This window comes from Aquila chrysaetos, chromosome 11, assembly GCF_900496995.4.
Source record: "Aquila chrysaetos chrysaetos chromosome 11, bAquChr1.4, whole genome shotgun sequence".
In the NCBI taxonomy this organism is placed as follows: domain Eukaryota; kingdom Metazoa; phylum Chordata; class Aves; order Accipitriformes; family Accipitridae; genus Aquila; species Aquila chrysaetos.
The window spans coordinates 40,154,289-40,402,845 of record NC_044014.1 but is presented as its reverse complement, the minus strand read 5'-3'; the positions used below and the strand labels follow the sequence as shown (position 1 = coordinate 40,402,845).

Sequence of the window (248,557 nt, the reverse complement as noted above, 5' to 3'; positions counted from 1 at the left end):
TATTTAGATAGGTTGTGATATAGACATACACAAAAGCATGTAACATACAATTGTCTGAAAACTGCCCTTTTTAATACACCATACTAAAGTATATAAGTGTGGTTTATGTGAATTAAAAAAAAAAGTGTCTTTTTAGTAATATCCCTAAATAAGTAAAGAGAATAAAAGAGGATGTGAAAAAAAGAAATCTGCTTGCTGGCAGTAAGGGATCACTTCTGCTACCTATTGTAATGACAGAGAAGTCACGATGCATACACCCACACCCCATAATCGAAACATGTTTCTTTTACTGTACTTGTATTATTAAAGCCATTATCTTACAAGGGAAACATCATACGATCGAGTTATGATACACAAAAGGTAAAAAAACCCTTGCCACACAATGATTTATTATCTGTATTGATTTCAAACTTAATTAAATTGTTACCAGCATTCATAAATCAGTAACTTTTTTCATTAGAGACTGAATACTGTATATTTATTTAGAACTATAGCTCAATTGTTTTCATTATGACTCCAAAAGTTGGTGTAGTTGTAAACAGCTGATTAATCCCTAGCAGAAGCAATGACAATGAAATGAGGTTGAATAATCCAAAAACAATAGGATGCAATTGAACACTAATGGACTCCAGCATGACAGATGTTGAACGTAGGCTGTTACGCCCAGTTGCTCTGCTCTTAATATTCTGAATCCTAATGGTCTTGAACAGAGATGATAGTAGGGGTAGGGAGTCTCCATTATTCCATTATCAAAATGTATGCCACATCTTCAATTTTTAAAGAAGTACAACTGCATCACGTTTCATTATAAGTGTTCAACATGCCTATCTGTGTGCATTGACCTCTTCTCCCAAATATAAAGAACTACTACCACACATTAAAATGCTACTTTCTGAATGACAATTTCTGATTATTTGTGTGTGCGAGAGAGTTGAGAACAGCACCTTTCAGAAAAAACACATAACCATATGTCTTTCACAGAAGGATCAGCAATTAGAACTTGTGAGACATTTCTTTTTCTGAAGATGCTTCATGGGAAGTATTGCATGTGCAGTAGAAAAAAAAAAAAACACCTCTGATCTTCATGCTATTGCTAGAGCATGTTTTAGTGCTACAGCCTTCTATGCCCAAATAAGTTTGTCAGTTAAATCCTTTGTCTCTTAAAATGAATCTCAAGGGATTTTTAATCTAAAAGAACACAATAAAATCAAGGTGTTTTATGAGTTAGTAAATATTGTGCATTCTCATGAGATAGCTATTACTCAATTCAGATAATTAATCACTCTTAGTGTTAAGAGTACTGTAAACATCATACCAGAACTATGAAAAGCACCCCTTTAAAATATCATATGGTATAATGCTGGTTTTTTTTCATTTGTCAGCAGTTTTCCTATTTTTAACTTCATATGTCCTGCCAGTATGAATTACAATGAAGACTTCAAATATATGGAAAATCACAGCTCTTAAAAACTTTGTATTTTACTCCACTAATGCATAGTAACATAGTACACAACAGTGCCGTTAATTTTCCCCTTCCTAATTGATTCACTACCATTATCATGCTTTGACTAACACATTGATATAATCTCAAGAGAGAAGCTGTGATTTATCTTTCTTACTGAACAAATTGTAACTTTACCTTAAATGATTTACTACCAAATCACAGAACAAGGGCCCAAATCCATCTGGATTAATAATGAACCCCTAACAGGATTTTATAGCTTATAGGCATGGCTAAAAATTGTTCCATGGCAGATCAAAATGCCTGCTTTTCATCACTAACAATTTTTTTAAGTGTCTGCTTTATGAAAGAGAAATAAGAAAAGTAAGTATTAAGGTCTTATCGACATCAATTAATTTAGTTCATTTGCATAGCCCACCAGCCATATGAAAATACATTATTTCAAGGTAGAAAATAAACTGCTTTATTGTTCAGTCAATAATGGAAAGCGTATCATTGAAATTTTCCCAGGTTTCCTTCACCTGGTTTGATATCCTCTATATTTCAGTTATTGCTTATGTAATTCTATTCCCTCCTTCATTTATTTTTAATCATTTCTCAGAGATCTTATTTTTTGAAACAATTTTTCAAATTATTCTCAAGATTTTTATGATATAACTTTTCAAAAAGCTATTAATACATTCTGATGTGATATACTGCTGTGGTCCTATATACTTTTCTAGATCCCAACTTATATAAGTCTTATCTTTATTTATGTACATCAATCATTTCTCAAGAATTTCCCTTTTCCTCTTCTTTTATTGTCATAACATAACCTCAAGCCAGAAGAACATCAGAATCACCAGAAAGAAGTTCTGTGTCTACTCAATTACTCCGATTTCAATCTTTGAATCTCTAACTATGCAGGTACAAATTTAGTGCTACTCCATGACCCTAGCAGCATTATTCTTGATTCACATTTTAATTCTAAAACAGTATCTTTCATTTAAGTATTTTGTTTTTCTCAGAAAAAAAGCAAGAGAGACAGGTAAGAATGCTATTTCAGTCATAAACCAAATTATTTTAGCATCTTTAAGTGACCGCTCATACTAGGAAAATAAAGGATAGTTTCAGTCCATTAAAGAAATTAACTAGTTTCAGGATTTATGACTGCATAGAGAAATACATTAAAAATTGTCTGCTAGATATCCAAGTTAGTAAGTCAGATGCGATTGTCACAGCACCCACTAAGAGCTGGATATCTTCCACCTGTACTACTATGGAAAACACAATCTAATTACTTTTGTTGTGGAATGACTGTGGCCAAATACTAATTTTAAAAGGAAGTGAAAGTAACATTTCTGGTTAAAGTCTAATTCCTCAATACCTTCTCTTCTCTAGTTATACTAAAAACAACGTATACGAGCAATATATCAAAGCAAGAATCTTACCTCCTCCTTCTAGCCAGAACTCACTATTTCATCTCAGGTAGATCCTTTCTCAAAGCCTTATCAAGACTTCTTACCACTGTAGTTTATACTGAGCAAAGCTGAAAGACTGGCATGCCGTATGCTGCTTAATTAAGAGCAGGTGAGTAACTACCAAAATATGACCATCCTTAAGGGCTCAATTTCTGGTAATATTTGACTCAGCTCACAAGACAGGCTAGAAATCCATCGTATGCAGAATAATGTCTTTTCCTTCCTTGGTTATTTACATTGTTTTCCCTATCACGGCTATAGGGCAATCAGAAAACAGAATAATTCACAAGTGAATGTTGTATCCTGAACGGAAGGGAAATTTAAACACTAACTCATACTGGGAAGTTGAATAGCAATCTACAGCAGTAAGACGAGTTTACAATCATTTCACCTAGGGCTTCCCAACCTCACGCTGGATACCCTTTTCCACAGAGTGCATAGAACATTTCATTTTCCTCTTAAATCTCTCTGGGGTGAGCTTTTCTTTCTAATAGATCAACAAGAAAGTCTCCCAACCTCACTTAAGGCTCTACTTGCCATACTACTCTCCACCTACTGCTTCTTCTCAATTTAGCCCTTTCTCCTTGCCAGTTATCCTTTTCTGTTCCACATTATCTTTCTTCAGCAGCTTTCCCTCAGGCAAGGCTCAAAAAGCATAGCTTTCCCCAGTGATCCTGCACAGAACACCCTTTCAACATAACTGTTTTAAAGCATGTTTCTACAACAGGAGGTCTAAAACCTCCTAAAAAAACAAAAATAAGAAAGGGTTCATTTTATCATGGTACTAGAGGAACATGTTTTGAACCTTTAACTGTCTAAAATGTTTCTCACCTATATTATATATTGAATATAATTACTATTACATACATATATATACACACATACATATACACAAGACAGCTCATGAAAAGAAAGAAGTTTCCACTTAGAATGATATTGCAACCCATTGCACCACTAAAGCAGCAAAAAAAGCTTTGACATATTATTACAGACCTAGCAAATTTTCTGAGTACTTGACATCACATAGGTTCTTGTGTGCTTAAAAATATAGTTATCTATCAAGGTCAATTCCACCTGTGCACGCTCGGTGATCTGCAAAAGCTGGCATGAAGTTTTTCACAATGGGACCTATAGGCAACACGCAATAGAGGACACACAGTTACCCGACACAATGTTCACTGTTCACCGTTCTCACTAGCATCGTGCAAAGAAACTTGGATACTGAAGTAGTACAGCTGTGTAAGTTTTGCTCTACGGCTGAACTAACTAGCCTGGACAAAACACTGATCCTCTGTTCATCTTTCAAACATGAATTAACTTGTTCGGCACTAGCTTCAGTAGCACTGGGCAGTACAAATATGCCCACAGCAACCACTTCAAAAAAATTAATATTACTTGTTAGGCATTACATAGGCATTCTGGCACAGGCAAGAGCAGAATCCATCTATTGAAGATGTAATTCAGTTTCTTTAACCATCTTTTTTTTTCCTATATACCCAATTTCAATGAGGCAAGAGTCTTTCAGAGAAGACCCTCCTTTATTATATAGCTTGAGACTTATTAAAAGCACTACCTATGCTATGCACCAAGAAACAGATGAGGGAAGGGATCTAGTTTACCCTCCTGACTCCAGACAGGAATTACTGTTTTTATGATCTCTGATAGATGTTTTTCTAAGCTGTTCTGAAAATCTTCTAACAGGGTAACTAGCCACACAAGTGATAAATTAATATCTTTGAATATATCAGGTACCTCAGGATTAGAAAGATGAAGTAGGTGGTTGGGAAATATTTCATCAGTATTTCCTCACAACAGAAGGAACTATAAACTCAGGATTCTTGGGTTCAACTCCAGATTCTGGAGGGAGCAGTACTCCAGGGGCTATTTATCTCTTGGTCCTGACTTCCCTCTGTTGTGGCCTCTACACCCTTTCAGACCTCTCTTCCAATTGTCAGCCTGCCCATTCCTCACTCCTGTGCATCACAATCACCTCTGTAAATGTAAGGGGATCTTTGAGATTACGGGGAGATAAACTCCCATGTTCCACCTCCTGTGCCCACTGCCCTCCAAATACAATGAGATGGTCCTTTTAACCTCAAACTAGAGATGTTTGTTCCAAATGGATTCTGGAGAGATGGTAACACCCAAAGCCCAACAATTTATGAACCGGCATACGTGAACTAGGATTCACGTGCTTATTTTTAAAAGTTTATAAATGTAACCAAATTTAATGAGATCTCTGACACTGTGCTACCAACAAAACAAAACCAAAAAATCCTAAGCTGGTTACAAAGAATGCATGAACTAAAACTTCTTAATCGAAAAATCAGCTCAGTGTTCCTTCTTAATCAAAAGATATGGTCAAACAACCTCAAGCAACAAAGGTAATACAGTTTAGAATGTCATGTCATCTCAGCAAAGGGTGTGATTTGTTATCACATCTTACCTGCTGAACCTTGGGCTCTTGCTGAAACAGGTGGTCTTACTCCTTTCCCGTCCCTAGGAGCTTGCTTCCTCCCAAACACTAGCAAGGTAGGCAATAACGCAGCCATAGGGTGAGTCAGTTGCCCGAGCTGACTTTGTGAAAAAACATTCTTTCTTACATTGTAGTAAGTAACAATTAGATTGTCTATTTCCTATGCTATATGAAGCATAAGAAATACTTTGATGTTATTGCAATCAATTTAAAGAAAACCCATAATTTTAGATTTCCTACATTCAAAGAAACTGCTTTTTAATTAGACAAAAAATACCAAGATCATTCACAAATTAGCCTTTAAAATTGATTTTTTCTTTGGAATTCAGAACAAAATCCACAAAAATTCCTAAACGTAGAGACTGAACAGGTAACTATGCTGAGAGGCAGTTCAGAATTTCATCCTGGAATGAAATTACTTCCGTAGAAGTATCTGTACTTTTTTTCAGCACAAGTATTACATTTACCAAAATTCCTCCTAAGAATATGTCTAATCCTATACCTAAAATGGCAAATACTATAATTTCCAATTCATTTATGCCTGTATCCAACCTACTTGCTAATCAGTAACTATGTATTTTACTTAGGCTTTGTTGAGAGCATTGTTTTCCAGCTTTCTCAAGACCATGGGCAACAATGCTAACTATATGTTGCAGATGTTGTAGCAGGTTCTTACAGTTGTGGGGTGTTAGGGCTCTCCCCAGCTAGCTGTTGAAGATCATTAATTATCGATGTGTGAAAAGACAACTCCTTTTTATTTTCTCATAAACCTTTTTCTCTTAATATGTGGGGACTGTCTTCCTGATACACAGGAGAAAACTAAAGCTGTTCATACAGTAGTAGACTCTTTGTATTGGCAATGAACTTATTTTATCACAGCCTAGGGAAGAGACAGCTGTTACACTAGTGGAGCTTTCTGTTTACTATTGAGGGGAGAAAGAGAAGTAGAGAAAGGGAGATACAAAAGGTGCTTCATGGTATCAAAGAAGAGGAATGTAAGAATGTGCTCCCACTGAGTTTCCCAGATACATCATCAGAAAAAATCTTATTTAAAATCGAACAAACAAATTGCTTGCACATGCAGATTTTGGTCAAGCAAGTAGCTTGACACACTTCAAAAGTAGAACTGCAAAAAAAAATTTGCAGCATTTTACCTAATGTTTAAAACTTTTCTGTATAATTTATAACTGTCAAAAAAATTGCACTCTCTGAGTAAAAGCACCGTTTCTCTCCCTGGACACCAACAGCTAGTTCACTTCACTTCTAGAGTTCTTTTTCCTCATATGGCAACCTTCCATGGGACAGGGCCAATAACACACTCTACGAACATTCAGCTTTTTATTCCTTCCACCAAAGTGCTGGAACATTCATTTTTTTCCTACACTGAAAAGTCACGGTCAATAGTCTATCCTTTTCTCTATCAAGAGGCATGAAGACCCTCAGACTGAAGCTGACATCTTCCCAGCACCTATAACCACAGAAAACTAAGGAGACATGCGAGTGCTGCAAGATATTCAAACAGTTTATGAAACACTATTACTTGTGTATAATTTCTATAACATAAAGACTTTGCAATCTGCAACCTGCTTCACTCAAAGTACAAAAAGAATCAATGTGCAGGAAAATACAAGGTAGTTTAAGTATGAAAATGAGTGTTGAAATTGTTGAAAATAAAAATACTTATTGACAAGTAGACAAAAAACCATAGAGAATGGTCCCTGTTTTGAGAAGCAGAAAAGTGCACAAGAAAGAAGCTCCTTATGTAAGGGATAAAATACGGTGTCTAATGCCATGAACCTGTAAAGACTTGAGTATGTTTAATATTAAGCCCTGAGTAATCCCTCTGAATTCAATGGCAGCTTGCTTACAATATTTAAGATAAACACCAGCACTTGGAATTTCAGGGAGAAGAGAAAAACCAAAGACAGACAATGGGGAAAAACAAGAGCCACTAGATGAGATCTAAGCAGAGATACAGGCAGGAACAGAAAGTAAGAAGAAAAGGAAGATGAAAAACAAGGGAAGGTTTCAAGTGGGCTGAGCTGCAACAGTTTAGAGTGGCTGGAATCTGTAGTCTGTAATATTAGGAACTTTTTTTTTTCTTCTCAAACCCCTAGACTCATTGTTGTAACATGAAGAAGAGAATGTAATGCACTTTGGAAATGAATTACAGTTATACATCTGGTTCCTAACCAACTAGGAAGAAGACCCTTAAAACTCCTCATCTCCCGAAACATAATTAATGCTACAATTAATGTTGCTTGCCCAAAACAAAATTGCGTATAGATTGTGCCACATAGTTTATTGACTGAAATAAAAATATATGAAGCAACAATGGAGAGAGCGATGCCAAAGGGTGCTGTCAGCTTTTTATAAAATAATTTTTCAGTTCAGAAGGACTTATTTTCTTGTGCAAACAGGCATAAAATTACTACCCACTGCCCTGCTTCTCATTGATTTCTATTTGGCACAGTTTGCCAGATGCTGTTTGGTCTAAGTGTTGCCTTGACCTCCACTGGTGACGCTGGCCCCTTTTTGCTTTGTTGCGCAGTATTTTCCCAGCAGGGAGGTCCCACCCCCCTAATAGTTCAGTTGCAACTTTTGCTAAAGGCTTATAGGTTACCCATATGTTGTACTGGAGGGGCCAGCCTGACTGGAATTAACTCAGAAGTGGCGTCCAGCATTGTGGCTGGAGCTGGCCCAGAGGAGATTATAAATGCCCCAAAACTAATTAAATATTTTGTCTCCTGCTGGTAAACAAAAGCGAACGAGGGCAAAAATATGAAATGCCTGATTTAACTAGGATCTGTAAGTAGCTTGACAACGGCAACCCTGAAGTCAGTGATGCATGATTTAAAAGCCCCTAATGGGTCAAAGCTGTTACACAAATGAGACTTTTGTCAATTATCCTTCACTTTATATACTTGCAAAACTGTTACACAAATGTATTTACTATCAGTTTTCAGAGTATTTCACAACAGCATTTCTGGGGCAAGAGCCCTGCAGTCCAGATATTTATTTGGAAGCATCCTTAACTTTCACTTTTGCGCTAAAAAAATGCAGGAAATAAATATGACCACCCAAAGAAATATGAACAAATAAGAAGTAACAGTATTTTCAGTAACATTTTCAAGGAACTGAACTGTCAATGGTGCTTCGTAAAAATGAGATAGAAGAATTCTCTTATTTAATAACATATTAATTTTTTTTTGTTAGCTAAGTGCCTTTTTTAAGGCACCTCTATTTAAAGAAATATACATAGAATACATATAGAAGACTATATATAAAGAAATCAGTTAAATTATTTAAACACAGAATAATATATATTTAAAGAAATAAGCTAAATTATTTAAATAATGGATCAAATGCTTTCGATATATATCATTCAGATTTAATGTATTCAGTTTTGTAAATTAAAAACCCTCTCTCATGGCATTTTAAATATTTTATGTCCATAAGGGCATACTATATTTTAAAATACACTACTGCAGACTTAACGTCTTTTCTTTTAGTAATGTATAGTAGTTATCACGTAAATATTCCACGAATATGTTTTAGAATGTTAAGTGAAGAACTGTCTTACAAAAATCCCATTGGTAAAGAAAATGAGAATTCTAATTAGATGTTCTATTTCACATACATGCTTAACTTCACGTTTATGTAATCCTACTACAGTTAATAGGACTAATCAAGTGTCCAAAGTTAAAAATAGCTGTAAGTTTTGGTCATCCAGGACCTCAGTTCATAATGCTGTTAGTGTGAACTATAAAGTGACTTGTTTAGTGGAAGTATAGCATTCACCTTTTCTGGGAGGGCATGTGTTAAATCTTTATGTTTTCCATAAACACATTTTAACTTACTTTTTAAAAAAACCTTTACAATAAGGTTATCTTTACCTGCTGAAATTTGAAACTTACTGAAAAATGGCAAGGATCAAATATATGGGTAAAAGAAAAGGAAGCCTTAAAACAAATTGATAAATACATATATATACATACATATACAAAAAAATATATATACAACTGACTTCTAATTTTTATAGTACTTTACCATTAGATTTTTACTTTATAATTAAACTGTCATGCAAATTAAGTAATCCACACTCAATTTAAGTTAAAGTTTACACTATTAACTGTAAGGGCTGATGTTGTAATTAATGCTTTCCAAATTAACTAGGAACTTCTGTAGCTTTACTGGTTTGCATCCTGCCATAGACAGATGAGAGCACATGCACACATGCATATAACACATCTGCTCTTTTGTCCAAATGGACAGCAGGACGCCACAGAGGTTTTTCCATCAAAAGAAATGCAATTCTAAAAGATTAAGATGTTCTAGTTATGCACATGGTAACATTTGATGTTTCAGATTTTCAAATCTCCCAAGTGTCACACTTCCAAACTATAATGAATTAGATGTGACGGATATATTCTAAAAGCTACTAGTAAAGCTGGTTGTGAATAAAGAAGCACTTAATGTAGTGATTGCTAATATATATAACACTGGATTTAGAATGCACAAAGGACAATGTTTCCCATTAGGTACACAAGAATAAAAAGCGATAAACCATGACTAGAAGAGCAAAAAAACTCACTTCATCCAACATATGTAGAAAAAGGACTGAATATTTGGTATCAAAAAGCTTGTTGTTTGTTTTTTCTCCCATGAAGCTAATCTGTTTCTTTTCATTCCTTATCATTTCAGAGATTTCAAGAATCTCGAATGACAGCATTCTATCAGCTTTTACTGGAGTTTCCTCTTGAATTATCCAAACTTGAGGATGGGGAAGTTTTCTCAGATTTAATTAATATCACAGTGGAAATTTCAAATGAAAAGCTTTTTACAGCAATATATTCAGCCACTTCTGTTAAACAGGTTTCCTTTTAGATATAGAAGATAAATGACACAATCTTGCTTATTTAATTGCATACATTGTGGTTTATGTCATCAACTACTCACAGACCTTAATTCCTAATGCAAAAAATGCAGTAAGGCAGCTATATTTCTGTTGCAGCTGGTCTTCTTCATATATGATTGAGAAGCAGAAAGGTATGTATTACTTTGTTTTTCCTTACAGCTTAAAAAAAAGTGTCTGAGCATAGTAATAACTATATTTTTGTAACTCAGACTCACTGAAGAATGTGCATTGAATGAAAGTGCTACCAGTTTAAAGAATTAGGGATGCTTTTAGAGTCAAACACCAGCAAAACTTCCCGCCCAAGTTCTACAGCATCAAAAAGTCAAGAATGCAAGCTTTTTCTTCTAACAGACAAACCCATAAAAAGATCCAATAGCTGGAGGACAAAGTTTGAAAACCACAAACTGGAAACATGTAATATATTTCCAACAGAAAATTCCTAGATATTATACCAAGGAATATGACAGATTCTTCATAAGCTGACATTTTTATATTAAATTTGGATGTCTTTCTGCTATACCTAAATCACAAAGTATTGGCTTCAGTGCACAGATTGCTTTGAGGAATATTACTGTCTGCAATATGCATTCAGGTCACCAGATTATATGATGGCCTTATATATACATGCATCTATGAAATGCAGAAAAGACTACCAAAGTTACCTAATAATCCAAAACAGCGATCCAATAAGACTCTGAAACGACAAAGAATTCTGGCAAACTGCAAGCAGGTTAATTTCCCTTACTCTCTAAATCCTTTTCTTTAGGGAAACACGTATCTTCTTTAAGGTGAGTGGAAGCCATTTAATGTATCTCAGGCATTCAGAGAATAAAGAAGCTGTAAGATTCAAAGTGCTCAATGAAGAGGAAACAAACCCAACTATTGTACTGGTGTCACTGAAGCCCAAAACATATCACCATATTACTCTGTCTTCCTCTGAATTTTGAGGAGTATGGGTGACAAACAGGAGCACGTATGACTGGACAGGGAACACAAGCTTGTATCTATTTTTTTCAGAAGGTTGTTTTCTAGAAAGGGTGTTAATGTATTGTTCCACAAAGAAAAGGGATCTATTGGTTCGACTGATCTCAAGACATTGCACAAGGCCCATGCATAGGTACATATTGGAAGAAGCACATGAGAAAAATTGTCCTCGTTAAGAAAAGACCAGCATAATCAGTCTCAGGTCTCAAGAAGAGAAGTGAGATGCCCGAGAATAGGTGAGGAAGGAAAATGAACATACAGAACTTACGACCCCTCTTGTACTTTGCCTTAGCTGGTGGGGAAGGCTAACTGAAGTGATGAATTCATATTGTACCATTTTAAGGATCAAGATTCCACCTTGGTTTTGTCCACCTCAAAATCCTAGGGCATAGCACAACTTAATCCACACTCCTAGTCAGCGGGGAAATCTAGCAAAGATTACACCTCCTGAAGTACAGTTCCCTTTGGAGCTCTTCCTGGAACTGTCTGACTATACCACCTTTTAGTTAGTGCTAGTGCTTGATGAGACAATTGAATCCTTTTGTTAAGAACTTCCAAAATGAAACAGAAGTACCAATTAATTGGTATTCTGACTGGGACTAATTCAAAGGTGTCTTCTAATACCTTGGGACATGGTGTGTTCCACTTCGGAGAGAATCAATCAGTCAGAGATTGATGAAGGGGTGGTGAGGTCAGGTTTGCAAATACAGAACCATCTGCAGAGTCTCCTGGGTTAGTACCTGCAGCACAGTAATTTACAGGAGCAGGTGTTTCCTTTTAATCCACTGTTTTTTTCTGCTGAAACTGTAACTTTATTGAGAAAGTGCCTGCAGTTTGTTCTTAAGAGGGTACTTTGTTTATTGTTGCTATTAACTATTAACTGGTGAAAGGCTTCTGAAAGTTGTAGTAACCATACTCCTTAAAACACAGGTAAGAATAGAGGCTGTGATGTTAAATATGTAAGTCGGACACATCTTCAGAAAGCTGCTACACATAAACATATTAAAGTCCAAAAGGTTGTTTTTAAAACAATTACTTTGTTCAGAAAGGAGCCATATCTTTCTGAATATGGGTAACTGAAATTATCATAGTCGTTAAGATTACAATTTATTTTTGTTTACAGCCATAAATATTTGTGGAGAAAGGAGGCTTTCTGAAACAAATGAAAAATTCAAGAATTTCAGCTGGAATTTCCCACCTGAACTGAGCTTGGTGGGATGACCTCTCTGTTAAGTCCCCTTTGATTTGGATCCAAAGCACAGCAAAAGGTCAGTAGAGAATACATTTGAATTCAAATTCAAGTTCCTGGCTTTGCTGCACCTCATACCCTGCTCCAGCTCTACTATAATCTACATAATCTCTTCTGTAGCCTAACATCTCTCAGCCTGACTCCCAGATCATACAAACTGCCTTTGCATCATTAACTTCAACTAGTGGCAAAAACTGAAGGCATGCCCTTAAGTGTTTTAACCATGCTCACATATTACAGAGTCTCTACACAGGCATTACACCTCCTTCTCCTCTTCCTCACAAACCTACTTCATCTCCTTCCTCTTCACAATTCTAGAAACGTTCTTGAGAATTTTTCTTGGGTTTGCCTAATGTGTTTTACCTACCCTATCTAATTATCTGATTTATCTAATTCTTAACAGGAAAAAAATTACATATGGGAAAGTGTTTCTTGGTTTGGGTGTATCACCAAAAAAAAGTCACAGAACACTGGAAAGCGGATAAAACTTAGGCTTATATGATTAATGACATTAAAAACCAGGGAATCTCCTCCTTTGCCAATCAGTGAGGCAAAAACACAAGTCAAAGTGAACCACTCACTAAAGAAACCAACAGTTAGAAATGTTTATTTTTTCATATTCTGCTATAGACATTAAATCTAAACTAAAGGTCTTGGTCTAAAACTGACCTCTGGTAAAAAAATTTTCACATTTTTCAACTATCTGGTAATATATTGGGTTTTGTTATTCCACCTTCCCATTCTTCTGAAAATTTTTAATTACGGTTTGTAGGAAATTTTAGGAAATAAGAGAAGGACAGTGACTCAGCAATTGAGAAAAATTCTGTCTTTTTACTTAAGTCTTTAAAGACAGATCTACTCCTCGGGGGGGGGGGGGGGGGGGGAGCAGATTAGAAGTCAGAATCGAACTGCTTAATTGGCAGATTTTTCAGTTTTTAATTGAACTAATTTAATTTTTACCTGATCTGGCATCATCCTTAATTTTCATTTAGTTTCCTTTTTTCACTGCTGGGAAGGTCCCCTCTGTTCCTGTCACTCTGATGAATATCGAGACAAAGAAATCTTCCCTTTCCCAGAAATAACTGCCTCATCTGTTGCTAATTTCCCTTCCTATCCCTTATGGAACACACGGCTCCTTTCTATGACCTCTTGCTGTGTACACATTCATGAAATCTTTTATTTCCACCTTTTGCAAAATTTTCCAGTTTTGGTAACAACTTTTCAATATTTGTGTTCTGTCTATTCTCATCTAGATAACACAAAAGAAATGCAAAGTATTTTCATGAATCCTTTAAGCAAATCTGTTAAGTGGCTTATTGAATAAAAAAATGGCTTCCCATTTTCTTTTCATCCCTTTTAGCTGTACATTCATTTCCATAGCAACAAACTTACACGGTTTCTGTTGCTCAATTTTTCTTTCTTCTTATTTTGCTTCCTTCCTCATGGTTATGTGCTTTCTTCCTGACCCCTACATGAGCTATGCCTCTGCAGAGGCACACACTAAAGAAGTAAAATGAGCAAACATGCATTTAAACTTTCATGTCTCAGCTGTTGGATCTAGCCACAGATTTACTCAAAACTTACAATGGCCTGTAACTTAATGACCTTCTGTTGGACACTCTCACGATAAATAACTCTTAAGCGCACAGGAATTTTTGGAATTATATTTTCCTTTCACATAATTTGCTCTTGGTTCAACACAGCCCTATGCTACAGTCTTAATTAAGAGAGCAGCACAAAGAAGTTCTGCAACTCATAGAATTGCTTAGGTTGGAAAATACCTTTAAGACCGAGTCCAACCATTAACCTAACACTGCCAAGTCCACCACTAAACCACGTCCCTAAGCACCACATCTACAAGTCTTTTAAACACCTCCAGAGACTCTGCACCAGAAACACTAAACAAAGAGACACTGCATTTTTCCAACCTTCCACTTAATATCTTCACTTAATTTAACTTTTGATTCAACATTTTAATTTAATCAAAACAATGCAAGTTAACTATTTTCTCAGAGAAACATTAAATTCCAAACTTCTATGTTAATAATTGTAATACTATAGAGGCCCTTTCAGAAAATTTTCCCTTAAATAATGTTTTATTTCATTAATGAGGAAGGCCTAACAACTTGCATTAAAAAAGAGTCCATGGAAAGTCTGTGATGATGAAGTCTACATGAAATTCTACAGCACTCAAAGATTGTATTTAGCATTATAAGGACCTAAAAATTGTGCTGCATAGCTTGAAGATCACGTGGCACTAACGTTTATTTGAATTATAGTAGTCTCTTCACAGAAATCTACCTTTAAGTACTGTTTCCTTTCTGCATTTTCCATGCTGACTTTGGCTTTTGGAAATTAACTTAGTTAAACATCACTGTGTTCCTCTTTTTCTTGATGTGAAACTCATGCAATTTTGAGTCTGAATTCTCATTTCAATTGTAATCAGACATTTCATTTGGTGCTAAGGTAACTTAGCACTCAGGATCTTGCTCAAAGTTAAGATAGTTAAATTAATAAGCTAAGTTAAGCTAATAAAACCAACAGCTAAATCCTTCACATGAAAACGTGAAACAAGGCCACATTATTTCTAAATAATTTTTTATTTGAAGTTCGCACAACCTATTTTTTGCACTAGGAAAGATAGACAGAATTTGTCAAAACAATTAATTTCCTTTACTGTTGACTGAAAATGCGCAATGTATTAAAAATAAGTCTTAGTGAGTAACTAGGATCACCAGGTCAACTACACAATATTTCATGAGAATAAAGTTGCTATTCAAAAAATGAGTGCTCTTTTTCTTGCCACTCTCAGCAGCCTTGCTTGTTTTGCATATGGCTGCATGTTTAATTAGCAATCCTTCTGTAAGTGTCTGCAATTAGCACAATGATGATTAATAAAATAACTCCTTTAAAGCTTCATTTAAGCAGCAGAACTGCACAATCAGGTATAATTAATTCATCATCAATAAATCATGGCTGATTAACTAATCTGTTGATTACAAACACATTACTGCATAGTCTCCCACCTGAGCTCTGGTGATTTTTCTATCCTGAACAGAAATAGAGACAAAGTAATAGTAAACTATAAAAAGAAATGCATTAAGCAGCAAAGATATTGGTTTGGTCAGGAAATTTAGATAGCAAATATATTTAAAATTTACTGGGCTTTGTTCATTATTACTCCCTTTGAGTAAAAAAAATAATTGTACTGTCTATTTGTTAATGTGGATGGGTGAACAATAATTGCTTCTTTAGTTCACTTATATTCTTAAGGAAGGTTTTTTTTTCCAAAGCATCTCAGATTATGGGCCAGATTCACTCTTTGCATAAGCCAGCAGGAAGTAGCAAATGCAGCAAAACAAGCTTGCAGTATTGCTCCTCAAGAACGTCCAGGTCACTAGCCAGAAAGTGATTGGTTTGCTTTGTGAGAAGGCAAGGTCAAGGTGGCTGCTAAATATGCCATCGCAACTTTACTGTTAAGCTGCCTCCATAGCCGTGATGATGAGTCCATGTTTATAAACCACATTTCAAGTCCATGAACTTCAGCAAGACTGAATACAGAAGAAGAACGTGCATTTCCATTTTGAGATTCCTTTTGCTTGCCACCTAGCTCTTGAGCTTTGTAGTGCATTTAAATAATCTTTTCAATACATTCTGTGTAACGGCAGGAGCTAGAAACTTCTATTTCAAATGAATCCAAGGATTCTCACACTGTTACTTGCCTCCAGCTTCTCAGACTTAGGTACGATGTAAGTTAAGAGTTATGATAAAATTCAAACTAACTGGAAATAGGGGAACTTGGGACAACTAAGCTCCTCATCATTTATAAAGGGCTGACATCCAGCTGTTCCCACAGTATGAAAATGCTTTAAGTTCAAAATACTTCATCCTGAAATATTGCAAAGAAAAAGAACTAAAGCAGAGCTTAGGACAAAAGTGATTTGAAAGTGAAAACAGAGTTTTAGCTAGAGTAACTGAAACAGTTCAATATTCCTAATAAATCCAGAGAAAGACGAGAACACTAAAGGAAAAAGTGACAAAGTCTGAAGCAGTATACTTCATGAAGAAAATTACAGAAGAAACTTAATTTAGGAGCACATCTTCAGTCTTTGAAAAGTAAATGACATTGCTGTAACCAACAAAGTTTTCTTTCAGATTTTAACCACTTTTATGTGCATCACTATGTCAATCTCTTAAATCTTTCTGCTAAAACTTTAATTAAAAATATTGAGTAAGCAGCTGTACTACAAGCCACTGCAATACCATTCATCTTTCAAAAATAATGCTCGTAAGAGAACCATAAAGCACATTTCTAAACCATTTATATTTTGTTAATGTTTTAATTCAAGTAAATTAATGAATGTATAAGCATCATTTCAATATATGGCAGAGAAAAGTTTTGTGGTTTTTTTTTTTTAAAAGGACTGTAGCCAGGTTTCATGGAAAATGACTGAATATGGAAGTTTGATTATTTTATCAATGAGAAAAGTTTACAATTCAATCGAGGAAGGAGGAATGGCTTTTAACATGGAATTTGGAAATAAAGAAAAGAATAATTTAAAAGCAGAAAAACGAGACAGCTGTCCTCAGACATTTTCTGAAGTCAGTGTACATATGAAGTGGCAAGATGAAAGTGAAGAAAACAATACCAGGGATCTTGAAGATTAGAAGTGAGCATTTTCAAGCAATTTTTAAAAATGGACAATGAGTAATCAAAGACTTCTGAGGACAGTGGTGATTCACTGCCTAGAGCTAAGAAATAATCAGCATAATATGAATAATTTGAAGGTGTGGGAGATTAGTGTCAATTTCTTCAGAAAATCAGGTTTCCTTTTAATACAATAGCAATTTGCCCCGCAATGTCAACTCTTCCGTCATTACGCAGGGAAATCTTCAACTCTCCTCCACGGCGGGAACATTGAAAAGCTAAATGGAAACAAGAATCCACAGTTAAACTAGTATCTATCACAAATTACTTAAAAATCCATGAAAACTCAGGGAAATGAGGCCTCTGTTTCCAGAAAGCAAGCAGCACCAGGGCAAGCACTGTACCAGGGACACCCTGGATGAACGGTCTTTATGGATGAAGATTAGCTGAGGGTGTATCTCAGACTACAACTTGTCTATTGAGTCTGACAAAAATGCTAGTTAATACAAGTAGTTAATGATAGTTTGCCGTGATAAACAAAGGAAACTTGGTTGGCTACATCTAAAGAAGTCTTGAATTCTCCCATTCAGGGGACAGGCAATTTCTGTAGGTAATAAGGAAGTATTATCTGCATAAGAAAGAACCACCACTTTACAAGTATTGAACATCTGAAGTGGATACTAGGTTCAAAGAATGTGTTTGGCTAATGGCTAAAGAAAGCTCAAGCAGGCAGTGGAAAAGGTCTACAAAGAAACATAGATGCTACTTCAGCTGTCACAAACTGAGATCAAATTCTTACATAGACAGGAACAGATATTGATTTATATAATCTGAATATATAATTTAATACAGCTGGATAAAGTTTAAGTAGAAATAGCCTTCCATTTGTAAATAATTACAGAACTAAACTTTTGCCTAAAGTCTTTAGTTATATGTAGGTTGGACGATAATGTTCACTTAGCATGTTGAGTCTGTAGGCTTGTTTCAGTAGTCCAATTTTAGTTGCACAACTACTTAATCAGAAAATGGTCTGGTTCAGAAGGCATTTAGCAAAGGTTTAAGTTTCATATAGTAGTATTGTTTTTGTAAAAGGCTGTAAATGGATGAAGAGGCATTAACGTTCATGGTCTCCTTACTAAATGAACTTCCAACTACTACAGAAATTGTTCAAAGCCAAAGGGCACGTTTTTCCTCACAAACCCACAATTTTGTAAATTGGGTAGAGATTGTATTCAGATCCCAACAGAGCATAGGATCTCTAACAGATGGCATATATACTGTATGCCTTAAAAAAATTTCTCAGCCACAGCTGACAAGAAAGTTCTTTCTTATAACAGGATATTAGATTCTGAGACAAAGCAAACACTCCGAAACAGTGGAAACAGGAGCTATAAAGAGAATGATATTGATACTTTCTGTTCTTTTCCATTTATAGAACCACTGGTTATTGTTTTTAACCTGTCAGAACAACATCCATGTATGGAGTAATGCCTTCAATTGAATATGTTGGACTCTTAGAGATCCAGACCATGCCAAATTTGATCAATTATTATTGCCAAGTGTGGATACGCAGCTAAACTCTCCCACTCCCTTGTGACAGCAGATTTAAATAAAAGAGATAAATTTTTTCAAATCTTCAGAGGTTGGGGGTTTTTTTTTGTTGTTTTTTTTTTATTTTCTTTAAATGTGGAACCAGTGCTGTCTGTTTCATGGCAGGATTACTGAGACTGTTTTGATACTGGTCCATTTTATTTTATTTTATTTTTAAAGAAACCTTCAAAGTAGAAGGAAAAAAAAAAAACACAAAAGAAAATTTTACGCAAGCTTATATGAAAATAATACTTGATCTTTTCTTTCTCTCACACAGAAGCACTGGTATCTCACACTACGTCTGAAAGTAAACAGACCTGCATGGAACATTTCAGTAAGTAGAGGATTTAATTTAATAGCAATATCTCCAGAGACATTCAAGCATCTCCGATGTGCACTCACGTTTTGGATCACAACGTTGTTGCACATCCATTCCAGGTCTGTATTTACCAGGAATATCTCATACTACATATACATTTTACATGTATTTTGTATAAAAACAAGTATGTACATTCTGATCTGTAGAAATAATATATAACAGCTGAATTCACAGTGCCCTCAATTCCTCTGTGATTAACCTGCGACAGAGGGAAGTTTAAGAGTAGGTACAAGGACTGTGAGATTGAGCATGCTGATATCATAGAATCATACAATCATGCACCCCTGAATTCACAAGGCAGCCAGTGGCCTCGTACTAATATTATCCTGTTGTTTTAAGGAGCTTCTTACCACCCTAGATGTACCTAAATGACCATTGCTTACAGAATTTGAGGAGTAATGGATTTTCTTCATGACATCATCATAATGACATCAACTCAGGAACAAGTGCCACTCTTGTAAAAATACCTATTTTTAGAAATAACTATTATTTTTGCCAAATTCCTAGACCCTACGAACGGACTGATGAAAGAAGCACTTGTTCCTTAAGTGAAGTTAAGATCTCGAAGACTTTTTTTATTCTAAGAAAGAAGGTAGATAAATCTGATGATTGATGGAGGGAAACACCTCTCCTTTGGCAGAAATGTTACACTTGTGCATAAAACTGATGTGGTCACTCTGTATGTTGAGATTACCCGGGAAAGATGAAAGCTGCGATTACAACTCTGCAAAACTCTTCACTTCATGAGAACTCAAATTAGCAAAAACTTAAATACAGGTAGATTTATTCCACCTGGATAAAGCAAGGAGACTGAAAAGTTATAAGATGGGACAGACTTTGTATTGAAAGAAATCTTGGCAAAATTTGTAAAAGTATAATCTTACAGTTATCAAAGTAATGTCTGGGTTTTGGTTGGGTTTAGTGGGGTTTTTTTATACCAAAACCCTCAAACACTATAAACCTGTTCTGTACTGGGAAGGAATCAGAGAAGTTAAAGGCAGTAACAAGAACCAGAATTTCCCCACAAATTAATACAGTTGTCCAAAGTAAAGAGGTACAGAAAGATTCCTCTAGCTTCACCTGACATTAAAAATTGTCCTGGACAAAGCCCTTTTCTTCACAATAATTTGGAAAGTCCTCTATAATCTGTTTGAATATATCAAATTCCTTAAGCATGTTTCTAAATGTTGTCTTAGCAATGTGAAAACTATGTGAAGGGCCAGATACAGAGACAGTTGCTAAATATTGCAGTTATCTGCAATTATGCAAGTCTGTACAGCTGATATGAGAGATTGTAATTTTTTAAATATTGCAGAGACTCCTGAAATGAAAAAAAGGGCAAGGACAGATATCGAACTCTGATTTAACACTCAGCTTAAATTCAAGGCTATGTTCATAGTTTCAAGAAAGATCATAAAGTATTTCACCAGACTGGAAAATTCTCTTTGTAGTTGATGGGAGTGGTCATTGTTTGACAATTTGGTTTAATAAAAGTAGGAAGAGAATCCAAACACAGGAAATTATGTCTGATACTTCAGCAGAGATGCAGCTGACCTCCACCTAGAGGCCACAATACCCAGAGAGATCTGACAGTAGATTTAATGTTCCTCATTTTTATATTATTTCATATCTGATATATTTTGGAACTAACAGATCTTTCATTTTATGCAACAAAATCTTCATTTATATTTGCAATAAAAGGTGTCAGACATTACAGAAGCTACTGCAAAGGTTTCTATAAAGTCAAAAGATGCTCTTATTTATTAATCTTTGGTGAAATGTAATCTTCTTGATTGCCAGCCATCTTTTCCAAATAATCTCACCAGTAATAGAATTCACCCCAGTACTACCTGATTCCCCTCGGTCATGTGCATGTAAGGAAAACTTACTTCTCATAAACACATGTAAAGACCACGTTGATCAGATGTCAAATTAACTTGTTCTATTTAGATATGTTTTATATGATTTCTACCACAAAAAAAAGTTTGAGGACATACATGCATGAAATAGCAAGAAAAACCCCAAAAACCTATCTTCTGAGAAGATAGGACTTTTTTTTGTGCTAAACACATTAGAGAAGCTGGTTACAGTATCAATTGCCTTTGCTGCCCGAGATAGTTTCTCTAAAAGAGGAAATGGCACAGTACATACACAATACATGAAAATGCAAAACAGGTAGAAAGTATCATCTAAAAATACAGACAGAATTTCTGTTTGTTTGTTTACTTAAAGAAGCAGCATTTATAGATGGCACTGAAGCATTTCAAATTCCACATTAACAACCGAAAATGTCAAAATCTTCTGAGAAACAGCCAGTCCATAAGGATGCATTACCAAAGACAGTTTCTCCTCTTCAGAAAGCATGTTGGGATTTTTCCCCCCAACATTATAGAAACTATCACAGATTTGTGTGATGTTAACACGAATGTGAGATCTTCAGAACAGACAGTTAAACCTTCCCTTCAGTCCATGATGGAGAAGGTCTCAGTCATTGTGGATTACCATACTGAGCTATGGAGCACAAACAGATCCTTTAAAGACCTTATCATTCTCAAGAAAATCCATTTTGGGATTCACTTGACCAAATATAGGACAGCTTATATTCAAGGTAGCTGTTTGTTTGGAAAAGTGTTTTATGGACAAGGAAACTTATTAGATCAAGGGTCCAATCTCTGCTCTAAGCTAAATGTTACCAAAGACTTAATTGTTGTCAGGTGCACAAAAGAATTGTAATCCCCTGCCCTCCACTTAGAGAAGCGGCTAGGGACTAGGGTATTTTGTATTGCTTCTGTTGTTCTTCCATTCTCTGGCAAAGCACCAGAAACACGAGAAGCAAACAGACACCCAATGCCTCTTTATCTAGCGTTGCCATGTATTAACAGTTTCTCTCAGTTTTTTCCACTAAGCTCTTCAGTTTCTTGCTTAACAAATATGTGATCTAATAAGGATATCTCATTAATTGAAAGAATACAAATCAATCTGTTCTTTAACTTCAGAGGTCCAGCCATCTCAAAGTCCTTTAAGGCTTAACATTTAAAAGTAAGACTGCAACTGCAAATAAAATCACAAACAAATAAAATTTGCCAATGTCCATGCATCTTGTCCTTATTCTTATGTATTTAAGATCAGCCAAATTCTTTCTGTTCTTCTAACGTAAGTGACTATTCTTTTTTATATCCTTCCTTGCTACCATGTAAAAGATCATCATCCCGAGGAAAACTGATCTTCATACCTAAACACAGACATGTATCAGAAACCAGAAAAAACTACCATAAAGCACATTCTGTACGTAGCATCTGAATGTTAAAAATACATCACCTCTTCTTATCTAGATATAACAACACTAGCTATTCTAAACCCTCCATTTACTAAAGAAGTCACTGCAGGGATTAATCTGGAGTAATTCTCAAGAAAATTTCAAAATCAGGCAGAAAACCTATAATTTTTTTCAGTCTCATCTTAACATACATGAAGGGAAAGGAAAACACTGTCCAAATTGTACTGAAAACTACACATAGTGAATGAAAATACCGATACCTTTTCCCAATACCCAAAATGCAAGCCATAAAGACCAAGAAGTAAAGTAAATTCAATCAAAACACAAAACCAACATCATCTGAAGTTCACCAAGCTTCAGTTGTGATGAAAGGTCATGAGAAATAAAATCCAAAAGTTGAAATAAAAAACTAACTGCAGAGAGTTACGATCCAGAAACCGACACTTCAAACTCCCTGCAGCCATGATGTGTCATGTTGGTGGGTAGGAAAGAAAGCAATTTCTTAAAGATTACCTCACACATGAAATATTACATAATATTCTATTCATATTGAGAAAACGGATGGGGAGTTGTTGCTACAGTTTGGATTGTAGTAATAACTTTTTCTTTTTTAGTGAGTAGGTTTTACATAAATGGGCAGCTTTGCAAAAAAACCAGTTTCTCTTACCAAGCATTTCTTTCTTCCCCAGCTGCTCTGACCAGTAGCTGCTTAAAACAGCATGGGCAGATCCTTAAGAGAAATTGGAAAACAAAGAACAGAATTAAATTAGAACCACTACTTTATAGGGCAAGCAAGCACATTCAAAATGTAAACGCCATAAACAAACCAAGTGCCACATGTGTTTAGGGCAAAAACACCTAAGAGTTTTCACAGCAAACAGAACTTGAGGCTTTATCATTTCATTTATTTACGATAAAGCAGTATTACTTCCTCATCCTCTGGCTTCAATGGAAATTTTGCCTAGGCAAGGGCTTCATGATCAGCCACAATTGGTAGGAATAATAAATAGTACCGATTAAAATACTTGAGCCAAAGTACTAATATTTTTACCAAAAGTGAAGTTTCCTAATAATAGAATCTCAAAGTATTAAATTCAAAATATTATTCATCTAAACACGATGTTATTCAATGAAACATGAACAGCTACCCATCAATAATCTGAATAGGCTTTTGGATGTTTTTTAGGAATAGGAACAGGTGGATAGAAGTCACTGTGTAAAACAAAAGTATTTCCTCTGCTAACAGTTTTCACAACAAAACCTCAGGTTTTTTTCAGCCTTGAGTGCTAGTAAGTATCAGGATGTAACTCAAGGAGATCTTTAAGGTCTCACCACAGCTTCTGAAAACTAAAAGACCAATTTCTTGTTTCCTGATCGGCAGATGGCTTAAAAACTTAGGATGACTTCTCAGATCCATAGCTAGACATGCTGCTTCAGTCTACATTAGCAGCTAGGGGCAAAGATACTCTGCCAGAAACCCTACTGTGAAGTAACTATAATTATCAGGGCTCAAGTACACCAAGACATGTAGCATTATTAAGAAATCATTACGGAAGAAATATAATCAAAGCCATAACACTGTTAAAAGTATACTTCAGCTACACAATAAAAAGATTTGTTTCTATAAAGGAAAGGACACTTAAAGATGGAAGACAAGCAACAGTGAGTATCAATACTAGTCTTCCCAGAAATCCTAAGGAATGAGCTCTGGAATTAGATATGTCTACCAGACTCTGTCCCTGGCTTTATCAGGAAAGCAGGACTGAAAGCTTAAGAAGTAACTGAAATACATGGCTTGTATTTCCTTGTAAACCTTTCTTTCTGCTAGGAGTGCTGAATAACTAGCACTATTCCAACAAAGAAAGTTTTCTCTTTATTTAGCAAAACATTTAATTTTTGACCAATTTCTCAGCTGACTAATAATAAACCGGTGATTAAGCAAAGAACATCATTCTGCAGTAATCATCATCACACCTAGTGAGTTGAACATCAAAGGAATAGGCCGAGAACTACCCTTCCTGCCCCTAAATATACAACTAGCTGAGTTCCTATTATTCATAGGCCTGAGAATATCCACAATAAGCGTCATGAAACTAGAGGAGATCTCAGCTGAAGCGTAAAAAAAAAAAATACAGAACACCAACAGAAGGGGACATGAACTTCTACTGCAATACTCATTCAATACCAAACTAGTCTCTCACTTTTCTCTAATTGGAATACATCAGGGAAAAGATCTGGAAAAGACACAGGAATATCTGGCCTGATAACAAGAAGCTGATCTTTTTCTGAATGAGCTGGCATCAGTCACAAAAGTTTTCAGTTTAATGAGAACACTCCTGCTGTCCATATAAACCAGTAATTTGTAAGAAAGACTCTAAAGTACAAAACCAGATTCATGAAGTTTAATAAGAACCTTTTAAATGAACCAAAACAAGAGTCATTTATCACACACATACCTGTAACAGGGTCTTCCAGAATTCCATACCAAGGTGCAAAATATCTGGAGTAAAAATCATGGCCTTTATGTTTTCCACTGGAATTTCCCTTAAGAGTGAGTATGAGTCCTTTCACCTTTCCCGTCTTTTCAGCTGACAAAAAGCGTTGTGCGCTCACTTGCAGTTCTTCCAACACAGACCTTGAATATAATTATAGAATTTTAATAGCCCATATTCTTCATTTTACAAGAATTTAAGTACTGAAAAGAAACATAAAACTACAAAATCATCTTCTCTACAATCCCAAAGCAGCCATGGTAAAATGTTAGAGGAGACAAAATTCCTAGCATTGTCTTTCCAATGTCATTTGACAGAAGGCTACCCCGAATATAATACACTCTGAGTAAGCAGAGAAAAAAGTTAAAGCCATGCATTTCCTATTTATTTCTGAAAACTGAGCATCCTGGAATATTAGCTACAAAAGAGCACACTTTTGTTTCAACATTTTAATCACTGAAAGAAATATTTCATCACTACAGAAGGCAAAGAGTAAGCACTCCACCTCTTTTCAGAGCAAGCAAATAACTAACACTATTCAGATCTTCACGGGACTCTAAAGCACCCTACAACAGTCTCAAGTCTGTGAAGTTGCAGCTACCGCCCCACAAAATAAAGGCTGAAACAGTAAAAACAGTAAGTACCCAGCTGAGGATATTCCTATCTCCCCACTAGCCCCATCTTTAAACATTACTCAGGCCAAACTTCTGAGTAAAAATAACAGTAATTTGGCCTGATTAAGGAAGTTGTGTTTCAGCAACGTATATCCAAATCATACTTGACTTAGCAATGAAATTCAGCTCTCTGAGATTAACAAATGCTTTGGAATAATTTGAATTGGAATTTCCTCTATAAAGCTACTTATGATGCTGTTAAGTATGTGTAAGCAGATTAGTCAAATGGGAATCAGAATCCATGGCATTCTGTCAATGTGCCCTGTCTCACCAAGCGGACCTCTATAGCTATGCAACTATTACTCCATCATTTGAGAAGGAAGACTCCTAATTTCCTGCTAGGTTACTGGACCATTTTTTTTTTACTCAGATGGATGGGGAAAATACACCATCATTAAAACTGTTTCCTACACCTCCTTCTCTTGGAGACAGATTTCAGATTGATCTTATTCAGCTTTGCAGGTTCAATAAGCTCACATTAGAAGATAAAATAACTATTTAAAACAGGAGTTTAAATTAGAGGTTTTTAATCTTCACCTGTTTTAGAACGAGATAAAAGAGCCTAGTATGTAAGGAATAGAGGTTAAACAAGCAGACTCAATTTCTACACACTTGATTTAAAAAAAAAAGTATAAGACACCTTTCATAAGCATCACTGAGGCGGACTAGGAGTTTCTTTGTGTCAGGAGAATAACGGAGATCTTGAACAATCATGTCACCAATGGCTGCCTGGTGGAAAAGTTAAAGGAGACATAGAAAAACATAGTCATCCGAATATGAAATATTCTTTCCTTAACATTTTTGTAGAACAAGTTCCGTGCTAGAACAGGGCTTATGCAAGGTCTTTCATGCAGCCCTCAAGTACATGCAAGCAAGAAAAAGTAAATGCACTAAGTGCACAAATGTATATGGGTAGGTGCTAAGAGCTCTGTATATGTCAACTTGGAAAGATATTCAGGGACCTAGAAGAGTGCAAGGACACTGGATTGCCCTCGCATGCATACAATAGGCTGAAAATGCCACTGAAACAAATACTGACACTCCAGCCAATGGTAACGAGAGACAAAAGTTCAACTGCAGCATTCTGGAGAATTCCATTTCCTGAGCTGCACGATTCAGACCTTTAAAGTTTAGTGTTTCAAGTTCAGGAGTACATCAAGCAATGCCGTGTTGCCACTTTTTAGCCATTTTAATATATAAAACTAAGTGTAGCTATTATAAATGCGCTTCTAAGACCACACATAAGGTTCTTTTTTTACCTTTATTAACTCTTCTACTTCCTGAAGTACCTGAAGAAAAAAAAAAACCACCACCACTGTTAAAAAAGGAACATACATATGTATATATCAATTCAACTATATATGGACAGATAAACTTACATACACTTTCCTTGAAAGCCTTTAATGAACAAAATTTTGACTGACCTGTGGGTAGGTTAAGTACAGTGGTAGGTCCAGGACAATATGATCTTCCACTTGTCTGGCTTTTAATTCCCCACTCAGCGTCACAAATGTGAGAACTGAATTTGTGTTTTCTAGAGAGAGAACATTGCAACATTATCAAACATAAGAATTTGATTCTAAATTATTATAGCTCTTACAGTAACTCAGTATATTCAGAAAAAGTTAGTTATGTAGCTAAAATAAAATAACTACAGTAAACCTGTATTCTGAGACAAAATTCCCAACTAACTCAATAAATGATCTGCTGAGGCTAATAAACACAGCAATTGCCAGTGAATCTTTCCTGCACGTTCCAAGAATGAATGGGAGCTTCCTTTTAACAGAAAGGCCAATATTCCCTATTCATCAAATTCTGCTGTATCTCTCCCAGATTACATTTGCATATTTAGCACTTTTCTTAAACAAAAGTAGTAGTAGGGCATCAGAATCCAAGTGTAGGAATCAGACTACAACTTTATAATTACAGAGCAGTTGTAAAAGACATTACCTGAGGTATCTCTATATGTGTTCTCGAAATGTTCTGAATATTTAAATTGCCTTTGTTGTAGAAAACGAGTTCTTCTTAATTAAAGTAAATTTTCTAAAAAGTTATAGTAATAAATAGCTTGTAAGCCTACTTTTTATGTGAAACAACACAGCAGCTGCTGCAAGTGTAGCATGACCACAGAGAGGAACTTCATTGGCTGGGGTGAACCATCGGAGTCCAAAGCAGGAACCTTGAAAATAAAGTTTATTTAGCATTACTAAGTGGAAGAAGTCTACTTCTTCACTTTATCTCAAAACTTTATACAGAGTGATGACATTTCAGTTAATCAAAATGCATGTTATAATCAGTCTTGGTCTTAAACGCACTTTCAGGAACCTGTTTTGTACTGATTTTTAGAATAGCTACTGCTTGAGTCAGGTCAACAACAGGAGTCTACTACTAACAGAGGATAGCTACTTTGTTCCAAGGGCAAAGGAGCTGCAGAGTAGAAATGCCTGCACGCCTGGGAACTATGCCTTTGAACCAGAAGCATCCTTGATAAGCTCAGCTGGCATCTGAAGTGCTGCTGGGTAGCTAGAAACCAGAGACATGCCAAGATACTATCGGTAAGCACAAAAGCAACAAACTGTAACAGCAACTCATCACCTGAAAAGGTGAAAAATAGTCTGGAAAAAGGGGAAAACATCCCAAGAAAGTAAGAAGTGGTAACTGCCACTGGCTGTTCTAACTGAAGAAACAGGAAAGCAGTCTGCAAAAATAAAAATTGGTCTGAGAGAGTAAACATCATCATCTATTGGCCATTCCAGCTGAAAAATATATATTAACAGCATCTGCTGGCTTCTTAAAGTGGCAGTGTCCTGCATTCTCTAATGTCTCTATGATATAAAAATTATTTAATTTTTACCCAAAATGGAGCTTCTCTCTCTGAGAACTTTCTGTGGTGCATATGTTTTTCTCTTGCCTAAACAGGTCTCTGCAAACTTTCTACGAGATCACGGACCCTTGCTGAGGACACATGGCTGACTCCAAACTCCATGACACAGACCGTCTTTGAAGTGAGACTGTTATTTTACCAGTCCCCCTCTGGGCCCACTTCTGAGCTCAGTTTGGTTTGTGCTCCACTTCTGGGATGGCTGGGTCCCCTTCTGGGATCTGTTTGTCCTCCTCTCTGGAATCTATTTAATGCGCTTGGTACCATATATCTACATTCATAAGTATCTCTACTGTTATATTATAGATAAGTTTGATTATTGACTAGTGACAAGTTTGTAGTAACCTGTAATATTACATATATTTATTGCTGCTATTATTGATTCCTCCTATACTATTGATCACTGATAATAATTTGTAATAGCTTGAGAGAGATATACATATATTCACTTTATTAACCATAGGTATACTTGCTAGTAGTGATTTTTGTGGTATTTGTGGTAATCTGTAATAAAGTGGAGAATTTAGAAGATAAAGCCTCCATGTATTATGGAATCCGACAAAGTCACGAAGCACAGATCTCTAGACACCTGCAGGCTGGGTTACCCTTTAGGGGTTAAAGATAGTTTTGTTTGTTTAATGGAATCTGTATCAGAGCTAGGCCAGTTACAAATTATTTTGCTTAAACCATCAGTCAAGTCTGGTAAAGACCTCTCACGTATACTAAGCCTTCATTTCACTAGAAATTGTATTTCTATTTGTTGTTTAAAAAAATTGGAACCCAAGTGCACTATACGTGGTTTCCTGCAGCTTTTGCAGAGCTCTTGCACCATGGCATTTAAGATAATGCTTATGAAAATATATTTCAAGTGAATAATTACCATACAAACACAACTAAAAGGTGCAAAAGAAACAAACAGTATTTAAAAAGAAAACCAAACAAGTCTTGTCATTGCCCCTGTGAAAAATTAGTGTGTTAAAGTCAGTCCCCTAACTAATGAAAACAAATAGAATCCCAACAAAACCTAGTGGAATAAACTAATGGACATGGCAGAGAAGTGCTCTGAGACAGGGCAGATGCAGAACCCAGCTGTGAGCCTGCCCTGTGGTGTTAATGCACTCCCCCAAGTGGAAATTGTGGCTGAAAGCAGGAGGAAATGGAGTCAGCCATGACTGACTGGAGACAGACAAGCTCTGCAACCCAGAACACCTGCCTGGATGCTTCAGACATACAGCTGTACTCAAACTGAGAAGGCATTTTGTTCTCTCATAAAGTAATGTATCCCTAAAGTAATGTAGATTTTTTTTAAATTAAAATTAAATTAAATGCACTGATCACAAACTCATACTCCTGCAAAAACATACTCCTTGTCCAGGAGCCCTTACTACACCAATTAATGCTCCAGAGGCAGATGATAGTCTCATAAATGACCTTCCAATGCTCTTGGTCTCCTCCCCCTCCCACCACCCATCAATACACACATGCTCAGGTGTAGCTCAGTGACTACATTCGCTTGAAACAAATGCACACCTCTTCAGCAGCTGTGTGGGTCTGATGTTACAAACTCTACTCCCATTAATATCAAAAGCACTTTAATGAGAAAGAAGCTGGCATTTTATATGCTGTTGGATATGGATGACTTGAAAATAAATAAGTGTATTAAGCATATTGGCAAGGTGTTAACATGAAAAATGAAAAGTATTATCACTTCTTGATTCAAGTAATTAGACTATCCCTAAAACAAATTCCAATTTATTAACAATAGGAGTAAGCGATGATAGCGACTACTTTAAGAAAATCCTCTTTAATTACAGAGACTGTACAAAATCCCACTCCTTGAACAATCAAATGACGAAAGAACAGTTTCTTTACATACTGTTCTAGGGTCTCTTTCAGACAGCCGATAACCCCAAAGCTGTTTATCTCTCTTTTCCACTATGTCGTATCAGAGAGAGGGCATGCCAACATGGTACCTTAACCTGGAATCTAACTACAGGCTAGTGGGGTTCCAGCCCCTTGGCTTACGCCACCACACAACTGCAAAGCGAGCAGATTCAGCAAACTGATTCAGCTGAAAACTAATCCACAAAGCGATTTTGACCAGACTCTGTATTTGTCTGATATTTTCTATCTTGCCTAGTGTCTCTCCATTTCCTCCCCCATCATATATACATGCCCTACCAAAGAACACCAGTGAAGTCCCTCCACTCAAACCAATCAAACAAGCAGCCTAATGTGTTTGGTTTGGGCAACTTCACATTTCCCAGTTTTCCTGGAAAACTGTATTTTCCAGTATTGGCTCCACAAACAGCTTGAGATTTTGTGACAATCTCAAATAATAGCTTACAGTTACTCCAGTGATGATTTCCTGAACAGCCAAGCCAGCTTCTACTCACTTTGCAGCCTTGCGCGTATGAATAGAGACAGAACGTGCTTATGCCTTCTGCTCGTATAATAAGAAATTATCTCAGGAGGTTATTAGTAGTAACAGAAGTATTAAGTGAAGGATCTTTGCAGAGCATTTTTAGACTTTCTATATACAACTTGCTTATTTAGTAAAAGGCACTCAACCAAATGGTCTAATTTATGAATAATAAAGTTTTATATATTGTAAAATGAATTTGATATGCAGCACAAATACTTTAAAGAATCCATGTGCAAAAGGCTTATTATTATTATCATTATCATAAGGAAGATACATCACAAGTCCAAGATTTTGCTTTGGCTGTCCTACAAATTAGCACCATTCCTTATAAATGCACCCACAGTGTCTTCCTGTTCCCTTGTAAGAGGTTTTGGTGGGTAAAGAGAACCACTCACTTTTGGTAAAGTCATCTCCAGGGTTCAGTTTTCTGATGAAAGCAGTTTCTGAAAGGTTCATTTCTGTTGCAATTTTTTGGTGCAAAGCTTCATCCAGGTCCTAATGACGAAACAACAAATCCAATTAAAAGCAGGCCAAAAAATGCAGAATCAAACTTTCTGTTAAAGAAATACAGTCATTTCATTTTCTATTACAATAAAACATAGATTCATTTTTAGTTCAAAATACTTTCTGAGAGTAAAAAAACTTTAAGCATAAAATGGGGTAACTAGTTCAACCACTGTGATACATAGCCATTTCTAATTTCTGCCCTGTTAGTTCACAAATTCTTGGAAAACATGGAAAATAAAGTCACCCAAAAACCTAAACTCAGTCTTTCCATGAACACAAATCTTTCTTTAAAGTCATGATTAAACTCACACTGAGAAGTCATTATTAACATCATCTAAAAATAACTACAACTCTCTTTTTATAACTCCGAAAAATCCATGCCAGCAAGAGATATGTAGTAATGGCTAGGGCAATGGCGAAGATGGCTGATCAGTGCTTACGGCTGTACCCTCGATACTACTCTTTGAACAAGAACAATATGCTAAGTCAGTAGAAGCTGAGAGGAGATAAACCGAAAAATAAAAATGCTGGAGCTCACAACATTCTGCTTTAACTGCCTGCAGATTTAAACCAGTGAACATCGATCCCAGGATACATGAGCTGGAGCGATTGTGTAAAATTTTACTTCACCTGTCTTTCATTGCTCTTTCCCCACAATTATGCTGACTGGCCAGTTCTGAGAATCTGGTCTTTAAAATATTGAAACACAAATGAAACAAAGTACTGAGTGGACCTGGTCGGGTTCAACGTCCGACAGACAAAAATTTGCCCTGCTAACTTTACTTACTTCCCTTAATGACTTTAATCCTTTTCAGCCAATGATCCCATTCTCCAGATATGGGACAATTACTGATGGGTAGACCTGTATTTGCACAGTGAATTCTATACAATGAAACAACATTCTAACTTTTTACAGTAACAAGCATCTCTCTTCAGAAAAACAGTTCTGACTGTCGATTAGATACTAAAAAGATACTAAACCAGAACAAAGACCAACCAAAATGTTATTGAAAATAATAGAACTTTATTGAAATACTGCCATCCTGTGGCACTTCTGAAACACAGAAGGGGCTCATTTTGCCATTCTTGCATTAGTCCCAATTGTTTTTGTACAGCATCTGTTGAAACTCTGAAGGGAACAGAGAACAGAAATATTGCTCTAGCTGCACCATACTTTCCTGGAGATTAGAATAAAATTATGAATTAGAATCTCTGCTTTAACTGAATCTCAGCTTTAACTTTGACACTAAAGCCTCTAGCCCCAGGTACTGTAGAAAAAACTTTAAAACCTCAGCACTCCAAAGGCGACGTGCAAATAAGGTGCCCTCACAATATATTAAAGTAACAGAGTAAAATTAATATAAAAATGCAATTAGAAGCTCATAGCTTTAAAGTAAGTTCATTCTGAGAGGGAGTATTTAGATCTTAGGGGGCCAAAACCACCTCCGAAGTGAGATGTTCTCAGTCATAACTTTAGCTGATCTCGTAAGCAGGCTATATCGTATGAGATCTAGATAGGCTCAGGAACATCTAGAAAAGATTCATATTCTCAGCACAAGGTACTGCCATTGACTGCTCTACCTATATTTTCATACTTAAAATTTTCATCGTGTTACTATCCAAATAATTTAAGGCCTATAAATTTCTAATCCAGTTTAATAGTTTTTTTTTCAACAGCGTCCCAATCAGTACCAACTGTTCAGAACACCTTGATGAGGAAGATGACTACTGTCAATTGCACTAAAACTACTGTGCAACTTTGAAGTAATAAAAACTGGCTGTTTAAACTTGGCTAAAGCTGAACCTGACACACTGACAGGGAAAGACTCAGATCCAGGTCTATACTCCCCCTCTTTCCTTCCATAGAAGGAGGAAAAAAACAAAAAAAAAAAGGAAAAAAACCCACATTAAACCCAAAATCTACATTTTAACATTTATTCAAAAACTATCAAATACTGATTTTATGTTACTGCATTTCCTTTCAGAGATTTCATTCTGAATCCATTGGCTTAAGTAAGCCATTTCTTTTTGAGCTAACTCAGGTAGAAAAACACCAGTATATTCCTTAAAAAAAACAAACAACTTTAAAAACCCACAACAAATACAAAGCATGTCTTGTATGAAATCGTTTTGATGCAAAAAAGGAGTACCCCTGTACTAATTCCTCTGTATTCTGGAGCAACAGCAAACAACGCTTGCACGCAGAATTCCTGAGTAAAGGAAGCAAAGTCTAATGTAGAGTTGAGTGCTCCGGTCAAGTACAGAACGGTAAATGCCATTGCAGTCCTTCATAAAAGTTATTTTTTTTTAAACTTACATTTTCAAGCAGACAAACTGCCGCAGGATTTCCAGAAAATGGCTGGTTTGTAAATGCATCAACCGTAAAAACAGCAATTTGCATTGTCGTTTGCGCCTATTTAGTCTTAAGCTCTTTTCTGCAAGGTACTCTCTAACGTGTTTTATCCCCAAACGATAGCAGGACTCTTAAGTTAATGTTTCCTTAGCGGCAGGAGGAGCCAGCGGCCCCCCATCGCCTCACTTCCGAGCACGTACATGGACTCAAGCCTCCTTCCACACCCCCGGCGCTCAGCAGCCGATCGTTTTCAATCCTTTAAAAAAAAGATTTTAACCTCCCCTCCTGCATTGCTTGCTACCAGCTCCAGAACGCCCTTCCACCACAGCCCCCGGCCCAGCCTGTCCCTCGCTGAGGCATTTACGGAGACAGGAACTGTGCGAGGTTCCCCCTGGGTCCGTCCTGCCGCGGGTTTACCACAGCCGCAAGGCCGAGGAGACGCGGGAAGCCATTGCGTGCGCCCATACCGGACAACCTTCCCCATCCTCCCACCCAAACCTACGCCCAGGGAGCCGGACACCCTGAGCGACACACACTCGAGGGCACGACCGGCCGCCGCCTCTGTGAAGAGACGCCGCTATGAGGGAGGGATCCCCGCGCATGCGCCGAAGCGCTTGGCGCAGCCCGCCCAGCTCCGAGCCCGCTTGGCGCCAAGCGAACGCGGGCACCGCGTGACCGCAGACCCCAGGCGCATGCGCCCCGACACCCCTCCCCGTCACAGCCAGAGTTGTGAAAAGAATAGGCGGGAACTCCCGTCCGTCCGTCGCGCCGCACATGCGCCGTCCCTTCTTCTCCCCGGAGGCGCGCATGTGCCGGTACCGCCCAGCCGGGGCTGAGGAGCGCGGCGTGGCTATCGCGATACTTGCGCAGCCGGGACGCCATCCTGCCCATCTTCGTTGCGTAGGTTTCGAGCCCGCCGGCCGGTTAGAAGTGAGGAGGAGCTTCCTTCCCGGCAGAAGCTCCTGCCGGGGCACGTCGAGGGGTGTCCGAGGGTCTCCCGGTGAGTGGAGTGGAGGGGGGACGGGGGAGAGAGCGGGCTGAGCGAGCCCCAGCTGGGCCCGCCCGGGGCGCCTGCGGGCAGGCTGGCGGTAGCAGCGGAGGCTCGGAGAGGCCCTGAGGCGGGCGGGCCTTTCCGCCCGTCGGCGCGGTGTCGGGGCCGGTGCGCGCCTGCGGGGAGCCGCGGGCAGCGGCGCTCCTTGAGGAGGGCGTGGGGGAGGGGGCGGCGCGGCGCTTCTCGGCGGAGCCTCGTTCCCGAGCGCGGCCGCCATTTTGAGTGGTGGAGCCGAGGGCGGCGACGGCCCCAGGAGAGCGGCGAGGGGACTCCCGGCGGAGGGGGGGGGGGGGGGGGTGGCCGAGGTTGCGCGGGTGGAGGCCGGGAGGCAGCTCCTCCGAGGCGGAGAGGTGGTGGCGGGGCGAGGCGGGGAGAGCTGGGCGGGAGCGGGGGAGGCGGGAGGGGGGCGGCCCGGGGGAGGCGCGGTAAATGGCGCCGGGGAGCGGGCGGTGGGTGAGGGCCGCGATTTCGGCGGTAGTCGGCGCCGCGGGTCAGGCGGGGGAGGGGGGAGGCGGGTTCGCTCGGCGCCTGAGGGGGGCGGCGATGGCGCTTCCATCGCTGTTGCGGCCGCGGGGCCCATTGTGGGGCGCTCACGGTAAAGCACCCCACACACACACACACACACGCTCGCAGCCCCGGGGCTGAGGGCGGCGCGCACCTGCCGAGGCCCCGGCGCCGAGCGGGTCCGACCTCCCCTTCCCCGCCGGGGTCTCGGTGTCCGGGCGACACCGACCCCCGCTGCCCCTCAGGCTGGTCCTGTGGTTCCCTTCTCTTGTCCCCGGCCCTTGGAATTAGAGGTAACGCATCGCCCGTGTTTCCGGAAGGGTGGAAAAAAACCAAACCAAAACAAAACAAAAAAACCCCCCACACAAACCAAAACAAAAAACAACTGGGAGCGTGGCCCGTGGCGCTTTGTTTGCAGACAAAGGACGGCCTTGTGTTTCCACGCAGGAACTGTTGCGTGGTTCCTACCCCTTTTTCAACTGTCATGAAAAAACTAAACAAAAACCACCACCAGCACTCAAAACCTTAAAGGGCAGATGTACACTGAATAAATAATGAGCTTTATGTGCTGTGTTTACCCACGTGCTGCCCTCCCTACACGCTGTGTTCCCTGTCAGTTTGGGGTGGTTTTAGATGTGTGCATGCTGTAGCTGTGATAAAGTACAATTTTAAATACGTAACAGAAATAAAGCTCATCATCCATAATACTAGTTATCTGAAGAAAAACTGTTGGATTTCTGTTGAGGGAAGGGACTTTAGCATGTATGGAATCTCAAAATTTAATTTTTTTTTTTTACTTATTTATTTGTAGCGTTTGATTTAAACAAAAGATGGACTGGAGTGGAAAACATAATGGGCCAAATGATACAACTAATGATGGAACAGTGGTACGACTTCGAGGCCTGCCATTTGGTTGCAGCAAAGAAGAGATTGTTCAGTTTTTCCAAGGTACCTCTAGTATAGTCAAAGTATAGTGACTGAGTTTTCTTGTATCTTTCACACAATGTTTTGTACATTTTAATTTGCAATAGCTGTAAATGGGGTGGATGGGAGGGATTGTGTTAAATTAGTTTATCATAAGTAAGAATTATGCCCTGTAAATGAAGTACAAATAACCGTAGATGTAGTAAAACGCAGTATGTATCTAATTTTGTCGAGGTGGTAAACGTACTATGCATATTGGGATAACCTGAATGTTAGCATTTGGATCAGTTAAATTGCTTGATTGGTAGCTATATTTTCTTTATGTAACTTAGGTGGTTGTATTTTTGCATAGTTTAAACAGAAAAGAAGTATGGCTAAATCCATAAATGTTTAATGAAAGATCATTGGCTTGTATTGTTGGGTGATGGGGGAAACAAGGTGGTTTTCTTTTTCGTTGTTGTTGTTTAGATATGCTTTAAGTATTTGCTGCAGATGGGAATGTTTCAGCCTTTAACACTGTTCCCCTTGATGGGGTTATTTGTCCTTGGGTTAAAGGGTTGGAAATCGTGCCAAATGGGATAACATTGACGCTGGACTACCAGGGGAGAAGCACAGGGGAGGCCTTCGTGCAGTTTGCTTCAAAGGAGATAGCAGAAAATGCTCTGGGGAAACACAAGGAAAGAATAGGGCACAGGTGGGGATGGAGAGTTTGGGATGGCGTTAAATCTTTATTTTTGGGGGTTGTGGGTCAGTAATGCTTTTGGGGGGGTTGGGGACCATTATATGGAAGTGGCTGTTTTTAAGAATTTTTATAACTGATCCTAAGTTAACTTGGGAAATACAGTAGATTTGGGGGGTGGGGGAGACAGTATCGCTCTGGGTAGTTTGCTAAACTCAGAAAATTGTTTCAATCATTCTTGTATAGGGTAATTTGTGATAAATGCTACTATAGCTAGACTTTTTTTTTCAACAGTATGTTTCTCATACTGGAAAGACATGTTTTAAGCTTAATATGTACAGCTAGAATTTTCACGTAGTAATTTTTGCCACTGTAAAGTGTGTTCCTTTTTTTTTATACACTTAAGATTCTTACGGTTTTGAGGAGAAACTTAAGTTGTATGGTATCTCTAGTCACTTCTGTTGGATTGTACGTTTAGTTATAGAAAACGTAGTATGGCCTTTTATAATATTCAGGCAGCTTATGCGTGTATTCTTATTGGTACCTTGAAAATCCTCTTTTATTAGATATATTGAAATCTTCAAAAGTAGTAAGAGCGAAATCAGAGGATTCTGTGACATGCCAAGAAGAATGATGGGACAACAGCGACCTGGACCATATGATAGACCATTAGGAGGAAGAGGGGGTTATTATGGAGCTGGGCGTGGAAGTATGTATGACAGAATGCGTCGAGGAGGTGGTGGATATGACGGTGGTATGTTTATCTAATGAATGGAGGTTCTGTTGTCAGTTTCATGTTTCTGACATCTTTGTCAAGAAATAAAGAAATGGCGGTAGCTGCAGTACCCGTTAGGTTTGACACACTTCTCTCAAAAAATTTTTTACTTGTAATTTATCAAAAAATGTGGCTTAGTATTTAAGATTAGTGGAAATAATAAGGAAACTGTATTTTCACCAGAATTTGATCTCTCACTTGCATGTCTTTTTACTATATAGAAAGAAATTTACATTTTACTATATAGAAGGAAATTTATATTTGCACTCTGTTCAGAAATCCAGAATTAACAGTCTGTAGAGGCTGTTTGCAAACTTCTGGGTCCCCAAAGACTGAAAAATTGACTCTTGTGCATTGCTGTGTGAATTTTGAGTAATAACATAATCATTCCTTTCTTTCTCTCCATCGCACAGGATATGGTGGCTTTGATGATTATGGTGGCTATAATAACTATGGCTATGGAAATGATGGCTATGATGACAGAATGAGGGATGGGAGAGGTAAAAAAAAAAAATTTTCTAAATAGTTTGTTTAAAAAGATTTTTACGTTATTTGAGTTGTAGGATATATAAGTATTTCCAAGACAGAATTAATGGCTTTCTTCATTAGATTATTTTGTAAAGAAAGAATGTTGTTTAAAAAAGGGGGGGCATTGGGGAATCTTGGGAAAAGGTAAATACGTTGCTTAGGGTGTCATCTGGTTAAGTGTTTGGGTTGGTAATGTGGGAAGCGCAAACACCTTGCATTCAGTGGTATAAAGTCAGTGCTTTCAGAAAAACAGTAGTAATGACTTTTCTGTTTTTTCATGATGATCTTACAGGTGTGTGGTTTTGTCTGGTTTGGGTTTTTTAATAGGCATGGGAGGACATGGCTATGGTGGAGCTGGAGATGCAGGGTCAGGTTTCCATGGTGGTGGTCATTTTGTTCACATGAGAGGACTGCCTTTTCGAGCAACAGAAAACGATATTGCTAATGTAAGTACAATGGGAAAAAGGGCTGTCTGATGCTAAGAGGTTGCGTGTTCTTGTCTTGCCTATTCCAAACCTGGTTAAAGTTCTCAAACAAGTGATTGATAGCTCTAACACGTCTGCTAACTGAAGTCATGGCCCTTTATGCGAGTTTTACAAAGCTAGTAGTGAATGAGCTTTTATAAAGGTGTCTGAGCTAAGCTTACCGAAGAAGTCGGCCAAACCATATTTAACATTAATCTCTGCACTCTTTGCTCTTCCATTCCCATACAAGGTGTATTGGGGAGAGAACAGTTGTCCCCATCAGTATCCTCATTTTAAGGCTTTCAGAAGTTTAAGCTTAACTGAAGATTTGTAGTTTTGTAAAAGAACGATAGCAGATGTGCAACTTTGTAGTTTGTATATTTGTTTGTTGACCTGAGACTTATTTTAGGAGGGACAGGGTGGGAAGACTAGGGAGCTGTATTGCGTTGGAGGGGATGGTATCCTGTTACTTGTAAGAGATGAGGGTGACAGACAAAAGCACATCTGCAGGATTCTGGGGATACGTTCTTGTGTCAGTATAGATCTGGTGTTTGTTGGGCAAAAAGTTTTCTGGGGATATAAGGCCTGGTTTAAACATAGCCTCTCTACAGGGGGGCACCATCTTTATTAGCTGCACCTATGTGTTATATATGCAGAACTCCATTCTTAAGCTTGTGCTTGTTTTCTTTTTTTGGTTGGGTTTTTTTTTTAAAATTGAGCTATATTTTCTTCTGTCGGTTTGATTTCCTTCAGTCTAAAGACCCTCCGAGAACAAGGGCCAAACTTCAGGCTTTGATTCAGAGCATGTTATTGCAAGTTGATGAGTAGTACTTCCGTAGTATACCAAAGGTTCGTTTGCACCCCATACTGTTTGGTAAAAGGGCTGTTAGTCAGAAATGGCACTGTATCTTTGAGTTCTGTAGCAAGGAAGAGCAGTCTGATTGACAGTCAGCTTTTTCTGAATACCATAAATATGTCCTTGCTTTGAGAAATTTATTTGGCTCTGCTTCTTTGAAAACGAAGTAATTATTTTCATTTTCCAGGATGGCATCATATTAGAACTTGTTGCTTAAAGCAATGTGCGCGGGCATGAATTTTTGTTTGTATCTTTGCTTTTAAAGAAGGCTCCTCAAGCTCTGTAGCTGGAGCTCTTTGAGTTGTGTAATAGTAACAGATTGTAAGTGTAGATTGACCTAATGGTGAAGGTCCACTATCGCTAAGTAATACTTTGGAAATTAGTAATTAAATTTATGTGGTATGATGCGATGAAATTGATGCAGTGCTACACTAACAGCTGGGATGAAAAAGAAGTATCTGGGTTGAGTTCTGCATTAATATAATTTGGGGGGGGGGGTTGTTTGTTTTTATTCTTAGTTTTTCTCACCATTGAATCCTATAAGAGTTCACATTGATATTGGGGCCGATGGAAGAGCCACAGGAGAGGCAGATGTGGAATTTGTAACACATGAGGATGCAGTAGCTGCCATGTCCAAGGATAAAAATCACATGCGTGAGTGTCGTGTTCACCTGAAGCTTTCATTGACTAGCCTTAGCAGGGTATATAAGGGTAAACTGAACATAAGGGTTTAAACTGCATTTAACTTAAGTTGCTGTGCAGTAAATACACAAATCAGAAGACTTTTTGCCATTTCTCACATTGCAAACTCCCTTTTGTGGGCTTCTGTTACTTGGAAGGTGGGGTTTTTGCTTTGTAGCTCTGTGCTTCTGGTTTCTGAAACAAACTACAGAGTAAGGCTTTTTTGTTTCCTACAGAGCATCGATATATTGAGCTATTCCTGAATTCAACTGCTGGAGGAGGTTCTGGAATGGGAGGCTATGGCAGAGATGGAATGGGTACGCATCAATTCTAGAGTTAGCGAGCTTTGCTAGCGAGTTCAACGAGTTCCAAGTTTGTAACGATGTGCTTTCTGCTTTTCAGATCAAGGTTACGGCTCTGTTGGTAGAATGGGAATGGGTAGCAATTACAGTGGCGGATATGGAACTCCTGATGGCTTGGGCGGATATAGTAAGTAAAAGTTCTGTTTTAACTGTATTTCAGGAAAATGTTGCTAACGTCCGTCTTCCGATGGACGGTAGGGAAGGGTGGTAGTGGGCTTTGTGGACTGTCTGCTGGGAGAAAGGGAAGGGGAGGGTACTGGTTTAATTTAAAGTGTAAATCATGTGGGGTTTTAAGCATTTTGCTACTGCAGCAAATGCTTGTTTAGAAAAATAGTGCTGAAGTATTATTGTTTTAGTATAAGTTAAGTCATCTTCAACCAACTGTTGTGTATTACCCATCACATTTTTTCTTTTTTTAAGGTATGTATGCGTGACCTTGTGTCAATTGTTTGCAGGTCGTGGCAGTGGAAATAGTGGAGGATACTATGGGCAAGGCAGTATGGGTGGAGGAGGATGGCGTGGAATGTATTGAAGGATAATAGCCTTGCTTCTACAAAACATCCTGGAAGAAACAGTCTCTGGTCTACTAGACTTTCTTACAAAATTTAATTTCTTTTGTATTTTAAGAACTTTATAATGACTGAAGGAATGTGTTTTCACAATATTATTTGGTAAGCAACAGATTGTGATGGGAAAATCTGTTTTCTGTAGGTTTTATTTGTTGCATACTCTGACTTTAAATAAATTTTTATATTCAAACCACTGATGTTGATACTTTTTATACTAGTTACTCCTAAGGATGTATTACATATTCAAGACTACAGTCGGTTCAAGATGTTGTACTATGGTTCAATAAAGGTGGATGTACTGTAACTCCTATGAACACTGATTCAGTTCTATGTAATCTTGGTGTAGTGGATGAGTTTGAAAAATTCACTTGTTTAAGGGGAAAAAGGTAGATGAATAGCTTAGTTTATTTGGTAACAATCTTTCCTAAACCCTTTTGATAAGTTGTATGTAACAATTTTTCAACACAGCGTCAAGCTGTGGAGGCTAAAAGTCATCCTTCCAGCTTTCTTCTTGTACTACCACAATCTACCATCATCTTCAAAGGCACAGCTGCATAAACAAGTAGCGCCCAGGGTTTGTGCCTCCACAAAACTGAGCAACAATGTTTATTTCCATGCTTTGCTGTAGCACTAGATGGTGCATTTCACAGGTGTGACTTGCAAATCAAACTAAAACACTAGCACAGCTTTTAGCTAACATGAAATAGATCAAATACTGGTTCGTTTGGAGCTATCCATTTCTTTCTTACTTTTTTTTCAAAAACGCTGCTTTTGGGAAGAGTGGGTGAGTTAGAACCAAGTTACGACTTTTTTTCTTTCATTAAATTATTGTATTATTTAAACATGGTTCAGGTTTTTTTTTTTGCTACACAGAGCTGATTTGTCTGTATTTGTTGAAAACTTGACAACCCGTTATATGGATGAGCTCCTTAGAAGCAAAGTATCTCTAAAATAACTCTAAGCCCAATACTTGTTAAATAACACACAACCCAAACACGCCGATACAACTTTTTGTGCATTTGTGACATGTAAGATATGTAAGAAACTATTGTTTGAAGACACTTAAACATACCTGATGTGTAATGAAAAAAGGTATTTATTCTTCTGAGCCAGTGTGATCTCCCAAATTAACTGCTTTGTCCTCAATGCCTCCCTTAAAATGTCAAATGTGATCTTGGGTATTGAAAGTCTGTCACCTGTTTTGCTAGTACTGTGTTATATATGTAATAAATGTCTTATTGTGGGAGAGAGGAGAATGGAGTTTATTTCACTAGAGAGTGTGTTCTTGTGTCAACATGACTGGAAATAAATAATAGCCGAAAGGGTCATTGGCATAGGAAACTTTCCAAGTACTGGAATGTTTGTGGCTAGGAAGGGGAGGGCAGACGAGATCCTAACACCATTGATCTCGCAGGGCTTTGTTCTAACTCTGTGGTCTTAAAAACTAGGGGGTTCTTGGTCTGTTGAAAAAGCTTACGTGTTTCATAAAACTCAGATGGCAGAGGTCAGGACAAGAGTTAATCCAGTTGCTGGAAAAAACACCTTAGAGTAAATACTGCAGAGGACATCTACACATAATGAAAGCATGTGTTTTCTATCAGCGTAGCAGGTATCTATGAAACACTGAGCTCTGTACCATTTCCTCACACTTTTCCATTTTATGAGAGGGAACACTAACACCTGTTTAAGACTTACTTGCGTCCTGAGAGCAGGCTGGGAGTTATGCTTTGGGCTATTCTGTACAACCGAGCAATCTGCAAAAAGCGCACTGAACTCGAGTCTTGACGAATGAAATTCCACTGTGCTGGACAGTGAATCCCTTCAGGCTGTCCTGTCCCTTCCGTGGTGATCCTTCACCCTGTAACAAGAGCAGCATTCAGCATCGAACCTTTCACGTCACTTCAGCAGCATTTAAATTGCAGAAGAATTGTTTCTGAGCAGAAAACCTATGAAAAAAGATGGCTCTCTCAGCCAGGAAGTGTTAACCACTGTACACAAAGTTGCATTCGCCTACAGAGAACCGCCGATGGGAGCAGTTGTGTGATGAACGCTGGGTTTTTTCCCTTTGCTTTCGGAGGAGCAGGCGCACACACGGTAAGTGAGCTGCCTTTGCAAGAAGGTGGGCGCAGCTCGTATGATCCCTGTCTGCGCGGGAGGAGGAGCATATTTTTCTCTTGCTTACTCGCTAATGGCCCCAGTTCATTAAGTCAGAAGTCATTTCCAAGAAGAATACAAACTAGGCTGCTCTGATCCTGCGGGAACAGTCACCGTTTGATGAACAGAGTAGGTACCCCACAGACCTTCCTCTGCTCAGTGTGAATCACGATCTGTCAAAGAACAGGGTTTTATAGAAAGACAAAAGGTACAGGATTAATAATAGTGCGGTCCAAAAAACTGCTAAAAGCAGGCCAGGTACGTAGTTTGATGCTAAGGGAAATAAAACCATGCAGAACATAACAGTATTCACCATTTTGTTCAAGGCAGAAGTTTTACTTCGTGTAAGTAAAAGCAATCTGAATAATTACACATTACTTCAGTGACGTTTTCCCATGCAAACAGAGCAGCACAGAGGAGAGGAAAAGATCACAGTTCAGTAATAGAAATCTAATTTATTGCAGGTTACGGAAATGCATTATATTCTTACTTTAAAAGATGGCCCATTTTAAAATTAATTTTGTTGCATACTTTTTGAAAAGTTACTTGTTAAAGCAGTACAGATCAGCATCATCTATATCCTAGATCAAACCCTGCTGCATCCATACCTGCCCCATGTAAAGCCCACCGGAAAATACTCTTGGAATACTTCCAGGAGGCACGTGAGCAGCACTTGGTCTGTTACGTCATTAGCACGGTAGCTCCCCACTCCCCAGCGTATGCAAAGACTTTCTAAGCAACTTGAACAAGTCATAAGAAAATACTCAAAATACTCTGAATTACAAATTTAAATAAAGTGACATTATTCCCATATTTAAGTTGCAGATCAATTAAATTTATTTTTTTTCCAAAAGCTATTTACAGATTTACAAGTATTTGTTTTGTATTTTACAAAAAGTTACATCAGGTAATTTTAAAAACATTTTTCTTTACAAAAGCTACATAAGCAACTACATTGAGGTGTTAAAAACAACAGCTGTATTAGCTTTTAGAATATTAACTAAATACCTATCCTCAAAAGACAAAGCTAAGCTACACAAAGTGCAAGAACAATTAAAAGACCTGTTGCAAAGCCTCCCTTTTCCTGTTAGCGAGAATATTCCAAGCCCATGGCTGAAGGAACTACCGGGCCAATAATTCTGCTGACGGCTCGTCAGCGCTGACCAGAGCGTGGAGATGCCACGGCTGAACCCCATCGCACGAGCAGCTAAAGGGAAGAGGGTAGACTGGTTCTAGTGCAGTGACATAGAAGTGAGGACAATTTATCAAAGGATTTATTAGTATTTGCCTATGGGAAGAATAAGGATTTACATTGCAGCGGAAGTTAGCATCGGCGTGAAGAGTGGTCAGACCTAGACGTACTCAAAAGTGCTCCGGAAAAAAATATGAAGTTTACGAACAAACTCTGAAAGTTTGAGAAAGATGATGACGAAATAAGGAAGAATGTTCCTGTCCAACACAGAAAGGATGCGGTCCCCAATATTTAATCCTAGTCTTTCTTGGTGGCAGATTCACTCTGCTTCTAGAGCTGTACAGTGACTACATGTACAAGCTTGAAAGCATGACTTACGTGAAAATAATGCAAAGATACTTGTTCAAGGTTACAGACAACATCAGGCAACAATTTTGTGATGGACATTTCTCTTTTCATGGAAACACGGATATGTCAAATTAATAGTTAATAATTCAGCAAAACGCACCTTCCTTCATGAAGTGCCTAGAAGCACTGTTCGTTACCCGTCCGACAAAACTCCCCTTACACCTCTGACTACAAAGAACAGACGTGTCAGTGCAATATTCTTGGATGTATCAAATCTTGATAATTGAGGGGAAGTAAACAAATACGGTGTTTGGCAATAACTTATCGGACCACTGCATTAATTGCATTACTTTTTTTAAATACAATTTAAAACTAGCTACTGCACAGGTTTGCTTCACAACAGAATATCACAGGCACATTCTGCAGCAGAATTAGGTTGGACTTGTTGCAGACTAACCTGTAAAAACAGGTAAGTTTATCACCTTTTCCAAGATCATCATAACGACTAAGATACTCATCAAATACACGTTAACACTGAGTCTCCTCTATAAACTGCCCTGCTTCCTCCAAAAGAGCTTCTGAGCCATCTGTTAGACTAACATTGTCATCTGTATTTTTAAGACGCACATTTTGTACGTTTGGGTCCCATTCGCTCTACTTGTTTCAATAGGAAGCAGACAAGTAACTCCTCCATGGTACCTTGAAAATGCAACTCTAAACCGCTTACCTGAAATTCTGGAAATACTGCTGTACATTCTTTAGTTGTTGGGTTTGTTTGTTTGTTTGTTTTTTTTTAACAGGATTAGCTAAATACCAAAAGGTAATAAATATCTTGTAAAATAATCTTATGGCACATTAGAAGAACACCGCTGTATAAGTATTGCATGGCAGGAATCACAGACCCGAACAGGCTTTGGTGAAGAAGGCAGAGGCAGTTCATTGTCAGAACAGGCGTTACAGAAGATCTCACCACAGTTTCGACAATGATGCTAAATAATGGGGAGAAGATTAAAAATTAAAATTTACAATGGAAATATACTTGGTAATTGGATACCAATAAACAATATACACAGAGCAATCTGAAATGTGATTCCCTCCGCTTCTTTGGTCTGAGCATGGAATCAGTTTTCAAAATATAATTCATCTAAATCCCAATCTATGATGCAATCCTAGACAGACCATGGTGTAGGATTTCACACAGCAGATAGCTAGCTAGATGGTCTGTCCAAGACCATATATATTTTTAGGAGTTTTTTTAATATATAGATATATATATATACACACATGCGTGCGCATACACACACACACGCTTTGCAGATTTCATTCAATCCCTGGATTAAGAACATACTCTGCTATATAAAAATATAATATAAGCAATGAAATTCAAGACACTGGATGATTCTGTCAGGTAGCTAATTGAGATTTAACATAAAAAGGTAAAAAAAGATTCCTCCACACATTAATAAAGCATGGAAATGAACATCACATTTTACTTTACAATGACAATAAACTCATAATTTCTTAGTCTATTGTATGAAAAATGCCATAAAAAGACTTCTACACGTGTCAAATTGCAACAGTGCCAGAGCTGACAAGCGTTTGAGATGATGATTCCACAAAGTAGGTTGAATAATTTTTAAGTATATTCCTTTGTGGCACTTCACCAAAAGGCAGTGTTTCTTTTGAAATTAGGGCCCAGCTGCATTGTACATATCGAAGAACTAGAAAGACATCTCAAAAATAACCATGCATTCATCTGAGCATTGACATTTCATGCTGCGCCTCCAACGTAATTAATGTTTTCCTCATAATACATGTAAACAAGTTGGGAGAAATTTCATTAAAGTTTTACCTTCCTTTTGGAGAGAGAAAACTCCTTTTCACATAACTTGCAATGCGTAGCCTCTTTGTCCTTCAACCAAACCTGGCCCTGAAGAGAAAATCATCATAACTATATGTATCTGATGAAGTTAAACTTTGGGTTCCAGGGTACAAGACAAATCAGTAGCAGTACATTTACTGCCTGAATTGCTTAATGCTCTGAGACCAGTATAATGTGTCTCAAAGACACTCTAAAGCAGTGCAAGACTGCTCCAAAACACTGCAAAACCTTATGAGACAAGAAAGAGCAGGAATAGGTGCAAAGAGAACATGCTCGAGGTAGTAAAGCTGGTCAATGGCTGAGCTGGGAAAAGCAGAAAGGTATCAAAGTCTCAGAGCTGAAGCCCATTTCCCTGCCCATCACATAGGAACAGTCCCCAAGATGTAGGGAAGCAAAAAAAACCAGGACAGTGTCAAGAACAGTTAATTTCCTTCTGTCTAAACCAATTAATTAAAACAGGAATTTGCTCAATAAAACCATTTCAGACACCTTTATCTGGACTGAAATGATACACAAGGAGACATACCACGTGTTCAAACACGTGCAGACAAGATCTCTGCTCTCAAGTGCTCCCTACATATCTTTAAGAAAGTTCCAAACCTCTCAACATTACCAATCACATTTTATCAGCTGTGGTGCTACAGGTTTACTTAATTCCTAGGATGATCAAATATTTACTGATCACTGAGAAGTAGTATCTAATTTAAGCTCAGTTGGTTACATATTCTGTCCCAGATACACTCTGTAAAATATAGAAGGATGTACCATTGCAAGAAAAGTGTCAAAATGCATAGCTGTACATCAAGCAAGAAAAATCAAAATCAACTGAGTTATCTTTTTCCCGTGAGGTTACAGGGAGTCTGTGGTTCTCTCCCACTGGAGGAACTCATACAATGAGTCTCTCCTGAGTAGCTGCTGTTGGAGAGAAGTCTTCTCATGCTTACAAAATATTTTAAAGGGAACAGCCAAAAAAAAAAGGTTCTCTTCCATCCAAATACTACTAACCTGCAATGCTTTGTTTGCTTCTTTTATGTCTTCTATTTTCAGCTTTGATCTAAAGAATAAGATAATGCTAATTCAAACTTCTATATTGTCAGATACGGCCTAACAACTTTAAAAGTTGCAGGTACTTAAAAAAATATATGCAAAGTACTCTGAATTTTTAGTTAGTATTTTATATTACAGCAGCATCCAGGAGATGCAATCAGTATCATGCCCTGCTGTACTAAGCACTATACAAAGACAAGTTCTCTCCAAAGAGCTCAGAATCCTCTGAATGGCTGTAAACTTGCTTGGGGTTATGTGGATAAGAGAAATTTGTACCAGCATAGCTCTGTGCCAATACCTAAAGCTAGCACGCAGCATTGGTACAAAACCAGAATTTAAACTTCCGGACTTGTACAAGACCACATTATGTCATTATGGAGAAACCAGCCTCCCACAGCCAGCCAGTGCCAACCCACTCAGAGCTGACTGAGTCACAGTATATATGTGAAGTTATTCTATAGGGCATGAAACTCCACACTACTTAGAAGTAGTAAACTACTTACAAGACAGAGATCATTAAATGAAACTTTAACAACACGTAACAATAATGAGAGCTGTGCTCAGAGCTTATTGCTCACTAGAGTCTGAAGGGGCTTTGGTAAATTAATCCCTTACATCCTCTACAGACTTAGCAACAATGGCCTACGATTGTCATACAGAGAATCTTCATCTCTTCAAAGAATGGAATCCACGAACATGCATGCTCACAAAAAGATAAGCACTTGTCCTGCTGGAGCCAGAGCTGTTTTCTACTTGGTTTCTTCTTTGGGAATGCCACAACATGCAAACTAGCCAACCGTTTTCAATGCAAAACAACTCCTAATGCCCCCCTGGCCCTTTTAAACTAGGATTTTCTGTTCAGAGTACTATAATTACCCGTGAGTTCACAGCCAGCCCACCAGCCAAAACCAAAAATAAACAGACCTGACCTAACTAGACATATTTCTTTTTTGATAACTGGTTAGGTAATATTGTCATATACAGTCTAATTCACATGACCACCATCCTATTATTTTTCTTAATTCAAGTTTATCTGACAAAAATAAACGTCATCATGAATAAGGAAATTACTCGCTCAGCTTGGATGCCAGTTCTTCGAGAGCAGCTTCTTGATCTTGACATATCATTTTCAGTTGCTTGTTCTTTTCCTGAAGTTTAAGGAACTCCTTAAAACAAAAAACAAAACAAACAAACAAACCCCAAAAAACCCAATTATTCTCAAAATTGTATTTGCCTACTGCCTATAAAACTACTACCCAAAGCTAATCTTGCTGAGAAAGCCAAGTGAATGAATGATCCATCACACTCTCTATTAAGATTCCCAAATCCAACTCAAACAGCAACAAGTGAGGATTAAACTCTTAGACCCCAAGAGATGAAGCGTTTTTGCTTCTGCAGTCCTCTCCAGGAAGAAAATAAAAATGATTGATTGCAGAGATAACAATACTATATAGCCATGTATACCAAGTCAGAGAGAAGCTGAAGCACTTTCTGGCCTATGATGAGAAGACAGTCTTCAATATAACTGAGAAAGGAAAACAAAGATTTCATTTTTCTTCATTCAAAGCAGAGTTCTGATCTGAGGACTAAAAAAAGATAATTTTTTTCTTAATCTATTTGTGAGAATACATTAAGCTAATCTTTCTTATCTACTTGCAGAAATTCTTAAAAATACCACGTCTAAGTCCATAACTAACTTTGCAGTCAATTTCTAAATTACTAGTCAAGTTTTACTGCAGAATTTACTTTTTTAAGGTTAATTATTTCTTGGGTCTCTATTCTCAGATGAGATACAGTTTCCTTTTCCTTTTGAAGATCATCTTCTAAGGTTTGCCGCCACTCTTTTTCTATCTTCAAATCTGTTTCCAGCTGAAGCCTATAATATGCAAAACAAACAAAAAAAACAAACAAAATCACTGTGCACAAGAGTATAATTTTTTAAAAAACAAAAATGAGTTTATTTCTGGGTGCAATATACTATTATCATAATAAACAAATTATCAACTTATTTTCTAAAACAGAAATAATGTATCAATATCATAGTATTTTAGACATCGGTATAATAAATAAAACAAAACACTGTCACTTAGAAAATGCTTTTAAAAATAAGTGTATTTAAAGGACCAAGAATATGGCATAATTTTGAAGAGCTGACCTTTGCAATGAACGAGCAAGAGAAGATTAACCACAAAAGTCTAAAGTATTTTTAAAACATGCATAAGGCAAAGCCCCCTTAACCTTACATAGCTTGTTTCTAAAATAAACCAACTAACCAACCAACCATACTGCCATTGGTGGTGCAGACAATGACTGTATATATATCTCTGGTGCTCATAAAAGTTATTTAATATTATACCCTTAGATGTGACTCTTCTAGACTTCAGACTAAGGCTTATGGCATTTTGAACAGAATTGAAAATAAAGGAGGAAGGACTTTAAATTACTCTTTTTATTGAGCTTTCTACATAGCTGAGGGTCAACATAAAGAGGGATCTAAATTCTACTAGTTTAACCGGAGGAATTAGGGCTACTCTGATGGAAGATCCACTCTAGCTGGAATTTCACTATCAGTTTCATGGAGGAGTTGGTGTTTAGAATGTTACGGAGAAACCAAAGGACGGAAGTACACTGCTCAACCTTCTAGATCTAAATTGTGCCAATACAATAAGAGAGGAAAAAATCTGAGAGTAGTCATGCAAGGTTTTTTGATGGAAAACCTGTATCCACATTAATTTTCCTGTTTTAAAACCAAAATCATTTTTAAAGGAAAGACTTACATTTTGGGACACTACCTCAGCATCTGGCTGGAAAAGATCAGAAGTGAACATGACCTTGAGGTTTCAGAATTGCAGAATTCTAAGGCTGGGGTCTGAACTGTTCTTTTGCCAAAATCTGCAAAGATGACTGTGGTAGTAAAGCGAACATTTGTCATGACAGTTAAACAAGTTTATTAACATTCAGAGTTGTAAGAAAGGCAGGGTGGGCTAATAATTGGATTGGAAATCACTAATTTTTAAGCACCAATCCTTGTCGTGCCACAGATTTGCACTGTCTTAAATAATTTGCTTGTTATCTTTCCAAACAGGGAGAACACCTGCCCTTACAGGGAGCTTTTTACATTACATATTTATTTAAATCAGTACTGAAGGATTTAACAGGAGAAAGACTAGAGGGTTGGCTATTACTTTTTAATATTTATGACTCCAGTGGATTTTTATTTTTTACTTCCTGCACGGTGGTAAGTTAAACCATTTCTACCTTATTCATAAGCCTGATCAATTAAACTATTCTTATGCCATTTCTGTTTAAGTTTATACTGCTACATACTTGTGGGTTTTGTTAAAAGTGTGTCTTATTACTACACTATGTATTTTTCCCCACTTATGATAAATTCCTCATGAATTAAGCTGGCACTTTCAGACAAAAAGTAATGCTGTTCTTTCCCCTCCTTTCAAGCTGCACACCATTTTAGAGGCACCCAAAAGTAGTTTGACTTTATTGGAATGGTGTCTTTTCTTCCATCTTGCTAGTACCTAACATGAAGATCTTTAGTATTTACATTCTGTTCAAAACCATTTATCAACACCCAGCCTGTATTAAGACACAGGACATATTGCAGCGTTGAATGTTTACTACTGTATATTTTTCCAAAAAGGAAAGATATACTTACAGCTGTTTCTCCTTCTGTGAGAATTCTTTCTGCAGACTTTCAGATTTATTCACATATTCCTGTTTAAGTTTCTCATCCTCGGCCTCAGCTTCCATTTGAGCCTTCTCTGCTTGCTGCAATCTGGTGTAATTCAAATCAACTTTGGGTAAAACTGAAGCTAGAACTAGGGTGTAGAGGGTGAAGAAGACAAATAAAAGAAAAATGGGGAAATAGAAACATTTCTAAATAAAAACAAAGTTTGGGGGAAACTCACAAACTCAAACGAGAAATCCGTACAATGCCTAGAGAACTAGCTCCTGTTTTTTCATACAGTAAGAGAGTAATCACTGTAAGTAATCACTGTTTTATTTTATGCTCATGAATAACAGATGCCAAAGCATGAGGATACATATTTTAGAATTGAAGCATATACCTTAATGCTTTTTTTTTCCTTTAGCATATGTTCATGTGTTATTTTTGGAAGCTTTTTTTTTTTCCCCCTCCCAAATAAATCCTGTAAAAGTACTTGGCTTGTACTAATCACCCATTAAGACAGGGCAGAGCATGTGTTGTGCAAAAGCAGCTCAAAACAATTCAGGCATAAGGCTGAATACAGAGCACTGCAATCAGACAGCAAAAAAACTTAACTAGCCTAATACAACAAGACACACCCTGACAGGTCCCGCTACATTTATAGAACTACCTCAACTACATCATATTATTAAATTAATTTAAATAATCTGTATTAAAAATAATGCATTCTTACATTGGTTAAAATAGCTCCATACTATAGACAAAATAAATAAAACCAATTAATCAGGAAATGAGGGATTGGGTTTTTTATTTAATCTTTCTTTTCGGAATTCTAGGGGTTTGTTAATGCTTCAGCTAGCACTCCCCCTGGAATCCATTAGTTCACTGTTGTTCCTCTCTGCTTGGTCACCTCTTCAGTCCAAAAAAGAAGGATGTAATGTAACAAAAGTCAAGTTACTAAAATGGAACTTGTGCTATATCATGGCTACACCTGTCTTGATGAAAAGGCAGGAGAGTAAAAAAGCCTGTAAAATACCACTGAATGTCCCCACCTGCTGTGTCGTGTTTAACAAAATTGTTTCAAGGGCCTCTCAGGTAAGTGGTGGGAGACATCTGTGATATTGTCTCTCTGTGCTTGATTTCTCACTGCCCAGCAGCTAGCTGAATGCAGCGTTACTCACAACTCCCAATGTCAACTAAAAAGAAATTAAGTCAGCAATATGTCTACATTTGTGCTTCTACTGATGAAGTTGCACCAGCAGGAGTTTCCAAAAGCTGCCAGTAAACAAGTGAAAAAAGACTGGAATGAAACTACCTTATAAAGTGTGTGTATTATCTCATTCAACTACACCAGTTGTTTTAAGAATGTTCCCAGCCACATTTGCAATGGTAGTGGCACAGAGGGCCAAAACATCTATGGAAAGTAAAATACTGGGAAAAAGCAGGGTCAATTCACTGGGCAGAGGCAGCTGAATGAAGCTACACAAGACAATAACACCAAAAGCAAGTTAAAACTGTCCCTAAATCACAAATTGAACTGGAGTGTATTTTCCACAACCAAGGTAGAAAGGGAGCTTGCTACCCAAGAAACATGCTAGCCAACCCAAGCTACAGCACGATCCTCTAGACTAGCACCGAGGCTAACTGCACCGCTGTAATTCAGACAAATGCTGAGCTGGACCAAGTTCGCAGCAGGATTTGCAATTCAGATGATACTGAAGCAGATACTTGTTTGCATAGATGACCGTGAGATGGTTAACGCTCCCACTTCTGCTATGGTCTACCTGTTGTTCTATTCAGTGTTTCTGGTTTAGGTTTTCTTTGAGGATGGGAGATACGTATTTATTTTTATTTTTTAGTAGCCAGCCCATGTTATAGGCTCTTTCTGATTCCAAACCAAGGAATAAGGTAATATATTATCAGGGAGTGGAAACCCTTTCTGTATTATTGCATCCTGCCCCCACTTTTGCAAACACATCCCCTTCTGCTTAAAAAGACCCTAAGATTCTTTTCCCAGTCAACGTCCCCTCTACACTTGAGAGCAAACATTGGGAAGCGCATCAAAGGCAGTCAGCAGCTAAAACTCTTATTTCTGCAGTGCAGGCGAGCAGCAACTCAAAGCAGAAATATGAGTTGTAAAGACTGCCTGATGATGGGTGGAGGGAGGAAAAAGGGGTTGGGCAAAACCACGGGTTATGATTACAGTGTTGATGTAGCCACAGAGAGGCAAGATCCTTAGCTGACAAACAAGTTAGACAGGTTCAGGATCTGGGGCCTAAACATAAATCCTATTTATTACTACAACTTCCACTGTAGCTATCGCAGTGCAGCTGTTCTAGGCAGGAGTCACAGCTACAAAATTTGCGAGAGCGTGCTGTCCTTCCTGTCTGGAGCCCCATCGAAGTCCAGGCTCCAAACACATTTTAACTCCATGAAAATATTTTACCCCACGTCACATCAGCAAAATGGAATTGTGCTTTAGCTGTTTTATCCTCCAAACCTGTAATTCTTCCACTGTACAAACTGAACATATATGTTGACACCACCCTCTTTTTTTAAATATATTGTTCTGATATAGCACTCAACCCCCCTTCCCCCAAACTCCTGTCACTCTGTTTAAGAAAACAGTGCTAGTTACAACCAAAACACCCAACAGAGAGCATGCTTTTGGGATAAATACAGCCTAAAGGTGAAAGAAATAAGCAGGGGAGAATGGAAATACTAGTCAGAAGGGCTACTTTTTAAACCTATTAGTACCATAAAGAATAGGAAAATTCACTAATTAGAAACAAATATCATAAAAATGTAGTCAAAGTAAAGATAGCTAACCTTTTAAAATAAACTTTGTTTGACAATTAAGAAGTGATTAAATAGCATTAGAAAACTAGCTTACATTTGCTTACTAATAGTGCAGTTTACTTTTTTCTTTTTTTTTTTTTTTTTTTTTTTTTTTTTTTTTTTAAGAGGGGTAAAGTGAGATCGGAGATGATGTTCTTTCAGAAAATAAAATAGAACCCAGCTACGATCAGTTACAGTGCAGGATTTCTAATACCACTTTATATTTAAAGTTGTAATTTTAAAATTCTTAAGTTGTATTTTATCAGTAATTATTTAAACACAACAGAACTGGAGGAGCTTTCAGAATGATATATCTTTGACAAGTTTATACTGGTGCTGAGCTTCATTGCTGGCGCATTTGATGAATGACATTGCAATAGTCCTAGTTTGAGTTAACAGATCTTTGTCACTTCATGAATGCAGTGGACAAAAATCAAAGACAGATGAAGGCAGCAAAATAGTAAAAACAAAAATTGGGATAAAGGATAAAAAGAAAAAGAAAAAAGAGGAAAAAAGGATGTCAATAAAAGAATATTCATGTCACTAATTTTTTTAATACATAACCATGTTTTTCATAATCAGATTTAAATGAAAAAAAAGACGTGTCAAACACCAACATGACAGGGCTTATGGATATGTTATATTTTACAATTAAAAAGATCAATGTTGCATACAGGCCACTAAATTAAAACATGAGAATCACATTTTTAATATTATGTAATACATGCAGTCTAACCATAATGTAAATTTATATACTGGAACTTTAGTCTTTCACTTTTCAACCCTTCAGTGTAAAAACTCATTGCGTCATTGAAAATAATGGTACTTCCAAAACAATGGACAACAATTTTAATAGCTTCAGCAAATACAGCAGTGATCCATGAAGGCATTAAATGTTTATATTAAGCACATGCTTAAGTATAAGCAAGATTAATGCTTTGGTTTCTATTGCATTTCATTCAGGTGGAAAAAAAAAAAAAAAAGAGGTAATAATGAATCAGAATTTTGAAACAGCTGAAAGAACAACTTTTGATATCAGCACAAAAACCTAGTAGCAGAAGAAAGATGGTGGAGGAAGAAAACCAAGAGATTAAGTTTGTATTTAAAATAAGTATATTTGTTAAAAAGAGAAAAAAAAGTCAAACAGTAAAGCACTAGTTAAAGTTTCAGAAAGGTTCTTTTTAAATTTTCTAGTTGAAAGTTACATTTCAGTGGCAACTGTGTAGGAATGCAGTAAAATGTAAGGGCATGGAGACATGAATGGAGAAAAACAAAGATGGGCCTGTACCTTTGTTCTAGTTGTTTCATAGTTGCATTAATTTGATTGGTCTTATCCTCTAATCGGCCAATTATTTCATTCTTTTCTTTCATAGCATCTTCAGAAACCTGTGTTACAAAAAAGATTAAAACTGAAGTAGGTATATATTACACTGTTACCTCATGGGGTTTTTTCTTCAGTACCTGAAGGGAAAAATGTTAAAATGGCTTCAGGTTTTGATTCTTTTTAAACATTTAAACATTTAAAAAATTTAGTTGACAGTACTTAAAATTTTATACCTAGCAAATTTGTAGTTTTGTACTTTGCAACTGTAGATGCTATTTAATAGGTATTTATATTTATATATTTAATAAGTAAAAAAACATTTTTCATTTTGGTTTCCTTTCTTAGTTAATCATTTTGCAAGTCAACTTAAATTCACTGATCATCTTTTTAAGTAGCCCATTAGAACCTTACCAATACAGAGCTAAGATGCTTAGTCCTGGAAATCACTAAGGTTCTCCAACTCTTATCAAACTACCACATGCACCTAAAAATCTTTTAAGAATTTTACTAACACATCGCAATTTTGATTGCTTGCAGAGCTGTTTCAACTGCAACTTGAAGATCTAAATAAAATGTAGAGCATTATTCTTGCTATACAGATCAACACTATCAACTGGTCCCTAAACAGCAGAGACTGGGCATGATTAAACTGTTTTACTCTGCCCAGGAAGTGGATCTGAATGTCATTAAGTGAAATCAGTGTTACCCACAGTCCCCAGAAGGACAGCTTTAAAAGAAAAAACAAACCCTATAGATCCTAACATACTGAACAACATTCTCTTATTTCTCTTCCTCTTGTCCAGTGTACTCACAGTTGCAGGTGGAAAAGTAGCATCCTTTGTCCATCACCTCAATTATCTCTCTGCAGCACCCTTATTTTTTCCCCTCATCCTGCCACAGATTTGGTGGGGTTTTTGTGCTTTTTTTTGAGAATTTATTCCATAAATCAAATTTATGTTCTGCATAAATAATTCACTCCTAAACTTCCCTGGTGTTTGGTCATTTGTTAACTGCATGCTGGGTCTCCGAGATCCACAATCTCCCAAAGCAGCATTGCATTGTTACAGATTTTCTTAATTTGTTAATAGATTAAAAAAAAAAACAAACCACAACTGTAATTAGCTTTTTCCATTTAACACAACCTTGTTTTCCAAATGCCTTTCCTTACTTTGAAAGTTCAGATCTTCTCTTTAACACCTCACTATATGCCTACATTCTCTTGGTTTTTTATACCAAGATGGTGTAACAAGTGCCATTATCACTAGATATACTATTACTCTCTGTATTCCACACAGCATGTTCTTAGGCTATGATCTTATTCTCATGCTCTTTTCTTGTATAAACCCCCTAACATTAAGTGACTGCCTTAAGAACTTTTGTTTGAAATCATGCTTATATCAGTAATGTTCCAAAACGACAAGCTGACCTAAGAAGCGGAAAGAAACCAAAAATTAAGGAAACAGCAGCATGTAACTAAACAAAATGGCAATGCATCTCTCACACCAATCAAAGTAATTTCATCAGTTTTGTTAAAGATTGTTCCTTTACCTGCAGCTTTTGGTACATTTCCATGTTAATTGCTTTAACTTCATCAAGCTGCTGTCGAAGACCTATGAGGGTATCCTGCTTCTCATGGATGTCCTTCTCCAGCAGCTTCATGGCAAGTTCTATCTCATGTTTCATACTAACTTGAACCACTAGCTCATTCTCCATATCCTATAAAACACAAACACAATGCAACACAGAATATTTAAATAATTATGCAACATCTTACCTCTGTTCTGAAAAAGACAAAAGCTAACACTAACACAGACTATTTGAATAATTATGCAACATCTTATCTCTGTTTTGAAAAAGACAAAAGCTAACACTAACAGAGCTGCAGCACCACCTATTTCACCACTTCAGAAATTCTTCCCCTCTTTAACTTTGCAAATTATCCACTACATAAACATTACACTCTCATGTACTTAGTGACCAATTTTTTTTTTTTTAACTTTGGGAGAAGACAACTCACATTAAGAAATTACCCTGCCAGTGTTGCACAGAGTTACCTAAGTATTAATTACCAAAATAGAACTAAAGGATTTCTATTTTCACGAAAAAGATTTAGCATACATACAGAGCATACAGTAACTGTCCTAGTTTCAGCTGGAATAGAGTTAACTGTCTTCCTAGTAGCTGGTACGGTGCTATGTTTTGAGTTCAGTATGAGAAGAATGTTGATAACACCGATGTTTTCAGTTGCTGCTAGTAGTGTTTAGACTAATGTCCAGGATTTTTCAGCTTCTCATGCCCAGCCAGCGAGAAAGCTGGAGGGGCACAAGAAGTTGGCACAGGACACAGCCAGGGCACCTGACCCAAACTGGCCAACAGGGTATTCCATACCATGGGACGTCCCATCTAGTATAGGAACTGGGAAGTGGGGGGGGGAATCGCCGCTCGGGGACTAGCTGGGTGCCGGTCGGCGGGTGGTGAGCAATTGCACTGCGCATCATTTGTACATTCCAATCCTTTCATTATTGCTGTTGTCATTTTATTAGTGTCATCATTATCATTATTTGTTTCTTCTTTTCTGTTCTATTAAACTGTTCTTATCTCAACCCGTGGGTTTTGCTTCTTTTTCCCGATTTTCTCCCCCATCCCACTGGGTGGGGGGGGAGTGAGTGAGCGGCTGCGTGGTGCTTAGCTGCTGGCTGGGGTTAAACCACGACAGTAACGCTAACAACTTACCTAAAAATTTCTCAAAGAAAATGTATTTTCTTTATTATGCCTTAGCAACATTGTTACAGAAATATGATGTATTGATTGCTCCATTAAAAAACCCTTTTTATTACAGGCAGTTAGAAAAAAGGCGATTAAAGGCAGCATCTAAGCTCAGCAAAAGCAAAACTAGAAATATTTATATACTGACTTTTCTCAAGCATAATCTTTTCTAGAAGTGCTGTGTAATCCTAGAAAAGAACACTTACTTGTCGAAGTTGTGATTCTTCTCGAAGCTGTCTACGTGCTTCATTGTACATTTCATCTAAACCCTGCCTGGAGTGTTTGTATGTCTGAAGTTCTGCTTCAACATCCACTTTAGTTGCCTACAAAGATATAGAGAATCTTTCTTCATCACAAGTTTAGCAATTAATAGCATAAATTTAACACTTGTGGGGAAAAAAAAAGGCAGCTTAAAAATACATTCTCCAAGCACAGTACAAACATGGAGAGAGCTGTTTCTGCTATGTGGTCATCAGTTTTATAATGAAAATTGAGTAAATCTAGCAAAATAAACATCTGCATTGCAGTACAGTCCTCCTTCAGTAAATCACTCTAATACACAACTATTGCAGTACTGAGCAATCCAAACATCTGCTTAACCTGTGCTTTTACCAATTATCCTGTAAAACATATACAAGAAGTTACATAAGGAGCTACAAATCACAGCTTAAAAAAAAAAAAAAGTTCAGCAATTGTATACACGATTACTCCAATTGTCATTCCATATAATGACACAGGTCTGAATAGACAGTTTGCCAACTAAAACACATGCTATTTTGACAAGATTTTCAGATAATAATGCCTTAAATGCTCTTAGATATATCTTACAGTTTAAAGAAAAAAGGAAGAAGGGAAGAAAAATAGAAAGAATGTAAGGAAAAATGCTACAAAATTTACATATGGTTATAAAACAATCTAGTGTCCTATAATTTCGATATATTTATGCCATTGTAAAGTTTCCCAGATTTAATAGGTCCTTTCCCTAATAAAAGATGCTTTAGATTTGGCCCAGCTACTGCTGACTTCAAGTTGAGATATAAGAACATTTGAATGACAATGAACCACACGATGTTACTACGTTAAATGTGAGAAAACTAACATACCTCTAGGTGATGCTGTGTTTTCATTAAAATAAGAGTATTTTCACTCCTTAATTGATGGTTTTCTTCTTGAAGTTTAATTATATTGTTTTTGGCTATCGCTAACTGAAAAGAAAAAAAAAAGAAAAAAGGAAAAGCAGTGTGACCACTTTTGTGAGCAGAATAAAAATGTGTTCTGATGAATGCAAGACCAACACATTCTCTGGTCCATTCTCGCATTCTAGCAAACAGAGGTTTAACTGTTTTTAAAGAAAACGTAAAGCTCCTGGGTTTAGTAATGAGTCACTTTCATTACACAACAGAGTGCGTGTTCAAGATACTTCATTATTTCATGTCTGGTAAAAAATATGCTTTCTTTTCATTGCTTCATTATGACTTAGAGACCCTCAATCCCCTTTCCTCACCCTAAACTTTTTCTTTCTATGTGGATTCAAATATATCCAGTTTTGTTCTTTCTCAGACATCTTAACATGTCACATGGAGCAATTTTCATAAGAAAACCTCTCCCAGATGAAAAGAAAACATATTTACAAAAGAGGAAGCATTATAACTGGGCCATACATTATACACCTTAATGTCAGGATTATAAACCACCTGATCAAAATAGGTAGACAGTTGGGCTGAAGGCTTGTAAAGGAACAAGAATACTCTGAGAATCAACACTGAGAAAAAATGTTTTCCTTCTATCTGGATACATTAATACCCAGAGTGAGCTAGCTATCCCTTCAATAGCTGAATTTAGACATCTCAATTTTCCACTTCATTAACTATTTCTCAAGCAGCTCAGATTAAAAAAAAAAAAAATGTGCTCTCTCTAAAATGAGCTAAAAATATTGGAATCTAGTCAAGCATCAAAGATAACCGGAAATATAGGATATAAATACAAAACTAGAGCTAGACAAGTCTAAAAATTATATATAAGCATATGGTAAATAAGCAAGAAACAATCCTTTGGCTAAAGCTGAGAATGGTAACAGAAATTGCTTGGTGAACTACTTTCTGTTTCTTTGTAACAAGTGGTGTCACCCATTATGGACTAGTCATCTGCACAAAATCAGACTGACAGTTGGCATTAAGAAAGGCTTCTCTTCTGGTTTTGTCCAAAGTGGGAAATAGTGATGTTCTACAGAATTAATTTACTGATGCTGCAGGCTACCTAGGCAAGCTGCCTTCAAATCCCTGCAGCTACTACACCTTCTCTTCAAGCCAAAATAAAGGTATCTGAACATATTATACAGAAGTTATGTACATTAAAATAATGTAAGTTTACTTAGAAATATAGTGTTTGAGAGTAAATAATATCTATTATACATTACTAAAAGAAAATAATACCTCTTCAATCAGTTTAGTGTTTGATTTCTCTAGTGAATCAACTCTTGCATGTAGACTGCTAACTGTGCTACTGAAAGGGGAAAAAGAAAAAATATTATTCAAAATTACATCAAAACTCATTCAACCAAGCTCAAAAGCTTTAATGCAAGGTACAAGGATTAATGGTTCAGTGCTAAAAGGTCTGCTCCCGTTATTTGAGGTTTTCCTAAATATAAGAAAATTAGTCTCCTTTGTCGAACATTTATATGCTTCTTTCCAACTCCCAATGTCATCCCTGTCACTTAAACTCCTGGTTGGGTGTGCCTTTACATGTATTCTCCCTTTCCTTTATCCTCACAACTATATTGTATCCAAACGTTTAATGAGTTCCCTTAAAAGACAGTTTACAATCTTCTTGCATTTTTTTCTCCATATAATGAAACTATTCTCCCAAGTTCTCTTCCTCCAAAACCCATTTCTCTTATAAAATTATTTGCTTCCCCACATTTTTTGAGATTTATTCTCAGGCTACCTCTTTCTTGATGCTTCTTGACTTCATTTGTAAGTATCATCAGAATTTTATTCCCTTTTACTACTCTGTCGGTCTTTATCATATCAAACTACATTCAGGCCTTCTCCATTAACTGATTGCCTATTTCTGCTGTAAGCACATTTTTTTAAGCGGCACTTCACACACAGAAGAAAAACCCTATTCTGTAACACTGTTTACTTTTCCACTTATTTCTACTCTGGTGTCCTCAGAAGTTACCAGTTCATTAAGAATGGCAAGGTAGAGGATTTTAGGATGCATTTTAGGATGTGTGGAAAGGAACAGCTGACCTGAAATAAAATAGGAGAGTTGTTGAACCACTGGTTTGCAAGTAATTCCATGCATAAAGCAGTCTACAAGAACATACTCAATACACAGGGGCCCACCTGAATTATGACAGCTATCATCACACAAACACCACTGTTCTTAATTGCAATAGTTCCTTTCTCCTCAACTTACTTTCATTTTGCTTATATTTGATGCACTCAATTATTCTGTCCTCTTGAAGGTTTCTGCTTGGTGACTGACACAATTTCAAATCAATATCTTTATCCCAACAGTAGCTATATAGTAACTAATTATCAAGATTACCAGCATTAAAAATGAAAAAATACGATTTTATTTCAAAAAGGGATCAAGAAGATCAGCTATACTACAGATTCTACAGAAGTTCTTTGTGGGTCTGTTGTTCGTTTCGGTTTTTTTCTTTTTTAGCTCCTCACACTGTTTAATTTTGTACAATACTCCTCAGAGAATTACAATCACTGTTCCTCTATTTGCACAGTAACACACACAGTGGTGGACTAGGTTTGCACCATCCAGCAAAGTAAGGGGGAAAGGCTGCTTCCCTGAAAACTGTTTCTACAGAAACTACAACGTATAAGTAGCTTCCAGCAAGCAATGAACTTACTCAGTTTTGGTCCTAGGCAATAAAGCTACAAACTAAAATGTTATGAAAGGCAAAGAAACAAAAACATGTGGATTCACCCAGAACACTCAATAACACTTTTTGAAAACTGTTAAATAGAATGCCGTTAAAATCCAGATCAAGCTTTTAATTCCTGTGAAGTTATGAATCATGACGACCTTGATCAGTTTTGGCCTGCTGTTTTTCATTTCTTTGAAGAATAAAGGTTCTGACTGTCAAAAGCATGAAAACTGAGACTTCCTGAGTCTCTCCAGAAGAGTGTATCCTTTCCAACTTCACTACATCCTCAGTCTAAACATGAAGAACTTGCACGCCTTTCTCTGAAGTTCTCTCACAAAGCTGTGGTACAAAAGGAATTAGACGTGTATTACCTGTAAGCCTGGCCTGCCATGCATACTTCAAAGTAATACTTACTTCAGTTGCCTGTTTAGTTCTTCAACATAATTCTTTTGGTCCAAAATTGCAGCAATCTGTACATTTCTAAAGCAAACACATAATAAAATCAGCTTTAACAAAATGCTGTAGTGAACTATGTACTGAAAATATATATATATCTATCATATGCAAATGTCCATCTTAATTGTGCTTTTTAAAAAGAAAGGAAGTAACTTCATCTCACAATCATTAAGTCAATAACTTACATGTTGTGACATCAGAGACAAAAAACCCCACTGTTTCAACTGCAAACAATTTCTCTACATGAAACATAAGAACATATACAGTCTCAAAAGAAAAAGTATGTTTATTTACTCCACTATAGCTCTGGTTCTTTGAAACACTGAATAAATCCCAAGCTGAGGGCTTAAAGATTAGCAGGTTCCTTTTCATTGCCACCTTCCAATCCCCCAGTACTATCCATCAGGTAAAGGAAGTAGGTGATGTTGCTGAGGCTTGCTTCAGAGTGCAAATATTCTTCCAGCTAACTAGTAATACAGAACAATGTAGTGTGCCATTTTTCTCAAGATGGTGAGATCAGAAGACTGTTTGTCTTTAGGGAACCTGACTTATTTCTACAAAGAATAGGCCACCAGTCAAGAAATCATTTGTTAACATGCAAACTCTGAGGTATTTGGTGAGGACATACCTTTCCTTACCCCCAAGGTCATCATCACTCTTTAAATACATAGAGAAATCAATCACCCCAACCTAGGGGAAAGCAAACGTACACAGTTTCATATCATACAAGTAACTGCTGTCAATATTCATGGTCTTGCATCTACGTAATTACTAAAACCTCAGTTACATCAGCTTTTTTAAGATTGGTCCGGTTTCAGCCAGAAGCTCAAAAAACCTGAACTGTAACATTTTAAACACAGTGTAGTCTCATGTATTTGTTACCTTTAGAATTTAGCATTATGTTACCTTTGAACAAAATTAACAATGTGCCAGGTACCAAATCCCAAAGAAAAGATGACTACTTACCTCTGACCGAGCTTAGCCAAGAACTTACAGGAAGACTTTCATTTGGGGAATTATCAGATACTGCTCAACCTTGTCACTGATTGAGTAGACTTGTGTAGTGTTTCACATGATTTCCTATCACAGCACATCTCCCAAACTGATGTTTCCCCCATGTTTAGTTTTTCAGTATTCCTTGCCAAATAATACCACCTCTCCATACTTGCTGATTCCCAGGTGTGCCAAGTCAACTGCATTCATTTTTTTATACCTTGCTAAATCTGAATCTAATTAATTTATTTTCTATTCAATTGTAATTTAATCATATATACTATAAATAAAATTACCATGAGTTATGCTTCCAACTCTATTCACAAACCTTTAACAAATGTATTTAACCACCTTTGCTTTACCAAAACCCTTCCTTTTTGGTCTCTGGCAGCCTCTTCACAAAAGTATTTCAATTTCTCTATCTACTGCTTCCTGCTTGAGCTGCCTTTAGCTCTTGAATACAAGTAACTTGCTAAGTCTATCATTTCCTTTGTTTATGCAATGCTGTCCTATCAGTTTCCTATGATGGTCTTCTACTTGTTCTTTCCATATCTTTTCTAAAAAGTCTCTTTTCCAAAAGCTTTTTAAAAAACATATTTTGCTTATTAAAGCAAAATAATATCTCTATAAAAAAGTAAAATGTTATCTCTATAAAAGTTACTTTGTTTTAATTCTCCATGTGTGCATACAGACATTTCACCATTGAATAGCATTCTTCTAACATACCAAAACTGTGCTCCCAGATGCAACTTCCATCATCCTTCAGAAGTTTCTTTCTGCTCAATACAACGTGCTTCTGGCTTCCCTGAGAAGGTGCCTTATTTATACTAATCTTCACAAACAGAATTACTCTAAAATCTCATCTGGACAGCCACTACTACCTTCTCAAATCAAGTGTTACCTCCCCTCATACAGCAAAGCCAGGTGACCTAGATAAGAAAGGTGTAGCTAGCAATAGATTTTGTGATTTATAATACAACACATAATTCTCAATACTAAGAAGAGCACATTGATAAGTCTTCTACAGTTACAGGACTTTCAATGTTATGTCTTCTGGTACACAAGACCAGTGCCTAAAACATTAGTTAGTAACTAGAATGAACAATCAAAGACAAGTTAACCCTATGAATCAACAGCACACGTACCCAATTAGCTATACCTCGTCTTTGCCATAGAAATTGCTTTTTCATCAAATATATGCTGAAATACAGCAATAATCACTTAAACTATTATGATTTTTTCCACAAAGAAGCTGGAAAAAAAAAAAAACCAATCAGGACTGAACACAGCCTACATTTATTTATAAATACTTGTGCATCTGCCTTTAAAAAGAATCCATAAAGATTTTCTCGGAAGGGATCAGAGTTCAAAGTCAAAACACTTTGCAAAACAGGAAGAATTCCAACTCTTGGTTTGCAGACTGAAAGCAGTCACCCTCTTATAAGGTCTTTTATTAAACTACATGAAGAAAGTTTTCGTTTCAGGTCCTTGAAACATTCCTGTTATGTTCCAGAACAACAATAAATGAACCTAATGGGATAAACTGATCATGGAACTATACTTCTGCAAAGGAAAAGGATTAATTACTCAATTAACATGGAAGGCACTCTGCATTGCTACTATTGCATCTATTTGATGACGAAGCATAAAACTTTACCCTTGCACTCTGACAATTATCACCATCTAAAGGTCTGACCCAGCTGATACTGAGGTTAATGCAACAGCCCCCACTGATACAGGAGCTGGATCACGCCCTAAACAGTCGCTAGTGAGATTTCCAACAAGTCACAACTCCATAGTAACAAAATTCACTATGCATAAAAATCTTATGGATTGCACGTACATTACTTTACCTGTATTGACTTACTTGTGAATCTAGGTCCTCTCCCTTCACACACAGGTTAGCATCTATCACATTTAACCCAACTAATAGCCCAACAATAACTGCTCCTTCTTCCTCCATCATTAGTGCATGATACTCATAAAATTCACTGTTAAAGAAGAAAATTGCATCTTATTGGTATGTTCAGTATATTTACACCCAATAAATCAACAATAAGTGACATCTAAATCTGAACTGTTTCTCTTACTTTAGCCTTACTCCAACATCCTTAAAGATGAACTGGGTCTGCTTATACTTTCAATTTTTAAATGTTTATGAGGTGAAAGTGCATGGTTTGTCTCAGAGGCTATTAAAAACAAAGATACTACCTTTGGCTCCAGAAATCTGAGCCAGAAGATGCTAGAGGGCTGGGAAATTTGGGGGTCAAGAATTATTTTGTCTTTAAAAAAAAAAAAAAAAAAGAGCTCTTCCTTATACACTTGCTATTAGCCACTTTTGAATAGGATACTGCAACAGATGGATGGATGTTTGGCCATACGGGAGTCAGACAATTCTTATGTTGTTAAGAAACACTAGAGAATGCAAAAGAGAATGGTTAAAAATTTACCTTGTGTGAAAAAAAGGTCTGGACTTTAACAAACACATGCTTGAAATTAAAGAAGCCAAGTAAGAGATTAAATGGGTAAGAGAAGAGAAACGGAAAGGGCTGAAATGCTAAAAAGGTTTTTAAATTAAAAACACTCCACTAAACAACAGAATAACAACATTTACTTCCTCCTCCTTGCATTTTTTAAATAAAGTTTTAGATTCTATGAAACAAACTGTGGTTTCAATGGAAAAGTCCATAGCAGTTGAACACCAATGTCATCCTGTCATACCAGCATTATCTAGGCATACAAGAAAAGTCTTAGAAATATGTATATGTTCTAGAACTGAAATTAAGATGATAAGGTTTTTTGTTCCCTTTGTGCTTCAACTATCCCATCAGAAAGGAGAAGTTATACTAGAAGAGAGCAATGCCAGTTTTCCAACTGTGAAAGGAAAATTCAAGGCAATAGTCCTCCGTGCAATGGTAGCTCAGTAGAAAATCATGCATATGGTAGGGGTGAATTCATCTCCTCTCCAGACAGACGTTTCTAGTCCATATTCTGCATGGCAGAGGAATGCAACGGGAGCCCTTCCCCATCACCCTCATCTATGAAAGAACAGTCAGGCACATTGCAGAAGGTCAACCTACATGATGGGGAGGAAACAGCCCTTCTCCCGTCAGCTGGCCCTCAATCTTGATGAAGCAGCAGTGTTTGGTCCCTCTACCCTGAGGACTGGAAGAAATAAGCCTACAGGCCAAAAGCTACACCTTGCTACACTAAGGATACATTAAAAAGTAGCAAACAGAAATAATAATATTGGGGGGGGGGGGGAAAACGGGGGAGACTAAACCTCTAAAAATAAATTATAAACAAAATCTACTTAATTGTTTACCTGAGAAGATCTCTCTGAATGATTAAACAGCGAAGATAGTCAGCCATTTTCTTCTGCATTAGTGCCAACCGTAACCAGGCCCGGGCACGGCCCAGTGGTGTTCTGAAAAAAAGGGCATGAAGACAAACAGTCCCAAATCTACAATATATCAATTAATTCACCATCTTAAACATCTTATCTGTCTATTGGTAGAGTAATTGGTATTTCTGAAAGGGTATTTTAAACTGTTAGTTGAGCAATGCAGTCTGGGAAGCCACAATGTCTAGGCTTTCACTCTAAGCTTTGGGATAATATCAGAAAAACTTTCATCAACTCAGCTGGGCGTGGGAGCAGACCCTGGAAAGAACAGGAACAGAGAAAGCACAAGACCCTGCCAGTAAAATTAAATGTTTTACTCAGAGAGTGAAAACATGCAACTTTCTACACGCTGTTGTATTTCAATGTGCTTTGGTCTCACACAGTATGTGGCTAGCAGCATGGAAAGAATTTTTAAGAGTGGTGCAACCTTCTTCTTAACCTGACAGTGCCTGTAAAGATAATCTTGAAATCCTGTTTCTAGCTGAAGTAAAATGTCTGCAACAGTTCAGACTCATTTCTGCAACTTGCTTATAAAGTCTTCAGAGGAATTGTGAGAAAAGTAACGGAATGTCCATTACAACTCATCACACAAGCTTGCCTTCCCAATCCTGTTCTCTGGGTCTACAAAACACGTACTGAATTCTAGCTTTAACTCATACTTGTCTACAAATTCAGTGGTATCTTAGAAAGACAATTCAAAAAACATGAAAAAGTATGTAACCAGCAACCATTAATATCCAACAAATTAAACATGGACCTTTAGATCCTCCTTTTCTAGTGCTTGCACACTTAGAAGTAGTAAGCACATAAATGCAAAAAAAAACCCAAACCAAAACAAAACCAAAAAAAAACCCCGAAAACCCACATGCTATATCATGAGAGGAAGAGTGTAACACACTTGGCAAAGGGTATTATTTCATCTGGTCTGACACAACAGTAAATAATAATTTATATACCTATGTGCTTTAGATAAGGTCTAAAGCTAAAAATTATAACCCTTATGCTGTCATATAACAATCACAACGTAACTAAACCCTTTTGGAATTTAATGTACAGCCAATTATAAAGCTAAATACAAAAGCAGAATGCAGAGAAATGGGAGATTGTAGTTCACAGCATAAATTTACATTTGAGAAGGACCCTACACACAAGAATCTAAAAAGCTGCCTAATACTTTCCTCTTCAGTATGTTACCTGTTGTTTTTATACAGCGTTTGCTGACTAGACTCACGTGTTTGCTCCAGTTCTCGACTGCAGACTGTTTGATACATAACCTGTTCCTTTTTGCACCTTTTTTGTCCACCATTCAGAAGGAACATCAGAAAAAACCATAAAGATACTACTTTTTTAGCTGTTCTGTGCAGAACATGAAAAGCTAGCAAGATTCACCTGTGCTCTCCCCAATATCATGTGCTAGCTGTTCAAAGGCTTGATTAACACCAAATGAAATCATGAGACATCTGTAGATTCTCCATCAGGTCCTTTATTTTCTTGCTGTATTTGACCAATACTACTTACTTAAGGCCAGGCAAATCTCTGACACTTGCTGCTATTTCCTCAGCTTCTGGATATAATTTCTCCACAAGTTCCAGAGGACCCCAGATGGTTTTATTGTAACTTAGAAAGGATTTTCTTACTAGGAAAATAAAAATTAAGTAACTGAATTAATTTAAATTACTGGAGTAGCTTTCTTCAAAATAGCTGGTGTGATGAAATGGTTAACTGCTGAGCCTAGACTTCCAAATAACAGATAATTTCAACACTGATCAGTTCACCAGCATCCAAAGCCATCTACCGAATTACTTTGCTGTGAACATAACATTGCTGCGCTAGAACAGAATAATGTAAAAAGGACGACTAGCTAAAAATATTAAGCTACATACATACATACATGCAGTTGTGGTAATCCCTAGACCACTTACAACAAATGGTATACAAAAGAAAAAGTTGTGGAAATACATGTTATGAAGTATTAATAATGACACTATTAACTATAAAAGGTGACAATTTACATACTTTCTTCACTTCTTAAAGCAACATAATACACTTTGATTTTTATCTCATTCAAGAAAGAAAAGAGGAAAAATGGCATGTTTGGGATGAGAAATATGCAGCTAGAGCAATTACTACACCTTTAAGGCCATGCTTCAGGCAGTGCTCCATGACAACAAAGAACTGCTGCAAAGGTGGGTAGTCAGAATCCAGAGTGCGACCAAAGCTCAAAGCTGATTCAATGAGTCCTTTGATACTCAATTTAGCCATGTTCAGTAAATTTGCTCTTTCTACAGCTGTAGGGTCCTTTACAGCTAAGACAATAGAGAAAAAAAGTTATGGTTCAAGTTTTAGAAGAGACACAAAATAATAAAATGCTTCATGGCCGCCTTGTTCAAAGAGAAACTTATCTTAATCTAGATAAACTCAAAGGAATTAATTTATTAAGTGCTATAAACCACCACACTACAACAAACACCCTTACAGATCTCATATTGTTTTAATAAGTGAATGAAAAAACGAGGCCGGAAATGTCAGTTCTCAGGTACTGTGTTGTCTCAGCACATCTCGAAAGCAGTTGGTAACTGCAAATTAACACAGGCATCACTGCTGCACTCAAAAGCTCTGCTGCATAACAGCAATCAGTGCTCTTACCATGATATCAAAGCAGCATTCCTATTAATGTAAGTATCTGTTTGGTGTATTATAGTCTACCTACAGAAACAGACATCGTACTTCTTACAATGACTTTCCGCTGTAGTCTTAATTTCAGTGACATAAATACATGCTTTCATTCCTAGGCTGTACGTAGTCTCAGCCAGTAAACCAGAGGCAGTTTCAGGAAAATATTACATATTACATATTTAAATTTCAGTTTCTCATATAGCTACAAAATATCTTCTACACAGGAAAGCTTAAGAACTAAAGGTTTTGCTTTAACTTAAAAATGTTTTTGGTAAACTTTACAAAATGTACACTACAAAAATACATTTGGGGATTAAATCTAGTCAGTAAAAAAACCCATAGCTTTTTAAAATCTTAATCTGACAGAATGGACGTGCTTCCTCTTCTCAGAGCTCTTGCTACTGAAACCAGAGTATTCAGGAGATTCTTGGTTTATTTTCATTTGTAATGAAGCAGTTCAAACATTCAGGCCACCCTCTGTTTTGCCAAACTGAAACAGAGACAAAACAACTCTCTGTTTATGTAACTCGGAAAGAAGCAAAAAAAGTTGATGATGTACTGTTTTCTGCTATTGGCAATTAGATCTAACAAATGAAGTAAAAAACAAATGGAGAACACATATCATCTTTTTTAAGGCATTGAGACGCAGATGTCACAATATCTATACAGATTTGTGTCTGAAAAAATGTGAGCTTCTTCCCCTGCAAATTTGAGTATGCAAAATTGAGTATCCCTTTACACATCAGAAAGCATAAAGAACTCTACACATTAAAACCCAAAACAAAAAAAACCCAAATCATTTTAACAGATGGATACTTTCTCTCTTCCTCAAACAGCAATGAAATGACTTGTCTCACAAATCACTTGTACCACAGCTTTAGGTATTCATGTATTAGAGATCAGAAACTTAGAAAATTACTTTCTAATTCTGTATTCCTAACTGCCTGTCAAATATCAAACTACCCCATTACCATACAACATGACCTATCTCAGTTTTCTAGAAAACAAACCAATGACTGAGATGATGTACCTGAGATAACCTTAAAAACTACTTTTATAGTCTCTCAATTTACCACTACTTCAACAGAAAACATTAGAAGATGTTAGAAGACATAGCAGACAATGAGCGACAGTGCTCTGGCAAAAATTTACCCAGTTAGCAGTCACAGCTCACTAGTTTGTCTCTTGACTTCCTGACTGCTCAGCCGCCAGGGACCGAACCAACCCTACCAAGAGCAGCATCCGTACCCTCGTCTGGAACAGATGGAGGCTTGCAACAAGAAGAGCATTTCTGTTGCTAAAGCTCATGTCAGACTTCCTGCCTTTTTATTAGGTTTGCTATTGACAGCACTAAACACGAGCGTTATTGTAGGAAAAACCTCATTCGCTTCAGACTTCAGGTGGATAGGTCTCCCTCCCCACGTATTCAGTCTATTTCCCCAAAGGCATCTTGCAAATTCCTTTTTCAGGCGACCTCATTTTGACTTTTGGAGCTGATCCTCCCCACAGCCAGCCTTCCATGTCTGCTGCCCTTTTAATTGTCAGAGCCCTCTTGCCTGGTCTTTCTGAGGCATTTTAGGTGTGTTTTAAAGTGTTAGTCTACCTGTAGTCTAGCTATTTTTCTTCACCTGCTTCTTAAAAAAAAAAAATCAAAATTTAGAATTTCACATGGCATGTTTTCTAGTAACTGCTGCTCAGGGATTGCATGGGGTAGACTGTCCATACGTGGAGCAAAATGAGCTGCAAAGGGCTCTGAAGGGCTCTTCCCACCCCAAAGCAGCAGCGCCCAAAGGGACTATTTGCAGGTGGCACTGATGTCGCCAGCCTCACCAGGGTCTGACTAGCAAGGCTTGGCCCAAAAAGACAACATTCCTCTCCCCGTCTGGATGAGCAGCAAAACCCTTACTGCAAACAGTATTTGTGAAGGAAAAAAAAAACCAAACCACAACCAAAAAAGAAAACCCCAAGCGTGTAGTCGCTACGGCTACAGGCTGAACAAGGACTCCCTGAGTCACCCGATAGCTAGCAGAAAACAAGCATTTTCCTCCACTAAAGCCTCCTCAGCCCTCCCAAAGCACGGTCCCCCGCCACACCACCTGGTTTCCATGAGCGCCGGCCGCACCTCCCAGCCACAGGGAGGGAGGGAGGGACGGACTGAGGGGGACCCGCCAGCGCCCGGGCCCCCGCAACGGCTGACAGACCGCGGGGCCGGAGGCCGCCCCCGAACGCCAGGCCGCCACTGCCACCCCCCCCCTCCCCCCTCCCCGAGGCCGCGGGCCGTCCCCAGCCCCTCTCCCGCCGCAGCGGACATTTTCTGCCCGTGCGGGCGCCGCCGCAACGCGGCTCGCAGCCGTTCCCCCCGGCGGCTGAGGGGCGGCGGCTGCCGCAGGCCCCCTTCTCCCCCTCCGCTGGGCCCGGCTCCCCACACACACACACACCCCGGCCCCGGTCCCCGCAGCCGCCGCTCACCCATGGCTGGAGAGGAGGAGCCGCCGCCGCCTCAGCCGCTCCCTGCGGGCCCCAGCGGCTCCTCCCGTCCCGCCGCGGCGTGGGCCCGGCCCCGCAGCCCGCGGCCAACGGCGCCCCCGGCGGCGGGAGGACCCGCCCCCGGAGCGGACCCGCCCGGTGGCTGCGGCTCTCCCTCCTGTCGCGATAACCCCTGTCGTGAGCACGGAGGGCTTCAAGCTGCCCGCCTAGGAGCGGGGGGGAGCGAAGAGGGGAAGCTGTATTTTCGAGAAGAGGTGGCCGAGCGCGCCAGGGCAGTGATAACCGTTCTGCTGCTTCAGGCAGGGGAAGGAAGCCTTTGATAGAAGATAAGCTTGGGCCCTTTCTACCTCTCTCCTGTGATGAAAAAGCTTCAACCCCTAACATTTTTTCCAAATAATAATTCTCTAACACGGGATAACATGTGTCCGAACAAACGCTATTATTCTAGAAAAAGCTTTTGAGTTCAGTACCTTAAAAAAGCAGTGTGCTCAGAATAAAAGTTGGTCATTTAAAAAACACAATTTTTAAATTTTTTTTTTTGTAAAATTTTGAAAAACCCTGGAATTTGAATCTCACTAGAAAACCAAAAACTGCTGCTCCGAGGTGTTGAACACCAAGCATTTCTGTCATACAGAAACGGGACTTCAGTTTACCCTTACTGGACCCTAAGCACTACAGTTTGCTTTATAATTACTCTCAGAGACGCTCTTTCCTCTCCACTTCTTCAGAAAGGCTAACCAGCAAGCTGTAGAACAAAGAGGTGTGCTTCACCTCACCCAAATTCAGACTACACACATAACAGCACAGAGAAAAAGGATATCATTACCTGGGGCGTGCAAGGAAGGAGGAGCAAAGGGCAAGGGCAGCACCGGGTAGAACACAGCCCACGGTGACAGGGCTGCTTCTTACATCCGTGATTCCCACCTCTTAAAAGGAAAAAAGGAACCCGTACATTTAAACTTTAAACAGTCCTAATAGTCAGGCCCTGATGCTACTAGTCTGGCATAAAGCAACTTTTTTTTTTTTTTAAGAATCCCAGCAACACATAACACACTAAGGCAGTGCTCAACCTTCGTCTCTATGTTTTCCAGCAGTATCAATGACTGTTTCTGCATTAGAAAGCTGTTTTAAAGGTAGCAAGCAGAAAAAGTGGTTCTTTTTACTTTTACAAGATATTCCTTTGATATATATATTCATTAGAACGCAAGAGCATTTTAGAGAACCACATCTCAATTTTGTTTGGGACTACCAGATCAAAACATCGTTTAAGGTGTAGATCTCTGCTCAATCTAATTTTTACCATGCAACAAGAGAGGATGCATTTTAGAAGTAGATGAGGAAATACAGGATTATTCTGGTGCCTGTTTCTCGTGCAACTTTGTGGAGGGATGGCAATACCTCTTATTTATTTATTAACTTTTTAACAGCATGCAGATCATTTCCTGGATAAGCATAATTTGGTGTAAGAAAATAGATAAGCTAAATCTTAAGACTTTTGTACACATAGATCCTAAACATAGAAACAAAACCACTTTTCTATACAAGGATATGTTATTCCAAACTCTGAAATTCTGACAACAATACTGTAATAAGAGTATATTTTACCCTATGTTTTGATCTTTTGAAAGAGCCAGAGCATATACACAGTTGATGAACTGTGTATTTTCACCTGAAAAAGAAGATATCCTGTCAACTATTCAAATTATTTTTGTACTGTTCAAAATGTTTGTATTATATAAAGCAAAGTATTAACAAAGTATAAACAACTATAACAAAACCAACATCAAATTTTTATTAATTTCAAACATTACAAAAGTTAGGGAGCAGTTTAAAAAAAGAGTGAAAATGCCCATGTTAGCTATCTAGAAGTTTGCCTGCAACTATATGCACACAACTACTTGACATTGATCCAAGAGAAAACAAATACTAATGATTTTGAAGAATGAAAAAAATTGATGTTTCCACCAGCAATCTTGGAAAGAAGCTTCTCAGTAATAGTTTAGAGTATGAGGTAGTATAAAGAAACAACAACAGATCTGTCAAGTAAGGGATATTTTGTATCGTACATATACTACCATCTTTACTAAAAATAGAACCTGAGCATGTAAACTTCTTAATCATCAAGCTGCATCTCTAGTTTTGTTTCTTGGGAATTTTTTTTTTTTTTTTTTTTAAGAAAAGACTACAGATCAGATAAACTGAAACTAGAGTTTTACCATGATCTTCAACTGGGCAGCATTTCACTTCAGATTTATCTGCTAAATACATTAGTTCATAAAAGGGAATTAAGTGAATCAACATCACATTTCTCCCAGGTGTACGCAAAATCAAGAGATTAGAAAAGTCATCAAGGGATCTTCATACGAGAGATTAGCCACATTATGTATATAAATATAAAAGACCTTAGTATTTAAAAAAAAACAGAAGCTAAAGAAAAACATGAGGCTTTAAAGAAGAGAAAGAAGTTTTTCCTCATTTTTTTTTTTCCAAACAGTACAACACAGCTTCTTAATTAGGAATTCTAATAAATGGAATTACCGTATGTAAACTACATTTTAAAGTCTTTAAAACCAAACTGAGCGCAGAGAACTATGACTCGGTGCAGCATTGGTTTACTCCCCGCTCCTCCTCAAGTGCTTCCCCATTCACTTATGCAGATAATGTTTATCAAGATAAAAACGAATATAGAAGTAGCTATCCAGTATCTGAAGGAACAGAATACTTCATATTACTGGTTTGTTACAAGTACGCTGGTACCAAAATGACCAGCTTATTAAAGAAATGCGTGCTGTTATTTTACTGAAAGGAAACCTTTAAAATAATTGAATGTGATTTCTGTTTTGGTTTCATTCAGATTAAACAGTGCACATCAGCGCTCATACCCCACTAACCAGTTATTTACATTAAGCAGCACCAGAATAAAATACACGAATGCCTGTAAAACTCTTCCATCTTCACAATCATAAAATGTTACACTTGTGGATACTTTCATGAGCCCCTGCTGGAAGACTGAAGATGTAGCAAGTTAAGGAAGCTTTTTGGTAACATACCACTTTCACAAAAACATAAAACCTGTTTGAATATGTATTGGTGTTTGCAAAGAGAGCAGCTAACAAGGTCTTTCCTATTTAAATAGGAGATAGAAACAGCCATAGCTAGAGCAAACTCAGTACAATGCCAGAGAGAAAGAAAAAATTAATAAGTCATCTGAAAGTTACACCGTTTTCCATTCTAGCAACATTATTCACGAACCATTCTCTCACCAGATGTGTTTAAATGCATGGTACTTCTGAGGAAAACAATCACAGTGACATTAAGATGCCAAATAACTAGGATGATAAAAAATGCAAAAGCATTAAACATTAAAAATTCAGGCCTCGAAATTAAAATAAATTATGTCAAAGTTGACTTGCAAATCACCATGGACTTTTATTTCTACTTTTGAAGACACTGAACGTTCTACATCCATTCATTATCTTGATCTCAAGTATTTTTTTGGCATATTTAATTGGCACATTTTGTACTGTGTTGCCAGTGTCACAAGAGTAACAAATAATTTAAGATCTTCCCAACCTTATCTCAAATCTCAAGTCGTCAATCTTGCCTTTCCCCTCTCACAAAACAGTGTGGAGAAAAAGGATATCATCGCCTCAGACTGCAAATAGCAGAGTAGCTTCTCTAAAGGAGGATAGCGGCACAGGGATGGAACACAGCCCACCATGATTAGTTTGTGTTTGGCTCTTGTGATAGCAACATTAAGACGTCGCCAGTCCTTCAGGAGGGTGCCAAGCTGTTGAAGAGACGTAATTTGCTTTTACTTTTCCTACTTAAATTTCAGAATTCAATGTAGGTAGATGCATTTTGAAAATGAGGTTTTTAACTATTAAAATTGACTGAAACAAAGTTAATATGACCAACTTACATTTTCATCATTACTGTTCCTAACAAAAGATACAATTATGATACTTTTGTCTCTTCCTTGGTATTTGTCTACTGTGTTGACTTCCACCCTGTTCTCCTTCAATTTTGCCATCAAATCAGTGATTGTTTTTAATTGATGTCTGTATGGTGATATAATGCCGATGTCTGAAGGCTTACAGCCAGCCTGAATGAAGAAGAAAGTGGAAAAGAATTGTCAGTGCAGTTAGCTTGGGATACTTGTTACCATCAGAAGACCATCAAGGATTATTTTTTTTTTTTTAAACAGTGATGCAAGATATCGTGTCTACACTAAGTTGCCAATGGAACTCTAGGTATAGCTGGTATTAACTAAAGGAAATAGAAGGTATTAGTTACTGCAAGCTCCCAAGGTTCGTCTTAATCTAGCACAAAGACAGATATCCTTGAAATCCTCATTTTTCTTTCTTTCTCAAACTGTGAGGTGAACATTCAGAACTCATAGTTCATACTACTCCTGAAGTTGACTGGATGAAATAAGGAAGAAAGGCAAATCCTCTCCCCTCCCTCACAAGAAAGTCCTCATCTCTTAAAAGAATTTGGCATCCAGCTTTTTTTGCATCCCAAATCCAACCAGGCAAGGGACAGGGAACTGAATGCAGACCTCAAGCTCCTCACTATACTGACATGTAGCTAACCTTCAATTTATCCTTAAGGTTATCCCTCAAAGAATAGCCCAATACATATAAGTAGCCATTACCATAGCAATGTAAAAATGATTAATTATAAAGCTGTCCCTCCGAACAATGTAATAAAGTAAAAGATACCTTAATAAATAAGGATGTGAGGAAGAGTACTAGTTTAGCTTCTGTCACATTACTTACACCACCTTTTTCTGCATGTTCTGGTGCTGGGACCTTTAAAAAATATAAGTGGAAAATAATTACTCTTGCTGTCTACAATAGCATACTATATTCTGATCCCTAACTCACCATACATGTTTTTATAGTAACAATTTTAATAAAAAAATAAGGCTAAATGCTAAGTTGTACAGCCTATATTGTAACCTCAAAACACTGCATTTGCAAAACAAGTTGAAACAGTCTGCTAAAATGAGTTTCTAGTACTAGCAAGTCATCTTAAGAAACTGCCAAAGCTTGATCATCTGACTTTACAGTTCACACAGTATACATCATATGAAAAAATGGTCATTTCCCAGCCTGACAAGGTAAAAGAACAAACTATATTCTACATGGGACTTTTGTTTTAAGGCTTTCCATACAACAAAGTTTACAGTGAATTTTCCCCATCCCCATAGCAGAAAGGAATTTTTTTTTATAATGTTTGAAAACCTATATTTAAAACTACAGGAAGAACTATCCAAAATGGTAGTATTAAATTTAACTTCCAAGTTAAAAAAACCAACAAAATAAGTATTTACTGAATTTACCATTTCTTAACTATTAACTCCCTTTCCCTGCATCATGTATGAATGATACTAGTAAGCCAGGAACAAGCTTGGAATGTAAACTCTTACCATTTTGATATCACAATTTTATAATTTATTCTTTGCTTAGCTCTTGCCTTCTCTAAGGTTTAAGTAGTATCATTAGCAATGAACCTGTCCCTGATGTTATCCTTCTAGTAAACTGGCACGCAGCTAAACAACTGGGGTCAAGTAGCAAACTTCTTTATTTAAAAACAGGCTAAAACTCAGCATACACTAAATCTGCCTCTGCTTTCCAGCTCTGAATTCCATTTACTACCTTATTCATTTACTGCCATTTACTACTTTACCCATTCCACTATTTGCCTCTGTTACTAGTGTCATACATCAACTTCGTTTTCTTAGATGCCACTTTGTTCAGTTTTCCTTCTAAATTTTTATGACAGCATTACCACTTAAAATGGGAGGTGGTATAGTCTGACTTAAAGCCACACTCTCAGAATCATATTACAACTAGTTTTGCTTCTCCAAACAACCACCCCAACATCATCTGAATGGCTGAATTTGGAGATCGCTACATTTAACGTGGGTAAAGTAATACGTAGTTAATATTTGTAAGAGTATTTCAGGTAAGCGGTATCTGCTTGCTAGAGCAGTACCACTGCACATGTATAGAATCTGACAGTGTACAATATGCATCAAAAGCTTCACAAGTCCAAGAACTCAACTGACTGGGTAGCTCATTAAGTGTAATCTATGTTCAATGCCTAGCACACTAAATGAACAAAAAAGTTAAGAGATTGACAAACCCATATGTGACACTGCAACTCTACACAGAGGTCTTCTCAAGGCAGCACATGTGTGTACACACACACACAGGTATATACGTATATAAAAATACTAGGCTACTGCATCCACAAGTTCATTTTAGGATTCCAGCCACATGCAAAAAAAGTAGTCTGTATTGCGTTGCTTAAATAGGGTACTACTTCAGCAAGAATCCAATTTTTCTGCAACATGTCCTCCAAGGTTCTTTTACCTGACATAGTGTTTTCAGTATGTTGCATAGATTATAGAAGCAGAAGATATTTTCCTTCATATTAGAAGATTCCATTGCCTTTTCCAAAATGGCAGTTTCTCTGTAGCTTGTGTCTCAACAGCTACACAGCTTAGTACTTACTGTAAGCTAACTTGTTTTTACATTGCCATCATGTACTCAGTCTAACTGTTGTTATGACCTGTCATATCACAACTGAATTAAGAGCTATACTGTTACAGCTGTGCTGGTTTTGTGGTTTTTTGTTTTTTTAAATCCACTATTCTGAAAACATCACACCTAAGAAGCCTCCAAACTTGCATGTGCTCAAGTCTCTTCAAGCAGAAGAGCACTGTTTTAATGGCAGTTGGTTTCAATCCACACTAGCACTAGTATAGCCAAAAACTATACAAAAACTATTTTAGGGGAAAAAAGTTCTAAAAGCTAGGTCATGCTTATGATAACACATGCTTACCTTTATACTTGTTATGTTTGCATAGTACACCAAAAAAAACCAACCCCAACAAAAACAACTTTGGCCTAGAATTACTCAGAAGACTGGCATTAAATCAAGGATATAATTTTTCAATGTTCAGACCCAAGCTGTCAGAGGAAGTGCAGACTGACACAGGGTTTGGCAGAAAAGGAACAAATAGATTTTCGATTACTATCACAAATATGTCACATTATTAAACAGAAAACAACAGAAATTTTTTTTGAGTTTTTTAAAAAGTTAGCATAATAAATGCAAGCTTCCTCATGGTATCATGTGATATTTTTTCCTCTCCTTTCTCCCCTTTTGTATCCCCCCAAGTATGTTTCTTCAGAAGCTTTTCCTGGTTACGCTACAAACAGTATACAGGGAAAAAAACCACCATAAAGTCAAAGAAAACAAAATGCTGTTTTTGTTTGGTTTTGTGTTTGGTGGGGGGTTTTGGGTTGAGTTTTGGGTTTTTCCTTTATGACTACCACAATACATGTAGTTTTGACAGGAAGTCCATAAAGAGATATGACATTATAGCCTAAAGTCTCAACAAAACCAGGAGTATATTGGAAAGTGAAACTTTCCTGCAGGTTCTACAAACCAAACAGCTGTCATACTCAAGAAGGGCTTTCTAGGGAAGAAAAACATTAAAGTGAAACAGAAACTCTAGCTTTCACATTACCAATTTGGTATGACTAATAGATAAAAAAAAGTATCAGCCAGTTTCCTATTGGAACAAACCTCTACCCTGGGACCAACTCTCTACTTTTCTGTGAAAGGGACAGCAGCTATTGAAGCATTCCTGGAAAAGGTCCCCCCGTTTAGTTTAGGCATTTTTAGAAATTTCTCTAAGTCACTAAAAAGAAACACAGTGTTTCTTTTTAGATCATTGAAGAGATTCTATCAGAATTGTTATAAAAAAAAAAAAAAAAAAAAAAAAAAACCTGTAGTATGCCCTGGAAAGCACAGAAAGAGATTAGAGAGTTCTTTCCAGGGTCATCATAAAAGATCATCAGTTGATACAATTATTGGCAAAACACAGTATTAATAGGAATCAACATAAAACCTGGAAGGAAGATAGACTCAAATCTTCATAATCCAGTCACTAACTACAGTGACAGCAAGTACTAGAGACCACAAATATGTACTAATTTATTAATATTTTTCCACATGCACTTAAACTCTTCCTTATTTTACCTAGTAGTCAGTTTCTTTGCACACTTCTTACCCACTCTAGAGTTTTCTTTTTCTGGCAAAAATTTGAGTCTCCATGAAAGGACACACCTAAACCAACTTACTCCTCCCTCACACTGGAGTGTATAGAACGTCTGCAACATTCAATGGAGAATTACAATTATTCCTGCCACTGGCACACAGCTTAGACACCAATGACCCTCAGCTACTGAAAATGAGGTCATTCTACGGTTGCAAGGGCATACAGTATGGCTACACACTTTAAGCTACACTGTGTACATGAGAACAAAGTTTATAGTACATTCAAAATTTTCTGAAATATTATCCAAATTAAACTTTTCAGCTGCTCTTAGATGCAATGTTTCAGCAGCAGTTGTACCAGCCCAATTAATCAGCTATACTAACAACATTTTTGCATGTTGCACATTCTACATGTAACTAGAAAACCATTTTTTAAAGTTACATATTTTACCCTACCTCAGCTGTATGAAGTTTTACATATTGACTGTGTTGAGAACTTGCATCAGAAATACAATTTTGAAAGGAGAACATAATAAGCTTTACCTTCTCTGTATTCAGAAAACACACAGGTGTGTCTGGATCAAGTACTTCTTTCAACCATGTTTTTGAAGCATCTGCAAGTTCCAGTTTCAATTTTTTTAGGTTGGGCAAGTTAACAGTGGCATTCGACACCTTCTCTGAGCCACATTCCAGTTTGCCTTCATACACTAACATGTTACTCAGTGACATTATTTTACTAAAGATTTAAAAAAAAAAAACAACAAGAAAAGGCATCAAGTCTTGCAGTTGCAATCCCACATTAAAACCCCAATGTAATAAATAAAAGTTTAAAATACCTATTCATTCTGTATTGCACAGTTAATTGGACAACAGCATTTTGGTTTTGTTCCAACCTTTTAAATAAGCTTTCACTCATGCCAAGATCTCTGTTCCAAAACAAAAAAACAAAAACGTGTCAGTCAAAACATTGCAAGAACCTTCCCAGAAATCATGTTGCTAATACCTGTTCAGCAGCATTTTATCTTACCTTGCTTCTGTATTGAGTACAAGCGGAGGCAGCTGCTGATGATCCCCTACCAGCACAAACCTTTTGGAGCAGAACAGGGGGCCCAGGCAGATGAGCTGGCTTATTTGGGAAGCTTCATCAACTATACAGAAATCAAACTGCTTCTGAACAAAGATGGGGTGATTTACTCCCATGCAAGACGTTGCTACCACTGGCTGAAAATTGAGACACACTTTAAAAATAAGATACATCTTATATCCTTTAGCATTACATTTTCCAGGTTAAAAAAAAAAATAGTATTTTGCATTAAACTAAACTAAAATGTAAAATAAAAGAAGTCAAATTATTAATCCTCAAAATCAAACCAGCACACCTTACATACTTATTAGCCTCACATAGTACTGCATCGATTGCAAGTGACAAACAAAAACCAGTTTTTAGAGCAGACTGTAGCAAACAACTTGCTCCTGCCATGTGTTCAGAGTGATATCAGGTTCTATGCATATACAATTCATGCTGAAATGACTAATGTACAAAAGTACGTGTTTTGTTTTGTTTTTTTTTAATTCCAAAGGGAAGATAAAACAGCAGCAGCACAGTTCTTCCCACCGCTGTGCTTCCACTGCAATCCAGAATGACTAAGATATGAAACATTAAGTCACTTCCCTTATAACTTCAGTCATTCCCCTGCAATGCTTATCAAGAAAAAAGTAAATGGCAGCTTTTGCAAAGTTGGCATTTATTCCAACTACCATAAAGCTTCATTTTTTTTCAACGAGTTTAATTTAAAGCTGCCACTGACTCAGTTTACCGAGCTCCCATTATGGTTTGCATTAATAGTCACACAGGCAGCAGCAATCTTTCAACCAAAAATGAGTGTTTGGCCAGGTCAGGTCCACAGCACACCACTTCCTCTTCCCCATCCGCTGATTGTAACAATGGCACAAGGAGCACAAGTGGGAGGGAAAAAGGGACAAACAGCAGCAATAAGTGAATAAAGATAGAGGAGGTTGCAGCAGGTAATCACCACCACCCACACACACAAGATCACAGATAAAAGCACTGGAGTCTTTGGGACTTATTAATTACAATGATAATTTACTTTGTGTGGATATAAACAATGCTTTTGAACTTTCAGACTGCTAATGTTGGTCATTATTGGCTATAAAGAAACTGAAGCGATGCAGAGATTGAGTATCTTTTCCAGTTCAGGTTTCTTATAGCAGTAACACACCCTTGGGATAGGTTCCTTCTCCACACATCCAACCAACCAGAATACTACTGTAATTATTCTTCATAATTTGCAGGGCTAATAAAAAACACTTTTCTCACCTGACTGTTATAGACTTCTTCCAATTCTGTTACAGATTTAATTGATTTGGACCTGCAAATTTCTTCTTCTGTAAATTTCTGTATATCTGGATGAACCTTCTGAGCTCGCCCCAAGCGCAAGAAACCAACTTTGAATTTGGCTAGCTTTAGCAGGATATTGTCCACAGCAGTGTGTGTAAAACTAGTCAGAAGAACACTGAAGCCACAAGCAGAAAGAATTCTCACCTAATGAGTGGCAATGGGAAGGAAAAGAAAAAGTTATTAGCTCATATACAGGAATCAGCAATATTATGTTTGACTAGGTGAAAAACACAAGAAGTTTTGGAGGGAATCACTAACAAGTATGACTTCATTTATATCAGTCTTTTTGGTAAGGTCTGCCAGTTAGCTATTGTCAAAACAATATGGGCAATAGACCTGATGGTTCTCATAAACAGCAGGCTTACTCTGCATGCTGCAAACAGCGAGAGCTAAGAACATCCATGCACACTTGCAAACTGCACTGAAGAGAAGGAGCTGCACTCTAGAGATCCGCACTTTAAGAACAAGTCATGCAGCCCATTCCCACAAACACTGTTCTCCATAACAATTTAGCCACAACAGATTCAGTGGAATGAGCTGATCTGATAACAGCAGCAGCTGCTTGCTCTCTAGGCTCCTCTTTCCCCATGAGTTGATGACAACTGGAAGTGAGATGACACTGCTATTTCAAGAAAAACTCACTCAGCCCAGAGCCTGAATCCAGTATGCTACTACAGTCCATTCCTGCCAAAAGAGAATCACCAACCAGAGGAGACGGCTAGCAGGCTGCTCATAGCTTCAGCACCATGGCTTGATACAGCTTACAATGGACAAGTTACTGACTTCCCCAAGGAGTGTGGTTTTTGAGCTGTAACTTAGGATTTCAGGACTTGCTGACATTTGCAGCCAATGAATTTTAACATTAAAGTATCACAGAAGTGATTAAATATCACACTTCAATCTCCTCCCTCCCACATATATTCCTATACAAGCAAAAGGGAATCCTACTCCACAAAATACATTTTTAGTTCTACAAAATATAAGTCCTTAGGTAAAAAGAAATGTATTTTCTTCTTTGAAGTTATGCAGATACCAGCAGACTAAGTCATGACAATTAATTTTGGACAGTATGCTTTATACACACTTTGTTTAATGCCATCTAAATATCACAAAAAAATTTAAACATCAAGGTACATGATCTTACTAGCGCGCATATCGTAGTAGTTTTTCCTGTTCCAGGCATACCCACAATAAGCGTGTAGTCTTTTGAAAGTAGCACTTGTTTCATTGCCTGTTTCTGAGGCTTATTTAGACCTTTAAGAAGAAAAATAAAAATGAAATGTCTACACTTCATAATCATTGTAATAATTTCTAAAGTTAATAAAACAAAACTATAGTCTCCTTCTCCACGAAAGCCCTTAAAGAAAAGAATTGAGCAGAGTAATTCTGTACATTCTAATGAAGTAATGATACTAAACATAATACACAAGACCCGTAATACAGGGTCTGTACTACAGTCTGAGAAATATATCACTGAAGACATTTTTATTCCTAGACCTTTTGTGACTTTTTTCTAATATCCTAAATGATGACCTCCATATGATATTGTGTATGGCTATTTCTATTTTATCATACCCAATTTCACGTTCAAACATACAGCTCACAGCAAAGGGAAATGAGTTGCACATGTAGCATCATCTTGTTTAGAAGAAACATTACATCAGAGCTCTTTTTCCCCAGTCTGATGCAAATAAGCAGCACGTTCCAGCTATTTGGACTGGACAAAGCTCAAGCAAAAAAATAAGTCTTCAGACTGAGGTTTTATAAAAAGGTCTATTTGCTCTAAGAGAATTCAGTTGAATTTCTGTTTTTACAGACAGCTCTGTCAGAGAACAAATATTTCACTAAATGAGACACTGCCACACACCTAAACAAATTTTGTTTTTAAGAAAAAAAAGGGGGAAAAAAGGTGCCACAAGGCATCACACACTACAGAGCAGCCAGAACGTCAGCAAAAGTGATTATATAAGTGAATGCTTACACCAAAGCCCTCTTTCCACTCCCTCAAAGTCTGCTTCCTCTATCCCAAGAGCCTTCCCTGTTCCTTCCTTTTGTAAAGATTAGAGAGGTAATGATAGGCACTCTGAAACTGCAAGCTGCAGCAACTAACAAAAATAAAATAAAGTTGTAAACAAATATCTGGTCAGGTCTTCCAACTAGTTTAAGACTAATTTAATCACAGGAAGATATGCAAGGTTAGAACTTGTTTTTAATTTTTAAGAAGAAAACCATCACTGGACCCCAAAGTCAGAAAAAAAACTCTTATATTTTGTGTGATAAATGCTTTGGCTATAGACATGTACTACTAAAGAGAGGGTTTTGGGGAAAGCCTCTTTGTACCCTTTAAAATATTTGCAACAGTTTCCTTTGCTTCTGGAGGAAGGACAGAGCTCAAATGCTGAATAAAACGTGGTTTGTGGAAGTCAATTATCAAGTTGCGGAGTCTTTCACTGTGGATTAAAAAAAAACAAAACACCACGAAGAGTTACCAGCTGAGAAACTTTATCTGAAAAATATTGAAAGTGTGAAATTAATTTAATTTTTCATACCTGACTGGGGAATCTTTCATCAATTTCGAAAGGTTTTCAAAAGGGACTCCTATACCAAAATCTCCTTCTTCGTGATCCAACCTAAATATGGTGTTCTTGGGGAGCTTTGACAAATTCCTAAAGCATGACAGTAACGTGGACAAAATAATCCTGTTTACAAGCAGTATGTTGATGATTAAAGACTTATTACTAAGTGTTAAGTGATACCTTCCAGAGGTCCCAGAGTAAAGCAATAGCTAGAAGAAACATACTATTAACTGATCTAAATAAAACATAATCAAAGCCCAATTTAAAGACAATATAGTCTGAATAACAAAAGTTACTATTAACACCGAAATCACTGTATCCATATAGTCTCATGTTGGAGACATAAGTAAATGGAGTTTGCAAGCATGCTTTCATTCAAACAATCTAGTTAAATAGACAGGCATACATGCTGACCAAGTATTGATATTTTTAATCAAGGCAAGAGAATTTCTGAAGGGTACTTCCCCACGCCCAACAGGAAGAGTCAGAACACATCAGAGCTTTTTGGACACCTAAAAATACCCTTCCTGAAGCCAGTATCATAGTGTCTTCAAACAGATATTTTTCCATTTGTTCTATTACCTGCTCAACAAACAGGAGACTTTTGTCACACTGACTTCTCTAACATAGCCAGTAGCCAAACCAAGTAAACCATTTTCCTGTCCACTCACAACCACTCGATCACCAACCAACAGGTTTGTTCTAGGTATGGCACCATTTCTACGTTGGAAAAAATGTAGATACTGTCCGTCAGAAATTTCCTGCACTTCATTAACTCTGACCAGGTTTCCAACACAATCTCCAGCCTTCTCTCTGAAGATATTAGAAGAAGAAATATATTTTAATATAGTATTTCTCTTACAGAGAGGATCTTAAAAAAAAAACCAACCAAACAAACAAAAAAAACCAACCCACAAGTAAAAAAACTATACCACCCACAACCAACCACCAAAACCAATATACAAAAAAAAAAAAAAACCAAACCCCAAAGCAACAAAAATACCAACAACCCAAACACACACAACAAGAACGAGGAAGATTAAACAGTCACTTTACAATAGCCACTTTGATCAGAAAAGGATTGTAAAAATATGTAGAACCCTTGTACTTCTTCCAAGAACAGACTCTAATATTTAGCCTACAGTTATCTATAACTTCCTGTTAAAAAACAAATACTGATCAGATGTCTGGATCCACCTCAGTAAGCTGTTCCATATTTGCTTATGGAGTTGCTTGTTTCACTTAAAACAACTCAGCTACATTTCATTTCTACAGATGCCTTGAAATGGGCCTACAAACTACGCCTTATTTTTTCCACAGCTGCTGGACTAGGTGATGTATAATAACATGCTACTTCAGCCAACAAGAGCACTTAGTCTGCTTTTATCCATGTTCATAGCCACGCCTAGGAGTATGGTCCAAAATGCATCATTGTTTGTCAAGTAAACTCTCAGGAAACCAGCGCAATGAGCTGGGCTCACAGTCAGGACCCAGCCTCAGCCCCCAGAGACAAGCAAAACAGAATTACACCACTTCTGCTACTGAAGACTGAGGCTGCAGTTTGCTGCTTCCTATGTGTGACTTAACAACAACAAAAAACCAAATATCACATTGCAAATACAAAAACAGTAAGTTAGGCTAATGTCTCCATTAGCTCACATCTCACAAAAATCTACCTATGCAAATAGCATATTTGACTATTTCTACAAGCACTAGAAAACATCTAGTTTTCCTTGTAGTGAAAACACAAGTTGACAATGCCTCATTTCCAGTTACTGAAGGGAACATCGTTTGTACCAGGTTAGAAATTACATCTTACCTTTCCAAAGAAGGTATCATCCATATATCTTTATATCCCTTTTTACCCTCTCCACTTTGCAGCTCCAAGGTTAACATTAGGTACCACAGGCTGAAATACTCTAAGTGGGAAGGTTTCAGGTGCTGGGTCCCTCTTTCAATAATAGGTACCATAGCAGGAGGAAGAGACACACTGGCCATCTTTTGTTCTACAGCTCTAGTAGAACCAAACACAGGAAACAGTGTATCAACTTGTATCTTTTTATCTTGCAAGTCTATATGTACATTATGCCAATCTAAATATATACTGTAAGATACCAGGTAGATTAATCTATCATCACTGAAGTTGAATCTGTATCCTTTGTTCATATGAACAATCTCATATTACTAACTTTACATCATCTCTGATTCTGAATTATTAAGGACAATAAGTTAGTCAAAGACCAATAAAAGACATTTCAAAGATGGTACTGTATACATTTAGATAGTTGATCTTTTGTTCCTCTTTTTGTAACATATGAATACTACACTGAGATTTAGCTAAGCAAAGGGGATTTAATAGTTAATGCACAAGCAGACTTCAAGTCATCTCAAAACTAAATATCAATAGAAAGTATACCTAATCACATATACAAAATGCAACCAAAGAGAAAAAAGTTAATTCAGAAGCAAATAGATGCCCAGTTAGTAATAATCCTGTTGCTGTAACAACTGAATATTAGAAGTAGTATTTCAGAAAAACTAGTTTACAAAAACATATCATGTACGCCCACAAAGCTAGCTCCCTCAACACACACTTTTACCCCTACAATTTTAAAAGCAATCAGGCATTATATTTACACAAGATCACCCCAAAAGCTCTCCTGTTTTAAGATACCTCATTTGATCTCTTCAATATACAATTTTGGTTCTGGGTTTTGTGCAGCATAAAGACAAGATTAAAACTTATAACAGTTTTTAAAACAATTCAATAACTTTATGTGGAAATTTATCAAATACTTGCTCCTGACTTCTCTTTAACAGGAGATACAATAACACTTTGGCAGAGTAGTATCAATCTATCATCACTTGTGTGACTCCCTACAGGGAAACAATGTTCTACAGAGTCAAAGTGAAAGAGTTGTTGTCCAGCCATAATTCAGCCTCAAGACTGCCCATTTCAAAGAGTTGCAAGCATATAGCTTTTTAAAAATAATAATTAACTTAGATATAACAGAACTATGTTATTGTCATCAAATATTTTGTTGAGACTTATCTCAGATTTTGTCTTGCAGAAAGTGTACCTGAGCAAACACATTAAGTCTCTGCGAGATCAGGGACTAGCACTACAAAAATTGCAGTGGGGTCTACGGAACATTCTTTTGGGGTGCAAGAATCCTCAATAAAGAAATAAGAAACCGTCAGCCACAAAAATGAAATCACAGTATCAAAAGCTACAATTATTCAAGCTTATTTAAAAAACACAAGTCGAACTTCTTTTTACCTGCTGTATAGAAAGCAATTGTGTATTTGGGAGCAATATTTACAGGCTTGACTGTCATCAATTACAGGTGGCAAAGCAGCAAGCTGTGAATGCTGTCTTCCCACAGCAGATTTATATGTACTATGCGTTAAGTAGAAGGCCACGTGGTTTCTTAACATCATTAATTCTGTCAAGAAAAGAACAAACTAAGCTGATATTTTTGGGTTTGTTTGTAACAATATCTAACTCAAAAGTAACTAGCCATCAACTTTTTAGTTCGCTAAGAAGTGAGTATTCATATAGCAAAGTCCTATTGGAGTATTAATAAAACAATTAAGTTTTTAACATAAGCTTATTGGAATTAGTAACATTAAAACAAGCGATACATCCCTAAGTACAGATATGTTCATGACAGTAAACCTTACAATTATTACTGAAATGTTTCATTTTAATTAAGATAATTACAGTTTCTGGGGAAGGGGAACAACTTTACCTCTTCGGTCCATGCGAGCTCCAGAAACAGGGTACATAGTACCAGTTTTAAGATAAAGAAGAAATCCAGCTTCAGGATCTACTCTCCGTTCTAAATTCAACAATGTATACAGAATAACCTGTAAACATTATATATAAGCATATTACAACATATTAAAAACAAAATACATTATAAGCTGTATTTAGTTTTTCCATAATTTATATGGTTAAGCAGCCACTACTATCACAAGTAATCTAGAAGCCATAAGTAGTAAGCACCTGACCAAGGATTTCAACTAAAAGGCACCTTCCTTAACAAAAGCTTGTAAAAAGGCTACTACCTCTAGATCAGGCCAGCTATCTGGAAAGATTTACAACACTAATTCCTGAAGCAGTTTGCCTCAACCTAATACTTGAATGTAGTAAGGAGAGACTAAAGAACAGATATGTCTGGATAAAAACTGTAAGTGTGTTTGAAAGTGGTAAATGTATATAATTCTCACTCCTCGGTTCACTTTCATTTTATATCAGCAGCTTTGGGCATGCCAGGATCAGCCATCCATAAATCTAGATTATACCACATACAAAGTGTTTCACATTCATAAGACAAAATAGGTCATCTAATAAAATTTAAGAAGTATACATAGCCACTGATAGTGAAATTAGACATTTGGGTTTTGTACCTGACTTCTGTGCTCTATGGAATTAGATTCCTTGCCAGATTTGAGCTCTAACGGCATTATCCTAGACTGTACTCCAGACCGGCGATGGATTTTCACCCTGGCTGTAACATCAATCTTTCCCTTCAACCCAAACCTGGGAGACCAGATATTCTCTTCAATGTCTAAGATATCCACAATCTCTACCTTCGAAGAGAAATCTTCTGGTTTTTCACTACTTGACCTAGGAAGAAAATTAAGTTAGAAGTTAACAATTTCCCTTAATTCTTAATATTTAAATATTAAAATGTGTTGTAATTAAATATTTAATATTTTTGCATTATAGGCACTCTTTAAGCACTAACTTTAGAAATAAAGTGCATCAAGTCTTACTCAAACTATCTTCCCATTAACAGAGAAGGCCACATAAGAAAGTTACTTTAAATTGCACATTGGCATGTGGTTTTGCTATTCACCTAAATTTCAATGTTAAAAAAGAATCTTAAACTGTTTTTAATAGTTTTTGGTCTTTTCTGAATAACCACACTCTAAAACACTTTGTTTCTTCAAAAAGTTTAATGATACACACTGGAAAGTAGCATATAGATTTTACTCAGACTTGCCATTTCACTGCAACTTTAACACCCTATGGCTATTACAATTAATAGCAAGAAGCCATAGACAAGAAGAATGCAGCAGAAGTTGAGTAAAATCACCATTTCACTGATAAACTGTTATCTTAGTGAAGAATTACATTTGATTAATAAATAGTTTCACATTCTGATTTGTAGTCTTGCACATATTTACAGTAACTTCTGGCTTAGTAGATCAAAGATGCTTGCTTTTCTAATTACTAAAATTTCTGCTTTGTACTACACTGTTTACAAGGATTTTAAGACCAATAACATTTTTATGTCCGTTCACCCTCAAGTCTTAATATCTTCCCCAGTACTCACAATGGAGGCTAAACATGCAGCTCTCAAGATTAGCTATTTTGGCAGTGAGGCCATGAATTAGCTCCATATCACTGAACAGATTTGCATAAAAACTGTTGTTCTAAAAATTAGAAGTGAACCAAACAAGATACGCAATGTAGAAAGGTTTTAGCTTTCAATTCTGGCTTCTTACAGTTTTAGTTGCATTTTATTTTGGTTAGCTGGATTATGCATGAAGTCTTCCACCCATTTGAAAAACGACGGCAAATATTCTTCCACTTCCTGCATTACTTCTGTTTGTTTCACATTTAAGTGATACCTAAAAAATAAAGCCATGCACTTTCAGGAGACAGAAATATTAGATTTGCTGCTGGTACTAACACGATTTTGCCTCAAGTAGCAACAACATTAATGGAAATAACTGTCAAGTTTTAATAAACTTCTATAAATTGTAGATACTGACAGATTCATTAAGGTTCAACTCAATTCATAAAACTATAACTGAACATCTGTTATAAGAGATGGAATACACTATATTCATTTCTGATGTAGTTTTTGAAACAACGGGTGTAGCACAATGGAAGCATCAGCACTGTAGATGTGACGAAACAAAACTAATGGTTAGACTGCAAGAAAGGAGCACCAGAGTCATGAATTTTAAAATGGCTGTTCCTATGCTTTACACAAAATTGAAAATGTTAAAAAAAATTTAAAAAGACTATTTGCTTTTTGTCTGAATACATTGATCTGCTACTTGTTCTTCACATACATTTTGGCAGGCTTCAGACCATTTTGATTAGAAAGGAATCATGACCCTCTGCAGTTGCTACAGTTACAAATACACAAGAAAGCAGAAGTCTTATTAAACAGAACCTAATCATGTGGCATTAGATAATTCAGTGCTGGCATTCATTGCCAATAATGCCATTATTCTACAGCAACAGAGAAATACAAGTGCGTTTTGCACAAAAAGGTTCATACAAGTGCAGATGATCACAGCCAGCAGACTTATGTAACTTATTTTTCAATCCCAACAAATAGTAGCCTACATATGCAAAGAGAAATTGCAAATCAACAGTTTCAAACAGAGAGGCCCAGAGCGACACAAAAGCCTTTAAGTCATCTTAGCAGTCACAATTCAAAATATCTACCTTCATAACAGAACTAGAGTAATAAATCTTGTTACAATTTTAACTTTCAACTCATCTGGGGCTAATGGATACTGACGTTGTCCAACATACAATTTATAATATTCTAGATTAAAAAAAATTCTTTTACGTGACTTGAATTAGATTTTAATCAAGTCTGCAGTAAAATCTTAAAACTGACAGCCATTCATCTTGCCATTTTCTGATGGAAATATGAAGACCATTTATTCGGCTAGTACTTCTATCAGATTTCCCCTCTAACAACTGAGCCATTAAGTAAACCGATAAACAATATGAAAATATCAGACACCTCAATGCTTGGTCAGTCACAAGTTTCTAGTTCATCTCCAGAGGATCAAAATTAATTATGCTCATCACATTTAACTCAGCTTTGGAGATGCCTGGGAATCTAATGTTATAGGCACAAACACTCCAACCTGCTTGTCCTGAAAGAAAAAAAAGCCCCACACATATAGTTACTCTAGAAGCATAGTTCAGATCTATAGAGGTAGCTCAGCAGGGAAGGCAAATTAAATTACATTATGAAACAAGGAGTTATCTTACTAAAAGATACCCGAGTTTCATTAAGTAAGGTCATTTTGCAGAATATTCTCCCGATACTAGCACTACATTTTTTGAATTAGAACTTTATCTGCTAGTTCAAGTGTTCCTACCTTGTCTTTCAAACATAAAAGACACCTGCAATGCTACTTACATTTCTTTGAGATACTTTTGTCCATACACAATTTTATTTGCTAGTTCTTCTACTTTTTCTCGTGCCAAGTTATTCGTTACAGATTGCTGGAAAATTTCATGAAGAATTGTACCAACGAGTGTTTGGCGCGAACCAGAATCTGAGCCCTGCAACGGAAGTTACATAACACATTATATATATACATGAAGATTTACGCCCACTTCATGCCAACTTTTCTATAAAATTTCTGGGGTTTATTTGCTGCACATGATGGACTGCGCTTATTTAATTGCAAGATCATTAGAGCTTTCACCTCACTAATTAATATCTATCCAAACCTGACTGTGAAAACAGCCAAATTGAAACGTGTCTCTCCTATTGCTTTATCTCTCATTTTTATCCCAACCCTGATAATGTTAGGATACAATCCCTAAGTGATTGACAGGTGAGAAACAAAGGCACAGATTAAAATTAATTTTGAGCAAGTCTTGCCTGTGGGCAGTATTAATAGCAGTATTTCCTAATGCAAATACTTACCTTTACAATCTTACAGAGATTATTTTTTGCATGAAGCAGTTTCCTGTGTGTTACAAACTCACACAAAATTATTCCAAGTATCACCAAAATGGCTCAGAAAACCATCTAACCATCACCAGGACTGGGCTCTGTAGACTCATAAGAATTGAAAGTGGTAGTAAGTTATGACCTCTGCATCAGCCACCACCAAACAACTGGAAATTTAATCACCATGGTTTAAGAACTTACTGGTGTCTTTCACAGACATGGCACTTGTGGGTTGCACTCACAACTGGTGGATGGTGTTATCCCAGTGCCAGGACCCTCTGCATTGTCCATTCCAAACAATTAGTTTATTCCCATTACTCCTCTAATGAAGGGCCGATACCATTTCACAGTCTTAATCTCCTGTACTTAATCTTCCTATTTCTGTCACGGGCTCCCAGCTACCCTCTGTACTGCTCCATTATGATTGCCTTGCCCATTTGGATTTATACTCTTACCACATCTGGAAGTTTTCCTCAGCTGAAACTGGCAGCTGCCGCTTCTCTGCCATCCACATATAGGCAAAGACACTACCACAAGAAACTTTTCCTCTTTCCAAGTTCCAGCAGCTGGATTCAGATTCCAGAGTTAGCCCACACCAATTCTTAACTGAATTGGCTGATTTTTTCAGAGGCTTTTAACTTGGCCAAGTGCGGATATATTTTCATATGGTCGACAAGAGACACATCTCTCACAAAGGATTCAAATCCACACAAAATGTGGCAAGAGATTATCAAAAAAGTTGCCAGAATTTTTCTTTGTCCCATTAGCTATATTAAGAATACAGGATTATTTCAGCCACACTTCTAAGAAGAACACAAGAAGTTCAACCAGAGGCAGACAGTTTCCACTCTAAATTATTCTGTATTGTAAACATTATGAACAGCTAATAATGACACTTTGCAATACAGCATCTCAGCCAGTTTTAATATTGAGCTAAACCACCAGTCTCAAAACAACAATAACCCATTAATACACTTGATGCTCTACACTTACCCTAAACCTTTCACTCAGTACTGCTCTTCTCATACATCGAATACTATTTGATATCGTAGTGCCAGAAAGCAGCAGATCTGGGTAAAGTACCAGGTATCCAGACTGTTCATTTATGACCCAGGTACCAGAGCTACACTCCCCTTCTAAGTGAATGATGTCTCCTGGAACAACCGGAACAGACTCCCTATAATATAATACATTTGAACAACCATTTGCAAGCTATGGACACAACATATCAGAAATTATACATTAATGTATCAGATTCAACATACTTTGAAACAGGAGGTTATTGTGATTCTTTAAGAAGTTGACCTAAATAAATTCTGAAAGTGAATAAAGGAATTTTTACCAACAACACTTCAATAGTTTTTAGTACTGGATCATGTATCTGGACAGCCTGAATGTAGGGAAATCCCGTTGACTTCAAGTCATTCCAGATCCATGTATTGAGCCATTTCAGTATCATTATGTTTTATGTTGGCATACTACTTTTTCATTACATGAGATCTACTTTTTTACTTCACAGTTCTACTTGTTTCAGAAGCTCTGCAAAATCTAAAAATATTTTTATTGATTTAGAAATTTCAGGGTTCAAGATCCTTTATATTTTTTCCTTCAAGAAATGGGAGTCTTATACTTTTCTCCCATCTCTCAGGCTTGCATGTAAAATGAAAAGCAAAGCCAAATAGCATATGCATGCCCATGTGTTTCAAAAGACTAAGCTAGTCTTTTCTTCTGTAACACTCCATTCAATGCACAAACACCTAGATTAGAATACTACCCATACTTGAAAAAACTTTTGCAGTAGAGCTCAAGCTAAGGTGATTTTAACAGACTGTATAAAACCTCATGTTTTACAGACATAGATTTGTACACTTATATGTACATATATGAGGGTACATCACTTAGAAGAACACTTCTAATTGTTGCAAGACAACACTTAAACAAAATAGCCTTCTTCGAGTTTACTGTCTTGCTGTTTGTTAGCACAAAGACAAATTAAAACTTTAAGGTAGCAATATCCCCTCAACACAAGTTACATGACATCAGTTCTCTCAAGATGATTATCCATTACACTAATATACTGATAATATTACATTAGATAAAGGTTATTTCAGGATTTCGTATCACTTTTAAGACAGTAAAACTCATCTCAAAGGCAACACAAAGAAAATTGACTTAATAAACCAGTATTTCATCCTCTTTTCAGACATCTACATTTCTGTATGGATTACCAGCCATTCCTAAGAATGCACAGCTCTTTATCTTCCAGTGACTGAGATGCTGTAATCGTCAAGTGTTTCTCAGGGTCACTTCCATTTCTTTGTATTACACTGACTTCCAACACACGGTATCTGTTGTTCAACCCATTACTAAGCATTGTGTCAGGGGAGTCAGTCACTTTCTTCTGAAAACTGAAGTAACAATTCATTAATGCAAAGACATGACACTATTTGAAAAGCAAACAGCCAACCCATATACAAGAAGAGGGAAAGCTTCAAGTATAAACCCAGCTTTAACCCTCTTCAATTTTTATATACATTTAGTGTGGTTTTTTAGTTCTAGACAGGTGGAGTGTAGGAAGTCTCTCTGGTAATGTTTCCACATTGTCTCTTTGGATGACAGGAATGAAAAACAAGCATTTGGACAAACAAGACATAAGCAAAGGCACATAAATATTAAGTAAGTTGCTATTTATTGCAGCTAGTACTTTCTTTTGGTGCTCATACAGTTGTACTCATATAGAAGTTATTATAACTGTTCTGCAACCCTGTACTTGTGAGAAAGCTTGTATCTCTCTGAGCTCTGTAACGCACCTAAGAATTCCCACAATCGCCCAAGTGCATCAAACCAAGAACTAACTTCCCTCCCCGCCCCCCCGCCTTAACCTCAACATCAAGGTAACTAGAAAACTAATATTCAAGGTTCAGTTTTCACCTCGGCAATGGCCAAAATTTCAGATAGAGCAGGCAGGCCAGCCACTCTGCTGACACCGAACGATGCCTGCTAGAGCTCCAGGGCGCAGGCACCGACAGAGCTCACACCAGGCGCCGTAGCCCGCCCTGCCCAAATACCAGTTCCTCGCTAAGCAGCGGCCGGTTCCTCTCACCGATCGTTCCAGGCAGCCCCGAGCGCTTCCCTACCTCTCCCCCATCCCCGCTCCGGCGGCCCTCAGGACTCCTTCCCGCCTTCCCGCGCCCGCAGCCGGGGGAGGAATGAGAGAAGGACGCGAGGCGCGGGAGTGGACGCTCCACACAGCCCACGCGCCCCGCTTTAAATTTCAAACCTCCGCGCTCGCGGCCGTCACCGCCCACTTGCTCTTCCTCACTCGGCCGCTACCTCTCCGCCATGAGCCGGTCCTCTGCCGCGCACAGCTCGTCCCCCGCCCTCAAGCTCCACGACCCGGCCCGCGACCCTGCTCGGACGCGAACCGCCGGGTGAACGCGGCTCCCCTCAGCCCCGCGCCCCACAAGCCCCCTCCATCCCGCCAGGGCGCAGGCGCAGTACAGCCGCATTCCCTCGCCCGCCTCCGGGAAAGCCCCGCCCCTCGTCCCTCCACAGCTCGGCCACTGGCGGGGAGAGAGCTAACGCAGCCAATGGGAGGTGCCGGGAGGGCGGTTCTCCGGTGCGGCGCGCGCTTTCCGTGGGCGGGCAGGGGCGTTGAAGGCGCGAAGTGGCGCGCGCGCCGTGAGAGAGCCTAACGGTCTCCTCCTGTGGCGGTCACCGCTGGGCTGGAGAGGGTCGTCCTCAGCCCTACCTGTCGTTTATTTCCACACAGTCAATTGCTGTTACAACCGCGGCCCCTCTTCTGATACCTGTGCAGCAGCATGAGGTAAAATTAGATGTGCCTTTCGCTCCCAACTGCTTATGGGTGAATCCCTGCGTGAGAGTCGAACTTTTTCTCTGACGAGAACTTGTTACATTCAGTGCTGTTCACTGACCAAGAGAGGCTTTCTGAGGTGATACATAAGTTTCAGATACACAGATTTCCTTTCTTTGCCTTTTTTTTTTTTTTTTTTTGGCCACAAACCCACTACTTCAGCAAAGCATTCTGGATCTGAGACCATCACTTCTAGCAGAGATTGAAGGACACAGGTATTACATCTATTCTTAATACATCAGTATGACTGTTCTGTAGTTTAAATGTCAGGGAAATGATGTATTAAGAGTTTGGTCTTGTATCTCTTTAATGTAGCCAAACATTGGGAAACGGTATGAGGCTCTAGTCCTGCAAAGACGACAGTTTTGGCCAATGGTTAGTCATCCCAACAGAAGGATCAAAGCTTGAATTTTGAAAGGTGAGAACATACTTAAATTAGCCCCTTTAGTCTTCTTTGGGATAGTCCTGAAATACATGCAGTAAACTTCATCAATGTCGCTTTCCATTGCGGAACCCCTAATATAAGCTTACTTGTAATTTAATAGTTATTTGTCGATACTATTAAATGCAATCCCCTAATTTGGTATGGTATTAAAGAGATTACGTAAATACTTTTTACTTTGTACGCTTAATAATCTCATGTTCTGTAGTCTCTTTCATGCTGCCTATACACCTCTCATACACTAAAAAAGAAGTATCCTAACAGAATATGGTTATAAAAGTACAAAATATGCTTTAAATATTTTTTTGAAGTTAGCTAAAATCCAGGCTCTCTGGGGAACCTCTACAAACAGTCTGTGAAATCCAGAAAAATACCAAACCTTACTTTGGTCCCAAAAGCTGCACTAAAGTGTTCAAACTATGGCTCTTTTAATTCTTTCTGGCATCAGTGGCTGAGAAAAATGTTCCTACAATTTTAAGATACATCAGCGTTCTCCATCAAGTTTTAACTGTGTAAAATCAGGAATTTATTGTCAAAAATTTATCACAAGAAAATAAAATTTGTTCCTTCCAAACCTGTGACACACAGAGAGTTAGCTATCTATACTTAAGAGTTAACATGCTTTATATGCCCTCATTTTTTAGGCCACAGATATAATCAGAGAAATCTATGAGGGGAACCTACAGCTGCTTCTTCCCCAGCAACTGACTCAGTAATATATACTTGGCCTGCTGCCACCCCAGGTAGCAAGTTTATTCCTAAAGCTAAATCTGAGATGAAATTTACCTTGCATCAGATCTAGCGAGTGTGTGGCCACAGTGTGAGCTGGTTCAGTAAGGGGATGCCAATAAAATCCATTCATTTCTTTTGGTGGGTTAAATCTTTCACCAGATCAGTGGAAGCAACATGGTATCTAGCCTCTCTACCCTGGATGAGGCAAAATGTCAAACAGCACCCAAAGGTCTAGTTAAACAGCAGAATAAACCAGTAAAAATTAGCTGCAAGAAAAGCCATCAGCTTCCTGAACTGATTTACTATGCAACTGTGCTAGCACCATGGTAAGAGAACAGGTCAGATCCTACCAATGGGAGTGTAAAGGAGAGTGAGAGGACAGGAAACCTAACTCAGACCAGCATGAAGCATCCTGGGATCCACTCAGGATGCTCAGGGGGCAGCATGTCACTTATGTCACCGAAGCAGAGATCTCTAAGTTGAACAGACTCACTCACGCTAACTGCACAGAATAAAGACACAGTTAAGGGCCAAACACAGAGATCCTTCCTTGTATACCTGTTTAAATTGAACAAATATAGTTGTTTTGAGTTGCAAACATAAAAGACAACTTATTACAAGTGCCTTGCATGCTCCTTTTTCAGGGAAGGAGGGGAAGAATTTGAGGAGTGTCAATAGAATTTGTCCCCCTTGAGGTCTCAGCTCATTTAAATGAGCAACAAAAGACATCTGGAAAATACTAATAATGAAATAAATAAAAAGTGGCACTGGAATTAATCAGTGTAAAAAAAAAGGTTCAAATACATGAGACTTTTCTGTGTAATGACTGCAAATACAATATTGGTCATACTTAAATGCCTTAGTTACAGCAGACAAAGTTTTCAATTGTAAGAATGTAGAGATGAAATATGGAGTTTATTTTAAAGACACAATATTTAATCACTGGAAACAACCCCCCCGAGACTGAGATTTTCAAGACGTATCACAGATAAGCCTGTATGAGGCTGTCTCACCTGAAAGAGTCCTAAAAAGGTGAGGCTTTCTTTTCTATTTTTATGTCATAGAGTATTGGAAATAGGTGGGTCTAACAGAGTTTAAACATATTATCCAAGGCTACATAACCAGTTCTTCACAAAAGTAATTACTTCACTGGATAGAACTATGAGTTACGAGATCATTATGATATGAATTTTTACAAAATAAAGACAAAAACAGATATTCAGGCCCCTTCCATTTGCTGAAAAAGTAAACAAAAAAAAATAATTGGAAAGTATGCAATTAAGGCACAGGAATGAGCTTGGCTGGGGCCTAATCCTGGTACTTTTTACTGGCTAAAATTAGATGTTGCTTGCTCAGTACACTGAAAATACTGAAGAGAAAGTATACTGAAGAAAAAACAAGGGAATAAATTCCTCAGTAGTTCAAAATGAAAATAAACCCAGTTTTCATAGGGCTGTCACTGGAGAAACAGGATTTACAATTAAGTCCCATGTTTCCATTGCAGTAGTCAGATATTCTAAATAAATTTTATGTTCTAACTCAATACGAAATACCTGAATAAGCTTTCCAGAAAGAGTCAGAAATAGCTACTAAAAAAAAATTACAAACTCCAGTCTCCTCCCATCTAGCCCCTGGACAAAAGTATTTTTCTTTCATAGACCTTGCTCAAAAGTATTAAAATACTTCCAAATTTAAAATTGCTCATACACTTTTAAATTTTATTTTGAAAAACTAATCCTGAAAATACAGCACAGTTTCATCCAGTAGGTCTATTTTTCACATTCAATATCCTACTCAGCTATTTAGGGGACACATTTTACTGCTGTTTTCCTCTCAAGAGAATATGCTGGATTCTGCTTTATTCCGCATAAGAACTGCTTAAATTTTCATGACACAGCTCAAATCTATGAGTTCCTTAAATCTACCACTTTTACTAAAATTAAGATTGAAAACTCTAAATTTAAACATCCTTAACAGTATTAACACGGCAAAGAACTGGCACCTGAGAAGATGCTTATTTGCTCACACAGTAAAACAATACAAGAATGAAAAATGTCACATATCTCTTTTTTTTTTTTTTTATAAGGTGGATTTAGCTCTATTGCAAGGACTTTAGAAGATAAAAATTCACTGTGATATTGGTTAGTTTTCCTTTAAGTGAAACTAAAGATCAGATGAAGAATCTTATTTGTTGTCTCTTAATTAAGAATGACAATGTTATGCAGATTTATGTAGAAGGGCAAGCATACAGATAATTCCAGAGACATGCATTCTTTCTGGCTGCAACACATACAAATCACGCAAAGACATTAGTTCAAAATTTTTAATAAAATAAATTCAAATACATCTCATTCTCTGTCCATAGCTACATTGTTAAATATCAAAGAAATACATACTTTTAAGAAACTGAAAAAAAAAAAGAGCCACAAAAGTTGGTATTGAATACATAACTCAAAATCCAGTTTGTCAACTTTGTAAAAATTAAGCAAATGGATCTTACCATCCACCATTTAACATAACCAATACCAATTCTCTAAAAGACACTGCTAAAATATTTACATTAAATAAATAACTTACATCATGTAAAGTAAATGCTTTACAGTTTCCTGAATCAAGTGAGTAAAATCAAGAGTACCAATGCAAATCATGTATAAACAAGTCTGGAAAATAATTCCCTCTACAAAAGGAATTGCAGGAGGAGGAAAACATGTAATAGCCTATTGCATACCATACTTTAGAAACAGTACATATACACATCTACAGACTCCAATACAATCTTCATTTTTTCTTCTTGCGCGAGAGGTTGAATATGGTCCATATGCCTAAATAAGTAAATGCAGCAGCATGCAGTCGTTTGTCACCATGTTTTAAGGTGGGGACAAACTTTTTTACACAAGCTAGTACTGGAAAGTACATAAAATACTCAGCCTTCAATAAACTGAATCGAGAACATTCAGCTCCACAGAAAAGGTACAGAAATGCCTTGTAAGAATTGGCCCATGCTAACTGCCTTAAGGAGATCTTTTCTAGCACTTCTCACTGTAAAAGTTCCCCCTGGTTTTATTTGTGTAGATGACAGCTTTTTTTAGAATAGAATGTATGCCAAGAAACTGGTTTCCGAATTGCAAGATTTCTAATAATATTAAATATATCCTGTCATTTTTTATTGAAGTGGTTGAAGAGACTTTCATATGTACCAATCTGAAGATATATGCATTGTTCTTGCATACAGAAAACTTATACAAAAAAAGAATGAAAAGATGCTTAAGTTGTGGTCTGATGAGTTCAGCTTCTACAGAGCTGGCAAGTATTTGAATATGAAAATCATTGCATTTTGTTCAAATCAGTTTATTCAATTTAATTTGTAAAGAAGAACAGATGTCTAACTACTAGCTTAAAAAGCAGTATAACCATGCGTGTAACTCCTGGAATGGTGATAAAGCTAAATAACTAACAGCTTGAAACCCGTATAAAATGTGGGTGTAATTTTAAAACTGTGTAATTCTTAACATTAATCTAATGAAGCCTAGAAGCTCAAGTGCAAAAAAAATGTTTATAGCTAACTAATGTTTATTTTGATCTGTCTCCTGGTTTGACTCCAGGAAATAAACCACATTTTGGCAAATAAAAACGTCAGACAGCAGCAGTTCCACAGTAACAGATAGCTTTTTTTTAAACTTCAAGTAATTTACTCACCAATACAATTTGAGGACTGATAGTGTAGTTTTACAGGAAAGTCTTCTAAAAAAAAAAAATTAGTTGAGGTGCAAGAATTGTTTCATAAGTTCATATGTGGTAAAAGCCACAGCCTGGGAAGGAATACAACGAATATAATTTAGAGATAAACCACGGTATAATCCTCTTCGTATTCCATGTTGTTGGTATACATATTTCAGTGTCTGCACCATTGTACTGGAAAAAATAAGAACTCAAATCATTATTGGATACACATATTCAATAGTCAAAATCACTTTCTTTAAATACAAGACACTTGCTTTACTTGGTCCATATAACAAAGCATTATAGTCTTTTTAGGACTCAGAAGACAGTCTGAGTTTCTGCAAGAAATTTGGGCACAATGGCTAGGAATTGGGAAGAAGACAGTGCAATCCCATCTAAAAGTTTCAGTCTGAAAACACCTGCCCTAAAAGACATATTAAGACATTTTACACCAGAATGGCTATGCATATTCTCTTGCCTATCTGGCAGGAAGGAGTTGAGAAGCATCAATTCTTCTTACAAATGTAATACAGAGTAACAGAAACATAATTTGCCCAACTTAGCACACACTTCTTGCATTAAAGATCGGTATTTAGGCTTGTATCCTATTCTCTTTCTTTGAGCACTCGATCATACTACCTGTCCTTCTAATGCTCCGCATATAAAATTTATGTTTAGCTCTGTATTTGACATCTTGCGTGAGTATAGCTTCCTCCACCATGACAAAGACCTAGTATTTTCTCTCAAAAGAGAAATGCTAGAATTTGTTAAGTATATAATATTTGACCTTATTAAAAGCAGAATTTGCAGTGTATATGCAAGGAGAATGATTTTCCTCACATACTTATAATGAAACTGAGCAAATGGATGTTAAATGCAAAACAATGTAAATATCTGTAAGGTGCTCAGTATTTCCAAGCTATTAAAGACATTGCTCTTTAAGAACATCTTCCATGTGCCTCAAAGCTTTTATCCTCTCATCCTCTAAAGACATATATGTCTACTCTCCTTCAAGGCACAGCTCTCTCCAAACATGGTCACAATAATATTTTTAAATTGGGAAGCCTAATGTCTGTAGAAGTAGTTCTCACAAATGCAGAAAGTAAAACCCCAAGAACAATCAACATATTTTTATTTTAAAAGTATCTGGAGCAGAAAATAGCCAAACAAAAAAAACCATTAAGGCTGCTAAGGAAAACAGAACAGCAACTTTCACAGTAAGCAACATCTAGGTTGTTTATGAAAGGTCACTAAGACAGACTGCTGTTAATAAGATCCAATTCACCACGCAGGAGGTTCACACTGAATCACTGGATTCAAACACACACAATTCCACAAGATTGAAAGTAGCCAAGATAAAACTGTCCTGGAATTGAATTTGGTTCAGGCAATTTGAAATTCAGAAAGTTTTTCAAGATGAGAGCTGATTTAATAGTATGATTTTAAGGATATTATGGTACTTCCACTTCTACTGGAGGAACCCCAACTACATGTGGGGTGTGTGACATTACCGTAAATGCAAGAAAGGTCAAATAAAACAGTATTATGCAAAATCATCTTATGGAAGAGATTGTACACCATTAAAAAACACTTTGAAACATCTCATTTCAGTAGAAGCATGCAGTCTCTCTCTTAGGGATCCTGCTGATATTAAAGAAATACATGTAGAGTTGAGTTAAAAATACAAAAAAATATGTTACTAATACAAACAGAGTATTACTAACAAAAGTGCCATTGTGATTTCAGTTATCTTTTTTAACGCCAGAGTGATAATGCCAGCTTTTGTCTGTGCAGAAACTTACTCATTAAAAGAATTAAGAAATCAACAACATAGTAGTTGGGGGGGGGGGGTGGGTTTTTTTAAAACTTTAAAACTAAGAATTTAACGTTGCTCAGACATCTAAGAATTCAGTCACTACAGATGAAAAGAAAATACTTACAGGCACTTTTCAGAGTCTGGGAGAACCGCTCCTAACTGCATTCGCCTACGAGTTACATCAAGGGGATATCTACAGAGGAGATATTTGAACAGCAGTTCAACCAGATGTGTGACGACTATATGAATATTGTTTAAAAAAGAATACAAAAGACGTCCATGTGCAACCTCCAAGCTCCCTTTTCAGTGAGTCAGGAATCCAGCTCAGATTCTCAACACAGCTGAAAGTTCTCCAAAAAGGGAGACTTCCCCCTATACAACCAAAACCAGCAAATCAGATCTCTTAATATATTCCATTTGGCACGAGTAAGGAAGACACATGAAGATCAGATGAGAGTATAAAACAGTCTGTAAAACGCTGGAGGGAGAAGACACCTAAATCAAAAATAAAATTAACAGTTTAAGGATTAATAGAAAATGACATTTGTAATGCAGTGATTTAGTGAAAAATTGATGCCATATAAGTCATTAAATTAATTTATTTTATGGACAACATAAAATATGACAAGGGCAGCATGAGAATGAGAAAGCAGGCAAAATAATATAAAAAATATACGCCAAATACAATATCTAAGACTTGGAGGGGGGGTGTTGGTTTTTTGTAATTCTATGGCTTCACAGGTTACATTGTTTTGAAAATAAACTGGAATAATAAAATTCTGCAAATGATGTTCATGGTCAAAATTTCATAGCTTACCAAACAAGATTCCAACTGATTTTAGGAGATTTGTCTGAATTTGTTTAATTAACTCAATGCATATATCTTTAAAGACCCTGAAGATTAAATAGATATTTAGTAAATGAAACAATAGGAAATAACTGAATTCCAGTGTCTGATTAACCTGATTTTAAAACCTTACTAATAACTAGACTCACATAAAATCATATTCTCAGATAAAAGTTTCTTTAGAATGAACAGCTATAGAGAAAAAAAAAAACAAACCCAAAAACACAATACCCAAACTTACGATATCGTCTGAGCTATTGCTCCAGCTATGCCACCACACAGCAGATTTACATGTGTTTTCAAAACTAAGACATCGGGATTATCTAATGAAGGCCGTCCAAGCAAGTTAGGTGCTTGAGCAAGTCCAATGCTCTTTAAGGTACCAAAGGTAAAAAATGAAAAACCTAAAAGGAAATTTAATTTTATGTACTTTCATAAAAAAGCAAACTATTTGTTGATGCATCATCATCATAAACAAAAAGCTGCAATTACAAAATGAAACTATTTTCCAAATCTTTTAGAAGTTTTTCTTAAGCAGAAAGAAATAGACAAATAATATTTTTAACTTCTACAGTAACTTCTGTCCAAATTAATTAGTGTTTATAATTAACATTAAAAGAATGCTTTAAAGAAGCTAGACTGTGGGGTTTAAATTACTGGATTGCTATTAAGAGTAATTCCTGAGATCTTTTTAACTGAGGAAATGGCTCTCATCTTTTAAACATTAGTGTAGTTCAGCTGGGCAGTTCTGATGTTCCTCCATCCCACATCACCCACTGCTTTAGCTTGTGTAAGTACGTACATAAAAGTGACCAGGAGATGGAGCCAATACAGAGGCTCTAGGTCTCCATCTCTGGAGTGCTCTGCTCTCTCATGGATCTACCTGTTTGAGAGAAATCTCATACATGCTTTCTTGTGGGAAAACTGGGAAGCAGAAGAGAAAGAGCCACTACTTTACCTCTCTCCCTCTCAACTCCAAGTTTCAGAAAAGCTACGCTTTGCCTGTTGAATATGCTTTAACACACACTGATCAATTCTAGATTAAGATTGAAGAGTTGCAAATGCTTCTACAGGCTTCCCCTCTCCAGTCAGTAAAAAACAGAATCCTTGATTTTAACAGAAGCTAATTAACTAGGGTGTGCAAACATACTATGTAAATTTAGTAGCGCACATAACTGCTGAAGGACCGCCACATTCTGGTTTTAACTTACCCGCATATGGCGCCATTCCTACAACAGTTGGCATCAGCCCTCTGTAGAACCCACTAAAACCACCTTCCTTTGAAAGAAAAATACAAGTACATTTGTGGCAAGAAATACAACAAATGTCTTAACAAGTTATACGACTGTTCATACAGATTCACATGACAGCAATCTGACTAGCATCATCTAGCACCAAGGAGCTAACATCAAGTTCCATTTCTTGTGCCTGAAGAATTGAGGGGACAACTGCCTGGCTCCATAGGAGATAAGGAAGTGAAAAGGAGAAAAATCTACATCCACCACCATATTCTAGGAGACATTTCTACATTATACATATCCCTCCTCCCCAAATTTTTTTATATCATTACTACTTGTTCTTGAAAAGCAACTTCTCTCTGCTGTTTTTGACCTCCCACTTAAATGAGTCTTAGCTATATCTTAGCACCCTAAGTAGAAGAAAGCATCCAGATATTTTTTTACATTAAAAAAATCCAATGTGCACACAATGAAGTCATGTTATTTTCCACCAAGCCACTATTTTCAATGCAGTGCAACATTCTTTAAAGAGCATATTTTGCTTTGACAGGACTGAAGATTAAAAGAAAAAATACCTTTGTGTAAATCATCTTGAATGCATGGATAATTCCCATGTACTTGTGTTCCCCTTTTACTTGGAACGCCAGACGAACTCTAACCATATCAAGAGGGTAAGTACAAATCACTGCTGTAATACCTTTATTAAAAACAAAAACAAAACAAGCAAACAAAACTCACCTACACCTTATCTGATTCTAGGATTATTTTGAAAATTAGAATTTCCTTTTGTGGCAGTGAGTATAATAGCATATACAAATGATTTTGTTAAAGAAACACTTGAAGTCACTTGTAATCAGCAAATAGGAACACTAACTTCAGCAACACACGATTTATGTTTATACTTGGTGTTCACTGAAGCTGCACACCTAGGCCTTGATTTTCCAAAGGTTTATGGGCCTAACTGTATTCACATGAGCAATCTCATTTAAGTCCATGGCTCATTAGCATCAGGCTAGTCAAGCGCATCACCTTTACTGGATTGCAACGATGAAACCTAATCCTACCATACCTTTAAAAAAAAAAAACCAAAAAACAATCCACCAAATGTACATGTTTAATTTCAAAAAGGGTGTGTCAGAATTTGATGTGATTACTGGATATAGATACATGTATCTATCTACTGCATCTGAAAATACTAAATATATTCTAATGACATTTAAAATAAAGTCAGGATCATACCAATGTAGAGTACTTAACTGCGTTGCATCACTGCATTTTAATAGTTCATGTTACACCAGCACTTCTGTTTTAAAACTCTGACCAAAAAAGCTATTTCTAGACTGAAGATGCCAAAAAAACCAAATCTTAGGATTCATCCAGTTATGAACTGCTTCAAAACTTGATTAGATGCTGACCAACTTGTAATTTTGGAAACAGAACTCCAGTACAGAGAACTCCTCCTCTAACAGTTCCCTGAATAATGAATTCTTTCCTACTGCTAGTTTTTGAGGTAAACCACTCATATACTGACAGATGATTTGGAGGGAATAGTTAAAAATGTTTACTAAGAACAGAGGTCATTTTCTGGTGGTATACCACCGCCACTAAAAAAAACAAAAACAAACTGGGAAAAGGAGAAAAAGAAAACAAAATCCTTCATGATTGATATTGTTTTCTAGTAGCCGCTCTGATTTAGCTAAACATCACTTTTAGAAATTGGTCCTACAGAAGATAAGCACACTTTTTATGCTGGCAGGAAATTGCCACTTCCTCTTAAGTTTTAATAGTCTCTTAATGATATCTCTTTTTGTAGGTGTAGCATTTCCCCTCCGTTCCATAAGGTCAAGAGAAAACCACAAGAGGGAGGGGAAAAGAAAACAAAACAAAACCAAAAAAAAAAAACCACAACAACAAAACCCAAACACAACACAACTCCAGCAAACAAACTCTTCATAACTTTTATGTCTGGAGAGGAAAAAAAAAGCAACTTGAGTAAGCTGAATGATCTGACAGAAGATATCAGGATTAGATGGGGAGGAAAAAAAAAAAAATGAACGCCATAAGTGAGCTATCAAAAAAGCTGACACTGGTCAACTGTCAACTGAGAGTAAAGTTTGTGGCCTTCTGGAATATCCTACCAGTAATGTATTTTAGTAGACAATAACATCTCTTTCAGAGATTTTGGACGATTCCTCTGAACAAAAAGCAGACATCTGCTGTCGATTTCTGGTGTTGTCTCACCCATAGGGTTCAAAAGTTGGAAGCTGCAAAACACCAAAGCAACTTTAGGACTGTTTCCGCTGACCTACATTATTAAATGCAATCCCTCAAGACTACAGCCTTTTCCTAATGGATTGCCTGAGATGTCCAGAAATATTGTAAAATGGATGAATTCAAGCAGTTTAAAAAAAATAAAACAAAGAGGAAAAAGCTTTTACAGAGCTTGAGTTCACAGGAAAGTCATCCCACTTCAGAAATCGGACAACTTTATCCCCCTTCTCTTTTCAATCGTGCACTGATATATATCCAGGAATATTCTCTGAACAAAGACCAGCAAACAGACCAACCAAGAGCTTGGTGAATGCACTACCTAGTGAACACAGTCCCAAAATAGTACAATTAAAAAAAAAAAAAAAATCAGATGGAACTGAAAGAAACCATATGTAGTAAAGATTTAAATAGGGTAATTTTTTTTTTTTTTTACTTTTTCTTAAAATCCTCTAGCCATGAATTCTGAAAAAAATGGGATTTCTAACATCAGCCACAAAATATGCTTTCTTGAAGCAACTGGGAGAGACATGTTACTGCTTACTGTTCATATAACCAAAAGGTACATACGAGGGATCAAGATTTCCTTTGGGGCTCAGGAGAGACACTGTTCTTTCTGGGAGAAATGGCAGCCAGCTTTGGGACACAAAGTCATTGTGCTGAGTCTATAAAATTACTAATCTCATCTCTACTCCCTAAAAATTATGCGTTATCAGAAGTCAGATCACAGCATATTAAGGCCGATTCCCTGTCTTGAGGAAGCAAAGTCCATCCCAAATAATGAGAGCTGAGCCAAAAATCTCTCCCACAGTTGGTTAAACAGGACAGAATTAGGAAGTATCTCAACAGTTAAGAGATACTTACTGCAATTCCCAGTGTCTGATCTGAAATAATCATAATAGGGCAATGAAGCTCCTCCCTCCTTTAAGGAACCACTTCTTCAAAAACAGCAGACTTTTTCATTGCAAATGCTGACTCAGAAGTCAAGGAAGTCGGGGAAAGACCATTCTTCACTTACCATAATTGTCCTCAAGCACCTTTGACCACTCTTGGGGACAAGATACTGGGTTACACAGACCTTTACTGAGACTTAGCACCAACGAAGCACAAGAGGAATTAGACTGCCCTTGATTTGCTTCCCAGGCTTTGGGAGTTAACAATGAGATTAGCTGTATAGAGATTTATCTCTGTCTCCCAATTTCCCTATTATTCCTCCATTCTTAGTAATTCTCTTTCTTTGAAAATAAAAAACTACCTGGAGCAAGAAAAAAAAAGTGAAATACATTTACAAAGATCAGGTACTGCGAACATATCTGATACGCAAGTTTTTATGATTTCTGTATCATGCTCTTTGTAGTTTATCAATAGATCAAATTAAGTACTACCAGGTGATTCAGAGGTATACAGTTCAAAAAGTGATAGGCACAAGTCATAGCCTTGAACTGCAGAAGATATGCTCCTTAAGTAGTATAAAGATTAATTCATCAAGGAGGCATCTTCTGAACAAAACAAAGCTTCAGGAACTATACATAGAGAGAAATAGCTCATGACAAAGAGCATTTATCAGACAGGTTAAGGAACTGCCTAATTTACAAGTCCTAATATTTCTAGACCTCCAATATATAATTGTTTCTTTCTGACTTGCACCTGAAGAAATAAAGAGCACAGATTCTTTTAAAATGTTGACTCAAATATGTAACTAATAATTACATACTATTTAAAATTGAGACAGGCAGTATCATCCGAGATCAGTACTATTCTCCAATCACTTTTACTAGAAGTAAAAAGATAAAAACAAAAATATGCTTTCTGTATTAGTTTCGTGGAACTTGAGTTTATTCTAGATAACATCTAGTCTTTTGGGGTTTTTTATTTTTAAGTTAATCAAGTGCAGGGGAGGAAATACACATTTCTGTGCTTTAATTCAGATTTTTCAACTAGAAAACTAAAACAAGATTTAGATTTGCAAAATCATCCTGTGATACAGGTGTTATTTGATCATTTTGTTTCCTAAACCCCACTAACCTCTATGATTTCTCTATCTTATCCCCAGCTCTGTTTTTCCTTAAAAGAAGTCATACACCATTTATCTGTTAATGAGGTGTTACAGCTGAAATTTGAATCACACAAGACTCAGGAAATTCAGAGTTAAAGTTTCCCCAGTAACTTTAGCTTGGCCTCCTTAAATGTATGCATTACAATAGGTTTTTCTTTTCTCTCACTCCACTACCCCCATCCTCATTGCCTTGTTTTTCCCTGTGGATATGCTTTTGATCCCGTTTATCAGTTACAGAAGATACTCAAATGTTTCCCACCACTTTGAAGCTGACTCAGGTCTGTTGACTGCTAGTAATGTTGGAAACACTGACATAAGCAACATTTAACTATCGGTAGCATACACAGAAGTGAAAGCAGACAGCTGTGTGGCTAGATGGTGTAGAGGGGAAAAAAAAGGAAAGGGAAACAAGGGTTATCCATTTTCAACTGCGTAATATTGGGTTCCAGGAAACTGGGAAGACTCCTCTCCACCACCATTGGGGTTCATGCAGCACACCATCTCCTTTAGTCATTTAAACTCGGAAGAAACAGAATAATATCCCTTACTGGAGCCAACAAGAAACTAAGCCACAGGAGTTAAAGCAAGAAATATTACCAATTGCTTTTAAAAGTCTTATTTTGTTTGCAAACCTAGAGAACTTCTGTATCAGATTTCAAACACTATGCTCTTCTTAGTGCCCCCTTCCTCTTCTACATCTTCTTGGCATACTCAATATAAACCCTCCCCTCTTATTTATCCAATTAATATCCCAAAAAGCAGTTAATGCCACCTAGTAAACAAATAGTAAGACACTCACATGTGATACTATTTCTATACCTGACTGCTATATTCATTTCACTGCACACCGAAGTCTAGCTCATCTACTCAGTTTTGGGGTTCTCAATACCAGACTATTGAGTATATTGTACTGAAATGCACCACACAAAGCTTTTCATTTGATCATGCTTTCCAGACAGTACTGTATATTAATTTTATTTCTATTACTCTAACCACACAAAACAGATTTAACCAGTAAGGTGCTTAAAACAATGCCAGATGCTATTAATTTATCTGCACAAAGAATTCCAGCATGTTCAACACTGACAGAGTTAAGCTGATTATTCAATGTTTTCACAGTGCCTCACAAGGCAGGTTCCAGGTCTCTGACAAGGCTCCTGAAAAAAAGCTAATAATAAGCTTCTGGTGGGGGGAAAAAAAAGTGTTCTTTAGTACAGTTAAAGCCAGGGGAGGGGAGTGCATGGAGAAAGGAAAAAAAAAAAAAAAAAAACAAAAAAAAAACTATGTATTTTTTTCCACTTCTTTCAGATAGAAAGTCAGCCAAGTTCTGGAACATATCTTGCCAAATGGGTTTTGCTAGTTTTCAGGATCTTTGAATTGTTCCATTTCATTCTCTTTCCTTTTCCTCTGATGGCATGCAAAGCCAAAATACTTTCAGAAGGTCTTCCTAGTTTAACTAAAGGCAGTATTAACAAACCACAGTATTTTTATTCCAAAAGAAGCTAAATATTAATACTCATGTCATAACTATTTAAGGACTGTCACTAGACAGTATTAAGCCTGTTTTACAAAGTAAAAGCACATAAAGAACCACCTCAATTAAAAATCAGTCCACTATTACTTACCTTTCCCTGTTTTTTCTTGGCTACTTTTGGCTGAATGACTAACAAGAGGAAAATAGAAACGTATAATCATACTATATACTGGCAGTTTACAAACGGGCTTTTCTACTGCTATTGCACTAACTGATAAATGATGTTTTTTAACGTTCACACATATGATCTAAAGAGTATCATCATGACAATCCTGCATTGGATGTTGAAAAGTATAGAGATTCTTGGCAAATCCAAAGAATTCACCCATTTAAGGAGCTGCAGTTCTCTCTATTTCTATGGGCTTATATTCAACCTAGTGGTAATGGCAGGCAGGCTGATGAGCCAATTCTACAAAACCCTGCATCTTTATATTTCATCTGATGACACTGGATTTTTCATTTTTTAAAAGCCATAATAAACACTATAAAAACTGCGCTTTACAACATAGCACAGAATCCAATGCTTGAAGAAAGGTATTTTAAAGAATACTGTTAGACAAACAGTTTTCAATTAGGCAACTATGTTACATTAACCATTTACTAGTATTTTTGCTTAATACAAATTTGCAACAGTTTGACCTGAAAACACATCAAATCATTCTCTAAACAAATATTAACTTTTCAGCAAAAGGGATGTCTGAAATCCAAGTACAAAACCATACCTGCCATGGATCCAGCCATTAATCGATGCACGTGCCCTGAAATCCCAAGTTGCTTCTTTATTACCTACAAAATACGGAACATTTACGATAATTGTATATCAGAAAAATACAGGGAAGTACATCACACAGTTTATTAGCACATTAATGCAAACTCTGTAGCTGTTTCCAAGAAGTTTACAACACTACAAATTCAAACCAGAGCACTTAATTACTGTTAAAAGAATTTTCTGAACATTGCTGCTGTTACCAATTTCTTATTAAAAACATGAAAGTGCTAAAATTCTACTAACAAGGCAGAACGATTAGTTGAAAGTATTTGTAGTGTTTACTTCAGAAACTAGATTGTTTATTTAGTTATCTTTAATGTGTGTCAAACAAGGCAAACGGAATACTATCCTTGTTGCATGATAGAGAGCAAAGGACACTGGGCAAAGTTGAATTACACATTTGAGAAGAGTAAATTTTTCTTCCATGCACAGCACGTGAAACGTACTCCTATAAAGACATTTTTAAGACTTTAACTGGGAAAAAAAAAAAAAAAAAAAAAAAGAGAGAGAGAAATTGGACAAGCATTTGAGAGCAAGAACTTCTTAAGTTATGTTATGTCCTGGAAGGAAGTTAAAAATTACTTTCGAGGCTTTTATCAAATAACTGAGACTATTTAAGAAGCAGTTTCTGCCAGAAAGAATATAATTTCATATCTTCCTTCTTTAAGATTTTTTTCCTTTTACACATTCCTGCAAAGCATCTTGAATGTTTGTTGTCAATTAATAGATACAAGAAACTGCTACGATGCTAAACAGTTTCTTGAAATTTGCAGATTCATAAATCATTTCATCATAAAGCATGGCATGCAGTCTTTTATTCAACACAACATAAAACAAGCATAGATCAACAGCATTTATTATTACACCACAAAAAGAGAACATATAAAACTCATTACAGCTATTTCTTTGTATTAGCCTTCTGAAATTTGCTCTTTAGGGAAGGGAATCACAATTTCAATCTCACTGTCTTCAGTAAAGATCATGCAATTTACTTCACTGGGTACTAAATCTGACCTTTCAAACACAGAATTCCTCATTGCTAACAGTAAAATGGTATCTTTCACCACATATAAGCAATGTTTAAAAACATGTTCATGCTAACACCTGACCCCCAAAAGATGTTGCAGGGATTTATTATGTATTTATTATGAAAGAGTAAATCCATGAGAGCAGAAAGGAATTAGAAAACCTTGCGGGACCCTGAAATGACCATCTTCTCTTCCAGGTCATTTTTATCTAGAGCCTGACATAGTCGTTTATCAGGTCAAATATAACAGTCATATCCAGACAGACTTTCAAGTTTAAGTTATTCCACCCATCAAGTACTAAGAATCCCAACACAATATAATAAAGAATCTCCATTTTACATTTTGTTCCTATATTATTCACAAAGGGCTACCTTATAGCAATACAAATAGCAGCAGACTTTAGATTACCTTCTTCTTTCATTAAAAAAAAAAAAAAAAAGCTATTATTCTCAACAATACAAAGGTACAAAAATCAGTGGGAATTTTTTCCTTAAGCAACACTGCTGAAAGTTTCACTGTTGCCTTTACCCAAAAGACATGCAGCTAATTAAGAAGATACAAAAGTTTCAGTGTTAGTTTTGATCACTTAAAGAATCTGTATTCTTTGTAGGCAGAAAAAAAGAAAAGGAAAACAAAATAAATTCAACTACCTTTTTATATTGGTCAAATGCCATAAACTGAATTGCGCCATATGGAAAGATTCTAATCATCATTGCCCCATTTCCTTTATACAGCCCAAGGTAACCTTCCTTTTTGGGGACAGCACACAATGTAGAAAACACTCCTGCCAGCAATACAAAAAGAGGTATTTAACAATTACACTGGGGGGAGGGGGAAAAAAAATCAAGCAAATATTACTGACAATAAGAAAGTATGCATAGAACTAAGGCCGGATCATGCTGCTCATATAACTATGGAGAGTGGAAAATCCACTTTCAATGCCCAAACATTTCCAGGAGGAGGAGGTTTAAGGTATAGTTTTATCAGCTTTCTCACCTCCCACACTCAGTGGACCTCTTTCTGAATTCATGCATTCAGGACCCATGACTTGCCTGGACTGCAAGCAATCCTATTGCCGATGATACTATCCACCCACAGAAGCTAATACTAGCAACAGAAGGATGGAAACTGGTTGACTTGCAATTCAGTCAATTCAAAATAAATACATAAATACTTTTAAACCATGGGAAAACAATCTAATATTGCTACATGCTAAATTACAGGTTAAATGCCATCACTGAGGAAATTAAGTAAACAAGTTTAAGACTCTCATTACTTACAACTTAAACATCTCACACTTCTTGTCCCAGAGTTGTTGCAACAAGAAGCAATCCTATTCCCTTTTAATAGGTGGGAAACAATGCAAGATCACGCAAAGTTTGGGCAAAACCTACAGTTTTATTATAAACATATTATTAGTTACGCACAATTGCTACGAAATTGACTTTTGTTGTTGTTGTAAAGGAATGAACTGCAACAGTTTTCATTCATATGTGACTAGTTAATAATATAAAAGCCGAACATGAAAAAGGCTTACATATTTATCTTTCAGGCAGAAAAAAAGAGTAGTTGACAAACTTTCATTTGAAGTTTAAATAAAACAAATATTAATTAGTTTCTGGAGTTTTAAGAATACAATATTAAATGTAATTTTAAGATGTATTTTCAGAGGCATGTAATAAGCATGACTTATGCCACGATTAGAATTTTTCTCTACCCTGCAATGAGTAGTTACTGTTCTTATTTCTTAAAACACATGCTCCAAGATCCATGTGGCATGAACTCCACAGAGCAAGGGCAGTAAAAACACCAAATGAGGACTTTGATGAACTAATCCACTGCTTCCCTGCACTTAAAGGTATCTCATCCATGTAATTTTCTTTTTTGCCTACATGTAACAAGGACATGCATTCAAGTCAGACACATTTCAAATAAGCAGCATTATATCTAACACCCTAAATAGGGAAGAATATAAGATTTTACTTGCCAATTATGGCACAGTACAAAGCAAACAGAAAATAAGGATTTAAAATATCAGTCAAACCAATTATTTCAGCCTTCAATTCTTCGACTACAGATTTGAGCGCACACTTATATGACTGTGTTACCAAAATGCCACATTACGTGTGTTTCCCTTTCTGGTACAGTGAAGTGAATATATAGCCATTGAATTTTGGTTCAAGATTTATTTTTCCAGCCTTTAAAAAAAATGATCTTTAGTGCCTAAGTTAAAAATTCCAAAGTTTTATTACATGTAAAATTAACCAACTCAATTTTTTTTTTCTTGACAATTGTAACACACTTAGAACATAAGTTATGACATATTTCAAGAACATATGACATAAAAAAACTCAAATACTATGCACAAGAGGGCACTGTTACAGCCCTACAGAGAACAGTTCTGAACACGCTGATAACTGAGAGTTTATTCTCTCACCATGATGCAACACAGATGCCGGAATACAGATCACCTGCGCCTTACGGCAAGCACAAATCCACTTCTATCTTCAATTCATGTCAACCGCGCTGCTGTCTGCGAGCGTAAGCGCGCGCGAGTCTTGCGGGATTTGTCGGTCACTGTCTTGTAATCAGCAGCCCCCGTGAGGGCTACCAAGTTCTGAAAAGCACCGATTCCCACAGCCTCTGGGAACTGGCAATCACTGTAGCAGACTGCAGCAGTTACCAGCGGTGACAGTTTTTACATAAAATAAGAATTTTACCAATTTCCTGCTGGCTTCAGTAAGGGGAAGATCAAGCCAAGCTCTTATACGCCTTACTGAGGATTACTCTGACATCTCAGTCTCTAACACATCAACCGCTACCGGCGCAGGGCTTTGTTTTTCTTTTTAAACGCTAACAAAACACGGCACAGAGACTGACCAGACAGATCCGACCTTCTGTCTGATTAGCGCCTTTTTTTAATCAGCCACGTGGCTGAATAAATCAACATACCCAAACCATACACATTGCATTTAAAACCAAAAATTAGACACACAGCAGCCATCTTACCTAGATGTTTGTAATGGTGGTTATGAGCTTGCAGCAAAATCTTTACTCGATCCAGCGGTGCAGTAGTTGTTTTGGCACAACATCCTGCAACACCTTTCCAAGAGGGGAAACAGAAAAGTGACGGGATGCCAAAGTTCTTTAGGTCGGCAGATAAATAAGGGATTTTTCTAACGCATTCGTAAATGGAATAGGGGAGGAGAAACTCAGTTAGGAACTGGAAAAAGCCCTGACGACGAGTAAACAGCCTCTATTAGAAGCACGTTACAAAACCGTTAAAGCCTTAATGAAACGCATAAGCTACTTTTCCCGATTACAAACACCCGGGCCACCGTCTCTCTCAGCTGCTGAAGCCACGGCGGAAGCTTTCCGAGAAAGTTACTCAAGCGAGTTCTCCGCCCCGCTTCCTCCTCCGCTTCTGCGGAAAACAGCCCTGCTGCTCTCCCCGGAGGAGCCGGCTGCACCGCACCCCGCGCCACTTCGGAGAGCGAGATCCTACAGCGAGTGCAGCGGGACGCGAGAACTTTTAAATATTTAAACAGAACACCTTCCTACCCCCTTGCAAAGGAGGCAGCTGGGACAACACCCTACAGGAAGAATAACCGGGCTTTTTCTCCAAGAGGTTAATAACGCGGGGTTGTGTTCGCTAGGCTGCCGTCCCGTGTCGTCCCCGCTTCGCACCACCTCAATCTGGACAGCAGCAGTCGCGACAGTCTCGGGACACGGATAACCCGCCTTCCCCGAGCGCCCCAGCGAGGGTTTGGGCTCCTCAATCAGCGACTACCCGGGGCTCTTCGCTGCTCCTCACACACGCGCCTCTACCGAGTCACCTGCGTTAGCACATTGGGGGAAAAAGGGGGCAAAAAAAAAAAAAAAAAAAAGGAAAAAAGCGAGCCCCCCGCCTCCCCAGGGGACGACACTGCGGACAGCAGCTGCACCGGGGACACTGACACGGAAGCGACCTCCGCCGCGCCGCCCCCGGCCCGGCTCCCCCGCTCTCCCCCGGCAGGCCCGCAAGAGAGCACCCACCTCCGGCGATGAAGGAACGCAGCCAGTAGAAATCGCGCCGGGCCGCGCCCGGGGGCAGCGCGGCGCCGGGCCCCGCCGCCGCCGGGGAAGCCATAGGGCAGGGCTGGGCGCGGGAGGCGGGAAGCGGGCGGCGGGCGGGCGGCGGCGGCGGCCGCGGCTCCCTCAGGCGGCGAGCGGGCAGCGCGTGGTGCCGCGCGGCGCCCCCCCGCCGCGGCGCAGGGGCGGAGCTCGGGGCGGCCCCCGCCGTCACTGCGGTCCCGGCCGCGCCGAGCCATGGCCGGGGCCGCCGGGCCGCGCCGCGGCGCCTGCGGATGGCGTCAGGAGACGGCCGTTAGCGGGGCGGACCGCCCCTCCTCCTCCTCCGCCGCCGGCGGTGGGCTGAGGAGGCCGCGGGTCGCCGGTTGTCAGCGTTTACCCGGTCCGGAGCAGACCGGGCGGTACGACGCAGCGGGGCGGGGAGCCGGCTTGTCAGCCGTCGGTGTAAAGCGTTGGAAGCCCCGGGGATCGCTCGCTGCTGCCCCTGTTCCAACAAAACCGGTTTTTTAGAGCTGTAGGTGCACCCAACCAAAACCTAAGGAGCTTTAATTGGGCTAGACAATAAAATACCTCGATCTTTTGTTTTCTTTACGCATTTAAATAGCTACTTCAGCTTAGTGCTAGAACATCAATATTTCTTTTGTCTACAATTACAGTTTCATATCTAGCAAAAAAATACTCGGTAGTTTTATATTCGAGTTTCAAAATGCATCAGAAAAGGAAGTAGATACTTGAAAAAAAAAAGTTCCACTTTTTTAGAATCAGAAAGGTCAAACCCAGTATCATGTCTACGGCTGTCAATATTTTTTGCAATTTTTTACGTTTTCTGCAATGTCTCTGTTGAATACAGCGTATAGGGCTTTCCAGGAGGCATTCAGTCAAACTTTCATCCTCACCTTCTTGCAAAAAAAGAACCACACAGTCTCTGAATGCTCGTGCGTGGTATAAGGAAGGAGAGCATACCTGATGCCAGGCGCTGGTGAGAAAGTTAATGCTGTCAGCTTTTCTCTCAGTTTTCTGCAGTTACTCGTGTATTTCTCATACGCTTTTTGCCCCATACACCTTGACCTGAGTTTCAAGTATTTCATATACCAAAATCCCTTTTTTAAAAGTTGGTCTCCTAACATGAAGAAAACAGTCAGAGAGACCTCGATGCTTGAACAAGTAAAACAAACCCATTTCCAAACAAATTCGCTGGAACATTTTTTTCTTGCTGCTCGTGTCAAACTGCCTTCAACAGAACTTACTCATTTTTTCCCTTTAATAGGTTACATTCCTTAAAATTAAGTTTGCTTCAGCATTGGGAAAACTCTGTTTTGCTCCGTTTGATCATTATGTCATTTACATATTTGGGACATGGCTGTTATAATACGCATTTTTTCCAATAATAAAAAATACATAGCAAAGGTGGACAGATTTCTTCCAGAAAATATGGAATAAGTCCTTTATAGCAGAAAACTCTCAAGCCTTTTTACATTTTTTAATATACCTGGGAAATCCATAATTTTTGTTGCAGTCGCTCTGATGTTTAAGTCTCTAATGGAAAAGCAACCGTTCTATGAGTTATTGACGCAAGCTTTATAGTCACTCTTGATGTGCTTTTCCCCAGCCAATTTGTATTCTTTTGGGATTCTGCTCAGGAAAAGCTCCCCCTCCCCGCCAGCGATCATACTGTTTTAACAGCTCCAACTGTAGAAACTTAATGTATTTACTGATTTTACACACAAACGTGTTGCAACTACACTAACACTTGAAAGTCATCTAGTTTCTAGTTTCACCAGTGACTAGAAAAATCAGCTAACTGCATAAATGGGCTGTTACTTCTTTTGGATACAGGCAAGATATTTCAGGAAGGTACTTCGCCAACCCTTGTAATTTAGGGAAGCGTGCACCATGAGTGCATACAGTTTAGGAAAGCAATAAGAAACTCGCATTGCAAAATTAAACAGAACATCTCATGGAGATTGTCGTGGTTTAACCCCAGCCAGCAGCTAAGCACCACGCAGCCGCTCACTCCCCCGCCCGCCCCTGACCCAGCAGGATGCGGAAGAGAATCAGAAGGAAAAAGGTAAAACTCCTGGGTTGAGATAAGAACAGTTTAATAGGACAGAAAGGAAGAAAATAATAAGAACAACAATAATAAAATGACAATAATAGTAAAAGAATTGGAATATACAAAACAAGTGATGCACAATGCAATTGTTCACGACTCACCAAATGATGCCCAGTTAGTCCCCGAGCAGGGATCACCCCCCAGGCCAACTCCCCCCAGTTTATATACTGGGCATGACATCACATGGTATGGAATACCCCTTTGGCCAGTTTGGGTCAGCTGCCCTGGCTGTGTCCCCTCCCAACTTCTTGTGCCCCTCCAGCCTTCTTGCTGGCTGGGCACGAGAAGCTGAAAAATCCTTGACTTGGTATAAACACTACTTAGCAACAACTGAAGACACCAGTGTGTTATCAACATTATTCTCATACTGAATCCGAAACATAACACTATACCAGCTACTAGAAAATTAACTCTATCCCAGCTGAAACCAGGACAAAGTGTACTAACACACAAAAGAACTCAACAATGAGCTTTATGTGTATAGACTTTTCTTTCTTTTTAAATACTGTAGTGTTACTTGTTGGTATAAAATGCTCTGAAGTTCTGTTTTCTTTACTAGCTACTGTAATAGTTCATTATTTGCACCTTCAAATCTTAACATTCTCACTGCTGTTCCTTCATCTTTTTACCTTGAAGTGTTTATGACCTTTACAGAATATCTCTGGTGACTTCTCTTTTATGACCCATTCTTAAAAGTCATCAGCATTTTAATGTCATTCAGGTTACACTTATGCCTGACACTATGTCATCTTCCCTGGCAGATTGATGACAAACAGGGGAAGACATTAAAGTCAAGACACTCAAGAGCAGAGCTGCTAACTTTGAGAAAAATTCAAGCGGGTAGGTAGTTTTATCAATCTCTGTAATTTGTTTCTGAATTTTTTGTTGTTGAGGATGCTTGTTTTTGTAAAGATATTTCAAATATTTATCAGTTGAAATAAATTATCAAGGCTAAAGTTAGGTAAGCTATTCTCATGGCAGTTGTTGCTGAAAAGATTATTTTCAGTGCTCTTAAAATGCCGATGTACATCAAACTCTGTTTTGAGACAGCTGTACAAATTATCCTCAAGTGTCATGCCTCTGGGCTATAGGGATCAGAAAGACTTTGTTGTTGTTGTTCCATTTTATACTTGCTTCTGGTCTTTACTAGTTAGCGATCTGAAGTAACATCTATCTAGTTGTCTCTACATTTGCCCCCAACCATATCCAAAACCACTAGAAGTACAGAACTTTTCCCCCACGAGACTCAGGAATCTGAGAACTTTTTTGCTTCTTCTGCAACAGGCATTATGGCTTGCAGATTGCAAATACCCAAGCAAATCTCAATTCCTTGGCAGTGTGGCACCTTGAGCTCTCTTTTTCTCTGTCAGCAAGCAGACAGGACAGTGCTGCTTCCTGAGGTGAGATGAGCTAGGAACCAAGGGTGATCACGGTATACTATGGGTAGTATCCTCACCAACAGAGGCGCAGTCCTGCAGCGGGACAGGCAGAGCTGGGTGCTGGGAACAGGCTCCGTCAACAGTCACAGCAAGAGCACAAAGCAGGTCTAGGGTCCATCCAGAGAGGGAAGTGAAGAACAGCAGGAGATAAGGCCCAAAACAAGTCTAATGTTCATCTAGAAGCCAGGTGCAAACAAGAAACAAGGCCAGAGCCAAAACTCAAAACAAGCACACCTATAACATAACTTAGACAAGGAGCAATTGTCTGGCCAGGCCTGAGCTTAAATGGAGCTCCTGGGCCCATGGACCAGGTGTGTGGGTGGAGGCCTCAGGTGAGGCTGGTCAGGGCCATTAACACCTGGTGGCACCCTCAGTCCCTACCCGTAGCGTGTCAGTGAGGTCTTTAAGGAACAGAAATATTTGACTCTCCCAAGTCATTGAGTCTGCAAATAACAGTGGTGCCAAATTTCTCTAGCTAAGCAGGACTCTTCCTTTCTTTCGGGTGCAGGGAAGAGGTGTGCACTTCATGCCCTCTGGTACCACATGGCTTACTGCAAAAGTGCAGTAGACTTGAAGCATCCAAAAATGCCGGGTCGGTGCATGCAAAATTAGCCATGTCTTCCCAGGCGTAGTGTTTACCAGCCAGGCACAACACAATCATTCTGCACTCATGCTTTATACTGCTCACGCACAATCATGCAGTGAAGTCAGGGCCAAGATTTCCAATAAACATAGAAACTGGGGGCAAACTGCTGTCCACCACAGGTCAGGAACATCTGACAGGAAATATTTAGAATAAATGCAATGGGCCTGTATAATGGGCGTCAGAAGATGAAATCATAGTTCCTTCTGGCCTTACTTCATGTAAAATGGTATTAACGCTTAAACTATCTGTGTTCAGCAAGCTTACAAATGTTAACTTTTGTTCAGTGCCAATCAGGCAGGTAGATACTATCTACAGAACCAGGGCCAAGAAAGATGAAATGAGGAAGTCATTGTCAAAACCACAATTAGAATTCAAGAGTTTCTGCATTAAACTCATGTTGTTCAAGACTTTTCTCTTTCAGATACTGCCAACTAACAATGCTGTGGGTGATTTATCTGATCGTCTGTATTACAAATACAAAGGCATTAGCAGTGGTTGGCTTGTGTTCAGCTGGGTTCGCAGGCACAGCACCACATCAGTGCAGCATATAGCTTCTTCCCTAGGTCACGTCTGGTCTGGGAGCAGGCTGGTCACTTTGTCACACTGGAGTCCAAGCTAGTAAGTGCAGGAGAGGCTTTGCAAGGTAGATGCTTTAATCCATGCTTTGTAATCGCACAAGGAGCCAGCTCTAATGCCTCAGCATCACGTTTCCACTACAGGGGAGGCAGGGCTAACCAAGATAGGCCTGGTCAGATCCAATCTTCCCTTAAAAAGTGGCATAGGTGTGTTTGCAGTGTAATTCCTAGAGCTTTTGGTTTGCGGAGGGCTTAACATATGTTCAGCATCAGTGATGTGGCAAACCTTCCCTAGCCTGGAGTGATGCCATGCCTGTTGCAGAGGTCTACTCCAGATGACTCTGCAGGACTGATTTAGGGACAACATACCTGAACAGTTCCGTTTCCAGGGCCGGGGCTCTGAGGGCACTAATTGGCCTTAATGGACCTGACCAGCTGCACCTGGGGCCTCCACCCACATCCTCTGCCCATGGGCCCAGGAGCTCTATTTAATTTAAGCTCAGCCCTAGCTGAGCTATGGGTTCTGTTGAGTTAGAATCTAGCCTTAGCCCTGTTTAGTCACTATGGACTCTGTTAAGTATCTACCTGAACTGTGTCTAGCTTTGCTTACTCCCTGGGTCACCAGACCTGCTTCTGACCTGCAGATTGATTTCTTAATTCAACCTCAGACCTGCCTCATCTCCTGGAAGCTGGTTTATTATCTGGACTCCTAGCTGAATGCAGATACCACCCCTAGGCCTGTCCTGTTTGTTTTGTGTGTGTGTGTACAGTGGGGCTGGGTGCTGGCTAGCGAGGTCCTTGTCCTGCTGGCTGTTGTGTGGGGCTCCCTGTCTCTCAGGGAGCAGCTACCCTTCACAGTTCCCTGATACTCACCACAGACTCAAATTTTGTCAGAGCTGCCTGCACTCCAGTACTACTTACAGGTTTGTGCACTATATTCCTTGGTACTCTGTTGTCCAGTTTTATTCGTTCTGCAGGTAAGTGCTAATTTGTATGTTATCCTAGATAAAAACACAGGGATGGTAGCACTGTGACAGACCAAAGGTCCACCAGCTTAAAACTTTACCCCTGACAGTAGCTGGTAACACATACACAGGGAAGAAGGCTTGAGTAGCGTATAGGGCTATTTCCTCAGCATACTCTGCCAGCTTCAAGTAATGTATAGTTAAAACAGTACTTTTGTGTTAAGTAGCTTTTGATTAAACTGTCTTCTGTTAATTTTGCTTTAAAAAAATTTAACCTGTGAAGTTTTCAGCATCTACAATGTGCTGTGGCAGTGACTTCCATGGTTTGACAACACGTTGCATGAAGAAGTAGCTGTCTTCTGTTCTGATGCATCTGATAAATTGACATTATATCCTCTACTTTGGAGAAGCAGTGAGTGTTCACTCTCTGATAATGCTTTCTATGCTACTCTTTTTTTTGTAATATATTGGTTGGCATTTCACCCAGATTGCCTTCTTTCTGGGGTGAAAATGTTGGTGTATTTAGCTGCTCCTTGTGCTTTTGGCTACCCTTGCTACGTTTCTCTGTGCCTTCTTAAGTTCCGCTTTGCACCTTTTAAGCAGACCAGAATTGCATGTTATAGTCAAGATGTAAGCAGATAAAAGATCTGGACTAAATAATGATGGAGTAGTGATGTCTCCTGTTCTGTTCTCGCCATCTTTTGTAATGACTCCTAATACTCCACTTGAGCACATGGAACAGTTTCAGAGAAGTATCTGTCACGGTACCAGGCTCTCTATTTTGAGTGGTAGTAGCTAATTCAGAGGCCATGATTTCCATGTTTCCCTCCATGTGCCTCTCTTTGTGTTTTAGTGAAAGGATTTCATCCACCATTTTGTTGCCCAGACAGTCATTATTGTGAGATCTCTCTCCAAATATTTATTCTTGGCTTGCATTGATAGGCTGAGTATCTTAGTGTTGCCAGAAAAGATTGTCACCTGGTGCTACTTGCTTCCTAGGATATTTATTAGTGTTGAAAAAGACCATGAGCACATATGTCTGTGGCTGTGAAAATGAACAATTCTAAATTCTTGTTTGTTTCCCAGCCTTTAGCATGTTTTTAATGGAGCTGTGATTGTATGTGTTGGTGTTTGGGTGCTCCTATTAACCTGCTTATTCTAACCAAGCCTTAGCCCTCCTTGCTTGTTGCTTTCTTCCAAGCTACTAATTTCTTGCTCTGCGTTTTGTTCAAGGCCACAAATTCCAACTTATTACCATCTTCCCATGAAACATACTGAGCTTATGTGGGGCTTTATTGTCTCAAGTTCAGTTCCTTCTACTTACTTTTGCTGTGTTACTTGGAGAGCAATAGTTCTTTTACTTCTCAAATCATCTATTATTTCATCTTACAAAAATAGCTTGTGTTACCTCTTTTTTTAGTAGGGCAGGTCTTTGGAATGACAGAAGTCTTGATATCCAGCCCTCTAGAAAAGCAGTCTTTTTGGCAAACTGTCAGATTGAGGAGGAGATGGTATGGTTACACCCACCAAAGAACTCATGTGTGTTGCCAAAATTACCTGCTGCTGAGAGTTGATCAGGCAAATGTTCAAAATTCAGGTGTATGTGGTGTTGGTTTCACCTTGTATCTGAAATGTGTCTGTGAGCTTGGCCAAGATTCCCAGAGTGTATTCCTTTTTACTGCAAGGAAATAAAGGGGAAGGAGAGATGAGGATGGAGGTACAAACTGGTGATGGGCTACCTACCCACTGGCACTGAACCACAGCAGTAACAATAAGCTGCACAGACCTGTGGCACTGCTTTTCCTTTCCCACATGTCAATTAAAATAGTTGGCAAAACACTGCCATTTAAAGCATCTTTATAGGCATGGATGTGGACAGTACTGTTCTCTTGTATGCAGTAGAAAAGCCTCTCTGCAGGCTAGCATTTGAATGGGTTGGTTGATATTTGAAGTGCTTTATACTACAACAGCTAGAGAATTAATAGTAATGAAGCTTTCTTAAAAAAAAAAAAAGCAATGCTAGGGTATATCGTTTCATAGATCCCATTTCCAACATCTGTTTTCCAGTCTGAAGAGATGTTAGACTTGGTGGCCTGCTTTCCACTCTGACAAAAGGCTGTAGTGATAATGAGTCGTGTAAGAAGGCTGGACTGACTCTTCCTCTTATTATAACATTTTGCTCACCCACTTCCCTCTGGGAAGGAGCAGCAAATATCATCAGTGGCTCTTAATGGATGAGGTGGGGGATGGGGAGAGCAAGGCTGTGGTTTTTTTTTTTTTTTTTTTTTTTTTCTCTCCCTTTCTCCTTACGGGAGGGAGAGGGCAGCTTAGCAGCATTTCCTCTTCTCAGCCAGCATCTTCCCCATGCTTCTGGGTGTGTTTGCTCCACTCGTGGGACAGCCGGGCCCGGGTGGACGCTGGTGTTTGAGGGTCCTCCTGGATGGCACATGTAAGGGGGGGGGTTGGCCCCCCCCCCCGGTGAACCCCTCACCGCTGACCAGACCTTCCCTGTTCCAGCCTAAAATAAAAAAAAAAAAAAAGGGGGGGGATGATTTCAGAGGGTGTCACCTCCGTTGCTGATGGGGAGGTATGTGGCGTCAAACCGCAGCCTCTGCAAGTAACGGAATAATTTGCCTTTTCTCTTATTACCGTCATTTTTATTGATTTTTTTTTTTTTCTGTTGTTAAATAATCCCCGTTGTTACCAGCCTGGGAGGCACCGCCGCCACCCTCCCTTTCCCCGGGGCCACGCCGGGCCAACCCCGCCGCCGCCGCCGGTTCCCCCCGCAACGCGGGGGCGTGGGTGGGGTGGAGGTTGGGGGGGGGGGGGGGGCGGCGAATCCCGCTCCATCCGCGGGGATCCAGGGCGCGTTTTGCCGCCTGCCGGGAGGGCTCGGTGCGGCGAGCGCCCCGCCGAGCCGCCCCCTCCCCGTTCCCTCCCGGAGGGTCCGGCCAGGGGCGACGCGCCGCCGCCGACCGAGAGCACGTTTCGCGGCCCGGGGCTCCCTCTCCCCGGCCTGGGCTCGTCGCACCATGGGAGCCGTTCGCCCGCGGGGGCCCGGGCCGTGAACCGTGCCTCGACCCCCCCCCCCCCCCCAATCCACCCCCCTCCCACCTCCGCCTCCGAGCGCGGACCGCCAAGCCATGCCAGCATCGCCCCTTCCTGTGAGCTGCGGGCTGGCCGCGCCGCAGCCCTGGTACGTGCGTGGGACGGGTCCCGGGGCTGCTGCGGGTGGGGGGGTGGAGGGGAGGGGGTGGGGGGGCGACGGAGACCTCTGCTTTCGGACCATCCCTTTTTTTTTTTTTTTTTTTTTTAAAATACAATCCTCCCCCCCCCCATTTTCCCTTCCTTCCCCTCTCGCTTAGCCGCTTGGCTCGTTGCAAAGTTGAGCTAGGGTGGAGAGGGGAGGGGGAGGTAGGGGCACCCCCGCGGCCGGGCTCGGAGCCCCGCGGGTCGGGCGGTTTCGAGGCGAGGAGGAAGGCAGGAGGACAGGCTTGGGGGTTATTCAAATGCAAAACGCAGTTTGTTGGCCGAAAGAACGAAAAAGTCCGGTCTCCCTGGCTGTGCTGGAGCGTGTTTGTGCTGCGGCAGCCAGAGCCTGCCTGGAAAAACCCGCCAGGCGAGAGAAACTGCCTGCAGCCTCCGTGGAGGGCAGGGAACAATTAAAGGGACCCTGCCCGGCAGCCGGGGCCCCCGGCCAGCCGGAAAAACCCCGCAGCCACCCCCCCCCCCCCCCCCCCCCCAAAAAAAAACCAAAAACCAACCGAAAACCAGGCGAGCGAGGGCCGTGCAGCAGCAGCATCCCCCTCTGGAGGTGCCGCTGGTGTGCGGGGCCGGGGGGGAGCATCCCCGGGGGCGGCTCCCCGCCTTTGCCGCGGGAGAAGCGGGGCGCGTCCGGATGGATGGACGCTGCGGGTCCCCGGCGCTCCCGCTGGGGCCGGCCCCATTGTCTGCGGCCCCGGGGAGGGCTCCCGGGGTTGGGGGGGGGGGCACGGCCAGCGGCGAGGCCGGGCCACGAGGAGCCGCTGCCTTTCCCCCTAGGCGGGCCCTGCCTGCCCCTTCCCTTCTCCCCCCACCCCCCGTCTTGCTCCGGGGTCCGCCTGCCTGCGCTAAAGGAACCAGAGCCCGGCGGGGCTGCAGCCCCCGAGGTGGTCCTGGGCGCTGAGTGCCCATCCAGCCGCTCTTGGAGCTGGGGGAGAAGAGGTGGTGGTGGCCTTGGGGCGAGTGGAGGTTCGGTGCTGGTGGGGATGCTCCCTGCCGCGGTCGCGATGGAGCTAGGGGAGAAGGATGCTGTTCGCCGAATGGGATGGGTAAGGAAAAAAGGACCGGGAGGCCTGCTGGGAGGCAGGACCGGTTAACCTTACAAAGGTATATGCCTGGGGAGCGAGCGGCGGAGCATGCTGGATTTGCAAAGGGACCAGGCGCAGCTGTAGTCAAAGGAGTCGCGCCAATCCTGTGCCTAGCCTGTCCTACACCCAGCCAGCCTATCCTGCTGCACCCCAAAGATATTTAAAGAGCGACGTAGTCCGCATCGCTTGCATCTCGGCCTACGTAGCAGCAGCCCAGCATGGTGAGATGCTACTCCTTTAAGGAGGAGAAGGGAGCGTGCAAGTAGGCATCTAGAGCAGGGCATGAGCACAGGGATGTCAGTGCACACCCTCGAGTGGGGTGGTGGTAGTCGACCCCTGTAAACAAGCTGGCCGGGGCGGCTGCTCCAGCATGGATCTGGCCAAAGAGCTCTCTTTCTAGAAGTGTTGGTATATTAATGGCAAAGCTGGGCAAAGATGCACTTGCAGCGTTAGATATTTTAACGTGAGCAAGCAGAATTCTAGGGCAAAGGTGTGTCTTTAAATGTTAAAGCCAATGGAGAAACCTGTGAAAATAATAATAATAAAACCCAAATCTTCCTTATAGTAGCTCTTCCCAGCTGTGCTCAGTGCTGTTTTTAAGGTACTCTTGTGGAGAGGCAGAGGGCTATTCTATGCAGTAATCACCTTGTTTTCATTAATGCCAGTCAACACGAATTAGGAGTAGAAATTAAATCCAGAAAACTTTGCATTTATTCTTGGTTTGGGCAAAATTGGGCAGGTAGAGCCTGGTCGACCCTGACTGTAAAGGAGGGGAAGGCTGGTTTATGGTTTTCAGAAGCAGTTTCTCCAGCAGCACAAGGGCCAGTGGTGGTTGCTCTCGGGGTGAGGCTCAGCCCTTCTGAACAAGAGGGGTTGGTTGGTTGTGCTTAGAGGAGACAAGGGTGGGCTGGGTTGCACAAAGCAGGTAATAAGGGAAGAATTCAAGGTGAGATGTACCAAGCAACTTTCTGATATTTATGGTTTCTGCAAGACCTAAGTCTTCACTGTGCAATAATTCAAAATCCCCACTGATAGTGTTTTATTACAGCTGGAGTGCTACCCGTGGCTGTTAAAGCTGGCCTAAGCATTTCCATCCTGCTTTCTGTTTTCAGTTACTTACATTTCAAAACACCTTTCAGGCTGAAATTTTCCAGGCTTAATCTTTGCCTGAAGGTTCTTCCCTCCACCTCCCCCTTCTTTTAATTGAGTTTGAGATAAGGTGATTCAGTTAGCGTTTTTTCTTTTCTTTTTTCTTTTTTTTTTGTTAAGAAAAGGCAAAACCCCTGAAGAATGAAGTCAAATATTGTCAAAAAGAAATGCAGTGTTTGAAACTGCGTAAATGCAGAATTAGAGGGCCATATGGTTAGCTGAGGGGTTTTGTTTGTTTTGCTTGCTTTTTTTTATTCAAAAGTACCTGGAGTGTTCTGGTGGAACTGACTTTCATTTGGTGAACCCTTAGAAATTACTTGGTATCTTTTTACTTTTTAGCATTCCCCCTGTTAAGGTCAGTGTTTGGCTGCACTGAACAGAGGTTAAAGCAAGCCTGTACTCTTCACTGGGCTGGAGGGAGGATACTTGCACATGCGGTGTGAGTCTTCACAATGGATTTTCGGTGCCAGTTGGTTGTCTGAGGCTTAATCTGGTTTTGTGGTTTAAGTATGTGTGGTTCCTTGCCATGCTTTTTTTTTTTTTTTAAACGTTCTAATAGAGCTTTCCCTAAACCAAGAGGTTTGGCTGTTGGGTTTTTTTTTGTGGTATTTTTTTATCTGTTTCACTCACTGTGCAGGCTCCAAGGTGCATGAAGTCATGACGTTGCAAAATGCTGAACATTGACATCTCTTGCTGAATTCATTGAGAGTGCGTATTTCACAGCAGTCTTCAGCTCCCCACGCAGCAGAGGGAAGTGGGACGTGGTGACAGTCCGGCCTTATCCGGACTTATCCTCCAAACACAGAGGTGGCCTTCCGGGTCCAGCGAGGACAAAAATTTAGGATGAAGGCCTTGGTGCTTGGTCTGCTCAACATCATCTTGTGTTACTGATGTCAGTGGGAAAAGGGTTACGCTTTGAGTGTACGCTTTTGTCTGTGAGAAACTGAGGTGGCATCCTGCAGTGCCTGTCCCAGATTTGCAGTTTTGCTACTGGAATGTGTACAAGGTTTAATATGTGTGGATAAAATATGCCTGATTGCCTTAAGAGTGGCATAATCCTGTAAAGCAAAGCAGAAAACTTATGTATAGTAAAATGGAAAACAGTATTCTTCAATGGCATGTGAGGTTATAGAAACACCACTTGAAACAGGATTGTGGGAGGAGAGGTCTGAGGGGCTGGGGGCTGGTGAGTGGGGGGGACACCTTGGGGGTGCCTCTGCAGAGGGAGCTTGGGGAGGCTTCTTTACAAGACTGTCTGTGAAATAACTCATGGTACTGAGAAGGCAGATGAGAATTTTCATTTTTATTAGTTAACCAAAACCAAATGGGTGCTCAAGGATTAAAGAAGGGGGGAAAGGGAAAATTAAAGCTAATTCCCTCCTCCTAACCCATTTCCCTTCTTTTCATATACAAAGTGTTGTACAGAGCAATCAGTAGACGCAGGGAATTAGGCAAGATTGAAAAGCAGGTTGACATTGGGAAGAATATGCAGATGATATGACATAATCCTGAAAAGACTGTGAAAAAAGCTTTTGCACCTAACATGAGGGTCAGATTTTCTAACGTCTGTCTTCTCTGGTGTCTCTTGCATCTTCCTCTAGAGCATTTGCTGCTGGAAGATGAGATGCTTTTCAATTCAAAGTTGTAGCTCTGAGCTTGTGTGACAACTTCTAAGTCAAGTTGTGGCCCTTATTGCCTGGGACGTGTGTAGTATTAAGAGGCTTTTGGGAGAGCTTCCAGGTCTTGTTTCCCCACCGGGCCAACCTCAAGTGACTTTTTAAAGGATACCTAAACACTGAAACAAAATGTGTTTAATTAGTGCATCTGACTGTAGTAAAACCAGGCTCAACTAGTCCTAGCTGTGTCATTTTTTTTCCCCATGCAGCTGTGTTTGTTCAGGGGTCACTTGCTCTCTTTCACAATGCCATAAAAAAGCTGCCACCATTTTATGAGAGCACATCTTTTAATCTCTTTTTTACCCCCATCTTCCAACAAGAATCAAGTTATGGAACAGAATCTTGATGGACGCTACCTCTAAAAGGAAAACTTGCTTTATTTTTTTATCTTTTTGTGTAAAGGGAAAGTAAATAAGAAAAGCAGGGGAGGGGGTTGGGTTGGTGTTTGGTTTGGTTTTGGGTGGGGTTTTTTGTTTCTTTTTTCTGGAGGCATTCCAGCAGTATGGGGTTAAATTCCCCGATTACTTTGTAGGCAAAATTCTCCTTATAATTGTTTGGAATTTTGACCAAGATGGGACTAAAAGATTTAGCCCTTGATTAGCTTTTTAGCAGTATTTGTTGAGGATTATAGCAGTCGGTGGGATTGCTCCAGATTTATTACTGTGAATGAGCAAAACTTAAGCAACTGGCCTTAAAACCAGCTTTCAGCTTTGCACATGAATTAGAAGAGATAAGTCAGCTCAAGTAACAAACAGCTTTGGGATGCACTGTTATTATCTAGGGCAGTTCCCTGCAAACCCTCCTGTACCTATTACCCATTTTACTTCATAGAGACGCCTGTCCTCTGCTCTCAGGGAGGGTATGGTAGGTCCCACCTGATTTGGCTTTCGGAAAGAGCATTGAAGTAAGTTTGTTTCTCTCCAGGATGATGGAAAACTGCCAAGTTATTATATTGCCCCATGAGGTTTATGTTTGATAATCCTGCTAAGTCCACATAGATGTTTTGGAAATATAATTAATTTCTTGCTATGAAATGTGACCAGTACGATACAGCCATTTGTTGTCCTTAACAAGTGATGTGAGGCAATTTGCAACTGTGGCAGGCATCAACAGAGTCATTGCCAGTGCTTTAAATGGAAAAGGGAAGGTAAAATATTGCCTAGTGTTACAGAAAACAAAACTTGAATACTTTTAGCTATCTAATATTTTGGTCCTAAATGTGAAAGAGTAAACAAAGAAGTAACAATGTAATTTAGTTTTATTAGACACTTTTAAAAAAAAATGTTAGGTTTTTTTTTTTCTAGCAGTTAAGGTGGTTGTAGCAGACTAGTAATTGTCAAGACTATGGGCTTTCTTTAAGGTAAGCAAAGATCTCTTGCTGACAGGCATTTCTCCCAAGAGCTTATGGTCACCTTGGGGGTCAGGTGCTGAGAGTCCCAGACAAATATAACTGTAGTCAAGTATTAATGGGGGGCGGGATTACTAAATTTTCCTTTAGGGGCCTATCACCCAGATCTCTTCTGAAAAACTTAAATTCACTCCAGTGACAAAATCGAAACAAAATAGATAAAACTGTTGCTGTTCTTGTACCCCTGTGTTGTCATCTCTGAGCAAGGCAAATACTAGCTGCCTTTGCCATCTTCTTTAACGCAGCATTTAAATGCCAGTCAGTTTCCTACAAATACCAGCATTCTTTGTTTAGCAAGAAAAAGGGAAGTCTTCAACCACTCGATGTCCATAGCCTCTAATTTTGGCCCTGAGAAGAAGCAATGCTTTGGCTTTGATACTTTTCTACATTCTTGCCAGACAGGTATGTTTTTTTGTATTAAAAGGAAAAAAACCCAAACAAACGAAACCACCACTAAAAAACCAAGATGGTCTTGCTTCTTCAGTCCTGAAACAACCACGTTGCAATTTCCAAATGCAGGTAAAGACATATTATCATGTAATTATAACAATGATTTAAAAAAAAAAACAACAAAATTATTATAAATGAAGCTTCTAATTGATAGTTTTGGTGATCGTGCTTCCCAAACTTCCACAACAGCAGTGGCAACTGCTTATGTAGAGAATTAATATGAGCAAAGCATTATACATACTCAGTATCTTCAAAAATCCAGTCTCTGTTTCCACTCCAGATCCTCTGTATTCTCTCATCGTTCTGCTTCTGTTTCAGGGCTGATAAAGAGAAAAAACTTTATCTCTTCAGTCCCCCTCCCGATTCACACATTCCCATGTTGCCTGGCCCTTCTTGTTTGCTTGCTTTATTCCTTGCTCTCCTGGCTATAGCCTCTGAAAGTAGCTCGCATTTCCTCTCCTGCCACTGTTATGTAGCACCGGCCGCTAATGGCTACAGATACACTGCCTGCTGCTAGCTTCCAACTGGTTTTGCAGCCCTCCAGGCTATCCTTTGGAATGAGGAGCCCAGTCTCTGTCAAAACCCCAAGAAACTGGGGAAGCTTTTTTGCGGGCTGCCAACAACTATTTCATGGACCTGCTGACGTGATACCGATGCCCTCTTTGATTCACGGAGTGACTAGTAACGGCCACGTCCCCCTTCCCCCGTGTGTCTCCAGAGAAGGGTAGTGGGAGGAAAGCACTCAGATTACCTTCATCTCAGCTTGGTATTTATTTTGCTGTTTCAGTGTCTGACCCAACTTTTATAGAACGCTTCTGCGGGAGCTGTTCAGGTCTCTTCTTCTGTGGTCTTTGAGCATTACATGCAATTATAAACAACTACACGTGTCTACTTAGTCTCTCCGGGTTGGAAGTTTTGTTGTGAAGGAGGAGGGATGCTGTTAGCTTGTTTATTGTGTGTTTGATGGGCATTATTTTCTGATCTGACCTTAGAAGTGTGCTTAGCCTTGTCTCGTACAGCAGTGCTGGCTCCAAAATGTTATTTGAGTATGTGGAAAAACTGCCGCCTCGGTAATAACGTTCATCTGGTATGTAATATGAAGATATGATACAGAATAATCACATCATGTTTAGGTAAGATACTTGGTTTATATGTTGTAGTACGCAGGATCAGTTGGCTTACTACTGCTCAATAAACAAGAGCTAGCCTTCAAAATGCTTTAAATAAGCTATTTGAAAAGAGTTTGGGGAGTTACTGTTAGCCTTGGTGTAGGTACTGTGGCCACTGGGCAGCCTGCTCAGGGCTGACAGGCAAACAAGCTCGCTGCCAGCGTGCTGGTTTTGGGGAGCGGCAGGAGCTGGTGGTCCCGCACAGAGGCCACGTGCGTTGGCTGTGCTGTACCATCCCCTCGGCACGCTAATGAGCTTATCTTGGCGCAGTGCAGCGCTGTTTGGTGCGGATGGTTGTAAGCTTTCTATGTGCCTTGTGCTGTAGATAAGTTTTTATGGTCTGGGGGTGTGTTCTGCTCGTGGAGCCTGCTCTTCACGTGCCCTGTGCCTTTTTGTTTGCCCTACACCAGCCGAACCTGGCTGGTGTAGTACCATTAAACATTTCTGGGGCGTTAAGTAGAGTGGGCTGCACCAGCATAGCTCTCCCCACCTTCAGCAGAGCTTGGACCAGGCTGTGGCTAAGGGCAGCCTCCGTCAGCTTGACCTGCTGGCTTCAAGGTGGGGTTGAGGTCGTGGGAAGGAGAGTGTACTCTGCCTCACCAGCCTTTTGAGGTGGTGGTGGTGGTGTCAGGAGCTCGGTAGCACCCTTCTTCCCTCTTCTACTTCCTTTAGAAGGCACAAGGATTCCCTTTTTTTAACTTCCCTTAGAGGTCAGGATTTTAGACATCATCGCACGCTTTTTGTTCTTCCTTTTCTTTCCGTCTTCCCATCAGTGAGGTGCATGTGTCCTGTAGGCGACTTGATTTGGGCTTAAGGAATTCAAAGGAACCATGACGAAGGGAAGGCACCCTCCTGCCTGAGACTACAGAGCCTCTTGCTCTGCATGCTCCCATTTTTAGGATGCCCTTGTCTACCCATCTGATCTATTCAAACAGCTAAATAAAGCTTTAAAAGTTTTCCACAGGTACCTAAAAGCACCATGTACTTAAAAACTATGTACTTATGAGAATTGCTTTACATTTAAAAAACACCAGCCCACCTTGAAGGAAATTGATTTGGAGCTTGAAGAATCCATTGTATCTTCTGAGATGACTGAATTGTATTTTGGGAGTTGGGGGACTTCTGCATCACGGTTGTATTTGGGGATGAAAGCTTAGGACAAATGTGTGGTATTTTGTTGAAGGCAAATATGTTAGCAGTCATAATGATGAAACAGAGATGACTGCCAGCATAGTACATTTGATATAGCTAGACAGGACAGACTCAAGGCTTGCAGTATAATGTAGTGTGCTGGTATGTTACGCTGGGAGATAACACAGGGAAAGCCAATTCTTCCCTGGTCCGGTTCCCCTGTGAGTAACACCACAAGTTAGACATCTTTGGGGAGCTAGTAACTTCTCCCATTTTACCTGGGATTGCACCGTAGTGGGCAGATGATGGATGGTAAAAGAATGAGAGATGCCCTGGTGATGGTGTACAAGTGGCACACACACAATAAACTCAGCCTTGTTCTTTTTTCCTGAATGTCCTTACAGTGATAGATACGCTGTTGAACATAAAGCTATAGATGTAAACTTCACCCGTCCTTACTCAAGGGAAGGGGTGGTTAACGAACTGCTAAGAAGTTTGCATTTTCTCAGTCTTATTAAAACTGACATAAAACAGTAAATACGTGATGTTGCCTGGTTGTTTGAGCTCTGTTTGCTGCTTCATTTGTGTTATACTCATTTAGGCAAGCTTTCCATTTTGCAGTATTTTCAAAGGTTTTGTGTTAATTGAACATAACATCCAATACCAGTATTTCTAATTCTACCTGTGTATTTTTAAATATTAAAAAATGGTCAGTTTAATATATGTGAACCCTTCGTTAATTAGAACTATATTTATGCTATTTTATATCTTCTTCTATTTCAGAGTTAATGCTGTATCACCACAGAGCAGCAATGGGAGTGTGCAGTTTTCTGTTGAAAAGTTCTCTCAAGAGCTCATGATTCTTTTCCATCTCTCCTCTTAACATTTCTACTACTCTGCAAACATGGCTCACCACGCGAGGCCTTCCAGATTAGTCAAAAAGGAAGAGTTAGGCAAAAGGAAATCCAACCAGGGCAAAAAGAAATCTAGCCAAGTGAGAAAGAAAACCACAAAGACTTCCACAAAAGCTGTTAGTTCTGGAAAAGGCAAAAAGCCAGCGCAAGAAAAAGATGTTAAGAAAAAACAGCAAGAAAAGAAACCAATCATGAGCTCTTCAGGTAGACTTCTCAGGAGCAGTGTAACCAGAACCTTGTCTGGAGCATCTTGGGTGAGTTTGGAGAAAGCTGACAATATCCTGTTTCATAACCAGGATTCTTTCAACATCAATGGCTTTACGATGTCTCTCCGTAACCGATCATTCTCCCGTAGATTGTCCCAAACTCCAATTGCAAAACCCAGGAAAGCTGCAGCACAAAAAAGGCTAGAAACAAAGGAAAAACATGAACAAGAAGCCCTGGTACTAGTAGAAGAAAAAAACGTTGAGGCGGGCGAAAGAGGTTTGAAACAAGATTTAGCACAAAATGAGTTAGCTCCTCTGCCTGTAGAAGATGCTCCATGTACTGTAGGCGAAGAGCCTGCTACCACATGTGCCAGTCAAGACAAAGAGGTAGAAATACCTGAAACAAATGACTCCGTTCCAAGCAGTCAGGTAACTGGTGATGATGACACAGAAGCGCCAGAGGTGAAATGCAAGCACGAAGACCTGCCCTGTGAGCAGACACCCAGCGATCTTGATACAGGTAGTTTGGCTGAAGCATTTGTTGAAGATGCTGCGCTTGTGCTTCCGTCTTCTCCTTCTGACTCCATAATCACCTCTGAATCAAACTCGAAGGTGTGTGCAGAGACTCCCTTCGATCTGGTGCCTAACAGTAAAGAACCTGACTCCAGTTCTGTCGATACCTCAGACCTCAGCTCAGCAGTACTGTTCGAAGAGTCGGTCCCGCTTGCCAAATCCCACACTGAAGCAGAGTCGGACCTGGTGCTACCTAGTGAAGAACAAGACTCGATTTCTGCACCTATAGTTACCTCTGAGTTTAACTCACAAGAACATTTTTTAGAAGATGCAAGCTCACTTGCAGAGTCCTGCTTGAAGGCAGGCTGGGATTTAGAGTCTGAGAATAAAGACGTTGGTTCAAATTCCAGCTCTGTAGCTGCCACTGAATCAAATTTGCTTTTACATTTTGAAGGTGCAAGCTCGCTTGCAGAATCCCACATGAAACTGGTTGTGGATTTTGTACCTGTTAACAAAGAACTTGACTCAAATTTGGATTTGAGCTGTACAAGAGAGAAATCAGAATCTGACTCAAAAAACTTATTTACAGTATGTGAACCAGTTTCCGATACCTCTTTAAACAATATTGAAGTGGAGGACATTGAACAGCTTGTTAAATGTATTAATGCAGAGACATTTATTTTGAATTCAGGTTATGTCCCCACTTTATCTCCAGATTTAGGAAAAAGCACAGTTGATAAAATCTCTGGTGAAAGCTCTGGACAATTCTCTGAAGGTTTTGTTTCGGACTTGCCTTCAAGCATGGAAATCTCTGCTCTTGCCTCAGAAAAAGCCATAAATGCAGATTTGCCAGCTGACTCAAGACTGCAGCATAATGATTATTCATCACAGCTGGGAAGTGTCGGAGTAAGCTTGAATTTGGTTCAGGACAACGTGAGCGACGGCACTGAAGCGGTTGAGGCCTCAGGGCCATCCTCAGTTAAAAATCCAGCTGGTGATTACCCTGTTCCATATTCATCTCTGCTCCCTATGCTAGAGAAAAAGAAACGAAGGCGTTGTGGAGTCTGTGAGCCCTGTCTGCGGAAAACAAATTGTGAAGAATGCAGCTGTTGCAGGAAGCGCAAAACTAGTCACCGGATATGTAAAAAGAGAAAATGTGAAGAACTGAAAAAGCCACCACCGCCAATCATGCTACCTTTTGAGGTAAGCCAAAGAAGTTGCAAATTAAGTCACTCTTGTGAGGCTTGAGGTACATCTTAAAATTCTGCAAAGGGAAATGCTGGTCACTGTACAGCTTTAGAGAGCTTAGGGTTACTGTTGGAGCTAACAGGTTGCATGGTAACTTTCTCTTGTCATCTATAGAGGTGTAGATTAATGTGAGCTGGAGTTATTCTTGTTCCTGCTGTGTAAATGCATAAAATCAGAGGTAAGTATGGCTTTAACTCTGTGTTCCAGGTATTGCCCAAAACAATGAAATAATTGAGGGCATGAAGAGGTGAGAAAGATTTAAGTGCAAAATGCAGGGAGGGGGGAGAATGAGGGTAGTCTTAGGAGACTATGCAGAGTGTCTGTATTTCAAAATACTTAAGGCTAAAAAGCAAAGGAAGGCAGGCTGTTTGCTCTTTAATTCAGTTAAAGTAATTTGCCTGTGATGACAGATTTGGTGGAAATAAATTTATAAACTTCAGGACCAAATTGTAGCTGCGTTTTCCCCTTTCACATCTCTCTGCCTTTCTAATTGTCTATTCTTCTGTTTCTCTCCTTTCACTTCTGCCTGTCTCCCTTTGTCTTTTACCACATCCCCTATACATACTTCTTTTTTCTGTGTTTCTTACTCATTTTCCTGATCCATCAGCCTTCTATAACCCAGGTCATTACTTTTGGAACAAAGAGGAGGGGAAAAGACAGTCTGTATGCCCCTGTGATAACAGCACTGACCTTCTGAGAGATTTCAGTTCAAGATCAGGCTTTAAATCAGGTAAGTAGGGAGTTGAACGTAGATTTCCCACATCCCAACTGAATTCCCTGACCGCTGAGCTGCAGAGTTAGCCTCTGCGCCGCCACGTCCTGCTGGAAGTGTTCTGCTTCGTGTGATCCAATAGTACCCGAGCCTCGGAGGGGGAGATGCTGTCTCAGTAGTTAAGTCACTGGGACATTTGCCTTGGGATGTGGGAAACTGAGGTTCAAGTCTCTGCACCAGTGTGTACTCTGAGTGGAGCAGTTCACACTGGGGAGAATGCACCTGCAAAACCTTTCTCAATAGCAGTTTCATTAAAATGGTGTGTTCTTACAGCAGGTAGACATTCCTGTCAGCTGTGGAGATCTCAGGAGACCTCCTGTTTTCACTGCTCTGTCCTGTGCTTACCAGGGTTTGCAGAGAAGTCCATTCTGTTTTTAAGGTAGGCAAGCAGAAAGAAAAGTCCTGTAGCAGTGAGGGCATACAGTATATTCCCCTTTGTGGGGGAAGTATATTTTAAGTTATTAAGGGAAGTAGGTTTAAACAGCTTGGCTCAGAGTTCATTCAAAAACCTCTTTGTGTCTCAACTGCTCCTAAATGCTCTTTTTTTAAAAAAAAAAAAAAAAAAGTGAGGGGAGGGACAGCTTATAACATGATTTAAGATACATATTAAAACAATAAAGGTGATAGAGACTGATCCTGACTTTTTACAGCAAAAGAGTAGCGACATTATATCCTTTTGTATATTTAGTCAGTGGGATTGAAGAAGCTCATGGGAGAGAATTGGTGGAGTTGAGGTAGGAAGTGATCTAAAAGCCATGTTTTAAAAAGGGTTTTGGCAGGGTCGGTGAAAGGAAGCACTCCAGCTTTTCTGTCAACCTTTGTTTTCCAGGCTAAACATGCTTCTTTTCTTGTTGCTCAGGCTGACCTTCTCCTTGCAGATTAGCTTTGCCCCTTCACCTTTGTCCTCTCTGGGCGCTCCTTTTGCTTTCTTTGAGAGATTCCTTGTTTTTATTCTTTTCTTTGGCAGCTTTTTTTTTTTTTTGGTGTGCTTTTATTTTATCAAACTGGTTGCATTTTGGACAATGCATTTAGAGCTGCACCGGAGGCCTCCTTCATTTCTCGTTAAATTTCATAGGAAGTTTCAGAGTACTGCACAGAGGAAATGAAGTATTCCTGACATTTAAGAACATGTCAGGTATTTTCTTATAAAATTGCATTTGAATGAAACCTGGTGCCTTTTCAGATATTCCTAGAAGCAAGCCTTGCCTCATTTTTAATCTCTAGAAACCGTGCTCTGTGAAAATGAAAGAGGAAAGTATTTCTACAATGTAGATATGTTAGGAGAGCTCTTTAAAGATGTTGAGATACAGGGGGAGGTGTTGGGGGATGGGAAACACTATATCACTCTGTTCAGCAGCTATCCTTTAGATAAGATTGGAGCACTCTGGAAGGGAATCGCATTGTGTTTTCCCAAACTGGTAGGACTGGGACTGCAACAGCTGGAACTTCTATGACAGTAATGCGTTTCAAATAGAGGGCAGCTGGGGAAAAACCAAAACTGTAGGTCTCTGTCCATGGTATAGAAAGTGAATGTAACAATTAAGAGAAATGAGGTTGGCTTCAGTGCATTCCTTGTTCGGAAGTCATGCATCTCTTTCTCATGTTGGTGGAATGTAAGCATTTTTTAGACGTGATTCACTGGGAGGAGGTTGTAGGGGATAGACATGCTCTGCATGAGCATAGTTTAAACATTGATGTTTTGCCTTAAAGGGAATTATCTCTTCTCATTCTAACTAAACAATGCAAAAGTCACAATGAAGTCAATGAGAGTGCAGTACATTAAATGGCTGTAGGATAGCCAGTGCAGGGGTTGCCAGTCCACGCGTGCTGTTTAAAAAAGTAAAAGTGTTGGTTTCCCTGAAGAACTTAGGTGGATTTACAGTTACGGGGAGTAAGGCCTGGCTGGTAGAAGCTGTGAATGTAGACTGAAGTGCATATTCCAACACACATGCCCATGTGTGCACAAGCATTCAACCCTCAGAGAGTATCGGTTGCATGTTTGGAGCTGGCGTTAGTTACATTACTGTTATTTTCATTAATTCACACATAATCCAGATAAAGATTTGAAAACTATATTGGACTTGAAAAATATCACTTAAAAATAACATCCACATAAAGCTTCAGTGATACTTTTACCTTGCTGAATGTAATGGGTTTTGCAGGGACATGACATCATGAAAGTCTGGATAAAACATTGTGGGCTCTAGTTCACAGCCCCTGTGTGTAGCAATATTGTTACCTGCAATGCCCCTCTTCCTGAGGGATTCACGCCGTGGCTGCTTGGTTAGGAGTTGGTAAAGAAAAATTCTAAAATATATAGGGGAAAAAAATTTCTGCTTACTGAATTTTTTGAAGAGCAGCCCGGTAAATAAAAAACGTAAGCAAGCTTTGAAAAGAGGAGGGAAAAGGCTTTATATTGGGTTATTGTCCCTCTCAGAATGAATAATGCAGGAATGCTTCGCAGTGAAAAAAGGGTTTGACAAGTTTACGTACATGAGGGCGTGATGCTTCCACGTTTTTCCCTTGTCTTTCCAAGACTGCTGTTTTCTGAAATAGTGTAGCAGCTACTGAAGGCTATTTCACAGCTACGTTCTACCAAAAAGCATCTTTCACTTCAAGAAGCGGTCTGCTTTGCTTCCATTGCTTCATCAGACATGTTGAGGCCGTCAGGATGCATCGCGATGTGGGGCAAGGATTTCGTAGGCTTCAAAACCGGCATGTAGGTAGGGAAGGCGGTCTGTCATTTATTTTGTTTTCTCCTTGGAGAAAGGATTCCCGTTCTGCGCAGGCGGGTGTTGGAGGTGTAGCAGCACACGCTCGGGATGAAAACGCTGCCTTCTGGGCGCTTGCAGTCATCGGTCGAGCTGGCTGTGGTGCACGGTAGTTGTATTTTGTGTGTGCTGGGCTCTGGCAGGGCGGGTGGACTCGGCTCTCCTCTGGCTCCCAGCCGGCCAGCGCTCTCCTGGGCGTAGCCATCGCGCTGGCCCTGGCCCGGGAAGGTGCCAAGCTGAGCAGCTCCACTTAACCGAAGTGAACTTGCAGGGTTTCATAACATGCCGCCGGAGCTCCTCTTGCCCAGAAGGCCATAAACGTACAGGGCTGCTGTAGAGCTGCTGCAAAACGGGCGGCTGTGGGGAGCCCTCGCCTCCAAAAGCTGCTTTCTGCAAGGCTTGCCGAGGTGCTTACGTTTTTAAGATCCCGCCTGGGCAGGGAGCCCTCTTGGGCTGAAAGCATCTGCTGGGGAGAGCTTTAGTTCGTATGGGGTAACGGACCGTGTTAGGTTTAGTGGGACCCGGAGTCAAAAAACTGAAAACAAATCGGGTCACCGAGTGTAAGTTCACTGGGTTGACCAAGGTGTCTCGAGACGTCTTATTTAATAGCTGTAATTTGAGTAACACGGAAATATTAAATAACAATAAGGGCCTGCTTGCTTGTGGGTTTTTAACATGCTGCTGAAAACCCAGACATATTTAAAAAGGATGCTGCAATTAGAGTTGGTTGGGAACTTTCCAGCAAGCCATTCCTTGAATGGAAAATGCTGATTTAACAGGAAGCTTTCACAGCTACTATCTGTCTCGATGCAACTATTTTGGGGGGAAAGTTTCTCAAGGTTCCAAATGAAATTTCTGCTTAAAACTTAAAAAGAGGGAGAGAATTATTGGAACAGCTTGGTGGTTAGGGCTTTTTGCCTGGTGCAGACCAGGGGCTTGAACTTTGGTCTCCCACATCCCATCTGTCTCCTCTTGAATTTTTGAAAGGTTTGCTCTGCTTTGGAACACAACCAAGTGTCGAAATCTCAAAAAAATAAAAGCAAAATGGAATTCTTGTTTTCTAGCCAGACCTAGTTATAATCAAGAAATTTAGACTTTGTGGTATTTATTTTACAATAGACTCCAGAAATATTTAAGCCAGTTAAATTTTAAAATGAGTGCACATAAAAACACTCCTCTTGAATACGATACTCGAGAGTTTTGTAAGGGTTTATAGCACATGGGCTAGAAGAGTTTGGTAACATGTGTGGCAAAGATGAGCAAAGCTGTGTGCAGCCTGCCCGCGGATGCAGGGCAGGGGGTTGGCGTAGTGCAGTTTACTCTTATTTTACACACGCACGCTCCGTGGGTGTGTAAAAGAATTACAACTCGCACTTCTTTGCCGCTCTCTGTGATCCTGGGTGTGGACTATAATGCAGCCTAAATTACAGAGAAATGGGTTAGTTTGGGGTCTAGTTATTTTCAGAAGATGCGTTTTAAAAGTTGCCTCTTCACTGCTCCTTATTTTCTGTGCCAGTTCTTGCAGCTTTTACAGAGAAATTTTTATTTGAAGAGGTTTCTTTCCTTCCTTGTGTATGAGGACCCATCCTAACAGGAGGGGAAACTGTCTAACAAGGAAGCTTGAAACTACCACCTAAGTGCTGTCCAGTGTACGCAACAAACTGGGGACTGAATCAGAATACAGGGTCTTAGGTTTCTAAGCAAACAAAATAAATATTTTTTAATTTTTTTTTTTTCTGGACTGCAAAGCATCTTAAGTAGCCAAAACTGCAAAGAAGAATCAGATCACCAAGTGTATGTACCTCTCTTGGGTTTTATTACGCTTAAAGACCCTTGTAGACTTGTGGTATTTTGGGAAAACATTACAAATCAGTACTTTTCTCTTACCTGATCCTAACTCCTATTTAATAAAGTCCTGTGGTGCAACAAATGAGGAGCTTAAATACGAGGTAGCATCAGACCACAAAAACGAGCAACAGCTTTCTCTGACTTAATTGATAACGCCGCAGAATGAGTTGTGTGTTCCCATCCGCGCATTTGCGGTACTTAACTGATTTGCACCGATAACCGGACGGGAATTACACTTGTAATTTAGCAGTAGATAAAGAAAACAGTTTTAAGTTGCACTCTGTAGCTGCTGAAAAGACATTCTTGCAGGTTTTTCATGTGTAGCGCGTAAATCCACGGCCAGCTTTCTGGTTCAGATGTCAACTGGAAATTGTTTCAGTAAATGCTTCAGTGGCTAGCGGCGCGTTAGAGACGTCGTTATTTGTTTGTTGCCCACGGTTAGCAGGCGTCTGCGTGATCCATTAGGGCTCCGTGTGAAAACTTGCGGTGGAGCTGCGCCCCCTCCATCCTTCTTCCACCCGGGCGAATGTTTTAAGCGGGCGGAGGCGAGGGGAAATTAATTGCGTTTTATTGTTTATCTGGCGGCCTGTTCACGCTGCGGTCCGTTTGCAGCAGACGCTTTCTGTTCGATGCTAGAGAGACGACGTGAAGACGGAGCCGGCGGGCGGGCGGGGAGGGATTTCCGTGCCGCGGGAGCCCCACGCACGACCGCCACTGGTGCCTGAAGGCGCCCACGCCCCCCCCCCCCCCCCGCCGTTTGCAGGGCGGGGGTCTGGCCCTGCCCCGCGCTTCGCCGCCCGGTCCCTGCGCCTGCTTTGCGCACATGCGCGTGGGCGGGCGGGCGCGGGCGCGCGCGCGCGCCTCCGCCCGTGCACGGCGGGGGGGGCGGGCGCGCGCGCGGGTGCGCTGAGGCCGTGTCCTCGCCTGACCCCGCGTGTAACAGCCCTGACGGTGCCGAAAGACACCCCCCCCCGACACACACACGCACCCCCGGGACTGCTGCCCGGCTGCGTGCCCCACGCGCGCCGCACCTCACACGCACACCCCACGCAACCGCCCCCCCCCCCCCCCCACTCCGCACCTCCACCGCGCGCGCGTGGCGGCGGCGGCGGCGGCGGCTCCGCGTCCGCACGCGCGGGGAGTCCGTGCCGCCTCTTGCCGGCGGCCGCCGCGGCGCCCCGCACAGGAGACCCTTTGTTTGGGCAGGGCCGGCGGGAGCGCGGGAGGAGGCCGGTGGGGCGGGGAGCGCCAGCCGCGGGCCGCGGCCGCCCCATTGGCTGGGACCGTCCGGCGGCTCCTGGCGGCGGGGGCGCGCCCGCCGGCCGGGGGCGCGCCGCGGAGCCGCACGAGGCTCGCGCCCGCGACGCCGCCTGGAGGAGGGCGCCGCTGCGGCAGGAAGCAAGATGGCCGCCTCGTGGGCGCCGCTGTGAGGAATGCGGGGCACCAGCGAGGCCGGCTGCAGGGGGGCGGCGGGGCCTCTCCCCTCGGCCGTCTCCGGCGTCGCCGTGTGTCGGGGTGGCGGCGGAGGGGCCGCGTAGAGCCTCCGTACGGCCCTCTAAAGTGCCGCATGTAAAGCATTCCGGGTATTTAAGAAATCTTGCAGTTTGATAATAAAATCGGAGGTGTCTGCCTTTGTGACCACAACTTATTCTGCAATTTGATGTTTTTTTAGGTTCTAACTGAAAACAAAAGACCTCAGAGGAGGAAGCAAAGAGTTTTAAAGGTAACCGATGATTGCTTTAATATTTATCCCCTCCCGTTTTTAAGCAGCGTTTTCTTGTCATATACATTAGGAAGCCAAAGGGTTAACTTCTGGGAAGCGGCGCTTTCCAGCTATTCAGGAGATTAGCTAATTTTAAAAGCGCAGAACATGTTCTTTTTTCCCCTCTTTCTCTCCAGCATGTCGTATACATATTTGAATCTTTCTGCACATGTCTGCAGACCAAAAGTTTGCTTTCCATTGCATTGAAGATGCACTTCAATTTTCTCTATTCCTAGTTTCATACTTCCAAAGGTAGCAGTTGAATGTTGGTGGGGATTTTAGTATACCGATTTTATGGCATCTGAAATTTAATGTGAGAAGCCCGTGTTATAATGCAAACCAAATTGACAAAAGTGGAAGTTTTTATGCTTATGTTACTGTAGTTTTGATTTCCTTTTTTCTTTAAACTTTAGTACACCTCAAGTGAAACTGAAAATTCTGTAAACTTACAACAGCCTTCAGTTTCACGTGGTAACACGTTTCTTCAAGATTTTTAAGATGGCTATCTTTCATGATAACAAACAAAAGATTGGTGTTTCAGATGGAAGTGTTTTAGTCTTTATAACAAAATACAGGCTTCTGGCTCGTTACACTCATGGCTGATGTTTTTTAAAAAAAGTAACAGGTAGCACATCGATATTGCATCTTTTGGTCTTTAGAATATTTTGGATAGAAATCATTAATTCTGTTGTTGCAAACTAACATGTTGGAGGATGGATGGTGCAAGTAAGATGGATGGTAGGTGTAAGAGGAAGCGAAGGAAAAAGAAAAAAAATGTTGTTAGACTTACTTTGTAGAGCTATTGTCTTACGCCAACTAAATGTATTAATGTAAGATAGTTTAGTATTGTTTCAGTACATTAAACTTTCAGAAGTTGTTGGACATAGTGGATTTGATAAATGCTGAATGTCTGTGATGTAATTTTATTTGAAAACATCCCAATTTCTTACCAGTTTTGTCATCACTGTTACAGAAACTTGCTTAAAGGAGTTACAATTTTAAAAGACAAAGCAAAGTTACAAGTTAAGATTAAGCAAGGAGCAAATAACCTTATTTGACTTGCAAGTATGTCCAGCCTCAAGGATGTCTGTCTTTTCATGTGGGAGTAGTTGTGCAAACCACCTCCTTGTATGCTAACAGTAATTGTGATTGTACGACACTAGCAAGTGCTTTTTTTCTTGCGTTAAATATATCAGTCTGTTAAAAAATTAGCATTTTTCATTAAGTCATGAATATGCTTTTAATTATTCATTTTAATTACCAACGCTCTTGTCATACAGCGCATAGGTGTAGTTAAAACTTTAGCATTTGTTCGTTCTGTGTTTTGCGCGGTTGATAGTAGTGTGCAAAATAAGGACGGTTTGTAAATGAGGCGTTCAACTTTGTAACGTGTACTTGGTACGACACCTGTTCTGTCAAAGTGTGAAAAATCTTTTTGGTGATGGGCAGATATGTTGTTATTAGGCGTCTGTCTACAGTATGGGTTCATAGTGGGTCTTCAGATTTTTCTCTTTGAGTTCATTTTGCCACTCTTTCTGATTTGATGGCAGTGCGGGTTGCTATGTAATATGATGCTGTCATTCCTCTCCTTTCCAAAAAGCCTCCTGAAGAGTTTTTTTTTTCCTTGGCTCTTAAATGGAAAGTCTTGTCTTGTTTTTGTGTGTGCGCGTAGTATTGTATATTAGTCATTGGACTTGTGTTTATTTCTGGTTTGACTTTTCCTTTGCTGAATTGATTCGGCAGTGTTTCCTCTTTGGTTTTAGGTACTGTTCTTTGTGTTTTCTGGTATTTGTCTTTGTTTTGTGGTGCTGAAGTGTAGTTCGTAAGAGTTTGTTCACTTGCATCCACCAAGTAAGGCACGGTACCCCTGAAGGCATCTCGTGAAATGTCTAGGTTGGGGTTGGTGGTGTTTTCCTTTGTTTTTGGAGGGGAGGCGGGAGGTTGGTCATCTTAAGTTACGTTGCAGTGCTCTGTCAGCTGCAGTAAACTTAGAAAAAGCTACATAATTTGCAGACTTCTTTACAAGGGCATTTTTAGAAATACAGCGTTCCGGTATATGACTTTCTAACCTGGCTTCTGTTATAGGTGGGACTGCCATGTGAAGTGGTATTGTCGTATCCATTGAATTATAACTTCAATGTTTGATCTAATGATTGGTAGTGATAGAGGGCATCTGACCAGTGACACTTTGAAAATTTGGACAGCATATTACTTCTTTTTTTTTTTCTTTGTATTTTGCTTCAAATAGTATTGTAAACTTTCTTTGAGGAGGATCTGTAGGACTTTCTTCCAGTAATACATGGAGTTAGTATTTTTCTAATACTCCTAAGTTTTTGTTGATGCACATTTATTTAATTGGAGGGCTAGTGCTCTTTCTAACTGTGCTTCTTAGGACCAACATATTTACAAATTTTTCTCTACCGGGTGAAAATAAGCAGTGCTTTTCCTGTTGAAAACAGGTTGGACAGATATAAACATTAAGACTAAAAGTGATGCATACTATTATACTGTACCTTTCATTTATTATTTGTCGTTTTCTGCACTTGTGTTTTAATGCTTCTTTCTGGTTATTGGAGGAGTCATTGAGGAAATTCTTCTGTGCCATAAATACTGTATTAGGTTCTCCATGTTTATTTTGAAAGAACATCTGAAATATTCATTACTTCGAGCAAGCAAATGCTCATTGAAGAAAGAGTCTTTGTGAGTTCATAGTAATGGATACTAAGGAAGGAATATACTCATGGTTTTTCTTACCGTTTATAATGTGTGTTTTCCCCAGTTAAGCAGGCGCTTCTTTGATTTTATTCCTGATAATGCAAAGTCTGTATAGAAGGGATTCATACTTAAAAATTCATTTGCCTGCATTTCAGAAGGCCTGTTATACACCTTGCTTCACTTACTGTCATTTTCCTTTTAGCCACTTAGCAGTGTTCTCACTCAATTTGGGCAGTGCAGTGCACCTCTCCTTAACAGTGGGGAAAAGTTTGCAGCCACGTGCAAGTTTATTAACACACAGCTCAGAAGAATGGGACAGTTGAACATGGCATCCCATTGTCAGCGGAATCTACACTTATCAAGTATAGACAGCAGTGGCACCAGTAAGGAAACACAGATCAAGATACATCTGATTGAAGAAGTACAGTCAGTCGTCTTTCTACTAGGTTCTGTGGAGCCAAGGCTACCATTTGGATGGCTGCAGATGTTTGCTGCATTCATGGAGATATAAAAAAAAAAAAAAAAAAAAAAAAAAAAGGGAAGAGACAGTGAGAGGGATCCAGAATAATAGATGCAGTGCTAAGTGAGTATTATAACTGCATGCACATTTTTTGTTCTCTGACTGATTCTGTTTGCATGTTTATGCATAAACACTATAATGGTAATCGTGTGCACCGGGAAAGTGTGAACGATGCCTGCTAAACTCTGTAGAATCTGTTCCGTTTAAGCCAAGCCAAAAGCCAGAGATGACTCAGTATCTAGAACTTTTGGTTTATAAACATCATATTAGGAACCAGTAAAAGTTTCATTTCCATCAAAGCTACAGATATATACTTGAGCACTCTCTTAATTTTTCTGTTCCACACATACAAAGCATAGTCTGTCTTATCAAAAACAACTTTAAAATATAAAGTTGGTTTGGCAGACCTGCTGTTGCCCTTTTTACGATACAGTTTTAGTTATGCTGCTTAAAGAAATTAAAAACCCACTTTTTTGTCAAGGTCATATATGTGTTAAGAGTTAAGGAAAGTCACTGCTAATGTTCATGATAATGCTTTGAGTGAGCATGGATTGAACTGACTTTGAACATTTTTTCTAAATTATGATGTATGTTTTAGTGCAAAATATCTACCAGAATATGGAAGAAATTAAAATTTATTACTTTTTTTCCCCTTTAAAATTTAAAGATATGAATAAGTCAGTGGATGGAATTGCACTGCAGTGGAATTTTACAGAGGAAGAAGACAGAATGGTGTAATACAAGTTGGAAAGGATGTCGTCCAGAAAATACTTATCTTATTCTTTGTGTTTCTTGAAGGGACATTATCACATTGGAATGTATTCCTTCAGCAAATACCCATTAAAATGGCTTTGAGTACTGGTTGAAAGTGTCTGCCTATTTCTTACGTGCATTTTTGCTCCCTTTTTTTGATAGGGGGAGCTTACTTTTGGTATGTAAGTGGCCTACACTAATTAGTTAACTTTTATTTTTAGAACTAAGATAAATAAGTACCTTAGCTGTTACCTTAGTTTAAAAAAATCTAGTTATCATTTTTTGAAAGGAGTGTTCTTCTAATTTTGACCTTTTTCAAGCTGGATGTGTGTCTGTCTAAATAAGATTAAATTTTTTTTTGCTCTTGGTAGGCTCATACACCTCACTTGATGTCAGCAGGCACGATTATGGTTGTAATTTGGTAACACACTTCCACGTGCAGCCTTTCCAGCACTTCACATGAATGCACTCATGTGAACATATGAAGCACTTCCATATTTTGTTTGTACAGTACTGCTAAGATTACTCATGTATGTAGACATTTTTTGAATGGAGTCCTAACAAAGAAGGCCTTTGTAAATGGTCTGTAAATTATTAATCTTACTCTAGTAATTTTCTAATCCTTAATTTTTCCAGCCAGTTTCTGGGGGAGTTGAAGCCTGTTCCTTCTGGACGACTTCCTGTGGTGCAGAGTGAGCTGGACAGGACGCAGAGGAGCTCTCCTTCCCTTGCCCCCCTACTCCTGTAGAGCTCCCTTACTTCAGTGCTGCTCCCTCTCCCATTCACCACCTCCTCAGGACCCCTGCGCTGCTTGCTCAGCAGCACCATCATGCTACTCTTTGCCCCCACAACCCAACTCCCCCAAATGTTGAGGGAAGAAAGGGACACTGTCCTTTGAGAGGACAGGGAGGTGTAGGGTTTTCTGTTTTAAATCATTTGTTGCTGTGGCGGAGCAGTTGTGAGGACAATGCCACTCCTCCTCTTCTCAGGGAATGGTGGAGGCAGAGGCACAATGAGGCTGGGAAGTGTTAAGTAAGGCTGGGCTGAACCGAGTGATTACAGTGGTTTTGGAGGGGTTTTGCACGTTTTGAATCACTATTTACTTGTAGATCTTGACTGTCACTCTGTGTTTTAGTGCAGTGCCGGGTCTTCCACTTCAGTGGATTTAGAAGTGGAGCTTCTTAAAAAGGTAGAAAATGTGTTTGTGATCAAAAATGTCATGGAACAATCAGTAAAAGTAACATAATTTGTGGAAAGGAAGGAAAATGTATGTGTGTAGATGAGGGTCAGTTGGATAGGTATATTGATACATTGTTTAGGTACTCTTAATGAAGTTACAGCATTACAAAATAAACACTGGTTTTCTATTCCAGGTATGTTGTTTAGTTGATATTATTTGTATTCACTACTGAATTCTGAGCTTTATTGAATACTTGCACTTGCTGTATGTAATGTAGGCACTGAAATAATTGAGATGGCTTTGCAAATTCCAGAAATTTGTTGTCAGTTTGCCATTTGTCCATACATTTATAGATAGTAATATCGAGAAAATCCTTTGAAAATGGACACTACTTGTTTAGAATCTGATATTGTATTGCTAAGCAAGTTTGTTTATTGCATTTAGTAACTGATGTGGGAGAAAACCAGTGAGAAGCCCCAAACTTAACTTGAGTGACAGTAGATTTTCACTTCTGTGATTTTTTTTTTTTCTTTCTGCGATGTTATACTAAGATTTTTATATTTAGTGTTACTGAGTATGAGAAAGGTAATTTAGCAGATACTACTGCAGCAAACTCTCCCATTGACATTAGTAGGAGCCTTGCCTATGTGAAGAACAAAAGATTTAATTCCTGCTAAAATAAATTCCTAATTATAGGATTTTGTTTGGGAGGTAAGAAGAATCCATGCATTCTTATAAAGGTGTTTTCTTTTAAAATGTCAAATACATGAAATGTAACCACTATCAAGAAAAAAGAAAACAGAAATTACATATAAGGTACTAATAATAATCACTTTTCATTAATTTATGTAAAATCAGTATGTCGAGTATATTTGGCTGTCCTTGTTGTCCCTTTAGAATATTAGGATTTTTCAAGGCTGACTTAAAATTGAGTGGTTCGTGTCTTGACACTTGGCTGTGAATTCCTTTCTCAGTCGGTGTTTTGTTGGCATCATCTGTACTGTATTATAATTTAATTGATGCTCTGTAGTAAAATTTTGATCTATGTTTAATTTTCCTAAAATAAAGGTTTTGCTGAACTTGTGAATAAGAGGAAAAATTTCTGTGTATTTAAAAATGTAAAGCATTTACTTTTGTGACAAATGGTCACTGTCTGAATTCTGCAACGCAACCACCACTGTTGCGGTGCTGCTCCAGAACAACATTGCTGTTATTCCAGTACGTGAGTGAAAGTTGGTGCTCCTGTAAAGAGTGGAAGTTACATACAGTGTAAATTCCATTTTGAGCTTTATTTAAAACCACAGGTGTGCTAGCTCTGATCGAGACAGAAGAGAAACATCATTTGCCATTTGTTAGGCTTTTTTCCTCATGAGAATAAGCAAAACATAGATGCAAAATCCTGAATAGTGCTGCAGCCTTGTAGCTTGGTCGCTTAAGTGATCAACATGACTATTTTTCTTTCTTTTACCTGAATTACCTTTAGTTGTTCCTCTGACATACCTGTTACGACTTTTCTATCGTTCAAGAGTATTATTTCTTCCGTTTAGTCTTGTGGCCTCTCATCAGCTTTAAAACCAGGTTAGAATATACCCATAATAAAAATGTTAAATTTGGAGAAGACTTGTGTGTGACTTGTTGCAGTGTGTATTTGGGACCACTGCTGATATTTCAGAGCGAGGGGAAAACAGGATATAGGTGTGTGAGGGCTGGTTAGCATTGTTAACTTACAGTTTTGTATGGCCTTAGCAGATCTGGTCTGAGAGCAGCTACCGGCATGTAGCAACTTGTAAAGAATATAATTGGTTGTACAACAGCTGGTTAGGCACTTGAACTGGGCCCTAGATTAAGGAGCTGAGTATCTTCCTGGTTAGATCATAGGAACTGGAATGTTAATGCTGTTACCTTAGCAGTTCAGATCTTTACTGAACTGAAACTGAAGGAAAATTATTAACTTGTATCAGTTTGGTTCACATATGGTAAACCCAGGCAAGGTCATTGTGATCCACTTGTTGCACCGAGAGATTGTGAGACCGTATCAATTTATTTGGATTAAGCATCATGTTTTAAAAATAGCTCAACTTGAATTTGAAAATTCCCAAGGATGAAAAGTGCATCAAAACACCTAACAAGATGCTTAAAAGATTCTTTACTCTTTCTCTGCCCCTCTGCAAAAATGTGCACCCTAGTTCAAGGCCAGACTTCTCTGGCCTTAAAGTCATTGAGTCTTGTTATACTTTTGTCTGCTAGAACAAGGAGCCTTCTGTTATCAGGTTTCTTTTCCACGTAGACTTAGCTGCAGTTTGTGGCTTTTCAGTTTTCTTTTTCTTTGGTAAATTGTAGAGAGTGAACTTGAGGCTTTCACTTCAAGATGTTTCAATCCTTTGTCATTCTTGTGGTCCTCCAAGCCCTCTCCAGCATATCAATGTCTTGCTTGAATTGGGTATGCCAGAACTGGACGCTTTATTCCACTAGCAGGTGCAAAAGTGCCAAGTACAGGATAGAAAGTAACCCGTCTTTTCCTAATTATATTGTTATTTATGCACCCGAGAATCTCACTAACCCTTTCAGCCATAAAGTTGCAATAGGAGTTTCTATAGTTACTGCAGAGTTGATTATTGACCATGTTAATGTTCTCCTTAAAGGCACTGCTTTTTAAGATAAAACCTGCGTTTTGTAAATATAGTCCCATGTCTTTGCTGCTAGATACACAACTTCACCTTTAGCTGTATTGAAATGTGCTTGCGGCTGGCTTGCCAGTTAATTTAGGAAGCATCATGTCTGATCTTTTAATTATTTGTTATTCTTCTACCAGTATTAATTTCACTGTTCTTTCAGATCATTGCTAAAAATGTTATACATAGCTGCAATGTGTTCCCTGAAGACCCTGTTACACTGTGATGATTCTCCATTTACAGTTAAGGGCCAGGCAGTACTTTCTTAATGCTGTGGTGATGGTTTCATAAATGAGTAGACCACAAGAGACATTAGCTAGGATGGATAAATTCAAAGACTGGATTTCTTTCATCTCTGCTTTTGAGTTAAAGCACATTAGGGGAAGGTTGTATTAGGGAATACATATTGCTGCTGATTGTATCATTTTTCTTTTGTGGCTTAATTGAGTGCTATATTTTCCAGAGCTGCCAGTGTCTCTTTGAGTGCTCAGTTTCAATGTTGAAGACAAATGACTGAGTCATTCAAAACGCCAGTAAAAAACAAACCAAACCAAACCCAAAAACCAAACAAAACAAAAGCCACCAAACAAGATGCTTGGTTTTTTTTTTTTTTTTCGCTTCTGTGGCAGAGAAAGTACTGTAATGGTTGGGTTTTTTTTCTTTCTTAACACACCTACTTCTTGGGTGCCCGTGTAGGAGAATGGGCTGTCCTTCACTCTGTATTTTTTCTTGCTTCTGTTTGTAGCTTTCACAACCTAGAGCTCAGGGTTGATGGAAACAACAATTTAAATTCGTGGCTGAGAGAGGCTATTTCCAAGTAGTAATCCAATAAATACGCTTCTCTGGGGGTCACCATTTGAAACCTTTAGAGCTAGAATTAGTATCCTGTAGTTTTTCATTTTGTTAGTAAGTGCATCCTTAGGGTCTGGTACTGGAGATCTTCTTTGTAAGTGGTCTCACTGAAGTGGTTACACACGGTGGGCAGGAGGACTGTGGTAATAGTGTAGGAGAGAAAATGAAGAGAGCAAAGGTGTAAAGACTTCAAGGCCATAATGTTCTAATTCCTCATGGAAAGACAAGATAAGGAACTTTTCTGGTGGGAAAGCTGCCTAGTGTTTGAAGAACATAGCAAAGAGGATATAAATGTAGATAAAATGGAGATGAAACTGAGGAGAGAGCTAAGCTGCAGCTTGGAGAATGTTCTCTGCTGTTGCTACCGATATGAAAAAAACCCCCACCGTCAACTAGAGCAGACTTCCCAGCTGTTGTAAGATTCAGTGTGAAGTGGTACCTCGTGTGATACTGAAGTTGGTGGCTTTGGGTGGATTTGATACTCAGTGGCAGGGGAGTTGGGAGTGAGGGGGATGCCTCCAGGAAAGCCTGGGCATGCTAAGTGATCTCTGCTGCACATCCTAGGTCAGGTCACTTTCTCTGGATTTGCAGAACCTCTTGTTCCCCTGAGTTTCTGTACAAACCAGCCTCTCTGCTAAAACTTGTCTATGTCATTTTGCCAAGAGTAGAGGTTATTTGCTTTGATCGCAATAGCTTCTAAAATGCAGAATTATTACCTGTCCTGTCCCTCAGTGCCGTCTGTGAACGTTGTTCTCTTGAGGAACAAAACATCTTGTATATGCAGGCTGTGTTACATTATTAAAGGGCCCCAATCTGTTTCTCTGCATGAAGACCTATAGAAAATGTGCCTTACCTGAGCCGCTGTATAACTGCATTATACTAAGAGACTGTTTCACGTCCATGGTTGTTACACAAGTGTGGTGGTAATTGCTTTATGCCTCTGGTGAGGTTTGCGGGAATATGCCTCAGCTTGCAGCTTGGCCCCTACTCAGCTGTTCTCCTGTCTCTCCTGGTAGCCTGCTCGGAAACCTGCTCAGGCTGCAGCCTTGGGCAGCAACTTCCAGCATGTTGCTGTTGTCTGCATTACGGTAGTCACACATGAAGTAGCGTGGTCTTAAATAGAAGTTTATCCTTAAATGTATTATTGTATCTGTGTTTATTTTGAAATGCAAAAAAACTTGGCTGTACTTAGAAGGTGGCCTATACTTTCCACAGCATCCCGCCTTACATTCGTCTCTCTTCTAACCAGTGCATGGCTTTCTGCATAGCACTCGGCATAAGCAACTCTCTCCACACCTGTGCTCTCTGTCTCCCCATCCCGTGTCCTGCCCAGATCTTATCTCCTTATCCCTGTATGTTGGTCCCGTACAGTGCAGTCCTGGATTCCATTGAGTTTCTGCATGTCCTGGGGAGCAGATGCTGCAAGGTAGGAATAAATTGCATAGGACTAAATTGCTGCTGGTCAGCTGGCTGGTGCTTTCTTATCTCTTGGTGAAGCAGTGACATCTGACAGTTGGACCAAGAAGAAAACACCCTGTTCGAATGTTAGATGAAGTATGTTTGGGGTTTTTTCCAAACAGTTTTTCTGAAAGAAAACTTCTGTTGTGGTATTTGAGCTCTGAGGAGCTGCCAGCTCTGTGCCAACGTGGAAGGGCATGTGGGGCTGGCTACGTGGCTGCAGACACTGCAGCAGGATCCAAACTTACCCATTGCACTGCAATGGAAGAGATGCAAAGCGCAAGCGCTTCTTACCCACTTGTCCTTTTATGTTGGTGAATGTTGCAACCTTGGAAGAACTGCCTTTCTGGTCATCCTGGTTATTGGCACAAGCTAGGAGGTGCAATCATTTTTTGATATGTTGAGTACTGTATTGTTGTGGGGACCTGGGCAGAATCCTATAGGGAGGACTAGTTAGGGGGACTTGGCATGGGTTATCTTGTAATTTGTCACAACTTGCTCTTAGAGCCATTTTATCAGTAGTTGATCTGGGCATCATCTTTTATTTCTGGTTTATGGGAGTAATTGTTTCTGGTTGTGTCCTTTAGTACAGTATGTGTTGTTACCACCTATAGAGGTTTGAAGCAAGAGATGTAAACCCATGGCCTGCTCTCTGTTGTACAGAAGATGTGGAAATGTCTTTAGGGTAGCTTTAGCATTGTATTTTGATTGTGAATTGGTGAAGTCTTTGCATTACCTCAGAGGCATCTTGTGTTAAAAGAAAACTTAATATTGAAGTCTGACCCTTTTCAGAATGGTGAAATGATTTACTCTAACTGGCTTTTTATGTGTGCTGGAAGCATTAGCTCATGGAGTGAATTTTCTGTGTGTGTGTGTATATATGTGTGTGTGTGTGTGTGTATATACGAGATAATGTCTGGTTGAAGTTTAAGTAATACAGCAATGGCTACAGCAGACTGTACTGTATGGTTTGGGGCCTTATAGCACTAACTACTGCAGAATCTAAGCTTGAGCAAGATTTGTTGGTGTTTCATGCCTCCAGACAGAGTGGTGCTCTCCTTAATGAGGAAGAGAGGAAATTACTTTTATTGATCCGGTTTATTCTTCAGCTTTTCATTACACTTGTGTAAAAGATTTAGAAGTCAATCAGATCAGACTTCTGTGCTTAACTTCCATGAATTTTAAGACTGTTACTTGGAATTGTGGTACCCTTGTCTGTAGTTTTCCCTACATTTTTTTTTGAGTCCTGATTCAGGACTTAAAGATAGATTACTCCTAGGTTGTTCAGCTGCAAAAGGTTTTTGCTGAGCTATTACTTTTGGTCTGCCAGACTTACATTGAGGAAAAGAGTCAAATGAGCTCTGCCCCTGCTAGTATGTCTGCGTTTCTTTTTATGTTGGGAAACAATAACTTCATATATTAAACAGAAAAGGCCACTGGAAAGTCTGGTAAAGAAAGGAAAGAAAAAGGTATTTTTTAGGATTCATTGCAGTTCAGTAACAGAAGAGAAAAAGCAACGTAGTGCTCAAAAGGAAGAGAGTTTGATTTAAAAGAAAATATATCTGATTTTATGATAATATTTATTCTTTGTGTGGAAAAACAAAATATGAACCAAATCATGCCAATGATATGATTCATCTGGTTCTTTTTTCTTCCTCATTGCATGTGGGCAGCTTCCAGTAATGTTAGTGGAAATTATGATGTATGAGGAATAATTTTATTTTAAAAGTAATCCCACTTTACTGCTGGGATCACTGGGGTCTTATGGGGACACAGCACTGCACCTGTGCATTACTAGCAGATTAGGGAATATCCTGAGTATTTTCAAACATAGCACTGCTTTTTGGTCAGATGAAAGTATTTTATTGAGGAACAACATGGTTGAGAGAAGTGTGATGACATTTTTGCACTTTGAGTGCTGTCAGTGGACTCTGTGTCCGATCTTCTCATCTCTGCTGATCATGGATGAATCCTTCCCACCAGCTCTCATTGCTCTCAATTTACCAGACTTAGATTTTTTTTTTAATTTTTTTTTTTTTTTAAATGGAGTGAGTGCCACCCTCTAAAAATGAAGGGAATACAAAAATGTGTTGTCATGTTGAAAATGTATAAATGCTGGGGAATATTTTAGTCTATTTGCTTCTATCTCCTCAGCCTCCTAATTGTCTAATTAAATCATTTTTTATAACAATTTTACATGCTTGGGACAACTTTTGGACTGATAAAGATCTTAGATATACTTTTGCTGAAGGAAAACCCAGAAATTTCATATCTTAGTTTTTTCTGAAGTTAAATTAAGGTAATTGAAATTCAGCTTTTGCACAGGTATATAGAATTGTGGGTTTAAACTTTTCCATCGTGGACTCTTAAAATATTTTCTGGTATGGTTGCAGAGGCCTGTGTCATGCATTTACCCCTGCTAACAAGAGCTGCTTAACTGCTTTTGTGGATCCCTTAGAAACTGCTCAGTGATCCCCTGGGTCTGTGGATCATTGATTGAAAATCACCAGGATCCAGAGGAGTTAAGGCTCACAGACCATTAGTCAGCATCTGTGTGTAATGAAAAAGCATTAAATAAGGTATCTTTCTTTCTTAATGTAATTTCCATAGGTTTGACTTAGCTGCCTAGGTGCTGGACGTGTTTTTACATAGCATTTCCATGAGAATTTATGATGCCTCTCATAATATCTAGGGCATTCTATGGATTCCCAGTTTTGTTTTTTATCAGTCGGGAATCAGTTGTGAGGTGAACACTGGGCTTCAGATGGAGCTGGGTCCGTATGCCTTGTTTTGCTGGGGGGTTTCTGGCAATTCCATCTCGATGGTTATGATTAATCATAAATCTATTTTGCATTTGTTCTTCTGAGTTATTTTCTCAGAGAAGTCCATGCACTTTAGTTGGTATGACCACAAAAGCATGTCTGATTTAACCGAATGTTTTATATTAAACTGGCTGCTATTTTCTGGGAACTGCTAAGATGTACTGTGCCAACGTATGGTTAATTAACCAGTAGTGTTGCTTATATCTGATTTGAAAAGCAGTACTGGTTTTCTTGTTAAGTAGGGCTTAAGGCTACAGATTATTTAAATAACTTTTGGATGTTACAATATTATTAAGTACCAGCACTGTCTATTGTGACTTAAAATTATTTTTTAAAAGAAATTTTAATAAACATAGAATAAATTTCATTAATGTAATAAAAATTGGATTCCTGCCTTTATTGCTGTTTCTGCCTGAGTTCCTGCCTTAATTTTTTTTTTTAACTTAAATTGCATAACTCCTTACTTCATATCCATAATAGTACCTTAAGGCCCATATACATATTCTTTCCAGGACACAGTATTCTGACTCTAGATTTTGACGTTGCTTCAACCACAGGAATTGTATAATATTAGTGAAGATGAAGAGCATATTTAACCAAATATTAGAATTTAGAATTTACTAAAATGCTATTAAGGATAGCTTACATGAGAGACTGTTCAGAAACCTGGAAGTTACCATCTAAATACAGAAGCTAAACACAGGGTTTAGAGGGTAACTTTCAGGTGAGCTAATATTAATTGGCTTACTATCCATTTCAGCTTAGGTTTTGTCATTTTGTGAGGACTTGAAACTAAGCCTGAAAACCAGCCATTATTGCTAGAGTGTCCAACCAAGTGTTGTACCAGTTTATTGGTCTAACCAAATCAGTGTAATTATACCAAATTACTACTAAACTTTCTGTGGTACGAGCCTTTAGATTTCAGTCCTGCTTTGAACTCAAGGGAGACTTTCATCTCCTTATGCAAATTCATTAAAAATTGAATCCTTAGATCTGATTCTAAATGCTAACGTTCCTTATCTGTTCATTCATTTCTTTGGTCTCCCACCACCACCTCACGCACACACTTTCTTCGTCTGCCCCCCTCACAACAGTGGGGACAAATAGCTATAAATATGGATAGGGTCTTTAGGCGTCAGGGTTTTTTTATGACTTCCTGGGTTTTTTCCATTGTCTGTGCCTGTGCTTCATTAGGATATTCCTCATATCTGTCAAAGTAGGGTTTAATTGCTGTAAATCTTATGCTTCTTATTTTTAATGTTTTTGAACAGCTGTTACAACAAATTTTTTTATTATTATCTTATAGGCAAATTTAGAAAACAAACCAGTAAATGGCCGCAGACCAGAACTCATGGAATGCAGTATATGTGGTCATGGTGAAAAATACAGGGTGAAAACAAACCAAACAGTACCCATTGAAAATGTGCAGTCTAAGGAGAAAGAAAGAATGACAGGCTTAGAAGCAGAGAAGTGGGCACATAACGAGAAGCCATCTTTTGGTGTCCATGTCAACGGAGATATCCATGGAACTGTGACAGGCAACGAACACTTGAAAAACGCTGAAGACAGTGAAAGAGCAGTCTCTCCCAGTCAGTTAGCTGAGCCAAAAAAATCATTTGCACAGACCATCAAAAATGGCATAAAACCCCTACATTATTCACCACCGGAAGCGGTTGCTTCACTGAAAAAAGTATCCATAGAGGAAAGGACGGATTTGACAAGCAACTCCCATATGCAATGGATGAAGGGTACCAATCTGAATAACATAGTAAACACTCTGACGACTGGCGTTGGCTGTGTTCACCCAGAAGAACAAGGAAATGTTTTAATGAAAGAGGAAAACTGCACTTGCAGCATCTTTGAGGATGCTGGTAAGTCAGTTTTGCAGGCGGGTTCCATTTCAGATCTGCAAGAAAGCTTGTGTTGTCCTCCACTGCCTGAAGAGGAAGTGCACGTAGGGAAGGATGGCTTTAAAGTACCTAACACAGAGACACAGCATGAGGATTCTTCACTGCAGCCGACTTTCTTGTCCCTGATTAAAAACAGAAATTTAACTGTAGAGCAGGTTGTAGCTATTGAAGCTTTAACACAGTTGTCCGAAGCCCCTTTAGAAACAACTTCACCAGCTAAAACTGAAAGTACTGAACATACAGAAGAAACAACTTCCAACTTGCTCCATAGTTATAAAAGGGATATCTCATCCTCCCTCACATCTTCTGCATTAAAAGAAATCAAAGACACTTACTTACAGAATGAGCAACAGCTCTTGGCTCACTGCGGTCACTCACAGAAGCAGCTCCCTAATAAGGCAGTGTTATACAATGGCCAAAGTTCAATTTCTGAATTGCATGATAAACCTGCCAGTCTGGCTGGCGAGATGTATAAATTACAGTTATCCTCAAGAGATACCAAAATTTTATCTGACTTTACATCAAATGCAAAATCATTTTCAGGATATACTACCAAGAAAAATTATACTCATGATCCAGTCACCCTTGCACGGTATTGCAGTGCTTCACGTAATGTCCAGCAAACAAGTAACAACTTGGAAACTCTTGGCCAGTTAGAACAAAAGCCAACCTGTAAAGATTTGAACTTGGAAGCTAGTTCTTTGGTTAAAGAAGGAGGAATTCACAGCCAGGATGAAGAGGATGTAGCTACACAACTAACCCAACTTGCAGCACTAATTGAATCAAACCAGACAAATCCAGAGCAGAAGAATGACATAAAGGCATCACTGCTTAATCTAATATCACACGAGAGGCAGCCAAAATATAACCAAGATGTGTTGCAGAAAAAAGAATCTGTATTTTTTAGGCATAATTATAGTTCCTTAATGTTAAAGCAAAAACAGCCAACAAATAAAAAAGGAAATGCTGTACCATGGAAACCAAGACACAAAAAGAAGCCTCAAGAAGCACGCTATCAACAAAATAATCAAAACCAGCTAGAGCTGTTGTCATGCCAGCATAGCGAGTTACAGGACATTTGGATATCATCAAAACTGCACAAGCTTGGTCAAACCGTGCCACAGGACTCCAGAATAGCTCCCTCTGAAAAAAAATCTCCAAGAACCAAAGTACAGAGAGCACTGAATCAAAATACTTTAGCATCACAAGAAAAAACTAGATTATTTCTCCCACAAACACAGATAAAATTCCATAGATGTTTACCTGAAGTACCGCAAGAGAAAAAAAAAGACAGGTTGTTTGGCTGTGAAGTGGTGAATGAGCAAATCAAAACTGCAGGCTCCGGTGACCCACTAGGCATTGATCCACTGAAAAATGAAGTTGTTGCATGTAACCAGTATAGCGACCTGTCCTCCCGTAATCCTCTGGCTGTTTCACAGTTGAAAACAGCATCCTTATTGAACAGACCAAGTGAAAACCTACAGATGTTTACAGAACAATGTAATTCTCAGGTACAGCAAACAGCGAATGTCAGTCAGACGCATCCTTTGCCTCAAACTTTTAATCAGTCTAACCTGAGAGCTAACGAAATGCGTAGTGAAGACAAAACCTATATTCAGCAGGGTGCTGTCGAACAACAAGTAGATCCGAAGTCACAGGTGCTGCCTGTTCCCTGTGGTGGGGCCCAGGTACCAGGTTCTGTCGAAGCTCTCAGGAATATGGAGTGTGCGGGCGAAGTGACCGTTCTGACGTCAACCAGTTTGGGTACTGACCACCCACAGAGCACAGGCGACTCAGGGTGTTCTCCAGCAAAAAACACGCTCAGCAGTTTCCTTGAATCACCTATGAAGTTTCTTGATACCCCTACAAAAAATTTAATAGATACACCTACAAAAAAAGGACAATCTGAATTGCCAACTTGTGACTGTGTTGGTAAGTCTTTTTTGCGAACTTGTGCCTGTACCTCTCAGATGGAGGTGTGTTTATGTTGCTTCCTTTAACGTGAGGAAGTATACTTGAGACTTAGCTGTTGCAAAAGGATCAGCGTTTCACCATTAGGAAATGGCAGGAAATAATCTTTTCCCTTTCTGTAACTTTTGCCTGGTGTTCTTTGGGCCTGCAAAGCACAGCAGAATTGAGTATTTTTGGTATTGCAACTGGCAGGTTTAAATTCTCTACTTAAATTTAAACCTAGGAGGAAAAGGAGTTTTTCTATTTGTTGTTTTGTCGTTGCTGACTTGTGCTCTATGTGTATTTATCTGCAGCATATCAGATTCTGATTTTTATGGTCTAGAACTAGATTTTGCCTGAGATGGGCTGGGCAAAAATTTCCCAGTATGTTGTCATTGTTGCCGAAATGCTGTTAGATAAGCGGCAGGGTATAGTTGTGGGCTGTCTTGTTACTGTCACTGTTAGTCCAGATGACCGATGTCAGTTTGCCTCAAAGAGTCCATGTCAAAGGCCTCTTATCACAGAAAGGAAAGGTAAGGTGGAGTTCAGGTGAGGCCACATACATAATAATTTGTGTTGCGGGATGAGATGTCAGACCGAACTCAGTATTGAGGATTTTGCAAATACAGCTTGATTGATGGTGTTAGACATGCTGTGTTTTCAGACTATCAAAGCGCACAGATGGAAAAACAAGTAAACAAAACTTAACAACAAATTGTACACAGGCAGATTGTTTCATCTTTGCTTTAATGTTCTGGATCAACAGAGTGCTAGTTAAGAGGCCTGGATTATGTTTTCTGTTCTGTAGTTTATGACTATCAGTTAATTTTTTTTTTTCCTCAATTCTCCTTTGTCTAAAATGAATTAATAACGTTTTCTTCCCAACAAGGATATGGGGAAGCTTACTTAGTCAATACATGCCAGCTCCTGTAATGAAGATTTGTAAAGAGTGCAAAATATTACTATATTAAGATTACTTCATAACATAAAGAAAAAATACTAGCAGATTAATAGGAGGAAACAAATATAAAATAATTTTGATGCCTCTGAGGAGAAAAATCTGTCATAGTCTTTATTCATTGCGTTTCAGGGACAGATTTTATGTATTGTGATTTAATTTGGAAGATGTTTCTTTAAACCATTTCTAAGCTTACTTGTAATGGTGTAAATAAATTTTGTATGTGCCAACTTAGTTTTTTCAACCTGCTTACAGAGCAAATTATAGAGAAAGATGAAGGCCCATATTACACACACCTTGGGACAGGACCAAGTGTTGCTGCTGTGAGAGAAATAATGGAGAACAGGTGAGGAACATTCAGCATTTAATGCCCACGGTATTTTTAACTGTCTAAACAGGAAAGAAGAGGAGCTGTGAGAAATCAGATGCTATTTTTTTCTAAACTTTTTGCAGTACTCGTTTGTAAAGTGTTTTTCTGTTCAGATGTGCGTGAGGTGAGCACTAGCATTTCAGTTCCAAACTTGTGTGCATCTTCTGAGCTCTTGCAACTTTAGGGTTGAATTTCAAGTGCAGTGTGCTCTTAGGTGCCATTGAGGTCAATAGGAATGACAGGTGAGCAGCTGGCAGAATTAGGTTTTCTAGCGTCCTACATACGAAGAAGCTGTGGCAAACGGGACAGAAAGGTCACATTTAGCGACTAAGTGCACTAGGATTTACATGCAGGTAACATTTTTTGTCCCCAGATAATGTTTCCTTAGCGGCAGAAGCTTGTTATCAGAAGAGAGATGTCAAAAATTACTCTCGCAAATAGGATTTTAAATTCAAAAGTATTTTTTTGACATTATAAACATTTTGCTTTTCTTCTGTTCTCGGTAAAAATAAATGTTATTCTTGTTTTATTGAAAATGTTTCCTGTTTTAAAGTGGTCTACAGCAGTTTGTTTTACTCATGAACTTTTTTAAATGCAGGTATGGAGCAAAAGGAAGCGCTGTAAGAATAGAGGTAGTGGTTTATACAGGAAAGGAAGGAAAAAGCTCTCAGGGGTGTCCAATTGCCAAGTGGGTAAGTTTTTATGTTACAGCAGTAAAATTGTTTTGTGTGGCTTTTAAATATAAAATTATGTGTAGTCCTTGAGCTTAAATATAATCTGATCTTTAACGAAGATCTGGTTTTTCATTTAATTGATCTACAAGTCTGCCTGAATGATGAAGCTAAGGAAAACAATTTATTTTTTTTTATTTTATTTAAGATGTGGTGCTATATGTTATGTTGTGGTTTGAATGAGTGTGAAAGAGAGGTGCTTAACAGAGCTAGCAGAGATGACCCGATCAAGGGTAAGAAGACCCTGACAGTGTCCGAAAGTTGGACTGTCTGCTGAAATATGCTATTGGGAAGTGTGAAAGAGAGAAAAGACGGGATAGTTGCTTGGGAGAGTTGGAAAACTATCCAGTAACATTTCTTAAAACCCTTCCCAGTTGTATGAACACCTGAAGAAAAGAGAGTGTGTGGGATGAGGAAGTTCAATCTCATATTCCATGGAGTTCATTACTATTTTTGAGGAACTGAAGTCAGTATTTGGAAATGTAAATGTTATGGTGATAGTTTTCACCAAAGTCTTGTCTCACATTGCTTCATAGGAGCCAGGAAATGAGGTAACAGACACAAGCTCCAGGAGAGAGCTTGGAAAGAGTTGATTGTCCTTAATCTTTGCTGAAACCACCGAGGGAGGTAAAAAGTAGAATGGAAATCTTGTAAACTGAGTTTTGGAAAATAATAAAAGAACTTGGTTGTTAAAAGAAAAAAAAATATTGCTGTATTTAGGAATTTCGGACTCAATTAAAAAACAATGAAGATAACTGTACAGTTGGTAGACTAGCGTTTGTAACTACATGACAAAAATAATGACATTACATATTGTACGTGAATGGTATTGCATGCTAAACATTTACTGCTTGTGTTTGGGACAGTCAAAATGTGTTTTGCATACTCAATACATAAACTGTTTTTCAGAAAGGAATCCCATATGTGCATGTTGCTTCAGATAATATTTAATAATGAATCAGCATCCAAGAAAAAAAATGGTAAAACTAATTTAATAAACAACTGACCCCAAAAGAATGGAATGATTTTTCTCAGTGTTTCAACTAAATAAAAGACTCAGTTTTAACAGAGGACAGGAGTTTAAAATCTTGTCTTAGAAACGGTTGTGAGCAGTTGAAAGGAAGAGGGCATTTAAAACTAACTCTTAACGTTCATTTTTCTGTTGCCAGTATCAACATACTGTCTTTTATGTAAAACAGAAATGATAGATTTTATTGTATGTCTGCATGGCTGTAGGTGTCCAACATGTGTGTACAATATGACAGAAAGCACTCGGATGCATACAGAAAAGGCGGTTTTAAGGTATGGGGCCCTGCTCTCCAGTTAGTTAATTTTCACATTTCTCCATGTAAAGTGTTTGCGAGAGTAAGCTTTAATGTTCATTTAACTTAAGTTCCAATCTTGTTTTGTGCAGCAGTGACTTTTTTTGTGTGCAAGTTCAGACCTAAAGAGGATGAATGCTTTTCCAAGTCTGCTGTTACTGTGTAACTGTTTATTACAAGAGAGGGAAGGAAATCACTGAAATCTCCTCTGTAGAACTCTTTCATCCTGTATAAAATCCACATTTCGGGGTTGGTATTCTTAATGTGTTGCATTAACTTTTCATTGGCAATGCTAATATTAATCCTTATAATGGAGCATATTTGGGTTTTGGCTATGACCAAAGAAACATAATTGTGAAATTTGTTTGAAAGCATATGGAAAAAGTTTGCTGTGCTCTCTGATAATTGCAGTCACAAGGTTCTGTCAGCTGCACAGAGACTTTCACTTACTCATTTACAGTGTAGTTTCGGACAGACTCATTTCTGCTTTGCAGATGGACAAGCTATTGCCCTTGGGGCTCCCGAGAGACTTGCTGGTGAGAGCACCATGATGGAGCTCTGCTGAAGCAAATATGATAAGAAAAAATTGAATGTATCTGTTGATCAAATTGAACTATTTTTCCCAATTAATTTTCCCTATTTCCACTAGATAATTTTGTCTTATTGGTTTATTAGAAACATTTTAAGACTAAAGGAGGCTTTCTAAAATACCTGTATCCATATGTTCTTCTGTTAGTGACTGCATTTTGTAATATTGATTCCCTCCTAAATTGTTTTCGCTTAAGTGGCTCCATTTCTCTTAATGTGCCTGGTGTGTTAAACATTTACTGAGACAGACTCCTTTCCCCAAAAGGAGCTGATAGTTTCTTTCTTAGATTTCAGGTTACCATAAACTTGCAGAATCTTTTCTCTTTCAGTCTTCTTTTGAGAAGAAATAAACATCTGTCTCCTCTGTATATTTCTGACATATAATATTTCAGGGTGATACTTTGTCCCTCTGGATGTGGATAAGAATGCTCCTATTAGCTGAACCTAAATATTTTCAGTAAATACTAACTAGAGTTTGAAACCTTATGACAGTTGTATGTGTAAGCATTAGACTGACACCCACATAAGCAAACTGCACAGTGAAGATGAGTTCGCTATTGTTTTCACTACATGCGGTGGCAAGGAGACTGCTTGACCTCTGATTTTTTTGCATCAGAAATTGTATCGTCTCATTTTTATGTCAAAATATAATTAATAGTGTTGCACCAGAGATTTCAGGTGTGTGGATATCTGTGTAGGTGATAACTGTGTGATTAGAAAATAACTTACCATTCTGTGACATATGCTGGGGTAAATGTACTCTTCTTTCTTTTGTTTGGATTTCTTTAACTTTTTTGCTTTGTCCAAGTTCATCATACTTCTTCATAGTAAGTTAATAATAAAAAAGTTCCATGTTACTGTGCATCCCCTATAACCAGCCAGTGACAAGTGACTTGACTCATATCGGTCCCATTGTTTTATCAGTGCTTTAGGTGGTAACAGGTGTGTTGTGTGGTTTGGGGTTTTTTCTGCTCTCAGTATGTCTGATGGTGAATTACAATGACCTCAGTTTACGTGAAACAGTTTATGAATTTTTTTAGTTGCCCATGAGTAACTCACTGTAGGCATCATCCTGCTGCACTGAAGTCAAAGATACATGTCACTGACCTCAGAGGAGGTCAGCTTCGGGTCTTAATGTGTCCTGGATTAAACCCATTTCCTATGAGTTCCTTCTCCTGGTTTCAGTGGTTGTTGGTTTAGATCAACTAAGTTATCATTGCTATCTGTTGTCTTTATTCAGAGTTGCAATGTAATTGTTAAGGCTCCAGCTCCGAATAAAGACGAGAGATAAGCAATAAAAATGGCCCAGTCAGGGTGGAGGTCCTTCTTGCCGATATCCTGTCTCCGGCACTGACTGATAGCAGAAAGGTGTAAGAGCAGGGCAGTTGCCTCCCAGAAGACTCGCTTTTCCAGTAATTCATAGCTCTGTGGTTCCCTGAGCTGGAGGCAGTGTCTTTGTGTTCAGTTGCCTTTCATAAATGTTGACATCTTTATTTCTCCTTTTCCTTCCTCTTCTCTTATGCTAGGAGTTAAAATGTTGGCATAATGTTTTCAGCCTTGTGTTCTATTCCCAGTAATTCCTAGCAGTTGTTTTTGCTTTTTCTCCCTTGCAGAGCAGTGATTTGGTATTTTCATAGCGCTTTCTATCATTACGCCAGATTCTCATTCCTGCATGGCAATGGCCAAGTCAGAGTCCATCTCTATCTAAAAATAGAATTGTTTTCACCATGTGCATTAAATATGCACATCTACAGTGAATTTTATCTGCCATTTTACTGCCCATTCAGCAGTATGGACAACTCCTTCATTTGTTTGCAGATTGTGCTTGTCTTCACTACTCTGAATTGCTTAGTGTCATCAACAAATGTTGTCATCCTTTTATTTACCCTTAACAAACATGCTGAAGAGCACAGGCTTGAACACAGTTCTACAGAGCTCCCACTGGGGACATACCAGCCTTTGTTTTGTGTCTTTTCACTAATTATTCATGTGTGGTCTTTTGATTTGTCCCAAGACAGATGAGGGTTTTTTTAAGAGCCTTTACTAAGGGACCTTACTGAAGGGCTTCTGGAAATCTAGAAAGACCTGCAATATGGCTGAGCTGTGACTTCCCTTCAGAAAAGTTTATTTAACTTCTCCCTGTGCATCACACTTTTCTGTGTGATCACTGCTTTGCCCCACACAGATACCAGGCTAATGTGACCACCGAATCAACATATTTCTTCTAGGGTCTTTTTACAGAGTGGTATCCTCTTGGTAATCTTCAGGCCCTCTGGTACTAATGTATTATAAATCAAGACAATGCACATCACATTTAATACTTCAGTTGTTTCATCCTTCAGTTTCTTTGGTGGACATCATCTGCACTTGGCAAATTGCTATTGTTTGGTAGGGGGGATGGTTGTTTGGTTTTGGTTTTTTTTGTCGCTATTGTCCTCTAACCACTTTTGTCAGGGATTTAACTTCAGAAAAAAATCCTTGGCTGTCCCCCGTGAAGGTTTCTGACATAAGAATCTTCCCAAACTACTTGTTTGTGAACACAGCAGAAGTGGGTTTTGCATCTTGAAACTTATCTTCTCTGAGCACCTTTTTTTTTTTTTTTTTTTTTTTTTTTAATAAGCACTTGGATGATCTGTTGACCTTTCAGATTCTGTTAGCCTGCTGGTGGCCCTAATTTGTTTGAAAATATAGTATTATGGGGCTTTTATGCCTTTTGCAAGTAGTTTCTCAAACTCTTTCGCTTCTGTACAGTCTGCCTTTTGGGGGTTTTATATTTATAACCAGACAGATCTTTATTATCTTTTCTGTAGTGCTGGTTGTTTATTAGTAGGCTATATAAATAATAAAAAAATAGGGGTGGATTAAAAATGGATAAAAACCCCAATTACAAATACTTCTAAAATATAGTTAAATTTGAAAATACAGTCCTGTACAGGCCTGAACCTAATATTAGCTACTGAAATTAATCAATTTTTTAAAAATAATGCTTAGATAACCCACTGTTGTAATCAAGATTTTATAGGTCATTGAACTGATAGGAATTTGTAGCTAAATGCCAGAAACTACAATTCGTTGAGTGCTGAATGAGCTTAATAACAATAGATTCTTTTACAGATGCAGAGAAGATGATTTTTTTCAGTTTGCTAGTTTAGCTTGAGTTGAGAAAGTGATTGAAATTGGGAATTGAAAAAGCAAGAAAACTGAGAAGTTACTCCAGTTTTCTAGGCTCTCTATGTCTAAGTTATTGTTAGTATTAGAAGAGATGCATAATTTATTAAAGAACATGAACTGACGAATGAGCAAGGTACTTTGCTCTGCAGTGGATGATCATTACTAATCAACCCAGCTGTCAAGAAGTCCACTTTATCAGGAAGTCAAGCACATGTAAGCAGACTCTCTGACGCTTATTTTCTGTTTCTGCCGCTTGGCAGTGAAATGGTCAGGAGGTCTGGTGCAGCAGTGCTAGCTAGGGGATAGTGAAGCTGTCATGCTATTTGGAACATAATAGAGTGAGGATTTTTTGAAATATATTTGAAAAGGGCTTTAAAGTAAATTTTTGCTGGACTGACTGTCCCCTGGCCACAGGTTTAAGTGGAATGTGCAGCTCCATTCTGCTTTGAACAGCTTACTGTACTTCAAGGTTTTATTTCATTTATTAAACCGTCTTTATGATTAAATGATGTTCTCCATAGGAGAAGTCTGGAAGGAAATTAATTTCGGCACATGAAGAGGGTGGTTGGGGGGGGGGGTTGTTCACCTTTTTGGACCACGTTGTATTAGAGCATCACTTTCTTGCCATAATGTTGTAATACCTTAAGTTAGTGTGTGTAGCAGGTACTATAGCTGTGCGGGCACTATTTTTCCTGTTTGCTAGGAGGCATACCTGCTAAATACAGAATTAGAGGAGTTAGAGAGAATTATTTTGGATGAAAATGCTTGTAACATTATCCAAAGTAAAGCTGTTCTTTGTTAAGTGCTGTGATGCTTTGAGATTCAAAATTATTAGAAAATTTTACATGGTTTCTAAAGTAAATAAAAGTGTTTTAATATTGTTTAGTATGAAGAACTACTGAAATATTTTAATAGAGTAGACATGAAACAAAAAAACTATGTTAAGGTAAAGTTAAGTATTATAAAAGAGCAACCATTTAAGTTGCCATTATCACTACTTTAATTAAAACAAATGAGTTACCTGAACAAACTGAGAGAGTAGATTCTTATTGTCATCTATATCATACAAAGTGCAGTTTACCATAGCCTGCAGTATAACAGAAAGGGAAATTTGAGGGAGTAAGGAGGGTAAGAGGGCACTGGGAGTTGAGACTTGAATTTTGTCCTCATTTCTGCAGTATTGGTTGCATGATTATAGAGGAATCACTTAACCTATGTATACTGCGGTCTGCTCATTTGTAAACAGTACAATACTGCTTCCAGTAGTAACTTGAAAAAAGGTGTTTGCAGATAATTGCAGATATCACACTTCAGTGATATTCCTGTAAAAATAGCTAAGTAACTCCGTAGTATTGGGATTGACAGTAACTGTTCTGTGCTGATTCTTTTGATGTAGTCTGCTAGTACTCGAGAAGAGAGAATTTAGGGAAGTGGAACATATTTCTGTTTTAAAATCTCTTAGACATGCTGAGAATAAAAGGATATAACATTGTCCAGTAAGGAAAGAGTTTAATGTGGTGTAATGTGTGTGTAGGGGTGAATTAGGAAAAAGGAGGGCAGACTCGCTTCTGTGGCAAACAAGGACATTTCTCCTGCTGTCTGTTACACAGCATCACCTGCTAAAACAGCAGCAGGTTTTAACAGCACCGTGCTCTCACTTTGCGCTGGTGTAGGTTATTATGGAATTGTAGCTTGGCAGAGAATCTTGTCCTGTCCAGAGAGGACTCAATACACACACAGACTTTGCACAGAGGCAAAATCTGCAGGTTAGAAAACTTGGAGCCAAACTGTTATAAATGAGTCGCCTATTTCAGGAAATTACAGTGAACAGTTAGGCTATGTTCTCACTTTAAAATCAACTTCTGATATCCTGCAAAGGAGACATAGCTATTTTACTGAAGAAATTCAGAGTGCTGGAGGGACTATTGCAGTGGAACTATTTGGAGATGAAATAAACAGAAAAAGGATCTTTTTGTTGGTTCCATTATTTTTTTCATCAAGTAATTTATAGCAGTGTGTTTAACTTGCAGTTGAAATTTTGTACTATTTGCTAGTGGTGTCTGGTTTATATCATGTTAAAGTTAAAGCAGCTATTCTGGTGATCCTGAATTGGAAAGTAATTTCTCATCCATGTGGTAATTCAGCATCTGGTATGCTAAGCTTCTGCAGTCTGAGTCTTAGCTACTTACATAAGTCATGTTACGTGCTAGTTTAGATAGACTGGCTTGTGTTTAAGGACATCAAGTAATTTTTATTCGCAGTGTACTTATTCCTTGTTCTAGAGCTTCTGCCAAGGGTTGAGACAGTTGCTTCAACAATCTAAAAGAAATAATTCAAGTAGAACTCGAGCATTTGGACAGCAGAAGCAGATTGTATTGATAGTATAACTTTACTGATGCTGCTCAACACATTCAGAAATGATTTGAAAAATGTGGAAGGCCCTGTGGTGACAAACTGATGATACATAGTGGTTCAGGATAATGAAGAGGAGGGACAGGTACCATGAAGAGCAGGAAGGACTTGTGATCCAGAACGAATGGCCACTAAAAAATGATAGATAAAACTCACTTGATAAGGTTACACAAAAAGTACAGTGTTGTAGTTTCATATACACAAGGATGGACGCTAGGTTGAGTGTTACTGCTTGGGTCTAATAGTTCATTAGACATCAGCTTCACTGTTCAGTAGTGATGAAAACAGCAAAAGAAACTGGTGAGAATTACTGGGGAGGAATAAAGAAAACATGAAACGTAATTATGCCTTGGTGAGAAAGCATGCTGCACCCCAATGTTGAGTACTGTCTGGTTCTGGTCCCCCAACTCAAGAAGGCACAGCAGAACTGGGAAAGACAGGTAGAGGTACACTCATCAGGCTGGCAGAGAGGGAAGGGGAGAAAGCAGGGGTCTCTAAAGCCTTTGGTGGCATGGAGAGCTGAATAGCAATCTATTACTCACAGTCTCATCCTATATCAAAACTATAGAGCACTAGCAGGGGGCGAGCTCAGGACGAAGAAAAGATAACATTTCTTCTTTCACATCGTCTGGAATTAAGTTTTGCCCAGGAATGTAGCAGATGGTAAAACGCTGCATAGATTTAGAAGTGAGTGGACAAATGCACGGAAGGCAAATCCTTCAAAAGCTGGGAGAGAGCACGTCCCCCGAGCTGCTGGCAAGTGGCTGGAAGGTGCCTGGTGGTTGTTGAGAAGCATCTCTGCATCTGAGCGCCTTCCTGACTACTCATCCCGAGGCAACTGCTGTTAGTCACTCTCAGGATCGTGATAAGGCTGGACAGTGCACTCCTCTGACCTCGTCTTGTATTCTTTAATTCTTAGCTTCCCTTTCTGTTTCTTCGCTATCCTTGTATGTGAGGGAGTGAAGAACTAACTTTTCCTCTCGTTTATCCCGTAACTTGTTGCTAAATTGCTGGAGCAAATTCTACTACGTATGACACCTCTTCAATAAATAGACTCTAGCTTTTGGCTCATGCTTTCTGTTAAGAAAATTGGGTAAACTTCTACCTTTGTGGCTTGTAGAAACAGAGGCTTATCTGTGGTATGTTGCCATAATAGCTGTTGATTGTATTTCTGTCCTAGCTGACTGGCTGTGGCTCACCTTGAAGGCTTGCTCATATTCTCAGATTCTGCCATTGAGAATATCTGGGCTTGCTAATAAAATAAATTACTCGAATTTCTGCCTTCCTATAGATATACACATGAACAAAGACACATGGGTAGCCATAATAACACAGAACAGGCATGGCACAGAAAGTGGTAGTGGTGGGTGCCTGACTCCAGCAGAGAAGGGATGTACAAAACTTGGTTTTGAAAATGATCAAAATAAATGAGCATCCTGCCCAAATCAGCAACCTACAAGGATGATACTTGTGGTATTGTATGTCCAAATATGAGTGTGCATAAGAAAACTGTTTGGAAGGAGGTGTGTCCCATTTCAGTTTTTCCTTTTGTCCTAGATATGTTTTGTCCTAGAATGTTCACAAACAGGTGAGGGAGTGGGTAGCGTGTAACTTCATGCCCAGTTATTGTGAGTACAGAACGGGGCCAATAGGTATCAGTCAAGCAAAGGAATTTGTTAGGCCTGTTGCTTTCCAGAAGTGCTGTGTTGCAGCTGAAACAGATTATTCATTTTTAATGTGGGAATCTTTTGATGGATACTTAGTACTGATGACAGCTAGTCCTTGCTAAAATGAGTTCAGGGGTAATCTGGCCCTACATACCTGCAAAAAGATGACCATATGACATTACTTTACAAACTTATTACAGGCTTGTTTTGTTCATTATATTATTTTTCTGTGTGTGTCACTAAGAAGTCATGGTTATTTTTTGTGGAAAAGTAATTGCAGGGGAAAAGTTTTTCTCTTCCCATTTTAAAAACTTAGCTTTGAAGTTCCACCACTTAACAAATGTTTACTTTCTCATTCCTTTTAAATGCAGTAGGGACCAAAATTAAACAAACTGAGGTATTAAATTATTTACTGTATCACTGTTGTTAACTACATCACAGAAATCATGAGTAGTACCAACAATTTTTGGACACAGGATTTGCCAGCTGGTTTGTGTATTGTTCACAGCCTGAGGAAACATTCACGACTTGCTCTATTTCTTGCATATTTAACTTAATACTTGGTATCCCAGTGTTTCATAGGTAAACAGTAAGTACACTGAGAATTACGTTTGCAAACTTTCAATAGCAAATAAATACACATTTTAAATTATTGCATGAAGAATTAATTAATAAATTGCATTTTTATCGTATTCTCTGTGGCTGTGACAGTATACTAATTCTATTTGCCTTACTGAGGAGGACACTGACAAGTGCATGCTGAAAAGAATAAAGTCAACTAAAGCGTAGGCTGAGATTTCATATATGCTGCTTTCCTGATGACATCATTAAGGCAGTATTGCTGTTCTATGAATTTAAACAAGTGTGATGTTTCCATAAAGTAGATGGGGGTGCAGTTGGTTAAAACACTGTATGGTTTGGGGATGTTTAATGGTGAAAAGATCTTGGAACCATCCCCAGTAATTTCAAGCTGCAGAAACTGGAATAGAAATAAAGAAACAAACTGGAAATAGCTAAAGAGTAATTCAAGAAGTGATCAGTCAACTAAAGCCTTATTAGGTCCATTACTTAGAAAAACAGTAAGAAATCTGACCTGTAAGCACATCAGCTAAAATCTTGGTAAGTGGTACACAGCTTGTTGTACTAATTACTCAGATAACCACAAGTTTAGTAACAAAAGCAATCAGTTTTACTTTTGCTTGATGTATTTATACTTATAATACAATAGACATATAACTTACTATAGAGTTCAAACATGTACTTGATGTAGTCAGGCACTGGAGAACAAATGACAAGTTGGAAATTAATGGACTTAACATGAGTGTTTATGTAACTAAGAACTCACCAAGCCAAACTGCCACAATTGCAGTGGCTGTTTCCCCTACTAGAAAAATGGTTAAATCAAGAATGACATGGTGTTTCTGTTGGCTGGACTTATTCCATAGTTTTTAGCTGTCCTGCTCAAATGTGCTTTTCTGTATATTGAGCGTGGTATTGCTGTGGATTTATTATTATTACAAAAGAGAGGCTCTGTTTATTACTGCTTTGAGAATGTCAGCCATAGCACGTGAAGGGGCATCATCAGTTTATATGGGGAAAGCAACGTGGCTCCAGCTCTGTCTGCAGTGTCGCTGGCTGTGGGCCTGGAGGAACCGTGATTGTTTCGGTGCAAGTTGTCCTCTTCAAAGACCATAACAGTCAGGTGAGAAAAGTGCCTTATCTCTGCTAACGAAAGGATTGGAGTACTCCAGCTGCAGTAGTCAGATGAGCATACAATGTAACCTCTTAAGAGCCACAGAAATTAAATTCAGACAACTAATAAATCTATTATCTACCTTTGTGGCCTGAAAGATGATGGATTGTAAAATGTTTTTGGGTCCAGTAAGAGTATTGCATTCTCTACTGCATGCATAATGAAGCAAACTCCAGCTATGTTTAACTCCAGGGAAGCGTGGTGTTAGTTTAAAGGAAACTATAAATTTCCTTCCTGTCTGTTTGTCATTTCTCCTGGACTGTGTATTTCCAGTTTAGAACTATATGAGAACTCAAAAAGGGCAACCTGATGTACTGAGAAACTAAGAGGTACCACATTTCTTTATTGAAGTTACGAAGTCTAGAAAAAGAAAAAAGAGTAAAAGCATCACCCTTCATGCTGAGTAACAAAATTAAATTCCCCTCCTTCTGACTTGAAGGAACTGTGCTGCCGCAGGAATGTAAAACTCACACTGACATGAATAACCTGTATTGTATATCAGCCATAATAGATTTTCTGTAAACCTCACTCAAATGTAAATGAGTTGCATTATTTTTCCTTCTTTATAAAAAATACTGTACTGGTTGGTCAGTCACAACCAAGACTCCTTTTGAGGAATGGTATCTCGGATGCATTTGCTTGTTTTCTCATGAAGTTTAAGGCTGACTGTAAGACTGTATGATTAACTTTAGAAGGGTGATACTTATTCTCTTGACACAAATTAACTTTAAGCTTGCTTCTTCCTGCTAAGCCTGCACAGATTCCCTCTGAAACTGTTCGTCCATTGAAAACCTTTTCATTTGCAGATTAATTGCAAGTGTACTTTGGTCCCTGCTTTTAATGAGTTCAAATAATTTAGATATTCACAGCTGATCAGGCTAGGGGTCACATATGAATGACAGCTGCACGTCTGGCAACAAAGAAGCTCTGACGTCAGCCCAATAGGGAATCTGCATGAAAACTCTGATATTTGGAGGTATTCAAAGAGTAAGTGAAACTCCATTGCCTTCCAGCTTTTATAGTCCGTGACTAGTAACGTATGTATGGGAGTTCTGCTGATGGAGAGGGGGTGTTGGGTGGAAAGCCAGGGTGACTGATTGCTTGCCCTGAGCAAGTGTATCGCTACAGAGCTGGCAAAGAATATCTGCAAGGGCTCGCCATCTGCACACAGTGAGGAAGAGAGACTTGCTGGTCCCCATCCTATGTATGGCAGAGCAGAGGAAGAGGATTTAGCCTCTAGTGCCTGAGAAAGGTCCAAGCCTAATACGTTTGAAATTAACCTTTGTTGGAGGCCTTGTACAGGCTATGCTGGCTAAAATACGTTTGAAGAATAGATAAACATATTTTCAAAGATTGTGTTCTTGTATTGCCTAGCTTTAATGCATTGTTTTGGTCATCTTACAATGGAACTCTGTTTCAGGTTGTGATAAAAACCTAAATATGTGGGAGCAGGACTGCCTAGCTTTTTTCCTTTTTCCTTTTTTTTTTTTTTAGTTCAGTGGTATATTGTATGGTTTCATATTGTGTTAGTCTTTTTGTTTCGTGGATGAGGTTGACAAAGGTTGCTTTGTATATTATACCGTTTAGTAAAAAACTTCAGCACTCTGCTAAGAACTTCAGTGTAGGTTTTCTAGGGATATGTTCTGAAAAATCTCATTGCTTCCTTCAATAACAATGGAGTTTATTTTCATCACTTTCTTCTAATCTTACTTTGCGAGGTGGGAACCTTATGTACTGACACGTCACTGCGGTAACCATCCTAACCCATGTATACATGTGTTTTTGTGATGTGCTTTTATGTACCTGCATTCTGGGTTTTGGCAGTATGTTTTCAGTATTACTTTCAAGGTAACTGTTAGGTTTGCAGTGGATCTGTTGTCTCAGGATTATTATTTCCTTCTAGTAGTTATTTTTCTCTTAATCCATATTCTTTATTGTTTGTGTAGAATATCTAAAATATTCCTCCTCCTGTAAAATGTACTGCTATTTCTTCTACAGGTAAAAACGCAACGCAAAATCATGTTCTATGCCAGAGATCAGTGTGTGATGCTGTTCCAGTCCTGCTTGCTGAGGGACTCTCTCGGCAGCAGTATTTCTTACTCTTCCAGGCCTTATGTGTCCCAGAGAAGAGCAGTGCATTACGTGTTTCCTACACTTATCTAAGAATAAACAAAATGATTCTTCCAGGTGATACGAAGAAGTAGCGATGAGGAAAAGTTGCTGTGCTTGGTACGTCAGCGTGCAGGACACCACTGTCAAACTGCCGTCATCGTGATCCTCATACTGGCCTGGGAAGGGATCCCTCATCTCCTGGCTGATACGCTGTACAAAGAACTGACGCAGAGTCTCAGAAAATACGGCTGTCCCACCAGCCGTAGATGTGCGTTAAATGAAGAGTAAGTTACTTTAATAGTAAATGATTGTTGTGTTGCCTTTTGAATGTTCTGTAATAAATAACTTGAGAATTCAATAGTTCAACTAATAAAATAACTATACAAAAGCTCATTTAAAACTACAAACCACTAGGTGTCATTTCAGTATAAAAAAACTTAGTTCCTGGCTTTTCCTAGAGACCAGACCGTAAGTGGTAGTTGTACACGCTACACCCAGGGAAAGGGGTGGCAGTGAATTTTGTGCGTCCTGCCTGAAGACAGTCAGTGTGCCCTTTCCAGACAGGGCCATGCTAAAGAGCTGCCAAGAAGGTGATATGTGACTTTTTTAAATAAACGAGAGATTGAACACTCAAAATTAGGATCTTCCTCTCTGTGCCTCTGAGAGGATTTAGTTTAATTGACTAGATAATATATTGCAACTCAGGCTCTGTAGCAGTGCTGCCTTTGTGCCGATTTTTGTGTAGCCCACATTTAACAGACTCTAATAGCTGTACAGTGACCTGAATCTAATGCTTGTGCTCTTAAAGGGTCAGGCTGAGTAGAAATGTGCACTTTGAAAGTTGGATCAGTTTGAAGCTAAGGTATTGCTGCACCTAACAAAATAATTATTGGATTTAGGGGTAGCCTTTAGTAGCAGTGGTATTTTCTTGGATAAAAATTTTATCCAACTGGAGAAGTCAAAATCAAAATAGCATGGGTATATTTATATAGCTGTAACTGAGTGTTATGTATTTATTTCCCAGAAGTGGGGCTCTGGGGAGTTGAGACTGTCTTTATGGGGGAAAGAGTCAGTCCTCTACATATTAATATTTCCTTAACAATAAATATCTGGTTAAACCATATATTTTGTAAATTCCTCTGTTGTTATGCTATGTATTATAGGATTGACCTAAAAAAAAAAAGAGCCGTTTTGTCAGCTGACTTGATGTGTCTTTATTTCCTTTCATAGTCGTACTTGTGCATGTCAAGGACTTGATCCAGAAACTTGTGGAGCATCATTCTCATTTGGCTGTTCATGGAGTATGTATTTCAATGGCTGTAAGTTTGCCAGAAGCAAAAACCCCAGGAAATTTAGGCTTCTCACTGATGACCCTAAACAAGTAAGATTTATTTTATTTATTTTATTGTTTGGTTGGTTTTTTCCTCCAAATACCTATTCCGATGATTTTCAGAACTAGAAATGGAATCTACAGATATCCACCCCTTCTCTCTCACACATGTATGCATAGCTTACCACAGAGGCACCCAACTAAATGTTTTGTAACTGTAGTATTTATGATTTTTCCACTGTATGAAAACTTAGTGTCGTTTACTATGAATTTAAATACCCTAAAATTATCCTTAAATGCTTTTATGTATGGATATTTGGCTCCACTAACTCTGTATGAAATGCTAATTCTTTGTCAGTATAAAATACAGCTAAAGGTTTTTTCTAAGGACCAAACCTGCACCTCAGAGATTCAGTCCTTTTGCCTTGTCATAGAAAATGTTGTACCTTGGGTTGCACTGCTTTCACACTGCTGTCTGACCAGCTGACAACCTGGTCTTCTGTCTGCCACCTAGAATAAACTGTTTTTTCTGTGGACAGCATGTTTTTTAAGCACGCTTGAAGGAATGAATACACTAAGATATGATGCAGTGAAATGATACTGTAATTGCTGCTTATGAGTGTTAGTGATGACATAAAGCTGAGATAGCACAGAAAATACAGTGGTGGATTATGTGAAGTAATGAACCTCTAAAAAAAAAAACCCAACCAAACTTGTTTTTTACATTGGAAATTTGTTCATGAAGAAGGAATAAACGTGTTGTAAACTGATAACCGCTGCCTGATGAACATATATTCCTCAGGGCAACTCTAAAGCGCCTTTTGTTCTGACTGTAGATTTGTCTAACCCCACTTCCCTGTGGAACTCCTAGATAAAAGTATCACGTCTTTACTAGCACATCTGGCATGCTGTAAGAGAGATACACTACAGTATAGCAGTCAGTTACCTAGTTCTCTGTTTGGGTTACCCTGCTGATAATCCTTCTTGGTTCCTGAACTCCACTGCTACCAGCTACAAAAAAAGACCCAGCTGGTTGAAGTCCAGACAGTAGCAGAGGTATTCTTGCATTTTTTAATGTGTAGTGTACACGTGCGTATGTACGCACAATGTTAAACATTATTTCTTGGAAGAGAGAGATGTCAGTTGATTCACTGGAGCTAAATATTCCTCCCAAGTCCTAATTTTTTCCTGAAAGGGTTGATGAAGCATCTTTTATGCATATGTGCATGAATGCAAAACCCTCAATCTCCTCTGAGTTGTGCTGTCCACTCGCATGGTGGGTATTCACAGACTTCATTAGGGCTTGAAGTGGCGGACTTCTGGCTCAGCAGAACAGAGTGTGCTCGGCCCTTGCGCCCTTCTTCTCACTGAATACATGACTAAGGCCGTACAAGCTGAAAATAGCCCTGCTTGTCTCAAGAGGGAATTTATTTTATAAATTTTCAGTTTATAGAAAAACGTATGTATTGGGCATTCTTTCATTTTAGGAGTCCTGTTCCTTCTCCTTGTCCTTTTCCATTTTCTGTGATCCTGTGTTTTTAGGGTCTCCCCCTGTGTAATGCTATGCATGGAGCATTCTGTGCATGTGTTTTCTCTGGGGAATCAGCAAAGGTGGCAACCTTCATAGGTACTGTGTAATGAAATATTAGGCTGTGCCAGATCACTTACGAGACAGCTCAAAGAGATCTGTCTGTGGTCAGAATACACTCTGCGAGACTGCAAGCTCTGGTGGTGGCATCACTTCCTCTGAGTCTGTGAAACGGCCACCCTGAGCCCCATTCGGACACTTAGTCAAGCACGACGGCATTCACAGCAGCACCTGGAAACGATACCCCCCTCATGAGAGCTGTCTGGCACGGCCCGTTCACTTGACAGGTAGCCTGCAGGTTTTTGCAGGAGAATGCCTTCTACCAGATGGCAACAGCTGTTGCCTAAAAGAGAAGATACTGAACCAGGACATTTTCTAGATTTGTGATCTAAAAGTGCATTCCCTCATTTCTCCTTTTCCATTGAAGTTGTTTTAAAGCCTCTTTGGATTCTGCAGCTGAGAGGGGATGAGGGTTGCACAGCACGCAGGCACTCCATAACTGTGTTTGCCTGCGAGGGAAGCGTGTGCACCCTTAGGCTGCCACCGTGCAAAAGCCTCCAGCTGTAGGTGACAGTGGTGCTTGGGCAGTTGCGGTGTGTGTGCAGGTTGTCAGTGCATCTCAAAGTAGTAAATAATTGTTCTCTTCGTTTGGTTTTGTCATTAATTTTTCTAGCAGATACTTCTTTTAGCTAAATATTGGATATTGATGATTTTGCGGATGACATAAAGCTAGGAGGTATAGCGAATTAAGAAGATAGTTCGAAGTCCAGAAAGACTTGGATCATTTGAGGCACTGGATGGAGTGAGATGAGGTTAAGGGTGTAATACACCTAGGTAAGAATAGTACATAGGATGGATAATTAAGGATGCGTTACCTTCCATGCAGTTCAGAAAAACTTGTGGTAGTGCTCAACAGTTAATAAACTGGCTGTAGTCTGAGTTAAAAATACGGTATCGTTTTGTAATGCAAGATCACATTGAAAAATGTGAAAGTATCCTTGTATGTTTATATACATTGGTGTTTACAGTATATGGTGATAAGTGGTGTTGTTTGTTTTGGTTTGGGTTTTTTTGAACAAAATAAAGTAAGCTGTTATTTTTTGCCACTATACAGCATGCAAAACTGAAGCTGCAGTTGTCTCTCAAAGCCTGGCCCTTGGAGGAAAACAAAGTAGGGAGTATGTCACCACCCTTTTCTTTCCCAATTGGTCAGTGATTTTCCTGGAAAAGCAAAAATTTAGGGAAAGAATTTAGGGATTGTTCCTATAAACAAGAGTTTAAATGTCACACTGCCATAGAAGCCCACCTAGCTAGCTCCATGTTTATACAGCTTACCTCAAGGAAAGGAATATTACTTCCTAATCTAGTAGATATTTCCATAAAGTCCTGAGTTTTGCACGTCCAAACCCCAAAATATTTATTGAATGTTCCTAATAAGAATTCTGTTGCAACGTTAGAAACCCCCTCCTTCCCCTAAGAGCTGAAATTAATGTTAAATGCTATTGGGAGTTACTCATACAATTAAAAGAAAAAGAGAACGGGAACCTGGGATTCTTTCAGCAGAGCTGTATCGACGTAACTTAAGGCCCCATAAGCAAACCACTAAAAGAAGACCTGGGGTTCCATCTCCACTCAGCACGTGATATAATTTTTCTCTTCTGGATGTTACTTCTCTATTTTGTGTGGAGCATACCTCATTCCTCAACTGTCTATGTGTCAGAAGAAGGAAATGATGCAAAAATCAGTTCCTTGTGTATTGGGTTTCTTTACCCTAGCAGATACCTTCCATTGTTATTTGGTTGACTTCCATTTAACATTTTTGGTATTTTAGTCATGCAAAAGTAGGCTTATTTACGGTTGGTGACAAAAGGGAGCAAAACAGAAGTCAGGTTAATAAAATTTAAGATAGAGGTGGACTTCCTTAGCTTCGCTGACTTGTCAGGCATATCTAAACTGGATTAGATTCTTTGAAAGCAAATTACAGCGCTCTGAACGTTGCCTTTCTCTGCAGGAGGAACTTCTTGAAAATAATTTGCAAACTTTAGCAACTGACGTGGCTCCAGTTTATAAAAAGCTTGCTCCTGAAGCTTTCCAGAACCAGGTAGGTCTGTGACATTCCACTAGCGTGGGTGTAGCTCTGAACAAGCAGCATGGTTTGAAAACAAGATGAAACCCCAAAGCATGTTCATGGGTAGAAGCCGCAGACCTCGCAGATGTGGTGAATCCCTGTGCTTACTTACAGTGGTTGCTTCATTTGGCTAGTTTTAAAAATACTGCACCTTTTTTTTCTTTCAGCTGATGGTTGAGTTATGCCCTGAGCTGTGCACATGTAAAAGGCTTAGAGAAAATACTGTAAATAAAATGTTTTTATTATTTAAAGACATTTTGACTCTGGCTGAGCTGATTATCTTGTTGACGTCCAGTCATAAGTGTTGCATGTTTCATAGGAAAATACGTGCTTTCCTGTCATTCTTATGGGCTGCATTTATTCAGTCACCAGTGCAGTTGTGCCTCGTGGGGTTCCAAGTCGCTCACTTTCAGTCCCAAGTACCTGTAGTTTATTTTACTTCTAGGTGGAAAATGAACACATGGGCCCAGACTGTCGGCTTGGATCCAAGGATGGTAGGCCTTTCTCTGGTGTAACAGCTTGCATAGATTTCTGTGCCCATGCCCATAAGGACACACATAACATGCACAACGGAAGCACTGTGGTATGTACATAGGATTTTCTCATTTGTACTGTTTACTGTTGTGATTCCTGTGTGTTTTAAAATGCTGCTTGATTTAGTGGGTACGTTTGCATGAAGTTTTTTAAGGCATTATGAAATTAACTGCATGTTGCCATTTATAAATTCCCACGTTATTTGCATATATTTATTACTGATTGACAGAGGACCTAAGTTCATCTTATTACAGAACAGATCGAGAAAGGTATGGGAGTGACCCTTCCTACAAAATCCCTTAATTCTTTTAAGAGATCCAGGCCCCTTGGAGAGGATTGGCCATAGGACAGATAAGCTACTCACAGTAAAGGTTTGATGTTCAAAGGCAAATAATTATCTAACCGAGGAGTTGTACAGACTTCTCTAGAGGAAGAGCTAAACCAAACTGTTTCATTATTAATTTACCTCCCCCAGGCTCAGTTCTCATCAAATTGACTTTTTCTTGCACAGTGCACTTACCAGGCTTCACATTAGTATAGTTACTAGTCAGAAAGTAGGGAGTATGATATCATGGTGGAGTCAGGTGACTGTCAAGATCTTTCAATCTCATTATGAAAGGAAAACCCACAGGTGTGGGTTTTTTTGGTGTGGTCATTGTACCAAATACCTTGCTGGATTGCTAGTGAGAAAATCGGTTGGGAATTACTTAGTTAAGTGATCTTTTAGAAATTGAGACCATAGTCTTGAAGAAAGACAAGCACAAAGGAGAAAAGAAAATAAAACTGGCAATCTGGTTTTTTTAGTAGTTAGAGCATTGCGGTGCTCTAAATAGCTGGGATGACTTCTTGTACCACAGCGGAGGTAACACTCAAGAATAATTTCTCTATCAAAGGATGCATATCTGGGAAAAAAAATTATCTAAAATCTCTGCCTACTCTAGAAACGGTCTTTTTTTAAAATCCAGAGATGAAAATTGAAGAATTATGTTGCTGTGGTTCAATAAAATGTTGCATTCAAAGGTATACTTAACATTTAGCGTTTGTGTGTAACAGCAGTGAAACGACTGGTACAATTGTTGAATATTAATTGTGTGCTTGTATGTTGGCAAATGTCTGTTACTTTAAAGTACAGAAGCAGGTCTTGGAATTCACCAGGAATGCCAGTCCTGAACAGACGAATATTTTTGCCTAGCACTGAATGCTACTTGCATGCGAATATTCTGTAAGAAAATGCTGGAAGCATACGTTGCAAAATATTAGTAAGGTGCTATGAGTAGTAGTCTCATGTGTAAGTACTGTCCCTTCAAAGCTTCTGAAGCATAGGAATTCAAACCTCTTAAAGATCCCAAATTTGAAAATGAGACTTCCTTTTCATGACAAACTGCATGGTATACTTTTTAATGAAATGTAATTTGGGTATTCCGAAACTAGTGATATTTTGTTAAGTGCTACCTTGCCTCTTAACTTAAAGACAAAATGAAATGGAAACCGAGTCTGCTACTCATTCTGCCACATGGGATCCCAGAAAAGTCATAAGTTATGGCTAGAAGCAGCTGGAGGGACAATTAGCCCTTTTTTTGAGGAATGTATTGGGGAATAGTTCTACAAATGCATTTATCTGTAATCATCTGATGTTATTTCAGCTTCAGCTTATCCTTGATGGTGCTGGTACTTTATTTCTACAGATTGTACGTGGTGTGTTTGCAAGAAATTCCAAATCTAAGCAGCATGGAAAATTATGACCCCTGTAAGGTTGTTGTATAGGCCAGAACTTACCATTGTCTTTCTATCATGTTCTGCCAAATCTTGTAAGTCTTGCAGAACATTATCGAATCATTATAACTGCTGCAAACTATGCCTTGGAATTGGATTTTCATCAAATAGCTCACTCATACAGATAACTATTGCATACCTGACATTCTCTTTATTTAGATTTGATCTCTCTTTGTTTTAATATACTTGCAACAAAGGGCTATATATAAAGAGGAAATCATTGCAAGTATTAACACTCAATTTATATACTTGAATTGGGGCATTTGGGAGGTGAAGTAAGAGTTCAGAGTTACCTAATGATCTATATACAGCCTTCACAGTGAGTAGATGTGGGTGTGATTGATAGGACACACAGAGTGTGCTGCCTGTTGGTCTGTCTGGGTATATACTGTGGTATATATACTGTGGTACTGGGTATATACTGTGGTACTGGGTATGTACTGTGGTACATACTGGAAGCCTAAAGCAGACAATGTTGTTGGTTTGCAAACGGGGTGACAGGACATGCTGAGCTTTCTCCAATCTAGATCGGTTCGATGATAATCAAAATGAAGGTTGTTGATTTTGGCAGATAACCAAATCTGGCAATAACATAGGAAAACCAGTGGGAGACACACAAAAAGAAATTGCTACGTGTGGATTCTAGCATCTGTCTGGTCACCTCCTGCGTTCCCATCTAGTTCCAGAAGCTGCTTTGGCTACCTCCATAGTTTAAAATACATTATGATTTCTCATAAATCACTGGTAATAATGGTGGAGGGGTCATTTACATAACTATGACATATTTTGTCTGTTAAAATGTACTATGTGCAAGTAATTCATCTAACCGAGTTGACAGCTTTCATATAGATGACTGTTTTCTGATAATGTGGTAAGAAGCAGAATGAGAATGATTTGCACTGCCTTACAAACCTCAAACATCCATAACTTTATTTACTATTTTTCTCTTGTATTTTGTTTATTTGATTTTTTTAAATGGTAGTCACACCTCACAGTTTAAAGCCTGTACAAAGTGTATTTGTCAGCTTGCACCTCAGCGTTGGTAAAATTTCTTCCCTTCCTCCTTATTCCAACACAAAATCTTCATTTATAAAATTTGAAATTCCTCTAGACTAAAAAGGTTAAAATAAATACCTTATAAGATGGTATTTGTGAATGCTGCCAGCTCTGTCGCCACTACTGAAGGCATAAGTGACACCTTTTCATTTTCTGCTTTCAGTTGTTGGTGAATCACTTTTACCACAAATATGAAAGAAATGCTGCACAGTGCACCGAAACTAAAGGAAAAACAGAAGCTATTTAAATTATTTAAACCAGACACAGACATGAGTTCAGCAAAACACTTAGATGAGTTTAATGATAAGCATGGAGTTTACTGTACACTTGAAGGAATATCTTATCTAATGAGCTACCAATAATCATTTCCTTGCTCTGCCTCTGCCAGAATTTCAGAAAAGCATTCTCGTATTTTTCTGGGTATGCATGTTCTGATGATCAGCTGCATTATTTGTATGTGACTGAAAATAAATGAGGCTGTAATTTTTGTTAGTAGTGGGGGGGGAAGTCTTTTGACGTGTCTTCTGTAGATACAGGATAGAATAGTACATCTTAACTTACACAAATTGAGGATTACCATGGGAGACTTGATTAGCTGAACATCTTTCCTGCCTAGCAGAATCACACCCTGAATTTAGCAGAGAAGCTAAAAATAAAAATGAATATTCCCTGTTTGCTCTGTAGTAGAATGAAAACACTTGGCAGTTCTACAGAGGTGTAAACTAACGTGTTTACCTGAAAGGAAAAGTAATTTCTGCCTACGAATTGAGTTTTTTAAGAACCTTTAAGTCAATAAATATACCATCCATTTTTACTCAGACTCTTTTGTCATCTTTTAATGTTCTCCTAAGGGCCATTGATGTACATTACAACTGCAGTGTTAGGGTGCAGTGTTCCTTGTGGATATGAAGCTAAATGAGCAACACATAGATAAAAGCTTTATAGTTATTAATGGAGTCTGTGAAATGTAAGTATTTTTGTTTCTTTATTGGATTAGCTGCTAAGGATAACATGCTTCATACCTGCGTGAATCTGTTTAAATCACTGACATACGGGGTTTTACGGTGACTGGAACAACATGGTTAATGACGACTTCGCTAGTTCTGTAGCATGTATATGGCTGTTTCTCATCCTACGGGGCACGTTGCCGTTTCTGCTGGGGTTGAGGAAGGAGAGACACCAGCTGCGATTACATGTAATCATTGGTGCCACACAGTCTGTAGCAGGCACTGTGGAAGAAGGGAAAGAAGATAAATCTATGCTTCAAGGGCAGCTACAATATAAAATTTATTATTGGCAGCAGAACTAAGTAGTGTCAATCATCAATCCATCAACAAACTCTTCCTGATTTATTTAAAAAAAAAAAAATCCTCCGCTCTTCCAATAACTTACTGTATTTCTGTAGTTATAGCTCATCCAGTCATTGCATATAGGTCCAGGCCTTTGCAATAAATGACAGAGTGTCTCTGTGAGTGGCTAGACTATGTCCAGGACCATGCCCACAGCTTGCTTTGTGAGCTGCAGAAGTACTAGATGCTTAAGTTGGTGGTTCAGATTATAACAAATAGGAGGAAAGAGAAACCCCACAGGGCTGTAAAGGAAGGATTTTTGTTACTGTTCTTTATATGGTGAAAATGGAGAAACAGTAGTAGTTCACTCTATAACCAGCAAGCTCACAGACAGTGCTTTGTGCGCCATACCCGCGTTACAGCGTACGGTACAGAAATGCTGTCTGATGACACTTCCTATGTGTGTATATAGTGGTGGAAAGGAAAACGTGTTGGTGTTCCCTTCTCTGGCTCTCAGACTTACGCACGCTCATTCAGGGTCTAACAGGCCAATAAAATGACACAGTTTGTCTCGGCTGTGAAGGCAAAGCAACGTTGTTCTGATGCAGCAGCACCTTGGAGTCCCCAGTGGCACCCACTCTGCTTTCCATCTGCAAAGGGAAGATGAGTGTAGGAAACTTGATTCCAACTTTCAAGTTTACAAAGGCTGTTTGACTGCTTTGCTGAAACTTGAATTTAAAACATCTGTTCTTACGACATAGTGGAAAAGGCTACATCATTCCTACGTGTGAAGTTCAAGAGGACAAAGGCAGATCAAAGAGTCCAACAATGCGTTGGGAGCTGTGTGGCTACAGATGTTTCTCTGGAGATCTGTGGAGGGAATTTCACTGAGTTCGTGGGTGCATTTTAAGTTTAAAAGAAATAAAAATAAAGTTTTACAAATATGCAACTTTTACCATGACATCACTAAACCCAGAATAGGTAATGGTTTTGATCACCAAGCACACTGGAAATCTAAACAAACCACTTGGCCAGCATTTTCTTTGGCTTTTGAGCATCCTGATGATTTAGCTGCATGTTCTGGAAAAAGTATTTAGAGTAGCAGGCTATGCAGCTTCACTGCGTAAAGGGGCTTTAACAGAGTCCATGATTTTCTCGTGTTCGGGTTTAATTTTGGTCAGTTTGCAGCACAGTATCAGTGCCAGTGGAAAACATTGCTTTTAACTTCTCAGCGATAGCTTCTCTTTAAGTTTCTTAATGGAATATTTTGCACAGATTTGAATATTAGAGTGGCTTTTGAAACGGATGTTTCTCATTTGGTGGATACTCTACTTCAGCTGTAAATTGCTAGATTACCTGTAGGGCCTTAATTTATAGCTGGTCTCCCCGTAACATTAACTTTTCAGTTATCCACTTGCCATTGCGTCCTTCCTTTAATATTAAAATATATTACAGGGGACATTGACCTCAAAATTTTACATATATTAAATTTGTTGTCATGGTGTTTAGGCTGTAGGTGTACTGGTCTTCAGGTTTTTAACATAGCTTTTAATATACCTGAATTTCTTAATTTTGAGTGTTCTAACCCGGTATCTAATATATTGTGTGTGTTGGAGTTGACTATAGTTTCAACATACTTCTGCCAGTACACTGCAGCCCTCATCTTCTTTAGTTCCTCAAAACAGTTCTTTAGCTTTCTTGTTCTAAAGAGAGTGTTGGCTTTGTGGTAGTGACAAATACTCACTTTTGCTTAAAATAGGCCTTCCTTCAACCAATATGAGCTTTGATTTTTGTCTCTGCTTGTATGCTCTCCCCGGGGCCAAGCATTGTGAAAATGTAGAGCTAATCTACCTTTGCCTAACTGTAAGTCAGATGAAAGATGATTAATACGTTTTTAAGAGTAAATCTTTTTATGGAAAAGAATAAATGTACAAGATCAGTTTTCAATGTAAGTGTCTGGTAAAACGCGTGAAAATTTAAAACTGTAAATTGGATGAGGGTCTCAGTTTTCGAAATAAGCAAGATTGTGGATTGAATCTTCAAGATTTGGAGAGTTTTCAGACTAGTGCATCGGTCCAGACACATACAGGTCGGACAGAATATTTTTAAAGCCAGGTGAGAATCATTCCAGTTCTGATGAGAACAAGTGGGAGCTAGGCCCCTTCATGCTTATTTCAGTACTGCTTTTGTTTTTAATATAGAAGGGGAGGATGTGTTGGGCTTTCTAAGAACGAGTCATATGTAATTGTGCTCTCTGTACACCCTACCCTCTTTCACCCTTCCTGAATAACTTGGAATCTGCTGGCAAAGTTCAACCAGATTTCACTGAACTTTGCAGAAACTGAATCATCTTCGGAGATTTTAACCACTTGTTCCAAGTTTTGAAATTTCACTGTTGAGTGGGGGAGACGGATCCAGGTTACCTCCTCCACCGAGGAGGCAGCAGGGTCCTCACAGCTGCGGCCCTGGGTGCACCCGCTGGCCCAGTAGCCAGGAGGCACGGAGCTTCAGCCAGGCCCTGCTTCCGAGGTGGCAGCAGGGATAACGGTGCTGGGGTTGGGCACGTGGGAGTGCGGGGATGGAGAAGTCCATAGGGAGGGAACCAGGCGTCACTCACTGCTCATGGAACAACTTGTTGTTTTTTCTAAATCTTCCTCGTAGTCCAAAGGCTGCCCAGTAGAGGTAAGTACGCATGGAGCAAGCAGATCAGTAAACGCTACTCATCAGCTTCTAATTGCCCCTTCACTTTGCCTTCTTAAGAACCCTTCTCTCGATCCTTTCAAAATGCCAGCTGAAAAGCTCTTCTCCTTTGTCTCTGCCCCTCAATTTTTCTCCTTTTGCTGCTCTGCAACTGTCAAGCTTTGCATATAGCTATTTATAAAGCCCTTACCACCACTTTATTGATTTAGGATTTTTAGTTTGTGATTCTGTAATTTTGTTATTCTAGAAATAATTGTGTGATGCCTTTATGTGAAAGCTGTGCTGTAAAATCAAAAATGTTTGGTGTGTCGTCCCCCCCCAAAATAATAATATTATTCTTCTCCCCTGGAATGCTAGGCATGGTGACAAGATTCTGAGAAATTGGATTAACTGTTTATGATAGGCATCACATTCAGCCTACACAATGATGGAATGATAACGTTTCCATTTAGGGAGTATCATCTCATCCTTGGAAGGCGCTCAAATTCCTGTATGTGTGTAGTTAGTAACTCCCTGTGAAACAGCAGCTTAACTAAGCCATGATATTAATGCATGGCTTTCTAGCGATGTAGTGTATTGTTGTGAAAAACAGTAGTCTCTTATGAATGTAACCAATAACACTATAAATGGCGTGACTATTTGTACACTTGTACGTGTAAAACTGCCGCCATCCCTCGGAAAGCACAGAACAAAACCAGGAAGCATACTGCTGATTTTAGCGCTTCATTTAAAGTGAAGGGTTAGTATTAATAATGGCCAGAACTCTAGAAGTGCTGAAAATTGTAAGTACTGCAAAGGTTCAGCAGTAATTCAGAAAAATTATAATAAGAAAACTATTGCAATAAGTTTGAACATTTATCTACATTTCTGATGTGCCCTTATCAAACTGGGTCTAACCAGCATTCTCCTCTCGGCTCCAGTATCTCACAACAGATAATTTAATAAGAGAAAGTAGGACAGTGATCTAAGAGGAAACAAACATTTGCTGGGTCTCATGACTTCACTACAGCAGGCAGTCATAGTTGGGGAAGGGTGTTAATTTAAGAAAGTGTGTATAAGGAGGGAGGGAGTGAGTTAGAGCTGAGATTGCTAAGAATATAGAGCAGTATGAGTAACTGTTTGGTTTTTGTTTTTTTTCCATTTGCCAGCCAAAACAAAAAACAAAAACAGTTCCATGTCATAGAAACTTCTTGTTCGATCCAAAAATAGTATTTTCTTTTTTCATATTTTTTAGTCCTTAAAAATGAATTTGAACATCAAATATGTATAAAAAACAAAAAAATCTGAATGCTTAGGAATTTACAGTATATTTACAGCTCAGATTATTTACCAAGGTTGGCATGTATTTGTGGATAGGGCAAGTTGAGCCAAAGTTTCATTTTTTCCTGTCCAAGACATGTGTCTTGATCTTATTCTTCAAGTACACATAATTTTTCTGCATCATCATAAATCAAACAAAATGTTTGTTCAGATGTTTGCATTTGAAAGACCCATAGCACTGAGGCCATAAACTATGAGAAAACAATGAAGTCTAGGACGACTGCTTAAATATTTAAATAACTTTTGTATTTTATGTCTGTGGTTGTATTCGTAAATGTTTCTATTCTTGCCAGGTCTGTACATTAACGAAGGAAGATAACCGGAGAGTGGGGGTGATTCCAAGCGATGAACAGCTCCATGTGTTACCTCTTTACAAAATTTCACAAACGGATGAATTCGGCACCGAAGAGGGACTGGAAGCTAAGATAAAAGCCGGAGCCATACAGGTGCTCACAGCTTTTCCCAGAGAAGTACGAATGTTAGCTGAGCCTCTCAGAGCTACAAAGAAAAAGAAACCAGACACGAGGAGGACCCTGACTGAAAAGCAGCCATTAATAGATAAAAAATATCCAACACCAGTAAAGCTGAAAACTGAAGCCCCAGAAAATCTTGGCAACACTTTGCATTGTTTAGGTGAGTGGTGCTTATTAAATTCTGCCAGTTTCTTCTGATACTGTGTTGCCTCTTGCCCATCTGAGGGGAAGGAAAAGCTCCTTAGTACTCGGTTTTATAAAATACTTGTATAGCTGGCATTTTAGGGGCTAATGAGCAAGTCATTGTAGTCAGTATTCTCTCTTGGCACAGGAAAAAAACAGGTGATCGCCTAAAAATAAGTTTGTGGTGGTGTGTGAGCACCAGTGAAATATTGCCAAGTTCCCTTATTCTAATAAATAATGGCAGTAGGATAATCTTGAAATACTGTTGTAGGAATGCTTATCTAAATAACTGACACGAATTTCTCTCATTTGAAAGAACAAGAGCTGTGTTACCCACTTCCTATGAAAGACAATGGCTTTCTCGGAATCTGAGTTGATAGTTCCCTATCGATGGCATGGATACTGCTGCAAAGCAAGAGATTTGCAAAAAACCCCAGGTTTTATCAAATAAGACAGTGCTTCTCACATTGTTCTGTGAAATATTATTAGCAGGGGCCAGAGAGGAGGAATCCATCAGCAGCTAGGTAAAAGGTATGCCACGGTTGTTCTGTTACAAGAAGATCACTGTGGCCAGAGCCTCCTGCTACAGGACGTGTTTGTGCAACATAGAATTGTGACTTGGCTGAGCTGTGCGGAGGCGCTTTTGATTTATGCTGTTGTACCTGGGGTCAGATTTTGGACCAGTACTTCAGAGGATACACCTATTCTATGGCACTTTGCAGTAAGGAGAAATAGAAAAGGAAGAAGTGGAAGAAGCCGTGGACTTAGATTCTGTGATCAGAGGGGGAAAAAATTATTAAAAGGAATTAAAGCATAGCCTGTTTGCCTTTTAGGAAGGAGAGAGGAACATTAGTCAGCCTGCTATAATTTTGAATTTTATTTCATGAGAGACATCCAGAATTATGTAGTAGATTTAAGGGGAGGAATAATAGTTAAATGTATTTAGAACAACATCTGCATTTTGGGGGGATAACATTTAAAAAAAAAATCCATTTGACACATTTTCATAACTGGCACTCAGCACCCTGCTTTGTCTCAGTAGAGGAGTCAGGGCAACCAATAAATGTTGCATATAGCAAGATGGAATAAGAACAAGAAAAGCAGTTTTATTGTCACCCCTAGGAAATGAGACAGACATTCAGTTAATCTACATGCAAGTTTGGGAGACACAGTCCAGGCTTTGAAACAAATATAAAAGGGCTCCTCTGGCTGAGGACGACGTCCAACAATAACTCTGAAGCAATGATTAATAACTTCCATCGTGCTCAGGGTGGACTGGAAGTCCTGGAAGCGTTAGAGGGCTCTGGTTTGGGAAGGAATTCTGAAATTGTCTGATCTCACTGGAACGTTGTTTTGGAACACTGAAATAGAATTACGAACCGCCTACCTGTACATGACACTGTAGTTACAAATAGGCATGGCTTCGATATCTGAAAAACATGGCTGTAACAAATGGTACAATATCCAGAGTTTTGCCATATGCGTTGGGAACACAAAACTTTATTTCTTGAACGTGCAAAAATAATAAAATAACTGTGTAAACAAGCCAACTTACATAATTGGTTTGGACTTGAAGTATTTTGGTAAAGTAATTTAAAAGGGCTGCTGATAAAAATAAGTCATGGAGTGAGGAAGAAATACTTTTATGAGTGAGGCAGTTGTTCAGAGATGGAAAAATAAGAATGTGAATAGAAGTATGTAGTTTCTATCATAAAAGTGCAGGTTTTGTCATGGAAGTTTCGATAGTGGAATCCCTCGAAACAGATGTCAACACTGTAATCCCCAAATCTGCCGATGTCACATATTGCTGCGGTTGGCCATGTGAACAGTTTCAGAGAGGCTTTGCTAACTGGGCAGCAGTGGCAGAGGACGTTCAGGTTTGCAAAGGGCAAGGTGGTGTGCTCTGCATGAGATAAATAACTTGAAGTATATATGCACATTGTTTATGTGTTTAGTCATACAGGACGACGGCTGGGTAAAGACCTCAGCACACCACTGATGCCTTGCCCCTAACCCACAGTAAAATGCAAAGATCTGTAAAATAGGGATTTAGAATACTACAGTATTGTACTTGTACATACAGGTCTTTTGCGGTTATGGGGGATCAGTTATTGATTGGTTCTTTCCATTCTGCCAGTGGCAGGTATCCTTTTAGTCCTGAGGAATGGAAAATTTTAGTCTAGCTGACATTGTTAGGCTTTATATGAAAACAAAATCAAAGGGCCTGTCAGTCAGAGGAGTTGAAATTAGACTATCTAGTAGTCACTCCTGATGGTAAACTAGAGGAAACTATTATTTAAATCGGGATCCCTTCATATTACTAGTGGTATTCAATTCTGGTCACACCTTTTAAACATAGAACTAAAGACAAAGGACTGAAAAATAGTAAAAATAGATAGAAAAACTTATTAGGGTAAGAAAAAAGAATACTGACTATAGTTTTAGGTAAGCAGTGAATAAAGTACTGCTAAAGGTACATTAAGCAAGTCAGATACTACTATTAAATTTTCTCCTAATGTAAGAATGAAAGAATACTTAGCTACACTTCAACTGTAAAGGAAAAGGTATTGATAAATGGTGTATGTAATGTATAGTACTCGATTTACTAATGAGGACAAGAGTTTAGAATATTGGTTTGGCTTTTTAAATATTAAAAAGAATACGGAGAACATGCAATTAGATGAGATGAGATAACCGTGGTATATACCATCAAGTCGTGTTTTTGGCCGTGTGAGGCCATCGCTTTTTGGAGTAGCCTGGGAGGATCGTGAAGGAGTCACAAGGCCAGCTATGCCATATTGCCCATCACGTAGAGGTAGTATGCTCTTTTGAAGGAGGCCTGACCGTCATTTCAGAGCCATTGCAGTATCCCCCAGCTGGGAAGCCTGGAAAGCTTGAGAGACTCCTCTAAGCTGCATGTCTTCACCACATGGAGAAATGGAAATTAAAAAGGGAAAGGGGACTCTCTTGTCCTCTTTACTGTCCTTACCAGGCAGCGAAGATGGTGGTAAGGAGGACCTTCTGAGTGCTGAAGACAGATTAAGTCAGCTTGGTAGAGCGTGCATATGTGAAGACTTGCTTTGAATCTCGACTGTGCCAAGTCCTTTGTAGAAATGTTGTGTATTAAATAGGGTGCACTTGTCATGCACCTTTTGCCAACAGCAGGCAGCACAACTGTTAATTTTTACATTTGTGCTAATGCTGAGAGCCTTTGAAATCCCAAATTATTACAAAATACATATTAAAGATACAGGCCTTGCATCCTTCCTTGTATAGTCTTGTCATTTAACCACATTACTCTGGACAAATAAACTTTACAGACGGAAAGGTTATTTTTTGTCTCCATAAATACTAGCAATTCTTCTTGGCCCATATTGGATAGAACAGGAGATGAACCACCAACTTAGAGACGGTTTCTCAGCTGGCCACAGCAGAGTACTACATCAGCCAACAGTTCCCAGTGCAGGTGCACCAGACTCTGAACAGGAGATATTCCTGGGGAGCAATGCCACCTTATCTGAACCATTACTGATTTCCCTCTACCCATACATTTGAATTCACTTCTCTTAATCTCTGCTACTTTGGCCTGCAGAGCAAGGAGCTTCTGGCAAGAGATGGGAAAGCTGCTGGAGCAACGGCCATTTTGAGAGTGCTGTGTGTTGTTAAAACTCCTTTTCAGAGAATGTAGGTCTCTCTTCAGAGATGATGGAAAGTGCAGTTCTCAAATGCTGTGTTTCAAATCTTTTGGAGGAGGGCCTTGGTCTGGAGGGGTATTCTTAATTGAATTAAATGCTTTGAGTTTGATTTCATCGAAAAGGTTTTTAAAGAGCTGATGCGGCTTCCTTATGTCCCTCCACAACTTCAGTGTTTGCATACTAACTATTGTGTCCATAATTTATCCCACTTTGCCTTTTTTGCATTCCTATTGAAAGAATGGTTTTTAATCCATCACTATTTATAAATTATTAGAAGACAGAATAGAAGAAAGAATAGTTCTTCTATATTCGGTAAAGCAATTAAACGTTCTGTGTATTTATGGAACAAAGAAGAAACACTGACAGAGACAGTCTTTTATGAGAATATGCGAGAGCTCTCTGTGGGGTGCCAGTCTGCCAGCAAAACACATGTAAAGCAATTTCAGGGCATGATGCAAAGCCCATCAGAGTCAACGGAATTCTTTCCCATTATGCCAATGGACTCTGGATTGAACTTATCCATGACGAGAATGAGTCATTTCAGGAGGCTGTTCCACAAACAAGCACAGCTGCAGTGTGCCAGGACTAGAAATTGATTAGGGAGCTGACATAAATTGAACAAGTATGTCTCCACAAAGATCTGAAATAATTAGTGTGTGGCAATTAGATGGAAGACAGCCAAATAACATGATGCAGCTTTGTAAGGATGGATTTACCTGGAGTATGTTCCCAGATACTTTTTTTTTTTTTTTTTTAAAGAAAATTTCTGAGTAGTTACTTGCTAATGCACGAGTCATTGTAATTCAGTAACTTTTTTGCTGCGATGGACAAGATCTATAAACACACTTTTCCTTTGATCGTAATATGGGGTTAAGGCAGCCAAGAATTTTGATTGTTTCACAGGCTTAATTTCAGACAGACTAAATTTCATCAATTATGTAAAAACTTTTACATAGTGCTTCCTGCTAGGCTGGGTAGTGCTGAAGGCCAGCAGTCAGCTGCTGGCAAGTGCTTGTGTAAAATTGGGCTGTGTGAATCAGGACTGAGTAGTTATTTCATTTTATCTGTTTATTTTATTCATCCCTCTGTGAAATACCTTTCTATTTTATATACCAACAGTCTGACTGGAAAAGGTTAAGGCGTTAATTCAGCAAGGTTCTTATGTATGTACTTGGAGTCATAGAGGTATCCCTAAAAAGCTAAAAATAACTAGTTTGAAAAATCTGTAGTCATCATGTATATCTTTCATATTAGAAAGCAAGCATGAAATATTATAAAAGTTATATTTTTATTACTTAAGTGAGGAAAAGTACTTACACTTTGGTGTGCGTTTTTTTTAGGGAACAAAACAGATGCTTTAAAACCTGGAATAAAAATGGAGACTTCCGATCACCTCTATGCCATGAAACATACTTCAAACACTACTAAAAATTGCTCCTTATTAAAACAGTATACAGCTTCCCCCCCCTTCAAGGTGGATAGTTTACATCCTTATTCATCTTTAGCACATAAGCCTGGCATAACAGCAGTGACTAATATTCAACAAGATTTTTCAGTTCCCTACGGGTATTTTGAATGCAGTAGTAAGCAACCTCACGTGACACCTTATGTTAATTGTAAGAACTTTGATGTGTCAGTCAAAGATTATACTGGAATTTTGCTGAATGATAAGATGAATGGTGTGCCACCGATTCTTCCAGAGGTCACTGCTCCAGGCCCCCCAGCCCATAAAGACCCCCTGCCCACTATACTTGAACATCAGCCCGACAAACGGAATTGTCAGCTTCAGTTAGACAATTCTCCTTCTTCACAGATGATCAGCTCTTGTGATTTGTCAGTACCGCTAAGCTCTCCAGCAAAGGATGCAGTCGGAAACGAAGCTGACTGTTCCCATGGATGCCCAATGGAAAAGGGCAGCTCCCATCGAGAACAGATGTGTGATTTTGACTGTGTTGACGAAAAGCAAAACAGTGCACTGGGACAACCGACTGATTCTGAAGAAAAAGCTGAGGAAATGTGGTCAGACAGCGAGCACAATTTTTTGGATGATGACATTGGTGGGGTTGCTGTGGCACCTTCTCATGGTTCTATCTTAATTGAATGTGCAAGACGTGAACTCCATGCTACCACCCCTATAAAAAAACCCAACCGCAATCATCCCACAAGAATTTCGTTAGTTTTCTACCAACACAAAAATTTAAATGAGCCAAAACATGGTTTAGCCATGTGGGAAGCGAAGATGGCTGAGAGGGCAAAAGAAAAAGAAAAAGAAGCTGAAAGATTAGGAACGGAGAATACTGAACTAAACTCTAGCAGCAGGAAAACAAAGCAAACAAGTGAAAACAGAGATATTTTTTACGAAGACAATGAGTTCAACCAAATTCCATCACGCAGAGCATTAACAGTAACTAAGGATAATGTAATAACAGTATCTTCTTATGCCCTTACACGAGTTGCAGGGCCTTACAACCATTGGGCATAGGTTTTAGTATCAAATGCCTCCTCTTGGTGCAGTGTTACACAGTGTTTCTTTAAGGTGCTGTTAAAGAACAAGTCTCGTGTCGTTTACTATTTGCTCATCTCAACCATTTTAAGGCTGAGGTAAAAAAAAAAAAGGCGGGGGGATTTCTTCTTAAACTGTGACTTTAACATTTGGTGGTGCTCAAGCACATTTTAAGCAAAAAAAAAAAAGTTGTATAGTTTTAATACATTCTAAAAAAGATTTTGTTTAGGTTATTAACCTTGATTGAATCATTCAGTTTATTACCTTTAGGAATTTATATTTTGGTGCTTTAAATCAAGTCTGTTTACTACAAAAATCATTTATAGGGATTTTAACAGGTTCACATTTTATGGTGTTAAATCAAGTTATACAGTAATAGCTCTACACAGCTCTTGGTGCTTAACCACATCAAACAGTTAAAAATAAATAAGCTGAATTATTACTTCATGGTGCCATTGCTTTAACAACTTCCAACCATTGCTATGTAGTCCAAATTGCAGATAAATCTTTTAGAAAACCAATGAATTTTTTTCTCTAGATTTGTCATTATGTATGAAATGAAGTTATTGGTAATGATGGCTGGAAGTTGTTTTTAAGCTGTAAATATATATTTTAAAAGCACTTTCTATTTTTAAAATTAACTTGAAATAGTATAGTATAAGGATCATATTGTCTAAGGTTTGTGCATACTCTACAGAAGAAATCATTTTATTCTTGCTGTGTAGAGTTCCATATTGTTACAGCTGCAGTATGTATGCTAATAGCATATGTGATTGTTTTTAGACTTGCCCTTTTTCATCGAAGATTTTATGTTGCATATAAACAACAGTTATAAAATATAGAAACATTTTATTATTTTCAAGAGAGTGTAAAAACATGAAATTAGGAGACGTCTTGTCAATACGTGTGTTGCTATTGGGAGTTATGAATATTATTTGGTTTTTTAACGGCAGCATTTGTTATGATTTCTTTGAGCAATAAGTGCATAAGTCTCATTCGTTTGGAGCATTATAAGTTAATATGACAACCAAATGTTCCTAATGCCTCAGGGGTAGGATTGTTTTGGGATAAAAAAATACCCCCTAGAGTTGCCTTATTCTATTCTGGAAAAAAAAAAAAAAATTAATTTGGGGAAAATACAAAGGAAGTGTTGGAAAAGTATGAAATTTCTAATATTTAACAGCAAATTTTTCATTAAGAATAACGTATCTGTAATATTCACCAGCTTTCTAAGTTCAGTTTTTTATAAAATGTTTTGTAAATTTTTTTAAGTGATTTTTACATTTCGTGTAGAAAGGGTTGTATTCTTCCTTCCAAACATATGAAATTTATGTTCTCCGTTTCTGTTGAAAAAGTGACATATCATGAAATGAGTATTTGCTAAACCAGAGGAAAAACAGACACTCCATTGCTTTTAAATACTGTAGCATCCCACTCTTCTTTCTGATTCTCCTCTCCTATGTATTTCTTTTTTAAACTTATTTATTTAAACCAATTACCAAATGACAATGTTAGCTAAGGACCGACCTCATCCTGCAACTTCTTCCATGAGAACAGCTCTGCGTAGCCATACCTGCCCAGTCAGAGCCAGGAGGACCGCTCAAGCCAGGACTCCTCTCGTGACTGAGAGCTGCAGGATCAGGCCCCAGAGACGAAGCTGTACCTTAATTCTGCCTCGGAGTCCTCCCCGGCTGGGTAACCTGTAGGTATAACGAGGTCAGAGTTTTCCAGTGTGAAAAGATACTAATAATATACTTGATAATATTGTAATGTAGTGGTGCTTAACAGAGGAATATGAACTATCTAGATCTGCTTTATTTAAAACCTAGACAAGGTGCTTTTTCCTGGAAAAGTTGAACTGTAAGCGCTATATTTACAGTTTCGGTACGAAAAGTACACAAATTGTATTTTTAACACATAGTGCCAGTTAGGACCTTGGTGCTACAAATACTTAAATGCGGCTGTAGATCAATGAGACTATTCTCCTGTATAAATGTATACACATATAGTGTTTGCAGGAGCAAGGTCTGAAGTAGCAATCACTATGTAATGACCTTGGGTTCAATTCTACAGATTCCTGTCAAAATTAACAAAAATGTTGATGGCAGAGGTTGGCCGAATTGAACCCCTTCTTTGTATCTTACCTATTTTAAGTAAAATTTGTAAAAACCGGGTATGCTGCAAATTTTAGTTCAAAGCTTAATATTAGTTCAAATAGAGGATATGAAGGGATTGTAAATAATAATAAAACAGAAACAATATTATGCCATCGTTTTGTACCAGCAGTTTTATGCTTCTTGACTATGTAATATACAGTATACATCAAATCATTATGGTATTTTGTGTGCCTTAGATTTCCATTTTAAAACTTGTATATTTTTGGTGAGCCGAAGATTAGTAAGAATTCCAGCTGTCCATACAGTAAGTAGTACTGTACGTTCTCTAGCTGTTCCGTTCATGTATTTGCTATCTGAAAACCCTTGTCCAACACCACAATCGATCATTTACAGAAAAGACTAGTTTATTGGTTTCACTGATAGTGCTGATAGCTTTAGTTTCTATAATGCAAATTGAAAAAATCATTTATCATTCAGCACTCCCATGTGAATAACAATTTTTCTACAAAAAAATTAGTAAGTTACAGAGCCATCGCTTTAACTTTTAACATGTTCAGATCATTAAAGTGGATCATTTTTATTTGAATCTTCCCGTACAAATGCCCATGTTTAACTTAGTTATGTATGATTGGAGACTTCAAAGATAAAAATGTTCCACTGAAAAACCAGCAGCTTCCCTCAAAGAAGTGAGAACCTGAAAGGTGGATCTAAAAGGATACCTCCAAACATAGCCCCTGGCAAGTCACTTCACAAGTAAGTCCAGGTCTACCTTTTTTAAATGGCAATTTTAACAGAGAAAAGTATATCTTAACATAATGCTATTAACTGATAGGTGCTAAAACTCACAGTTACTACTTTATTAAGATTACTTACATGAGAAAAATATCTATACAATAAAATATCATTCGCGGTGCTCTTTCCTTGACTGTCTATCACGTAACTACTTTTTTCAACGTGTACCTAACAGGCAGGTTAGCTGGCCACTTTTACTTCCTGCTGTGGCACACAGCAGGTTGTGATTTGAGAAGCTAATATTTTCTATTGCTGTACTGCGGAATAGAAAATGCAACTGTTTACTGTTTTTACAACTGTGTGCTATTTATTGTAACATTTCAGAATATTTATCAGTCTTGTACACCAATTATGTTGTTTTGAGTAAGGTTATCATTTTATAACAGTATTTGTCTCTGAAAATTTGCAAATCTGTGGGTGTATTGCTTTCCTTTGCAGGCCACACAACCACTTGTAATTTGCTCTTACCCCTTAACAAAGTCCTTCCAGGATGGCCAGATCAAGAGCAGGATCTAAAATTAAGGTAGCTGGCTAGGTCAGACCTGCATATTTTACTTGGTTTCCAACAGCTGGCACTGTGCTCTCGGTGAAAAAAAACAGAAAATGCATTCAGGTGTGGGCTGGTGGTGGGGTGTGCTTGTCTTTTGATCCTTTTTCACAGTATGCTAGCAAAAAGTGTTGTGATCCAACACGGGACACCTCTGACTTCCCAGAAGAAATGTCCCTCATCCCTTTCTCCACTGGGTCCAGTACCACCACTCCACCTTCACACTGGAGGGAAGGAGTAGTGCTTTCTGCAGGAGCCTGTTCTGTTTGGCTCGCTGAGTCCCTGTTGGAGTTACTGCAGTCACGCCCAATTAAACAGTGAATTTTACTCGTGCAGTTTCTCTGCGCTTGCTGATTTGTAGCATGCTATTGTATTACAGGAAATAGAAAAAATTATTTCTATAAATATTTTAGTCACAAGATCCAAAAAGCTTTTTAAGGACTTACAAATACTTGTGACTTTCTAGCTGTAACAGTTGTATTCAGATTTATTCTTTTTTTAAAGGACTTTCTAAGCTAACTTTTACTTAGGAATAACTGCTGTTAAAAGTCCTTATCTTACCTACGACAGTGCTTCTCTATACTTAGAACAGGAAATAACTGTAGTATCTAAAGCAACCTTTTATGTTAAGCATGGGTAAATGACAACTTCCTTAGTACTTAAGATTATTTGTAACATACAACTGTTCAGGGTTTTTTTAAAGACCTTTTTAACATCATCGCAGTATTACGCTAAATTTGGTGGGTTAAATTTGGGTCCTGTTTACGTTGCTGCAGCCCCATTGACTGCAACGTGCTCATTCATCAAGCTTTCATGCAATTTTCATATTTGACTGGATGGATATGGATAACAGTTGACCAAAGTCTGTGCTGACTCAGACCCTTGCAACCCTACAATTAATAGTTTTTGCAAGGACAGATGGAGAGAGATTTGGAGTAAATGTTGTACTTCTGGTTAAACACTGAGGTTGTATTGTTTGTAGCATGAGAAGTGATTCAGGGTCTATAGAGAGACATAATAACTTCACCTCAAGTTTCAGGTATGCAGGCAGGTCTATTTCAGACCACCTTCAGGCTTATGCTCTTGACAGCTTTTTTATTTTTCTTATCTGATAGGTTGTTCAGTGAGAGATTAGCATGGAAGCATGCTAGTAAAACTGCATCTTCATGGTTTTATACTTCAAATGTAAGGTCAATCTTGCCCTTTCACTTCCCATGAAATTTCTCTCATGTGAAAGAACTCATGTGAACTCTCATGTGAAAGAACGGTTGGACTCGATGATCTTAAAGGTCTTTTCCAACCTAAACGATTCTATGATTCTAAATTAGCTCCTTTTATCAAGCAGTCATCAGCTTTGTAATCCATTTTTATATATGTGATTTTTCTCTTTTTTTCCACAGAAATCCTGTAATTTCTAGGTTAACAGGAAGAAATAACTGTGCCCTCAGATATATGAAAAACTAAACTGCATGTCCACTTCCACACTTTGTATATGCTAACAGCAGTTACATCCAGGCAGCGTTGAGCAAACTCTCTTTCAGGTCTATTGTGGTTGCTAAAATTCAGATTAGGGTCTTTGTGACATATCCTCCATAAAATTGTGCTTTATTTCTTGTGTGAAAGGTGTCTGCCCAACTGTGACCCCTGATGCTGTCTATGATCTGATCTTAAATAACACAATTGGAGATGAGGAACAGTCCAATCACATTTGGAAATTCTGGCTTTCTTCTTAATTTTATCAGGTGTTGATCTGACTTTCTGGAGGAAGTGTAGAGGGAATATCTTTCCATAAAATTAAACTGTAGAGAAAGTTGCCATTGATTATTGTGACACCATGGTGCTGCACTGCAATGCCTGTGTTACAGCATTGTTTCTAACCAGTAAGGATGTGTCCTTGTGTCACACAGCTGTGGATATATGTATAAATTCATCTCTTTCCACAGTTCCTCTGGAAACTAATTTGTTCTCTGCCTGTATATACTGGTTTAAGGGGAAAAAAACCAAACAAACAAAAAAAACAAAGAGGAGAGAGAGAGTCGGTCACCCTTCCTTTAATCTGTGTAGACGAACAAGGTAGCGAGCACTGCTGTCATCGCCAGTCTGCTGCTCCTTCCCACAATTAAGATACAGAATACGGAAAGCTGATGGGATGCACAGCACGAGTAAGTCGCAGGCAAAGCTGTGAAGGTACAATCGGCTTTTAGGACAGCCTTCTCCATACACGTTGTAATTGCGGAGGTACTTCTTTATATTGACCCTTTTTCTGGTATCTCTAACTTTAAATTTGTAAACTTTTTTATTTAGTCTGTGACATATTCATGTTCTCCTTTAAGATTAAACAGAGTGGCCAGTGTCAAAAGTCCTGAGGATGTAGCTACTTAGTGGAACAGTACAGAAACTGGCTTCAGTGTCTTCTGGAATTACCTGATGTTTAGTCAGACAGTTTTCACAAATTGTCTACATGCTGCTCCAGTATGTTGCTGCAAAATTATAAGTACATAGAGAGTTTTATACTTGAGGTTTTCTCAAAGACCAAGGATTTCTAATAGTAGTATCTAATCAGGCACCAATATACATACTGATCACTTCTTCTAAAGAGTGGTTGAAAATATATTTTGTGTTTATTACTTCCCTGTTAAAACATTTTTGGTTATTTTAGAGGAGCGAGCAAAACTTTTTGTTTAATACTGCCATTTACATACTTGACTAAATTATGAAGACTCAATTCTACATAATGCTGTGTTGTCTCCCTGAAGAACACTTAATTTGACTAGTGTTGATTAGTACGTATTGCTTTCTACACTGTACAGATGACATTGAATGCTACAGCCACTTTTCTCACTCCATGGTCTCTTTATGGACCGTCTGCTGTGGTTAGCTGTTTTCACAGTCAGTGCTAGATCCCATTATAACCTGCTGCTGAATGCTTTAAATGCTTGTAACTACTCCAGAAGTTTTTCCTATCCCTCTGCAGATCTGCTTCAGTACTCAGCATTAGCAATATAGCTGTCAGCCTGCTCGTGAATTCCCCACGCACACTGTCGCTGCTTTGTATGTAAATCAGCCAGACTTCATCTCAGGAATATCGTAAGAATTTATTGTCCTCGTGACTCTTCTGAAATCAATTTCTTTCAGTCATCTTTTATTCTATGTGTGACAGTTATAGGGCTTTTTTTACTTCCATGTTCTCTCATAGGAAGCCTAGAATATCACAGCTGGATATTTTTTTCATTCTAAGAAAGAGGGACAATTCATTATCTGTCACAATCAGTGTTTTCTTACTTTTTAAATCAAATAATCAATTTTCCAGATAATTTTCAGATTTCTTGAGGTAATTCTTACACTCTGTTCTTATATCTGCAAGTAGCCAAACAAAAGAGACTTTGCAAGACCAGAAAACTGCTCACCCCCTGAGAAGGAAAAGTCATCCCTTCTCAGGCTACAAGATTTTTGCTTCTGTTGCTAGCATCTCTGCAGAATGCCCTCTTTTCTTTCGAGTTACTCTACCAGTTCTGGTCAAATCTTGACATAAGACAGATGCTGCAGACCCTGCACAATTACAAGAGCAGGAGTGTTTCTTTACATCTTCTGGTTAGATCAGTCATAGTCCTTGTGAGAAACCCAAGTATTGCGTAAGTTAAATGCCTTAACTAACATAGGACTGCTTGGAAAAAAGATGTTCTTCCTCTATAGCAGCACGTGGAATTGATTGAGCTTGAGCAGAAAATAATTAAGTAGTTTACTGCCTTTTATTAAAGGCTATAGGGGTATCAGCATCACCGTTTTCTTCTGAGACATAAAGACTTTACGATTCTTTTTTCAATCCAGTTCCCCACTTTGTCATCCCAATATTGCTTACAGTGTTTAACCGCATACTTTTAACTTCAGTTTTAAAAGATACAAGATGCTTCTCGATGCTTTATCCTTAATTCTTCCCACAACAGTATCTTTTTCTCTTTTCTTCTACTGGACCATTATATATATGTAATTTTTCCACGCATACTTACATTAAAATGCTAGAATCTTCCAACAGCATACTTGCAGTGAATGCAAGACTGGGGTGCTAAATAACTTAACGTGAAGGTGGCTTGCTCTGTTTGGTGTGACTGATTAACAATGCTGTTTTCAACGCTTTGCACACCTTACCAGCTTTCCTCATAAAGTCAGAGGACGCAGGTGTAGACCTCAAAAAAACCTACATACGTAAGAAGGGAGGACAGATTTGGCAGTTAATCTACAGAGTTACCAGTTACAGCAGATGAACTGTATTCCAAAGAAGTGCTGTTGCAGTGGAGCAAGGGAACTGCTAGTTTGATGTTCAGTATTGCAGTCGTTGCCACAGAACATTTTAATACTGTTGTGGAAAGTTTTGTGACCTGATCAATATTTTACATGTATATCTGTATTTTTATTATAATATTGTAATGGAAAAGGGTCTAGGGTTTGGGAGTCGTCTTAAAATAAGAATGAAGGCCCTGATTCTCATTTATGCTACTGTCCTTTGCATCACATTAAAAGGATAAAGGGGCCTTAAATGGATGTCGATTTAGCTTACATCCTTCAGAGTATCCCATTACACTGATAATGGTATAAAAGGTCAGTAGTATAAATCAAAACCGTTACCAAATGACTGATTTGTACAATCATCTGAAATCAATTTCCTGATATCCCTATTGTGCACATACTGGCGAGTAACATCCAGATTGTTCTTAGTTTAGAAATACAGGTTGAAAAGAAACTGGCTTGGTTTTTATCAGGTTTTAAGTATTCACTTATGTTGGCTGTCCTTTTCCCAACATTGTCTACAAAGAGAATGTGGTAAAAGATTTGTACCTCTAGGTAATGGCCTGGTCAGAAATCTCACAGAATTGTCAATAATACTATTTCTAAGCTTTGGTAGTTTTTCTTAAGATACTTGCTTCCCTTCATCATAACTTGATCCCTTTTACTTGATTATATAAAATGGGGTTGTGACAATCTACTGAACTCCGTTCTTTTCTGACTTAAGACCCAACAGGGTGTGCAGTATTGTGTGATGTTGTCACACTGGGGTGAGTTTTGAGACACAAAGCTAAAAGCCAACACTTTCTGACTGCCCTAACTGTGGTGATACTCAACAGTGAAACTGTTGGCACTGCCCTGCGTGCTTGAGTCATGCAGAGCTTCCCTTGCGGCCAATGGAAGCTTTATGTAAGCATCAAGCCCCACTACATTGCAGTTACAAAATGCAATGCAATGCAAACTTCTCTTTCAAAAAAAGTTTGAGGAAAAGGAAATCTATTTTCATTCTTAAATTTCTAAACTGCAGTGATACTGCAGAGCCTAATGAGAACAGATTTCGTACTAACTTTGTGAATGCCAGTCCAATCCATGCAACTCAAAAGGCAGCATCTGAACATCATTAATCTCTTGTCCTCAAAATGAAAAAATAACTGTGGGCAAGAAAAACAAATGTGATATCCGAATACCACTAAAAGAAAGCCAGTTCTAACCAATACAAACATTCAGACACTTCAGTCTTTAACAATTAATTATTCTACAATTATTTGTTCGGTTTGGAAGAGACAGCTCTTCATAATGTGACAATATCATACCAGGTCATAAATACTGTTCAAAATTTGCTGTCGTAAGAAGGAACGTTAATATGTAAGGACACACTGTACTGAAATGCTATGGCTAATGAGTTCTTTCCTGCTTCGCAAAATTAAAAAATTAACAGTATGCCAAAGCAAAAAAAAAAAAAAAAAAAAGTCAGCATTTTCTTTCTTTCCTTCTCTTTCTTCTTTTCTCTCTTTCTTTTTCTTTCTTTGGGATGCATTTGATATTTATTTATCAACTTTGAATTTGAAGTTTTGGATTATTTCCAGTTTTCAACCTACTGTATTTAGATCTGGAACATAGAATTAACTTTTTTAAACAAAAGATGATGTACAGGGAGAAAAAAATCAGAAAGAAAAAGCACTTCATTATGTCACAGTATTTACAGGAGAAAGTACAAAAATTACTTCTTTTCTCAAAAAACATTTGGGGCCTGATTCTTTCCTAGTATAACTGAGCATAGCTTCATGAGGCTGGTGAAGCTGTGAAGAGTTACGCTAGCTGAGAAACTGAACCTTAAAATCTTCTTTGCAGACAAGGGAACCCTTACCAGCAGTACTTGAAGACTTGTGAGTTGTGACTGCATGTTACTTGAAAGATCTAATTAAGCTATGTTTTTTGGTGCAAGCAGTTGTTGTACATGATTTCATGTTTATGTAGCAAGATGCATTGAAATGTTGATACTAGTATTGAAACATACATGTAAAAATTGTTGTTGTGGAAATTGTCTGTTCTGTTCTATTTTTCTTGTGTGTCTCATCTGTTTAGAACGTAAACTTTCTTTTTTTTTTTTTATTGTCCTAACTGAATAAGGCTAAATGAATACTGTAATTGAAAATATATTTTAAATCTTGTCATGAGTTTTTAAAAAGACTATTACAAATTGTATCATTCCTGATTACACAGAACTTTGTGGGTGGTTTTAAATAAATTTTATACTTCTATTTTGCACTTAGTCGTCTAATTCTTCTTTCCTGCATTTTTCACGCATTTCTTCTTGTAAATTGCTGTGAGAAGTAAAAGTTGTTTTCCCAATACAAAACAAAATAAAGTCATGCTGAAGTATGTAAAGACTAAAAATTTAGGCCAGGAGAGCCTACACCATACAACTTACAGCAAAGTTAATGCCCTGCTTCACAATACAGCATATAATGCTACATATGTGCCCCATCTAAAACCATTACATGGCTTGAAATTTTAGACAAGGAATTAAAAAATTACTTATTCTAAAGGTAGAAATAGTCTAGTCTTGCAGCATATCTGAGGGTGCTGAGAACCTCATCAAAGATGTTCTGACAATAGCAAGGAGTTTCTCTTAATAAAAATACTGGTCTTTAGATTCTGTATGTTTATATAATTTACCCTATAGTCCGTAAAACAAAAGGCAGTAAGACATCTTGTTAAGGGAGGAGTAAGAAAATAATTGCTAATAAAAGTATTTTCATTTTATGAGCCATTTTCCCTGCAGGAATTTTGGTCTTATCACTAATAAACATTGTTACATGTAGAAATACATTTATGAATGAACTCAGCCCTATAGGACTACAGTGGGTTCACCCAAGTCAGCGGGGTTTCTGCATTGGAAAGGGATGGGCATAAATCACTCAGCTATCTGGTCCCTGTCATCAGTCTGCCTTTGCTTCATGCAGGACTGACCTGTCCCAGGCAGAGCTGTACAGCAAGAGAAGCAGCCAGAAAATTCTGAATTTCTTCATCTTCTGACTAAAAAGGACAAAATGGTTTGTGAACACATCTACACAGCATCTCTTTTTTCTACCAGCCCTGTCTGGCAGAGCAAGGTTATAGGAATCATTTACTGTGGCTTTTAATTCCCATCCAGTGGAAACAGTCCAGCTTTTATTTGCTTTGAATCAGAGGGTATGTTACTTTTTCTCAAGACAAAACAGACCTCAGCGCTAGTCCACTTTACTGTGTGACATTTTAGTGCAGAACAATAAGACTAGACAGAATTCCTGTTCTTTAGACCTGAAGAAAAGGAAGAATACAACTCTGAATGTTCTTATTTGCTTCTTTTCCTTCTCTAGTAAGAGCAGTAGCAAAAGCTGCTGTTAAAATAATCTTCCAGATAACTGGAATCTCCTAGAGGGCAGAAAAATGCTGCTATCCTCAGGCTTCAATAATTCCCTAGTAATAAACTATACATTATGTGATATGGTGCATCTAGTTCCTGGGAGCTGAATGCGGTAATCCAACAGGAAGGCCTTTACTCTCCTATGTAGTTTGCTGCTTTTTTAGAGGATAATCATTACTGGGGTTTTATAGCAACAGCTCCCAGCTTGCCCCAGGCCTTCTCTAAACCGTACTATCAAATCTTTCAACAGAGCTATGCGTTCCACGGTTTGATATTAGAGCCTGTAACCTATAGCACAAGTGTCTAAGAAAGCATGTGGATTTTGAATGGCGCTTAAAGACTTAGGAGCAGATCCAAGAACATCATTATCAAGGGAGAGACATTGATGAGAAGCAACATTTTCCAGCTCCCTTTCAGGAACTGCCAGCCAACTGCATATTGCCTCCTCTGGCATTCCCATTGCCTAGTGTGCTCCCAGTCAGAGCTGCATTTCCTTATACATTACGGAGCATATTACGTACAGAGATTTTAAAACACAGCTTCACCCATAGCTTGTGGGAACAAAACCAAACCAAATTTACCAGCCCTGGCATCCCTGAAAGGTTGCCAAACATGAGTTTATCTTGTAGAGCTCAACACCTAAAGGTGGGTTCAGTGCTTTCTCATATTTTAGATTTCTTATATAAATTATATAGGTAATAGAATATTGATGTAGTACAGTTGGTTGCTTTTAAATTCTTAAGATGCTATAGCCTTAAATTATGATACCTATTAAAATGGTATTGTTAACAATAGTTTAAATTGCAAGATAAACTTTTTTGCTAGTGCTACAGTTACACATTTCTGCAATACTCTAATACCTGATGAAGATCATAAAACAGCAGGGTTTGCTGTTGGATAATGCTAATGCTGATTACTGTTGTCATATATTATTATATAATATTCGTTTACATCTTCAAAAGGGGTATTCATTGAAATATAGGACTTTCCGTGAATTTCTACATCAGAACAAGCAGCATATTCAAATGTAATTTAAACACAAGATAGTGCTTCAATTAGTAGTGTTTTGGTTCCAGAAATGTCCTAGTCTAAAATAAAATAATTACCACCAATACCCATCTGTGTTTTCAATCTAAGACTCACGGGAAAAATACTTAAATTGTGGAAATTTAAACCCAGCTATTTCAATAACCATGGGATGGAGCATGATTCCTGAGATGGGCCTCTTAATTCCCTGCCCAGTTTGCTTACTTCTGGATACACTTGCTTTTATGATGTACACCAGTTTTACAAAAAGAGTTTTGCTAAGAGTAGCAGTTGAATTCTTGAAAATGTCAATTTTTTTTACACAAGGCCAAAAATTACTTAAAATCCCTACTCTATCACATGTACATCTCCATTCATTCATACCATAACTGGGTAACACTTCGCTGTTTGATCCTGAAGTAGTCCTGAATTGCTGCTGAAGGCATCATGACTTAGCCTTATTTTTCAGCTCAGAACAGTAAAACTTTTTTCTCCTGTGGTGTAACAAGCCAGCAGTTCAGTTTCTTGTGACCACTTTGTTTTACACCTAGACTTCTGGTTTTGCATGGTGATGACTGACTCCCTTCACTTGGGGAATCCCTCAGGGAAATTAAGTACTAATCCTGTGCTTCATCAAGCAAACACTGCTATGATAGTCCCTAACTCACTTCCACAATAGCAGAAAGCCTTGTAAGGATTCATCTGGGTTACAGCTGCTACAAATGGTAAGGGTGAGATTTGTTGGGCTGTTGCAAATTATCCTGTTCTGTGAGGGTAAGAAGCTGTAAGTGGCTTAGGTGTGCCACTGCTTAACAACCCTCCTTGGGCTGTAGCTCTTGTGAGATCTGACTAGCTATCTAGTCAAAAAAAAAAAAAAAAAAGAATGCTTTACTGCAGAGTGCTCACCAGCAAGCCTTTCAAGTGCTAGAGGCTCTGGATCACCTCAAACAGCATAGGCAAGTATTCCCTTTATATGTAATTTCTATTGCATATGAGTAAATATTAAGAGTTTTAGTCTTTCTTCTCTGCCTTCTCACACTGAAAGAGGCATTACTTGGGGCTGTTATTGCACATAGAAGTTCTCAAGATACTCCCTGCTCTTCTGTAAATCACAGCTCTGTGTGGTCCACAGCAAGTTAGATCTCTGAATCTCTACACTTGGCTGTACTGCACTGGGAATTATGCCTGCCTGTCTTTCAGATCAGAGGCCTGTGCTCTGCTATGGGAAGAGGGTAAATATTGCAGGCAGTAGTGGAAGTGAAATAGGTTCTCAGCTCTCAGTCTCCTGCTTTTCAAACAATGGAGCTAAGATTTTAAAGGTGGTCAGGATTTTTCTGCCGATTTCTTTATTGCCTGTCTATAGAAGTGCATTAACTCTGTCTTTCATATAGCTTGGTTACCCCAAGATTGTAAGGAGGTAGATGAGAAATCCTTTCTTGTATACCCTATCAAAGCTGATACACCTAGAAAAATGGGGCCTTCCTAAAGGTACTGAGGACTTTCCTAAAGTACTGAAATACAAGTCAGCTTGGTTAAGAAGAAATGAATCCTTAAAACCTATGCCCTTATGCCAGGCAGCTATTCCTGTGCTCCCGATCGACATGAATTATGCCTCTTCTGTCTTCCATGAATCATGAGGAATGATCCAAACATTATAGCTCTCCCTAGACAGGAAACCTTACATTAAACTAACGTTCATAATAACATTTTCTCCTTCAACCAACATTAGCTAAAAGCTATCCTGTATTTCCCTAAGAACTGTAAGACTCAGGTAAGTATTTCTGATTGAAGTCAAATGTTAAATGGTTAAGCAAAATCTAAAGTCATAAAATTTGAAACCAAATCTGTCTGATTTTAGTTCAGAAATTATTTTACTCTTAAAAGATATAGTTACATTCTCCAAAAGGAGATTTTTCTCCTTTTGCAAGAAATGTGTTTCTCTGAATTTTCACATTAACTATGATAATCCAAAACAATTTTCAAAAGGGTGTCCTTCTAATACATCTTTTCAGTCGTAAGAATGTTTGTTGTTTGTTTTTTTTTAAGTGTCAAATGGGAGTATTCAGAAGAAAAAAATGTATTTTGTACTTTGGTTAGGAAAAGATGTTTAGTTGTTCATATAAAATTACTGTGCCCAAGCATCGGTTCAACTGAATGAAAGCCAAGCTTTCCTGGGATTGGCAGAAGAATAGCTGTAAACAACACAGACCCTGCAGGCCTCTGTGTAGGGATCTGAGTTCAGAACTGAAATAGAAATGTTTTTAGTAGTTACCTCACTAGTGGTGAGTCGCCCCATTAACAGGGCACCGAGATGGTATTTAGGTTACATTTCATCTTGGCACCACTGACAATCTGTTCACTCTTCTATTTACCTCAGATTATCCTCTAAGTTATTAGCAGAAACATGTTAAGAATTTCTTTTTCCTATTTTTACAGAAATATGTCTCCTTCTTGAATCTAGTTTGTGTTCCAAATTTTTTAGCTGAAGATTTTTATGTATCACTTGTGCTTTTTTTTTTTTTTTTTTTTTTTTTTTTTTTTAATGTAACAACAGAGGCTGTGTAAGGCTTTATGCCATAACTGCAGCCAACAACTACAGTTCAGGTAACAGCACGGCCACATTTAATAGCATGCATCTCTTCTGCACTGCCACTACCATTGCCTGCACTGAAACAGTTCTGTAAGACCTTCATCATTTCCATCTAAAGAGCCCTCTCCTTTCTAGTCCAGCTGTCACTGTGGGCAGCACTGTCCTATTAACAGACTTAATTTTTCTACATATTTTCTACCTGATTTCAAATCCTGTTCTAAAAATGCTACTGTTTCTCTAAGTGGTTTTTTTTTTTTTTTGTTCGTAAATCAGCTTTGGGCATGACTACATTAGGATGGGAGTTGCTTCAGTTCTCTGTCAGCACTCTTCAGAACTAACCCAGCCTTGTTATATATCCCTTGTTGTATTCCCCTTATCCTTCCCAGTGACAATTATAAACCTTTTGTGAAATACACTGGAATACTATTTGTATGAACTATATCATACACAATGCAGCTGTGGAGTATTGAGAAGTGTGTTCTACCTTTTAAATAATTCTGTAAACCTCTAAGGACCTTTAAAGCTTATCTGAGAGTTAATTCTTGGTACTTCGATGGAGTTCACTGGAGTTCCTCAGTGAAAGTATGCCTTAGCCCCCCTGCACTACCATCTGTCAGCACCAGGAGTAGTGCCTGATGATCAGCTAAGGGTAAATTATAGCTATGAACACCTACCAGTCTTAATAAGGAGGGTTTTTTTCCTATGCCTGGGAAAGACATTCATTCCATTTACCCTCTAAATTCAGTGGAAATAAACATTGTACCACTTACTGAGATCACAGTGGGATTAAATGCTGTATTTAATTTGTATAAACTACAGCAAAATGCAGAAACCCTTATTCTTGAGTTAGAGATGTGAGTGCCATGAATATGAGAGGTAGTAAAATAAGCTGTATCAAGACCAATCCCCTAATAATTTCACAGGGTCAAACCTCTGCACGTAATACCAATGCAGACAGCTGTGCAATGCTCTGTAAAATATTCTAGGATTCAGCCTTCTAGGACATAGGGTCAAACTTGAATTTAGGAAGGACCAACCTCTTGTCAAATACATGTATCCTTCATTTAAATTTAAGGAAATAGTGCATCCAGTCTCACAAACATATACGACTAGAGATGTAACAGAAATTCAGTATTTAGGGGATGTACAGGCTGTACTGCCCTTTCTCTGTACTGTAAGACTGCAATTTTTTAACCCAGGATGCTAAATGTTCTGATTAAAAATCTACAACCAACCTGTTCAGTAAAAGCCCTCACATGAAAATTCTAGAAATGGGACCTTTATCAGACTAAGTTCTCCACACTACTTTTGCAATATCAGTAAATGCTAACAACATTCACCAAGGGATACGATACTCTTCTCTGAGCTCCCTGAAAGCATGATCTCAAATCATTTTACTGAATCACTATCAATTCCCTTAGACAGCAGACTTTACCAGTTAAATACATTGTATGTGATGTTCATAGATCACAGAACACCCCAGGTTGGAAGGGATCTCAAAAGATCATCTGGTTCAGCCTTTTGTGGAAAAGGGAGTCTAGATGAGATTATCTAGCACCCTGTCCAGTTGCATCTGGAAGACCTCCAGTTGTGGAGACTCTACCACGTTTCTGGGGAGGTTCTTCCAGTGATTGATCATTCTCACTGTAAAAAAACTTCGTTCTTGTATGAAGATGAAAAATTTTCCTTGTGCTCCTGGTGTGTATTAGCTTCAAAATCATTAGAATTTGTTTTATTTATGCTAGAGCATTTATACTAATTCAAACTTTGATAGAACTCCATTCTCAACCCACTTAATTTTGTCGCAGTGTAGCAGACCATAAAAGCCTTTCCTGCATCACCCTGTGACTCTTAAAAACAAACAAACAAACAAATAAAATAAATGTTATTTGCAATCTGCTAAGCCTGATCAGGTTGATTTAACTCTGTGATGTCCCTCCTATGTTCTTGAGGGGTCTGGCCACTTCAGAAACACTTTTGTCAAATACTTTGTGCAGCAGTATGTAATAAACTTACGGTACTGAATGTATCGTGTTTGGGAAAGTGTAAAGTTTCCGTACATATGACTACAGTCATAAAGACTACAACAGAAATTTTTGCACAAGAAGAAAACTATGATAATTTGCTCAGAAGGTTATATGCTGTACTTGGCTCCTACAACTCAAGTGTCAAAAAAGCCATCAACTGAACTGTTATCATCAGGTATTCCTGGATATCTAAAAATGTGTTTGAATCTCTGAATGATCTTTTCTGACCTTCTGAAGAGAATACATAAATAAACCCATCAACACCTACAAAGAGCAGGTTCCTGTGATAACATATATAGATCTGAAAGTTAATTCAGGCATTGAGCAGGAGGCCTAGAAATGTATTTCCAACAAGAATATAATATAATGATCTTTCATCATCAAAGTTACATCATCAAAATTGAGTGAAATAACCATGTCCCTGTAATTGGCAAAGGTCTTACATTAACTGGACAGATACGATATGACCAGTTACTGATCATTATTAGTTTTCTGTCCAGTAGCTTCATGTTTGGTATGAAACACTAATTTCTTTGTCTTCTCAATTGTACAGATTGTCAAAACTATGTTTATTAGAGGATTAGAATTTGTCCTCCAATTAATTCCCCTAAATACATAGTATGAATACAGTTAAATCTGTGTCTGGTTTTCTTCAACCAAAAATAAGCCTCTTCCACATTTTCTTCCACATTTTTCTTTCACAGCATGCACCTAACGTATCTCAAACTAATTTTGTTCTACCTGATGCAGGAAATATCACAGTACCTTTGTTGCTGCCATACAGTGACAAGTGTTTGGTAAATGCTTAAGTTTTGTGTAAAATATACTATATAACAGGTGTTCAGCCATAATGTATTTATTATGGTGTCAAACGCTATATATAGTGTCAATAATGTATAGTGATTTATTAGAGAGTAATAGTGAAGCAATCTGCTAGTGTTGGTAATAAGGGAACTTGCCTCTGAAGCATACTGTTCTTATCGTTCCCTTACAACCAACCTTACCCATGTTCTCATTTTCAAAAGGATAAGCATTATAACAGTTTGTTATTTCACTTTATTTCAAAAATGGGACATCTACTTTTGCAAGGCTGTGAGGTAGAACTTAAAGGCATTTCTAAAGGCAATGACAAATATTATTTGAAGCTAATACCCGGTCATTCCTTTTAGATTGCAAAACCCCTGCAGCACACACTGTTGTTTTGTGCTAAGTTTATGATACAATCACTGTTATGAGACATCTTAGGAGCACTTTGAAGACAGTAAAGATTTGTTTAATGACAAATTTAATTATTTTTCTCCTTCTTCAACATCTCAGGGATCTAAACTGGGAGTAATTAGTCAGCTTCACTAAGGGGAAACATGTTTGTATCTCTGAAATAAATTACAGGATTTTTGTTTTTTCTTTCTCAGCTGAGATACTGCACCAAACAACAAAGATAACGTGGCAAATGTTGATACATATCAACATCAGTGCAAGTCCAAAATGTATACCATATGCAGAAACAGTACAATTTCATATTCCTTGAGCTAATGGAGAAACTCCTCTGTCTCAAAGCAAGCCATACACTAGCTTTTTGAACACCCATTATGCTCATTAAAGACCTGTCCAAGATATCCAAGTCTCAATCTACGCTCCACCTACACCCAATCAGCATGCTTCTACTTGCTACATCAGTGTTTATACTTTTTGGTGTATTAGCTGTTGCTTCTACAGTGCTGAATCAGTAACGCCGGGCACTGTTGTGGTAGTGGAAAATGTATTTATTTCTATGACTGTGTTAAGTGGTATACAAAGAGGTGTTGTTTCTGAGAGCTCTTTTAGTCACGGATCCTTAAAAAAAACCAAACCAGAAAGCTGTTAGGTTTAAACCTTTTTAAATAACAGTATTTCATCAAGTACCAAATGAACCTTTGTTCAAAGGGGATATACCTGTTTTCATTCCAGAAAAACTCTGATTAGTAAAGAGCATGTACGCCATTGTGGAAGATGCCATAGATCAACTTCATGGCTTTCCTGAGCAAAGGTGAGCAGCTGAGTACTAAACGCCAGAGATCCAAAGTATTAACTATGAGATTTTACTACTGCGTAGCATTTCCTGATACCAAGTTCTTTTCTTTGCGCTTTTCCATTCATCTTTGTTAAATTTACTGATTGTACCAAAATACGTATGATGATCTTTGATTATAAGGTCTAAAAATTACCATTTCTTTCCACAATATCCCCAGCTTGTTCTTAACTCCCGTAACCACCAAGAAGCCTGGAAGCAGCATATGCTTTACATTTTTTGCCTTCTAGTTTGTATCTTTTTCTCAACTTGCCTGTTACTTTAAGGTAACTTGTAGAAATGTCGTCTCTTTCAGACTTCTACCCCTTCATCAATTTTGGATTAAATTGTCCAATGTACTCAAAAGATACTTAGGGCGGCTAGAGTTATTTTAAGAAAAAAGACTAGAAGCGCTCACATTTTTTCACTGCGATTTCCATTACAGCTATTCTTCATCACAACAGCATGGCTTATTTTGAAAAGAGGATGCAGAGACCTGAAGAATTCAATTGGAGCCATTAGTGTACTAAAAACGGCAGTGGCAAAATTTGCCAGCTAATGGTAGCAATACGTATGTGGAGAGGAGAAAGTACATGAAGTAATGATCTGCTTGAGGTACAGGCTTGTGGTTTCCTATGAGCTTCTAAGGCTTTCTTTGAGAGCATCAATAAGAATTACGCATCCTCTGATAAAAAGGCCTGTGCTGGTTTTGGCTGGGAGTTAAATTTTCTTCATAGTAGCTAGTATGGGGCTATGTTTTGGATCTGTGCTGAAAAGTGTTGATAACACAGGGATGTTTTCGTTATTGCTGAGCAGTGCTTACACAGTGTCAAGGCCTTTTCTGCTTCTCACTGCACCCCACCAGCGAGTAGGCTGGGGGCGCACAAGAAGTTGGGAGGGAACACAGCTTGGACAGCTGACCCCAACGGGCCGAGGGGATGTTCCAGACCATATGATGTCATGCTCAGCCTACAAAGCTGGGGGAAGAAGAAGGAATGGGAGGACTTTCAGAGTGATGGTGTTTGTCTTCCCAAGTAACCGTTATGCGTGACGGAGCCCTGCTTTCCTGGAGATGGCTGAACACCTGCCTGCCGATGGGCAGTATTGAATGAATTCCTTGTTTTGCTTCACTTGCGTGTGTGGCTTTTGCTTTACCTATTAGACTGTCTTTATTTCAGCCCATGAGTTTTCTCAGTTTTCTGATTTTCTCCCCCATCCGACTGGGGGCGTGGAGTGAGCGAGCGGCTGTGTGGGGCTTAGTTGCCAGCTGGGCTTAAACCATGACAATGCCCTGGGCCAAAAGACTGAAGAATAGAGCTACTTCATAAAATACTGACATTCACTGACAATTATTTTCTCCTTTAATACAATTTTGCCACTGTCCGTTTCATTTATAGTGTGGGAGAGAGCCCTGTTACCTTTTTAATCTCTAATCTTATTTCCAGGTTAAAGTACAGATTCTGCTTTAGTCAACTGACTTGAGTTGGATGGAGTTATGCCAGGAAGAGACACGAGTAAGGTTTAAAATGTGTAGAGTTAAAAATGAAGAACTACGCTTCTCAGTGTAAAACATCCAAACCCTCACGTAATCTGCAATATACTTTAAAGGGCTAAGGCAAATCTTTGTATATCATTGAGCACCAAGTGCTGACAGAGATTTACATTCACCTGGTGGTCTCCTGCTTCCTTCTCTAGTTGCCCTCCTACATGATCCAGCCCACCGCAAGTGAGAGTTTAATGCTGTTGCCTCCCAAGATTTCATTCCATCACTAACTTTGTTTTTAATGACAACAAATAAAACTTCCAAGTCCCGTTTTCATTTACAAAGTGTCTTGACTTTACTCTCAAAATGTTAAGTAATAGCTCATGTGCACACTTCACCTCAAAGCCAACTTGTGTAAAAAACTATTTACAGGAGGGAAGGCCCTTTATAACATCATCAGAAGAGGGAAGAGAAACTACTGTTGCCCGTGAACTATTAAACTACTTACTGCAATGTTTCCTGGCTGCAATTTCAGTTTCAAAGCATCTTAAGCGCTTTGACGAGTCCCTCTGGTGAGTCTGCTCGCCCTTCACCTCAGATGATCCCGTTACCCCGCCACGTAAGAGCCTGAATGCTTATGCACGTAAAATCGGCTCTCACGGGTTCAGGGGCTCACGCGTGCCGTTGCCTCAGGCTGAGGGCTGCCTAGTTCCTACAGCAATAAGGCACCCGTCAGGCGGCGTGACAAGCGTCTCACAACCACACAGACTGACGCCAGCTACGAGTCGTTGCGGGAGGGCGGGGAGAAGGTCGAGCAGCTCGCCTGCGGCGGCCAGAGGGAACCGAAGAAGAGACACCGCCGCGGCTACAACAGCTAGGCCCCGCTGCAAGATGGCGGCCCTCCCGGCCCGCCCTCCCTCGGCCAAGATGGCGCCGGGACCCCTCCCTTCGCCTAACGGCCTCTCCGCACGCGGCGCGGCGCGGCGGGCCGGGCGCGCGCCCAACGGCCAGCCCGGCCCCTCCCCGCGCCTGCGCGCTCGGGCCCCACCGGCGTCGTCCCGTCGCAAGGCCCGGACGTAATCAGCGTGCGCCGCCGGCTGCTGCCGTTCGCGGGGGTGGGCGCGCTTGCGCAGTAGTGTGTGGGGGGGGCACCGCGCTCGGTGAGGGAGGCTCGGAGGGGCCGGCGATGGCTCCGGCGAGGCGCCGCTCAGGTACCGCCGCCGGCGGCGGCAGAAGGGACCCGGGAGGGGGCACGGAGGCTCTGACGGCTTCCCCTGGAGCAGGCTCCTCGGTGGCGCCTGGGGTGGGAAGCATGGCGGCCGCGGGCCCGCGCTTAGGCCCGCATTGTTGGCCCGGGGAGGCGGCGGCGGCGGCCTCGCCGCGGCGCGGGAGAGGGGGGGGGGTTACCGGGCCGGGAGGAAAAGCCGGTGCTCGCCGCCTCCCCTTTTCCTTTCTCCCGTGGGGTGCTTTCCGCTGCTCGGCGGCCGTGGCCCGGTTAGACGGCGGGTATTTGAGGCTGCGCGAGCGCGCCAAAAAAAAAAAAAAAAAAAAAAGGGGGGGGGGGGGGGGGGGGGGGGGGGGGCTGTTACGGTCGCTTTTAAAAATATTGGGGGAGGGAGGGAGGGAGGGAAGCGGCGGAGTTGGTGAGCGGCCCTGCCGTGTTCGCGTGGGTAACTTGCCCTTGTTCGAGGAGAGGGAAACTGAGCCGTGGCTGAAAGCGTGTACCTCGTTCCTCTGCCGGCTGCGCTTCCCAACGGCGGCCTAGGAGTAGCCCTGAGAAAGAAAGAATAATGGCAAATAAAATCTCTTCGTTCTGCAGAGTCACCTCTCCCTTAGTCTTCGTTGGAAACTCGCGTGAATTTCGGCGTTTAAATAGCGTTAGCCCCATTGTTAAGAGGGGGAGGGTGGAGATCGTGCCTTAGGAAAATATAATAACTTGTCTTGCAACTTTTAGCGTTTACCGCTTTTGATGCGTGTTGCCCACCAGGTTTAGGGGTGTAAAGATAATCTTTCAACGCCTTTTTCTTTTTTTTTTTTTTTTTCCTTTTTTGACCCAGAATTAAAATAGCCTGATGGTATATGTTTCAAAGATTGTAGCTGCGCTTTATTTTAATAGATTGCAGTTATAGAAGATAGACACCCAGGAGATTTTGCCTTTCGCCATGGCTCAGTTTGGAGGACAGAAGAATCCCCCTTGGGCTACTCAGTTTACAGCCACTGCAGTATCTCAGCCAGGTCAGTTTACATATCACTTAATGTTTGAACCCTGACATCTAGTAGATTTGGAGATTCCATAGTTGGGTATGCAGTTAAGAGTGGCACCATGCTAACTAACTTATTTAAGTTCTATTTAAATGGTTTAAGTTGGGAGTTTTTCATGCAACAGAGATGTTAAAGATCATTGCCTAGTACTAGCTGTTGGGTTGGGTTTTTTTAAGGGGTGATAAGTAAAATCCCAGGTGAATTTTTATTGATTCTCTTGGTCAGTAAACAAGATACTAAGTTACTTATATCCAAAGATGTGTAAATCAGATTACCTTTCATCACACTGCATTGCTCTAGATTAAATAATAACAGCTCTAATAAGGCATTACAGGTTTTTTTAAGTGCTGCCTGAGTTTCTTTTCCCAAGCAGCGTAAATCAATGTTTACAAAGTATTTTGCCTTTACTGATATATTGGGCATACTTCACATAGTGAAGAGGTCTCTGAAATCTGCTGCTTGGATGGGGAGGGGGTATTTTTTTTTTTTTTTAATGCCAAGTTAGAACTCGAGGATCCCTATAACTGAAAGTATCGCCCTGATAATGATAGAGGGTTTCCTTTGATTTAGCTAAGAAGCCTTATATAATCACAGGCTAGTGTATTTAAAAACCTAGCTGGCTAGATTTTCATGTTTCACATTGGTTTGTAACATAAAAGGTTTTGAAGCAAAAATGTGAAGCTCGCTGCGTGGTGAATTTTGGTGCTTCCATTTCCAGTCCTGGGATGCCTTCTTTTCTTGAATACAAAATGTTTCCTAAATATTGTAGTTTCATTGTCTGATGTGAAAAGGATTCAACAAAGCTGTGGTACTTTGAGGATTCAGGATGTCAAAATGTGAGAACAGGCAGTAACCTTTTTGAAGAGATGTCTTTCTAAAGAGTTGTATGTTTTTTGCAGTTGTCCTTTGCATCTTGCTCTACTTTGATATGCAGTTGAATGTTGTACCTCCTTTGTCAGTGCTTTTACATCTCGGAGCTTAGCAAAAGTTGGGAATGCCTGCCATTCTTTGGAGGTGCATGTCGGGAGGCAGGGAGGAGGGAGGGGAAGAAGGACAAATCTTTCTCCTGACTCAGTTTCCTTTCCTGAAATGACTCCTCCATCTCCAGTTTTTCCTTTGGGCGCTGGTCTAATCTGAGTGCATATCCTCAGGGAACTCCACCTGCCCCTCCATGTGTTTCACAATACCCAGTCCCAGTGTGCCTTTGCCTTTTCCTCCATGCCCTTTCCGTCCCACTCTACCTAAACTGTTGCTGTACCTAACCAACTGCCTACAAGCAGTTGTTCACTGTTTCTCTGAATAGCTCACACTTCCCTTATCCAAATGGCACTGCTTTCCTTCTGTAAGAAATTGCTTAACAGCTGGAAAGGTCAGCATTGGGAATGTGGGAGAGAAAGACTTTGCTTTTGGTTCTTGTGTCTGACTGGGTGATACCTTGGAGCGATCCCTGGATGGCAGCATCTGGGCTGGAGTATTCTTGATAAGTTGGCTGATGTGACTGCTAGTGCATCAAAAATAGTGGTGGAAGACTGAGGGCCAGCTCCATGTCCTGTTTCAAAGGCAAAGCGGTGTAAAACCTGCTGAAGGGGAGGAGCTGGCAGCCATCTTAGACCTTGCTGAGCTAGGACCAGAAGGGGGCCCTGGAGAAGAGGTGGATGGAGCAAGGGCACTAGAAGCACACGCCAACTTCTTATCCATTTTCTTATTCCTATGACTCTGCCTTTGGTTAGCCTACTTCTGAGCCTCCTTAAATTAAATGAAGTGCAAAATTTAATTGGGGTGGGACTGGTGAGCATCAGTTGCTGTGAGAGATTTTTCACCTGCTTGATGAGGACAGTATCTCCAGGAATTTTTAGCTGTTCATCTGATCCAGCAGCACCCAACTCTAACATGAGAGCCATTAGAGACTAACATTTGGCTGCAATTTTGCCGCCTTCCTGTGCTAGTTCCACCTTCCTTCATGTTCCTAGTGTCCCTCTTCACACTGTAGCATCTTCTCTCCAGCCTTGCTTGAAGGCATTTAGCTCCTTGTGTGCAATCCTTTCCTATTCCTACTTAGCAATACACAATCGCCATGCCTGTCTCCTCTTTCTTCCCTGTCTGTACTACTGAATCCAGTCCCTGGGATTCTACTGCGCAGCTCCTGTGTTAGTACCTGTGTACATAATTGTTCCCCTGCTTTTTTTATTGGCAGTTACTGTGATTTATAATGATTTGTAATGCCGAGCACAGGAAACTTCTTTTGCAAAGTATGCAGTGCTCTCTGGCACTGCTGAGAGCTGAATAACAGTGTTTACAGTTGAACTGCAGCTAAGTAGTCACCTTTCATGCACCTTTCAACATGAAGCTGTGACTGTCCAGCTAGGTTGCTTGCCTGATGAACAGAAATGCTGTCAGTGCTCAGGCGTGCTGACTAGCACGTACTACTTCTCACCTGCGGCTGCTGCTCAAGAAGTTGTGCAGATCAGCTTACTCTTGTGAATCTCAGTGTTCATAAACTGATTTTTAAAAAATTACATTTACCAAATTTTTGTATATTTTCAGAGGATTGGCTGAAGTTGTTACATATATTTATGCATACCAGCTGTTTTTTCCCAAGTGTCAGGTTCCTTCTCCAAAGCATCAAGGTGCTTGGGTATGGGGGAAAGAGATCTTGATTTTTACAACACAAGCAACATGGTATATAGATTTTTCCTAAGCTGTTGTCAAAAGTGGTGACTGATGGTGTTATAAACCCAGTTTGATAATTGCAAAAAAAGTAATTTCAGGGTTCGTGTGGTTTTGTTCATTTGGTGTTTTTTTTTCTTTTTTTTTTTTTCCTGTATTTCTGGCTTGGATGCTGTCTTGGCCATCCCTGGTGAAGAAGTAACTATATGAGTTAAGGCTCTTAATTATTAAGGTGTGACACTCTAAGGTAGTTGTGGAGTGAGATGCCATGTAATGAAGGGTTCCTGGGATCCCTTTGGGATAGCTTACTAATTACTGTCTGTGCCTGTGGTATTAGAAGAGATATGGGTAATCCAGGTGCCAGCAAAGATCTATGTGTGAAGAGAGACTCCTACCTGTAACACAGTGAAATTGTTTCTCTACTCCTTGTCTTATGGCTTTGTGCATCACATGACTAAAACCAGAATAAAGTCCCTGCTATGCTGGTTAAGCATTGTTAAAGCATAAATTAAATCATGCCTACTACAGAAAATTAAAGTTTAAAAAAATTAAAAATTATCAAATTCTTAGATAGCACAGATTGCTTTTTGCAAGTACTCTTTATACTTTTAACTTGCATAATGATGTGCAAGTTCCTGAAACGCCTGCAAAGGAGAATCCCCTCCTATTCTCTCAACTATTGATTTTTGACATGTCTTTGGTTTGTATCAAAGCGCTTGGCATGTGCTGTTTTCAGGGTTATGATTTCTGGTTGCACAGTGAAGCCTGTTTTTGTAGAACTCCAGTCAAGGGGAAGTCCTGGCTGTGCTGCGTTTTGGCTGATTGGTGTCTTCATCTTTGCTGTATCAAGACTTTATTGCATTAGAGTGAAGAACAGTGCACCTGATGAAAGAAAGCAAAAGCGCCTGAAGCTCAGTATCTTGTTATTACTGGTGGCCCTTATGCGGTGACTAAAGAAAAGTGTAAGAATAGGACAAGCATGTAGCTGATCTCAGAGCCACTAAGAAATAGTAGCTGATGCACAATTCGCTGGCTTGCTGTGAATGGATGTCATGTGATAAATATGCTGAGCCTACTTTCTATTGTGTGCCTGTCAAAAGGAATTTTTTTTTTTGGAGTTAAATTGTATGGCGTTTGTATTGCAAGTGTGTTAAGTTTGAAGAAACTTAAAAACGTGAGGACCCAAACTCAATTTCTGACAACTGTGAAAAGTGTCCAAAGCCTAGACAGGGTACTCCTTTACTGTAATCCTAATAAAGCTATGTCACTTACCAAGGTGATACATGTAGCAACATACTTTGAAGATGTTTCCCTAATCTTAAAGGGTCTCTGGAATTTAGAAGCAGCAAGAGGGACTACTAAATACTGTCATTTTGTTTGCTGCAACAGAGATTTCTATTACCTAGAAAGGTGCTTCAGCTACAGCCTAGGATTCTTAATTTCTATCCAAGCCCTTTCAGATGGTTTTGCCAAGGCAAGCATCTCCATCACTGTACTTAGAGAGATAATTACAAATCCCAAGAAGCTTTTGTTTGTCACTGCAGTTGCTTGTTGCCAATAATAATAATATGGCAGTTAGATGTCAATTCCACAGTCTGTGATCCATTCTTGTTTTTCTGTGTGATTCCCCCCCCCCCTTTTTTTTTTTTTAAACTAGTAATGCACACAGTCACCTGTTTAAGCGGAGCCTGTTTGACTGAGATGAGTACACAGATGAAAGGTAGTCAAATTAAACTCCTGCAGTCTTTTGTCTTTGCCCTTTGTTAGTAAGTTGATCAGCAGTGTTGTAGATGACATGATACCCAGTTAATGTTAAATGCTCATAAAGTGACAGTAGAGGTGGCAAGAAATGTCCTCCCTCCCTGGCCGAAATGGGATGAGAGTCTTAGGGTGGGCTGGGAATTGTTTGAGGTAGTAACAGGTTATGCTGGAAGGGAAGTCATCATAGTGGAAACTGAAGAGCTGAGTAACCCCAAGATCTGGTTTGGGGAGCAAGCATGTTAATATTTTTGTGAGTCTCCTTGGTACAAAAAGTAGGAGAGAACTTGTGAAACTTGCTCGATGACGCTTTCCAACTCCATTCCCCTGTGTTGGAACAACATTAGAATAGAACATTAGACTGAATGACAGTCATTTGACAGCGTAGTCAAACATTCAAAGGTAATAGCATGAAGTGAATTTCTGCACTAATAGTAATTTCTGCTCAGCATGTGGAAATAAGAGGAGAAAGATTAACGTGTTGGTTATTTGCCTTGAGTGAGCCAGCAAAGTAATGCAGCCAAGAAAAGTGAAAGTTGTCCCAGGATGCAACAGAAAAGCATTTTCATTAGATTTAAAGGTCTGTTTAAGGTGTGTTATGTGAGGCATTGGTGAGGTTCCAGATGAGAGTGTGCTTCTGGATGGTCAAAAATGGACGTTCAAATTGGACTTGATGGACAAGCAGGAGGCAAGAGCATCAAGAGAATAGAGGGCCTGTCATGGGAGAAGCCTCAGATTTTGCTTGCTTGGCTTCTAAAGAAACCCAAATGTTGGAATTTTCCAGGGAAAAAAATAATGTAATACTGGAAGTACTGTAATTTTGCTGTACTATAGAATGCTTGATTTACTATTAAAATATTTTTTCTTCCTGGAATGCTTAACGTGACAATATTTGATACAGATCATAGTGATGGTGATTATTTTCACTGTTGCTTATATATTTCTTCCATGTTTCATTCCAAAATTGTAAGATGATCAGTGCCATCAACTTGTTTTGTGAAGATTGTACTCTGCTGGAAAGAACAGCATGGTAGAGAGGGTTACCTTACTCAGGATCTGTTGAGTTGGTTACAGCATTTTTGTGTATTCTATGATGATGATCACCAACTACAAGCGATCTCTTACTGCATCCCTGGGTCAGCAATGAAAGCTTCATTTTGGATCACTAAGAATAGCGTGGAGCAAACTCTGCAGGAAGAATACTGTAAATCTGTTCTTCATTTCATTGTGCCTCTTTAATGGCTTTGGAAGAGAAAGGAACCCTGTTCAACTTGAATGTTCTTCAGTTCTGAAGATGGCTGGCTGACCTGTTTTTGCTGGCAATGTTTCCTTGCTGAGTTTCTCTGGTTTTATTTAAATATGTGGACTAGACTGATAGCTTGATGAAGTGATATTTGATCATGCAGCTGCAGATAACTTTTTTAAAAACTCCTGCCAAAGAAGGAGCAGCTTTTCAGATATGTTTGCAGTTCTTCACTCAGATTTGCGTTGCGCAGGGCTCTTTGTCCCTAAAAGTTCCGTCCATAAGGCTTAAGCATACCTTGTTCGGAAGTATCGCGTGCATAAGAAGCATAGCATGTGGATAGCTGCTCCTAGTGATTTGTTTAACCTTCTGCAGTGAATTAAAAGCTGATATGGCAATAAAATAAACTAATCTTTCCTTCCAGGCAGCTTGAGTCTGGGCAGTACAGACCTTTCCTAGTAAGAGCTGGAGAGAGCTTGACTTGGTCCCTTTATACGTGGGGACCGATTAAACCCCCTGTTGTTATAAGGCTGTCCTTTCTCTACCAGCCCCCACATCTACAAAATTCAGCTTGCTGGGGGACAAAGGCAGTACTGAGTGAAGTGAAGCCTTGTGCATTTTCAGAGGACATGTTCCATAAGCCTCCGTTTCATGGCTGCTCTTAGAGTAAAGATTTCTCTTGCCCTCAGATAGAATGAAATATATTAATTAATTTATAGAACAGAGCAACAAGCTTCATCTGGCTCATCCAAAACCTGAAATAAGCTCAAGAAAGAATACTGTGTGTGTGTGTGTTTTGAGTGTGGGCGCAAATGGGGATGACAACTACTAGAGCTATAAAATCACGAGCAACTTGAGAGAAGGAGGTTAAGTGGTCTCTGTGCCTCTGCTGTGGTGTACTATTTGTAAATGAGTTTAGAAGAGAAGCTAGTGAGATGTGATCCTTTATCTTGCATTTTGGAATTGGATTTATCTACTTCATGAGCTTGACTCAGGAGCGAAGCATCACGTACTGCGTCTAGTATAACTGTCAGAAACCTCAGCTGCTTAAAGTTGCTCTTAGTGCTTATTGTGTGTGTTCTCTTTTCAGCTGCTCTTGGTGTACAGCAGCCATCGCTGCTTGGAGCCTCTCCTACAATATACACCCAGCAGACGGCATTGGCAGCAGCAGGCCTAACTACACAAACACCAACGAACTATCAGCTCACTCAGACAGCTGCTTTACAGCAGCAGGCTGCAGCTGCAGCAGCTGCATTACAGCAGGTAAAGAAAAAGGAGCATTTGCTGTTGACTCTGAACTTTAACAATATTAAACAGTGGCTTGGTAGAGCTGTTCTTTCCAGAGAAAAGCAGAATGGGAAATGGTGAACTTTACAGTATAAACCTGTTTTAAAAAACAGTGGGATTTTTAGGTCTACAGCTGTCAATAGCTGTATTAATCTGTGAAGGTGGGAATTTTGGCTATGGAGGTGCTGACTTTCAGCTATGGAAAGCCTTTTGGGAAAAGGAGTTTTGCGACACCTAAACTGAGAATCTCAAGTTCCAAGTATCTTCCATCACTATATGTATCCTTACAAGCTTTTTGCATGATTTCATACTGTGCCCTATATACTGTATAAGTGTCAGGCTTAACAAAAATTGCTGATTTTAGCTATAAAGAGCACATCAGAGTTCACTCTAAAGGCTAAGAGTATTTGTTATGAACATAATTTATGTTGATACTATTAGTTATGTTTTGTCTTAGAATGGTTAAATGTGAATAGTTTCTATCTAAAACTTGCTTAGCCGATAACTTGTATTTGGTATTATTGGGGTAATAATACTTCCTGTTCATGAGATATTTTGCTTTTATCTGTTTCAGCAATATTCACAACCTCAGCAGACTCTCTATAGTGTACAGCAACAGGTTTGTCTGATTCTTACTGTGTACATCACAAATAACTTTAAAAATAATGTTGGTTGTGTGTCTTGTAGGATTTGTCTCCAAAATCATCCTCATATGGGAAGTTGATAAAGAAACTAAGTAACATATTTTTGTAGTGAAGGAGAGCTTGAAGCTCATAAACTTGGAGAGATGTATCCAGAATGGAAGCCTGCCTACCTTCATGCAAAAAGGAAATTTAAAAACCACATACTATTCCATGTGTACACGATTCCTGCTAAACTTTGCTCTAAACAGGGCCGTGTATTTTAACTGCTGGAAAGATGCTGTCCAAAAAAGTTCCCTTTTACATATGGTCTTTGAACTTAACAGGATTTTGAAAAAGAATAAAAGGACATGGAAATTACAGGCCTAAGCTTCTCCAGGTGCCAAAACTTTTTTTGGTACTGCTGTTAACTTTCAGTTACAAAACGCCCAGCATTTCTGCTTACTGAATAAACCTGGATTATGTAATCTTAAAATTAACCACATGAGCACAATTTTATGCATGTGCAAACTGCTGAAATGACCAAACCCCAAAGGACTATTAACTGACTCAGATTAAGCAAAAACTCTTACTTGTAAAGAGGAGATAAAATTGTACAATTTCCTTAAGCATATAAAATTAATTTATAACTTTATTTATTTTAAGTTGCAGCAACCTCAGCAGACCCTTTTAACTCAGGTTAGTTTGGTTTTATTGTTTGGTCCTCATCCCCAAACACAGATAATGCAAGAGTGCAAATTTGTGACGTCTTGGGTAGTTTAATATGTAAAATTAACTAATATGAATGGACGTTTTATTGGTACAGGTTTATTTTATCCAGATGTTAAAATATGCATAGCCTTTGTTTCAAAAATTAGTAGCAACCACTTTTCCTTAATCTTGAAGGGAATATGTGTGTTGATTACCTTGTAATTTTTCTTTTTGTTTGAACTTCAAGTGTTCAGTTGTTTTGCAGTAAGTAACAAACTGGGAAAATCTTTCTCTCCTTTGAGAAGGAATTTAACTTTCTGTGTTAACAGTATTGCAGTAGGTATATAGAGAGGCTTAAAAAGAATCTTGCTGAGCTTGACAGGTTTCAAACATGCAACCATTTAAAACACTGTAAGTTGCTCTAGTTCTGTTTTCGCTTAACCTTTTAAAACATGCTTTTAAAAAAAAGGTAAAAATAGCTTACTTAATTTTATTGTGTTACTGGGTTCTGCTTTTGTAAGAAGGCAAGCATGTGAATGTTGAGTTAGGGAAGGGTTTTTGTTAGCTTCAACCTTTACTGACTTCTAACACCAGGGTTGGGATATAAATGGAGAATAATCTCTTAAGTGTGTATTCCTAGCAAAGTTAGGAACTTATCTCCTCTTCAGGCCCACTGTATGGGTTACCTGTAGACAATAACGCAGTCTTCATTTTTTTTTTTTTCTAGACAATATATGTATTTTGGGGAAGTTGACTTTTTTTTAAAAAAGAAAAGGATAAATAAAGCCAGTCTTCATTCAAAGTAGAAAAAAAGTCATCATAAAAAAACCAACCAAACAAAAAACAAAAACCCTACCACAAAACCAAACCAAAACAAAAACCTTCCACCTTCTGAAAATATCTATTCATAATAATTACTTTAGAGACATTTTAAACTCCTGTCTACATGGCTAAAGGAACTGTTCCTTGTAGGTATGTCAGCTGGTAATAAGATTTATAGTTTGATTTATTTTGCTTACAGCCAGCGGTTGCACTGCCTACCAGTCTTAGCCTCTCTACTCCTCAACCGGCAGCCCAGATAACTGTTTCTTATCCAGCACCCCGGTCAAGTCAGCAGCAAACCCAGCCACAAAAGCAGCGTGTCTTCACTGGGGTGGTTACTAAACTACATGATACATTTGGTTTTGTGGATGAAGATGTCTTTTTTCAACTTAGGTAAGATGTAAATACTTGCCTGCAGATGTACTCTCTGATACCCTCACTAAATAAAAAGTTTAGGTTATTGCATTCTAATTCTGTGCCTCCACTGAGAGTGCCTGTAGTTAGTTAGTATGTTGTTTTCTGTCAACACTGAAGGTCAGATGGTCAAATAAGTTAATAGACACTAGATCTGAGTTCCTTTGTGTGAATTTCTGAATTTTCTTAATGCAAAACCCAAAGCTGGGAGACTCAGAAGGTATTAAGCTCCTTATAATATGCAGTTGCAGAGTTTGTGGGTGTTTAAATATAACATATAGCATATAACTTGCTATATGCCTGTCTTAACTAAGTACTGTTTAGGGAACTTCTGCTTTTGGGCCAAAGACAGGAATTAAATTCCTGTGCATACTCCAAACTGAAGCAGATAGTACTTTCACTGAATTTGGGGGTAGATGCTCTTCCTGTAAGCTTTTTTTTAATGAATTTTGTCTACTTTCTCCCAACTTTAAATGTAACTTGCAAATGTAAAACTAGCTAAATAAGACTCACGATACATTTTCTGTAACGTTTGCAGTGCTGTTAAAGGAAAGACACCTCAGGTGGGTGACCGAGTTTTGGTAGAAGCTACTTACAATCCTAATATGCCATTCAAATGGAATGCACAAAGGATCCAGACACTTCCAAATCAGGTATATGGGGTTACCCAGTCTAACTTGTACTGACTGCTTCTGGTTTAAGCTCACTCACAACTCATTTTCTCTTCTGCTGTTAGAACCAGACACAAGCTCAGCCATTACTGAAGACACCTCCAGCAGTTCTTCAGCCCATTGCACAGCAGACTGCATTCAGTGTTCAGGCACAGCCGCAGCCACAGTCCTTGTTGCAGGCACAGATATCAGCAGCTTCAATTACACCTTTGCTTCAGACACAACCTCAGCCATTACTGCAGCAGCCACAGCAAAAAGGTGCTCCTTCAGTGCACAAAGTTTGTTGTGGTCCTTCTGGTGCTTAGTGTGTGATGATTATATTTTTGTTTGTCGGAAGACTGAAGTAATAGTTGAAATAATATGGCAAGGACCCTATAGAATTTTCAGTTTGAATATACGTCTTCCTGCAGGTATATGCAAGGCACGTTGCCTGCAATAGCTCAAGAATCACATGGTTAGTGAAATCCCCATGGGCTCCTGTTCATATTAAGATTTCACAAGCTGAAAGCAAATTCAATGTAATTTTTATTCTGACACTTCCACAGACAAGTTGGGGAGTTGAAAGAATTAATGGCAGTGTAGTTCTTCAGCATCTTCCGGAGTATTCAACAAGATCAGGTTTCACATAGTTGTATTGTTAAAACTATTATTTCTATATTTGTGTTTTATTTATTTCTGTTAGCCAAGTTGGCATTTAAGAGAAGAAACACTGCTGAACGTGGCAAATCTAAAACAAAGGTTGTTGTGGGGTCACTTGAACTTTGAGTGGCTGAAGAATCAGTAATAGGATTGATAGATAATAAGATAAAATGAAGACTTGTGTTACCCACGGTAAAAGCAAGAGAAGATCATCTTAATCTATCACCTAAACAGAACTGTTTTGGATAAATGGTTATTACAATCTAATTAGTCATTCATTGGTGTTTAGTAGTGTTTGCTCCATTTACAATCAGCTGGTTAAATGTCTTGAGACAGCAAAAGTATGTGCAAAACAAATTACTTTTCCAAGAAAAGGCTTAGCTATTTACTGTGATAGCTTCTATGTGCTTAGATTATACTAGCTTCCATCTTAAGAAGATGGTTTTAAACCAGTTTCACTTACTAGAGTCTCAGTTTGCATCAGCGAAGAAAAGCACAGGTCTCTTGAATTTCTTGTGGTGGGTATTATTAATAGATAGATTTATTTGACTCTGGAGTTTAGAAAATGTACACAAGTGAAACAACTGTAAAGCAGCAATGTTTGTAAAGAGTAGATAGTTGCCCCCTATTACGTATTGATCTTGTATATTTTTGTTTCAGGTGGTTTGTTACAGCCCCCTGTTCGTCTAGTTTCACAGCCTCAACCAGCTCGAAGATTAGACCCACCATCTAGATTTTCTGGGAGGAATGACAGAGGAGGAGACCCTATGCCAAACCGAAAAGACGACAGGAGGTATGTTGTAGAAGACTAGACTATAATCAAAGCATTCTGTAAAGACCTATCTTCAAACAGAGCTGAGCTGCTTGCTTCAGAGCGAGTCAGTGATAAGTACAAGTGGCTTTACCATTAGGTATTGGTGAAGAGCTCTTGTCTATCTGAAATAAAGGAATTGCATAATCCGTCTCTCTTTACAAGAGACAGTGTACTGAAACAAACTGAGGAACTTCACCTCTCCTTTTTGTGAGTCAGCTCTGACAGGTCTAGCTTCTGTTGTGCTAGAAAGCTTTTTGTGTTACCAGCATGCAAAAATATTTGTATCTTGTATGCATTTTTGAAGTCGTGAAAGAGAACGAGAGAGACGTAGGTCCCGAGAAAGATCACCCCAGAGAAAACGCTCCAGAGAGAGATCACCTAGACGAGAGAGGGAGAGGTCGCCTCGAAGACCGCGACGTGTTGTTCCTCGTTACACGGTTCAGTTTTCCAAGTTTTCATTGGACTGGTATGTTTATAGTGCCAGATGTTTACCTACATCTCACTTCATTGTGGGCACAGATTACTGTGAGCCATGTCAACACACGTGTGTAGCGAGTGTTAAATTATGATCTTAACTTCAAAGAAAGTTCAAATGTGTAATGGCTGAGAACTTTGTATGATAAACTTTTTCTAGGTTCTTTGTTGTTTTTGAATGCTACTGAAAATACCTTTATAACCCTGTTTAATAAATATTCCCTAAATGCAGACACCTTAATCGGAGGAGTGTTTAGTAGTTACTTGTTTTTTAAACTTCAATCCAAGACACTCTGACTTAAATACATTGCTTTTTAAATTTTCTATATATAGTATTAAATACATATCGGTTGTATTTCCAATTAATATACCTCTTAATTATGTGCTTTATTAATGGTGCTTTTATTGCTGTATCTTTCAAATGATGTTGTTTATTTCAGCCGTAGCTGTGATATGATGGAGCTGAGGCGGCGTTACCAGAACTTGTATATCCCAAGCGATTTCTTTGATGCTCAATTTACATGGGTGGATGCTTTTCCTATGTCTAGACCATTTCAGCTGGGAAACTACTGTAATTTCTACGTAATGCATAGAGAAGTAGATCCTATAGATAAAAACGCTGCTGTCCTTGATCCACCTGATGCTGATCATCTGTACAGTGCAAAGGTTTGTACAGGTTTCCAGTATTATGACTATTCATTAGAAATCTTTTTTACCAATAGAGTGAAAAAGTGAGTATAACTGAACTGGAAATATTCTACAGTGATTTGAGCAAAATACAGAGTTTTAAGCTTTTTGGTAAAGAGCTAGTATGTAGAGCTTGAAGAATCATGACTGAAATTCAGTTTGTTTTTCTGTTACTAGAGCTGTCCTAAGTCTTGTTTTTACTGAGGCCTCTTCCATTCGCTGCACCCAGTTGCACTGATCTGATTATAGGAAGGAAAGCCAGCTCCTGCAAGATCTCTGAGTGTATTTCTTAGGCAATTCATTCTGACTAGTTAATGGAGTCCCCCCCACTTTTTTTTTTTTCCCAAGGGTCCTTTCTATGCAGTTTGTGCTCTTCTGTTTAGTGATATTTTCTTTTTTCTTTCAGATTCATCTCAATATGTATTACTAAGTTGAAAGTAGATTGAGCATATTGGGATTATCTAAATGTATAAAAGACCTCAGTGTCAAAAAGTCTTCCTAAAACCTGTTTCATTTGAAAGCTCTTTCATTAAAATAGGTCTGAGATTTCTAGGTCAATCTGTTTAGAATTATTTCATGTTAAAGATGGGTTTAGAAACAAAACTGCCTTTAACCCCGTATTTCTGAAAGACTTTACTTCTGTGTATAAAAACTTTGAAGCCTTGGCTCAAGTATCAGACATACTGTTTTTTTCAGTCTATTGACGCAGAGCAAGAGCTCTCTTTCAGAAGGTTAAGCTTAAAAATATATTCAGTAACTGAGGAATAGCATCCTGTTTCATAATATTAACCTGTTTAGGATATAAAGCAACCTTGTTAGATTTGACTGAGCTAACGGGATGCTATGAGGATGCAGATGAATATGTTGGTCAGTTCTCTCGTGATTGTGACAAAATGGGAGGAAGGAGTCAGTTACTGAAACCAGAAGTGTACTCAGTGTGCTTGGTATGGGGTATTTGGCATGTAGTGATAACATGCGAAGCATGTTGCTTTTATGTGCTTTCAGTTTGTTTTTTTTAATAAGACCACATGTTGCATCCATATGGGACAGAGGGCAATTGGTCCTTGGCAGACATTTTAACATTCAGTTCTACAATTTTATTTTACCTTTACTTGTTCTGATTTTTTTTGTGACATTAAGGAAAAGGTACTGGTATGTGTGTGTTTGCAAGTTGTGGTCATTGTTTACCAGTCATAGTGGGAGACCTTCACAAGACTGATCTGACTTACACAACAGGTGATGTTGATGGCTAGTCCTAGTATGGAAGATCTCTATCACAAGTCATGTGCTCTGGCTGAAGATCCCCAAGAACTTCGTGATGGATTTCAGCATCCTGCTAGACTTGTAAAGGTAAATATGCTTCACTGCCAGACACTTTTGGCAATAAAGGTTGGTTATAGAGCTTTTAAGTATTTGTTGATAAGGGAGAAGTTTGTAGGCAGCTGAATGATGGCTTCGTTTTTCCTCTGAGGAGACCTAGTTTATATGTCAATTCTTTTTCCAGTTCATAGGAGCTCCATCTTCACTGCTTTCGTATTTACTGCTTTGTTCAACTTAGTTAAACAATAGACATTTGGAGAAACCTATATTAATTATATAATAATTAACTTCGTTAGCCTTTTTTTACAAGCACTTAGACTTTTTTTTTAAGGACTCAGCTGTGAAGAGAATACAAATGAAGCAACAGTTAAGTAACCATTGTATTAAGTGAAATTTAACTACTGTTAAACTGGGCAACCTGTAAGTGCTATGGTGTTTCAGGACAACACAGACTTGTTTTCCAATTGAACTCCATCATCTTAAAGCAAATGGGAGGATTTGAATTTATAGATATCATGCTCTTGTGGTCTTATCTTTTGTAGCTTTGCTTTATCACTTTTGAGCAGGAATGTCTATAAGTGTGTATTGGAATTAAGACACAAATTAGTATCTGTTTGTCTTTTGTGTTAGAAAGCTTTTAACTGCAAAGGAACAAGCCTATGCCAATAAAGAAACTTGATGGAAAGTCTTGCCAACAAGAATGAGTGATGATGTTTTAAACCTATTCCATTTCTGAAATAATCTGTGGAAAAAAACAACTGAACTCTTTCTTGACTGACTTTCATTTTCAGATTTCAAAATAATGTGACAGTTTACTCATGGATTTCAGTGTGTGTGCTATGAAATATTCTTTGCGCTTTGGGAAAATGACTCTCTACCCCTAGCAGGGGAACATTCAGAAGACTCTTTCTGTCTAGTTTTTAGTGGGTATGAAAGGCAAAGATGAAGCTATGGCTATTGGAGGACACTGGTCCCCATCACTGGATGGACCTGATCCAGAAAAGGACCCTTCCGTGCTGATAAAGACGGCTATTCGCTGTTGCAAGGCTCTTACAGGGATTGACTTAAGTGTGTGCACACAATGGTAAGTACTGTACTGCAAAGCAAAGTACACTGTAGAAATAATTGTCTGTTACCAGGAGTTTGAAAAAAAGATGGAAAAACCTCTTTCTTTGTCGGCTGCTCTTGGTAGTGCAGGTAAACTACTCAAAGGATGTTCTGTTTTGTAATAAGCTTGATTGGTGCCAACTGTGCTGAATACTGCATTAAGAACTAATTAAAAATTCTGGATTTATTTTGACATGTTATGCTGTAATTTTTTAATGAATGTGCGTTGAAAATATTTTTCATTTTGTGCATAGCTGGAGAAGATCGTCAGGAGAACTTCATTTCATTGTTCTTTTGTTATAAATAAATAGCCGTTCGTTACATAGCCATATTTTCTCTTGATGAGTTTTTGTCCTGTATTAACACTCATTGCAGTTTTACTAATAGCAGGAAAGTCTATTGTATGCTAAATTTGAAGTGCTTCAGCAACTTTTATTTGTGCATTAAACCTATGTGTGCTAAAGAACAAGTTATAGAAACAGAACTTTGTTGGGTTTCCTCCTTTTCAATTGTGATACCTTTTTACGAATGTGCCAAAAGAGAAAATATGGCTTCCATAATTTTTTTCTTTAGATAAACTTCAAGGTCTTGCAGCAAAGTTTCTTTACTTGATGTGCTACAAGTGATCTAGGCTCTTTAAAATGTATTGTAGAATTTTTTTTCCAACATGCTTCTTCCCTTGCAACAGGTACCGTTTTGCAGAGATTCGCTACCATCGCCCTGAGGAGACCCACAAGGGGCGTACAGTTCCAGCTCATGTGGAGACAGTGGTTTTATTTTTCCCGGATGTTTGGCATTGCCTTCCCACCCGCTCAGAGTGGGAAACCCTCTCCCGAGGATACAAGCAGCAGCTGGTCGAGAAGCTTCAGGGTGAACGCAAGGAGGCTGATGGAGAACAGGCACTGAACGCTAATCCCTTTTTCTATTTCTGCTTCTCACAGGCACAGGAACACAGGCACAAAATGCACACCACATACTACACAACATACATACATAGGAGGAACATAACTGGTAACAATGACTGGTAAACCAGCTTTCAGCAGTGTAGTGAATGTTGTTTTTTATTTTTATTTCAGCTAGTTCACTAACTTTAAATGTGTATGCTGATATCACAAATGGAATTAAATTGTGCTTATGATGCGCAGAAAATTTTTTATCATAGACGTAGTTGCTGGAATCTGGGACCAGTTGTTGAGTGAGATGCAGTTTATGAATAGCTGTCTCTAAACATTTTGCCATTTTCTAAAATTTCCAAATTCTCTCTTGTGGCCAGTTCTAATTGTGATATTTGAAATTGAACAAACGCTAGTCTGAAACATCTGAATTTCAGGCCATGTGGCTGATCAACATCTTGGAATAAGGGAAGGTCTGACTGAACAAAGAGTAATTTGGGGGATTTAAAACCTGGGGGAAGATCACACACTGTGTGGTTAATGGAGACCAGCAGTGTCTGTGTAACCCCTATATTCTTTGTGGTGTTGCTTATCACCCTTTTGTGTTCCACAGATCTGGCTTGTATTGGCTGAGTGGCACTGTGATCATTTATAAAGTGGTAGAATGTGTGTGTGAACTTGTCTAAATAATAACTTTAGGAGAAGACTATCTGAAACAGTTGTGACCTTGCACAGATCAGCAACAGAATTTAAAAAATAAACTGAAATGCTTTCAAGCTTTCTGAATGATAATTTCTAAATTTTATTTGTCAGGACGAAGAGGAAAAGGATGATGGGGAAGCTAAAGAGATCTCTACACCTACGCACTGGTCTAAACTGGATCCAAAAACAATGAAGGTAACTAACACTTTTCTTAAAACTTGATTCCATTGTACATTTTCATTTTTAAGGCACGACCTGAAATATAGCGTGAATATTCCCTTAACTGAGAAAAAAAATGTCAGTAGTGTTTTATCTTCCTTGCTGATTTTATCGGTATTAGGTATGATATCGCAGTTTGCAAGTGTGACTCCTGATTTTAGTAAGTGAATACAGCTAATTGAAACTATTCTGAACTTCTGAACTTTGTACAATTAAAAGGGTATCACATATGATACATTAACTGGAAAATGAAAGTTCTGCAGTAATCTGGTCCTATCTGCTTGCATTAAAAAATGTGGGGTCTAAAATACTTTAATGTTAGTTTAAAAAGGCAATAATTATACAAAAATGTATGTCAGGAGACATCATAAAAAGTTTCCTCGAAAGGAATAATAGTAGTAAACTATTTTACTATAGTAAAATCCTTTCCCTGCCCCTCTGAAAAGTTCCTCAAAAAGGGATTCTTTGAGGAGAACACAACTTTAAATGTAATATGTTTTATATATCAGTAAATATTAGTGTTTTTCAGTACAGATTTAAAAATACAGTTGACTTCAGTGCTCTTACTTAATTTTTACTTCACCTTTTCTGCTAATCAAATGTTTTGCAATGTCACTGGTTGATACCACTTACAGAGCTTTTATTTACCAGGTAAATGACCTTCGCAAAGAATTAGAAAGTCGAACCCTTAGCTCTAAAGGACTGAAATCTCAGTTGATAGCTCGACTGACAAAGCAGCTGAAAGTAGAGGAACAAAAAGAAGAGCAAAAGGAGCTAGAGAAGTCTGAGAAAGAAGAGGAAGAGGAGGAGGATAGGAAATCTGAAGATGACAAAGAGGTTAGGTTTTGGACATACTTGGTTTAAGTCTTATTAAATATACATAAATACATAAAATATTATCTATAAAATCTGTATAATTAAATCAGTATAAAAAGTACAGGAATATGCCTAGCTGTGTTGGAATTTTATAGTTCTCGGATGACTGTACTGGGAACTCTTGCTGTAACTTGAGCTGCTGAATTGGAACGAAATCTTGGCAAGTTTGAATTTCTTTATATCAGCAAACTCAGCTGAAATGTGCAACTGCACTAAGGGTGTCTGAATTAATGTCAGACCTTAAATGTAAGGAAAAATAAATCCCAGACTCCTGAGAAAAACTATGCTTGAGAACAGGTGAATACACTTAACAAGATCTTAACTTCTTAAACCTACGTGAAAAGCAGCTGCTTAGTTGGATTGGCTTTTAGTGGCGTACAAGCCTTAGGGAGTTGTGGAAATGGGAGGAGGGCAGGTTCTGGTCCGTAAAAGGTTATAGCTCTCAAACAGTCCAGTTTCTTCACATGGCTAATAGTTTGCTTAGGCTTTTTTTCCCTTATTACGAAGCTTTAATTGTTGCTTTTGGATAAACTTCCTGCGTATTGAAGTTTCTCAGTTTTGCAGTTGGTACTTGGTCTGTTCTGCTATTTCACGAGGATAAACAACATCTGTGCAATAAGGCAAAAAGCTCATCCACAGAAAAGGGACATAAATGTCTGGAGAATGTATTGTGTGTTAGTTACTTTTAAACCTGCCTTTTTGTGTACTACCTGCTAACCAATATGGGATGACTTGAAATTTTATATATCTGTGTAAACCCTGTTGAGGGAGCAAAGGCCATGTGCTTGCTAATTCCATCAGCTGCTGCCTTCTCCCACAGCTTGGATGGGCTTCAGCTATCTTGGGGTTTCTCGCCACAGCTTTCTAAGATCAGGGGAGGGAACTTTGATTGTGCTTCCTTTTTTAAAAATCACAAGCTCTGCTATGACTTTTTTCCTTACTCATAACACTACAATATTTCTCTCTTGGCAATCAGTAAGCTGCTTGGTATTTTTCTTTTTTTTACCTTTTGTTTGATTTGCATCAGCTGTATCTAGAGAGATTGCATTTCCCATAATCAAAAGAGCTGAGTAAATTGTCATCTGATAATTGTTAAAGCTGTGTTGGGTATCTTTGGGAGGATGATGTATGAAGACTTTACTCTTCCTGTATAAGGAATAAGACGGCTTACTGTACTGTACAGCTCTGAAAATGCCCCTAAACAAACAAAAGGCCCCCTCGGGAGCATTGACTAGCTAGCATACGTATGCTAGCTTGCACACCATTTCTTGAAGTGAACTAGCCTGAGTCCTTCCAGAGTTGAATAAACATACTGCGGTTAGCACCATAAGATAGTTGGAAGGTGCTCGTTGCTCTGTGGGCTAAACACCACTGCATGTCCTGCTTTGTGTTGCTCAAGTTTCCAGTTGTCTTAGGCAAGTGTTGGCAGTGGACAGAGTATGCATTCTGGAAATTCTAGTCTGTGACTTCTGTCTGTCTTCTGTGTTGCATTCAGCAGCTTAGGCTTCCCTTTGCTTTCTTCAAAGCAGTGAGTCCTAAAAACTAATACACTGGCTGAAACTTCAGCTTTGGAATATGCTGTATGTTTTTTTTTTTTGCCTCTTTTTAGGAAGAGGAAAGAAAACGTCAAGAAGAAATGGAACGTCAGCGGCGGGAGAGACGATATATCTTACCTGATGAACCAGCAATCATTGTACATCCTAACTGGGCAGCAAAGAGTGGGAAGTTTGACTGTAGCATTATGTCTCTTAGTGTTCTTCTGGACTATAGATTAGAAGATAATAAAGAACATTCCTTTGAGGTAATTTAGCTATACTACTTACAGTTAGCCATTCATGTTTCTTTTTAATTCTGTCTGATACCTGCAGTATCTTTAAATTGTTAGAAGTTTATGATAGCATGGCAAAATAAAACTTAAATAAGTTAGCTTCTTTGTGCAATACATAGAAAAAAGCTGTCCAGTCTTTGGTATGTGGTTTACAATAGCAGTATAGTCAGGCAGTGTATGATATCCAGAAGAAATGTGCTGGTTTTCAGATATGGAACTGAGTTTATAATTTATACAGCTAGTCTAGGTCCTAAACTACTGCAGTACAGGAAAGAAGCATTTCTAAAAGTTGTTTAAGGTTTCTATATTCAAAGCAGACAGTAAGAAGTCTGACACTATATAAAATTCCGACATGGTGAAAGTTGTTAAGTTAGCACCTCATAGCTATTTAATTATAAGTGTATAAATTTTTAATATGTATTTTAAAACTTTTTTTCAGTTCTTTTTTCATTCTTCTTTATGTGCAGGTATCATTGTTTGCAGAACTCTTCAATGAAATGCTTCAGAGAGATTTTGGTGTCAGAATTTACAAAGCACTGATTTCTCTCCCAGAGAGGGAGGACAAAAAAGACAAAAAAAGCAAAAAAGATGAGAGAAAAGAAAAAAAAGAAGAAAAAGATGATGAAACAGATGATCCGAAACCTAAGAGGAGAAAATCTGGAGATGATAAAGACAAAAAAGAAGATAGAGACGAAAAGAAGGTCTGCAGATAGCTCATATGAAGTACTGTCCTGTCTGGATCAATACTAAACTGTTTCTGTTTGAATTTTGCTTTATTGCTTTTGAGAGCTCAGGTCTTGTAGTGTTAGTTAATTTGATTTGACTCGATCTATTTAAATATGCTTCAGTCATATTCAGTAATTTAAAAATTTTACAGGTGTATTGGGGTATTTTAACATTCAGCTTGATCATGTAGATTTGTATTTGTTTTTTAAAGCAACTAAATATAAACATATGCAAATTTTGAGGGAATGGTAGTGAGGCTTTTGTTTTCCTGTTTTTTAGTTCTGACTGGATAAATGTTTACGAACTTTTGTTACAGAGGGAAGATAAAAGGAAAGATGATTCTAAAGATGAAGAAGAAACTGAAGATGACAATAATCAAGAAGAATATGATCCAATGGAGGCAGAAGATGCTGAAGACGAAGATGAAGGTATCTTGAATTATGAATTTTGTGGCTTTCGGAATTTTTTTTTACTGCCACTGAATATGTTCTTTCAAGCTGGAGAATGCACTGGAACTAGACAATTTAAAATCGCGTTATTAGACTAATTTTGTTTTAGTAATTCTGACCAGATCTATTTAAAGTGTAAGTGCCTTTATGCTAGGCATTGTATGAACATAGTTGATATAAACTAGCTGTGGTACTCAAAGTAAGGCATGCATATAGAAGTGGTTTTATTTTTTTCAGAATGCAGACCACTCGCAACTCCCATTGAAGTCAGTAGGAGATGTGAGTATTCAGCACCTCTGAAAAACCAAGCCACTTTTAAGTGCCTAACTTCCTATTCCTCAGTTCTGAAATGTCATCCTGTTTTTATTAGGGCAGAATGTAGTGTGGGGTGCTCTTTACCTGATGTTATGAGGAGTTGATTTCTGTTTGGGTGGAGTTGTGTTTGCCTGAAGAAATGGGGAAAGGGGCTGGGGAACTTTCCTGTCTCCAGGGAGCAGCAGTAGCCCTCTTTCCCTGCTTAGAGATTCAGAAAGGTCTAAGACATGGTGTATGCTTTTTTGGTTTGTACTTCTTCGGTTTTTTTGTCCTTTTGTGGAGAGCTTTTGCTAGAGATGTGGGTTTGAACTGCTTAGATATTGCAGTCCCAGTCTCTTCAGTTGTATTTTGGCAGAGTACTGCACCAGCCTTAAAAAATTGGTGCTAATCTGTGGTTTCCAAAATAACTCTTACTTGCTTATAATCTGGCTGTGAGAGTGCCCTGGGCTTGTCTGTTCTGTACAAGTGCTGCTACTTCCCATAATCTGTCCTTGTGCCATTCCCAGTCAGAGTTGCTGAGAACAAACCAACATGCCATGGAGGTGCAGGAGAAAGCTATAGCTTCTCAGAAACGTGTTGACAAAATTAGACAAGTGTTCTGATACGTAGTTTTTTCCAAAGTTTTCCTCACAAGAAAGGTGAGCTTAAAGCTGAACTTGGCACGTGATTCTCTGACCAAAGACTTGCACATAAGGTACAGAGCTGCATGCCATAATCCATCCCTGCAGTTGTCATATTCCTCTTTCTCTCTTGATTTTGGATTTAGTTTTACTGTACTGTCTACCTTTAAAAAAAAAAAAACCTGCAGTTTGTATTCATATCTAATAAGCAATGTGATCTGTAACTTCTTGGAGAATCTAAATCACAGGATCAGTAATATCTCACTCAGACATGAGTATAAACATATGCTTTTGATTATATAGTTAATATGGTTTTTATGGTATAAAATATTTGAGAGTAAATAGTACTGATTTTGTCCTAATAGGAATAACCATAGCTGAATGCAGACTCTGCCAAGCCTCATTAGGGAGAATTGTGGTAATTTTCTGCACACCACTTAAATAGATGGTGATGTTGGCGGAACTCATTTTGGCCTAGTTAGCATTTGTTTCGGCTCGTCTATCCTGTGTGTGTGAAAGAAACGCAGAGTTTAAAAATGACAAATGGCTTATGTTAAAATAAGACCAGAGGAAAAAATTTAACAGGACTTGCTTAAATGCCATTTGGTTTTGTTATTATTTTTCAGGGAAATACGTTAATTTCAGATATTTGGGGGTTTATGTGAACTTTTAAAATGAACATATGTATTTTGAGATAATGGTTATAGAATCGTTTGCTGTGGATATGTTGAATTTTCTTTCTGTTTTACAGACCGGGATGAAGAGGAAATGAACAAACGGGAGGACAGAAGAGAGGGAAATAGGCATTGTAAAGAGAGGTCGTCTAAAGATAAAGTAATTAACACCTTTCTTAACAACTACATATAACCTTGTTAGAGGTGTCCTACTTAGAGTTTAACTTTATTTTTATTGTAAGACCTATTTGCACTCCTTGATTCCTTCAGCACTTCTGGGCTGAAACATTAAGTGTATATAGAAGTTAGGGAACATGTGACAGCTTTGGGTAGGGTGCTTACAACCTACTTTCACTTACATTTTAAAGTTTGTTGGGTGAAAGCTGTTGGAAAACTTTCTTAGATACTGATCTGTCTGAAGGATGTGAGGACTGATGCTGTATGTGCATATAAGAGGCAGCAGATGTGATTATGCATTATTTTCAACTGCTGTATTCTTACCTAAGAAAAGCGGAAGCTTAGCTTGATTGATAAACTGGCATAAAACAAGTTTCTGATTCTCTTTTATTTTTTTCTAAAGGAAAAATAGGAGATGTAGGAATAGGAATAATGGGAAAACACAGTGCAGAATTGCTGTAGCTGTGAGAGCTGGATGCTTATTCGTTACATGTTTATAGGGATTTCACTTTGAAAACAGTTGTTCAGTAAAATAAATAATTGAGAGGAGAAGGGATGTTTACTATTACTTGTTTAATTAGGTTAATTCTTCAAATTTTTTTACATACTAGCATGAACAAAAGGAAGGTGTGTTTACCAGAAGTTACTGTGCATTGTGCTGTAATTCTTTTAAATATTTGAAAGATTACTTGTTCTAAGTAGCTAGCTTGTATTATATTTGAGCTCAGTAGGTGAATGCTAGTTATAGTAATCACTTGACTGAAAATAACGATAAAATGAACAGAGGAAAGCTTTTGTTAACTGAAAAGTTTACATGTTTTTAGTGGATGATGGGAAAATGGTATTTTAACTTCCTAATGATCCCATAATGAATCTTCTGTAGGAGAAAGACAAGACACAGATGGTAACTGTTAATAGGGATCTTCTGATGGCCTTTGTTTATTTTGATCAAAGTCATTGTGGATATCTTCTGGAGAAGGACATGGAGGAGATACTGTACACTCTTGGACTACACCTGTCACGTGCTCAGGTTTTGTATAGTAATAGAAATCTCTTTGAAAATATTACAGGGATGCTGTAAGTGTAGAGTGTATATATATGTAAGTATAGTTCAGCTTCTGAAGGCTGTTTCTTACATACTTGATCCCTGATTTTTATGTAGCCACTTCATATTTACAAAGAAATACTAGTATAATCTTTTGTAAATTGCCTTGAAATGAAAAGGTGAAGTTTGCAGCTCTTAATATGCCCATATTGCATGTGTAGCTTTTGTCTCAATATTGTATTTTATTTTTTTTTCCCCTAGCTTGTTTTCATTTTAAGCCCCAATATGTTAAAGTTCAAAAAACTGTGCAATTTCTCTAAGTTTTCCAAGTTAAAACACTCTTGTTTAGGTAATACAATGTCTGTGTATTAAGTAACACTGTATTTCTTTCTGTGGCTGTGTTTTAGGTCAAGAAGCTACTTAATAAAGTAGTGCTTAGAGAATCTTGCTTTTACAGAAGACTAACAGATACTTCTAAAGATGAAGAAAACCAAGAAGAGTCTGAAGAGCTACAGGAAGATATGTTAGGTGGTATTACTTTTTTTTTAATGCCACGAACTTCTAGAGAATTGTTTCTGTGCAAATAATAGTGAGAGTTCGGAGATACTTGCTTTCTTGCAGAAACTAATTCAGGTCTGCAGGGAACCTGCCAGTTTGGAGAAGTAAATCTTGGGCAGTTCATAAATTGCAGTATTTCTGGCTTCCAACACACCTTGTTGCATCTATAGGATAAATCTTAATATCTTGGAACAGGAAGGAGGACAGAGGTTAATGTTGAATATTGATGAACAACATTTCTCATTCACAGCAGTTTTGCGTTGAGGAGGATCAGTGCTGTAGGTAGTAGAACACAGCCTGATTTTTGAAGATAGATTACTGTAGAAAGGAGGCATAGAAGAATGTCATGAAAGAGCATGCTCCTTTTTTGGTGGGGGAGGCGTAATTGGGATAAGGAGGGAGGAGAGAAATGTGAGGATAGACCAGCAAACTTGAATCTGTATGTATTCTTTTAGGAATTTGTTCTTCTAAGAAGTTTTTTAAGTTGGTCACTAGAACCGAAAAATGACAGAATAATTATTTCCTAATGCTACTTAATCTAATACAGGAAACAGATTACTGTTACCATCACCTACTATAAAGCAAGAATCAAAAGCCATAGAAGAAAATGTTGGCCTCATTGTGTACAATGGAGCTATGGTGGATGTTGGGAGCCTTTTACAGAAGCTGGAGAAGAGTGAAAGAGTGCGGGCAGAGATAGAACAAAAGCTTCAGTTACTAGAAGAAAAAACAGGTGGGACATTATTTGAAGATGGTACTTACATGGATGCAAGACACTAAGACTTTTTAAGTAGATGAACCAATTTGAGTAATACTTGTGATCTAAATTCCTTAGCTATTTGCTTACCATAAACTTCTATTTTCTATTTCCCAAGCCCTTTGAACTTGCACACCATCTATTGTTGAGTACTATTGGCACCATTCTGAAATGCTTTTATCTTTTTTTATTCAAGCTGAATGTAAGACTTCCAAATGTAGTCAGAATTCAGTGTTATCAAATGGTAATGCAATGCAGTTTTTAATGTTCTTTAAAAATTAGTAGTTACGGTGTTGGCATGTAAATGGAATATTAAGATGCAAAGTACAGAGCATTGGAAGTGACTGACTCTTTTTTTTTTTTTTTTTTTTTTTTTTCCTTCCCCCTAAGATGAGGATGAAAAGACCATACTACAACTGGAGAATTCTAACAAAAGTCTGTCTACAGAGCTTAAAGAAGTGAAAAAGGACCTTGGCCAACTGCAAGAAAATTTGAAGATCTCAGATGATAAAAATTTGCAATTTGAGGGTCAGCTGAATAAGACAATCAAAAATTTAGCTACTGTTATGGATGAAATACAGAGTGTTCTTAAACAGGTTAGAATTGTTTAATTCCATTTTTTTTATTGCATGCAAGCTTCCTGTAGACTAAATTATCAGAACAAAAACTTCAGAATAAAAAAGAATTTTCACATTAATTCAGGGCAGTAGTATCTTAACATATATATAAGATGCTCAATGCGATACTGATTACTTAAAGACAACAAATAAAATGTATTTTTTTCTAAGCTTGAAACACATGTTCTTGACTTAAAATGTTTTTAAAAATCTGTAAATATTAATGTAAATCTCAAACCATCTTAATGTTTTCCTGTCGTGACCTTGTCCACCCCAACAGTCCAAATCTGCTCTTCCATTTGATCAGTTAGGAGTAATTTTTTAAGGCAGAATTGAAGTATTTCAATTTATGTGGGGGTATTTCAGTAAAATGGGTTTTAAGCAAACTGCATAATGCTCCAGAGCATTTCTATCCCTGTACAGAAAGATACTTGCATATTCCCTAGGAATGCTGGGGCAAGGGTCTGTTAAGTATGGCTGAATAGAAGTAGGTTATGAAGGCTACTGAGTGGCAAACTGGTACTATGAGGGAGCCTTGCTTCTGCTTCTATCTACATTTATTTTGAAGCTCTAAAAACAAAACCACAAGCACACAAAAAACCCTAGAAAACTTGACAAATGTTAGAACTCTTTTTCCCCCCTTGTAGGATACAAGTGATGCATCATATAAGTCACTGTAGCTTATTAAACTGGCAGTACCTTGCAGCTGTCTGTCACCAGTATCATTATGCAGTCCTGTGCTTCACTAATGTTGTAGACCTGCTACTCCACCAGAACTGGCAGCTGAAGGCACTGCATAATGCTCTTTTGCCATGCTCTTATTAGCTCAGTTAAATAGCCTTGCTCATTTCTGTCTGGTTATTTTTGAGATAAAAATGTTTTCTAAGCCTAGTGTTTTCTGATGGCTCTGGCCAATGTAAGTATTTTATTTTAGAACTATTATGGTAAATGACAATCCTAATTTAATGGATTTTGCAAAAAGTTTCTACTCGCTCTTTAAAAAAAAAAAAAAAATCTCGACAACCCCAAACCTTTAGACTATGAAGTCAGGCTTTTGGGGATGTTTTTTGTGCTTCTCTTCAGAAGTGCTTAAGTCACATTTAATTTCTGCCCCCTCAATTTTTCGGGAAGATCCTGGAAATATGAATTGGTTATAACTAACTGATACCTTACTCAGTTTAACATGTATTTAAAGTTGCTATCAAACCGTATCTTTGTCTCATGCTGCTTTACAGTTCACATGAGAAGTAGCACTTCTAGAATTCATGTTATCCTCTCCCTTTTTTCTTTTAAAGGATATTGTGAAGAACGAAGATAAAGATCAGAAATCCAAAGAAAATGGAGCAAACGTATGATAAAACTGCTGCTGTTTAGAAGAATGATGTTACATAATGTAATATAAATCATGATACCAGAATGTATGGGAAGTGATGCATGTTTGATTTTAGTAGTATAAATATCTTAGTTCCAAAAGATGTATAAAGTTTTATGAATGTGAGTGTCTGCTTCTGAAGATTGCTTGTAATTCTTAGCATTCAATTTGAGACACTCCTTGAGTGAAAATAATTTTGCATTGCAAAATGTTTTAGGATGAACTTTGTTATAGTTTTAACCCTAATAAAGTTCATCAACGTAATGAACAGTAGCAAGTATTTAATTACCAAATGTTTTTCATTAAAGTCTAGTGAAATCAAAATTTTCATTATTTATAGAATTGCCATTTTTAGGTTTTTATTTTTATTTCGGTCTAATTAGTCTTTTTAAATTCAAATATAAATCACAAAATAGCATGCTGCTTAATTTTGCAAGTAAAGTTTTTTTTAAAAAAAAGCTTCTTGGATATTTTTTTTTACTTGTCACAACTTTCTTTTCCCTTCCAAATGTAACTTTCTTCCCCAAAGCTGCTTGTATTAAAGCCTCATAATATACAGTAGTTCAGATGAGTTAAGAAAGCAATAGAAACCTACCAAAAATACTGGTAGGGTTGTGAGATTTATATGAAAATACATGGGCCTGTTTTAAATGTATGTCATTTGTGTTCCTTTAATTGTTCTTATCTTTGGATTAATATATATGCTCCTTTTTAATAACAAATGCAGTGTATTAAAATGTATGGTTGGATACCAGGCCAGTAGATGTCAGAATAATGCCTTACATGGCTTACAATGGTAGCTTTTTCTCCACCTTTAATTAAATTTGGACTTCTTTCTTAATATGTGTAATTACTTCAAAGACTTTAGTCCAACAAAAGAATGGATACACAAGTATCAATACTCCATGTTATAATTACTAAGGAGCAGGACACAACCTGTTTTTCTGAAAGTGGGTAAGATGGCCTTCCTTTGTGTTCACAAATCACTAGAGCTCTAAACTTACAAGTTAACTTGACAATATTGTCAAAGGCAACTTATTCAAATAATGTGAAATACAAACAATTGTATTTTGGTGCAACTTCCAGGAAAATTAAGGGTTTTGAAGGTTGGGACAGAAGTGTTTTCTCACAGAAATGGTTAATTTTAGCAGACCTTTTCTTTTTTAGCCTAGATGTCCTAGGAAACTAAATACCTGTTAGGAGAGTCCAAGTGCCATAATATGTATGAATAACCTACATGGAAACTCATGGAGCTTTACTGACATACACATTAAAATGCCTGAATTTATGTTCAAAAGAGTCTAAGCTGGTGCTTTTATCACTTACCTTTCTTGGCTCTTTTGGAGCTAGACAAGTAAAATATATTTTCATTAAAATAACATGCATAAGCTTCCCCCTCATTCATCTCAGTTGAGTCACTGTATAATATCTTAACTGTTCACACTAAAGTAGGAAGTACTATAAAAACACTAATTATTGCATATAAGTACACAGAAAATGCATGCTTTATGAATTAAGAGATAACAGCTCATTAGAATGACTGAATGAGGATGGTGATAAATTAATCTTATGAAGAGCGTTATCTGTGGTGTACAGATGGTGTTAACAAATTCTTTTGTAATCAAATTATATTTTTCACCTTTACCTTTGTACAAATTGTTGACAGCATGTTTCATTTTTGACTTTGAGCACCGTTTACTTAAATGGACTTGGAAGGATTGCGTTTGAAACACTTTGTTCATGAATTCTCAGCAGTACATGTGAACATACAAGAAAATAATTCTAGAATTCAAGATAACATCTTTTTAGGGCACACTG

The 248,557-nt window shown here is 38.8% G+C and overlaps 8 protein-coding genes, 2 long non-coding RNA genes and 1 other non-coding gene across 36 annotated transcripts; 4 read left to right on the top strand and 7 right to left on the bottom strand.

Annotated features, from left to right (window-relative positions):
• Positions 1-15,130: 15,130 nt before the first annotated feature.
• On the bottom strand, positions 15,131-34,030 carry PBLD (phenazine biosynthesis like protein domain containing). Of its 2 annotated transcripts, none has more exons than XM_030030139.1 (9): positions 33,976-34,030; positions 31,311-31,410; positions 27,690-27,788; positions 27,034-27,143; positions 26,869-26,898; positions 26,250-26,338; positions 24,900-25,078; positions 23,111-23,173; positions 15,131-17,475 (listed from the first exon to the last, which is right to left on the bottom strand). In XM_030030139.1, the coding sequence occupies exons 2-9, from the start codon at positions 31,369-31,371 to the stop codon at positions 17,363-17,365; spliced, it is 744 nt and encodes a 247-aa protein (XP_029885999.1). In that variant the 5' UTR covers positions 31,372-31,410; positions 33,976-34,030; the 3' UTR covers positions 15,131-17,362. The 2 variants fall into 2 exon arrangements, with proteins under 2 accessions (XP_029885999.1, XP_029885998.1); XM_030030138.2 differs by lacking the exon at positions 33,976-34,030 and adding an exon at positions 33,740-33,959.
• LOC115348097 (translation initiation factor IF-2-like) lies at positions 33,984-35,085 on the bottom strand. The gene is made up of 2 exons (XM_030030140.2): positions 34,278-35,085; positions 33,984-34,031 (listed from the first exon to the last, which is right to left on the bottom strand). Exons 1-2 carry the CDS (start codon positions 35,041-35,043, stop codon positions 34,009-34,011), a joined length of 789 nt encoding a protein of 262 aa, XP_029886000.1. The 5' UTR covers positions 35,044-35,085; the 3' UTR covers positions 33,984-34,008.
• Positions 34,573-42,414, top strand: HNRNPH3 (heterogeneous nuclear ribonucleoprotein H3). Of its 6 annotated transcripts, none has more exons than XM_030030134.1 (10): positions 34,573-34,775; positions 36,142-36,278; positions 36,810-36,948; positions 37,500-37,642; positions 38,122-38,208; positions 38,564-38,682; positions 40,075-40,210; positions 40,474-40,554; positions 40,640-40,726; positions 41,055-42,414. In XM_030030134.1, exons 2-10 carry the CDS (start codon positions 36,161-36,163, stop codon positions 41,129-41,131), a joined length of 987 nt encoding a protein of 328 aa, XP_029885994.1. In that variant the 5' UTR covers positions 34,573-34,775; positions 36,142-36,160; the 3' UTR covers positions 41,132-42,414. The 6 variants fall into 6 exon arrangements, with proteins under 6 accessions (XP_029885994.1, XP_029885992.1, XP_029885995.1 ...); XM_030030132.1 differs by having other exon boundaries at positions 37,500-37,687; XM_030030135.2 differs by having other exon boundaries at positions 37,500-37,687; positions 41,020-41,472.
• A 3,169-nt stretch (positions 42,415-45,583) lies between these two features.
• On the bottom strand, positions 45,584-72,391 carry RUFY2 (RUN and FYVE domain containing 2). 5 transcript variants are annotated; one of them, XM_030030687.1, is made up of 18 exons: positions 72,288-72,391; positions 69,275-69,448; positions 68,661-68,778; positions 67,065-67,166; positions 65,607-65,730; positions 63,375-63,436; positions 62,705-62,770; positions 60,834-60,903; positions 59,505-59,606; positions 58,608-58,724; positions 57,184-57,351; positions 55,600-55,697; positions 51,462-51,581; positions 49,538-49,667; positions 48,863-48,957; positions 47,750-47,798; positions 46,715-46,792; positions 45,584-45,851 (listed from the first exon to the last, which is right to left on the bottom strand). In XM_030030687.1, exons 1-18 carry the CDS (start codon positions 72,289-72,291, stop codon positions 45,708-45,710), a joined length of 1,821 nt encoding a protein of 606 aa, XP_029886547.1. In that variant the 5' UTR covers positions 72,292-72,391; the 3' UTR covers positions 45,584-45,707. The 5 variants fall into 5 exon arrangements, with proteins under 5 accessions (XP_029886547.1, XP_029886548.1, XP_040983062.1 ...); XM_030030688.2 differs by having other exon boundaries at positions 60,834-60,900; positions 72,288-72,334; XM_041127128.1 differs by lacking the exon at positions 72,288-72,391 and adding an exon at positions 70,971-71,965.
• A 1,685-nt stretch (positions 72,392-74,076) lies between these two features.
• DNA2 (DNA replication helicase/nuclease 2) lies at positions 74,077-96,565 on the bottom strand. The gene is made up of 21 exons (XM_030031368.2): positions 96,443-96,565; positions 95,338-95,517; positions 94,103-94,286; positions 92,567-92,712; positions 90,897-91,022; positions 89,793-90,012; positions 89,132-89,249; positions 88,660-88,825; positions 87,199-87,393; positions 85,962-86,192; positions 85,353-85,469; positions 85,144-85,253; positions 83,948-84,057; positions 82,723-82,947; positions 81,412-81,605; positions 81,221-81,310; positions 80,928-81,120; positions 77,030-77,119; positions 76,228-76,410; positions 75,949-76,095; positions 74,077-75,322 (listed from the first exon to the last, which is right to left on the bottom strand). Exons 1-21 carry the CDS (start codon positions 96,451-96,453, stop codon positions 75,266-75,268), a joined length of 3,093 nt encoding a protein of 1,030 aa, XP_029887228.1. The 5' UTR covers positions 96,454-96,565; the 3' UTR covers positions 74,077-75,265.
• Positions 96,566-100,466: 3,901 nt separating this feature from the next.
• SLC25A16 (solute carrier family 25 member 16) lies at positions 100,467-117,761 on the bottom strand. 5 transcript variants are annotated; one of them, XM_030030770.2, is made up of 9 exons: positions 117,469-117,761; positions 116,443-116,535; positions 114,084-114,217; positions 112,359-112,422; positions 106,354-106,475; positions 105,752-105,818; positions 104,782-104,944; positions 103,818-103,886; positions 100,467-102,069 (listed from the first exon to the last, which is right to left on the bottom strand). In XM_030030770.2, exons 1-9 carry the CDS (start codon positions 117,560-117,562, stop codon positions 101,913-101,915), a joined length of 963 nt encoding a protein of 320 aa, XP_029886630.1. In that variant the 5' UTR covers positions 117,563-117,761; the 3' UTR covers positions 100,467-101,912. The 5 variants fall into 5 exon arrangements, 4 of the variants coding, with proteins under 4 accessions (XP_029886630.1, XP_029886631.1, XP_029886632.1 ...); XM_030030771.2 differs by lacking the exon at positions 117,469-117,761 and adding an exon at positions 116,995-117,110; XR_003925784.2 differs by having other exon boundaries at positions 101,902-102,069; positions 103,818-104,188; positions 117,469-117,752.
• An 8,387-nt stretch (positions 117,762-126,148) lies between these two features.
• Positions 126,149-207,101, top strand: TET1 (tet methylcytosine dioxygenase 1). Of its 4 annotated transcripts, none has more exons than XM_030029763.2 (13): positions 126,150-126,438; positions 135,358-137,410; positions 144,519-144,569; positions 158,887-161,422; positions 162,654-162,744; positions 163,367-163,460; positions 176,600-176,808; positions 177,755-177,905; positions 181,454-181,543; positions 182,016-182,153; positions 188,884-188,904; positions 190,536-190,875; positions 196,407-196,533. In XM_030029763.2, the coding sequence occupies exons 2-13, from the start codon at positions 135,479-135,481 to the stop codon at positions 196,421-196,423; spliced, it is 5,670 nt and encodes a 1,889-aa protein (XP_029885623.1). In that variant the 5' UTR covers positions 126,150-126,438; positions 135,358-135,478; the 3' UTR covers positions 196,424-196,533. The 4 variants fall into 4 exon arrangements, 3 of the variants coding, with proteins under 3 accessions (XP_029885623.1, XP_029885620.1, XP_029885621.1); XM_030029760.2 differs by having other exon boundaries at positions 126,152-126,438; positions 195,934-207,101; XR_003925700.2 differs by lacking the exon at positions 196,407-196,533 and having other exon boundaries at positions 126,149-126,438; positions 188,884-189,412; positions 190,536-190,643.
• Positions 142,798-144,374, bottom strand: LOC115347981. Its single transcript, XR_003925703.2, has 2 exons — positions 143,928-144,374; positions 142,798-143,478 (listed from the first exon to the last, which is right to left on the bottom strand). It is a non-coding gene; the product is annotated as an uncharacterized LOC115347981 (long non-coding RNA).
• Positions 185,906-218,370, bottom strand: LOC115347980. 3 transcript variants are annotated; one of them, XR_003925702.2, is made up of 5 exons: positions 217,924-218,370; positions 198,670-198,796; positions 195,911-195,957; positions 186,746-187,092; positions 185,906-186,162 (listed from the first exon to the last, which is right to left on the bottom strand). It is a non-coding gene; the product is annotated as an uncharacterized LOC115347980 (long non-coding RNA). The 3 variants fall into 3 exon arrangements; XR_005933507.1 differs by having other exon boundaries at positions 185,906-186,872; positions 186,977-187,092; XR_003925701.2 differs by having other exon boundaries at positions 185,906-187,092.
• A 144-nt stretch (positions 218,371-218,514) lies between these two features.
• Positions 218,515-248,036, top strand: CCAR1 (cell division cycle and apoptosis regulator 1). Of its 7 annotated transcripts, none has more exons than XM_030029994.2 (26): positions 218,515-218,626; positions 219,532-219,650; positions 226,436-226,608; positions 227,207-227,251; positions 227,925-227,951; positions 228,985-229,178; positions 229,738-229,852; positions 229,936-230,128; positions 231,170-231,302; positions 231,628-231,789; positions 232,238-232,463; positions 233,721-233,834; positions 234,722-234,888; positions 235,600-235,810; positions 236,618-236,701; positions 237,377-237,562; positions 239,211-239,402; positions 239,897-240,130; positions 240,472-240,583; positions 240,842-240,883; positions 242,291-242,373; positions 243,274-243,420; positions 243,843-243,963; positions 244,541-244,726; positions 245,141-245,346; positions 246,663-248,036. In XM_030029994.2, the coding sequence occupies exons 2-26, from the start codon at positions 219,578-219,580 to the stop codon at positions 246,720-246,722; spliced, it is 3,486 nt and encodes a 1,161-aa protein (XP_029885854.1). In that variant the 5' UTR covers positions 218,515-218,626; positions 219,532-219,577; the 3' UTR covers positions 246,723-248,036. The 7 variants fall into 7 exon arrangements, with proteins under 7 accessions (XP_029885854.1, XP_029885853.1, XP_029885855.1 ...); XM_030029993.2 differs by having other exon boundaries at positions 227,919-227,951; XM_030029995.2 differs by lacking the exon at positions 227,925-227,951.
• LOC115348651 lies at positions 234,507-234,570 on the top strand. The gene has a single exon (XR_003925889.1). It is a non-coding gene; the product is annotated as a small nucleolar RNA SNORD98 (small nucleolar RNA).
• Positions 248,037-248,557: the final 521 nt, after the last annotated feature.

Coding starts and splice junctions, on each gene's coding strand:
- PBLD (XM_030030138.2), bottom strand. CDS start 33,823: ATGCAAATTGCTGTTTTTACGGTTGATGCATTTACAAACCAGCCATTT. Junction 31,411..33,739: donor CAGTTTGTCTGCTTGAAAAT/GTAAGTTTAAAA, acceptor TTTCGTCATTAG/GACCTGGATGAAGCTTTGCA. Junction 26,339..26,868: donor AAGTAGAAGAGTTAATAAAG/GTAAAAAAAGAA, acceptor CTTTTCCACCAG/GCAGCCATTGGTGACATGAT.
- LOC115348097 (XM_030030140.2), bottom strand. CDS start 35,043: ATGGCGGCCGCGCTCGGGAACGAGGCTCCGCCGAGAAGCGCCGCGCCG. Junction 34,032..34,277: donor GGGTGTCCGGCTCCCTGGGC/GTAGGTTTGGGT, acceptor TTTTTTTTAAAG/GATTGAAAACGATCGGCTGC.
- HNRNPH3 (XM_030030132.1), top strand. CDS start 36,161: ATGGACTGGAGTGGAAAACATAATGGGCCAAATGATACAACTAATGAT. Junction 37,688..38,121: donor AGGTGGTGGATATGACGGTG/GTATGTTTATCT, acceptor TCCATCGCACAG/GATATGGTGGCTTTGATGAT. Junction 40,211..40,473: donor CAAGGATAAAAATCACATGC/GTGAGTGTCGTG, acceptor TGTTTCCTACAG/AGCATCGATATATTGAGCTA.
- RUFY2 (XM_030030687.1), bottom strand. Junction 67,167..68,660: donor AGAGATTTGCCTGGCCTTAA/GTAAGTAGTATT, acceptor CCTTTTTTTCAG/AACACCACTGGGCCGTGCCC. Junction 63,437..65,606: donor GAGAGGACCTAGATTCACAA/GTAAGTCAATAC, acceptor GCTTTCCCCTAG/GTTGGGGTGATTGATTTCTC.
- DNA2 (XM_030031368.2), bottom strand. Junction 89,250..89,792: donor CCATAGAGCACAGAAGTCAG/GTACAAAACCCA, acceptor TAATGTTTACAG/GTTATTCTGTATACATTGTT. Junction 84,058..85,143: donor TGTTGCAAATATTTTAAAGG/GTACAAAGAGGC, acceptor TTCTTCTTAAAG/GTCTAAATAAGCCTCAGAAA.
- SLC25A16 (XM_030030770.2), bottom strand. CDS start 117,562: ATGGCTTCCCCGGCGGCGGCGGGGCCCGGCGCCGCGCTGCCCCCGGGC. Junction 114,218..116,442: donor CCACCATTACAAACATCTAG/GTAAGATGGCTG, acceptor TATTGCTGGCAG/GAGTGTTTTCTACATTGTGT. Junction 102,070..103,817: donor CCAGACTCTGAAAAGTGCCT/GTAAGTATTTTC, acceptor TATTTTTTCCAG/TACAATGGTGCAGACACTGA.
- TET1 (XM_030029760.2), top strand. CDS start 135,479: ATGGCTCACCACGCGAGGCCTTCCAGATTAGTCAAAAAGGAAGAGTTA. Junction 182,154..188,883: donor TGCACAACGGAAGCACTGTG/GTATGTACATAG, acceptor TCTTCCTCGTAG/TCCAAAGGCTGCCCAGTAGA. Junction 190,876..195,933: donor CAACACTTTGCATTGTTTAG/GTGAGTGGTGCT, acceptor CGTTTTTTTTAG/GGAACAAAACAGATGCTTTA.
- CCAR1 (XM_030029993.2), top strand. CDS start 219,578: ATGGCTCAGTTTGGAGGACAGAAGAATCCCCCTTGGGCTACTCAGTTT. Junction 219,651..226,435: donor CACTGCAGTATCTCAGCCAG/GTCAGTTTACAT, acceptor TTCTCTTTTCAG/CTGCTCTTGGTGTACAGCAG. Junction 240,884..242,290: donor CATTGAAGTCAGTAGGAGAT/GTGAGTATTCAG, acceptor TCTGTTTTACAG/ACCGGGATGAAGAGGAAATG.